We start from the raw sequence: 270,521 nt of genomic DNA, 5'->3' as shown, positions 1-270,521 counted from the left end.
CTAAGTTACAGTGTTTGACATCTCAAATTAGACAAGCAATAATTCAGTTTTTTAGAATGCCTTTGCTGTTGGTATTATCTTCCCAATGCAGATGGTTCTATATATGTCCATGGAATTAGTACATGTTGACCTGCAGGCTTGTGTATCTGACAAATAGTTGCTAAAATAAGTATTTAAGACTAATTTTAAACACAGGGCCTATCCTACTAAAAACAGATACTGTGCAAATAAATTTCTATTTAGGGCAGGTGGAAGAAGGAAGTGAAAGATTATAGAGCACCAGCATCTTGGAATTAGCAAAGTGTCAGCAAACCAGCACTTCTTGGTGAGTGTTTAAGTAAGGAAAAAAGTCAATGTGTCATTCAGGAAAAATAGAACTATTCACTATAAATAGAACATAATTATTATCTCCTAGTCCATAAAGTCTTCTATTATTGTGTAAAAGCTTGTTACTCCCAGTCTGTGTGCATAGGCTCAAAATCTTCTCTCATTTGCTCTGACTTGTTAATATTGTCTCATCCTATATACCACATGTATTTATTGGCTTTCCAAAAGTTTAAAAAATCCCTCCATGTATTTCCAAACACAAATCTGACAAAGAGATTTAAACTCAATGAATGAGCATTTTTGTACAAGCAAGAATCTTACAGAATCACAGAATGGTTTGGATTGGAAGGGACCTTAAAGATCATCTTGTTACAGCTCCCCTGCTATCGACAGACACCTTTTATAGACCAGGTTGCTCACAGCTCCAACATGGCCTTGGACACTGCCAGGAATGGGGCATCCACAGCTTCACTGGGCAATCTGTCCCAGTGTACCATCTCCCTCACAGTAAAGAATGTTTTACTATTACCTCATCTAAACACGCTCTTTGAGTTTAAAGCCATCACCCCTTGTCCTGCCCCACATGTCTTTGTACAAAGCCTCTCTCTAGCTTTCATGTAGTCCCTCTTCAGGTGCTTCAAGGTCTCTCCAGAGCCTTCTCTTCTTTGGGCTGAACAGCCCCATCTCTCAGCCTGTCTTCATAGGAGAGGTGCTCCAACACTCTGAGCGTCTTCCTGGCCTCTGGACTTGTTTGAGCAGACCTATGTCCATCTTATTTTGGGAACGCAGAGGCAGATGCAGTACTTCAGGTTTGGTCCCACCAGAGCAGAGTGGCAGAATCACCTCCCTCTTGCCCTACTGGCTGTGCTGCTTTTGATACAGCCAGGATGCAATTGGCTTTCTGGGTGGCAAATGCACATCTCTTGAACATTGAGAGTTAAATGATAAAGTCATAAATAAGAGCTCTAATTTGGCAATTCTTCAAATTTGTTTCTGTAAGACTATCATGCTGTATGTTGTCTCTAATTGGAATCAGGAGCAATTCTAAATGTACAGTGATATTTTTCTGCTTTGATTTTTAATTTGCAGAGCTCTGTCAAAAGGTGCAAGTGAAAAAAAAATGAGATTGTTTTACCATAGAACCACTTCAGCTGTGAAAACCTGCAGTAGCTCCCCAGTGATCCAGAAATCACAGAATATTTTGTGGTTGGAAGGGACCCACAAGGATCATCAAGTCCGACTCTTAGGTGAATGCCCTGGATGGGGATCAAACCCACAACCTTGGCGTTATTAGCATCATGCTCTGACCAACTGACCTAATCTTGTGTATCTGTTCATTTCCTGTCTGGCATAAAAAGAAATAAAAAAGAATTTTTTAAAAAAATTCGGAAATGTTAAATCTCTCACGTTCTCTCTTTAAGTCAATTTGCAAGCTGAAGTAGAGCTCCAGCCCTAATTTGCTTTCAAGAAAAGTCAGTTTCTTTTGTGAGCAGGGTAAGGGGCTGTCTGTATGAATGCTAGTTGTGAGTTTTTCCTGTGACTTTCCCCATTTAGCAAAGAGAGAAAGTTCTTTAAGAGGTTGTGGTTTTTTCTGGAGGAGGAAATTGAGAATCGTTCAATTTGCTGGAAAGCTCAAGTTGCACCAAAGCTTTTCTGTGTTTTGCAGAGCAAATTGAGATCCAGAGTTCTTACAAAACTGTATTTACTTGTGATATGTTACTGGGAGTATCCTGAGTTTGTCTATTTTGTTGTCCTCGTTTTCAGTAAGAATCCACAAGGGAGCAGTCTCCCTTTCACTGGTAAGTGTTAGACAAATTGTTTGCTTCAAGTATTTTATTACTATTAAATCCCATGTAGTCCAGCCCCTTCTCTATTGGAAGTGTTGCTTGCATCATTCATTTCCCAGAATGTTGTAGAGTTGTACTTAAAACCACAAGTTGACAAATGGAAACATATTTTTAATGTAGATATGAAATCTGCTTTAATTTTACTAACCACAAATGTTTTGTTTTACTAGAATAACACTTCTCCTAGTTGTGAATGTTCACTTAAATGACCTTTCCAAAAATGGTGAAGTCCTAGCTCCAAGCAGCTATTAACAGTACCTTCAAGATGTTTTGAGTCATACTGCTTTAGTGGACTTTTCTTACTCTTGCTGCCATCTGCAGAACTTGCACAGGAAAACTGGTGAAATTTTTCATGTGGTTTGGGCTTTCAGGGTTTTGTCAGAAAAGTTACGTAAATTCCTATAGCTAGTTCTCTTGAACTACTGCAAGATGTGAGCAAGATTTAGTTTTGCATCTCCACATTGAGTTTTCAGGAATCAGGTAAACTATTATGATTTATAAAAATTATCAAAACTCTGCAAGAAAATTTACTATATAACAAAACTGCTATTTAAAATCTCTTCAAGGAATACAGTAATTTCACGAATACAAGTCGCACGGACTATAAGCCGCATCTCTGGGTGTTGGCAAACATTTCGTTCTTTGTCCATAAATAAGCCGCACCTGAGTATAAGCTGCTCTGTCGTTCGCAGTGAGGACCCGCGTGCAACAAAGTTGCCAAATAGTAACAGAATCGCGGCATGGCAGGGGGTTTACTGGCTCAGCTCAGGCTGTGCAGGCTTGGCCCGCTCGGGGCTGCTGATGGGGCCAGGGGGCCCAACTCGGTGGGGCCGCTCGGGGCTGGCCGCCGCCTCTGGGCTCACTCGCCCCAGCCTGGCGCTGCCCCGTGGTGGCAGGCGGGGACAGAGCACCCCCAGCTCCCGCTGCGGTGGGCAGGCACGGAGCAGCCCCCACTCCCACCACAGCGGGCAGGCATGGAGCAGCCCCTGCTCCCGCCATGGCGGGCAGGCACGGAGCATGCCCCGCTCCCGCCGCGGCGGCGGAGGGCAGGGGCGGAGCCTGCCTGCTCCTGCCACAGCAGGCGAGGGCTGGAGCCCCCCGCTTACTCCACGGGCCGCGGGGATGGCAGCATGGAGCCCCTGCCTCCTGCCCGAACTGTGGGGATGTCAGCACAAAGCCCCTCGCCTGAAGTAGGGAACTCCCCTGCCTCCCTCCCTCCCCCTGCGCTGCCGGTGCTGAGCTGGCCCCACCCGCCGCGCAACACAGTAACCAATTTGTAACAATCATGAAAACCTGGGTTTTACTGGCAGGTGCTCGGCTCAGCACCCTGGCTGGCACTTCTGGGGTGTAAATGTCAGAAAATTATTCACATATTAGCCACTCCTGAGTATAAGCTGCATTTCCGGTGTGGGAGCAAAATTTTAGTCAAAATGGTGCGGCTTGTACTCGTGAAATTACTGTAAATATAATAGGTATATCTACTGTATATATATACACACACTTATTCAAGAAAAAGTATAATATATTTTCAATGAATAAGTATAATAAAATTAATTTTTAATGCCTTAATATATTTTAAAATTATTTCTTAGTTTCAAATACTAATGTTTTCTTTTTAATTGTTTTTCCTTTATATAGATCTTGAATTTAAAGGAGTATTTGTTGTTGAAGTTTTTGTTGTTGGGTGTTACGGGTTTTTTAAATTTTAAAATAAAGATTTCTGTATAAGCTATACATTTCCTTTTGTCTCTGAATAGAAAGTTCATTTACAATCAAATATGTGCCTGGAGTTTTGGGGCTCACTTTAAGCTGAAACAAATGCATAGTCCCTTGAAGATAGATGGCCTGCTGTGTCTTTATTAGAAAAGCTTCCTTTGGCTTAAAACATATTTTTTACCTTATTGCTAAACTTTTTAAAGTAGTAGTGTTGATTATTTTACACTTAACTTCTATGTCACAGCAGTCACCTCTGGTGCTCAAAACGCAGTGTTGTAACTACATAGAAATCATAGAGGAAGACAGCCAGTGTTTGCATAGTGTTCCTTTGAAATCAGCCCGTTCCAAGGAAGATTTTGGTTTTCTTGGGAGGGTGCCCAGCTGGTATCGAAAACAAAATACTGGAAATGAGTAACAAAACATTGCAGCGAATATCAACCTTGGGCCAATGTTTATCCCTGTAGTGAGGCATGTCATTGTGGTGTAATATTTCAAATACCCCACATGCGATACATATACTGTCAAACTCTGAAGTTCATTAGGTTCCCCATTGTATTCTGAAGTTATATCAGCTTGATTGGAGTCATGAGTAACACTACTCGTGAACAGTCTCTTCTTGTTGCATAAGTGAAAAAATGTAGCGAGGGGAAAAAAGAAGGGTGGTGTGTTGTTTTGATTGTGGTTTGGCTTTTTTTCCCTGGGGGGAAGTGGCACATGTTCTGTGAGAACTTTAAACAGAGCTGTGTGGTACATGAATATAACAGTGGCATATTTATAGCAAGCAAATGAATTTGGTCAAATCCAGCTTGTATACAGAGCTCCAGGGTTTGCATCAGAACCGACAGAGACAGTAATAGTTTTTCTCGGCAGGGGTCAGGAAGGGAAGCAGGGCAGGTTTCTCAGCATGAAGGGAAAACTCGGCATTTATACTGCTTGCACTTTAATCTCCACCATGCTTTGGTCTTTCTCCATTGTGAGAAACACTGTAGTCCTCTTGTGCAGGACTGTTGGGAATGCATGTTACTTCACGAATAGGTGGCTCTTAAATGCGTCGCTTTTAATTGTGATTTTGTCCAGAATATTGGGTCACTCTGAGTCATTCTCCTCTCTTTACCCAGGATCTGTTTTCTTGTGGCAAAGGTGTACTATGCTTTATGCGCTTCAAAATTCTCCCAGTGATGCAAGAAATTAATAAATACAAAGGCTGCTTCAGAAGCTCCTTTTAAAGGCTACTTACCGCAACCAGATCCAGACAGTAGCAGGAGATTTTTTAAATCTTTTATATTGCAGCTTTAAAAGAAGTAAATTCCGTTGCCTCATGATTTACATGCACAGTTCCCTCCTGTTCCTTGACTCCAGCTAAGCCAAGGACCTAACCACCTCCTGTCTGAGCTACCAAGCACTTCACCAAGCCTTTGAGACCAAATAAAGAGACAGTCATGTGCCTATTTAAAAAAAAAAGACCTCTCAGAAGAGACTGAGCACACGTAGTGTGGATCTTGCACATGGATTTTACATTTTTGTTAAGTGATTTTTTTTAGTTAGTTACCTTGTCTCATGTGTTACATTGCACCACCACTCAGAAGGACTGGGCTCTGAGAAGCTTTTTAAGAAGAAGCTCAAATTGTATGGAAATTGGGGGGGGCGGGGAGGGCAATACATGCAAAATATGGCTCACACTTCGTAAAGTCCACAGGAAAATTATTGCAGAGATGTTAGTATTTTCATTCCCTCTGAAAAGGAACCATGTTTAAAAATAAACTGAGTTGATTTATTTCTTTAATCCTTCTAGCCACCTTCCAGTCTCTGCATTGCAGCATGCTCCTGTATGTGAATTGTTTCATTTTTAATAATCTGGTTTGGGCATGCCCAAACTACAGTTCTCAAAAAAAGCTGTGCTAATATTACTTTCTCTTTTTACTACAGTAAAAATGCTTTCAGGACTTCAGCACATTTAACAACATATTGTATGCTGAGCTGCTTAAGCAGTTAGCATGTCTTGTTTGCAGCAGGGTCCCAGTTTGCCCTGAGGTATCAGACCACGCCTGACAAGTTATAAATTTGGTGATTCATAAGGTGCAGCTAACTGAAGGGTTGGGAATGTCTGATAAGTGGTGGTAGTCATCACCTAACAAAGCAAAAATATGCTCACTGTGAAAGGTAAATGTTCAATAGAAACCCCATCTGCATTTACTTAAAAGCTAGTTTTTGGAAAGGTATTTTCTTTTTCTGCTGTTACCTAGAAAGAAAAAAGTAAAAAAACCATAGCTCTGTACTTGGGCACTCTCAGCTCATTTTCCTTTGCAATTCCTATCTCCAAATTTTCAATATGTTATTTAATAAATTATTTTGGATTTTTGAATATGCTATTTGTAGTTTCAACATTGTTTTCAAGCTTTCTTGTCCCTGCCAGGTTGTAGAGAGATTTGGAGGAGGCACGGGTTGTTTTTCAGTGTGTTCTTAATGAGGGCTTTAATGTATTTCTTAATAAAACAGTGTTCAATGCATTAAAATATGACCAAAGGCTCCGTTGCAAGTCTTTACTTGTTGACTGAAGCTAAAGCCTTATTTATATGGAGGTTTCATATCAGTCTACTGATTGATGCTTGTTTAAGTTTTTGTACAAATTGTATTTCAAGTAGCAATTTAAATATTTTTGTACGCTGTTAGTACATCACCACATGCAGAAAAACCACAAGACCCTGAGGTACTCAAATATCTCTGAATAAAACAAGCCACTGGAACACATATAAAGAGGTAAAAATATGGGGGAGGGGGTGGGAATTGCAAGGTTCTAGAAGACTGTGTACTGTATAAATATCTAAGATACCAAATAGATAAGACAGTAGCAACGGTGAAAGAAAACATAAGCAAAGGCAGTCTCTTTGGTCCATAAATGAAGGTTAAAGCATGCAGCTCCTCTGCTCTTGGACAAAACCCAGCAATGCAGACAGGCAGCTGTTCAACAACTGCCTTTGCAGCAAGTGTAGCTGCGTGTTCCTGTAAATGCTGGTAGCAGTGTGTTAACCCATAAATGTCTTTACTGTGAGGGTGGTGAGGCACTGGAACAGGTTGCCCAGAGAAGCTGTGATACTCCATCCCTGGAAGTGCTCAAGGTTGGCTGGAACTCTGAGCAAGGTGCAAGGTGTCCCTGGTCTAGTGCAAGGTGTCCCTGCCCACGGCAGGGGTGTTTGCAACAGCTAATCTTTAAGGTCCCTTTCAACCCAACCATTCTCTGCTTCTATTAAAATTGAGCATTATTTTGTGTACTCTTCTGCTGTCCTTGGATGAAGCACATTATTACAAAGAAGTTTTATATAACTGCATTAGACTTGGTGTGAAAATTATAACTTAAACATGTCATGGGGGTTGGCTGGTTTTTAGACCTTTTATCTATGTTGCTCTAGCATACTATGTTTGGGTCCTGATTGCTAATGACCAAAGGATGACTGTTCCTTGCTAATTACCCTTCCTGAAGTAACAGCTGGGCTAAGTGATGTGGTGATAGATCTAAGTCAGAATGAGCTGTAGCCATGCCAGTCTGATTTCTGTAGAGAGATTAGAGAGATAGCCTATAAAAGGCCAAAACCAAGAAAAGTGAATTGCTTCTTGAAGCACTGCCTCAGGAGAGGAATACTTGAAATATATACAGATAATGAAAGGGAAAAGCTTAAGAAATGGTAACATTAAAGAAGGCCTAGGACCAATAGCAGGAGCAAGTTAGTTGCTAAGTTACGAGGCAATTTTGGACAGCAGCTATGTAGGCAAGGTCGGTTTAACAGGTCTGTGCCCAAGTTCCCATGTTCAGAGGTTATATGGAAGCACTATGTCAGCATCAAGTCATCACACACAGAGTGCAGCAATTCTGTTGCAGGGAAAGATACCTGCACTGCCAGGGAAAAGACTGCCTTACTTTCCACTCCACATAGGGCTGGGAGAGCTGGCCAGTACCAGCCTTTATGCCTCGCTCAGTCCCACACTCAGATGGGTCCCTCAAATTCCAGCTCCTACTGGGATAATTATACAGGAAAATGCATCTTTGGGGAGCAGGAAGGTAGTTCCTGACTGCTTTTCATAGCACTTCCTACCAGGTCTGCAAGCACTTCAAACTTCTGCCCTCTCAGCAGAGATTCCAGCCTGTCTGAGGATGAGAAACAATGGCCCTTGGCATAATTTTTTCTGCAGTGGGGATGAAATAGGGCCATTGAATGGAAAGAAGAGACTCAACTCTTTTGCTGGGATCCCAAGGGCTGAAGGGCTTTTGTCGTAGAATGGATTCTAGTAGCATTTCCAAAGACAAAGGATGGTGAATTCTGTAATGAGTCCCTAGCTAGCCAGCATAATAGATTCACTCTATTTAAACCTTGTCCCAGGAGACCTGTACGTGGGTCGTTTGTTTTTTTTTTTTTAATTTGTGGTCTCTGCTACCACAGAGCCCAGATCGATAGAAGTGCTCATCACATATGTAACTGGCACTTGTGATGGAATTGATAATTAGGGCTAAGTACAGCTGTGTGTTACAGACACTTAGTTCCTTGCACTGATGCTGTGGACTGACATAGACTATTGCCAGAATCTTGATTTCATTCTTTTTTGTATGTGACAAATGTTAGCCAGCTAGACAGACTTATGAAGCCACATTTGATCTGTAAGACAATTATGATTCTTTGAGCTCTTTCCCTAGTACATCCAATTTCATTTACAGTGGATTGCTCCACTCATTCAGGGAGCTGTTCAAATAATACAAAGGAAAGAATACTTGGAAATGTACAAGGAAAATTTCACAAAAGGTATAGCTTTATCAAGAGCAGATTGTGCCAGACTAATGTGGCAGCTTTCTTTGGTAATAACTGTATAACAGACTTCTAGGCAAAAGAAACACTATGGATCTAATAGATCTTGACTACAGGTTCCACATAATCTAACTTGGAGGAGACACAAAGATAATGCTGTTAAGAAGTTGCCTCATGATGGCAAGACGAAAAGAGTTCTGCTCACTGCTGTTCAAGAAAGATCAATTCAAACTGTAAGTGTTCTGAAGAAGAGGACCAGGCTGTTCAGAAACATGATTCACCTACCCTAACAAATGAAAACTGAAGTCAAGCAGACTCTGGGAATGCTCTCTCAGGTGTGATGTTAGTAGCAAACACAAGAAAAAGGAAAGAACTATTTAAGGTGACAGGCACAGACTTCCCACAAGTACACTTAGGGTGGAAATCATAAAGGTATTTCTGTGAATTTAGGATTTGGAATAGGAGTCCAGTAGAAGCAGCAAGAAGAGATGTGGTTGAAAAACTTGTGTGAACTAGCAGAGTCACATTATACTGTGTTGTGCTTATCTTAGGTAAGATAGGACTCCATAGGGAACTTACCTCTGTTGTAGGCTTATGTTAACACTGGAGGGAAAGGCTTTTTATTTTTTGGCTATCTGGAAACTTTTACCAGAGCTGTAATACAACATTATATCCACTGGTTCAAATGTCAGGACTATGTCAGCATTTTTTTACAGTAACTTCAGTAGATCATGCCATGTCCTAGTGTTCAATGAGTATGAAAAATCTGATTTTTAAAGACTTAGGGTTTTTTTATTCTTCTAATCTTCTGCCAATGTGTATGAAATAATTTACTATAAAACTCAAGACATCACTCATGGGCTATTCCCCTCAGTATACATGAGTTTAAAAGGGGAAACCTCTAGATTCTGAAGTGTGCTATGCCTAATTTTGATCTTGAGATGGTATTTTAAATTTCTTTAGAGATATTTTTAATATTTATGCACATCTAATTACAGCTAAAGATCGTTTGTACTTCAGTTATCCTCCCTTCCTGCTAGGTCCTCAGCAGATGAACAAGCCCAGAGACAGTCTTTAGCCTGAGTGCTCTCTGCCTCACCACACATTGATGGATCCTTTCTCCTCCCAGAAGTTCAAAGATGAAAAACGGTAAATATGTGTGAAATGTGTGAAATATACATACACACACACACACACACACACGCAGGTAGGGCAAGGAAGGACACATCTGCCCTGTTCTACACTCAATGTATCCAGCCTTACTATTTAAACAGAATTACTTCTGAACACACAGACCTGGTTTGAAAAAAGGAGTTTCCCACACAGCTAAGAAAAGTTGTTTCTTGGAGTGTCAGAATCCAAGACTCACAAGCAACTTGGTTGTTTTACAGCCTTCTTGATTTCCCTTTATGATTTGCAACTTCTCTTCCTTATTCAACCCAAAACTGCAGATGCCTCATTTTACCACAGCCTTAGTGCTTTGCCCCACCTCAGTCTGGGCACCTCCCAGGGGTGCCTCTGCTGCACCCCACTGTCCTGGTCCTGCACAGCCTCTTGCTGGAGATCTGGGGTGCAATTCCAACAGCTGGTCTCAGCCCAACTAAGGCTAATGGGAAGCTGCAGGCATTTTTTGGAGCACACACGACATGGAAGTCTTGTGTATTGATGACACAAGTAACCTCTGCTCCTTTTCAGTTCACCAAGTCCAATTGCTGGTCACTATCCAGCTCCCGGATGTTGCAACACCGCATTGCAAGCCTCTGTGTTCTCATCCTTTGTTCAGAAGCCCAGCTCCTGCTGGCAATACCGTGTTTTGCCTCTGGCAAAACACATCTGCTGCTCCTCAAGGGCTGTCTGTCATTCTGCCCTCCTCCACCAGTACAAGAGTTGCCATAATCGAGATTTTCAGGTGGGATGGAAGAGGAAATGAAGTGATTTGGGAGGTGCAAGCTTTCAGCCTACCCGTCCTCTGTTATTTACTTATTTTAGTTTTCCTCAGGCGAAATAGATAAGGTCCTTTAAAGCAGGTCCTTAGTTGGCAGCTTGGCGAAGGAGCAGTGGGAGTATGTATTAAAAAAGCTGGAATAAACAACAAAACCAAAACATAAGGTCACAATTCAAGCAAATATGCCAGAGGGAACACTAGGAGCAGAGGATGCTTATTGCTCAATGTAGTCTAAAGTCCAGGCAGTGATAGAATGCAGTCCAATGGAGCTCTCCTGAAGTTTGGAATGGAGATGTGGAGAACAGGCTACAGAGGAGGCAGCATGTTTTTTCTTTGAAAAGGGTCAATAATGATTGTGTAGTAGGCTGGAAATACTTGGTCATATAAAAGGTGTCAGTGCTAGCAGCAGAATAGAAGCTTTCACACATTTCTTTATTAAAAAAAAATAAATTAATCAGACATTAAGAATTAGTGTGAAATAGCAGGTCAGTCACCATTTCTTATACAAACCATTGCAGCTGAAAATGACTGCGGGAAAACATCCTAATTAGCCCTGCTGGGGTTTTTTGTTTTTTAAGAGGAAAGTAGCTGAACTTCTGAATATAGTTTCCTGTGGAAACAAAGCTTACACAATCCCTGTTTGTCCTGTACCTAATAATTTTTGTAATCCTCTGGCAAATCAGGTTTTGACTAAAGTTGAAAGAGTGATAGTGTTGGACATGATTATGTTTTTTTAAAACATTTTGTGAAGTCTGGCAGTAGGATAAGGGACAGAGGCAAGTTACTGCCCTGGCTGAAGAAAAGGCTCTCAGCCATTATGTCCTGGTCCCAGCCAGCTGGCCAAGCAGCACACACGTGCTGACACTGAGTGTATTTGCAGCTTCCAAACAGCCTCAGTTTGTTGTCTCTTGGTAGTGGCAGGGTGATTGCAGGCATGAGGAGGGCTGGGATTATTGTGGTGAAGAGAAAGGGATGTGGGACAAAGGACTAAAATCCGTAGGAAATCAGGCTTCTTTAGTTGTGCTGCTCAGGAACAACATGTTTGTCTAACAATAGCTTTCTGGCCAAGCACATACGTCAGAGCCAGATTAAATTTCTATTTGCATACCTCCTTACCTTTCTCAGGAATGCCTCTGGCAAAGAACTCCTCAATTTCTCTTTCTTCCTTAAGGCATGGGTCTTGTGAAAAGTAACTGTAAAAGTTGCATCTTATTTGTTAATAGATTTATTACTTTGTTTACTTAAAGTCAGATGAATTTGGTTTAATAACCACATCAAATGTTTGCTGCTTTTTTCTTAATCCTCTTGGCTCTTCAGAAATAACATAACAGAGAAAGAGAGAGAGCAAATGAGCTGGATGCAATTACATGTTGTGCACACACACTGAGAGCAGAACCTGAAGACAACATTGTTGTGCAAAGTAAACAAGGCATAAACTTATCCTGCTGAACCCCAGTAGCCAGTGATCTGAAAGGGAAAGAATCTGATGGATTTCTGAAGCATAGGGATGAGCCTGTAGTACTGACAGGAAGAACAGGATTATATTGTTTTCTTTAGAACCAAACACATTTTATACTTACTTGCTGAAATAAGCATGGAAAAAAACAACCCACAAGAAAACTTTTAACAGCCACAGTACAAAAGAATACTGTAGTATCCAAGGGAGTTTCTAATCTGCAGGGAGAGACAACAGGAGCTGTGATCTTTTTTCTGCCTTGTGCTGTCTAAGGTCTGCATTATGCTCATTATAATGATATCAGTGTTTCTAAATTAAAGTGGCGATGCCTAGATTCCACAGGGATGTGTGTCACAGAAATGCATGTGCTAGTAATTAAAACAGTGTGTTCGAATATTGCTTCATATTCTGACAAGAATCTTTTTATGCAGTTGTGTAATAAAAAGGAAAAAAAGGAAGCTAGACCCAAACTGAGGGTAGCATTAATGCACTGCACAGCCACTAACACAACATGAGATCTTGTGCACTACTGCTGCCACCAGCCACACTGAGGAAAAGAAGTACAGTAAATTCACGAATACAAGCCACACTGAGTATAAGCCGCATCTCTGGGTGTTGGCAAATATTTCGGTTTTTGTCCATAGATAAGCCGCACACGAATATAAGCCACTCTGTCGTTCGCAGGGAGGACCCGTGTGCAATTAGTAACAGAACCGCGGGAGGGCGGGGTTTACTGGCTGAGCTGAGGCTGTGCAGGCTCGGCCCGCTAGGGGCCGCTGACGGGGCCAGGTGGGCCAGCACGGTGCTGCCGCTCGGGGCTGGCCGCCGCTGCCACTGGGCTCGGTCACCCCGGGTCGGCGCTGCCCCGCGGTGGCAGGCAGGGACGGAGCTTCCCCCGCTCCTACGGCAGCGGCGGCGGGCGGGGACGGAGCTTTCCCGCGCCCGTGGCGCCGGCGGCGGGCGCGGACAAAGCACCCCGCCCCCCCCCGGGCCACGGCAATGGCGGCGCGGGGCTCCCGCCGGCTCCCCGAGACGCGGCAATGGCGGCGCGCACTTCCCCCCCCCCCTCCCCGGGCCGCGGCAATGGCTGCGCAGGGCTCCCGTCGGCTCCCGGAGCCGCGGCAAGGGCGGCGCCCCCCCCCCCCCCCCGTCGGCTCCCCGGGCCGCGGCAATGGCGGTGCGGCCCCCCCGCGTCCTCCCCGGGCCGCGGCAATGGCGGCGCCCCCCCCCCCTCCTCCCCTGGGCTGCAGCAGAGGAGGAAAGAGAGCTCTCCCGCCTCTCTCCCCGCCCCCCGTGCTGCCTGCAGGGAACCAGGGCAACACGGTAACACTGTAACAATTGCGAAATGCCGGCTTTTACTGGCCGGTGCTTGGCTCGGCACTCTGGCTGGCATGTCTGGGGTTGTAAATGTCAGAAAATTATTAATATATTAGCCGCACCCGACTATTAGCCGCACTTCCGGGTTTCCACCAAAATTTTTGTCAAATTGCTGCGACTTGTATTCATGAAATTACTGTACAGTAATTTCACGACTAAAAGGCGCACCCTTTTGACTAAAATTTTCCCCCGAACCCAGAAGTGTGCCTTATAGTCCGGTGCGCCTTATATGATGTACAAAGTTGCGACATTCGCCACCCTGGAAATGTGAGCCATGAGCCGTGGGGCCGTGAGCCGAAGGCGGGCCTGGGGCCCCATGGCTGTCAGGTACAGGCAGGCCCGGGGGCCCATGGCTGCCGGGTTGAGGTGGGGCCTCGGCCAGCAACTGCGTGGGGGGAGCTGGGGGCGGAGCCTCGCTGCAAAAAAAACGTGCGCCTTATAGTCCGGTGCGCCTTATGGTCGTGAAATTACTGTATTTTCAAATACTAGGGAACATTTCAAAAACATTTTATGGAAGTCCATTCAAACTCCAGCTCTATGTTCCCACTGCTAAGTAACCACTTAGAAAATTCACTCCAAAGAGTAAGTAGGCACCTAGAAAGCAAATGAGATACAGCTACAATTAATCAGATACTACTTTCGTAGACCCTACCACTAGGCTGCTCACTATGCAGCCATCAGTATTGTGCCTTTTCAGGGGCAAGTATTTGGATCTTCGGGGGGGAAAAAAGGCACAAAGAGGCAGCTGGGCTGTGCTGCACTTCATGGGGTAGGGGATAGTCCTTTCTAATCCCCCCATGGACAAGGGGTTTGTGAAAAGAAATACAGCGCAATTACCCTAATCACAGTCTTAGCAAATGCGATTAATGATCAAACAGCTTTCCAACGTTTTGGAAAATCCTGTCTCAGTGTTATTTGCCTTGAATTCCTCCCACCACAATAAACTGGGTAAGATGACAAAATGCAAATTCAAAAAGCACTACCTTTTTTGTCCCAGGGGTGCTATAGCTTCATTATACCAAACCTACTCTTTAGTAGCTGACCTAATTTCTTCTGTTGTTATAATTTTAGAAGGAAGTTTTTACAGGCTCTTTGTACATGATATGGATTAGTACTCAAAGGTATCTTGGCCAAAAAGGAGGATGAAAAACAGTCTTTTGTTCCCAGTACATTGCTGGTTTAATTTAGTCAGGTGTGTCTCGTGAAGGAACAGAGGAGTCATATTTAAGGCTTGCTGATTTTGCTCCCAACTTGCCTTTTTGTATTCTGAAGCTAAAATAAAGCTTGTGTTGCACGTGTAGTGTAGCTAAGGAATTAGCTACCCTCATCAGCTGAACTGCCAAGGAGTTTTACACTGGGTCAAACCTAATGCATTGGCACCTCCCAATCTAGCAGCTCAGATCTGCTTTCAAAACAAACATCTCAAATGTGTCATTAAAAGGCTAAAATACACCCACTGGGCAAGGCCTGCAACCCGATCATGTGGCTGCATGAGTCTTAGGCTGAGTCAAGGGGATCCTTTCGAAAAGCAACACTTTGCTCAGAGCAGTAGTGAAGGGGATGGAGTTCTTCTCATACACTTTTTGCAGTAACTTGCTGTAGTGTATTGATGCTTGCCCAGTCACACCTGGTCAAACAGGTTTGCATTGTCTCCTGCCTCATCATCTGTTTCTTTTCCTTCTCTCTTTATTTTTTTTTCTTTTTTTTCCCTGTGGTTTGGTTTGGGTTTTTTAAAGGATTTTTAACAGTTGTGCTAGAATTGTTATCAGAAAGTATCAACATCATAAAAGAGTGGGCTTCAGACTGAGTTCAGACTTAACTACCTGAGATCACTTGCTTATAATATATGTTCATTTAAGTAATTAATACATACCACTGAGTGCAGAGTAGAGTTTTAGAGTCTTCCTAGCCTCCCCTGTGCAGTTCAAGTAACTACATTTTTCTACCATGGCATGTGCCTAGTGAGAAATCAGAAAGTGGTTTTAGCATGGCACGAACTGAAAACTTTTCCCTTGCTCACAAGAGGAGAAAGGCTGACTTGCAGCAAATTTTAATCCAAGAAATACAAACTCTAGGGAGTTGAACTCTCTTGAAAAGCTGTGGCAGCAGGGTTAATTTAGAGTAAAGAATTTTTGGACCAAATAAGTGGCACACCAGGGAGAGTAGGAGGTCTGGAAGGAGGCTGCAGAAAGTGTGGATGAGTAACCTGGATTATTGTACTAATGAGATTATGTTTTTCTTCAAGATCTACTGTAGACAGAGCCTGAGTCATTTTGCCTTGGCCTACGTCATGGGAAGGGGGAGGCTAAGATTTAATGATCAAAATAGCTGTATTGCTGCCAGGGTGTATCTTGGTTCTCTGGGCACCCCCTCACAGTTGTCCAGGGGAGTTACAGGGAACTTTTCCTTTTAGTCTTCTCTATGTCACCAGCCACTGTTTTCTCACCAAGCCTCTCCAAGACCTCCCTTACCTTCAGACACGCCCTCCAGGGTTTTTGGCATCTCCACTGATGATTGGTGAGATTGCTTTTTCCTGGGAATCCAGACTGGGATGTGTCTGACAGCAGGGTCCCCCCTGTCTCCCACCCCATATTTCTTGGGCTGGGACTTCCCACAGCTGGGGCTCCCTAAGCCCCCTGGTACAGGGGAGCTCCTCTGCACTGCTGGGAGCCTCCCTCTCCAGGGAACACAGCTTTCCTCTCCCTGCAGGCATTGCAATGCTATCCACCCCTCCTGAGCTGGTGTTTGATTTCCCTATTTTATCTCCAAGCACCAAACAGAGCATTTCGTATCTACAAAAATGTGTATATTATATATCCTGTTACAGTGATATAACACAGACTGGTGTAAGTCCCTTTTATACAGCTTATCAGACTCCCTCATAGGGAATTAATTTATTGTGTTTTAATTATATTGATGTAGTTGCAGCAGTACATAGTTCTCTATGTAAAAATAGGATGAGAAAAAACCCTAGGTAAGGGAAATTTTGCTGATCAGTTTTAGAAAAACCTTCAGATGCTATTTTCTGCATGCATTGATGACAACTTCCTTCTCCAAGTGATGGAGGAGCCACCAAGGAGAGGTGCAGTTCTGGACCTTGTTCTCACCAACAAGGAGGGTCTGGTGTGGAATGTGAAGCCCAAGGGCAGCCAGGGCTGCAATGACCATTGAATGGTGGTCTTCAAGATCCCCAGGCAGCAAGAAGGGAGCACAGAAAGCTCACTGCCCTGGAATTCAGGAGAGCAGACATGGGCCTTTTCAGGGATCTGCTTGGTAGAGTACCACAGGATAAAGTTCTGGAGGGAAGAGGGGCCCAAGAAAGCTAGTTAATATTCAAGGATCACCTCCTCCAACCTCTGGAATGATCTATCTCAAAAAACAGGAAGTCCAAGAAAGAGGAAGTCAGGGAAAAGTGCCAGGAAGCCTGAATCAATGAAAAACTTGGTCTAGTAGGTGTCCCTGCCCATGGAGTGCAGTTGGAACTCAGTACAGTAATTTCACGATTACAAGCCGCACCTGATTATAAGCCGCATTTCCGGGGTATCGGCAACGTTTAGGTTCTCGTCCATATATAAGATGCACCGGATTATTAGCCGCACTTTCGTTCGCAGCAAGGATCCGTGTGCAACTTTCACAAAGTTGCCAAGTAGTAACAGAATCGTGGGATCGTGGGGTTTACTGGCTCAGCCTGCTCAGGGCTGCTGACTGGGCCGACTGGCCCGGCAGGGTGCTGCCGCTTGGCAGGAATGCTCGAGGCCGGCTGGATGGTGCTACCGCCGCTGCCGGGCTCACTTGCCCCCGCCTGACGCCTGCACCTCCGCTGCCGTGTTTGCTCGCCCTGACCCGGCTCTGCCGGCCCCCGCGCTGCTGGGCTCCCCCGCACCGCCAGCCCCAGTTCTGCCGGGCTTCCCCACACTGCCGGGCCGCCACGTGTCACCAGGCTTCCCCGCGCTGCTGTCCCCAGCTCTGCCGGGCTTCCCCCTGCTACTGGGCTTCCCCCGCGCTTCCGGGCATTCCCGCGCTGCTGGCCCTGGCTCTGCCGGGCTCCTCCATGCTGCTGACCCCCCTGCACCCCCGGTCCCGCCTCTTCCAGGCTTCCCCACCTCTGCCAGGGCCAGCCCAGCTCCAGCTCGGCTTGGGGCTGCCGCAGGCTCTCACTTCCAGGTTGGCAACTTTTAGAACATTGTTCATATATAAGCCGCTCCGGATTACAAGCCGCACTTCCAGGTACAGACCAAAACTTTAGTCAAAATGGTGCGGCTTATAATCGTGAAATTACTGTATTTAAAAATCTGAAGGAGAGAGACCTCTTCTTCAAGTGTACCCACACTTGTGTTTAGCCTTACTCATTGTTTTTAGTGTTAGGCAGAACTCTCAGTAGAGCTTCTACGGGACTTATACAGGGGGACTTATATGGACTTTCTACGAGGTTATACCCCAAAAATACAACCATGCTTATGGCTTAGCAATGGTGGCAGAGCTGTATCTGTTAGTTCCCTTCCAACCCAAACTATTTCATGAGTCTGTGAATATTGACAGAATTAAGCACTGTGCAGAGGATGAAGTCCTAAATTAGAAAGCATGAGGCAGAAATTCAAACAGACTATGGAATTGCTGGACTGGGCAAAAAAGCTGTTAGCCTTGTAAGTCCATCTCATTCATTTTCTTCCTTTTTCAGTACAGTGAAATCACAATTTCTATCCCCCGTGTCATCCTTCAAAATATTTTAATGTTTGTGTCAGTGCACTCCAGGTAGTTAATAAATAATAAAGACTTTCATCAATTTACTTTTATTTTTCATGGTACATTTTAATCCCTCAGTGGGAGGAGGTAAAAAATCAACAACCACTGAAACCATTTATATCAGTTTTATCAAATCATTCTTTAATCAATAATGGGAATTTTTTCTTTCTTTTAGACTGCTAAAAAAATCCAGTTTTCTAGCTAGTTTCTTACAAGTTTACCAGAAAGAGACAGGGTGGAAAGGGAAGATAGATTACCCAAGTCTTATATTTGTATTATAGCTATTCAGGGGGAATGAAAATAAATATTTTAAAAGGAGTGGCAACAGATTTTTCAAGGATTAGTGTTTATATCACAGATAAAGCAGAAAAAGACAGACATGGCATGATAAGAAGTAAATGTGGTCAGAAGGGTGACTGTGAGGGAGGAAGAAAATTAAAAGTTGAATGATAGTAAAAGAAAGAGTCAGAGAAGAGACTTAAACCGATGAGAAAATGGGCAAGAATAAGTGTACCGACTTTTGTTTGTGATAGGGATGAAGGAGCTATTAAGGATGTCTCCCATCAGGACAGAAGGGGGAAGAAAAGGCAGGGAACATACAAGAATGCTGTGAATCCGAGAGAAAAGGTTGCAAAGCCTGGACATGTTCTGTCTGCCTTGAGGTGGGACTGATTTTGATTAGTTCAAGCAACAGGGTAGGACAAAAGGAAGAACAATGCTTATGAAGAAACTGGAGGAATCGGATTAGCACTTCAACGGGCTCCTCGGAAATTCAGCAACAGCCATATGAAAATTGAATTGGCAAATCACTTCCCCAAGAAGACATAATGACTAAAATTTAGGACTGGACAGATGGAGAGACAAGGATAAATGCCACATATCACTGGCACCAATGTGACTGGGTACACCTGGAAAGGCAGAAGAGCGAAGGCCTGCTGAGATTTCCATGGCAAGTAGGATTGGAAAAGGAAGCCTCAGCTGGAAAAAGGGAGAAGCAAAGATGGAGCTGTGAAAGCCAAGGAGAGCAAGTGTTGAGTCGAAAAAGAAAGTTGGCAGAGAGGTGACAGAAGTAAGAGACAGGGATCCGTGAAGATATTTAAAAAAACATCATTTATAGAGGCAAGAAGTCACGAGAGCAATTTCAGTAGTGAATGTCAGAATGTCAGAATGCAAGACAGAGGACAAAAGAAGCTCATAAGTACAGTAATTTCACGATTACAAGCCGCACTGACTATAAGCCGCATTTCCGGGTGTCGGCAGCATTTCGTTCTTTGTCCATACATAAGCCGTGCCTGATTATAAGCCGCTCTGTCGTTCGCAGCGAGGACAAAGTTGCCAAATAGTAAGAGAATCGCGGGATGGCAGGGTTTACTGGTTCGGTTTGGGCAGTGCAGGCTTGGCCCGCTCAGGGCTGCTGACGGGGCCGGGTGGCCCAGCTCGGCGCTGCCACTCAGCGGGGCTGCTCAGGGCTGGCCGCTGCTGCAGCCGGGCTTACTCACCCCGGCCCGGTGCTGCCCCACAGCGGCAGGCGGGAATGGAGCCTGCCGGCACCCACGGCAATGGCAGCAGGCAGGGACAGAGCCTGCCTGCTCCTGCAGCAGCAGGCCGGGGGGGAAGCCCCCTGCCTCCCTCCCGGTCCACAGGGACGGCAGCACGGAGCCCCCCGCCTCTCCCCAGGGCTACGCTGCCTGAAGGAGGGAGCCCCCACCTCACCACCCCCCACGCTGCCAGTACAGAGCCCACCTCCACCCGCTGCGCAGCACAGTAACCAATTTGTAACAATCGCGCAATCCTGGGTTTTACTGGCAGGTGCTTGGCTCAGCACCTCGGCTGCACTTCCGGGGTTGGAAATTTCTGAACTTTTTCATATATTAGCTGCTCCTGAGCGTAAGCCGCATTTCCAGGGTGGGAGCAAAATTTTAGTCAAAATGGTGCGGCTTATAATCGTGAAATTACTGTACTCTCTGTGTGAGAGTTGTGCTTTTAGTCTTGGTGAGATTTGAGCCAAGGAAATGAGGAGATGTTATGATCATTGAGAATAAGTGTGCACACTACAGGAAAGTTAGTGAAGGCTCTGCAGGACAGAGGGAACAAGACAGAGAAATGTTACGAGTATGGGAGTATAATATCTTCAGGAGCTGGTTGATGCAGTCTGGCACTGTGAAGACAACTCACAGGAGAAAGCTTTCTAGCACAGGTATGGAAGATTTTTCCAGAGATTTTTCCTTCCTCTATCTGAAACTTGATGGATGTACATGGATCTTTTAGCATCAAGTCTGGTTTCCAGACAAACCAGCAAGACAGAACCATAAGGAGAGATAGTTAAGGGAACGAATTTGGTCGAGAAACATGGAACTATCTAATTAGCCTAACTGGTGTCCATCATCTACCATTTGTGGCAGCATCACCACTTCCCAATATTCACTGTATACTGAAAGTCTGTGCAATGACAAATGGGATTCAGCTCACTTGGAAGACCAGCAGCTGTACCTGCTGATTTCTAAGGTTATCCCTGTCTCTCTTTTGTCAAAGATGAGAAGCAGGAAAAGAAAAACCAGTTTTCAAAGTCAGGGTCAGCAGAGATGAACACACCATTTGCATTTTACTTTATTAATGTGGGCTAGCTCAGCAGGCAATGTCTAGAATACTGATAAAAGATTCTGTAACCAAAAAAATACGTTGCAAGAAAGGAGTGACTGCAAATCATTTTTCCCCCTAACGTAAATGAGGCACTGTTGGTGGGGAGACATTGGAAGGTGTGTCATGTTTCATTTCACTCAGGAAATAAAGACACAGGCTGGACAAAAAAGGCTCCTCATATTCTACCAAGGAAACATTTTGCGAAAAAAAGAGGTTCAGCTGGGCCCCATGGTTGTCACACAGTCCTGCTCCTAGGTGGTGCCTGCTCTATTGGGTCTACATGTTCTCCCTCTGGTTTTAATCTGATCAACTCACAGAGCTGGCTCTATCCTTGGTTTCTGGCACAGAAACCCTCTGTTAGTCCTCTGTAGAAAGAGAAATCTTTTACACGGAGTTACTGAGTACAGAACATCTCTCCATGGCCCTGTGGTTGAGGAAGCCTTTGGGCACATGTGTTTGAGGGGTGCTAGCTCTGAACATGCCTTACTGAGGCAGCTCAAGGAATACACAGAAATGTGCAAAATAATCAGTAGCTATGTGTTTTTCCTTGCCTGAGGACTCTGAGCTTTCTTAGGGCTGGGATCAGAGACTTGGAGGTCTTTTGGTCTTCTCCAAACCATAGGAAATTTACTCTTTAGTTTGAGTTGGATCTCACAGCTAAACCAACGTGCTATGAATGGAGGGTTGTCTGTTCTGTTCTGTTCTGTTCTGTTCTGCTCAAGCTTTCTGTGTCTGTGAGAGCACCCCCAGCCTGCTGGCCCACAGTGGGATTAGACAGCTCCTCTCACCTGATCCAATAATTACTTGCTGCCAAAAGAGGTGATCCCACCCCCACCTCCTCCCCAGCCATGTACCCCAGCAGCTTCCCCTCCTGTGGCACTGGAGCTCATCGAGTCTCACAGCAAGGATTTCGAGGGATCTCATCCAGTAGAAAACTAACTGTGACACAGAGGGTGAGCAGTATTTGTGCTGGATTGGCCAGAGGAACCGCCTCACCACAGGATCACATTAGCACAACCTGCTGGAGGCAGAACTGCCCCATGTGGTGTCAGAGAGCTGTCAGAGGCCTTGGCTGTATCCCATACCCCACAGCACCGAAGAATCCATGCTTAATGCTGTTTCATGCTCTGCATCCAAGAAAATTCCTCCATTCCTCTCTCCTGGACATCAGGTAAACTAGGCAAAACTGATTCGTCCTCCAGCCATCTGACTTTCCAGAGACGGTCCTATTTTGAGTGGGAGCAATTGATTTTCACTAAATCTGTTTTCTTGTCTCTGGAAGGTGTGTGACATGGATCTGACAGTTCAGCTCCACATCCACCAGTACATTCAGTAATTCATCAATTTCTTACCTTAAATCAGAATATAAAAACTTACACACAGGCACAGTGCCCAGATTGTCACAGACAGACATGATGATGAATCTACACGTTGACCCAGAGGATGTGTTAATTTGTTCCTAATTATATTGCTCTGGTACCAGAACAGGGATAAGCAGGTACTCAATTGAGATTAATTTATGTCTATTTCATATTGAACTGACATATGTTTCTATTTCTAGCACTATTATAAAAAATAAAATATATAAAATATGCCATGTATTGTATTCTGATGAATTGGTGTAAAAAAAAAAAATCAGATGTTTTAACCCTTAGAACAAATTTCCCTCAGAAATTTTTTCTCACTCCCTACTCTGGCTTGCAGTGACCCTACATTGATATAATTTTTTTCTAGGTGTCTTCCTCTTTTCCTTCATGCTTTATGTATTGGCACAGACCTAAATCCAAATTTCACCATTGTGTATCCAGGGCTAAACAGCCAACTTACTGTCTTGTAACTGTAAATTTTAAATTTTGTGGCTCTTGGCTCTGTAATCTCAGACAAGAAAAGTTAAAAGTATTGCACACTCTAGTCTTTTGTAATGTCTCATCTATGAACATTAACATTTTACTTGGATCCAATATGGGTCTAAGATAGAAAACCTAATATAATATTCGCGAAATAAGAATTCTACCTTAAATCATGGTAATTAAAACCACATTTGTGGTTTTTTAACAGAACTAAAGGTGTTCTGTTGTGTTGGCTTGTATGATAATGCTGCATTACCTGTACAATACAACACACTAATTTTGTAATTCTTCGATTTGTTTTTGTCTTATCTTTAAATAGTATAACAAAATCTTCTGGGTAAATAAATGTGCATACAGAAAAACCTTACATTGTCACATAGGCTTCTAGATGTAGAACTGTAAGTTCATTTGGAAAGAAAAATAGGCAACTAATTCTCTAATCAACATCTTTTAACTCTGTTTACTTGGAGAGATACTCATATGTTTACAGAAAAGAGCCTCCTCCTCTCCAAGGAAGTTATGCCATCACTGTTTCCCGCCGGAAACCTTGGGCTATGGGGCCTTGGCAGCATGGCAGAGTGGATGTATTTCAGACCAACACAGAAATTTGTTCAGTGACTAATTTTATGTGACTAAATGTGTGGGGTTTTTCCATAGGATGACAGGAATGTTTAAATAGTGATCTGCAGAGGCACTGCTGCACACCTTGCTGCCTGTGGCCACCTCAGCAGGTGCTAGGTGACTTAGAGAGTTCTGCTCTGCCGCTTGCAGTAGCCCAGACAGCTTTGAATGAATCACAGGATTCCAAGAATTAGCAACAAACCTTGCCACGTGGGCATCCAGAAGCACAGGAGCTGTCAGAACAATGCAGTGACTAAGGAAGCTGATGTGATCCCTGGATGCAGAACACCTTCCGTAGGTGTCGAGGGGTGATATTGCAGTAACTCTAAGGGAATTGTGTGTCTTCTTCTGGTGCCCACGCTCAAGAAAAATTATGTTGACAACTTAGGCTTCACAAAGGAGTAATAAGAGTTACATGATATCTAAGCAAAGCTGATTTATGACAAAAGTCTTACAATCGGTCTTTTTATTTTATTGAAGAGGAGACTAAGAGGAAACCTGGTGATGAACAGCAGGTTATGCAGGCTCTCAACTGCAAGGGCCTCTATCATCCTCTGCAGACAAAAAAACATAACCACATCCCATGGCAGGTGAAAGCTAGAAATAAAGTAGGTAGAGTAGTTCAGGGTAAAGGTCAACTAACTTCATCACAGTATTGTGCTTGGATCATATTCTGGCTTAACAGCCCCAGAAGCCCTTTTAGTGATGATGGCAAAGGTGTGAGGAAACGTGTGCATGAATAATTGAAATGATATGCTGTGTAAATAAGGCCAAATGAAACTTCCCTCCACAGAACTTGAAAGTGCTGACTGGGACATCTGGAATAGCTCTTAAGGGAGGATTGTGCAAATCAAGGATACTTTTGCTGCTATGGGCAGTTCCAGGAGACACTGCATATGGCCTTCCCAAAGGCACAATTGTCTTCTGTTCTTTCCTGTGTCATCTCTGCCATGTTAGCCTGTAAAGCAGTAAGAAATTAATCCTCAAATTCCCCCTCAGTGCTGGTCATTAGTGTATGCCAGAGAAAATGCTCCCGTGTTTCTCTGCCACTAAAATCAATGAGTTTTCAGGCTGTCGAAAGACAGACAAAGAATTCAGGCTTTTTGAATGCAGCAAGCATCCTACTGATTGTGTATAGGTGAAGAGCCAGTGGGGAACTCTCCTTTCTTTGACTTCACACCAGTTTCTTTCATGTTGTCTATTTAGATGCTAAGTGCTTTAAAAAGGGCAAATTGTCATTTCTATGGATGTAGTGTTTAGCACAGCTGAAGCTTGTCTTGATTGGGGATTCTAGATTCAACCTGAACGCAGATAATAGAAATGTATAATTACTTCAATTAATGCTTAATCCCCCATGCTGTACAGTTTGTCATCAGTGCTGCTTTTTTACTGTGAGCATTTACAGAAGTTACAGTCTTTCCAAGAGGACTCATTAAATGCTATAGTAGAAGGATTTTGTGCTTTGTCTCATAGAAAATATTTCCAGAAGTGGACTGTTTCTTTTACATGATCAGGTGCTCAAAGAGGAGCAGAAAAAATCAGCATTTGCTAATGAACAACTAATCTGAACCTAGATAAGGACTGAAATGAAAATTTAAAATAAAAACAACTTTTGGCTTGTATGGGCACTCAGCAGGTCCTTGAGTGCCTGCACTCAGCTTTCTGTATATAGCTGTAGTTGCTGTCAGGTTCTGGTTGAAATTCAAATCACTTTCAGCATTGTTGCTGTCCTTCTAATTGACTGTGTCTGTATTCTTAGCTGGTGGGAGGGACAGAGGAGCTCAGAAAGGACCAAATGTTTTCCAACACATGCTAGGCTATTCAGAAAAATGTTATGGATGCAGGGGCCTGACACCGGACAAGCACTGGGATTCCCAGTGTCTTGCCATGGAGCACTCTGTTAGGAAGCAGAGACCTCTTTTGTTACTGCTAGAAGCATGAGGACCAGACAGTAGTTGAAAACCACAGTTCAGCTGGTGATCAGTGATGTGCAGCAGCAGAAGCACGTGGAAAAATTTAGGCAGACTCATCCATAATTCATCTGGCATCCCAAGGAACAAGAGGCTGGAGTAGGATCCCTGGCGCTCCTGCAAGGGAGAGGTCTGCTACCTCAGCTCAACGTGGGTAGCAACCAAGGTCCTCTCATCCCGTTAACCTCTCAGTTCCCATGAGAGGGGCTGGTCTCCCTCCTGCAGCACAGGGCTGGAAGTGGAGCCCTGGGATGCTTCATGAGGGTGCTGCTGTGGGGAATGGTCAGTGAGGGAGCTGGCCCCATGTCCTGGGATAACACGTGCAAGATTTGGGGAATCCACCCCAGCCAGTTCACTCTTTGGACCTTCACAGCTCTGTGTGTGTGTGTGTGTGTGTGATGTAAACTCTGCATTGAGAGGCTCTGCTCTTGGTGTACAACCTCCTGCTGGGCTGGGTTTCCAAGTGCTTCTGGCAACAGGCTGGCCAGGTGTTATTAAACCTTAATGATCTGCTCACACAGAACCCAAAAGGTTGGCAGCGGCAACCCAGGGCAAAGCAGTTTTTAAACCTGACCTTCAGCTTGGAGGTAGCTAAGCAACATATTCCATATTGAGGGATTTCACTCACATGATGAGGTTACTTTGAAAGTATGACTGGCCTGAAAGAGACAAGTAGGAAGTCTTGAGGGCTGTTTGAAAGAAAAACAGAAGAAACAGGATGAATATCAGAGACTGTGATTTGCAGTTCTGTACTGTAGCCTAAACTCAAAGGAGTTTGCAAGACAATCTTATGGAAAAGAATTATAATAAATAAAAGGAAAAAATGAAAGACATGAGAGACAAATGAAAGCAGATGTTAATTACTTTAGATCCATCCATGCATTCATTCTACTGCCAAGGGCTGAAGAAGGAAACTCCTCCAGGACTCACTGCTTCCACTAATTTTCTGAAGGGCTGAATGAAGTTGAAAGTTCTCAAAATACCAGAACTACAAAATAAGTTTGTGGGAAACCTTTCAAACATTAGTCCTGGGACTGTGTGGTCATCCACACAGCCTGGGCAGAGCAAAGAGTTGAAGTGCATGTGTACACAGTAATTCCCAGTCCAAGGGCCTTGGGATGTCAGCTGGGTTGTGGATGCCCCAAGGCACCCATACACCACAAGGGCTCTCCGCCATAATTCTTGCCATGGTGGGTAACTTCCAGCTGAATGCTCTATTGGCAGGAGCATGGAAAAAATTCATGAAACAAGATTCAGAACTCACTAGATAGTACACATGAATCAAACATATCAGTTACATCCAGAGTCTGTAAACATATATCTATTTTATTTGCAGAAACTGTGGATAATTTCAGACAATTATCTTCCCAGGGCTGTAGACATTTTTGCTACCCTTGATCATCTTACCAAAAAAAAAAAAAAGACATTAATAGAGATATAATCTAGAAAATGTGTCATGTTCTAATAATAAAAACCTTTGCCTGGCCAAAGCAAAGTTCCTTTACTACATGATGCTTGATCTCACACTTGCTTCTGTAGTTATTTTTTTGTCTTGAATCCAGTTCCTTCACAGTTTTTCAGCTGGTTATATATATTTCATCTTGTGTTCTGCCACTGTTCCCGAAAACACTCTTCATTGCACAATTCTCTCTATTATTTATTTTGAGGCAGCTTCTAGGATAAAGATTTAGTCCTGGGATTTATTCACAGTTTTGACATTGGCCAGCTGGTTAGACTTCTGGCCAAGTCACTGCAGCTCTTCACCACTGTTTTCCCAGCAGGAAGTGTAGGGTAATAACCCTTTCTGAAATCACATGGAGTTCTGCAGAAGAAGTACTGTATGGTTTACAGTCCCTGTTTATAGCAATGATTTCACCAATATAGCAGACTTACGTACAGAATTATTCCTTTGTTTTCCTTTGTTTTGTTTTGTTTTGTTTTGTTTTGTGTTTGGCAGATAAAAACTCGAAGAGCACCTGTCAAAGTCCTTATAAACCTATGAGAGAACTGGCAGAAACAGAAGATCACTGAACGTTTCTCTTCCTCAGCCTGTTTTTAAATAGGCACAACAGTAATAGAGACAAGCCTTTAAATTAGATGTTTGTGACCTATTTGGAACATGTACAATCAGTGCAGGCTTTGCTCATTGTTATGAATTTTTTTCTTAAGATGGCCTCTGCAGGAACAAACACATTTATTATACCTGGAACTATGTGCACCCCTGGCCCAGCCAGGCAGGGATGTTGCTTGAATTGCAGCAGCCCCAGGACATGGCAGGGAAGAGCTGCCTAAATTTAAAAGCCTCACTGTCACACTTACTTTCCAGTCCAGCCTGAGAGTTCACTTAAACCCTACAGAGAAGGTCTGTCAAATTAGGAAAGTTTCCTGTAGAGTCTCTGTCTCTTCAAAAAAGTGCCCAACAGCCAGATTAAATTTGTCTTCCAGTAACTTTCAGGTTCTCAGATTGAAGAGTCTCTAAAGAGATGCAAGTGCAACAGCCAAGTAATTTGGCTGGAGATGCATCAGTTAATTTTAAAATATGTTTCCTCTTTCACTCTTTTGCATAATCTTCTCTTAAAAAAAGTAAATTAGTACTAAATACATTTTCTTATAGACATCAGCTACTGGAAAGGTTCTTTAAAACATATACTGTCATAATCCTGTAATTGTCTTGTACAGTAATCAGCATATCTTGTCTCTTAAGTTCACTTTTGGAGTTCAACTATGTATCAAAAAAATCATCCTAAAGGGAGATATGAGCTGGATTACCCCTGGCTTGCCTTTTCTTTGTAATCTCATGTTTATTTCCTCATTTACACACAGCATAGTTAAAACATGGTGTGCCCCTTCATAGCAAAGCTTGCCATTCCTGCTGGGAGACGGGGCCCTGGCTTTGATATCTGATACACTATGCACCAATGTGACGTTTGATTTACCAATGAGAATCTAAGGAAGTTCAAAATCCTATGAATACAAGTGAGACTGGATGTTCAGGGACTAGGACTGCTGTTTTGGAGCTGCTGGTCAGGGATTTTTGCAGTATTGAGAGTTGACGATCCATCATCTGAGTTCTAGTAAACAAAAGCAAATCTCTGCAGTATTATTTTGATGTTTATTTTAAGTGTATTATCTTGCAGTGCCAAAGTCAATCATGCATCTGTTGATTTTGTAACTAAAGTACTGTTGGTTAAATTGTCCTCCTTACTACTTGATAATTGCGGGAGGAAAACATGTTAGTGGATCAGAATAGTGCACCACAACACAGAATACGAGAGAGAGGAATCAAACTGGAGTCAGCAGAGGACACCTCTTCTACCAGGTACTCAAGTTCCTTTAGGAGGATGTTATCCAGCCCTTGAAACCTACTTGGGGTATTTCTTCCAGTAGATCTACACCTGCAGTGTGAGCAGGGTGCAGACTTTTTACCACCATATGCAGCCTGGTTACACTTTGTTGTGTTCTTGGCAGCACTGAGGGAGAATGATTTAGTGAATTTCTTTCATGTATGTGTTTGTAAAAGGCACAGTACTGGATGTTCAACATCACTAAGGAGCCAAAACAAATACTCTGTGGTAATGACCTTCAGGATGTGGAAGAGAATGTTCTATCACTTAATGATAAGTAAATAAATAGAATAGCAATTCTGGCCTTGTTAATTCAACAATGTCTTAACTTCAATACAGTAGTAGACACCTGGCTCCTTCTTACCATGCTTTTAAAGTTCTATGCTAAGCACTGGACTTGTACAGTCCTTTCTTCTCAGTTAAAAAATTAAAGTTCATTCTTATACAGGCTCAGAAAGTACAACATTTTGATAAAACACATGGCTAATTCTAGTGGTACAAAGACCTTACTCCTCTTCCCACCTTCCCCTGATTTTAGGACCCACGTTAAAAGGAAGCAGAGCTATCTTTCAAGTAGTGTTGATGCCCATCTTCATGGCACCCCTTTAGAAGATGTTGCTGGATATGTAATTATTAGCACTCTTTTCTTCGGAAATGCAGAGAACCCTCTGTTTCCAGAGCCAGAAAGCAGAAGCTCAGATAAACACCACTTGGCACTTCTCACTGCCCAGTTTTTCACTGCTGCTTTCACACATGTTTGTCACTGGTGGTTCATGAACAAGGAGTGGTCAGCTTCTTGTTACAGCAGGGGGGGTGCCCTAAACTTTTCCTGCCCTGTTGCTCCAACAGTGTTTGCTGGGTTTGTTTTCCAGTTCACGTTATTCCCACCTGAGCCAATATGGAGCTATAAGCACATACCTGACCAAGGAACATTTAAAAGATTTGTATGGGTGCATTTATATTTTCTGTGAGTAGAAACGGTTATAATACTTCCTTTTCCTGCATTTTTCACTGTGATTCAACATTCCTGTACACAAGACTGTGCCACTTTATGGATTGTGCTTCCATTTAAGTTGACAGAGAACTTGTATTAAAAGTTTGAAAGAGAAGTTGCTACCTTCTCTGTCATTAATAGTATTGCTGCTTTATATAACTTCATGATTCCCATACAGAAGATAAATTATAACAGACAAACAAGCATCTCTGCCCACAAGGAACTTTTTTTTTCCTTCTGCATAAAAAGAGGTTAAAAGATGCACAGCAGGAAAGTTAAATGAGAACACAGACTGAGGTTTGGACAGCAGAGAGAAAACACTGTGAAGAAGTTGCAAGTCTGCAAAAGGTCAAATCTTATTCTATTGATGAGGAGCAGTCACCATAATTAGGGCCAGCATTAATATCTCATAATACATACAGAAATTCCTGGATGAGCAGTGAAAACTGAGACATCAGGAAGTGAGAAGAATAAGCTATTTTTCTTATACAGTGTTGAATTTTCCAGGTGTATTTCCTCTTGCTCAAGCTTTGTCTCACCTCTTCCTATGAGCCAAGGATGACATGTCACTGAGTCACATCTCACTTCAGCTGCATTGCATCTTCAGCAGCTTTTGTCCCCACCTCTTCAGCATTTTTGCCACTGTTACCTGCTGTTCTCCTTACTCAGACACAAAGGTCGGGCAGGGTGGAGGGACAGCGAGCTTGCCCATACCCACTGCCACTCGTTGTGCTGGGCCACCTATGTGCCAGGCTGGGCTAGGGCACAGCTTGGCTTTGTGGTGATCAGGGTGATGAGTAGCAACAAAAAGGCTCCTAAGGGACCCACAGGGGCCAGGTAAAGCCCCTTGTGCTGAATTGCATCAAATAAAGGGTTTCATGCTGCAGGCAGAGGATTTTGAGAGAAAAAGCATAGTTTAAAAAATATGCTGTCACTAGAAGCCAAATATGTACTACAAGAAATCACTAAGAGCAAACATCTCCCTTTCTCCCCCCAAATTATACTATTTAAAAGGGCATAGATTAAAATGTACCATACTGTGAGTTTAATGTAAATACATTGTAAGACATTATAAAGGTTTCAAAGTCAAACAAACATCCCCAATAATTAGAAATATCGTAATTTGGATGAAGCTTTCAAGCTTTAATTCTTTCTGAGTGCACTTGCATCCTGGTAGTCTTAATTTGTATGATCACATATAACTTTTTTAAGAATGCAGATGGCTTGATTAAGCTGGAACTGGTTCATATGTTTTTGTCAAATGTGCTGGAATGGGAGGGATGCCTCCAGGCACCTTTCTTTCTCCATTAAATGCTGACACAGCTAAGGTAAGAAGTTAGGTGAGAAGCTCAATGTACCGGTCAGTGAAGTGATTCATGCTTCTGGTACTGACACAGAGTACTCTTACTGGGAGAACTACATTTGTTCCCAGTAAATTTCACCACCAGCTGACCCATGACTGGTGCAAGGCTTGCACAGAGAGAAACTGTAGTGTTTGATGGTTCCTGGTGCACTCCCACAATGTGTCACTCGCTGGCTAAAAGCCTGGGTGCCCAGAAACCTTATGGCAATCAGAAACTGAAACACGTCTCGTTATGCACCAGTTTGCACCTTTCTACAGTATGGCAACAACTTCTGAAAATGCATTTTCGTGTTCTTCATTTTCGTGTGGACCCTAAGGTTGTGGCCAACAAAAAAAAAAATCAAACTTAATTAACTGAAGGATATGAATTTAATATGGGATTTTCCTTGCTCTCACTAATGAGCTGGTTCTCCAATACAACTTCCTGCTGAAGTTGGAGGGGCTGACCTTCCTACAGATTGCACCTTGGGAAGGGTGAGTTCAGAGCAGGGGATGAACACTAAGGGTCATATGAATTTAATGTTGCACTCCAGCAAACTCTCGAGTCGCTACAACTGTGCTGTCCCCAAGCCCAGCAGGCGAGTGCAAGGCATTACACAAAAGTAGGTCTTTGCATTCACAGAGTTTAATCAAAGTCGCCTGGCACATCAACAAGGTAACATATTCACTAGAAGAAATAAGGACTCTCTAACGCAAGGGCACAATATATTCACTAGAAGAAATAAGAAGACTCTAACAAGCAAGTTTGTCCTAGAAAAGATCATTAAAATTAAGTAAACCACTTGTTTATCAAAAAGTTCCTTTAATTACCAAGAAGAAGTCAAATGTGACAAATCCCTGATAACACCGAATTCCTGTTTACGGAAAACTTTATGTTTTAAAATAAATTCTTCTCTACCACAAGGCTTAATTCATGAAGACCCAAGAATAGACAGTATTTGCCTAATAGCAAGCATTATTATGCATGAATTACCTTAAGAAAAAGTGAAACTGCAGTTAGCAATATATAATGGAGAGCTTTTTGAGATTAAAAGGATTCACACTCCACGCTTTCCCTCAGCCTTCCTCAAAATACACCAAATATATTAAATGTGAGGGGACCTATATATACAGATCACTGTTTGTTTCTCTCTGTAACAGTATTACAAAGCTGTAATACTGAGAACAACACTGTCAGGTTAAATTAAGGGCTGCTGATTTTTATTATTTCATTGCAAATCCTTCAACCTTTATTTTGTTCTGGGGTCAAAGTCAAGAGAATGCAGTAAGAATCCTACCTTTTATATTTTTTAAGCAAATTTTTTATTTTTCTGTACCACAAAGCTTGTAAATATGAAAATAAAGTCTCCTAAAACCTCATAAAACAGATGGCAAATAACCAACCACCTACCTATCTTCTCTAAATGTCTTATTTTTAAGAAAATGGGCTTTTAAGCCAACTTCATTTGTGGGTGGGCATTGACTCATGAGTTTTGAACACTCACTATGGCAATGTAAATCTGGATCAAAACTTAAATTCTGTGTTTCAAAAAAAAAAAAAGTTGAAAAAATTTTAAAGCAACAGAAATGCTTGTATTCAGTTTAATTTTCAGATTATCCAAATTAAATATGTATTTTCAAACCACTCAAGCCTTCCCTAACATTGCTGCTAGTCAAAGAGAAACCTGTTAGTGTCTCAGTCACAGGAGGTTTAATGAAGAGTTTAAGCAAGCACCTGTCAGGAATGCTCATGGCATAGCAGGTCCAGCCATGGAAGGGAGAGGAGGTCAGATCATCCCTCAGATTTTCCCAACATTTGGATTCCTAGAAAGGAATTATTATTGAGACATTTCAAAGGTGGGCAGAGCCATGCAGCTGTGAACAAATCAGCGATAATACTGTGGGTTTTATATACTGAAGATTTTTATATCATATTATATAATATCCTCACACAGACAAGTTCATAAGGTAAGATAAAAGAAGCTGTCAAGTAGATAAGATTTAGTCATTTTCAAGCTGATTAAACAATATTGTTGATGACAGAGGTTAGCATAGGTCTGGCTTGGCAAACAACAATAATTGCTGATCATAATAATAATAATAACATGGTAGAACAGGAAGCTGCTCTTCCTACAAGCTTCTGAGCATATACACTGCAATCATGACAGCATACATAATGGCAAGTTAATCTTAAAAACAATCACCTGCAAAATCATGACCTTGTTTGAAATATTTTAATTGCTCTGTCATGCCAGTATTCTCCAAGGTTACTATGACTGAATGAAGTCAGAAAAATACTTTGCATTTTGCCAGACAATGTGCTTTGTAGACATGTTTTTATACTTCTGAAATAAAAGGAAGTGACTGTCTGTACATCCTACAAGCTTCTTGTATATTTAACATATTTCATAAATCCTAACATAGTGATTGGTCATTTTCAATAAAATACTACAATCTAAAAAGGGCAGCGGATATTCAGGACTTCATATTTCAGCAGATATTCAGGATTCAATGCTAACTTGTTTCCTTGGAACAGATGTGAAAGAGAAAAACTACAGATTGGAAGGAGTGGGAGCAGCTACAATAGCTGAAGATTATTAGAACACTGTGTTTTCACCTGACAATTTCACATCACTAAAGTCCATTCAAAATCTACTTTTGCCACTAAATTAACATGTGGAACATTTAAATTTGTATGTGGGACAGATGCAGAGAGGAAAAAATAGTTTCTCACATGTAAGCATCTCTTTTACTGAAGGGCCAAGTGAGCTAAAGAGAAAAGCAAGACAAAACTCTATCTGTGTGCAGTTCCTGAAGCCTTACTCATCTCACTTCCTGATTCTTCTTTTTGGCCTCCTTTCCCTTAGGGCCCTCCCACCTCTAAAAACAACATAACAATAATTATCGCGTCAGTGGAGACTTAAACATTCTTGACATCCTAACATCTAACAAGTACAGGACATTTCACAAAGGCCTAGCCTGGCTCTCAAGAAGTGGGTCAGCTTGACACATCCCATGTGTTTCTGAAAGCCTGCAGTCTTTGAGCTTGCTCATCTATGGTAATGGGCACCCTACCAATGCTCGGGCTGGAAACAAAACACTGCCTGGTTTGCCAGGGGAACTTTAAATTGTTTACCAAAAGCACGTAACTCTAAAATTTCCAACCTAAACATCATAGAGAGGATGTCTTATGGTGCCTGGTCACATGGCAGTTTCCAAATTCGGCAGTTTTGTTGACCCACCTGCCCCCCCCCCCACCCGTTAGCTAAAAGGGTGCTGGAATTTCTCCAGCCACACGGAGTCAGGCTGATGATGTGCCCAGCCAGGGTAAGACAAAAGGGAGCACTGAGTGTTTCCATCCTTTAGTCCAAGAAGGCTGCGTGGTGAGCTCTTCTTTCATTTCATCTCCTCCTGTCCTCCAGCCTCACTTCACTTGGTTACATACCACAACAGGATTTTTTAGTCCTGGCTGATCTGGCCAAACACTTTTCCCATAGAAATTCTGGCCACTGTGGGATTTTTTTTAGTCACCCTTCAATATCTTTTATTATATTTCAACGTTTAAATCATGCCAACTTGCTTCCACCCTCGGCAGAAATTCATGATGACTCAGAAATGGATCTTGTCCTGCTAGCTGAGAATCACTTCTCTAATAGTGCTATGGTTTGATATCTGTTTTCACAAAGGGAATAAGCCAATGTGTCTCATCATATTTTCTATCCTGCCCCCACACAAATGTGTGTTGTGAATAAAAAACATTCTATTCAGCTTGGAGGGCATTTTATTTTTGTCCACATTTTGACATATTAGTTAGAATATGATGCTTGTACAGTAACCCAGGCAGCGGAGACTATAAAATCTTCTATTTATGATCTATTCTAGTGAACAGATTTTCAGTTCTCCTTAAACTGACTCTTAATGTTAAGTGAAAACACAACTCTATGCACCAGAAAATTATCCAAAATAATTGTTCTACAGTGTGGAAAGAGGATATAGTAAAGATGTGGGAATAGTTACTTTGGAAGAAAAGCATGAAGTTAGCTACGAATTAACTCTCTAAACTCATTAACAAAATGCGAAGAAATAATAAAAGAAAAATTGTAGTGCAGAGATTAAATTTGGTGAGATTTTGTATAGAGTGAATCATACTTCTATAAAACTTGGTGTGCTTGTAGATCATGGTGTTCATGTACAGACCAGAAAGGTAAGAACAGAATAAAGAGAACAAGCCTGATCCCGCTGTGTATACATGCTGATGTACAAGTACCAAAACTAAATAAATATAGATATCTATCTATATCTCTCCCTGTATATTGTATAGATATATAAATACCACAACTGAAGCATAGGCAAACAAGTGAGATTTCTAATCACTTTTGCTCTAAGATAGCACAAAGATAGTTGAATCATACAACAAAATTATTTCTATTAGCAGATTGTTCAGCTTTATCAAAGCAGAAGCGCCATGAGCAGCAATATAGCAATACTGTAAATTACAAATGGATTACTATTTGATTCAACGAAGTTAATAGGTGACGATGGCCTATAAATCCTACGTGATTCATTTTGGCAATTCCATTTGTCAGTTCATCAGGCCTATTTTATACATAAGCAATTAAATCAGCAAGGCTAAAAAACAGTCCAAAGAAAAAAGGGCTCAGGTAGTTTAAAGAAATCTATCCTTCATACTGTTGAAATATCTCCACCTACTTCTCAGTGGTTTTATTTTCTTGCTAGGACCAGTAAATCAGCTCAGTAGGCACAATAATAAATAACACACTGCTGATTTCCAAGCAGCTTCTAGAAGCAGCAAAATTAATTCCAAAACAGTTACAAAGAAACTACGCACTGGAAAAGCTTAACTGGGAGGAATACTAAACAAAGAACAGCAAACAGTTACCATCACTACAAACGGGAGATATTAAATTTCAGAGAAGTGGTTGGAAATGTGTCAGGCTGGCAGCCGCAGCACAAGCACTAAATTCATGTGCAACTAGGAGGCTTGGTCCCACGGCGGGGACAAAGGACACATACAGAAATAGACTCCCAAGGAGAATCCTGCCTCTGTTTCTTGATGACAGCCAGAATGCTATCGGCATCACTGGCACAGATGGCCATAGCCCACTTACTCACTCTTAATGAAAACACAGAGAGCAGCCAGCACAGGATCCAGGAGCTAAATCAACCTCTGCAACATCAAGGCTGTGCACAAAGCTCTGCTGTGAGAAGAGATGAGTTTGTGCCATCGGGACAGCTTTATTCTTACTGGTGCTGCCTGAAGGGTATCAGTCAGGGCTGCTGTCCCCTTTCCTCTGGCTCTGGTTCCCCAAGGAGAGCTGTGGGTGTGCTGACAGCAAGCTGATGCCCACGCAGCACACCTGCCCAGAGGATGTGACTCCTGGGCTGAGGAAGTGATCACCTGACTCACTTTAAAACACATGTTCAACACATTGACTCCCTGTTGATAGGCTCAACAAGAGGCCAAACAAACACCCTCAGTGCCTGGAATGCTTGGATTGCATTTTCTTTGGTCCCTCAAAGTAAACATAAATGAAAACCAAGCACACAGAAGGGAATGTTTGCATTTGAATGTCGAAATTAGGCCTTACAAAAGGGGAGCATTGCTTTCTGCAAAGCTAAATAATCTCTAGCTGATCCATCTACTGAAATTCTTTGAAAGCGTCAAAAAAAAAAAACCAACAACAACAACAAAAAAAACCAGTCCAAAAATACCAAAGAGATTTTGGTGGACTAGTCAATGTTTTACAGTGTTTCAAAAGGCCTTTGATTAAATCTCTAAGCTAGAGAGGACTCAAGCAGCTAAATAATCACTGGGCAAAAGGGAAAGTACAATCATGGTTAAAAAACTGGAGATGTGTTATAAGTGCATCACAGATGGAAAACAAAGAGCAGAATTGAACTGCGAGTTTCTGCGATGGCGGAAGGTTAACGCCAGCCAGCTTTGGGGCTCTGCAGAACTCTCATATTGCTGCTGTATTTACCACTGATCTAGAAAAAGAGCTGTATTGTAAGATGGCAACATTTGCAGCTGTCATAATTATTTCAGCTAAGCAAGACAAGAGGGGACTGTGATGATGAGGAAGTGCTAACGAAACAGAATGCACCATGTAATGGTGATTTAAATTCAATACTGAAAATGCAAAACAACGCACATTAGGGAGGGACATGAGTACTGCTTCTAAATCTGACAAGCTCTCATTCCTTTATACTAAACTGGAAAGTAGAAACTAGGCATTTATGTAAATATCTATGTGCTATCTCTAATCTTCACAAAGCTGTAGTCAGAAAACAAGTTAGTAGAACACAGGAAGAATAAGTAACATACTGGTTGACACAAATTATTAGAATTCTCTACAAAACCTCTGGCATAGTGTGCAGTCTATCCTCACTCAGAAAGTGAGGTGAATGTATTTGTCTAGGGGCATAATTTGGAGAAAAGGCTTTTATAAAAAGCAATGCTTTGTTACATTTGGATTATTTATCCTTGAAAGATGGCAAAAGATGTGATAAAAGCAACCAGAGTAACAAAGCAGGGAATAGTGTCAAGAAGTAAGTGCAGAAACACCTGCTCTCCTGTCTTACTGTTCAAGAAACATGAACCTACCTGATGGTGACAATCTCAAATGGGTGACATGAACCTTTTTGGCACAAATGCTAAAAGTGAGACACAACTGAGGAAGTAGATATGGCACAAAAATTACTGACAATCACAAAAGTTAAGACTCATCTACGCTTACGAACATAACAAATGTATCTCTCAGTGTCTATAGTTAGCCAAACACGGTATTTTTAATAAAAATGTAAATAACTAAGCTTCATGGTTTATAACAACATCTAGATATTAGAAAGCAAATTTATATATAGTGGGAGATAGCCTGCAGTGCCAGGGTAATTGACCCTCAGGCATGGTTCAGCTTGTGTTTCAACATCCATCCTAGGCACTTCTACTCTTGTACAGTTTGCAGCTCCTCCTGATAGGATATTTTTAGATAACTGCATTTTGTCCAGCCATAAATGCTATTGGACATCACGAAGCAGTCATGTGTGACAGGATATTTTGGTAACTATAGGTGAGAAATGTTCAGCTTCATGCAAGCCTTTGCGAGTGTCACACCTGCATTACCTCACACGCCATTTCACACAGGTGAAGCATAATTAACCTCCTCTATTTCCTGATTCTGTGCCTGTACTCCAATGTGCTGGCAGCTGGAAACTGAAGTCATCAACATTTCAGGTTCATAGAATCACACAATCACTGAATTTTTAGGGTTGAAAGAGATCATCCAGTCCAACTTTGTTGCCAAGGGAGGGTGACCTGGAGCAGGTGACACAGGAACATGTCCAGTTGTGTTTGGAATGTCTCCAGAGAGGGAGACTCCACAACTTCCCCAGGCAGCCTGTTCAGTGCTCTGCCACCCTCAATGTAAACTTCTTCCTCATGTTCAGGCGAAACTTCTGTTTTAATTTATAGCCACTGCTCCTCGTCCAGTTGCCGGGCACCACTGAAAAGAGTCTGGCACTGCTCTTGACACCCATCTTTGAGATATTTATATGCATTAATGACATGCCCTTTCAGCCTTCTATTCTCCAGACTAAATAGGCCCAGGTCGCTCAGCTTCTCCTCATAAGAGAGATACTCCAGACCCCTCATCATCTTTGTGGCTTCTGCTGAACCCTCTGCAGAAGGTCCTTGTTTTTCTTGTACTGAGGAGCCCAGAAGTGGACACAGGTTCTAGACTTGCCAGTGACATTCCTTTCCTTTTCTAATGTTTTCTAAGGCAAGCTTTCCAATCTGTAAACCATTTCTCTTTCACTGCTGCCATGTGAATATATTAGTGCGGGCAACCACTGAATAACCAACAACATTAAGCAGAAACAAAACCACCCCGCAACACACAAACCAAATAAGGAAAACAGGCCCCGAAAGAAACCTGCTCAAAAACCCTGCACTGCTCCTTGTGTCCTCCTGAGCTGAGGCATTCCCAAGCTTCCCCACCTCTGGGAAATGCTCTCAGTGGCATTTCCCCTAACCATCTGTAGTGCTGGACACAAGGTGCGGGCAGCAGACCCTTGTGCCTGTCAGGAGGCATAGCATTCCTGGTACCACACACCAACCTGTCTCCATTTTTCCCAGCCGCCATCCCCAACCATCCCCAATGGCAGCAGAGCACACTGCAATGCCACCTTCTCCTTCTTCTCCAACTCAATGTCAAGACCCTGAAGGGAGGTTCTTGTTAATAGATCACTAGGAGTGGACTACAGTGAAATGACATAGAGGTGACTGGTGTTTTTATATATATACATATATATATATGTGTGTGTGTGTGTGTGTGTGTGTGTATGAGCATAGTTCACGTTCTTTTACAAGAGCTGTAATTTGATCCGGCACTGCTTGTGGGTCATGCCAACTATTACATGAGCCCAGGTGATAGCAGGAGGAAAAGGGTCAGCATTATGACTTTAATTTCAGGAGGGGACAATCCCTGTTGGACTCACTCCAGATAGTCAATCCTTTTGAATCGGTCATCAACGCACTGAGGATTAATATCTTTCTCCTCATTACCCCTCTGAGGGTCAGCCTGGATTTGTCCTGGGGAAAACCTTCCAACAGGTCCACCTTACACCAGGAAACTTCACAGGTCTGACGTGCCCAGGTAAACACCTAAAGGAGAATTATCATTAATTAGAGTTTTATGACTGTAATGTCAGTGACAGGACTCGAGGAAACAGCATGAAGCTGTGTCAGGGGAGGTTTAGGGTAGAGATCAGGAAAACGTTCTTCACCCAGAGGGTGGCTGAGCACTGGAACAGGCTTCCCATGGAAGTGGTCACCGCACCAAGCCTGGCAGAGCTCAAGATACACTGGGACAAAGCTCTCCAGTGGCACATTCTGATTCCATGATAATTTCATAACGAGGGGACAGTCACCATTTGGCTGGCCCTCAGCAGCAACACCCTTCAGTAATTCACTGAGGGTCAGCGTCCCTTTCCCAGTCTCCTCGGGGGCTCGCTCACACTTCCTCCTGGAGAAAAGCTCGCGATAGGTCCGGGTCACGCCAGAGAGCCCCACAACAGCCTCGGACCGTACGGGTCGCTCCAGCACCCGACCCAAGGGACCCTGTCAGTGCCGCCAGCTCAATGTCCCGCCTCCCCGTCTCCCGCCCCGTTCCCCTCCCTCAGCGCCTCGCGCCCGTCGAGGGGTGGAGGCCCCGCCCCGCCGCGAGCGCGGGGAGGAGGCGGGGCGGGGCCGCGGGCTCAGCTGACGCGGGGGCGCGCGGCGGCGGGGGCGCGCCGGGGGCCGGACGGAGCGTGTGCGCGCCGGGCGCGCCCCCGACGGGAGGAGGGGCCGGGGGCCGAGCCAGCCCCGCCGCCGCGGCGCCCGCTCCCCGCCCGCCTCCCGCTTCCGCCCGGCGCCGCCGCCGCTCTGCCCGCCTCGCCCCCGGCCCCGCCGCGCCCCGCGACGCCCCTCGTTCCCATCGGGCACCTCCACCGGCCGCCGTCATCGCCAACCCTCCCCCACCCTGCCCCCCGTCTTCTTCCGAGACGCTCCGGTTGTGGGGGTGACCCGCGCTCCGCACGGCCCCGGGCCTGCCCGTCGCTCCGCCCCCGGGCCCGTCCGGTGACAGTCGCGACCGCCGCGGGAGGTGGCGGCGGAGGAGCAGGAGGAGGCCGGAGCCGGGATGTCCGGGCAACAGCAGCAGCAGCAACAACAACAGCCTCCGTCGCCGCAGCTCTCCTTAGCGGCGGCCGTTCCCCCGCCGGCGCCGGGGATCCCCTCCGCCGCCGCCAGCCCCGGCCCCGCTCCGGCCGCCGCGCTCCTGCTCCACCCGCCGCCGCCGCCTCCGGCCACCGCGGCGCCGCCGCCACCCGCCGCCAACACGGCCGGCAGCAGCGGGCCCGCGGCCGCGGGGGGCGGCGGTGCCGGCGCCGCGCTGGGCCTGCCGGCGGGGAGCGGCACCAGCGCCCCGGCGCCCTTCCCGCACGGAGACCCGGCCCTGAACGAGCAGGAGAAGGAGCTCAAGCGGCGGCTGAAGAGGCTCTACCCGGCCGTGGACGAGCAGGAGACGCCACTGCCCCGCTCCTGGAGCCCGAAGGACAAATTCAGTTACATCGGCCTCTCGCAGAACAACCTGCGGGTGCACTACAAAGGTGAGGAGGGGCGGCCTGGGCCGCCGCGACACCCCCTGTCCCCCCCGGGGCCGGGGGCTGCCCGACCCCTCCGTCGGGCAGTGGGCACACGAGTAACAATAACAGGAAATAACACACGCTCCTCTCCCTCCTTCTTCCCTGTTTTCCGATCCCCGAAATTTCCCCCCGCAGCGTGGAGATAAGGGGCTTTTTTTCCCTTATTTCAGGTTTATTTTTCTCTCCTTTCCCCTCCCCCCTCCCCGTTTCAGTCGCCGTGCGGGGAAGGGAGGGGGGGGACACACAAGGGGCCGCCCCCGCCTCCTTATGATTCTGGAGTGGGCATTATGTAAACTCCGAGACTTCCTCCGTGGATTCAGGTATCGCCAGGACGTTTGGGTCGGAGGCAGGAGAATAAAGGACGCTCGGCATGACGTGTCCTGTTTATGGTAATGAGCGAAAAAAGAAGTGGCTGCTTTTTTTTTTCTCCTCCCGAGAAGACCAAGGGTTAAATGGAGTTAAGAGCAGCAAGCGTTAAGCTATTGAACACGGAAATGACGGGAGGGGAGAGCACTGAGAAAAACACGGTTTATTTTTAAACTGTGAAAAAAATGACTTTAAAGTCACTGGTAATAGTCTTGCCTAACTATTGCACAGAGTGATTTGAGGGAAGGAACGACCATACGACTTAAATTAATAAAGGTGACTAAAACTTTCTTCTTAGACGTTTCACAGTTAAAGTTACAGATTTTCAAATAAAAGGTAAAAAACAGAGTGTGCTTTTGTATTACAAAATAACATTAGTGAGAGGCGTTAGGAGAAAAACTTGTGTTGATTGTTACGAAATGTCATAAAACCTGGAAACAGAAGCCTACACTCTGACCTGAAAAAACACAGACACATCTGGTGTTCTAGGCCCAAAGTCCTAAAGGAGAAGTGCTGTGGATTCAAAGCCACTTCTGAGTTGACTGTGAAGAACTGGATCTTTTGTCAGTCTGTAGTCAAATGAGCATAGTGGGAGGGGGGAAAAAACAACTGTGCAATTACCCTTTCTCAGAGTTTGCAGTGGAGAAATTCAAGAGAAATCTCGATAAACATGTTACTGTTTAATCGGAGGAGGAAAACGGCAACACAAACACATGGCAGGATTTGGCTGCCATGAAAGGATTAAATGTACTCTGGGAGACTTTTTTTTTTAATAGAGAGGTTTTTATTATTACACACAAAATACTCTGTTAAAAATGCTAAGTTTAATGCACCGTACAAAGATAATAAAGGAGCTTGATGACTATAGAGCAGGTTTCTGGGAGGCACAGAGTGATTTAAGGATGTGTAATTTAATACTCAACTCTGAATTTCCTGGCTTTTGTTCAGTGTTTTATGACCTTGTATTTTTAGAAACATTTTGTATTTTCTGGTGCTTAGTGGTGGTGGGTTGTTTGGTTTTGGGTTTTTTTTTTTTATGATTATAGCTTAGTGGCTATCAAGTCCTTCTGCTGGTTTGTTTTGCCTTGGCCAGCTTCTTTTTCTCATGAGCTGGAATTTAGAGGTCGAACCTTTCTGATCTCTCAGTGTTATTGCAGAAATATATTTTCAAGCTTTTCTTGTGCTATCCCTATTTTTCCTCACTTATCTGCTTTTGCCATGGTGTTAAGGAAAATCATTACCTCAAAGAAATTACAGGAGTCATAAAGCACAGTTAGTAGGTTATAACAATGAAATACCTTTACTCTAGCTCTTAAATAATGATAAGTGCTGAAGGTTGAAGAGTTCCTAGGTTAGCCCAGAGGACTCTGAAAAGGAGAGGTGCCAATATAACATGTCTGTGCTTTTCTTTTTCCTAAGTGCGGATGGGAGTAAATGACTCCTTAAGTGGCCCATCTTTTCTTCTGGGTAATTTAATAAAGGTGGCTGTTAGGACAATTCCATATTTGTGTTACCAGCCTGGCACCTGGAGTTGCTAACTGGGCTTAGCAGTGAATGATATCAGAGCATTTCTACCTGAGAACCAGGGGGCAAACGTGCTAAATATCTCCTGTGTTTCTCCCTCCTGGATCCTTCAGCCCTAAGAATACAATAAAAGGGAAGAAAATAAGGAGAGTAAGGGAAGATAGCAAGTAAGAATGTGCTTAGTACTGTGAAATAGTATTTCTACAAATCCGTTCTCAAAGCACTCAGAGTATCTTCTTTTGTAATATTGGTGCTTTCAGTGCTTCTGAAATTACCTAAGTAGTAGTGGAAGCATGTTGGATGTTTTTGTTGAAAGGAAATATGGATTATATATTGACCAGGGATAAGGAAGCATTGTATTCTTGACCAAAATACTCAAGGAAATAGATCTGTCCGAAGAAGCCAGTAACCTAAAGCAATTCTTCCTATTTTCTATTACTGAAGTATAGGTGCCCTGTACACTTAAATTTTCTCTTCTGCCTCTGTAGATTTCTTCCTATAGAACTGTTTTTCTAGAGTAATTTCCTTCTGTTCTGTGACTGATAGGAGGTAGAAAGTGTTAACAAGAGTCTTTGCCTTCACCTTGGATGTGTTTGTGCTATTGAAAAAATGGATGGAGAGGAACAATCAGCGCAAAAGCTTTCGAAGTTATTTCTCATATAGTTAGCTTCATAATTTTAGTGTGTTGATGTATTGAGAGCAATGATATTTTTGTTTCATTGGTTTGTGAGAGGAATAATTTTCCTCTCAATGTAATTTCAGGAGATTCCTTTTGTTTTCTTGCTTACCAGTGGACAAGTTGTATGGAAACATGAAGTGTAGTAGATGTCTCTTTGTACCCGTTGCAGCTGGGATGTTTAGTGCACTGCATTTCTGGACCTGAAGATTTTTACAAGTATCCTAGAGAGTGCTTAAAAATGAAAATTGCCACAAAACCAGGCATTGATCTAGTGACGAAGGTTTAAAAAAAGGCAATATAGTCTAGCATCTGGATAAAAGCTCTTTTAATTTTGTTAAGGTCAACAAAACCCAAGAGTCAGTGCTTTTTTTGTGCTATCTTTCAGAATCACAGTGTTACTTGGAAAGGAAAAATTACATGGGGAGGTGTTTTTGTTTAGTAGATTGGATAGCTTTGTCAAAATCCTGATCTGAAATACACAGGCAATGGCATCTGTGATACTGTAAATATATGAAAGATTATACCTAGAGTATTTGTTTTTCATATGGGCAGACATACATTTTTGTGTTGCTGCCAGTTAGCTGTGCAAGCTGATGGAAAGCTAACACTGTCTTACTACCTGTTGTTTGCAGTGTATTTTTGTAACAGAGACAATGAAAAACTGTATCAGGAAAAAAATTGATGTTGTTTCACTTAATTATAATTTTTACAGCTCTGAGCTGTAGGTAAGTGGTAAAAAAAGCATAAGTGCATGCTGCATATAAAGCAGTTACTGCACAAAATTACATAGCTAGTAAGGCAAGACATCTTTTAAAATATTCCTACATATTTCTAAAATATTCCTACAAGTTTCTAAAATATTTAGAATTAACACATGGGTCCTGTTGAACAACAGAGAATTCATAAATGCTGTATGTGATATGAAAGGTCCACTAGACAGGTTAGGTTTCTAGCAGATAGTGATCTATACTGTGTAGTGTTAGGAGATAAAAACAGACTCAGGGCAGATTTGTAACCATGGGAGAAACTATACACAGAATTAGGTAAACAGACAAAATAATTTGTGATTTTGGAAATCATGGAAACTCCTATAGAAGCTTCACTTAAATTAGTCTTGTGACAGTTGTCCAAAAAAGATGAAAAAAGTTACGCAGTTTTGAGTAAGCTGCCATTGCATGAACTGTGAATGTATCACAGGCCAGGGAATCTTAGCCAGACATTTATTTACAGTGCAGTTGCCTTTGAACTGTCTGTAGTTCAAAACAAAAAACCAAAAATAAACTATTTTTCAGTGCAAACTGTGCATTCCATTTTCTGTTGGAAAACGAAGAGTATTCTATACTATTAGTTCTGTGTTGTCACTCAGTGTTACAAGGATGGTGTCAATATTTCTGGCAGAAAACGCTCAGGGTACATTCAGTACAATTTGTCTGTTTTGGACAACCTTGTAGTTCTGAGATGTCTTGCCTTTTTTTTTTTTTTAACTGGGGAAGAAGTTTGTGTCTTTTGATTTGTTTTTTTTCTTAGAATTATAGAATCATTTAGTTTGCAAAAGAGCTCTAGGAACACTGAGTCCCACCACAAACTCAATACTGCTGAGTCCTCGATGAAACTGTGTCCCCAAGTGCCACATCCACAGGTTTTGTAAATACCTCCAGGGGTGGTGACTCAACCACTTCCCTGGGCAGCCTGTTCCATTCTTGTCTCAGTGAAACTTTCCTAATGAATTCAACAGAAGATTAGGCTTTGATTATTTTATTTTTGGCAGTGTGAGCAAGTCATCGAACCACCTGTTGGAAATAACTGCAGTTCAGCTTATGTAAACTTCATTTAAGGATTTAAACTGGATAAACACGCTTACTTTTGTCTAGGTAGGTGCTCCCTTACACTTCTTTTGGACTATTTGATGTACATGCATTATATACACAGTTTTAGGTTCAGAGATTATCTTTTTTGAAAGCAGAGATGGCTTCTTTGAACATGTTTTTATCTGAGTTAGCTTTTTTCAAGTAAAGTTTAAATTATTTTACTTAAGGAGTAGTGATACTGCTTGTACTAAAAATCATTAGTATAAATGCTTAAAAAATGAAGTAAAACATGTCAACTCATGATTGTCAAACACTTCTAACGAAAGCCCAAGTGAAAACAGTTCTAGTAATTGAACTTACCTGTGATCTGGTTTACAGTGTAAAATTCAACATTCGTGGTAGTGTTTTCCCTTCTCTGCCCCCAGTGCATCTGTTTGCAGAGTTCTCTTTTTAATGCTGAAAATCTTTAGTGTTAAATATTGCGTACACTTCAAAAGTGTTCTTTTACATACTTAACCTATAGCTTGTGACTGTGAAAGGAGTCTGTTTTGAGGAAACACTGGGCAGTATCTGTGTGATCTACTTCAGATGTTTGGAACCTCTGATTCTGAAGTTCAGATTTGGGTATCTTTTTTATTCACAAACAAGGAAGTGAGGATTCAGGTTACCAAAGAATGTGTCAGCAGTGTAAGACATCAAGCTAATGGACCAAGAGTCACTCAGCTCAAGAGTCCCATTGGTGACAGTGGTCACAATTGCTGAGAAAAAAACTTGAAGAACATGTTGGGCATAAACGGTGTGTGTGTGTTTCCCCTCTCAGCTTCCAGCCATTTTAAGCTGGAGGACATTCTGAACTCAAGGCAGTGTCTCAGTTAAGTGCTGTTCTAGAAGCTTGCCCAGTGTCCTCTTAAACACTAACATCTCTAGTAGCCTTTGGTAAGAAATTTTGCAGTTCAGCTAACTGTTCAGTTAAGAGCCTCTTTCCTGTTTTAAAGCAGGCTGATAAACAACAATCTCATGACCACACGTAATTCAGTGTAGCCTGGTGGTAGTGAAAGACTCAACTACCACATTCAGACAGTGTAGAGATACTCGAAATATGGAAAGTAGTTAACTGGATGATGTTTAGCCTTCTCTTAGACGTATTAATTGTATGTAAGTACAAATAAAAGTGGTATGCTCAAGCAGTAAAAGGGGATTCATAGGAGATTATGTTAAAAGGACAGCAGTTCTAAATTTAGGGTGTCTTCTGTTTTAATGGGATGAAAGTAGTTTTGGGCACTGACTTCCCCAAGCATGTTGCTTCACCACATGAAGTGTTTGGCAATACTGGTAAGGTATCCTGTTACTTCTGCCCCTGTGTTGACCTCTTATTTGCAGTGTGACAGCTGTGTGTGACTGTGTTGTGAACTGGATCAGGGAACTGATCTGCTGCTTAAAAAAATCTGGTAGATTTCTTAAACCCCGATCAGCTAATCAATCTGGTTCCTGGTATGTCCTTGCAAATAAGTGCCTGGATTGGGGAGGAGGTGGGAGAAGGGGAGTTTCAGGGAGAGATGCTAAGAATACCTTAAATAGCTATTGTTTCCAAACACTCAGATTGTGATTTCACGAAGCTAAGTCTGCTGGGTAATAGATTTACATTTTCAGTAATATTTGGCTGGTTCCTACTGCTTTAGTCTTTTCTATGTGGAAGACTTTCCCTAATAAGGAGAATGACTCAGACTGAAACTACACAGATTGTCAAGTGCATAGAGTAACCAAGGGAACTTCTTTACAGTCTATTTTAAAGTAAAAACCTAAAGACTTTAAAAAGAAAGTATATTTCCTTCCTCCAGTGCATTGTTTAATCAGACTTCTTTGAACTTGGGAGTTCAGTGTTCTGCCCTTCTGGCTGAAGGATTTCTACATACTTAGGCATAATAATCTGTAATAGCTAAAGAGTGATCTATCAGCATTTGAAAAACCCATGGAAGCTCTAAGATTATGTACTTGGTTATTATGCTTGTTGTCACAGCCTGAGGAAATAACTTAAAAGTAGTGAGCAATAAAACATATTGTGTATGGAGGAGTAAATTACTGTTTTTCCTCATGTGATAAATCAGAAATCAACATGCAAAAAGTAGGCAGCAAGCTTAACATTGTCAAATCTGTGATGGAAGGATCTCTATACAAAACATTTAGTAGTACTAGCAACACACTGAAGCAAGCAGTGTATTTGCACTCAGAAAAATAAGGTGGTTGGCCAATTGTCTTTAGGTAGTAGCACACTGGGGTGAGCCATTAACATCAGAGAAAACATGGTAGGTTAAACCTAATGTCAGTGGGTGAAGAATTTGTGATGTGCTAGTAAAGTTTTGATTGCTGGTACGGCCGTGGCGAGAATTCTCCCTGGCTGAGCACATGCCATTGGTTAGGAGCTGGTGGGTGCTGGCTCTACAGGCTGATAAGCACTGACAGTTCTACGAACATTTGCACAAGGGAGCACTGTGCTCAGAGGCTCTGTACAGGTCAGTCCCTGATCCTCTGCCCTTACAGGTTTTGTACTGTGGGCCAGCTGGGCCTGATCTTTCTGCCTGCCTACGCTGTCATTCTCCTGCAGTTTATTCTTTGTTGTGTGACCTGACTTGCTGCACCTGAGACATGATTAATCTGAGCCTGAGCAGTAATGTGCCAGTGTTAATGCCCCTGAAAGAAGTGTGTTTGGTTGTGAGATTTTTGCATATGCAGATCAATTGCAATGCAGGTGCAGTAGGCCTCCCTGTCTGGACTGGAAATGACAGCTGGAGTGCTGCAGCACAAGTAATTTGTACAGCACACTCAGGCAGCTCCTTTTGTCATATTACAGATCCACATGAAGAGTAGGCATGGGTTCTGTGTGAATTATTCTTCTGGCAATGACAGTCTGTTCCTGGTTTCCATCTTACTGAATTACCTTACTCCTTGCCACAACCCAGTATACTTTCCATCGTGTTTGTTAAATCTTTTCGAGCTATATCCAGTGGCCCCATGCATGACTGCCACACAAAAGTTGAGGAATTTGGGTGTACCTGGGAGACACCGTGGCTTGCTTGAGCAGGTTGTTGCTAAAACAAGTCACCTGGGCAAAAGCCTGCTTCCAGGTTGCCTTTGGAAAGGGCTGCGAAGAGGATGACACATTCAGAAGGTTAGTCTTAGTGGAGTGCATGTGGCTTTTGGATTTAGATTGAAAATCCTGAGAGTAGATAAGAGCTGAAATTGGGCATTATTGTGGCAGAGCTAATGTATAGTGAGCCTAATAATAAAAAGGAGTAGGAGCTGCATGAGCTCAGTTGCTGGCTGTAAGGCTTAATGCTGTCCTGAAACAGTGTTCAGAATGTGGATATTAATTATGAGTAGTACATTCTGTATAATGACTGATGTTTTTTCTGGAGGACATTAGAATTGAAGTGTCTTCAGTAACTTGTGGATTCAGAAGTACTAAGCACTAGATAAAACTCTTATGTCATGTTTTCAGTCTATAAAAATGAATAATCCCTGTGCATTTGAGAAATCGTACAGTTCTATCAAACACAGGTGGCCTTTTGTCAATTGTGTTACTTAGAATGGTGAAACTTTTTCCTGGTTTCCCTTCAAATAATTGTAGGACCTTTTTGGATTACTATATCCAGGACTTCTTTTAGCATCCTTAGTTGCAATACAGTTGCTTACAATGCAAATGTAATGTTAAAACAAAATACTCCAGTATAAAAATCAGTTTGATTAGAATATTGTATGTTGTTTGCTCATTGCATAAGCCTTTTGTTTTGAGTAGTTGGAATGCATACCTTGGAGTCACCTTCTGCAGTTAACTAAAATATGTTTTTTGTGTGTTTTGAATGCTCTTGTTTTTCAGGTCATGGAAAAACTCCAAAAGATGCTGCTTCTGTTCGAGCTACACATCCTATACCTGCAGCCTGTGGCATATACTATTTCGAAGTTAAAATTGTCAGTAAGGGAAGAGATGGGTAAGCAGAGTGCATTATTATTTTATTATTCCTTGAAATACTGCCTCACATAATCTTTCAGTGAATAGATTTCTTTGGTATCAAAACTTATTTTCATATTTTACCACTTTATATAGCTTGATTCCTTATTCTTGAGGAGTTGCACTCTTATATCTGATTCTTTTAAGTGAGTTGATTGTGCTATTTATTGTCCACAGATCAGTGTACACAATAAATACCAAAACATCATCTCATTTTTTCTTGACAAAAGAGTTAGGATTTGAGTAACCAGTTTTACCCTGCTGTTAGCTTTAAAGGTGTTTGGCTTTGGCTATATGGATTTACAGACTTTAATGTAATTTTTAGGGTGTGTAGCCAATCAGCTTATTTCCTCAGTGTGATCTTTTCATGGATGTCATACCAATTTTGAAACAGAAAGTTGTTATTAAGGGTGGCTGTTGATGAACAGTAATAAGAACAAAGGGGAATATTCTGAATACGTGCCTGAGAATTTGTCACCCAATGGAAAGAACAAGAATTGATGAGTAAGAAGCTGCTGCTTCCCATAATCCATCTGAATTATGAATCTGTTGAAGCACTAGTGATACATGCTTTTAAGTCTACTGAGGCAGATAGAATCTCACCTGGGAAAGTCTTGAAGTGCTAATGAAATCTTTGCTAGAGCACTCTAATTCCTTTTCATCTTTCACTGCTTTTGGTAGAGGATGTGTGTTAATTCTGGTACACTGTATGACTGCTTTCTAATGTGCTGTAGTACATTCTCTGGTTCTGCTTCAAGGTTCTAGTCAGGACTGACTGTCCCTGTTCCAGGTACTGTACAAGCACGTTGTAGGTGCTTATTCTCTGTTGTGAAAACAAATCTTGAGAGAAAAGAATTATGGATGAAATTAGTACCTCACTCTTTTCTTTGTCTTGCTGCAGTTTGTTTCTTTCATTTTCCCAGAGTCTGTAAGCCTTCTGTAAGTCAGAAACAGTATTCAAACTTGTTTTCCTTATAGTATTGTGTGGTGATATTTTGAAAGAATAGCTTCTCAGTAGAGCTGCAGCTTTGTAGGGACATTTTTGAGTTTCTTGGTTTTTTCGTTTTGAGGTCTTTTTTATTTTAGGAACATTTTTTAAAAAATGCTGCTGCTGCTGTGGGTTAAGGAGAGGTTCTTACTGTGACTTGCTAGTGGTGTGTCTCTTCTTGAAATAGGTTTCTGCCTACTTACTTTGGAAGGTACCTTTTTGAAGTGATGGATTTCAAAGTGTCCACATATGTGGGTGTGCCATTTTACATTTTACATTCTAACACTTCCCCTTGGATACTTTGTGTTGGATTTTCGTAATTTCAAATTCAGTAGACCACTCAATCCTGAAAAAGAGGGAAAACATCAGTGGTAAGTTTTTCAAGGCTTTGTATTTAAATGGTTACTCATGAGACATAGCTGCACCTTGTAAAGTTGCCTGCTGAGATGGCATAAAAAATTGAGGGGTACTTTTTGCAGTTATTATTGCCTCATCCTTGCTTCAGCCTTGTGACCTTCATTTAGTGTCACTTTATGAAACATTAGCCGTGTAATGAGCTGAGATGTTAATTTTTATCATTGTATAAGATAGTATGGTAGCTGGGAAATACTGTGCACATAGCTAAAGCCAAATGTAGTTTGGCTGATACAGACCAGGAGTCAACATGTGGGATCTCACTGCATGTTAAATGTTTATCTCTGGACCCTGTTCTCAGGTCCAGGAGGTCTTTGATAATATGCAGGATTATTCTCTTATAGTTCAGTGTTATCTTGCATTCAAACTACTAAATTTTTCCGTAATAAGTTAGCTGGGGAATTTAATGCAGGGAGATAGAAGCCAGTTTGTGTCTGTTTGGATTTATTAGTTCTTTTTCATTGCCTGTTGTGTTTCACCTAGCTTGCTCCAGGTACATTGTTACCTTTTTTTTTTTCATCATCTAGTAATGGGATCAGAGTCCAGGAGGACCATGTGTGTAGAAGACCATCATTTAACTAATAGGGTCAATTAACTAAAATACCTTACTTGCAAAATCCTGTGTTCTCAAGGTCTAAGCCTAGCTGTGAAGCAGTAGAGCTGCATTTTATAGTGCTGTTTAAAGTAAATCCTAGACTACCCAAGGCAACTGAGATATCTATCTGTAAGCTGAAGTACAGCTTCCACTTTTCATAAATGTCAGTGGATAATTTAGTGGTGTTTGTTTGGAGTTCCCTTTGGTAGTAGCCTTTACTACTTCTATTTATTTTTTTTAATAAACTCAGCTTAAAGTACTTGCTCCATGTACTGTATTAAAGGGGTATGTCTAACAGCATTCTTGCTTGTTTGCTCTACTTAGCATGACTTGCCTGAAATAATAAAAAAACCCTTTACTAAAAACCTGCTGTAGGAGATCCATTTTTCATGCTACTGTAGCACTTGAAAGTGCTGCTCCTGGAATCTAATCTTGCATATCTGAAAGTAGCAGGGCAAAAATTACTCTTCTCTGAAGAAACACATCTTCTTTTTGTTTAGGGTGTAGAAATAGTATGACTTCTTGTGACTGTCTGTGTTTGAGCACAGCATTGGTTTTGTCACTCTAATGACCTAGGTAATTAAATTCTTTAACATCTCTGTGGGTAACTGGCTTAAATAGAAATTTGAATGTGTGTAATATGTTAATTTTGCAGAAGTTTGTGACCAACTTGGAGAGCATTATGAACTCACTGAAGAAAGTGTGAAAAAAACCAGGTTTTCTAGGAAGGAGGAACTGGGTATGGAAATTGGTGTTGCAGAGCAGATGAACAGTGAAGTTGCTTTTTGATACCTCCATGTGGTGCGATAGGGACAGTAACTGATGATATTGGATGGGAAAAGGGAAAGTGAGAATTAAGTTGAGTGAAAGTAGTAAGGTTGAAATACCATTCAAACAAGATCTGTCTTGGTATTTGTAGAGTGTTTGACAAAAGAAGTCTTAATGTGCTGCTACAGTATAGATACGTGAAATAATTATCCTAGATATTTTTGAATTCTTGCTGAAAGTTCTAACCAACTGTCATATTGCTTTGTAAATATTTCCTGTTCTTTATTTCTTCAATTTTCTTTCTTAGTTGTCTAGTGTAGCCTAAGGGCTTCTATTTATATATATTCTCCTTTTATCCTCTCTTTTGCTTTGCTTTGTTTGGCTCGTGTGGAACATTGTGGACGGTTATGTGAGCGATTGGAGACAGTAACAGTAGAAGGGTAATGGGTGTATGGGGAGCAGTACCAAGGTGATGATTAGAAAGCATGGTAGGAAGGGGACTATTAACTAACAGTAAGTTATGTCTGCATCTCTGTTGAAATGTCCACTTAACTTAAAAATAAATAAAAAAATTGACCATGAGAAGAAACGTTCCATGAACACTCATTGAGTTCATGTCCCTTTTCCTGGTTTGTGACTGTTTGTGTCAGCTTCATGGTAAACCTGATTGGATAACTCATTTTCCAAAAGCTGACCTCCAGAGTGAGTTAATTTCATTCAGTTTTGTTCCCTAGTATGGCTGTTTATATCATTTCATGAGTAGCGACAGCAAAAGAGGGTGAAACTATGAGCAGAAAGCAGAATCTGTAACAAGGGGACTGGGGGTGCTACTTTTGGTTATGGTACAAGCTTACACCCTTCAATTTTAGTTTAAATACAGCCTTTTGGCTTTTTTAATCTTTCACCAAGAGAGACCTGTTTCTTTCCCAGGGAAAGTGAACTTCTGGGAAGAATACTTTTATCCTTGATTTGTAAATATAATTAATTAGAATGAGCAAATGATAGTAATGCCATATACTTCTAGACTGCCTTAAGTGCTTTTAGAGCAGCTAAAAGCTGCATAAAAATTTTGCATTTTAAGCATAAAATGCAAAATCATACAAACACAGACAGTTTGGATTGAAAGGGACCTTAAAGATCATCCAGTTCCAACCACACCACCAAGGGCAGGGACACCTTCCACTAGACCAGGCTGCTCAACACTCCATCCAGCCTGGCCTGGAACACTTCAGATTTTTTTTATTTTTTTTTTTAAAGAAGAATGAAAACAAGGATTGGGAGTGGTAAGCCATTCAGAAGAATCAGTGAAAACTAAGTTTAGAAAGGCTGTATTCTTTTAGCAGATAGCACTGAGCTTACAGTTCTGTGAGCAGGGTTGTTTAGTCTGTGGGGTGGTGGTGCTGATGCAGATCATGGTGAGGCTTCATAGCACATGTATAAGTTCTTCTAAATGTTATACACCAAAATAAAATGTAAATACATGCAAGTAATGAGTATGTTTTTGGTGAAACAGTGTCAATAAGGCTTTAAATGTTTGTTACACTATGGCTGGTTTTTAACACTGGATATACAATCAGTCGTCTGTTGTTTTGGCAGTATCTTGTATAGTATGTGTTGTGTATGTGATGAAGTAGGTGGTGAAGTAAAAAAGGAAAAACTACCCAAAACAAAAAAACCATGAGTATTAAGTTTGAGTTTTTATGACACCTATGCCTGTAGTGGAGACTGAACTGTTTTAGAGTGCTTGAGTCATGTTTGTTGTCTTCTAGAGAATGTATGTGTAGCTCTTCAAACACAAACTACACTTTTTTATTACAAGTTGTTTGTGTTGAAGTAAGTTGGCTTTTCCTTTAATATCAGTATACCTTTTCTTGCTCAACAGAAGCACAAACCAATAAGCAAAGTATATAACATTGTCAGTTGCTGGTTGGTTTGTATTTGTTTTGTACATTACTAATGTATTCTGAAAATTTTATGCAGTCCTAAGACCTATTTTTATAGTTTTAATATGTCTTCAGCAGCAATTTGTTACAAGAACAGGCAACATGAAAAGCAACATGCAAAATTTCTCTCAGTCTCTATTTACATATAAGTAGGCCTTGCAGCGTTATTAGCAGAGTACTTGTGTGTAGAGTAGAATCTGATAAGGTCTGAAGTATCCTTCTTTCATTAGTGTCTTCATTTGAATTGTAGCAGCTGCAAGAAGAGATCAGGTCATGAATCAGCAAGTGTATCTTTTCTTAAACTGTAGCAGTAATTAATTTTTACCTGAGTGTATGGGACCAGACATTGACAGAAATGAACATTAACTAAATGTGTAGTAAGATTGTTTGAGGTTTATGTTTAACTGGTCCAAAATATTTGAACTGTGACAAAAGTTTTCTTTCTTTGCTGGTGTATCCTAGAAATTAAAAATTGTAATTTAAAGAGTCAATAGAATATATTTAATTTCTTGGTCTTAGCTTCTTGAAAAATCTTTTACTTCTTTCTTCTGAAGTTCATTAATATAAATGTAGTATATAGATGATAACTTTACTGTAGCCTACACTTACATTGATATTTTCTTTGCAATTATTCTTTTCTGACAGTATGGTCCCTAAAAAGACTCTTGTGCTTGGGGACGGGTGTCACAAGATGAAATGGTGAAACCTCAAAGTGGGAGGAATGTCAGTAAATGAGAATCCTTCTAGAAACATTAGAGCAAACACAAGCAAAATGTTACAGGAGTAACAGTTTTGAGCACTATGCAAAATGACTGCTTGATTTATTTTTGGTTTTTCTTCTCTATGGGGAACTGCATTAATCTGAAACCTGGATTTATCATGTTCAAAATACTGTTTCCTTGGAAATACTCCATAAAATTAAACTTGTTTTCAATTTTAAATGAAAGACTCAAACTGTCTATGGCATATTTTGAAACATTTAAATAGATTAACATCTCATTTCTTATTGTGACTGTGCAGACAATAAGGATCTTGAATTGGCACATTTCTACAAAATTTTAATGCAGAGTAACTATATTAAAGATAAATGTAGGTACCTTTTTAATGTGCTTTACTTCTGGCCTCGTAATGTCAGCAAAGGCAGTGTAGAAAACTATAGGAGAACTTTATTCAAACTTTTTATGTCATTGCAGGTGAGTTGGGAGGGCGATATAGGAGTTCATTGAGTCTTTAAATTCCTTCAGATGATGCAGTCTTTTCTTTGTCCTCTTTCCAAGATACAAACAAAATGATAAAACAAACTGTACCTGTTATATAACTTACATTTTTTTCAGTGTTACTTCTAATTTCCTTAATAATAAAGACATTCAAAACATTAGGGTGTTTTCAGTTGCCTTATTTATGGCTGTAAACATCTGTGAGTGCTTTGTCTTAGGTTCCCTACAGATATTATAGTAACTTAGGTTTTAACACTGTATGGTTGAAGTTGCTTCCTTTAAATGTATAGAATGTAGGGAATAAGGTACCACATTGATTACTTACCTTCTGCAACATCAAAAGAGTTGCTTTTTGAAGCATTGTGTAGCAGTTCCCCAGGTTATAATGTACATAGGCACATGTAGCATGTGTAGGCACAATGGAAGTCTGAAGGAATTTGACTCTTTGCTGATAGCAGGTGAAATTTTTGTAGTAGGGAGGCTATTACATACTAGTATGTAAATATCTGCTAAATTATTTTAGTTGTCTTTAAAAATACAGCATGGATTTTTTTAATTTTTTTTTTTACTAGAGAAGTGATTATTTAATACTTGAATTTATCTTCAACCTTTCTGAGGCATCTGTGGTTTGGTATAGTTTTTGAGATTCCTCTTTAGGGAGTGAGCAGGATAGGATATAAGTAATCTGAGTCCTGATCTTTATCAATTTACATATTGAAAGATCTTCCATATATGTTCAACATAAGGGCTACAAGATCGAATGGAACAGTTCCAAATAAAAATCAGAGTTGTTTCTTTCTGGGTTTTTAAAATGTCTCGATCTTTTAGCCTCTGCACTTCTGTACCATTTCTTGCTGCTGTTTTTTCCTTCTATTTGACTCTGACTGTTTTTATTTCTCACAATTAGTCTATTCAGGCATCCAAGTAGAAACTTTAGGCTACAACAAAAATGTAAATTTAGTCTTTGGCTTGCAAGATACTTGAGGAGAAAATAGTTATTGTGAGCTTTCTGCTTCTTAAACATTTCTCTGCTGAGAAACCTAGGCTTTTTAGTATGTGTGACAGGAAAAAGATAGGTATCATAGTGCCTTTTTCTTTTTTTGACATTTTCTCTTTTGCTTTGTGGGAAAAAAATTGAATCTTCAGTGAATTTTAAATTCTGTAGTTTTGTAGTGTTCCTAAAGTTTCTGTATGACTTGTGAAATGTAAACTAGAAAGTGTACTGAGACACTGAAATGGTAACCTATATCTTAATTGAACTGGACTGGAACAAGAATAAATACAATTTGAAGTGAAAAACCAAGACTTTGTAAAATACACTTGCTTTCTTGGTCCTTAATACCAATTTGGCTGCACTTTAAATTGTTTTCCAGCTATAGTCTGTTATTTCAGTCTCTCATGGGTTGATTTCATGTCTTCTATGAGTGGTTGTTTGTTATTTTATGAGCTCTTGTAGGAGTTGAGCATGTTAATGAGGTGATGAGTAGCAGCCAGTGGGACTGAAATTGCTCAGAAAGAGGGGCTGCTTAATAAAACAGGCACCAGACCACTTTGTACCATTTGCCTGGATAAATGATCTTCCCACTGCAGCATCCAGGGTGTGTCTGGGTAGGAGGCTGAGGTGGTGGGACAGTCCTCAAGTACTTGAGGGAGGCAGCATCAGAACTACACCTTTGTTCACCCTCTCTGGTCTCTGAAGCCATGCTGTGTCAGGTCCATTTTTGGAAGGTGCTACAGGAGGGACTGAGGGTGCTGCTTCGTGGTGCTGACACCTCCACTTCTCAAGGACAGCTCTTATGGCCTGACATAGCTACACACAGGAAGAGCAGGTTCACTTTGGTCTCCTAGACCAAACCTATTAATGTGACAGGACAACAAGAAGTGTGTCATGAGCTGACTTAGCACATGGTGAGCCTGCATTTACCTGGGCTGCTGCTTGTGTTGCCCATCATCTTTGTCATAGACTAAGGGAGGAAAACTTAAATATGTAGCTCTGCCAGTTTTCTTCTCCTGATTTAGATGTACATGAAATGTGAACCTGAAGCAGCAAACAGGATGACAGTGTATGTACTTCCTTCCACTGAAGCAAGTCTTTTTGCAGACCCTGACTCTTGAACTAAACAAAGGTTAAGTGTCTTAAAAAACCAAACAAAAATATTGATTGGAGTCTGTGAAGATTGCAGGTGTGAGGTAAGAAAGTTACATGTAGTGGTTTGGCATAAATACAACTCTTGTTAATAAATTTTAGAGCATTTAAAGCCTGTTTGTCATGGTACTATTTTCCGCCTCAATTTATAGTGTATGGATCTAGTTGAACATGAGATTATCTATCTATCAACTATAAAAAATAATAAATTAGTTTAATTGATGAGCCTTTAATTTCACTCATTTCAAACCATAAGTTGCAGACATTCCTTTTCCCTTGGGAAAGATGTCTATAGTAAATGTATTCATTATTTGGAATGTTTTTAGCTAGCTTCAGTTTCTATTAGTAGCAAGACACCTTCACAAAATGGTGTTAACATTTTGAGTAGTTGTAAGTGAATCCCAGGGAAAAATATATATTTTTGACTATCAGTCTTCTTCCTGGGATGGTGTTAGTGCCTAGTGCTTTCCAGTCATTACCAGTGGGTAAAGATTCCTTGTTCACAGCTGTATTAAACACAGTGTGTCTGTGTTTACAGCTGTTACTGAGGAGGCTTGGAAGTTAGGATGTCTGAGGAAGAAAACAGTGGTGATAACAAAATGTTGCCTAGACAATGCTAATCTATCTGAATATTTTACATTTTTGTATAACCTTAGTCTTGTTACTGTAAAAAACACTGAAACAAAACCTTGATTGCATTTTTAAAGACTCACATTCAAAGGCTTTTTGCAGTCAATGAAGTTCGAGTTACCTAAATTTGTTTTTAAAAGTAAACATCCTTTCTTTAATGAACAAGAGATTTTCAGTCTTTACGTGAGTATCCTTCATGTGTTAGACCCCAGACTATGCTAATAACAATTTTGCCTTTATTATTTAGGACAAAATTAAGGGGTTTCCACTTGTTGCTTTCTTTTATAATTGTTTTGTTCAATCTGCTGCTGCAGTGGTGCCTCAGTAATGTATTCAGCAATGCAGCAAAGACTGATCCTTTTGTTTGTTGCCCTTTGCTTCAGCTCTTCAGTATTTTTAAATGTAATATCTGCTATATACGGTTCTGAGGTTCCATTTCATGCTGGTATGTTTGAGCAAGAGGAAGATGATATTATACATTAAAAATTGTCAGAGGAGGGCTTTGTAAGTATCAAATGTAGAATCAGGTAAGATAACTGTTGGAAGCGATCCATAGAAAAAGCAGAAACCCCCGTCCACAATTAAGCATATCACTTCTGAGATGTCCAGCTCAGTTTCATTCTGTGTCAAAAGCATTTTAAATAGCAGATTAACCTGCACTTCCAAGTGCAATAGTTGCTAAAAATTTGATTTTATGAGATGGGAATGCAAAGGTCGTGTTTGTTGACATAAACTGTTTTTAGATAGCCACAAGTGGATGTTTTGTTTTCATCCAGTTTATTATTTCATAGCAAATTCTTCTTAACTGATGTGAACTAGTGTCCAAATACGTTGAATTATTTGATAACTAGGAAATGTAGGTTTAGGTGATTTTTGGATACTTGCTTTAGTTGTTGGAGAGAAGTTGCTTTATTTTGGGCAAGGGACAATGGTGAAAGCCTAGCTTTTTATTTTGCAGTTTCTCTTTTTATATTCCTGTTGTCTTGGTAATGGCATTAGTTTTGCTTAAGAAACAAACCAAAATTGATTCTGCTAACTTCTAATAATGTTATGTAGGAAAATCTTCATTTCTGCTTTCCAGTATTTGCTATTGTTAACAATTGTACTGGATACTGTACTTTATTAAAACCACCTTTTTGTAAGGCTGCCTTTTGGACTTTTTTTTTCAGATTTCTGGTTAGTATAGTACAAATATTTTACCCTCTTTAGTTTGCCATTGAACTGCAAACAGCTAAGTGCCATTGCTGGTAAATTTCTCAAGTTAACATTCTACTCTACAATCCAGGCCTTTAATGTTTCAGTGTGATCTTTTCGTAAGTGCTGTACAAGGATGCCTTTGGCTGCTAAAGTAACGCAGTGTTGCATGTATTTTACAAAATTATTCATTCCAGTTTGTCTGCAAAACATCATTAGGTATCTTGAAGATGATGAAATTGATATGTGTATGGATGTACCCCTACTTCCAAAATAAGTGGTGACCTTTGGCTTCCTTTGTTCATGCTTTAAACATTTTAGCTAATACATTATTTTTCATCAACAACCCAGGATGCCAAAAAGAAAAGAAAGTTGTCCTTACCTCCTGTGGAGACAGGATCTGTGCATATTAAACCATATATGCTGGGAATCCCTAGTTCTTATACCACTATTAAATGACCTGTCAGTAGCTTAATTGGTAGATGATTAGTCAGCATAGTGTTTCTTGGCAATGTTCCACATATATATGTATTTTTGTTAGAGACAGATGTATTTCTTTTGTTCTTTCATTTTTAGTTACATGGGAATTGGGCTTTCGGCACAGGGTGTGAACATGAACAGACTACCAGGTATGTTTCAGTTACTTAAAATGTTTTTTCAAATAATATTGGTAACCATTGGTAAGCAATAGAGTGTAGCATGACACCTCTGTGTTGTATCTGTTACTGGAGTTATGTAACTCTTGCTGCTGGAAAGTTCAACTTTTTACTGTACATTTGCTCCTCTACTGCTTCTGTCAGCTCTTATAACATTATGCATAACTTTTTAGCAAACAAATGAATTTTAAAATTTTCATCATGTGTCCTGATAAAATTGAAGCTAGAGATTTCCACGCTCTGTATGCTGGATTTCTAGCAATAAAGATGAGCTACTATGATATAAACTTTCTCATGTCAAATATGAAGGGAACTCTCCTTCTGTCACTTTCTGTACCTTTACCTTTCCAGCCTTCATAGCAAGAGTGTGTAGCCTAGTTTTAAATTTGACTGTTCCATCGACCTGCATGGTCAGGGACGCTGTCTGGTTAACAATGTCTGTAGTATCTCTGAGTAGTACTTAAGAAAGTTTTGTGTGTGTATACATAAAAGACTGGATTTTTAACAGATCTTTAAATGTGTAAAAATATATCCACCCAAAAGCAACTGCCTCACTTCCTTGAAATTATCAAAATATAAAACCATGTTGAATTGACCTTTGAGCATCTACTTTTTCTTGCTTTTACCTTTCTTACCCAAATGCTGTGGTACAGATTCATAAGATGACTGCAAGTCCTCGTTACACTGTGAGCCCACCTAAGGTTGATGAATTATTAGTGGGTGGCATTAAGTTTGAGTATGATTTAGGATGCTATAATTATCAAAGATACTACTAATCAGTGTAACTGCAATAATTTAGGGTTGTCTTTAATTTACTGAGAGGTGCTTAATATGGTACCAGCTGAAGCTAGTGATGATAAAGATTAAGGGTCTAAGTGTAGAAAGTACTTCCAAATTAACCTGCTAGGCAGAAGCTTGACAGAAGAGGTTCAGTATTGAATTGCAGGGAGTGTAGATAGGTATTTATAAAAGAGCACAGACCAAAATTGCTTGCTGTGAATTCCATTGAGTAGTGTAATAGTATGCAACTTCTTAGAGATTCTACAGCTTCTTCACCTACAAAATCAGCACCATATTTGCATGCATAATGATTTGCTCTTGGCTGTGATTTTCACCTGTATTGCTATTTTTTTTCCTTTTATTTAAAATTTATTTTTATTTTCAGGGGCTGCATAGATAGTTACACTTTAGTCTGGAAATTCTGTTATAATGCAGAGGCTGCTTGCTGCTGAATAGTCATTGAGAATAATCAGGACTAGAAATATGTTTCCCCAGAGATGCCTGTTTGGTTTTTAGCCAGGAAGGATCTGATTATGACATATGGTAGCAATAGTTTTGCAAAATGAAAGGGAGAACAGGAGAATCTTCACTGCCTTACTGGGACATGTCAGATCTGTTTATAGCTTTTTGAATTTCAGCATTGTAGCTGGTTATATTTTTGGTGTTGGTAATAGTGTATGTTTGCATAAAGAGAAAAATGCATTATCTGGATTTGCATTACCTGTTATATACCACAAATGCAATTACTTATTCAGCCATTTTGATAAAAGAAATTGTCATTTTAAAGATTACACAGCAGCTTTCCTAGATAAGAAATATTAGAAAGCAGAAAGCTGAGCACAGTAATTAACTGTATTAACCTGGCTAGAATATACCAAATTAGCACAGTCTTTATTTAATAATAAAGGAAATGAATAAATTGTGAATGCTTTTGTTCTCTAGGTTGGGATAAACATTCATATGGTTACCATGGAGATGATGGACATTCATTCTGTTCCTCTGGAACAGGCCAACCTTACGGCCCAACGTTTACTACGGGCGATGTCATTGGTTGTTGTGTCAACCTTATCAATAACACCTGCTTCTACACCAAGAATGGACACAGCCTGGGTATGGAGAAATGCTGCCTTTCATGACAGTGTTATGCCTTTAAGTCTGGTGTGAGTGTCACATCAGGAGCAAAGGGTTTGAATAGTTCTTTTGATAGTTTGAGAGCCTGTGCAGTTTCCTCTGTGCCATTTGCACTAACATTCCTTGTGAATTTGGGAGGATTCATCTAATAGCATCTCATTCCACAGGATTTGCGTAAATGAGCTCCATTACTACATCCACAAATAGTGCTTGATGGTCATAAAGTAATAGATAATAAGGGAACTGAAGATAAGGAGAATGGATATAGCTAAAATTCCTTGCTGCTGTAGGGGGAACACCCAGCCTTCACTAAAACTTTACACTGGTTGCATGTTATTTTGAACATATGTTGGAGAACAGTGTATTTTGAATTCCCAATCTGGAGTCATTCATAGTTGGGTTAAAGCCATAAATTAGAAAAGTTGAGCTAAAATTAAGACCATTAAACTCATACAGTAAATTGTAGCATTATGCAACACTACAAGACAATTTTTGAATTTAAAGATGTCAGGAGTAGGTGGAGTTAAAAATTTTTATGGAATATCTATTTCAGTTACTTAATGTAATTTAATGAGCAAAGATACAGAGTGTAAAGAAAGAAGAAAAAAAATTACTTCTGCATTAAGGAAGGAATGGGGGCTTGGGAAGATATCTTGGAATTGTGCTGAGGAGAGCAGGAACTTTGAAGGGATAAAGCTCAAAGAGAAAAAAAGTTTCTGTGATGGGTAGAAATGCAATAAGGAAAGGAGAGGGAAGCACGAAATGAAGTAAGAGATTATTGAGATAGGTGTTCTTGAAGTTGCTATTCTATTTTCTTATACTGGCAACCACAAAGTAGGTTTGGAAAAAGGGGGAAGGATGTGATTCAAATTCTTTTCTAGCCTCCCTGGACTAGACTGACAGTTTGTTTGCTCAGACCTTGAGCAAACACATCTGACTTGGGCGTTTTCCTGCCTCTACTTACACCAGGGCTTTAGTAGTCTCCTGAGGTCAATTACATGTAATCACTTCTGTGATTCTATTCTGTCATGATTTAATGTTCCTTCTAAATTGAATGAATCTATACCTTGAGACCTAGGGCAGTGGGACACTCGAACCATGCGTTGTGTAGTTGTTTCTTTTGCATCTTGTTGCAGGACAGGTCCAAGTGGAAGATAACAGGCTTGTGTTTACTCTAATCTTTAGCTGGGTTAAAGCTGAGAAAAGCAGTCTTGCCTTACTCCCTTTCTGAAATATTCACATTGTGCCAGTAGGGAGGTTACATCATTTGATCAACTAAGGAGACCTGAGTGTTCTCACTACCCTTATGGTCACATGAAAGCATGAGCAAGCTAGGAAGGCAAGAGCAGAACCTTCCTTTTCAGAGGAAAACTTAGAGCAGACTGGATTAGGCCAACTGTGAAAGAGCAATGCAAAAGATTAAAATCTGTTTTTAGAGGAGTCCAGAATGGCATAGGTGAGGAGAGGCTAATAAAATGTCACCTGTCACAGACTGAGTCTAACAAACACTTTATGGATTTCAGAAGGAAACCTGACAGCTCTTCTGCTGCCATGGGCTTTGTTAGCTTTAGCTTCTGACAGAAGAAAATTGATTCTGTGTGAGTGGAAAAAGAAATCAGAAATTCTGTCTGTCTCACAGAGTTGTTGCAGCTGCTAGTTGTTCAGAATTCCTGTAGGTTCGGGACTTGGAGGACATTTATGTTTCTTCTCTGGGCCCATATATATGTCTAGAATATAGGAAGTCTCTGTCTCAGACTGGGATTTGATGCTGCAGAAAGGGCTAAGCAATTCTCATGCAAGTGCGAAATCCTGAGTTGAAAAAAAAGACCAAAACCACCCCTACCCCCACCCAAGACCTCCAGCACCTACATATCACTTAGTCATCATTTATTTGTCATACCTACAGCCTCCACTTTGGAAGAGAGCAAGTTGGATGTCAAAATTGCCAAATAGAAAAAGTGGTATAGCTTAGAAAAAGTTAGGGTAAGAGCAGGGAATAAATAAAATTATAGCTTTGAGATATGATGGGAGGAAACAAAGGAAACAGATTCACTCAGTATGTCATACTTCTGTTTCAAAAGATGTGGGTAAGGAATCCAGATGCTCTTGAGATTTGAAATCCTGGGGAAGAAGAGAGATTGAAAACAGAGATGGAATTTAGGACAAAAGGTTAAAGGCTTTGTTTTCATCTTAAATTTGAAAATATGGTGGTACAAAATAAATTGAAGTTTGAAGGGATAAGTGGATTTGAATAATTCTGCATTAAAAAAAATAAACTTGCAACAATAAAGGAAATACGGTTATTATTTGGCTGTCCGAAGAAGATTACTGATGGGGTTTTTTTAACTGAAAGCTTCCCACCCCCTGAAATTGCCTCAAGTTCCTGAAGTGTATAGAGGTCGTATTTTTCTCTAATCCTGGACAGCAGAATCACTCCCTTGGTTTTATGGGTAGATGGATGCTTGTAATTATGTAACAAGATATTAAGCTGTTCTGTTTGAAAACCAAAGCATGCGGACTTGGATTAGAGTGAAACACTTGCAGACTGGTTTGGAGTATTATAGACATGTGCTGCTTGTGAGAGTGCTTGAGATTGTGAGTATTTACGAAGAAAAGTAATAGCAAACAAAAAAAGACACCGTTAAATCTTGATGTTGCAACATCATGAAATGCAAGTGAAAAAGTATTGTCTGATATCCTTACCTTTTTTCTCTAAATTTACTATGTAGCTAGAATTTTCAGACTTTCTAATCTGCATATCTGTATGATTTGCTAAATCTTATGACCTATTTTGAAAAAATTAAGGACAGTTTAAGTATTTTTGAATGGTGACTACTTTTTTCCAAATACCATCATTTATTATTTAAAAACATGAATTGTGCCTAAGCATTGTGGATTTCACCATACTTATTTCTGAGATGGTTTGGGTGAAATTTCTGGACAGATAATGATACATTTAAGAAAATGAGTCTAGCATCCAGGCACATGGAAATTAATCTTAATTTTCTCTTTATTACAGGCATCGCTTTCACAGATTTACCGGTAAGATAAGTGCATTTTCAAACGGTTTTCCTTTGTTTCATAAACAGATGTTTCAGATCAAACTAGCCTTTATCTTCCATTTGTTGGAATTACAATGATAATCTTTGTAGCCAGTTTAATATTAGATATTTCTCATCATGATTGCAGTGGTGATTTTTTAATTGAAAGAGAAATTGGTCTCATTTTACATTGATCTTGATCCTTACAAGAGGTTTTTCTTTTAAGGGTGGTTTTTTTTTTTTTTTTTAGCAGAAAATAATAATAATACATGCAAATAGTTGTTACATACTTTGGCACATTCAAGCCTTACGTACAAAGTCAGAGCTGTATTAAACTCCAGCATAGTGGATGGCTGCTTGAGATGTTGCTGTAACTCATTCTTGATGCCTGATTTTCACAATTTTTACTTCATAGAATCAAATGTATCAAATTTTTTTTCTTTTTAAAGCTGCACATATCTGAAGTCTTGTAGCTTTTGAGTCAATTAAATTGTGCTTTCCTTAAAACTGGCATCTGTTCCCTATACTACTTTTACAGGCATGATACTGCACTTACTTTGGTTTTCTTCTCATCCACTTCATTTCTGATTTAATCTGTTTAAGGTGCAGTGTGTGATGCACGTCCATCTGGCCAGCTACTCCCTTTGTGTGGCCTTAAGAGGCAAGGACAGATATTAAGGAAAAATGAAGTCAGTAACACAAGGAGCCTCTTAGTCCTACCACTTGAGGGTTGATTGTTTTGTGTAGGAAACCACTGCCACTGTTCTGGATCTTCAGGATACTAGCAGGACTCCTTGCTAGCACATGGTGCCAGCTCAGGAAAACTGACACTATAATCTGAAGTATGAAGCTGAAGCCCTTGTTAGAATCAATGGTTTCCATCTAAAACATTTGAGACTTGTGGTTTGTTGGTTATTTTAGGCTAGGTAATAGTATGAGCATGTTTATTTTAAAAAGCAAATGGTGTATTTGTGAAAATAGGGAAAAGATTGGTTTGGGCATGGTTTGAGCAACTAGAGTATTTTTCTTTTCATTGGGTTCTCTGGGCTCCAGAGTTCCTACTGACCTGCATGTTGATAACTTCTTACTGATAGCTTTAATTTATTTGACATAATAGTTCTGTAGATCAATAACCCATTATACCATACCAATATTATTTGCAGTGTAATTATGATTTTTATTTTAAAAACTTAAAAAAAAAAATTAAACTGTCTCCACCCACACACACACAAAAGACCCCAGCAACAAAACCCCATTCACACAATTGATTGCCTCACCATTGCTGAGATGCTCATTGCCTTTAAGAAAATAGCCTTTATCCCAACAGGCAGATTGTACCTTTCTCATGTTTGGCATTTTTAGAATTTTCATGGGGACCTAATCTCTAAGCGGAAAACTGACACAACAATAAATACTATGAAGTATTTTCCTAGATACAAGCCCAGGAATTCACAAAAACCTCAGTGTACTCTTACAGTTCTTGTTAGGCACTACAATTGGATTTTGAGGCTATTGAGTTTTCTATCCTGTCAGTACTAAACACTAAAATTCAGCGTTGTTTTAAGTATTTCATCCTAAAAGGAAAATTGCCCACTTTATAAGTTGAATTTCTGTTCTCTTTCTAAAGACCTTTTTAAAAACAGGTCTTTAAAAATCATCAAAAATTGTTACTTAACATTTAGTGAAATTGAACCCAAAACTTGTAACATTTAGCAGAGTTTAAAAGGTGTATTTTTCGGCTAGAATGTTAGTAAGATTTTCTTCTTCCAAACTAAAACAAATTATGAGCAATGGGAATAAAATTACTCAGTCATTGTATTGCTGTATTGGCAGAAGCTGCATTTATTGCTGGAGCACACTACTAGAAGCAGTGAGGTTATTACTAGAGATGGAAAAAAAAAACCCAAACCCACAACAGTGGGGATTTTAGAACAAGTATCAAAAACTAACTAAAATATTTCTTGCAGCCAAACTTGTACCCTACAGTAGGGCTTCAAACACCAGGAGAGGTTGTGGATGCTAATTTTGGACAACACCCATTTGTATTTGATATTGAAGACTATATGCGAGAGTGGAGAACCAAAATTCAAGCACAGATTGACAGATTTCCAATAGGAGATCGGGAAGGAGAGTGGCAAACAATGATTCAGAAGTAAGACTTGTAATATTATTAATATTTTAAAAAGTTGTTAGTTGCATAATTTCAGAGAACCTTAAAATATTCTGTCTATTGTCTTGTGCAAAAAAGTGATAGGTATTACAGTAAATTCACGAATACAAGCCGCACTGAGTATAAGCCGCATCTCTGGGTGTTGGCAAATATTTCGTTTTTTGTCCATAAATAAGCCGCACCTGAGTATAAGCCGCTCTGTCATTCGCAGTGAGGACCCGTGTGCAACAAAGTTGCCAGTTAGTAACAGAACGGCGGCATGGCGGGGGGTTTACTGGCTCGGCTTGGGCTGTGCAGGCTCGGCCCACTAGGGGCTGCCGACGGGGCCAGGTGGCCCAGCCCGGCGCTGCCGCTCAGCAGGGCCGCTCGTGGCCGGCTGCTGCCTCTGGGCTCGCTCGCCCTGGCCTGGCGCTTCCCCCTGGTGGCCGGCAGGGATGGAGCCCCCCCAGCTCCCGCGGCGGTGGAGGCGGGCGGGGACGGAGCCCCCCACCTCCTCCCCGAGCCGCGGTGATGGCGGCACAGGGCCCCCGCCTTCCCCCCGGGCCACGGCAATGGCGGCGCGGGGCCCCCCCGTCTCTCCCCCGGGCTGCGGCAGAGGAGGGAAGGAGAGAGCTCTCCCTCCTCTCTCCCCGCCCCCCGTGCTGCCTGCAGGGAGCCAGGCTCCACCCGCGGTGCAACAGAGTAACAATTTGTAACAATCACGAAATGCCGGCTTTTACTGGCAGCTGCTCCACTCGGCACCCTGGCTGGCACTTCTGAGGTTGTAAATGTCAGAAAATTATTCACATATTAGCCGCTCCTGAGTACTAGCCGCATTTCCGGTGTGGGAGCAAAATTTTAGTCAAAATGGTGTGGCTTGTATTCGTGAAACTACTATATTAAAAAACAGTACAAGTAATTTTATTACCAGGTCTGATAGCAGTGTAAAAAGGAGCATGAACAGATCTTGTGACAGAGTTGTCTGGCTCATTGATAATTTGGATTTTAATGATGAGTGTAAGACTTCTGTTCTAACTTTACCTATCTAATATGGATTGGGGCATTTGTAGGAAAGTTGCCGTAGTTGTAATGGACAGTTTTAATCTTGGCTCTGGAAATTTCCCTTTGCATTCTCAGCCTTCAGCATGCCAGGTTAAGTTGTGTTGTCATTAGTGTTTCTTGGAAAAATGGTGGTTGTGACTTGGAATTTTTTATTTTTTCAGTGAAAACAAAAACTTACTGTGCAGCAGTTTCACTTCAGTGTGTGTAATGAGAAAAAAAACCCAAAAAACCCCAACTTAATTAGCAGTTAATATTTGAACTGACCCTGCCTTTATGTGATGAATAATTGTTAGTAAAATTTATCATAATACAGTTATGCATTTATTATTTTTTAAAGTTTTTTTCAGTGCAGAATATACTGACTCTTAACTGAATTATTTTTGTCTGACTTGTACAGAAATCTCTGCCTTTCAAGTAGAATTTTTCAATTCAGTCAGCGTATTTTAGCAAAGGATTTTTACATTCAGGAGTTCTTGGTTTCTCACCTGTATTTAATGAGTATTTCTGAGTTTTGTTTTGTTTATTTTTAGAATGGTATCATCTTACTTAGTTCACCATGGATACTGTGCAACAGCAGAGGCATTCGCCAGATCCACAGACCAGACTGTGCTAGAAGAACTAGCTTCCATTAAGAACAGACAAAGTAAGGCTGGAAAGCACGTTGCATCCCTTTTTTCCTCTCTTAAACAGATATTACATAAAGCTTTCTCTTAAGCAGTGTTGTAGAATATGCTTGCAGCACTACTCCATAGCACAGTTCTTTGCTGTCATCTAATGTTACACATGTATGAGCAGCTGGATATGAAAAATCTGCACAGTAATACTTTGTAACTTGTTTGATGTAGCAGAATGTGATAAATTATCTGTTGTCTTTTCTTTTGAATGGAAAGTTGTGATATGTCTGAAACAAGTGTGTGTAATGTCTCTTGAGTGTTTATGAGAGCTAATAGCCACAAACAGGAATATAAAACTTAGTCTTGACAAACATTTACATTTTTATTTGAACTGTGAAAAGGGATTGAGTTTAGAGAATGTTTTATGAGTTAAATGGAACTTGAGTTTTCCTGCTTACAGATATGAGGGGGAAGAGGACAAGGACAACTAACAACAGTTCAGTTCTAACTTGCCATGTCAGTGCTGTTTGGCAGCCTGATTGAACAGTGCCTTCCCCTCTGTTTCAATCCCTGCTCTATGACCATCAGCATTTATGTTGCTGTATGACATACCACATGGGAAACTGCTCTGGTTGTAAAATATCACATTTGTTTGGCTATTTTTCATTTGGATCAGTTTCTCTGTTGCTGGAGAGAGCTGGGAGGCTGTTTGCAACGTGAGCCAAGTTACAGCCACAGAAGTATCAACTAAAGCAGGGACTGTTGTGAAAGATTTACTCAACTATAATTTGATTGGAAGTATGTGTTGTAGGTGAGAGAGACTAAATTTTTGTTTTTCTTAGTCAAAATTGAACCTGTAGGAGTGGGATGCAAGTTGGATATTCTTGAGTGACAGTAGTTTGGTATGTGCTTATTTATAAAAAGTTGCAAAAATGAGAAATAAATCACAGAAGAGTGTCTGCAGTCTCATTCTAGCTCTAAATGCACAATCTGACTACAAAGCAGTTGGATGCTGGCAATAAATAAAAATACTGAGTTCTCATTTAGATACATGTAGGTGGAGTGCACTTCTTAAATATTCCTGTTGAACATTTTAAGGAAGCATGATCTTTCTTTGCATTACTTTTTTCTAAAAGGAAAAAAATCTTGATTGATGGTTGCAGTGTCTTTTAATCGTTAATGTACGTATATTAATCCATAAGCTGTCCATTTAACTGATGTTGGTTTTGCTGAACAGAAATTCAGAAATTGGTTTTGGCAGGATGAATGGAGAACCCATTGAAACAACATAACAGCTGTATCCAAGTTTACTAGAAAAAAATCCTAATCTCTTATTTGTTTTTTGGTGAACAGGAATTCAGAAATTGGTTTTAGCAGGAAGAATGGGAGAAGCCATTGAAACAACACAACAGTTGTATCCAAGTTTACTAGAAAGAAATCCTAATCTCTTATTTGCATTAAAGTGAGTCTTCAAATTATACAGATGTGTGTTTATAGATGGCACAGTACCTTCTGAGACAAGACAGTTACTCATTTAAAGCTTTCAGAGAAATTTATACAAAGTTAAGCAGCGCTTTTTAGAAAATGTGTATATTTCACTTTTTTATGCTCTTCTTATTTGCTACATGTTTAACTAGGTTTTGTCATCGAGGTCCTGGTGTGCAGCATAATTCACATCTCCCTGTAGACTTGTTCTCTAGAACTTAGTTCTGTAGTGTTTTTAATGAATTTTAGTCGATCTGGGTGTCACATAAAACTTAAAATAGAAACAGATAAAGTAGCACATTCAAGAAGGTTAAGAATCCTGATGGCATAAATTAGTCTGTTCCTCCAAAGGGGTGACTGACTTTAAAGACCAGTTTAAATGAGCTGTTTCATTCTATACCACTTTGCTAGAAACTTCTGGCTTAAACTGTGGAAATTCCATAATCCCAATGAGTTCTCATGGCTTCCCAGGCACACAATAGTCACCTTCATTCTGGCATTTTTACTTGCCAGCTGCGCTGTTCTCCAGAATTTTGTATCCCATTGCAGTGTTTGTATGTGGAAAAAAATGTGTTATCTCCTCTAAGAACAAAGCACTTTAATTTTATGTTCAGTTAAGTAACTGGGAATGTGTTTGAAGTCTGTCATGCTCAAGTGCTGAACAGAATTCACGTGACAGTACTCCAGACTTATCACAGAATTAACAAAATGTGAACATTTTGATGAAAGACTTCACTCAATAGCGTCAATTGTATGTTATCTTTTTCTCAATCTGTCTTTCTAAATTTTGCCTGTTCTATTGAGGCTATTGAAGCCTAAAGTATAAAGCAGGAGTTCTGAGCTTCTTTAAAGTCCATAGCAAAACCTCCTTATCTAAAATGAAATAGACAAAGAGCAACAGCCTCTAAAGGGAAGGTTTGTATGGGAGTTTACTTTTCAAACTGTTTTCTAGTGCAGGTGTTTAATGTTAAGAGTTACCCTTTAATGCTTAATGGTCCAGACAGTCAAACTCTGTTCTCATTTACTTTGAGAGAAATGACAGACATGACAACATAATGACATACCTTTCTCAAGAAATAACCTTGCCCCTGCCAATAAAAGAAAACAGTTAGAACAAGAAAATATAGTTTAACTCTCTAAACTTTGAGGACTTAGTGACAAAAGCTGTCCTCCAAGGATAATATTCCTGTTCTGCTCCCTCACAAATCTGTAATTGTGCATTTTTGGTGGAATGGTTCAGAGCTTATTGATGATTGGGTTACTGACATCCAGCATTTTGTTGAGTCAGACTTGTTCTATATTTAACACTAAAATGAAATCATTGCTATCGTTGGTAATTTGAAATGTATAAATGGTTTTATTTAGCTTAACTTTCTGCCTTTTGTTTAGGGTGCGCCAGTTCATAGAGATGGTGAACGGTACAGACAGTGAAGTGCGGTGTTTGGGAGGCCACAGTCCAAAATCTCAAGACAGTTACCCTGTTAGCCCTCGGTCTTTCAGTAGTCCTAGCATGAGTCCGAGCCATGGAATGAATATTCACAATTTGGCAACAGGCAAAGGAAGCAGCACACACTTCACTGGTAAGTTCACATGGAGGATAGACCACACAGATTTGGACGTACCACACCACATGGATTTTTTTTTAACTTAAGATTTTATGCTGAATGCTGCATGTAACAGAAAAATTTAATGATTAAAAGACGTGATTTGCAGTCACTGGGAAAAACAGAAGCTTCATTGCATAATTTTTGCATGTGCTCTTGGCTTTATTTCTTGCAAAGTAGGTTGCCACCAATTTCTATGAAGTGCTTCTCTCTGGGAGGTGGAAGGTTCTGACAAATTTCTGTTGTCCTTTTGATGATAATTTATAGCTTGGGCAAGTTGGTTTAAATCCAGTAAGTGGTGTATATGATCCATTTCCTGTGGTGTTGATGGAGAAGTCAGAATAGCTGTGGTTGAGCAGGAAACACTAGAATCTGGGTGGTATGGTTGAATAAAAGACCTGCTGCTGGCAGGCACATTTCAGTCTGCACAGTTGAAACATTTCTTAGAGCATTTAAGTAATGGAAAATCTTCAGTGGAAAGCCACAAATGTTCAGAGCTGCCCCAAGCTTGTGGAGAGATCCCCATGCCTTCCAAAGCACACCCCTGCTGAGAAGAAGCTGAGCATGTTAAAATGGTACCTGAACATGGCATCCTTGAAGACTAAGACTCTTAAGGTAGCAGAGACCATCAGCTTTCACTTCTGTTTCATTTCCAAATCCAAACTGATTGGGACTGATTGGGGGCACTTTGTTTTTTTTCTTCCTCACTGAGGAGAAGTGAAAAGCCAGTGTAGCCTGGCCATCAGAGAACAGTAATTTCATGACTATAAGGCGCACCCTTTTGACTAAAACTTTCCCCCGAACCCGGAAGTGCGCCTTATAGTCCGGTGCGCCTTATCTGATGGACAAAGTTCAGAAATTTGCCTACTCGGAAGTGAGAGCTGCGAGCCGCGGGGGGAGCCGGCAGGGCCACGGCTGCCAGGTGGAGGCAGGGCGGAGCAGCAGTGGGCGCGCCCCGGCCCCATGGAGGTGGGACGGCCCCTCCACAGACACGCCCCGGCCCCGTGGAGGCGGGATGGCCCCTCCAGAGGCCTGCCCTGGCCCTGTGGAGGGGGCACAGAGGGGCAGCGGCCATACCCCCAACCCCGGAGAGGCGGCACGGAGCAACGGCGGGCATGCCCCGGCCCCGCCGGATACAGGCGGGCCTGGGGGCCCACGGCACCACCCCTGCCGGGTACAGGCAGACCCGGGGGCCAATGGCTGCCGGCTTGAGGCGGGGCCTCGGCCAGCAACTGTGTGGGGGGAGCTGGGGGCGGAGCCTCGCTGCAAAAAAAAAGTGCACCCTATAGTCCGGTGCGCCTTATCTGATCTACAAAATTGCGAATTTTATCAACTCCCAGGGGGTGCACCCTATAGTCCGGTGCGCCTTATGGTCGTGAAATTACTGTTACTACTGCCCTTGGAAGGAGAACAACTTTGCTTTGCCTTCCTCTGTGTCAAGAGAGTGCCATCACATGTATCAGTGGAGAGGCACTCAAATTTTCTGGTTGTTTTTCAGGTGGTTATTGGGATGTACTGTAGAAAGCACCTGTAACTTTTCTAACTTTGAAAATACAGGCAGGTTGATGAATGTATTATTAGAATTTATGTTTGGGATTTTGTAAATGGCAACAGCTCTTTTCTTTATAATAAGCCCTTGCAGTGACCTGTTTCTATTTTAGAACATACAAGGGAACTCTTGGTTTGATGGAACTGGCAATTACGTGTTTGCTTCAAATGGTAGTTTTCTGGTATATTTTAGAAGGGTCAGAAGAGATTTTAGCTAGGCATCATAATTTCACATAGCATAATTTCATGTGTTTCACAGTGTAATTTCATTTAGCAAAGCACAATATTAACAATTAAAATAATTATATGGTGAAGGAAGAAGGTTGTATGTAAGTATACCAACATGCAAAGTATTCAGCACTGAATTCTACAGCACATTTATCAAAATAATTGTGTGACCAGGCATTAATAATGTTTGCTTCCATTCATAATGATTACAGTGGTGTAGAGAGGATTTTCTAAAAAACTCTTCTACATCAGTACAGTTTCTGTTTTACCAGTATATTAGTACAGCTGGAAAACCTTATTGTATCTGTGTTCATACTTGTTAAATAATGCTTCATTTCTGCACTCTAGAAGCCTTAAAGGTTCAAATACCTGAAACATGAAGTACTTGAATTTTAACCAGTTTAGCATACATATTCTTGGTCAGTAACACTGCACTTACTTCACTTTTTTTCTACAAACTTATGTGTAAATACCACTTTGTGACTACAATTGTTAAAACTTTCTTGCAGGGTTTGAAAGTAGTTGCAGTAATGGAGTAATATCAAATAAAGCACATCAGTCTTACTGTCACAGTAAACACACGACCACCAGCTTGAATGTTCCAGAGCTCAACAACATAAATGTATCCAGATCACAGCAGGTTAACAGCTATTCCAGGTAACTAAACTTTAGATGCTTCTAAATCACATTAAGGCTTGTGTTCTCCATGTGTTTGCATGGCAGGGAAGAGTTTTTGGTGGCATTTGATGTGATTTCCCTCCCCCTCCCCCGCAAGGAGAGTTGAAACATGTAAGAAGCCAACAGCTTGTGATAACTCTGGTTATTTTGACAGTTCAAGCTCAATAGACCTTGTTCTCCTGCTGGGTTAAAAAATGCAATGGACAAAAATAAATTACAGTAATTTCACGATTATAAGCCGCACCATTTTGACTAAAATTTTGCTCCTAACCCAGAAGTGCGGCTTACACTCATGAGTGGCCAATATATGAACAAATTTTGGAAATTTCCCAACTCAGAAGTCCAAACCCGCAGCAGTGCCAAGCCGGAGCCCACCCGGCCCCGGGCGGTGGGGCAGTGGCAGTGCTGCCCGGCCCTGGGAAGTGGGACAGTGGCGAGCGGGACTGGGGCCGCTCCCTGGTGGCCGCCCCGAGCGGGGCCAAGCCAGTAAACCCCGCGAGTCCACAGTTCTGTTACTAATTGGCGACTTTGTGAAAGTTGCACGCGGATCCTTGCTGCAAACAAAAGTGCGGCTAATAATCCGGTGCGGCTTGTAATTGTGAAATTACTGTACCTTGCTTGTAGCTGTGGTCAATTTTGAAGTTGCATGGTGATAGTGATTAGTTCTTTGGCACTTGGGATTTTAATTGAAGCCACTGATGCTGATTTAAGTATTGCACACAGGTAATGAAAAGTTTTCCAGACACTCTCTGTTTGTGGCAGTATGTGCCAAGTAAACACAGTTGAGATGCATACGAAGTGTGGATTCGCTTTCAGTGTATTCACCAGGAGTGTTTGCCTATCCAGTCACTGTCACGAGTGCAAATGCATTCAGTTCAGAGAATGAAAATAAATCTGTTAACCAGGGTTGATATGGTTATTCATAACCAGTACATGTTAAGCTCTGGGTTGCATGGATGCAGCAGAACCTAATTTGATGTGAAATGCAGCAGCAGTCAGCTGCATTGTCTAAAATGGATTCCTAAAACTACCACAGTGGATGTGATGACCAGAAGTATTTTAGCTGAATAGTTATAGTTGGGCTAAAAAAGCAAGAGTAACAATTTACTTTTTAACTTTCCACAATTTCTGTTTGCATCAGCAGTTGCCTTTGCCAAAAAGCCTGGCAGTGTCCTGGCAACTTGGAGATTTTTCATGGAGGAAGACAGTTCCTTGGCTGTGTTCTTGCCCAGTCAGAGAGGCCTTTTGGTTTCCTTCCTCAAAGGAAGCTGAGTATTTTTGGTTGCTTAGAAGCAAGATATTAACCTACCAAACTGAATCTATTTGGTCTTGACAGAGGTTTTAGGTTGCTGTTCTCTGTGATGGAATAGAACAGGCCAGGGTGCAACTGTCAGCAAAGCTCAGTCCCCAAAGCCACGCTGGCATTTTCTAAAAGCACTTCTGTGAGCTGCTGTGAGCAAAGGGTTGTGAGGAGTTGAATGCTCTGCATTTGCCACTCAGTGTCTCTTCAGTGTTCTGCTTTACTCAGCATTTGCTTGGGGATTTTCTTTTTTAGTTTTTCCTCTCTCATTACACAGAGTAAATAAGAGGAGAAGGCATGTTTTTGAAATAATTAGTTACCTAAATATGGTATTTTCAAAGTGGGATGTATATTGACTTAACTATATTTTTATGTATAAATATTAACTGTATTAAAAAGTGGGAGTAGTGTATTTTCTCAATGCATTTTCTTCAGCTCTGTGTACATACAGTTATATAAACAAGGTAAAAACCTTTTGGTGTGTATTTAGAAAGTGCTATATTCCTTATTCTTGAATAATGGGGGTTTAATTTTTCAGCATCTGAAAATAGTATTTTATGAGAACCAATGTTGAGACAGCCTTTAAACTTTCCACGGTGTTCCGGTATCACCAGTTGCTATCTAGGAAACTGTGGTCTAGCTTGGTAATATTTAACAGTAGCTTTTCAGTAGCCAAGATGAGGAAGTACTGTGATTAAGTTGTAAAGATAACCTAAGTACTTAAATATGAGTAAAACTTATATTTATTACTCTCTTTTCAGCAATGATGTAGACATGGAAACAGATCACTACTCCAATGGGGTTGCTGAGACTTCATCCAATGGCTTCCTAAATGGTAGTTCTAAACATGATCACGAAATGGAAGAATGTGACACAGAAATGGGTCTGCAGTGATATTTCTTACATTTTTATTAAGTGATGGCAACAAGGTTATGTTTTTACTTGCAATGCTTCCCAACTTGAAAATTAGGGTTATTGGTTCAAGTCTTGATTTTTTGATTGTTTATTTTGCTGTTACTAGATGTAAATTTTTAAACCGCTGATTTAGGTGGTCCAGTGTCAGTGTGAGAACAGGGAAATGGGTAACTCATGGCTACTGAAACTAGCATTACTTTCTAAGGAAGTATCTTTAAGAAGAAACACCCGGTTGTGTAGCACCCTGTGTTTGAGTTGGGAAATTGCTTCTCCCTCTTCCCATTCATGGCTCTCATGGCACACTCTTTGTGCTCCACAGTAAGCATAGAAATTCTGAATCTTTTATATTGAGCAAAGTGCTAATATTTAATGCTCAAGAGCTTTATTTGGGAAATGTGAAAAATGAAAAATTTTTTGCCATATTTTCCACCAAAAAATTACCAATTTATATAGTTAAGAGCTAAAAATTAACTTTTTTTACTTAATTAGCTTTATACTCTCATACCTGCTGATGTTGTGACAAATGAGTATTTAAATCCCTCTGCTTGCCCTTTGTGCAGCTGCAGAATTGATACTCAAACAATTGGTTTAAGCAGATGTCAGTTAATGTGTAGTTTAAATGAAATGTGAAACTGGAGACCTTCAGAATGCAGCAGCGCGTGCAGAGGTCTGTGAGCGCTTCCCAGTTCCGGAGCATGTGCTGCTGCTGCTGATCCTGCAGCTCTGCTGGGAAATGCAGGTAACTGTGGAACAGCAAATGTCACTCTGTTACAGCCCTGCAAGGAGGAATGCAAGTTACCAGGCTGTTTTCCCTGCATTATGCTCTGAAACTGTGACAAAACCCAGAGCAGATCCTCACTCTCTTGCAGCCTTTTCAGAGACTTGCTGTGACAGACATGCAGCAGCTGCACAGGGTACAGAGTTGTGGTTTTTGTAATGGAGTTGTCTTTGGAAAGTCATGTCTCAGATTAGGCTGAGCTAGGGACAAACACCACTACTTGAAGACTTATGGGTGCTTCACCTACACTATTTACCCTCTCCCCCAGTTTGAGTCTGGTGGTTTTTCACTTTTTGAAATATTTATATATTCTCCTTACTGCTGTGTATATAAGGTTAAGTAGGCAGGTATTTTCCAGAGTTGATACTCTTACATCTAAGACAAAAATAGTGGCCAGTTAAAAATACTTTTTTGAAATAGTAGTCAAAATACATCACTAAATAGCAGTCTTAAAGTCAGAAATAAGAGTGGATTTGTAACTGAAGAGTCTATCTAAATGCTCATTTAAAAACTTGATTCCATTGATGAAAAGAGACAAGGAATGGATAAATGCCTTTAGGTGTAAATTTTAAAAGCAGATTTTTCAAAGAGGCCAAGTGTTGATTTACTATTCATAAGCTGCATCAATATCTTTTAAAATCACTAGTATTGGGGAATATTGTAGGAAACAGCAAAGAAATCAGTTGTAGTGTCCTGCTTGATTGCAAGAATACTCAAATGATTAAGACAGTGTGTTCTGTGAGGAGTATGAACAGTCTAAATGATGGTTTTGTAGCAGAATCCGTCATGACTGTTGAGGAAGGTTGGCATTTTTTTCCCCTCTATTAGTTCCCAATTTGGTGTATCTTCAGAAATGCAATGCCAGAGAATTAAGGAAGTTAGAACTGTGTGGGCTTCCATTGTTGTTTTTTAAACTCCCTTAAAAGTTTAGGGTAAAATCTGGTTTATCTTCCAGTGAGTTTAAAATTACCCCTTGTAAATGAACAGCACGTGCTGTGACAGCCTTTGCTGTTAGTTAACCAGATCTCTCAAATGTTTGTGGAGCAGTTTCACAGAGTGTGGTGCAGGAGCCCATGGGGCCAGGGTCTCTGGCTGACTGCTCTCTCCCGAGCAGGCAGCTGTATCTGAGTGCAATCAGTCTGTAGATCCATAGATTGTTACCCTCGGCTCTGTCAGTGGTGATGATGACGATATCGTTTCTTTAGAAGTAGATTCAAGTCAGTTAAGACGCCAGCTATGTGGTGGCAGCCAAGCAGCCATTGAAAGGATGATCCATTTTGGAAGAGAATTGCAAGCAATGAGTGAGCAGCTAAGAAGAGAATGTGGCAAAAACACAGTGAATAAGAAAATGCTCAAGGTATGTTTAATCTCCTTGTAAAGGTGAATAACTGTGCTGCCCAGCAGAAACTTCCCACAGCATGTTGTGCTGGAATACTGTTCTGCTTTAACTTCTGCCATTTTTCGTGTGTCTCAGGGCAAGTGTTATGGTCAGCTGTGGTACAGCACTGTCTTCTTTTTTGTCTGTGTAGCACACACAGAGGGAAGATAATTTTGTGTTGTTACACAGTTAAACACAGAAATTAATGTAGCACTTTCCTTTCTCTCATTTGTGACCACCTAACTTAGCCTCTTGAAGTTGCTTTTGTATCTAATGATAAATGAACTTCAAGGAGACTTGGTAGAGATGCCCAAAATATGCTGTCATTAGTACTCTGCATGTTAGTTTGCCTTGATTTGAGACTGCTTTGGAAAAGAATATTCCTGCCAAAGACTGCATGCAGTTTTTAGTCTTTTCTCTTACCCCATCACTTAGTAAAATAATGCCACCTTTTGCCTTGCTCTTGGGAAAAAACACTAAATGAAACAAATCCTGTCACAATTTATCTTTTTGTATTGATGGACCCTGACAGTCACCTTTGTGCTTCCGAATCAAAACAGTTGAACAAAATAGCCTTTCTTTTCACTAGTAGCTTGTAGCTGTAGATGTAATAAAAGTCATCTTCCCACAGGATGCATTCAGTTTACTTGCATATTCTGATCCCTGGAGCAGCCCTGTTGGAAATCAGCTTGACCCCATACAAAGAGAACCAGTGTGCTCTGTGCTGAATAGTGCAATACTAGGTGAGTGTGGCCTGCTGGCTGCCCAGGGGGGTTGGGGGCCTCCCCCTTGTCCCACTGCTGCTCTATTGTAAGGATAGCAGTACAGGATACACTCCTCTGGAAAGAGAGGGATAGTTTTGGAGGGTGTGGAAAATAACAACTACTTGTCTGCTCTTGTAGATTGGAGCAAAAATGGGCCTGTCCAGTAACGGCACTGTGCATGGTCACTTTGTTGCTTCTGCTTTTTGTCTTGCTCTAAGAGCAAACTCTGCAAATGAATGATTTAGGTAGTTTAAATGTCAAGTGTTCAGTGTATTATTATGAAATGATTCAGGTATTTTAACTGCCACTGTGATTCTTTTTCAGAGACTCACAATCTGCCAAAGCAACCCCCGCTTGCCCTCGCCATGGGACAGGCGTCACAGTGTCTAGGATTGATGGCCCGGTCAGGAATTGGATCCTGTGCGTTCGCCACAGTGGAAGACTACCTACACTAGCTATGCATTTTGAAGGTCTGAAAGGTGTTGTGGCATATTCAACATGGAAAGTAGACCAGCTCTGCTGACTGGAATTTGGAATTTTAATTATGTACTAAGGACAAGTCTGTCGCTTTATGTTGCTTCCTAGTTTACAGCATGATGCAAATGATTTCTAACTTAGTGTTAGGAGAAGATTTCCATCTTTAAACCTCTTAGACAACTAAGAGCTGAAAATATCACTGGTAACGTCAGACATCGAAATTGACAAGTACCAATCCTTTGAACGATTGTCCAAAAACAAACCAAAAATCCTGCTACCTTGTGGTGGGACGGAAGAATAGAAAACATGGATGTATTAGCATGTGGGTGATGTAAACGTCAAGCAGGATGACTTGCCAACCTCCACCCCCATTGTTACATAGTTCAATCAGTGTAATTTGCAAAATGCAAATGGTTTGGATATATAGTGTTGATGGGAAGAAATGATATTTTTTAATGTGTACTGTAAAACTTGAATTACTCAGGAGCTGAGTGAATATGTTTGTTGCTACTTACAATCCCAACCTGTTGATCTTAGTAGTTTTTTGTTTTAACATGGTCTTTTCAACTTTGTTTCCTTGTTTAACTACAGACAGCTTCTGTTGTGTAGGCTCACCAGTTTAACTGTTGTATTATAACAGTATTACATGTCAACACAGTGTGGTTATGACCTATTTATATAAAAACCAAATATTTAGTCAATTTACAGTCTTAATTTAATCTTTGTACACCTTGCATTTTTAAAAGTGCTTAAATAGTACTATATTGCAATAAAATGTAGTGATATCATAATTAACCAGCCATTAAAAACTTACATCTACATCCACGGTAACATGGATGTGTATGCTACATTGTCATGTTCTAGAGCTCTGTCCTAGAACAGCGATTCCTGTGGAGACCAGAGTGAGGGGAGTGGCTCATGCCTCCAGCCATGGTTGCCACTTCCCCTCAGGAGCTGGGCTGGTGCAAGTGAAAGGCATTGCTGTGTTCTTGCCACAGTGAGCCTAGCTAACAGTGCAGGAAGCTTACTCAGGACTCCCTGCAGATGGGGAAAATCCCTTACTGCTGGAAAGTCATCATCTGGCTGGAGAGAAGTGCCCTGCTGTGGGAGCTGATTTAACGATTCTGCTGTTGGGGTACAGCCTTTCCATAGAGACACAAGGCACTGAAGCAGCAGGAATAACTGCCTGCTGTAAGAAATGCAGCATCCACAACAGTAGGTACAACATTGCTCATCTTTATTGTCTGCAAAGGTATTGCCTCATGGAGGCAGCTCAGCAAGCCTGGTCCTAGCACCAGCAGTTCTACAACACTGGCCTGGCTGCTCTGTAGCTTCCCCAAGAACTTCTGAAAAGGGGAGAGGAAAGAATGGGGAAGTCTGAGCAGGCACAGCTCTGTGCCTGGAACTGAAAGCAAAGTGATGATGAAGGGGGAAAGAACACCTGTGCTGTGGTAAAAGTCCTCAGCAGCATCTTCTGAAAAAGCTGTCTTCAGAGTCCGTTTTTGATCTGTGTTGCCAGCCAACGTTTCTTAAACCTTTCTGCTTTTTCCTTTTTATCTTTCCCTTAAAAAAACAAAGAAAAAAAGAAAAAAGCTATTAGTTACCATTTTTCTTAGCCTGTGTGCTGGAGAAGCAGCAATCCCTTGGCTGCTGCAGCATTTCAGAACAGAACAACCACCTCAAACACTGATAAACTTCCTAAGGTATTTTATGTGCCCCAGGTGCATTCGACTGGGCAGAAGTACCAGTTTTCATCAGGCTCCTCAAGGAGGGTGGGGGGGTACAGTGGTGCTTTCAGTGATGCACAGATGGAAACCAGGTCCTGCTTGCTAAGGAGCAGAAGCTTTTCCCTCTGGTGTTCATGAGCCTTACAGACTGTGTGGGAGTCAGACCATTCCCCTCCATTATAGAAATGAGGAGAAATGGGTGCTATTTCCCTCACAGTAGATGTTCTGGAATCTGCTTTTAAGTCTGAGATGCATCTTGAAATGCCTTCCAACAGCTCAGAGACTGGAAGGTGAAACAACAACTTCAGCTACTGCAGTATGTATTTCACTGAGCAGCCCTGGCTTTGGACAAGAGCTGTCTCTTAACATACCAAAACCAAGGTAATTTTTTTTCAACTTGTGTCTCATACACCATCCCCAGGTGTGTGCTCGTGAGGCTGCAGTGCCCTGCTGCCCTTCCCTTACTCTCCAGGTGCTTGGAGCTAGAGGATCACAAGCCAGGATACTGTAGCATGGAAACCCTGATTTTATTCAAGTGTACTTTTAGCCACACATGCATAAAATAGTACCTACTCACCCCAAGACTTGTCCACAAACTGAACTGCAGCTTTTTTGACTGGGTCTTTCTTGTTTGCAAGGGAAAAAAATTCATTTGCTGAAATGGAGACAAGTGTTAATCACCAAGTTCAAGGCCGACAAGGCTCGATGCAGACCCAGCCAAGCAGCAGCGCTTACCCTGGACACGGTTGGTGTGTGGCCCATAGAGCTGAGCATTTAGGAAGTCTTTGGCGAGCTGTTGGTGGAGGCCTGTTACACTGTGGTCTTTCAAGCACACAGCCATGTAGTTCCCTTTTGTCCTAGTCCAAGAGAGATGTAAATCCCTGTAGCATGGTTACAGGATCCGGAACAACAGACACTGCTGTCAAGCTTTGCTAACTTGAGCACAGCAGCAGTGATGGTTTCTGATACTCAGATAAGTTTTGTGGCAGTATTAAAAAAATAAAAAGCTAGACCAATACTCTCAAGCTGTTGTTGTATGCCTTTGTGAGCCCTGAGTAGTTTCCTTTGGCATTCCAAGCTCATCCTACCAGGAGCTAGGGCAATTACTCTCCAGGGCCGTCAGTGACAAAGAAATAAAGAGGAGAGAGAAAAACAGATTGAAAAGCAGGAATTCAGTGCTATACCACCCCACCTGTAGCAGCACACAACACAATGTGTAGTGCTGTGCTTACAACTGCCCAGCTATCTCACAACAGTTACATATGTAATATGTAAAAATTATGATATATATATAGATATATATATATGCACACATAAATAAGTATGCTAAACCAGAAGATATTGAAAGTGCTTTTAGCATATAAATATGCTTTCAATCAGATGAAGGACAGGAGAACATAAAGTGCAGAAGAGGGTACAACCATGCAGTGACAGAACAGCTGCTGTGATGGCCCTTCCCACATGAGGCAAAAGCATCTCCTCCTCCTACCTGGCACCCTTGCTCTTCTTGCCTTTTTTCTCCTGCACTTCGACTTGGTCTTGGCTCTCAGCCTGGCCTTGGTCCAGCTGTACAGCCTCAGCTTCAAGTTCTTCATCTAGAGTGACTTGCAAGTGAAATTTCCCAAATGTAACAAATCAAAACTGGTCAGTGAAACAGGAGCAGGACTTAAAACAAGCAGCATTTTTCAGAAGCACTGACTAGGAAGAACTGCTGTAAGAGGGAGAGGAAGAAATACGCTTGGGGGAGCAACCCAAAGTACTGCTAGCCAGCTTCCCTCTTCCTTGGCATCAACAAAGTGGGAGTCACCATGGGACAAAAATGCAAAGCAATGTAACAGCTATGGGTAACCCATAAAGGGAAATCCAGCTCTGGCTTTAGTCCTGGTTCATTCTCAGTCATCTCTTCATTATTTCAATAAAACATATCTTTTTAAAATAAAGGCAAGAAAAAGTAGCAGTTACATCATACAGCAGTATGTGAGGTTTGGATGAGAGAACAGTTTAAATAAAAGATTTTTTGTGAAGTACTTCGAAGTACAGATGAAGCAAAAAACAACAATTATAAACACCCTAGACTCTTGCTTTTGTAATTCTGAGTTAGAAAAAAGTTACTCAATATTCTACGGATGCTATTGAACTGTAGTTTGATATGTAAAGTATTGAGGCAATTTAACAACTCTACCCAGGAATAGCCTTTATAACTTAAACAAGGGCTAAATATTAATCCACCTTTGATAATCCTTGCTTTTTCTGCTGTAATGCCTGTCCATGATTTCCCTAAACATTTCAGGCTATTGAACTGAAATCGCCATACAGCAAGTGACTTCTGTAAAATGTGTAAGAATTAGAATGAATCAGACTTTTGATTTTTCCTCAGATATTTCTTTTCCTGGGGAAAAGACAGTCTGTCTGGTCTGTTCATGCTCAAGACTTGGAGAAGGCCTCTTCACCACAGCTCCCCATTGGAGCTCTGGCACAGGAATGAATTTCTGAAGTACCAGAGGTGCACCCTGTTAGCAAAGCGAGCTGGAGCCTACCTGAGTCATCTGCCACAGCCTGCTCAGCGGGCCTGGGGAGCAAAGGGAAAGCAGCAAGTTACTCTTCAATTCACACTCCCTTCGTTTAGTCAAAGCCTCCCAAGGCAGGACTAGAAGGGGCTGCCCCACGGGTAGGAAATATGGAGATGGGGATCCCAGCACCCACCACCGCCTCCCCTGGCTCCCTTACCGCGCGGACACATCCTGCAGCTCCTGCAGCTCCTGCAGCTCCTGCAGCACGGCCTCGGGCAGCAGCTTGCGCTTCTGTGGGGGAGAGGGGAGTCAGGCGGGCAGGAACCCGCGGCACACAGAGCCAGGGCCCGCCCGGAGCCCGGCGGGGCGAGCGCGGTACCTTCTGCTCCGCGAACAGCTCCTGGTGCCGCCGCCGCTTCTCCTTCAGCAGCTCCCGGTGCCTGCGGGGACGCGGGAGCCACCGTCAGCATTCCATGGGGCGAGGGGAGGATTACGGGCGAGAGTAAAGGGGGTGAACAAGGGCGTGGAGTGGTGAAGAGGGATGAGGGGTTAAGGGTGGGATAAGGAGAAAGAAGGGGCCGGGGAAGCATAAGAAGGGTGGTGGGGTAAGAAGGGAGATAAACGGAGGGTGGAGGGGGAAGGAGGCAACAAGGGGATAGTAGCAGGGATAACGGAGGGAATAAGGGACAGAGGCATGAATGGGAGTAAAAAGGGGAGGTAAGCGGGTGGAGAGGGGTTTAGAGAGACAAGCGAGTGGATAAGGGGGAGGTAAGGGGGTGAAAGGGGAGAAGAGTGGGGAAAAGTGGAGGGAGTAAAAGGAGGGAAGCGCTGCCATGAGAGCCGCCGTTCGGGAGCAGGAGCCCCGGCATGTCCGCACCTCCGGGCCGCCTCCCCCACGAGCTTCCGCTCGGCCTCGGCCGCCTCCCTCGCCACGCCGAAGGGCACCTCCTCCGGGGCCTCGTCCGCCTCGTCCTCCGAGGAGGAGGCCGGGCTGGGCAGCGCGGCGGGAGCCCTGCGCTTGCCCGCGGCCGCCGCCTTCCCCTTCTGCCGGCGCGCCATGGCCGCGGCCCCTGCGCCGCCCGCCCCGGAACCGCTCCCGCCTTCCGCCGGGGAACGCCGAGCGCCGGACACGGCCCTGCCTCCCGCCCCGCCCCGCGGGATGCGCGCACACACACAGCACAGCGGAGGTGGCTCCCGCCGCCGCCCCTTTATTGCCCTGAGTCCCGCCGCCGCCTCCGGCCCGCCCGCCCCGCGCTGCACCCGCCGGGCCGGGCCGCTCCCGGCGCTCCGGAGGTGATCCCGGGGCTCAGGAGATGATCCCGGGGCTCAGGAGATGATCTCCGTCTCGTGTCGCGCCAGCGCCAGCGGTAGCGTGGTCCCGCAGGGGCCCGGGAAGTGGAACCTGGAAGGAAGCGGCAGGTTTAGGGATCCCGCTGCTTTAGCTGGCGAGTCTGGCAGGGGGACGGGGAGGGAGGGTGGATGGAAAGAGGAGGAGGAAGAGAAAAGGGTTTCGGCCTTGTGGGACGTAGGGACAGATTTCAGCCTCACCCTTTAAACTATACAGTTTGTCTTCAGTGACAATTCCACCATGGAAGAAGAATCCTTTTTTCTTACTAACAGAAACTTAGTATTTCGTAAGCGCTGGGGGGGAAGCTAGACCGTATTTGTCTAAAGCAGCGTTTCAGCAGTTGGACGCAAAGGGCGGGATGGAGCGGACTGAAGGCCTGAGCAGCATTACCTGAACCTGTTGGTGGCAGGAGTGGGTTCCATGTTGAACTCCGCCACTGGGACGCCTCTGGCCGAGACCTGCGGGGCGAACATGGCCGCAGGATAAACCACGGACGAGGTCCCGACCTGCGGGCAACGGGACAGAAGTCACAGGTGTAGCAGGACAGCGCTCAAAACAGACCAAACCAACCCAGCCCCGAGGTGATGGCCCTTCTCACAACACTCATGTGCATTGAGGCCTGGGGGGTCCCTGCAGAAATTAAACCGAATTAGTTGTTCTGATTAGTGTCACTGCAGATGTCACAGCTATTTAACTTAGCCTAACAATCAGGATTTTTTTTTCTGTTGCAGCCCAAAGAAACCCGTTTGTAACTGTAGATGGAAAAAAACCCAGAAACAAAATGGCACACTTTGTCTTCAGGAAAAGAAAAACCCAACATAACATTCCTTCTGTCACTTGAGGTCATTCTGTAAATGGAAGACAACAGTCTAAGCAATTGTTTTGGTTAAGCATCTGGAACCTACATGGCATGTAAACCACCTGGCAAAAAATCAGCACATTATAACTTAAAAGTTTCTTTTTAAATTAAGCATCAAAATAATTGTATTTTTCACTCTTTGAGAAAACAGAACCATAGAATGGTTTGGATTGGAAGAGACCTTAAAGATCATCTTGTTCCAACCCTTCTGCCATGGGCAGGGACACCTCACTAGACCAGGTTGCTCAGAGCCCCATCCAACCTGGCCTTGAACACTTCTAGGGATGGAGCATCCACAGCTGCTCTGGGCAACCTGTGCCAGTGCCTCACCACCCTCACAGTAAAAAATTTCTTCCTGTATGTAATCTAAACCCACTCTCAGTTAAAAGCCATCACTCCTTGTTCCTGATGAAAAGACTCTCTAGCTTCCTTGTAGGCCTCGGTAGGTAGGGGTCTCCCAAGAGCCTTCCCTTCTCCAGGCTGAACAGCCCCACTCTCAGCCTCTGCTCATAGGGAAAGTGCTTCAGTACTCTTACCAACTTTGTAGCTCTCCTCTGGACTTGCTCCAACAGTTCCACATCCTTGTGCTGGGGGCACTAGAACTGTACACAGTATTCCAGGTGGGGTCTCACCAGAGCAGAGCAGAGGGGGAGTGAAATTCAACAGCCAAACAACATTGTCTAATCTCTAACCCCTGTGTACCTGTTGACTTCTGAGTAGTCTGTGTGCATTTCCAAACTGCAAGGTCTTTTAGTGTTTTGCACTGGACACCAGAGAGTCCCTCTTTTAGTTCCCTCAGGGAAGCACACAGGCATCTGCTTTACCCAGAAGGTGCCACGTCTTTAGCGTGGCCTTCCTGCCATGCAGGACAGGTAAGGAAAGTGCCACTCACAACCAGGCAGAGGTCACAGATATCCAGCTCCTTCTCTACTGCCGTGAGCACGCCGGGATCCAGGGCCTCGCCAAACCACACGACGTGGGGCCGCAGGAGCCCATTGCAGCCGTCCTCCTCACACCTGCCCAAAAACCACAAAGGGACAGCGTCACAGCGCACTTCAGGCTGCAGAACGGCAAAGCAGCTCTCATTCCACCTTGACCAAGTCCTACCTGCCACCATTCTCTCTCCTTCACAGACCTCCCCACACCCTCCTCTACCACGTACTGGACAGAAGGCAGCTCATTCCATGCTACACGTGTGCTGCATGATCCCATGGAAGGGGTTGCTGAACAATTGTTCAGCACAGATACTTAATTGTGGCTTCCCTTAGCTCCTGAAATGCATGGTAGTTAAAACTTAGCCTCTATCAGCTTTAACAAACTGGCTTACTGGGTTTTAAGGACAAAATGAATCAAATGACAAAAGTATTGTGTTAATCTCTTTTTCCTTAGGAATCAGATGAAAAACGTGACGGCTTTTTCCATCTGCAACTAATGGAGGCAAAACTTCAGGCAGTGTAAAAAAGCATGGTGGCACATTCTGTGCCTTTGAGGACAGAATCCCAGTATCCCAGACTAACAGTGGGAGGCACCTGCAAAGTAACAAAACATTTACTGCTGTAGCACTCACTTTCTTGCTGCAATTCTCCTATTACTTCACTTACTACAAACCCCATGAATTTGGGCACGTTTCATCTTGGTGCTCAAATACACAAATGTGCGGTGGTGCCTTTAGCACCATGGTAACTTCTTCACACTCCTTGTCTGATGCCCCTGTGACTTTAGACTCAGTTTCCTGGGGCAGAGTTCTAGAGTTCTTTGTCTCCTGTGGAATGTCCTTCCAAAGCAACATGAACAATAGCATGAAGCTTTGAGATGCACAAAGCATGAAGAGGAAACAGCCCAAACAAAGTGGTCCATACATACTGAGGAAGGTCTTCAACTGGAATTGCAGCATCTTCTGTGTCAGGATCTGGAGCCCTGTAGTTACAAAATGGAAATACATGTCCATCTGTACAAAATGTATTTTATATATTAATAAACAATTCTCTAAAAACCTTCATATTCTCTAAAGCACACCCTACAATCAAGTAATCTTTGCAACTTCAGCCAACTTGAAACACCTACTACAATCCTAAAATACCTCATGCAAGCAGGCAGGAATTTGTCCAAAATTATCCTGGAGCTGAGCAACTGTAATAAGCTGGCCAAGACTGTCAAAGGCACAGCAATTATTTATGTAACTATCTAAAGGTCTGGTGAAATGTAAAGGGGAAAAAATATCCTAAAAAATCTTTGAGTATATGCCTGGCCCATCCCCCTGCTCACTTCCTTTTTTAATGGTGAAAGAAAGAATGGATTACCCCTTCCCAGCCAATGCAGGGCAGATTGGGCTCTTGTAATTCGCAGCGATGTTTCCACAGCTGGTGCACCGAGTTTTAAATAAACTACCTGGAACACACGAAGAGGAAACATCAGGGATGAAGTGATGGCTCTGAGGCATGGCTGTGCAGGTAAGTGGTTGTGTTTATCCTGGCCAGCCTTTATTTATTTAGGTCTTGAAGGCTGCACCTTGTGGGTAACTTACTACAGGAATGCAACAGCGAAGACAGTCCCACTGTCACCTTGTTCTGCCTCAGGACATGAGTAATACACAGTCCATAACATGTTTTGCAGGAAAATCATAATTAAAAATATCACTGAGGGAGATGATTTTTGTTAATTGCTTTTCCTTTTACATCAGAAACATTTTCTTAAAAAAATAAAATATAGTCAACACCATTTTGCTTGATGCAAAACTCCGCTCCCAAAAACTGTGGCATTACTAACATGCTGTCAAGATGTGCACTATAGCCAAGAGCTTAAAATTGTGTCCATTTTGTAAGGAATACAAATAACCAAAATTAAACTGTTGCCAAGGCTTCATCATTGGGTCCACAATTGTAAAACAGCTTGTGCAGGTTTCCTGTGTCCAAAGCACAAAGGTGGTGGTGGGAAATCCCATTTACACCTTTAGTGATACTTGAGTTAAAAAGCATCACAGTGCTGGAGGACCAGGATGGGTCTTCTTCCTAGGAGACTTCCACCCTGTGGCAGGGCCTGAGGAGTGGAGAAATGAGTGGGGTCACCTCCAAGGATGGAGAAGGCCTTCCACACCTGTACATTTCCTCAGATCCCAAAGCCCCACTGGCCCCCAGGTGCTGCACCTGCCTTGTGCTCCTCTGGCACTTTGTGAGAGTAAGGAATGCCACTGACTACAGGGAAGAGAGGGAGAGGGTCACTGGCTCTGGGAAAGAAAGGTAAGGGAATCTCAATTGTTTCCAATCCCTTTGTCCTCCTGTAGCCAAGGACTGCACAAGTGAGGACAGGACAGAACAGGACAGAGGGAAAGCACAGAGCTGGTGAGGCCGGACTTGCCAATACACCCCATACTGGGGGCAGTCTGACAACACCACTACCACACAGTGGAATCCTTGAGGATTCTTTTCCCTTTTTCTAAGTGAAATCAACCAGGTGTCACAGCCACAAGAATTCAGGTGGATCTGCAGAAAACTGTGCAAGCAAGAATGGACAACCAGTTCCTGTGTACTGTCAGAATCCATTAAAAAACAGAAAGATGAGATTCTGTGATTCTAAAGGTGAGAAGCTACTGAGTACCTGAAACAACTTCCAAAAAAGAACAGAGGTGATTGTAAACATCTTTATGCAAGTTACTATAATTTTAAAGACAAAATTCTTTTCTCTCTACTTTTCCTGCTTTCCCTTCTTCCCACTCGCCATCCCAGGTTTCCTGGCCTGTGGCAGACATGTGAGCCAACTCTTACCGTGGATTTCTAAGAGGTGCTTGGTGCCTGCCTTCCTGTGCAGCTCGTCAATGTTCTGAGTGATGACCACAACGCTCCTTCCTTGCTTGCTCAGACGCTTCTCACACTCCGCGATGGCGATGTGGGCTGGATTGGGATGTTTGCTCAGCATCAATTCCCGCCGGTAGTGGTAGAATTCCCACACACGGGAGGGGTTTCGCGCAAAAGCCCCTGGAGTAGCCAGCTCCTGCAAAAGACATAACGGGTCATCCTACAAAAGAAGAATCCCTTCCCCAGATAAAGCCTGCTGGATCTCTGCCATTTATACTGCTGCCTGCATCACAAGGTCACCAAAAACAGATTATTTACAACCAAATGCAGTTGATAAAGAGTATTATTCCACAGCCCTTTCAAGGGTGACAAGTCAAAGTGTCAGATCAAAAGAGGAAATAACTTATTCTGTGGCATGTGGGTTTACACTACACTCCAACTGCACACTGTGCTGCCCAACCAAACTATTAAGAGCTTAGCACAAAGCAAGATGAGTTATTCCAAGGCACACCCTTTTTTTGGCACCCACAACTCTCTTTTCCACAGCAGCCATAACACTCAGCATCATGTGAATATACTTCCTTTGCTAGGAATTTCTTTTCTGTTTTAAGTGTAACACAAGCCAAATTACACCCATTGTAAAAACCAAAGTCTAATGTCTTGTATTTTGTGTGCAGGTAAAATTGAAGCTACTTTTCAGAGTCACTTTAATTTTGCCTTATCTTTCTCAAAAACGAGGTGCAGCTCAGTCCAGCGCCCCAGTGCACAATTCTGCTGACACAGAAGCACCGAATACAAGTTTCTGATGGAGCAGGACCAGGCATTTACACACACACATGCTTTATTTGGTCACTGAATTGATGGTCACTGAAAGAAAAAAAACCTCATCTTTAGACTCACACCAGTTTAAAAAACACTTCTCTCTGACGCTTTTTAAACTTCATCTGATCTGTCAGGAATTCTGTAATTCAAAACCACAAAGAAAGCAGGTGTGATTGCAGCATTTGGGGTAGCAGGTACTGACAGCATAACAGCAGCTTGAAACACCTGAAGCACCAGGCAGGATGAGACTTGAGGCCCCTGTAGAGCTCATGTTGTTGCTGCTGTACTTCCAGTGTCTGCTCCCACCCCTGTGGCTCCCAGCACTGGCAAGATCATTCCAGCAAGACACACAGAGCCTGTGGAAGAGTTAAAAAACCTGCCCCAAAATGAAACAAGCCCTAAAGCATTTTAAAAGGGTGTTACAAGACACCAAGATTAAAAGAAAACAAGCAGTCTCTATTGTCAGTTCTTTCTTTGGTCCACATGGTAGGAAAACAGCGAGGGTGTCAAAAGACAAGCAACAGCTGAACGGCAGGAAAACAAGGATGGTAGAAAGATCCAGAGCTGCCTGCAAGAACGCTGTTTTTCCCAAGCAACTGATAAACTGAAGGACAGAAGCAGATCCGCAAGGGCATGGGGAACAGCTGCAGAGGCAGCTGCAGGAAGAGCTCTGTCCCTGCTGCACTGCCATGGGAGAACTTCCACCCTATTCCCTCAGCTATTCCTGACCCTCCACACTCACCTGCGTGACGGACAAAGGCACGGATGCACAGGCTGCCAGTACCTACCTGGGCTTGCCACTTTCTCCAGAAGCCTCCAGCCCCTCGGAAAGTGGGGACGCCACTCTCGGCACTGACGCCAGCTCCAGTGATGATGGCGATGTGCTTGGCTTTGGCAAACACCTCTCGGAAATCAGCCATGTCTGTGCCAGGACAGGGAAAACAAGGAGCTGTTCAGGCGCTCATACTCTGACCTAAGAGTGTCACACACATCCAGAGACAGCTTCTATATACACCTCCCATGACATCAGTTTTGGAACTCCAACTGGTTTCTGATTTAAAGGGCAGTTCCTCGAGATCCTCAAAATATGTGTCTGAGCAAGCTCAGTGGGGCAACATGTGCTAAATGTGATTGTAGTCAATGCTGGAAAAGCAGAGCCTTTAACTAAAACCCCACACTAGATGCTGCCCCAATAACTGTTGGCACCACCACCCAGGAGCTTCCTAATTCCTAACTGATCTTCCTAAAAGATACTGAGATGAAAAGAAATACATTTGTTCTGTTGTTGTTTTTGTTTGGGTTTTTTTTCATGAAGTACCACCTTCAAAATTAGGGCAATTTGGGAAAATACATTTTCTTTTGAGGCATTTTTTCCTGTTTTCTAGGTTTGCAACTGTATGTCTCTAATGTGTTATTCCTACCATTTTTCCCTGCACAGTAAAGGAGTTTGGGAGAAGGATGGAAAATTTCCTTTGCCTTTTTGTGTAAGTTGAGACAAGATTAAAAAGGAACAGGTTAGCTACAGACAGACAAAAAAAGATCTCTTGCAGTTTACGTCAGATATGAATTTTAAAGCAACACATGTTAGAATCACAAAATGGCTGAGGGGGGAAGGGACCTCTGGAGATGGTTTTGTTCAACCCCCTCTGCCTAAGCAGTGTCAGCCAGAGCAGACTGCCCTGGACAGTGTCCTGTGGGGTGGCTTTTGATATCTCCATGGATAGAGACTCCATAACCTTCCTGCACAATTCAATCCTTTGTTTGACCACCCTCCCAGCAGACAAACACCATGGGGTGTTTTATGCACTGAGAAGATGCCCTGGAGCCTTCACTGCCACGTGGGTTCACCACTGGCTTAAGGCCAAGTGATGCTTACTGGATCCCAGGGACATTCCTGCCCAGCTGTCCTAGTGCCTGGGGCTATTTCTCCCCAGAGGCAGGACCCTCCTGGAGTATCAACCACCCTTCCCAGCTTCCTATTATATGGAAACTTGCCAAGGATACACTCCGGTCCATTGTCCAGATTATTAATGAAGGTGTTAAACAACACTGGCCTCAGTACGGACCGGACCCCTACAGTGAACAGCCTCCAGCTGAACTTTGAGCTGCTCACCACAAACCTAACCCTCACAATTTACTAGGTGATCTTTCAAATAAAGACCAAAACAACAAAACCACTCCTACCCCCCACCATCCCCCCCCAAAAAAAAGCCCACCCAAAGGCAGGGAAGTTCCTGTAGGGAGAAAGAGCCAGGGGAAAGGTCTCAAGACCCAGAGCACAGAGCCACCTGGGCAGAGAACGCTGTTATTCTGACGCCCCACCTGCTGTTGCAAACCAAACCTCACAAGCCCTGAATGTGTAAAGCTCAGGCTAAAAGCCCTCCCAGCCAGGTCTCTGACAGCAGCCCAACGCTGATACTGAAGGCAGCACTAAAAGCAAGTTTGCCTTGGCTACCCAACACCAGGGGGGTTGCTATTGTACCCGTGTGCAGTTTTCAAGTTAAGGCACATTCTCAAATTGAAAACCAAAACCAAAATACCCCCAAACATTTGAAAAGAGGACAGCTACAACTGCTAGCCTGAACAGGGCTCCTGGGGTTACCCAGCTCCTGAGCTATTACAAATGCTTGAGGCCCATTCTTGTATAAATAAATGAGGAATTAGTTTTATTACTCATTAGGGTTATGAAAGGAAAATGCAATTAACCATTGCCTACTTATGTACATAAATTATAAACAGTAAAAACGTGTTTATGTTGCAACCATGCCGATTGCAAGTGGTTTTGGAAATACACAGAATACAGACACAGAAAGGTAATTTTACTAGCTGGGGGACAAAAAAAGCAACTTCACACCGTTTTAAACATTTTGAATTAACCATGGATTTCACCTAGCACAAGAAACCTTCTAGCACTTCAAATCCACCTTAAAAACCTGTCCGGGGTGCTAAAGCAAACATGTCTTACTTGAACTAGGACGGGCCATTTCCAAGCAAAACTTCTGCTTCTTTGAAGACGAGGCCTTAAGTCCACAATGCGCTTGAGAAATCAACCTTCTAGCGGTAAATTGAAAGAGACACATCAGGATCCCTCGGAAATGTTTCACCTGGGGAGAAATAAATCAAACATGAGCGGCCCAGCCAGGGTGCGTATTTCTGACAGGTTCCTGTCGGGGGCTCTCCTTAAAGAGCCAGGGGCGGCTCCTCACGGCTTCCTCTTGCACCTGCAGAACACGGAATCACCGCCGACCCGAGACCCTCGGGCCGGGATCACCGCTTTTGTTCAGAACCGGGGAGATCAGCCCTGCTCCAAAGCAGAGCTTTCGGCCCACATTCAACTTACGCGACGCCTCCGAACTGCGCTGCTAACCCGAGGCAGCTCCCAGGACCCGGCTGCCCGCTGGCATTTTAAGAAGAGGTGGGAAAAGCAAGGACGGAGCCACAGCGGGCGCTGAGCCTACGTGCCTCCGCCGGCCCGCAGAAGGGCGAGGGGACAGCGCGGGCAGGCGGGGCCTCGGCGAGGGGGCGGCGGCAACCGCCGGGCCCTCAGCTCGGAGCTCCGCCCGCCCGCCCGCGCGGCTGCCCGGCCCTCACGCAAGCCCCGGGGCCGCAGGTTCGCGGCCCGCCCGCTGCGACTCACCCCGGTCGGCGGCGGCCGAGGCCGAGCCGTGCGGTGCCGCACGTCCCGCCCCGGGCTGCCGGCAGGGCCGGGCCTGGGCACCGCTCCGCCCTCCCGCGGGGAAGGGCCCGCGGTGTTAAGGCGGCACGGACGCGGGGATGGGGGGATGGAGGCACCCGCGGGGCGCTTCCCGGCCTTGCGCTGTCCCTGCGCCGTGCCGGAGCGCGCACGTATGAGCTGGAATGAGACACAAATAGGGCAGGAAAGCTGGATGGTTTTCCAGCGTCATCCCTCGCTGCGGTCCACCCTCGGGCGGTCGCAGTTTACGGTTCACGGATGAAAACTCCGCGGCACTTGGACAGCTCACAATTTTTAAAAAAAAAATCTATTTTTTTTTAATCAGAAAAGCTGTTTTTAGGAGGTTTTGCTGCATAAAGGCGGCAGCGCCTGCTCTTATCCAGCCGCCTCCTCTCCACCTTTCCCCAGCAGCCTTAAAGCATTACGGTCCTTTTCAGAGATTTTGACACATTTTTCCCACTCCTGTAAAATACCAGCTATGCAGATGAAGAGGCCCCCAAAACATGTCCCCGAAGAGGGGAAAGGCTGAAAGGCAAATCCCACGGTGCCCTTTCAAGTCCAGCAGCAGCTCCTGTCTCCCACTGCTGCGGGCACGGGACGAGTTACCCGAGCGAGTTCACCTGAGGGAACACCCAGGAGCTGCTCCCAGGGACTGGCAGCCGACCTTCCCCTCCTTCCCCTGCTCCATGGCACTTATTCTTTACAGAGTAGCAGCACTTCGTACTCCGCCTGCAGCTGCACACTCGAATAAAGCCTTTGGTGGGGAATGGTGCCACAGCGAGTGGTGCTGACTAAACGCCTGAGCTGGTTGGTGCTCGCTGGGCTGTGGCAGCTGCTCCCTGAACACTCCGTATTTCCATAAAGGCATGCAGGCTAGGAAAAACAGCACATCATAAACTCAGAAAACAAGGTGAAGGCCAGTGTGATCTTACTCAGCATTCTAAACATCCTGATGGTCAAAATCCATTATTTCTGTGCAGACTGGGGAAACAAACAGGATGGCAGGTTCGTTGAATGAGGGATTGGCTCGGCATAAAATTATTCAGTATCATGACTGGTGTTGTTTTTTAAAAATTATTTACAGACTGTACTCTGTGCTTATTAGGCAGTGTATTTTAGCTGATAGTTAATATTAAAAAGAAGAAAAGCAGTAATTCACAGTTGCACTATCACCACAATCTCCTTTCACTTTGAATTCAAAGTTCAAGACAGAAAAATCCTAGTCTGACATTGCTAAGAGGGAAAAAAAAAAAGGTTCTGTTTATGTACTAGAGTTTTGAGGAGCACATCAACTGAAGAGCTTTCCTTTTCCTATCACATTGTTGCACTCATTAGCTGTACTCCTTCTAACTTCACATCAACCCAGGGCAGGGCATGTTAACATGCAAGGTTTGGAAAAAGTACAGGTCTTTTAATAGCACTAGAACTCATGATGGCATAGGTTATGTGAAATGGGTACAGAAGGACACAAGGTTGGCTTGGTCTCTTTGGCATATACAGATTGCCTATTCCAAGAGCACAGCTATCCCAGTGTTTCTAAAGCAATCCATCAGACATTCTGTATTCTCAGCAGTCTGAAACACTGAGAAGCCCAGCTGATGCTGGCTGATGCTAACCTGGTATAACTATTAAATAGTGTGCCATAAGAAAATGGCCACACTGATTTTCAAAATTGTTTGTAGTAGTCCTGGACATGTATATCGATGTCAATGTGTAAATAAATTTCCTAAAAGGTTTGTAAGAAGATTAAAATGACATCTAAACTTAACTTCAGGACACTGGGGTGCTTGGTGCTACATGGCAGTGTTTCACAATCATCTCTGCCTGATAAAATAATTCTGCACAAAATATTTTTCTATTACAGTAGTTTCCTCCAGCAGCAGTGTCATTGCATGAAAGCACCTCTTGCTGGACACCAGAAGCATGAACTGTTCTGCAAAGATATGCATTTCACCAAAATCAATTAACACGTAAGAATCTGTCTCAGAAGGGACAAAAGCTGTGGCAAGGGCAAGTGCACTGCACTTCACAGGCCCTCCTTTCACTGGCTCCCTCAGCACATTGCCCTCCCAGATGCCAAGCGTGCTGCAGGCAGCTGAGGCCTTTATATATTTAGTAATGATCCTCTCTTGTCTCTCTTCCAGGTACTTGTCCCATCTCCCCTTGACCCATATGATTCTGTTCTCCGGCAGGAGTTCCCCGGCTCCACTGCCCCTCCTGGGTGGGACTGGAAAAGCAGAAAGTGAAGAATGTGTATCCACAGGGGCTGCTATCCTCCTTTGAGGCTCAGTGGTAAGATGGGTTCATACCACCCAGTCTTCCACTTCAGCCACACTATCCTTCAGCATTTTTACCAAGTCCTTTGCATCTGAGCAGCACCAGGTAGAAACAGGTCCTCTTTGAGCATGAAGCCTAATTGTACCAAACACAAGCAAAACATTTTTTTTAAATCCCAAGTAAACAGTCTGTATTCTAACACACAATAGGTCTGCACCAATTAAATACAGTATGGCAGTATATAAATTACAGTTCTTTACAGTAAATAGTAAAATACGAGAGTCCGCTTACTGTACACAACAATCAAAGAAAGAACAGCAGCTTTTCAGTAAGGTCCCAGGTATCTCAATCATTCACTTGCTAATGAACAAAGAAATGATACAGCAGGCCATTCACTTCACTCCTTTTTTACCATGTTGCTTTACAAACATCCTGAATGCTTGTACAGGCATCTACAGTATCTACATGTGGAACAACCTTCTTAGGAATTCATGAGCACCAGACATAAATCCCTCCATCATTCCCATTATTAAAATAAACTTTACAGATTAAAATTACTTTAGCAGGTTCTATTTCATCTTGATAATAAACCAGCAAGTAACAAGTGCAAAGTTTGCAGTCATGATCCATTTACTGCTTCTTTATTTCTCATTTCTCCCCACCCCACACCCAAAAATCCCAAAACCCCCTAAAAAAGCCCAGACTGTTGTCCTCTCACACCCTTGCAGTAATACTGTTTCTGCAGTCAAACTGCCCAGCTGGCTTTTGCTAACACGTGAAATGCCAGACTCATAGCTTCAGGCATCGTCAGTCATTCCAATGCCAAGTCAGCACAGTGGCAGGCCTCTAGGAAGACAAAACATATGAAGCAGTTGGATATTTCAGTGTGCTTAAACACGGAAGGCTGCACGGTGCCCAGTGACTGAAAGAAACATGGCACCAAGTTACCAGTTAAAACATTTACAATAGAAAGATATAAACAGCAAATATGTCAGTCTAAAACAAGTTCTTTGGTAATTAAGAACAGCAAACCGTAGCGGTTGGGATTTTTTCTCCAAATACGGATTTACATCCTGGTTTTTCCTCAATAAAATATCTTCTGTTGTTTAAAATATATCTCCCAAGTTGTTGCGTAACAAATAGTCCAGTACCTCAGTTATCTACAATCAGCTTTAACTGTGTTTTAGTGTGCAGCCGCATCTGCCCACTGGCAGACAAACTATAGATACACATTCATATATATATAATATATATATTATTTATAAAAAATTAGAGAATTAAGTCAAGGACTCTAGAGAATACACATTCCATATGGACAGGTTAAAATGTACAATAGCTTCAAAAATCCGTAAAGTTTTCTACACAGTGATGCGTGTAGTAAGTGCAAAAATACTGCAGTTTAGTTAATCCAAGATTTCCTGTTTTCCTGTTTCCTAGAAAAAGCAGAAGCCGCTGCATCTCCTGAATGGCAGAGGATGTCTCCTCCTGTCTTGGGAGTGGCTGATGAACCTTGAAGCACAGAACTCTTCCGTTTCTCTGAAGTGGAAGATGCCTGAGACCGGGAAGTGCTACTCCATTTCCTTGCGGGAGCTGGTGCTTTGCTGAGGCGCCCAGGACGAACAAAAACACCATGCCGTGGTTTGCAGTGGAAGTACTCTCTGCCTTTCACAATTCCATCGTGCTTCCCTTCAATGGAAAGAAATGCACAGGATTAAATGATGGTGCTGCCATTAGCACATACAACTGAGGTGCTGAAGTGTGAATAGCTTTGGTTATCTGTCAAATAGTCACGATTATTCTTGCTGAGTGACAAAGCCAGATGCTCATCATACACTGGGGAGAACAAAACTTGGAAAGGAGGGCTTGAAATGTGACCAAAAAGATGATTTTCTAAAATATTGCTTTGTTAACTAACAGTTTAAAAAACCAAGCATGTGTTCATTTTGCAAAATAAACTGTCCTCAAAACGAATTGCTTGCAAATCTTAAAATTTAGCTGGAGACAAACTTCTGGCATAAGTGGTATTACCTATTAAACTACTAAAAACATCTTTAAATGACCTGAAGTGTTTCTATAGAAGTTTCTTAATGCTTGCAGAGCACTGACTTTTTCTGGCCCCTCTGAAGTCAAGAGAAGGAAAACCTGTGCTCTGGAATTCATCTTTCCTCAGTGGACAACAACAATAAACCTCTAAAAGCCACTGACAGCAAACCTATCTGACAAGTGATGCCCACTGTTAGTATTGTTCATGAATGTGTGCACACTGATTTTAAAAATCTGCCAATTTTAGGTTCTGTATGCTTCTCTGATCTGTAAAAACAGATGGGTACCAAGGGAAAACTATCTCAAGATGCAAAAGCAGGGCTTTCGGACAATTAAAAATGGATCAGAGCATCCCTATAAACAGAAAGCCAAGAACTGGATGTATCAGATACCAAGTTTCACGAAACTGGAGGTACTTCCCAGGACTAAACTGGAAGGAATGATTGTACTGTGACTGCAAAAATTGGTCACACTAGTTGCATACATAAACCAGAACACATTTAGTCTTACCCAGCTGAACATTGAGTTCAACTCCAACCCAGATTCCAGCTGAAAAATCCACCGTTCCAACGTATCTCACTGTGCCCATCTTATTACTTCCAACACAGACTTGCTCGCCCACGGCCACCCAGCTCGGCAAGACGTGGGCTTGATCTGCAGAAGCACCTTCTTCACAATCAGAACCATCCAAGTGGTCCTTCGTAATAAAATCGTCCATGGAAGCATCAGGATAAGTCTCAGGGGCTGAAGTGTCTTTCACCAGTCCGGAACAAAAAGGGCTTTCCACAGCATCCGCAAGCCAGTTGTCACCTGCTGCTGCTGCAGAGCTCTGCTGGCCTGTGCATGGGCTCTGCCCCTTGCCAGGGCCTTGCGGTGACTTCGAGGTGCTCGCTCCATTAGAGGACAGAAGGGAACATGACTGTGGAGCTACTGAATGGTCAAAGTCCTTCCCATCTTCAACACCCATGAACTCAGTAAAGGAGTGATCTTCCAGAACATCTGTCGTGTGCTCAACTGTCACCTCGCGTGTGGAAAATTCGATGGTGTTTTTGCCATCCAAGGAACTTAGAGCTGAGAGGGATCCAGCTCTGGGTAACTGCTGAGAGTCTCTGTCAGTGGCACTGAATGACAGTGGTACTTGCTCTGTTAAGGCACTGTTTTCTTTCAGTGGTACCACAGGTAACTTCTCTCTCGCTAAGTCCTTTTCTAACTCTCGACATTCCTTGTTCAAAGAAGATCTCAAATCATGTGCAAGGGATGATCCCAAGGGATCACTAGAGTCCAGCTCCTTGGTGTGACTGGCTAGCTGGTCTGAGCTATCACTACAGGGAACAAGCATGTCAGACAGGGTGGCATTAGAGGCACTGTGGGAAAAGTAGCCACTAGTGATGCTGCTAGTGGTGGGGCTGCGGGACACCTCTTTCTCAAGAACGCGGGAGCTCATGAAGTCTGATTTAGAGGAAAACCACTCCCTGTTCTCCAGGCTAGCGTTGTAAATACTGAAGTCGGCAAACTCCTCCGGTACATAAGGCCGGAAATTTTGAAAACTTTGTGGACTTATCAGTTTCTTATTAATGGCCTCCAATTCACTGTCTTCCTCCTCAGAATCCTGCAAATGAAAAGAGGAATTAGGATTAGGAACCTGTGACAGTGAAGTTTCCAAAATAAACTAATTGTCCTTGATTTTTTCCTTTCTGAGCATGGAGAAAAATGTACGTTTAATATTCTTTAACTGAAAAATGGAAGACACCATTGAAAACAGTTGCTGGGAATGTATCCTATCCACACTGAGCTATTCAATTTTCAGAAAATAAATTCCAAATAGTTCAGAAAATATAAAGCAATAAAAGGAAAGTTACGTATTTTTATCTAGAAACTTCTTTTTCCCCATGATTTTTACTAATTAAACCTACTGAAGGTATTTTAAGGAGTTAATTTACTACCTAACAAGAGAAATATGAATGGAAAAGGTCTTACAGAGTCCATGCATCAATATAGGTTATTAAAAACTTTGGGATTATTAAAAACTATGTACAATGGGATTTTCTATTAACCTGATATCAGCAAGGCTAAGTAATTTTGCTTACCCCAAGCTATCACAGCTGAACATGTTCAGCAAAAATTGAATATACAAGCAAATATTACAGCAAATCTTCAAGGAAGCATTTGTATATATACATGTACATGTTTGGAGGGAAATAAGTGAAACTAGCAACCCTGGCAGAATTTGGAAGTGCCTCCCTGAATTTCTCCTTGGTGATGTGTGGGAATGTGCCATGACCAGACCACAGATGTGGCTTTCACAGAGTCCATCTGAAACTGAGGACTTCAGTCTGTAAAGATGAATCTGAGAAAGACCCCAGCAATATGGTAGGGCTGCTCCCCCAAGATAAAATACTGCAGGCGAGACTCCACATGAATGCTTTTTTAAGTACTTCCTTTTTTATATCTGTATATGTTTTCATTTATATATGCAGGTATAAACATAGGTATAGGTATATGTATACACACATATACATATTAAAAATTCTTAGTTTACAGGACATTTCTACTAGAAATAATTTTAGGAAAATGAAAACTGCTTAAATCTTAAATAAACTCAAGCACCCATTATTCTCAGAGTTCCTTCATCTGCATCACAGATTTCAAATTCTGATTAAGGCAGATCCTGTATGATACCTGAATTACCTGGATGTTTTCAGACAGCTGCTGTGATTCACCAATGTAACAGGAAAAGCAGAACAGTTAACCAGATGACCACAGAGTATCAACACATCAGGATAAACATCCTCTTGAAAATGTTTCCTCACTTCAAAATAGCAAAGACTGCTCAAATAAGTTTGTATAACAACACCTCAAATGCCCAGACAGAAGACATATTTGCTCAGCTTGCCCATGTCAGAATAATCACGGAATTCCCTCTGCTCAAGCTCAGTCTGCCAGAGCAGGCTATCCAAGAGAGAGTCCAATGGGGTGGGTTTTGAGATTTCTACAATCTTCGTGCACAACTCCTTCCAGTGTTTGATCCCCCTCACAGCAGACAAAGTGATTTCTTGTTCCATCTTGTGACCAAATGGAGTCTCATGTGTTTTGATTTGCCTCAGGTCCTGTCACTGGACACTGCTGAGAAGAGTCTGCCTTGGCTCATCAGGTGTTTTTATACATTGATAAAATGACCCTGTGACTGGTCTCCTTAAGGCTGAACAGCTCCACATATTCCAGCCTTTCCCCATATATCAGAGGCCCTTATCTGTATGTAGTAAGGCCTCATGTCCATTCCTGCCATGTTCAAACTCATAGCAAATATAATTCAGTATTACCCATGCAGAATGGCCTCTTAAGATGACTCAAGATTTTCAATAATATTAATTTTTTGCTGGCACAGCTATCAGTATCTGAACAGGATGTCTCTACTTGTCTAAGTATATATGACAAATCCAACCACATTTCAGATTATTAATATTTGCTCAAGTAAAGGCTTGGTATCCTTTGCTTTCTAATTTCCACAGCACTCTTTCAGTTATTTCTCATACAGAATTTGGATGGAGGTTTTAGTTTGCAGTTATTTATTTCTCTGAAGAGGAGCAATAGTGTTATGAAGTATCATGAAAGACTACTGAGTTTTATTTATCCTGTTGAAAATCTTGCTACTTAGATCTGAAATCCACAGTTCCTTTAGAAGGAAGAAATTAATATCTCTTTATCCAGACTATGAATACCCTTCCAAGCACTAAAGCCTTATGCAAAGTATCTTTTTTGCATATTGCAGGATACCAGTTGCTTGTCTCTTGAGGGATATTTTCTCAATCATTCTGCTTACTTCTTCCCTTTAGCCCTTTAAACTTGTTCTATGCAGAACCTTATAGTTTGGGGGTTTTTTTTGTACATTAAAATCTAAGAGTTTATCAAATACTTTCTTAAATTTAAGATTATGCATGAACTCCAAACTAATAAACATTTAACAGAGGATGTTTTCTAGTTGATACTTGCTAAATGTCCCCTTGAGACCAAAAAGTATTTTTATAACAGAGCTCTTTGTATCCCCTTTGAAACTTGCAGGATTCCTCATTTGACTGAAAAAACCCCACCTTGGCAGTATCCCTGTTCAGAATCAGACTGGATAAGAGGCTGTAACTAAGAAATGGCTCTACAGACACACCAACATTGGTGAGTGACTAGGAAAGGTTAAACAAATAACCACAGTGTCAGTCATTTGCCATTTCAGGGTTATCTGTCATCATAAATACAAAAGCTAAGGTACAGAGAACCAGTCTTCTTACTAGAACATGGGCTATGAAAAATGCTGTGAATAGGTGAGGAGACACCACCTTGTGACAAACAAAAGATGCCCCTGGTGGGGACAAGAGTATTTCCTTTCAGAGCTTCTCTTGAATTTCCTGATAGGGAAATTCCAGAAACAAAGCAATTTCAAAGTTCTTCAAATTTCTGTGGATGTGAGATGTCAGGGGGAAAAAAAGAAAGAAGGTGCCTCGTACAGCTCAGGCTATTGGTATAAAGACAAAATCTTTGCAAAACTGGTCAAGAAACTTCAGCAACTTCCCTGGGATGTAAGAGAATAATTGTAATGAAAAGCAGATTTAAGAATTGGAAACAGAAAGACCATGACAGCAAGAATTAATGAGACAAAACTATACATCAAGATCTAGCAGCGAAGAAGCAAAATAAGCAAGAACACAGAGCAGCTTCTCTACCCGTGCTTCGTAACAAAGATACAGTGCCATTAAAAGTTAAAGCATCTGAGTTTTCAAATCCCTAAATTACACCTCTCAAGTAACCTCAACAAGTTAGTTCCCATTTTACTAATTCAAAAATCAGTAATACTTATGTAGTGGTTGCACCATTGGTGCCTGAATTTTTATTGCCTTGTAGAAGGGCTTCCTCTTAGCAAACCCTCCCTTAAACATGTTAATTACTGGCAGTATTTAAATACACTTAATATGAAAACATTTAATCTTAACATAAGTCACTTTATTCCTATGTTATATACAACATGCCCCTATATCATGCTGTTTTGATATAGCTGCAATATCAAGCATGTGTAAGTATTCTCTGAAATTTCAGGTTCAATGCTCTGTTTCAGGCCAATCGAATAAAAGTATTTTTTGTTAACTGCTTTTATTTTCCTTCCTTTGACAGATGTGTTTTGAATACTGGAATACTCTAGCCTAGTTAAAACACAGGACTCAACGCAGCTCTGAAAAATGGGGTAGCCTGGAAAGCCTACATCCTACAAAGACCTCTTTCCTAAAGTAATAAAACCCCTCCAGAAGCATCATTTTCTAACCATACCATAGCCTGTCTGGGCTACACAAAGTAGCCGTGTCCTCCCCACTAGCAGCTGCTACTTTTTGCCTGTCTCCCCAGGACCCTCAAGGGTCTAAAAAGTCATCAGACAGAAGACTAGATCCAAATGAAAAACTCCACGGTAAGTCAAGCCATCAACTGGGTGCATCAGTTCCCTTGATCTGACTTCCTGTGCAACCAAACAAAAAGCTGCATTGATACAAGGGAGAAGTCAGTAGGAGTCAAGCAGCTGAGAACTTACAGAACAGTTCTTTCCATGGTCCTGTTGGCTACAGCAGGTTTACAGCATTCAGTGAATTAGCTCCTTTCTAGCTGGCAAAGCCTGGTAGCAGGATGTTGCCCTTTTCTAGCTCTGAAAGCTTCTGCATATCCGTGGAAAGCAGCACAGGCAAGTGCTTGGGTTAATTCAGGGCATGCATGGGGTGGGACTTTGTTTTCACTCAAGGGATTCAAACTGCCCTCAAGTTGCTATGGAAAGTTTTGTAACAATTTATTTTCCAAGGGATGTTTTTTCAACCCGCTAGAAGATTTTTTTTCTTCTAAATACCTTCATGCTATTTGTATCAGTGACTCAGTGCGAGTCAGCACGTCAGCTACCTTATGGAAAATGAACAGGATCAAGAATAAAACAGTTGCCACCCAAACCCAGCAGCCAAGCTTCAAATATATACATCAGAATACTCAGGATACTTTGGTCTAACAACCTACAAAACAGCATTAGCAATCCAGAACAGGTTTTTTTAATGGCTTGGCTATATAGTAGGAATGAAAATAACTGTTAAATAGGAAGAACCCATTACTAGCATTTTGTGGAAAAGTGTCCCATAAGACTTACAAAAAATAATTCAATGGTTTTGAATTTTAAATCTAGAGTTCTGATTTAAGCAAGTATTTGCAGCCATGTTCCACAGCCCCAAAACCAAAACCATAATACAGCAGAAATGATGATACACCTTTTGTTGAAGCAGCAGTGAGAAAAGGATTTAGCACGTGAAGATTAAAACAAAAGCCCTCCACCTCAATTTCCACCTGAATTATGATGAAGACAGGCTGGAGGTTAATTAAGAGCGGCAATCTTATTTTAGTCATATTACTTCCATGTCAGGCAAAGATAAGCTTTTTAAAGTGTACCCACACCTAAATGCATAGTTACTTACACCAAATGGGATCATTCCATTTACTCTGGGGTATAGTCACAAAATCTAGGTAACATACAAGGTATATTAGAGTGACAAGAGCATGGCTCACTAACCCATCCTTTACTTGATCATTTGTGCCCTGTAAACACTATAGCCTACCCCTCCCCCAGCCCCACAAGACAAATGACATATAAACATTAAAACCCAAAACAAAACAAAACGCCAAACCCCAGTGGAGTTAGTTCCAGTGACAGAATGCATTTGCAAGCCAGGCAAGCAACTGTTGCAACCACAACCTACAATCAGTCACAAGTGGTTATTTCCACTTCACAACTTCTTTTTCCCCGCTGCAGTAGCGTGAGTGCCTCAAGCCCACCACCAGGCCTCGAGCCAGAAACTGGTACAAAACTTACAATTTTCTCCTCAGGCATGCTGCTGGCACTGCTTCCTGCAGGCACAGCACAGCCAGCACAGTGCACCTGAGATGGAGGCATGCTCTGCAAAGGTTGAGACACACAACACATCACACACAGCTCTGAGCACACTGCTAAGCGGGTGCCAAGTTAGAAAGATGTGAAGACACGATGAAGGTGAAACACCCGTGCTGGCCATATAGCAAGTTAATAGGTAGGGGAACTCATGCGATCCTCCCAGAGTTTGAGGGTGAGGAATAAAGGCCAGAATTATAACCACCCCAGAGTAGTTTTACAGAATTATGTTTGACCTATGAAAAAAACCCACACCAACATCTTATAGAATAATAATAATTAGGTTACTGCTACTTTAAAATTGAAATATCCTGTAAAGGAAAATACATACTAAGAAGTAAAAAAAGCCCTGAAACCCACAAACCCTGCATTCAGGTAAAAAACAAACAGCAAAACTCCACCACATATAAAGAGTGGACTGAATAATTTTACCAGAGAATTAGAAAACTCTGTTGCAACAAATGCAAATGATTTGCCAAGTACACAGAATCACTCCATCTCCTTTAAAAAGAGAAGGTGGCTTTCGAAGATTACCTCTTGACTAAGTAGAGGTCGGCTTTCAAGTGGGGTCTTCCTTTTATGTTCCTCTTTCACTGGCATTAAGGGCTTGAAAAACTTTGGTGGCTGGGGAGAAAATGCTTTAAAAGGGCTGGTCATTAAAGCATGGGAATTCTCTGCTACAACACCTAGGTATAAAAGCAAAAATAGTGCATTTCAGTTCTTCATATCCTGACTGCAAAAGCACATTTCAAAACAACTGAAGGTTAAGCCATGCGATCGACAAGTTGCCGGCTACAGAAAAATGTCAAAATTTCAGTATTTAACCACTGGCCTAGGCACGAAATAATGAAGAGTTCAGTGAGATCCTCAGAGAAGTCTGGAAACAGAAGCAAAGTAGAGAAGAGCAGTATCTGCCCCCTGCATTCTGAGGCTCCAACATTTCTCCTTTTCATCTTGGTCATAAAAACAGTGGGAAGTGTCCTTGATACTAGAATCAAGAAGCTCTTTGCTTCCTGTGTCTCACCTGACCTCTTCCCACAACACTGCAAATCTGCCCTGTAACCAAGCCAGCCATCCTGCACAGCCAGGACAATCAAAAAGGAAATTATAAGCAAGGAAGCAATGACTGAACCCCCAGTGCCACTTTACTGCAGCAGTATCTCTACCTGTACTGCCTGGTCGATGAGACTTGAAGGAGACAAGGCACCTGTGACACACTGACAGGGAGGCACAGCCAATATCCAGATAATATAATTGTCTAAGGACAATTCCCACTTAAAAAAGCCTCTTCATCTTCAAATTCATAAAATTTCTTAAAGCAGCTGATTTTTGTTCTTTAGTGTATGTGTGGTTTTTGTTTGTTTTGGATGGTTTTTTTCATTTTTTTTCTTCTACAATTTTGATTTATATTTAGCATGTTCTACCCTCCTCTTGGTTTTTTGGACACCCTCAACTTTACACCCTTTCCTGGATGTCTTATTCTGATCTCTGATTTCCTGCATTTCTCCCTTTCTCTCATAATATTCAGATTATGTTTAGCTCCTTAAGTAGAAGTTGGATAACACATCTGTTAGGAAAAGAGCACCAGGAATTTAATTTTCAGTTTAATGCAGTAAATAAAAATCCACCAGCACTGTCATTATGTATATGAAATCTCACCACTGCCATCTTTGCTCTTGCGAGGTGACTCCCTGGGTAAAGTACCATAGCATGATACATCTTGATAACTGGAACAACAGTCAGATATATCTAGGTGACTTTCAGACCAACCCTAAAAAACCAAAAATAGATAAGTCTGCATGATGATGCAGGCAAATGTGGAAAAAATAATAGGTAAACTCAGGTGTTTGTTTTTAATAAAAGTCAACCAAACCCAACAAACCAAAGGTGTGTCAATTACCGACTTCAGACAATTTTCCGGTCACACAGAAATGGATTGTTTAAAAGCTAATTAGCTGGTCAGTGAAGTATTTGAAGTTTTGCTCTGCTTCTTAAATTTCAGTTTATATAATTATAGTATGAAAAGCAGAGAAGGACAATAAGGTTTAATGCAAAATTACATGTAATGGGTGCAGAATTTTGAAGACACATTATGTAAACATTATGTAAACCAACTGCTTTCAATACTATTAAAGGAAAATACTATTTCTATTTTCCTGGGGTTTTTTTCCCAATTCTCAAACACATCTTGCTTCTGGTAGGGGTGGGAAATCTGGGAATGTGAGCTGTTTGTTGCTGTGTTTCCATACCTTGTCATCTTCATCGCAGGCAGAAAGATCCAATCGACTACAGGACACCTAGGGAACACCAAGAAACAGAATGACAAAATGCCTACCTTTTATTTGTGAGATACAATACCTTGAGGAAACACTATGATCATTTAGTCCTAATAACTGCTTTGCTCTTTTCAGACCAGATTATGTATAATATGTTTCTGCTGTATGAGTGCGTGAGAGAACACATAAAATGGAAGCTACCCCTTACACTGTGAAAAATTTAAAGGGACTTGGAGGTAAAAATGATCTGAATCATGGCAGTTGTCATCCTGAACTACTTCCTAAATGGGTATCCTTATAAAAGGAGAAGAGTTTCAACCAGCTCTCCCTCTTCCCTGATAACTTTGCTATCTCCTAGGACGGACAATTTTGGGGAGGGGTTTCACTTCATGACCACTTTCCCACAGGCTGGTTAGTCCCAGCACAGAGTAATCATCATGGTATCTGATTGTGCAAGCATTACATCAGCACACAGCCAGCAGCCCCTGCCCCATCAGTGCTAAGAAAGAAGGGCCCTTACATTGTGCACGTTTGGAGTGCTGATGCTCCTCCGGATGTTCCTGGCTTTGGTGGAGAGAGCTTCTTTGACAGTGACTGCCTGTGTAAAGAGAACAAAACACTAACAGCAATGCCATGGACTCCTCAGGAGAACTGAGCAAGCAGGATAGGGGTTTTTTGTGAGTGTGGCTAACAGCAGTAATCAGGGTTTGCATTCACAAATCTTAATTTGCACACACAACCACCAAAGTTTCTGTCTGAAATTCATTCTTTGGCCGTTGCTTGTTCAAGTTCTGAGTACTACATCATTGCCAGCTTTAGTTACTACATCCACCACTGTTGGAAATTTTTATTTCACAGAAGTAACTTTGTCTTACATTTATTTCTCCAATGATCTCTTAAAAAATGCAACTGAAATAAAAAAGCAACACATAATCCATAATCCAGCAAAAGGGTGCAAGAAATGCCTTTTCCTTGCCTGTCTTAGTCGTTCAAGGCTCAGAATGTTTTCCACTTGCAGCACACCACGTGTGTATTTCTCAATGTAGGTTTCGCCATCGGATGTGCCCTCATTCTCACTCCTGGCAGCCATCAGCGCTAAGGTCTCACGATCCTCAATTTCTTCTGTAGCCTAAAGCAGAAGTTACACCATTCAGGTTTCAAAAAGGAAAGCCAATTATTTTAGCTCACTTTTTTAGACAGTTCAATCCAGATATTAATTTGAATTGGGCAGGTTAATCAGCAAATCTAATTAGTCAGTGATCCACAGCTGTTCCACAGAGGTGCAATGATGTTGAAGAGATCAAGCTTAGGAGAAGTTCTGAGCATTTGCTGTAGTAAATACACTCCTAGAAATAATGCATATATAACCTGAAATTGTGCATGTTAAGGCTCAACTAATGACAACTTCCAAGGCAAGGAAATGTAATTTCCTTTCCAAATCTTTAAATACGCTGTGGTTTCCCTAGTTTAAATTTTAAGTAGCACTGCAACAAAGTGACAATTACAGGGTGTCAAGACTATTTACGTTTTCATTTGTCCAGTTTGTTTAAACTAAATCTTATAGTACAACTTGTACAAGCTTTTTCTATGAAAAGTAATTTATATTCCTGTGAACTCAGATGCCCAGTTATTCTGTTTTCACAAACCCGAACATTCCTCTATATTTTCCCTGTAGACACCAATGGGCTTTCAAAAATAACTCTACTACAAAAACTCAGTTAAACACAGTAGAAGTAAAAATAAAATCCCCACAGTTTTCAACTGTTTAAAGATAAACACAGTCTCACACTGAACTTCAGTTTGTCCACGTTGGCTAGCTGCCTCATATCAGCAAAGCAGGACATTTACTGTCGAATCAGTATCACCCACTGCACTAGATCAATTCTGTTGGTTTTTATGAATTTGGCAGAGAAATACAGTATGATTTACCTTTGGTATATTGGATACTATTTCATAAGTCACTCCACAGGCATAATGTATATTTTTCAAGGATATCCTCCTTTTCAGGCTCTGGGTAAAACTCTAGAAAGAAAACAATTTTCAGTTACTGTTTTGATAATTATTATTTATGACATCCTAAGAAATTAAAAGATGCAATGCAAAATCTGATTACAAAGCAAATCAAAACCATAATTTATTAAATTACTTTTTTCAGCATTTATGATATTTTAAGTACTCTTTACAGCACTGTGTTCAGTATACAATGCTACTAAGTTCAATCAGTTGAAAAATGGACAGTTCAAAGAAATATACCAGTACACAGTTTCACTCCAACCTATAAAAACCTAGTTTTCTCTCTCATAAGAGCTGGGGAGACCAGACTTACAAAATTAAGCAAGCAGCTAAGAAAACATATTCATTAAATTAAGAATATGAAACAAAAGAAGGAATAAAAGAATACATTAAGTTATTACCTGCTTGTTATAAATGTTGGCTGCAATCCTTTTGCGTAATACCAGTTCCATTGCAGCAGGGTGACTGAGCTGCACAGTAGTCTTCACTATTAAGTAAATTCTCTCATTTTGAGGAGTTACCCTATTCAAGTGCACTGAATCATGGACAGAAGAGTCCCAGGCAGCAGTGGCTGAAACCTATGCAGACAAATGAAGTGGAAGAAGGAAAAGGAAATCAAAGATTCAATTATTCTAACAACAGGTTTAATTTACAATGATTTAACATGAAGTAAAACAATTCCTTTATGAGAGAAAAATCACCATCATTGAACAAAGTGGAGTCAAACCTCCTTTTTATAGTAAGGAATTTATCAGAAGAATCATAAGAGGTGTTAAGATTCTGGGGAAAACAATCACGACCACAATCCCTGCACTGTGCATACCCTGCCCCAAAAGAAAGTCTTACATGGCTGGAGACAGAAAGGAAAGCAGAGGAAAGACTGGTTGAAGGAATACAAATCCAAGTGTAACTATATTAGAAGTATATTAATTTCAAAGTAAAATCTTCCATCTATGTTGGATTAGGTTATAACACCCAGACAGAATAAACCTGCACCCATTCTGCAGAACATTTTTTCCTATCCTCTGCCTTCTCCCCAACTTTGGTGTCCCCTTTATTCTGGAAACAGTGTCTTAACCAACAGCCTGAGTAGATGCAGGACACAGAAGGAATCAGTTAAGAAAGTCCAGAACAGATTCAGAACCATTAATTTCCAACAATTCCCAAACCATGTATTTAAAAAACAGTAATTCTGTACTACAAATGAAAGAATTTTCATATAAGTATTAAGCTTTGCCTAGTGCACACAATAAAACAAGGAATTTTCTCTGAAGAGTTAAGAGCCAGCAAGAGGAATGATGACAGGGTGAGGAAAGCAGGAAAATGGATTTTGAGTCAGGCAGTTCAATTATTCTTTGCCAAAAGCTAAGACTTGTTATCTCAGAATTAAGGCAAAAAAGAGCTAACAAGTCATATCCTCTTAAATTCTAAATAAATAGGCCAGAAAATAAAGGCAACACTAGATACAGATGGTACTTCTAAGACAAAAAGTTAATAATAATAATAATAATAATAATAATGATTAAATACATAGAAGTAGGAAATAAAACATAAGAAGAAAGCATTTACACAAGCTGCAGTTGTCAAGAAGGAGGCTGGCTAACAATTTACCTCATCATCACTGTGTTTTATGATCGGCAGATAAAAGAATGGGCTCCCATGCTCCTTTGGTAGTATTGAGTTAACTCCTGATGCATGGGGACCTATAAGTTGTTCATTGGCACTGAGGTCATCAGCTAATGAAACAAATGTGCAAAGAGTGAAATAGTTTTATACCAAAGGATATGAATATATAGAGGCAAAGTTGTAATACAAAGTTGTAATAAAGGCCTACCCATATTTCATAATACATTTAATCCTACTTAATCTTAGTACTAGGTAGCATTTTGAAGATGATTTCAGCATACAAAAGAAATTGAGAATAGCAGTTCCGGCTACATTACACTTTTAGCTAAACAAACAAAAGGTGTGCAATGACACAATGAACCTGTTTAAATATCCTATTTGATCTTTTGTCTGCAAATCTCTATTGACAGGAAAAAAAAAAAACAAAAAAGAAAAAAAACCCTACCATTCCTTGTGTGCACAGATGAAGGAAGAGAGTATTTCACTTTCCAAAAGCATCTGCTAAAGCAGGTATTGATGCATTGCCTATATAAGTATGTGTAGTCACCCACTCCAGTGCTGGATGTGATATGGCCTATGGATCCTCTTGTGCTTTATGTTCATATTTATAATTAGACTTGCTTCCTAAACAGTCCTTAAATGTGGAGCTACCTCTAGTCTCTTGTTACACTATGTATCTGTGTCTTAAGAGTATTTATCAATATTCTTCTCACATTTAGAACTAAATACCTTCAAAGGGGTAAGACTTAGATTTTGTAAAGAAGGCTCATTACAGCCCTAACACAGCGTACATTAAATGAGGTGTTTAAGACTCTACAGATACATCATGGAAGGAGCTCTGAAAGCATTGGGAGATTCTCTATCAGTGCTTTAATGACATGTGAATTTGTACATCAAAACACTTACAGAATTTCCTCATTTGCTGTTTGATTCAAACTAAGCTTGTTTTCTTACATATTTTCTGTTGTACAGCCTATCACTGTACTCCTGTCTAGTCTGACTTTAATTCTTATTCTAAAATAGTTGTGGTTAATTATGCCAACTATACACAACCAGAAGAAAAAGCACTTTACAAGCCAGATCAGACAGTGTCATTGCCAGGACTTGTTTAATTTATTACACCTTTCAGATTCATTCTTGCATTTAACAATTTATTGACCCAAACCAACCGTCATTTTCCCCTCCACAGGTTTATTAATCTGCTTTTACAACATACCATTCAGATCAAGGAAGAGGACAGGTATATGTGTTTCCATTCCTGCAGGTGGAATCCTGAAAAAAACACAAACTGCTGGCAACAAAGAATGCAAATTCATACCTAAGCTAATTTGGGCAAACAGATCTCCATGCAATATTCAATAACTGTAACCAATGGCTCAAGCTGTCAACATTTTGATGACTACTCTGAATGCCTGTGTGGCACAGACAGCATTTTATTTACCAACACAAACAGCTAAATTTAGAGCTTTGCCAAAACTCAGTTGCTGTGAGTTTTAAACATCATGTTCTGTTCCTTATGAAGTTAACTGGTTGCAGTCATCTCATATATAAAGTCAGTAACCCTCCAAATAACTGGATATGTAACTACTGGCAGTCTTTATATCCATAAACACACTTTTAGCAATAGGTCCACAGCACACTTTGGGTGGATAAGGGGAAAAATGGCGAGATAAAAGAGTATTGCTACATTATTTCCTGAATACTATTGGAGACATTAGTGTACACTTAATTAGGAGTATTTCTTGTCCATACTTCCCCAAACCTAACATGCTGCATTCCTCATTTTTGCATATCAGCTCCAAAGATCTTAGTTAAAACACAAAATTAAATGAAACTAAAGAGAAATATATTACAAATTCAGATAAAACAGAGAACGCATCCTTTGGAATCAGAGTTTCTTCCTCTTTGCCCTTTATCAATGACATTATCATGTGTTCTACCATTCATCTTTCAATCACTCCTTTTCTGAAAGGAATCAAACTACTGGATAATTTTCTCAATTGTATAAAGTTGCAAAATACTGTATTATATCCAAAGATGATTTTCAAACCTTGAAAGCTATTTCAAAGTTACTTTATGTAATATAATCTTAGCTAAGCAAATCTTTTTTACATTCAGAACAGCACCTGACCTTCTAAACTTTCTGTCAGCTGAATGCGGTTTGTATTTGTAAGACAGGAGAACACAGGAAGCTCCAAAACATGCTTAGATTTGTACCTTGCAGCATGCACAGATTATGGACAAAAAACTGGCAACTCCAGTGGCTTTTCTGAACATACCAATTTGCGGGGGCACCAGGAATTCCACTGCCTGGTGCTGGAACAAACACTGCATTCCTCTCTTCCGTCAGCCCTACCCACTGCTCCACCAGCCGGGCTTCTCGTTCTATATCATCCTCAGATTTTTCTACAGGGGAGAGATTAGGATTACTGACGAGATGCCCCTTTTGTGGTATAGGGCATGAAGTAGTTATGAAAGAGACTTCAAGTTGCAAACCTTGTTTGTTGCTGATCTTTTGGATCTGCTCATCTAAGTATTCTCTGCGTTTTATTAATGCATCAGACCACCTTTCTCGCACACAGTTCAAATCTTCTTCCTAACATGGAAACAGAGAAGAAAGTCACTACACTGTGTGGGTGACTGAGGCAGTGAATTTTGTGGCAATTTAATCAGAATTTATATTAAATGGCTTGCACAATGCAGAAAACTTTTCTCCCCCAAATGACATGCACTCTGATTAAGTACCTCATCACCCATGAAAGGAAGTTTATTTGCTTTCAAGTCTCAGATTTCAACAGGAGAAAAGAAAATGTGACTGCCTCTGCTGCTGAACAGATTAGACACTATGGCTAATTACTCACAGGAGTGGCAATCAAACTTTCGAATAGCATATGGAAGAGGAAAACCCAGTATTATCAGTTGATTGTAAGTTCTCCTGAAGATTAGACAGGTCAGTACGCCCTCAAACCTGCACAAAGTTCCATTGCTAGCAGCTGCTATCAGTGCAATTAAAAGATTTCTCATGCAAACAAAACCCATCATGCAATCATGCTTTGTGGTATCACAGGAAAATCTGGCTGATTCTTCTCTGTGATATGTCAGGAAGCGCATAAACAGCCCGCAAGAAGTTAGTATCTTAAATTGTAGTTTTGAGATTGCTAGGAATCTTAACACATCATCTTAAGGGACGTCAGCATTCTCACCTAACTGCATTTACTTCTGTAGGACTGTCTATTAGAAAAAAAAGTCTTCTATGTAGAAATCTGAAATTTATTTTATTTTGGGGGGAGATTTCTGCTCTTTGTCACCTTTTAAAATGAGTCTTCTGCCACACTGTCAAAATTGTGACTTATCACACAGAAAAACAGGGTCAAGGTTGGGTTTTGTGCAGAAAAAGAATATTGCTTCACTGAAGCCTCTGTATCTACCCCCATTCACATCCTCCACTCTCTCTCACTCAAGCATTTCAGAAAACTGCATAAAAGGTTATGATACTCTCTTTAGAAAACAAAATATCCTATGGTGCATAATTTCCCTGGAAAAGATGCCTGAAGTTGCTAGTTGTTTTCCCTGTGATATTAATCAGAAACTGCTTTCATTCTAAATTAAAGTTTCAGAGATTTTATTCCCATAGCAATTCATGTAGCCAATTAGGAGAACTGACTGCAGAGTACTAGAGAAGAGAGGACACTGTAAGAGTATAAAGTCACAAGGTAAACTGAAATAGCAGTGTTTCATAGCCCAGGTAGCCTCTAAAATGCACAGCACATGTGTATGTCAAAGCTGCTTTTGCTTGTTCATTTCAGAGTTGCTGGCCATTAGCATTAGCTGTGCCCCATGCCGCAGGATTGACAGCAACAGCAGCAATACCTGGTAACTATCCATATCACCACCATCATCCTCCTCCTTCTGGTAGGAGAAAATACATTTTGTAAAACACAAAAACCCATGCATTTCACTCAACAGAAATTCACAGAAATAACCCAAAACATCAATACCAGCATTTCTGCCACAAATGTGTAAAATGTTAAAATCACAATACTCAAGTAACTCGTCTTATTAATAGGTAGAAAGATCTTTTTTCATGAGACTGTAGCAGGTCAGCCATGATTTGAGTATTAGTGAATAAGTTTATTTAAAAAATAAAATAATTAAAAACCACACAGAAACCAGTGCCAGAAAAATGACTGAGCAAGTAGACCACTAATCTCAAGTTATACAGTTTCATCTGTATCCAAGGTTAGAATTATTTATGGAACTGAAGGCAAACCTTCTGACAAAAGGCACCTTGCTTCTGTGGGTGGCCCATTCCACTTGTTCTTTGCCATCACTGTTAAAGTCACGCTTTATTTCCAATACGAATTTGTCCAGTATCAGATGAAATAATTTATGCTCCTTAAGGACTTCCTTGGCTATGCGGAAAAGCCCTCTCATATTCAGTGATGACTGTTATTGATTATGATCAAATAATAACTTGGTGATTTTCAAAAAGCTGAAGAGTATCTCTTTTCTCCACTAAATTGCCTTTTTTTTTTTTTTTGCTTTTCCCCTCCTCAACTTTCACCATCCCCCGAAGGTGAAATAGCACTAGGAATCGAATATTAATTACCTCTACGCCCAAAGGTAGAAACAATTTCCATATTCCTTCTGTTCTACCACACTCAGTACTTTATCAGTAATACACTGAGTTATAGGCAAAAAAAGAAGCAGGTTTAGTACCACAGGCTCACGTTACATGTATTAACCTCAAGCACGTGTAAAACAGCAAATCACGTACCAGTGTGCTAAGGTCCCTTTTACAATTATGTTGAGCTGGGTCTAGAAAAGCAGAACCACACCAAATGGAGAAATTAACTGCCTTACCTGGTAGCTGTCCAAGCCCCTTTGCAGTTTGGTTGATCTGGCCGTCACCCCACCTACAGAGACTGAAAGAACTGCTTCTACCATGAGAGGCAACGTTCCGGAATGCTGCACGGGTTTCACGGTCACCTGAACTCTGCGAGAATGACCCTAACCAGGAAATTGAGAGGGAGAGAGAAACTAAGTATAAAATTTAAAAACTAATTCAAGCATGAATAAGATGGCAAGGAAAAGATACGTACCTGCCTAAGCTGGAAAATTCCCCCTGTGTTTACATCTTTTGCCTGATGGAGTTCAACTGCAGTGTATTCTCCCATCTCATTCAATTCTTGTATGGAAATCCACATTTCTATCCTTCGAGTTACTTCATTCCATCTAAAAAGACATCCCCATAAAAACTCATGGTTGCCTCAAAATATTTTGTGCACCACAGGTATTAAAATACTTTTAGAAAATTGATGGAAGCATTCATTTGTAATTTATTTGTACCTGTCTCTCAGTGTCCTAGTTTTTGCATGAAGAGAATCAACTTCCCAAACAGAGCTGCCATTGCCAGTACATCTGTGACCCCACACCTCAATAGCAAGAGCTCCTTCTGAAATGAACTCCAAAAACTCCTCTGTGACATTCACCACATAGTCCTGGCAATGAGAAAAACAAATCACATTCAGCCATATTAAATAATTGTATCTCCTCAACTTGCTAGTAAGGACACACCAAACAACTAACTTCCTGCCTGATAAAATCATACAGTTTGCATCACAAAGCTTGACTCTGGACAACAAAAACCTCTGGACATTGTAAAACCTCATCATCTCAGCAATTCATGCTCCCACATACCACATTTCATACTTTGAAAATATCCATAAAAGTGATGTCTCAGCTACAGTGATCTCTTTTAAGCTACTGAGCTTATCAAACAAGTATACAACCAGCTGTCATTATATAAATGATAGCTTTCTCCACACATTAAAGATAACATCTGAATTTTAAAAATCACTAATCAAAAGATCTTTTCATTTTGCTACATTTTGAAGAAGTGATGAAGTGAAATATTATGGCATTCTTAAGCATAATTAAAAGTCATTAGTTGTATGACTCGACTCCCTTCTTCCACCAGCAAAGCAAAGCTCAGACTCTGAACAGTTTCTCTCAAACCTATGATCCTCCTGGTAACACTATTTCATAATTAAAATACTTACCTTACAGTGAGAGAAGATCACTGTAAAATGAGAATCTTTGCTCTGAGATGAAGGCACATCTGGATCTACCACTGGTGCTGCTACTGTTGACTCACATTGATCCCAAAATGTGTATTGACAAAAGACAAAGTTGGAGAGATTAGGTGGCAGTCCGGTTGCTTCTTTTATTTTCACCTGAGGACACAAAACAGATGTTGTCATTAACACAACTGTTTCTTCTTCAACTGCAAATTGAAGACCAACAGCCAAGAAAAGGTTTTACAGGACAGGAAGATGTTCCCATTCAGGAAATCTGATTTGGCATAGACAGAAAAATAGGATGTAAGTATGCAACCCATGTACATGTTTCATTTGAGGAAGCTGATTAGCTCGAGTGGAGAATGAAATGCTTTATCACAGAAGAAATTAAATCCATACACCACCCATAGATATTACATTAGATGACCACCCATAGATAATGCATTAGATGATCACACTACAGGAGATAGTTAGAGGGTAAAACTGTTTCCCTTTCTGTCTGTAAAGGATTGTCCTTGTAACACCAGTATTTATGGTGCAGATGGACATCTCCTAGAAGTTAACACAAATTAAATCAGCCACTGGCAACCACTGACTGGTCTACTCTGAGCTGGAACAACAGAAATCCTTTCAGAGACTTTTCAACAAGCAATAGTCTACATAGCTTATTACTTTACATCAGACTGAGTACTACAGAGGCCTGAAACTGTAAACTTCATCAGGTGTTCTCACTCACCCTGCAAGAGAGCTTTTTCGCTCTGTGAATAATTTCTCCATTGTTATCCGTAACTTCCAGACTCCCACTCTCACTGGAGTTCTCAGAGGAGTCATCTCCTTCTACTACACGTTCTGGGACAGACCCAGTGACACGCATTACTTCAACATGCAGCCGTCCTGCCACCTGAAGGCAATCACACAGAGAACATACAAGGCTACTTGAAACACACTTATTCACTGGGGAACAAGACAGCAGGCACCATTTTTTTGCTAAACCCCTGGTGCACCAGGAGCACCAAGAGTCCCACAGGAGCTCTCAGCATGCCCAGCCTGGCCCTACCTCGCCCTGCTGGCTGATGATGGGCACGGCATACTGCAGCTTCACATCGTAGAAAAGGCACTCCAGAAACACGTTGGCGACCCCAATCAAGTTGTGGTTCTCCTGCGCTTCATAGAAAGGATCTCCTCTCTTGCCAATCAGCTTCCTTATCTGTTTCAGAGATAATGAAAGGGATGTCACAAAACCACCAGTGTGGGAACAGGAGATCAAATAACCACATAGTATTAAAAGATCATGGCAAAAAAATGACTTCACTACCCATCTTTGTTCCTTCCTGTTACACAGGCAGAAAGAGAGTAGAATCATATTACAAATCTGAAATGAAATCTTTGAGATGAGATATTATACAATCCTTTCTTTACTAAGGGATATAATAATATGATGACTTGCATATTTTAGCAATGTCAATGCAAAGCAGACTTTACCATGAGCAATCACAGTAGCCATTGATTTCAAGATGTTTCACCTTTTCTGCTCTGTTTATACTTCTTAAATGAGGTGTCAAACCATCCTCAGGTTGTGGTGGTCTGGTTGCTGCCTGCCACTACAAGGGCAAAGGGAAGGTGCAGGATGACTCCTATTTAAGCCAACAAGTGTTCTTATGACTCCCACAGAGCTGAGATCACACCTGCAGCATTCCCCACACAGCCACAAAGAATTCATGCAGATTCCTAGCACGATATGCACTCCTCAGTGAATTTGTTAGTTCCTTCCCTTCTTCTCTTCTTTTGTCTTCAACACATGCATTTGACCTACGTGTTTCTATGTAGCACATAGAACACATGCATTATGGACGACATAGGTCATGGAAAGAATGATCCTGGCTCAGGCAGACATAATGTATTTAAATATGTGCTATCAGGTCTTACTAAAGTCAGCAGCAAAATCATCGTTGTCTTCAATGGGCACAGATGAAGTACTTGACCTCCCCTGTGTTATGATTTTAGAGATTCCCATTGTCCCGTCCAAAGCATGTAACAAAGGTACAAGAGTTGTTCAAACATATTTAAGAATGATTCTTGATACAAGTAATTTAGGTGCTTCCTAACAGCCACAAGAAAGTAAGATATATTTCCTATGCACTTCTACCTGGATACTTAGATGACGTCTTCTGGAATACAAAATATCATATCTCTTTCTGGTAAACAAGTAAGTTTTTGACCACTCTCATGCTTATCTGCCAAGGCTAATGTGCTGCTTAAAATTCTTACAAAACAGTACTTGGTTTTGATGGAAATATTGATGTAGAAAGAAAGTATCTTTATTTGATTTCTTCACTGCTTTAAGGCTGGGGAATATACAAATGAAATTAAATAATATTTCATAGTTTAAAATCAAGTCTTATCCCACTAGTATGTTCTGTGCCTTAAGTGCAGTTCTGTGCCTAACATCCTTGTTAGCTTTGACACTGACTTTATTTAATAATTTTATTTCTACTGCAGTTTGCTGCTTCCATTCAGAGCTGGAGGTCATCTGCATGCCAGGTAAACATATGCTCTTAGTGGCATTGTGAGTCACTACTTCAGTGCAATTATATCTGACCTCAGCATCTGAGAACACAAGTGAGATCCAAAATATCTGTGTTTTACTATGCATGGGCATTTTGAATATTTAGTAGTAGTCAAACAGGTTTTGTTCTGGGTTTTAGTTAGTTTGCTTGTTTTGGTTTTAAAAAAACGAAAAAGCACCCTAACCTTTCATATACAAAGTCAGTGCACTTGCTCTCTACAGCATATTAAAAAGGGTTTAAAGAAAACAAACTCAATCTTTGATCCATTTTGCAAATATATAAATTACCTCAGGAATTTTCTCCTTCCATTCTTGATAGAGGTCTCTCATGTCAATCAATTTGTTTTCTAGTTTCTCAATAGTCCACACTTGAGTACCTTTTCCTTTTCTTCTCACTTGAATTGCAGGCTCACTTACTATTGCACCCCTCTAAATCAGAAGAAAAAACGATCAGTGCAGGAAAGGTGCATGCAAGCAGTTTAGCCCTTCACTCAAACTGCATTCTTAGAAAGGAATAAAATACAGAACATGCAGCTTCACTCTGCATGCCAGTCACGTTACTTCTGTCCTCAGACGCGGCATGGCCTATACACATCTCTGAGGATCCAGATCTCTTTATTTTTCTCAAACAGTGACCATCCCACAGGAGCATTAACACAATCAAAGCCCTTAGGACAAGCATATTATCCTAACTGCCAGTATATTTACAGCAGCACTGTAAAACCCTTTAAGACGCAAAATTGTAGGAAACTGTAACAAAACCCATTAATTTCTGCAGACAACTAAAATGCAGGTTCTGCAGCAACAGAACATAAATGTCTGTCCATAACCTGCATGCACATATGGAGATCACACACTTGAAAACAGCAAGAGCCACACTTAATGCTCTGCTGCCATTTTTACTTAATTACTCACTTTCAGTATATCAATGAGGTAATACTTCTATTTTGCCTATGCATAATCTAATAAAAGTAACGTTTTATTGGTCAAGTTGGATGAATGTTATATATATTTACAAAGTTTAGCCACAAAGGTACGTTTTCCAGCACTCTTTGTTATCATTACCTTTTTGTTGGCACTGAGGTTTTCAGCAGGGATCTGAAGTGTTACTTGATAATCTGTTAGCTTACTCATTTCTTCTGCTAAGAAGTTTGCTTCTCTCACCAGAGTATTTGCCTTTACTATTTGCTCTCGAAGTTTAGCCAGGCTCTGTCGAAACAATTCATCCCTGTGGTGCAGTAGGTAACATGAAAAATACACAGGAACCTATTTCTATTATTGGAAAGCTGCAAATAGAGGTGCTAACAAAGACTTTTCTGAAACAGTTTAAGAGGAAATGCTGGGTAGCACTGTGTCAGTTAACACAAAACCCACAATTTTATTGAGGGAAAGCAGTGATCACATATTAAACAAACAAATTACTGTTGAGGCACGTCTAGTATGGTCATGCCCAAATAAAAGGTCACAGTAATACGGGAGCTGGTACAGTGATGATTTGTTTAAAGCCCTGAGGACATTTTGAATTTTCAAGAAATGAAATAACTGCAGCTGTCTTTGTCTTTAATCTGGAGTCCTGTTCCACAGAATCTACCAGTCCCAACTTGTGAGACTTCATCTGATAAAACCTGCTCTTCCTCAGACCATGATGTTAGAAGCTGCATTCACTGCAGGCCACAGCTTTGGCTCACTCCAAGGGCTTTGTAGTGACCACAAACCTCCTCCCACTTACACATACACATTTAAAAAATATAATAAAAATTCTTAAACCCTATTTACCCAAGGTATCTTTTAAGTAACAGATGAATGAACACAGGCTAAAGCCTGTGCACTCAGTTTCTGGACAAATTCCAAAGAGGTTTCTCAGGCCTGTCTGAGCAAATCTACTCTAACACAACACCTGGCAAACCTGCTATGACACATACTATACATACACCTGTGCATTAAGATATGCTCTTACCTAGGATTCTCATCTTTAAGTTACCTTTTAAAATGATCATGATTATCCACTGAGCAAAGTTGATTCTGCCTTCCTTTGTAATCTCAATAGCACTTATTATCTCCTCACCTTTATAAAACCGAAGATCAAACTTGGGATATTCCAGTCACCAGCTCGTCCCTGTATGATTTTTTTAGCTTTTCTATGCAAAGTCCTACTGAAATATGGTACATGTTGAGCACATACACCTCTGATTTCCACAGAACACTTTAAATTATACACAGCTGTAGGAGGAACAAGGGCCTACCTATTAATACAGGGAAGTTTGCCTGCTGCCAACATACCTCTCAGTCATCACCAGAATTCTACTTGAATGGTTAGCTTTTTCCAAAAAGTCCCAAGGAATGGCTGATTCAGACTGCACTCTGACAGACCACTGATACCACAAGTGGTAAACAACCAGCAGTGTTAGCAAGCAGCCCTGAATTTTAGTGCTTTGTCTCTGTCCCCTTCCCAGCCTTGATTTGCAAGAGTGGTGGGTTTTACTGGGTCTTAAACAGCTGTTACTATCTAGTGGGCTTTTAGTAACTTCCTCCATATCTCCTCCCAGCATTAGATGGAAAATTCCTTTCCCCCTGCCTCTTGCTTCTGTTATCCAGGCTATCAAAATTAAATAAGCAATTCCAGACCATGCAAGTGGCACATTCCACAGACAGTTATAATTCTGGACTCATTGCAAATTAGTGTAGCCAAAAGTTATTCACAAGAAAGTATTTGATAGTGAGAGTGCACTACACCCACAGCCACTGCAAGACAGCTGCCTAACTTGGGAAACAGAAGGCAGCTTTTATCTGTATGTAAGTGCTGTAAGAGTCATTGGATCCAGCTACAGCCAGTCACTTCCTTAATCTGGGATACCAGCATCTGGAAAGCTTTTTGGGAGGCTTCCATGCCAATCTTGGCTAGATTCTTGAGAAAGGAATGGTTTAAGACTGTAAGGCAAACTTACAAGTAACTCAACCAATTACTATGGGCAGTTCTTAAAACAGTTGTGTTCTTCTGGATACAGCCATGCCAGAACCCTTCCAGAAAGTTAAGTAAAAAAAAAAAAAAAAAAAAAAAGGATTTCTTAATTCTTACTACATTAAACATATAGCAAGCTGCCAAGCTGCACTAGGGTATGAAGCAAATACTCATTGAACATGAAGTCCTGAAACAATAATTTAAGCCAGACAAGGAGGAACAACTGACACTAACGAGGTATCATTGCAAGTCTCTGGGATTCCCAATGCCAGACACAAGACAGGCTGCACTAAACCCCATGCCTACTACCACTCCAAGAAATAAAATTTGTTCAAAGTTACAATGGGTCAACTTTATGCCAACAGGATTTAACACTGGGCCAGGTATCATCTGTCCTTCCATAGTCAGCAGAAAGTGGGAATAACCTCTGTGCAATGTGTTCCAGCTGATCTGGCAGATACAGTCACATGCCCACATCTGATACCTATCAAATTAATTTTGCTGGCTGATCCAATAGAGCTCAGCTTCATTTACAACAGCGAGACAGCTAAAACCGCACCAATCAAATCCCATGCAATTCAGACTCTTGGAACTTTTACACATTTTTCATGTCCAGTCTTCCCATTCTTCCCAGGATTTCTTGCCCTCTGGCCAGATGGCTGGTAAACATCCTCTCAACAACATGCTGCCATGCTTTTACAGCAGAAACCACTCAAAGATTTTTTTTTTCTAGTTTCTTATTTAATTAGATATGTCATTTTTTCCCTTTTTTTCAGCAGCCAAAATCTCTTCTAGAACTACAAATAAATAAAAGTATACCTAAGAGGATCTTCTGGAGCGCAGCAAACTGATAATGAGTTCTTACAGAAAACTGCTTACTCAATGGCAGTGCCACCAAAACATTATCAGACTCCTCATGGATTGCTCCGAAGAGAATCCATTCTCCTCTTTTTCACAAAGCAGTAAAGTACAGGCTTTAAGCAGTTCAACAGTTTACAGAGTAAAGAATTCATCCATGCAATTCAGAGGCAAAACTTCTTATTCAAAGCACAGCTCCTCCTCAGAAACATCTAACTACTGAGAAGTAAAAGGTAACAGAACATTTAGCCTTGATATCATTCCAGATTCCTTTTTTTTGTGACTGCACGGTTATGGTGGTTAATTTTAAGCAAATTGATTACCATTTTCTCTTTCCAGCTCTCAAGGACAGGCAAGTTTTTTGCTACTTCCTTTTCCTTTCTGCTGCATCTTTTTAGGGATATTGCCTCCCCTGCCAGTAAGTCCAGTTCTCTCCATCACTACTGCAGTGCATTATCAATGATTTCTTGATGGCCTTGCTGTGCTCAAAGCAGTTCTGAATAGAAAGGCCTCCAGCTAAGACATTTCTCACTCTGCATTCCTTGTGCAGCCCTAAAAGAGTCTGCAAATCCCAGCCATGACTCTGCGACATGTTACATTCAGTTCCCAATGATTCTGTTTTTAGCTTTTACAGGGGCAAACAATTATTTTAATTAATGTTGAATCATAGAACTACTTCTCCTTACACTTGCCATGGAAAACATTTTAGTCATCGCTGGTCAACAGTTAGCTATTTGTTTAGGTTTTTTTCCCAGGCTACACTGGGCAGAAATTACAAAACAAAATCTTGCACAAAAACTAAACCAAGATCTGTTCTGTTCTATTTCTAACACTCTCAAAAGCCACAAAACAATCTTGACTATCTTGGTTTAGATCCATCTTGTAAATGCACTTGGTTTTTTAATGGTGACCAATAAAGCAAAAATAATTACATAAAAAAGAGCACTCAAACTCACTACATACAGGAAAAAACACTGAGTGAATAAGGAAGCTTCTCTTTTAAAAGAAACAGATGAAATAAATTTACAAGAAACCTGTTAGAACATCTACGCATTCTGCCTGCTGAATTAGCCCCATGACAGAATACTCACTGGTATTCAGAAAACTTTAAACATCTCGCTTGCTGCCCCTTGAACTTCTCTCCGTGGAGCTGGCATGTTTCTCTCCTCAATGACACCAAGAGCAAGCTTCTTCCATTGTCAAAATGCAAAAGCTCTGCTCACATCTTCCTAGACTGCATTTTAACTGTCCCCACAAACCTCATGACGGTCTTCCACCAAGGCTGCGCTCAGGTGCCTGCTATTCCTTTGCAAAGAGGCCAGTTCATGTCATGGCAAGCCTTTGACTTTCTAAGCAGCTCAACCAGAGCAATTCTCTTCCAAAACTGGGCTTACATTTAGAAACACATATGTTGTATATGTTGTACAGATCCCCATTCTCTGTATTTTTTATGGTTTTTTGATTGTAAAATATTACTGCTCTCATTGTATACTTGCAAAACACAATACTCCTTACTGGACTACTTAGTCTCAGTTGGCAAAATTTACCTTTTTGAGCTACTCTTTCATGGACTAAACCAAGAATTGCTAAACCAAACATTTCATAAGTAATTTCCAAGTTAAAAAAAAAAAAAAAAACAAGAAAAAAACCACAGAAAACCAAACTATAATACTGTTCAAAAAAAAGCTAAATTTTTATGTCTTTTGTGAGTAAAATCTTGCACACATTAAACATCAGAACTCAGCCCTAAGCAAAATGCTTTGGCGGAAGTGCAGATTTTGCTCTGCACGTTGACGCCACAAAAAATGTTACTGGTTTTGGATGGCAGGCTCAAGCCCCATCTTTCACCCTTTGCAGTTCTTCCTAATTAGTTTAACTCCAGCATTCTCACCTCTCCTCTGTCCAGAGATTCACTTTCTGCTGTGCAGCCTGAGCAGTGTAGGAGAGCCTGTCGCTGCCGTGCTGGTGCTGCCTTTCTGGGGAGAGCTGCTGCCGCAGCAGTTCCAGCTCACGCTCATACATCACCCGCTGCTCCTCCAGAGCACTCCGCTTCTCCTCCAAGTACTGCTTCTCCAAAATCTGGACCACATTTTGTACTGGGTCTAAAAAGAAGGGAAGGGAAAAAAAAGAAAAAAAGAAAAAAAAAAACGGAAAACATGAGAAAATGCCATTTCAGCATTATAGGACACCCACTGTTTAGTTGGTAACAGCAATCAACATACCCCAGAATCTGCAAACACAAATTGTGCCCCCAAAAAAGCCAAATTATTAAATATTGAATTAAATAGATAAATCCAAACTTTAAAAGAATTCCAAAATTACATAAGTAGATGGCATGCAAAAGGCTAGAACAATGGTTAAGACCCTTGTCTACTGCACATTTAAGTGCTGTGTAGTTATAATATATTCCAGAATCCCAGTGGGAAAAAAAAATTGGATGGAAAAGGAAACAAATTAGTAAGAAAACAAAGCAAAACACAAAGGAAGATGATATTAACCAGAGGAGGAAACAACTTAAGGAAGTAAAAAGCAATGTACTTTCTATATTTTGGCAGAGAATGAAACATGTTGGAGAACTGCAGATGAAAACCGAGACAAACAAATGGTCTGACTGGTCACGCATCACACTGCACTAATGTGCTGCACAGCACTGAGGCAGACAAAATATGTCCGGGGGGGACCTTCTGCATTTAGCTTTACAAGCCACATTTCATCTCCATATCAACACAGAACAAATACCCATTTGGATATTCTATCCTAAAAAAACTGCTTGTGTCAATCAGCTAAGGATAAATCTGAAGTGCATTCAAATTAATAAAACATTACTGTCTGTTCCTGGGGTTAGATCTAAAGCCAGCCTGTGCCTCTGAAAGAGCCATTTCATAGAGTAAGCTCTATGGGCTACCAGTATATATACCTGGTTCTTGCACACATCTTTCTGAAAGCTCAAATACAGCAAAAAAAGTATTTTGCAAGAGGACCAATCTACATGACTGAGTGACAGCACACCATCCAACAGACTGCTGATTCTGTACACCACAAGAGGAGGGGAGAGGGGTTCCAAAGCTGGAGTGGTGGACTGTTAGGGGAAGCAGTACTGCAGGTCTAGGACATGCCAGGATTTTCAAATGAAAAAACCATCAGCTTTAAAATAACTGTTTGCGATACCTCTTCCATTTCATTATTAAACAAAACACAACGTAAAAAGAGCTGTTGCAACTTTTAAGGATGCCAGTCTGTTGCAAAGGAGGGAGAAAAATAAACCTAATAAACCTAGATTTCATTTTGGAACTAGAATTGTGCCACTCAAAAAAGCCCCACAAAAAAAGAAAAAAAAAAACACATCTGTGTAATTTAGTTATAAACCATCTTCCCTTTGCTTTTTGCAAACACTTCTGCAAGTTGCTTCTGTGGCCCTGGTCTTATCCACGGAAGAAATCACTGGCTTCACACAAAGGTATCATAAACACCTCCACAATGGTAATTATAAAGCACAAAGTTAAAAATCGGTCAGTATAAATAGCAAACAAATAGCAAACGAGTGATGCATAAAAGCGTCTTAAAATAACTAGAACTACTACTTTTTAGTACATTACATTCTCAGAAAGAAGTTAGCTATTATTAGCTTTTAAACAGACAGCAAAACAAAAACTCCTGCTTAAACTAAGATCTAAAATTCTGAACTACAAACCAAGTTGTTAATGTTCATCTCTCCATCATTATCCTCCTAACTCCTCCAGATAATACTAGAACTACCTTAAAATACACGGGTTTTGCTGCATAATTCCCCAAACCAATTTTAGTTATATATACACGAATGTCTGGGAAAATAATTATGTAGATGATAGAGAAGAGACATGGAAGAAATTAAAATCCCTTCATTGTGTTTGCAAACACAGGAAATTAATCTAAGGCTGACTCATTAAGAGGAGACTTTCCTAAACTGCTCAAAGAATAGTTCTGACTTCAAGAAACAGATTTCTTTAATAAAAGTGATCTTTTCAGCCACCTAGACTTACAGGATCACAACAACCCTAGGATCAAATTACATCATCATAAATATTTGGAACAAGATGCAAGAACCTAGTATAAAACTTTCCAATACCAACATAATCCTATACTACTTGGGAAAAAAAGAAAAAAGGGTAGGTTATGTTTGTCTTGTAATACAAAAGGTAAATTCACAGTTTTAGAAAATTTTTAAATTTAGTTTTTGAAAGAGTTTACTAAGAAAACCCTAACTCTATCAAAGGAAAAAAGTTAAATATTTTGTGAGTTATAAACTATCTAGGTAGAATTTGAAGAAAAAAATGGTCAAGTTCTTTTTAAAATTTAAAAGAACTACAACAGTGTTTAAATTGAATTTAAACACCATGTTCTACAATTTTAGATTCCTAATGGAAATTTAAATAAATTAAGGAAGATTCTACCCGGTGCCTGCCAAATACACAGCAAATTCCATACAGTGTTAAAAAGTTCCAAGTCCCAATCCTTTACAAATTTGTGATAAGAGTTCAATGACCCTGAAAAAAAATATTCATATGCAGTTAATCCCCTGCAAAATCATAGACTACTAACACTGAACATAAAGGTGTATTTTCTTCATAGGATGAGCAGCATTTATTACCTTGCTACAATGTCACCTATTTCACATCTGGAATCTGTTAATCCAGTCACACTGATGCTGAAGGAGTTCCCTAAGATTTCTTGCAAGTATATTTGTCTAAGCAAGCTAGAAGAGACAGGCTGCTTTGCTAAGTTTTATGAAAATCCTCTCCCTGAGCTGTAACAGTTTTGTTTGTTAAAATGAGAAGCTGCCTAACCCTAATCACACTGTTTACTTAACCACTGCACAGTATACAAGAATAAAATAAACTTCTTTGATGCATCACAAATTAGTAGTACAAAGCTGATCTGACAGAATCCCACAAAGTTAACATGCTGAAGGAAGAAAGAATCTGGATGTTTTCTTTACAGAAGTTTTCAAAGTTACACATTTTCCTCAGAGGTTCTTTGGAGCTGGATGGAGTCTGTGACACTGTTGTACTGGTTACATGCCATAAAAACAAATGTGTTTGCACCCTGGAGAAGCCACCAGGATATTTATTTTAAGAGGATTATAATTCTCAAACAAATCCACGGGGAGGGGGGAATCCAAAAACCAAACAAAGGAAAACCAAACTCTCTTGCTTTGGGCTGCATCTCTACAAGATTATAAAATAATTACCCAATCAAATTTTCAAAATACCTCTTCATTCCCCTCTTAAGACTTCTCCAGAGAATATGCATAATAGTATTAACAGTCTTCAGTCATTTAGTTATTTCTTCTTCTTTATCCATAATTACTTTTCATTTTAAGGAAGAATAAATAAATGGTACTGCAATAAAGCTGCTTTATCTCTTACACAACAAACTGGAAGCCTGTTAGAAAAAAGGTACTTTAGGCATACCACTGAGAAAATGCTGCTAGGTTCTGTTTATCCAACTTCTAATCAAAAGACCTGGCAATTATCTTCACAGTCACTTGTTTTGTCAGCATTTTATTATCACTAACTACTCCAAATTAGTCAAGCAACACCTATGTGGGAGTGAACAGAAGCAGCAGAAATTGGGATATGACCCTTCTGAAACAGTCTGTGTATGACTGCAAATATTTGCTCTGCAGTAGGGAAGAAAGAGTTTTAAGGAACAGCAAGGTCTGAACTGTTCTTGACCAAGGCACAGAAAGCAACCAACCAAAACAAAAATTGGCCTGGACCACAATCAGAAAAGCTTACTGAACTAAAATGTAAAGACATTTGGAATGTTGTGAAGAACCTTTTCAATCAGTTGGATAACAACACATGAAAACCAAAAAATGCGACCCCTGTTCAACGAACATTGACTCATTATAGACTGATACACTTCAGTCAAATCTCCAGTTAGTAACAAGCAGATCAAGCATCAATTAATGCTTTCAGACTTTTCCAGCAGCCTCATGCACAAGCCAATTGAGTTCAAAACCTTTGTCCCAGTTTTGGCACAGATATGGGATGGTTTGAGGCCTTAAAACGGGCAACAGAATCTTCACAAGGGATGACAACACTGAAGACCACCAGGATGGTAGATTCATCTGAAATTCATCTCATGGTATGAGTGAACCATAATGAGTATATTTCTGTTATCAAACAGCAATTTCACATCAATTTAAGTGACCTGATCCTGTAACTCACACAAGCAATCTCATTAAAAATTAAACTGTAAAAAACCTGCGAAGTATTGCTGCATCGAACATAGGAAACCATCATGTTGTACTCAATGGCACAACAAAGTAAAAGAATAAGGGGAGATAAACCAAAAAGTAAATGCTGTATTTCAACATACAAACCACAGCAAACAATGGAAATACTGTGAAGATATGAAGAAAAGAGAACAGAAAGCAAAGAAACACCCCGTACTATGTCTTCTTGGTGAGGGACCAAACACCAAGGTATTTGCCTCTCTGATTTTTGTGTATTAAAACACCCCTGCAAAGCACTCAGTAGTTTACCAAGTTTTTCAGCATTTCCTTATACTCTGTTGTATCACATGAATTATGACCTGCCTTCTGGAAATCATGCAAAAGCCATACAGTTTTATATACACCATGCCATTATTGTATCTATATATCTTATTGTGTTGCAAAATAGCATCACAATTTGTTTTAACAAAGCTGAAATGAACTATTGAGAGTGATCAAGTGTTGAAAAACAAACTGGCATTTGCCTATCGGTTTGTTATAATTCCAATGTTTTTTTAATTAAGGTTAAAATGGTGTCAGTAACACTTCATACAAAAAACAGAATGAAACTAACTGAGCCATATATATGGTGCACCCCTTTTTTCTACAGTGACTTGCAAAAAAAAGAACTCAGTAAATTTGGACGATAATTTGACAGGCATATGGTTACAACTCAGCTGCACTATAAAAGAGAGCAGAGGTACAGATAAAATCATGTCAGGGCACAAAACAACTACTAATTTGTGTGTGTATATTTATACCTTGGTACACATATTTTTATATATATATATATATGTGTGTGTAAAATATCTTATCCTGAAAATCCTCCAAAGGCCTCTGTATTGCTTGTTTTAACCAGGAATTGAGTTCCAAGCTGAATTTGTTAGACAATCCAAAAGAACATTTTTATCTGGTAGTTGCCTTACCATTACTATTCAGTGTCTTCATAATAACTTCCATTTGTGCAAACTCATAGTTGTAGTCTGGTTCTGAAGAAGCTTCACTAGCTGCATCCAGGTCATGCTCTCCTAAGGAAGTTTCTTTCTCAAGGTCTTTCAGCCAATCTCGTCGTTTCCTCTTTGGTAAATTGATTCTGAGAAAAAATGGAAATTTAGTTTATAAAAAAAATTTATCTGGAATAACGAAAGGAAAAAAAACAGGCCAAATGCAAAGTGTGTAGAACATAAACATCAACTATTACCTAAAAAAGTGGTTGTTTCCCCATAATATTCTATCTCCATGCCATAACTGAGTGGCAGAACATACCAGTGCACCATTTACACAGGACCTGAAAGAAAAAAATACAGCTCCAGTGAAATACTGAAAGATATACTGCTGTTTCTCCCATCTACTGACAGTCATTTGTATTATATGGTAACAAACTAGCTAGGTTCTCATGAAAGAATCAATGGGAAAGTTACTGGTCTGATTTCTATTGTTAGAATTAGCACCTTTCTTCTCTGCCTTTGGCTGAAAAAACTCTGCAGTAAACATACAGACAGAGCTGATTTTGGTTGCAAGGTTTTCTTTAAATGTCTGTTTCTCAAACTGGGTCAGTGCCTGTTTCTTATAAAGCCCAAACTTAAATGTATGCAAATTCTACTGATAGAGCTCTCCAAGATGCAACTTAGTCAACACAGAGTTGTAAAACATGCTGTTAACATATTCGGAATTCAAGCATAAGAAAAGATTCTTAGATCCAAGTTTTATTCTTTCAACAAATGGAGTCTCTATTATTAACAAGGGTCTATTTTTGTGAACATCTGGTATACTGCTGTATTTCTTTGTAGGTTTCTTTGTATTTAAGTCTCAATCACAAAATGGGAAAAATTGAGCTGTTGAACTTTTGCATGTGTGAGTCACGCAGCAGAGCATTTTATTTGAAAGGGGAAAAAACTTCAGTAAAATGAAAAAGGCCTTTTCAGATGCAGCATTCTCATTTCAGCTGTTTCTCTCATGTAAGTCAACACAAACATGTAAGCATTTCATTTTAAATCAGATCTTTATTTAACTTTGTCCAGTGAAATTCTGGTAGCTAATTTTCTGTTAATACTAGTATCTTAAGAACAGTTACTTAAGCTTTGTAGATCAGCCCTGAGTAAAACAAAATACGTTTTTTCCACTGACATGTGCCCTTGTTCCTGCCAATCAAAATTACTGATTTCCAATGTAGTAATTCTATCACCACAAGCCTGAATCCCATCTGTTTGAAATTTTGTACTGTAGCCTGCAGAAGAAAAATACAAGTGCCTTTTACTAAAGGAAGAATGAAAGAAATCAGATTTTTTATGTGTCTCTCAGAATTTAGTTTCTCATTCCAATACTAATCTGCACATTATTTAGATAGTCAAATTTCAGATAAGCAGCATGACTATTAACTAGGACAAAGGTACTGCTTTATCACGTGCTAGTGGAGATCAAGTGACAAAGACATACACAATTCCACCCAAGGAGCCACAGTGCCCCTGGAATGAAAAATGATTAAAATACAGAAGCTGAAACAAAAGATCAACCATGATTTTACACTGCGTATTAATGAGACACGACAGTAATTAAGGATTTAGAAAAGAATTCAGATCTTGAAAGCACCTCTTCCTCTCAAAATACTGAACTTTACAACAGGAACTACTCACGAGGTACTATTTATTCTCTGCCATCAAGGCACAGGCTACTATGCCATCACACAGGGCAGGACAGCCAGCAGCATCTCAGGCACCCAAGATACAGCCAGCCAATGGCCCCTCACTCCTACCAAATACCTTCTTTAGATGGCTTATTCTAAGCCAAACCAGTGACAGCCTGTTGCCCTGCAGACTGGGTGGGTGGCTGCTCACATGTGCAGGGAAATCTTAGTTTTAATTGCTGAATTTCCCTCTATGTATCTGTTTAAGTCAACTGTATTGAAAAAAATACTTCTGTCAGTATAAAATAAAAATGCATGAAAGCCATGTTCTGTCAAAGAATAGAAAATTTCCATTTGAATGAAAAGTGCTGCTGATCTTCCTTACCTTGCATTTTCTTTTGGTGTGAGTGTAACTTCCCCATCTAAAGCAATATCAATCTCACAGTGTTCTGGTTGGATTCCTATACCAAAGAGCTGTATATCCTGAGAAGTATCTGCACCAACTCTTGTGTGATCCTAGAAAACAAGTTGTTACTAAGAGACAAGCAAGCTACCACTGTTGACATAACTAAGAAAATATTAGCTGAAGTGCTGAGACTGCACAGTTTGTATGTCTGTCGAGCAGAAATGGTGCCACAGACTGCAAGTCACACACAAACTGTTGTTATGCCCTGAACTTCATAGTTTTAGCTAAATCAAAATAAAGCAGTTGACAGACGAATGCTGATTTAAAAGTATTCTCATACTATGCCTGCATACACACATTAAACACAAAATCCAGAAGAAAACCACCCATGACATATAGGCATAATTAAAAGAACAGCATGGACAGTAAAAGAAGGTGCAAGCTCTCTGCTTTTCAGAAAACAGTTATACATCGACTCAACTAAACATACTATTTTCTACATAATTCCAAGACAACATTCTGCAGGAAAAGTTTATGTTGTTAGTGTTTGAGAAGTTGTGTTTTATTTGTTACTGTTCAAATAAAGAAGCCCTCCTTCAGCTACCAAAACACATGAGTAGCTACAAAAATGGACAAAATAGTCCTTCATATATTATTGACAAGTAGCTCACATTTGCCTGCAAATCTACTAGGTTTGTATTTGACACTTCTTCCTTCTGGCATGGGAAATGTTAAAAGAATGGTATGAAAGCTAATGACACTGGGAAAATACATTTCTGTACATTTTCAACAGTACTTTTCTTAACTCTCTCTCTCTCTACAAGAGTCCCCGTCATTGAAAACTATGTTATTCTTACTGATTACAACCAAACATCATCTGTTTATGATTAACTCTTCACATATTTAAAGCACTCCCCAGCTCGCTAACAAAACGAAGCATCTAACATGAAGCTCCTGTTTGAAGTTCAGGCCAGAAGACAACTGGCCAGGCACATCCTGCCTGGAAAAGCTAGAACTGATCTCAACACTGGTCCACACTGAGCATTTCTCCCACTGTTGGCAATCAGGAGATCAATTAGGAAAACAGTGAAGCTAAACTTCAAAGGGGGAACAAAAGCCTAAAAGTAGGAGGAGGTCTATCCTATTTTGCTGCAGTAAAAAAATCTACATCCCCTCCGAGTAAATTAGAAAATCAGAAATTCAAAGCAAGTGTCCTTCCATTCTGTGTAAATATCCTGTTCACATCCTTACCTTTAAATAGTAAACCAAAAGCTCATTGAGTGCAGGGTCTGCATTCAGGTTCACCAGATAACACTTGTCATCCCCAACCTTGATACCCGAAGACTCAAGGGAGATTCCCATGCTCTCCAGCTGTCTTTGCCTCTCCTGCAACAAAAATAGATTAATCTTGCCTGCTGCAATATCTAGGGAGCAGCACAGAGAAACTAAAGCTGAAGATGCACATGCTGAGTATGCATTCCATATATCATCATCAGACACTGGTCAGGTACCATAAAGTCAGTAGAATATTTTTACACACCAACCATAAAAGGTTAGATGTAATCCTCAAACACCTGCCTCCCCAAAGTGGAGCTTACTTTAGCACACCTATTAAATTTATTAGACTTATCTACACAGCTCTATTGAGTTTATTAAACCTACTTATAAGTTATACAATGTGGCTTTGAATCTTTCTGTTAGTAAAAAGTGAAACTCAGTTTCAATTACAGTAATTTCACGATTATAAGCCGCACTGAGTATAAGCTGCACTTCTGGGTGCCAGCAACTTTTTGTTTTTTGTCCATACATAAGCCGCACCTGATTATAAGCCGCACGTTACAATACAGAGTGTGATAAAAGGTATCTATTCTATCACCATCTGTTGAGGGTGGGGGCAGTGATCCTTATCTCCATGGGAGATATTATCTGCTAATGGGTCATCCATTGAAACCAGGTAGGGCATTGTTCTTTATCTTTGCACAACCCATCCTTCCTCCAGCGAGTCATTTTCTGCTAATGGCCCATTGAGTCCCACTGTGGGACTGATAAAATTACTGCATCCCATTGGAAGTTGCTCCAGCCAGGGGGAAGAGCCCAACATTTCTTACCAAGATAAAAACAGAGGTTTTGGGACACTAAAGGAGTCCCTTTCTCCACTGGACTCCAGAGGAAAACCGGATTTCTCCACATCACCACTGGACCTCCAGAGGAAAACTGCACCTTCTGCAGGAGCACTGCTTCAACTAAATCACATCTGTCACTGCAGGAGGATGCAGCAACCATTTAATGGGACTGCTACCAACACCCTGTCTGACAGGTGTCAGGTTGTACTCTGACTTTGTCAGGGTTTGGAGTTTGTTTCTTTGTATTATTGTATTTCTATTTTAATTTCCCTAGCAAAGAACTGTTATTCCTAATTCCCATATCTTTGCCTGAAAGCCCCTTGATTTCAAAATTATAATAATTTGGAGGGAGGGGGTTTACATTCTCCATTTCAAAGAGAAGTTCCTGCCTTTCTCAGCAGACACCTGTCCTCCAAACTAAAACAGCAACTTTTTGTTCTTTGTCCGTATATAAACCGCACCTGATTATATGCCGCACTTTGGGTTTGGACCAAAATTTAAGTCAAAATGGTGCGGCTTATAATCGTGAAATTATAGATAATCATAGTCGTAGCTTATTTAGAAAACAGCATATCACAGTTCAGGCCTATTCTTTTGCAGTTTCATTATTAATTCAGTTAAAGCACTTAATTGATCACGAGTCTTTTTTTTTTGCTACAGTTTGGGTGTTTTTTTTGTTTGGTTGCTTAGGTTTGGGATTTCCCATTGCCCTTTTTTTGTTTTTTAAATTTATTTAAACAGTGGCTCCACCAAAACATGCTTCTGGAACATTAAGACTAGAAAGGGAAAGCAACACCACTTATTCTTCAAGCTATGGATGGAGGAAATAATGGAAAAGTACAGTAAATTCACGAATACAAGCCGCACTGAGTATAAGCCACATCTCTGGGTGTTGGCAAACATTTCGGTTTTTGTCCATAAATAAGCCGCACCTGAATATAAGCCGCTCTGTCGTTCGCAGCGAGGACCCGCGTGCAATTAGTAACAGAACCGCGGGATGGCGGGGTTTACTGGTTGAGCTAAGGCTGTGCAGGCTTGGCCCGCTAGGGGCCACTGACGGGGCCAGGTGGCCCAGCCCGGTGCTGCCGCCGCTGCCACTGGGCTCGGTCACCCCGGGTCGGCGCTGCCCCGCGGTGGCAGGCAGGGACGGAGCTTCCCCCGCTCCTACGGCAGCGGCGGCGGGCGGGGACGGAGCTTTCCCGCGCCCGTGGCACCGGCGGCGGGCGCAGACAAAGCACCCCGCCTCCTCCCCGGGTCGCGGCAATGGCTGCACAGGGCTCCCGTCGGCTCCCCGAGACGCGGCAATGACGGCGTGCGCTTCCACACGCCTCCCCAGGCCACAGCAATGGCTGCGCGGGGCTCCCGTCGGCTCCCCGAGACGCGGCAATGGCGGCGTGCCCCCCCCCCCTCCTCCCCTGGGCTGCGGCAGAGGAGGGAAGAAGAGAGCTCTCCCACCTCTCTCCCCGCCCCCCCGTGCTGCCTGCAGGGAGCCAGGGCAACACGGTAACACTGTAACAATTGCGAAATGCCGGCTTTTACTGGCAGGTGCTTGGCTCGGCACTCTGGCTGGCACGTCTGGGGTTGTAAATGTCAGAAAATTATTCACATATTAGCCGCCCCCGACTATTAGCCGCACTTCCGGGTTTCCACCAAAATTTTTGTCAAATTGCTGCGGCTTGTATTCATGAAATTACTTTACACTAGAATCCAGAAGAGGTTTTTTTTACGTACAAAAAAAAATAACAAATACACATTAGTAACTACATGTATGCATTTTCCTTTTCTGGTTAGAAATCACTAAAAGCAAAAGCAACAAATGCCACCCAGAATTCTGATCGTTTTGTAATTCTTCACTTTCTTAGCCACTTCAAGGGAAACATATCCATGGTTCCACTGTGGTCTTATAAATAAATGAGCTGCCCAAACATATTTTGATGTTTTATTTTAAAATCAAATACTGCCTTTTGTCAATGCTATCATGACACCACTTGATTTATGCTAATAAAATACAGACTTTTAAAAAAAACCACCAACAAACAAACGAACACATCCCAAAACCAGAAACAAGGGGAAAAGACAAAAATGCAGATACATTTCAAATAAGTAGTGGGAAAACAGCATAGTCCACTAAAGTTCATGAAGTTCAACTGACTAGTATTATATGAGTATCTGACTTTTCTCCTAAAAATTTCTGAAGTACCTGTGCAATTTCTTCTGTTTTCCTTAGCTTTTCTTCCCAGGTGACTGTCAGTTCTTTTATTAGTTTTTCCGATTCTTCCAATTTTTCCTTCAGTTCTGGTGCCTTCATGGCCTAAAAGGTAGAAATTAGCAAAAACTCTCAGCTACTCTTACCACTGCGACATCTGCTTGCACAAGAAAACTGAACACAGCAACATAACATCAAATGCAAAAAGTATAGATTTCTACTATGTTCCCAGGTTTTTCAAGGCAGAAGTTGAAGAAATAGGATACCTGCAAAGGAGGACAGAAACAACCTTTGTTGGATCCAGATCTGAAATGGCTGAAGATTGACATAGCTCCCGAGCTAATGGGAAGAAAAAAAATCTCTGGGCCTGACCACTCAAACTTCACTGTCTGTATAAAAAAATGTGAATATTTAAAAATCTTAATTCCTATCTGTCTGAAGTTCAAGTGCAATGTTTTTCTTCCAACATCAGTTTCAAACACAAATTCCTCTAGACATTTAGCCTTCCATTCTGTCTTGGTTTTTTAAGTGTTCTTAGAATTGCATTAAAGCTTTCAGACTGACCCTGTGTATTACCTTCAAGGGAAGGCATGTTCTGGAGCTAACACAGGCTTCTCATTTCACAACAGGAAACAAAAGCAAAGGACTTGAATATGTCCAGTGCCAAGTAACAATTGAACAGGCTGGCCTATAACCCTATATGACTGTTTTTAACAGAAGGTAGAAGAAAAAACACTTAACAAAATAACTAGTAAGACTCTGGACACCTTCCTACTGATTGTGTTCAGCTGCAGCCTGCCAACATAATTAACAACATGCTACAATAATATTTTCCAAATTAAAATAAGGGCTTAGAACAGGTTTTTATTTATAAAAGAAGTGAATGGCTCCTTTTCCTTAAAGATGATTTTCCCTATTTCAGTCTATAAGGAATGCTCACATGAATAACACTATTCCTTAAACGAGGATGAAATTTAAACATCACACAAATTTATCCTCAAGCACAGTTCTGTTCTTTTTCCAGTATTTTGTGTCTTTCCTGAAAAGATTACAAATATTTTCCATATTTGGAAATAAAATAAACCCAATTTCCCCAGATACCCTGGATACCAAATAAACTATCCTATCTGGATACTTTATTCTTCAAGTAGAAGTATAAATCTAAGATAAGCATCAATCACACAGTGTCAGCTATTAAGGCAGTGAAGTAAATTGTTGATGGTTTTTAGCATTGCATTTCTGACAATTTTTAATAGATTTTCACAAATGTCAGAGAGAAATGTCCCCTAAATTTTGTTGTCCAATACATGATTTATGGTTTCTCACACTTTTCCATCTGACTTAACATATAGTCCACCAATGAAAAAAAAAAATAAATCTGCTAATAAGAGAGTCTACACAATGAAGATGTAATCTAGTTCTTATCTGTGCTGCATCAATTACTGCCTGGTCTTAAGTTCCTCAAGAACTGAAAAGGGTCACCATCAGTACATTGCTGTCCTCATTTAAAAGTCATTAAAGATAAGTATACATTATGTTGGATTCAGGAAAAAAGGTTAATTATTTTTTTTAAAAGAAAAGAAAGAAAAGACAATGGGTGCAAGACTCTTCCTTTCCACATTTTGTAAGAAAGTTAGTCTTCCACACAATGTGACTTTTCATTGAGAAACTCATTTTACATTGTACTGTGTATAAGGTTACCTCAGCTTGTGAGAGCTGTTCTTTCAGTTTTTCAACTTCTTCACGCAATTCTCTGATGACCCTAGCGTTTGGATCTTCATTCACTACAGCATGATTAACTATCCTTTTGGCTCTGTCTGCGTATCTCAGAGTTGAGAGTGTTTCTTCATAGTTGTCTGCTGCTGGACTAATTGTGGCTATCATGGCAGTTTGGCTGTTTCCTCCCAAGTTGTCCTGTAGTGCAGCCATAGAACGTTCAAGCGTTAAAAATTATTCTGAGACTATACAGTGTTTTCACTTAAAATACATAATAAAGGCACTGAAAGTACTATTTAGGCACTGAAATATACTCTGGATATAAACTAATCTGTGTGTTCCACAAACATTTCTAGCCACCTCTACCACCTTTGATTCCATTACAACTGAAAACAGTCAAGTAGGATTTTACATTGAATTAACACAAGATACACTTAGCTGCCCGTATTACTCAGAATAACATAGCTATGAGAGCTCCTTCACTCATTTCTTTAAAAAGAGATGAGGAGTCCATGTACACAGAGGCATACTACAACAATCCTACAAATGAATAAACTGACATCTTGTGAACATGGTGAACAGAAAATATAAATTACCTTGAGAAGCCAAGTGAGTACAGAGTCTCTGTAAGGCACAAATTTGTTTTTCCCCTTCCCTGCTGCTTGGTCAGCAAGTGATGATATAACCAACCCCAGTGTTGAAAGTGATCTATAAATGCAAAATAGCAGAACAGCTTTAACACATATTACAAATGCAGATTTAATACAACACAGAAAAAAGGGATTGCTCTGCAGAACTTCACATGCAATTTTAAAATATCACAGAATATTTTAAGTGAGAAATGACCACCAAAAAATCAGCTAGCCCATTGCCCTGCTCCAAAAAAAGGCAAGGGTTTCTTTAAAGTTCTATATTTGGAGGAAAAAACTGGTATCAAGAGTATTTCTTCATAGGTATTACTAAGATCATATTTCAGAAAGACTGAGACTATGCTGAAATATTTAGAATAGTTTGAAAAGTGTAAAACAGACTGCTTCAGTATATGAGAAATCACTGCCCTTGATTAGACATCTACCTTTCCTCAGAGGATAAAAATCTTTCTGATTTGGATGCAGTCTCATGACAGTGTTACAAGTCAGTGTTGGCAGCACAGCAAGAACCCCTGTCTCTGGAAACAGTGTTTAGGAACGCTGACTCAAATGCCAACTAAAGTGAAACAATTCTCCAGCCATAAGGAGGCATCCTCAGAACAAATGCAGCTGTGGCCCAGGAGTACTCATCTGCTTGGTGAAGCAGTGACCAGCCAGCTGCCACAAAGCCATAGAAGGCTGCTGACCAGAAGAGGCAGATTAGGAGGTCCCTTGACAAATGGGTTGGTTAAAATTGAGGGAGCAGCTCAGTAGCTTCTTCTGGGGGGCATAGCCCAAACAATCTCCCAGTTACAAAGGTCCTGCATAAGTGCAAAAGAGAACCCCCCCCCCCCCCCAAGATTGCTCAGCAGACAGCTGAATCCTACACAATACTCTAGAACCATAAAAATAACCACCTCATCATTTTGGTACATGCACAGTTTCTACCAACAGGGGTAACTGTGTCAGCAATCCATTCAAAGCATACGTGTGCTATATTATGCAATTCTTATACAACCCAGTGTAAATTTTAAGCGACATCAGGGCTCTTGGAGTGAGTATGTTTAAGATAATGAGCTTGTTGAGGAGCCTGAGAACATTAAACAGATGCCTAAAGGGTTTTAAAGGAGACATCACTGAAGCCCAAGAGATTTCTGGATCTGTCACACTCCTGCTCAAATATCCAGCTAGTCTCTGTAAGTACCAATGGAAAAAGCTTCCAGCAGCATTGCAATTAGATAGTCAAATAATCTGTAATTGTACTGTTCCACTTCACTCTCTGGTGTTTTCTTTTCAAAGTAATACTATTTTGGTTTATAAGCAGCATTTGCACAGTATTTATAACAGAGCCTCATTGCTGCTTGAAACCAACCACTGGTTCAGAAATAGCACTCAGAAAATTACAAAAATGTTGCGGAAGAGTATTTCAAGGAAGATATCCGAGGGTAACTTAAAAAGAACCATTACATGTGCCACAAAAGATATTCCACATTGCATATAAAGATAGCATAGACCTGGGAGCAAAATTAAAAGAAATTTAAGGAAAGGCTAGGTAACTCCCAAGAGAGCACTATTTTGTAGATTTGCCTGCAGGATAATGTTCTGACTCACTTCTGAAAAATTCATAGCAAAAATAGCAAGTTACATTTAGTTCTGTGGCCTAAAGAAAAGCCCAATTACTTCTGAATGTTTGTGAGAGGAGGATAGAAAAAGGAGAACTAGTTCTTGCCTCCAGCCTCTGATCTCCACAGAGAGATGACAACATGCTAAACATGCAAGAGCAAATGGTAGGATGCTCCACGCTGCTCTACAGCAACCTCCTCCAGCACAACTGAAAAGCCCCACTCCCAAGGGAGGCCAAGGAGCATAAAGCTAAAAAACTACCCTGGACTGCTTTCCTCTGACTCCTCTCTTTAAATGAGGGGAAACCTTAAAACCAAAGTCAAACCCTGAGGGAGGGGGAAGAAACGGACAGTCAGAAGCGAAGTAGGAAGAACAGGGATTCAAAAAGACCTGTGACTGAAATTTATTTCCCAGCTGGGTTGCAACACCAATTTGAGTTGTGGGTACTGCATTTTAATGAAGAGGAAATTGCAAGGTACAGTTTATTAACATGGCATTAAAACAGGTAATAATATTACTGCTCCTTATAAATTCTGATCTTATTTTAAGAATAACTGTTAAAATCTGCAATAAAAGCAAAATTTGAATAATTAATGTAGTTTGCTTGAGATTTCATAATACAAAACTGTCTAAAGACTTTAAGGGAAGCAGCAAAAGGAATGGCTGCCCAACAAAATAATTACAGGATTCATCAGCTGCTTTGCTTTGTGCCAGATGATGCATCAGAGATCTGTCATTACTCTGATCCTATCTCACGGTACTTATATAATGAATCAACCAGACGGCCTAAGCCCACAGCACACAGCACACAGCACACTGAGTCAGTCCAGGAGAAGCAGAGTGGACTTGCTGCAAAATTACAGCAAAGTGCCATTTCTGCACACTGTCTGTTTTCCTTGTCCCTGTTCCTCAGGCATGACCAGGCTGTCCTTGCTAGTGGGCACACTCCCATCTTGGGTCTGAGCCAGGAGCATTTAAAAGGAAGTGGTACTTCCCCATCACAGGGAGACAACTCTGTCCCTGAGTGACACCCATTCAAGCTACTTCAGTACAATTTAGAACCAAATTCTTCAATGAGCAGAACCTACTTTACTATTGGTTAATTCTGAGTACTAAAACCCTCCCTCAAATCAGCTTGGAGCCAGACCTGTCCCAACCCATTCCGTGCCCCCGCCTACATCTTCTTTTTGCATTCTAAAGTTAAAATTACAACAGCTATGACTTTACTAATCAAAGGTAAAATTGCAGCCTGTTCACAGAAAGTAATTTTTTTTGTAGACACTAATTGACAGATTGTTTATTCTGCTTCCTCCTACTACTGTGTTCTAGAAGTTCTTTGACTACACCACAAAGAGTTGTTAAGCACCTCCTTTGCTACATTGGGTATGGGAACTAGCACATCCTGGGGAGGAACAAGCACATCCAGCTTTCCTATGAGGTATGGCAAATCTCCCAGAAACCTTCTTTACCAAGGCAACTCTGCATCAGCTCTGAGAAAAAACCAGAAAGCATCTCTATTACAACTTGATGAAGATGTTGACACAAAATGACACAACTTTCAGCTGCTTTAGTAAGTGGGAGAGCAGCCCTCCCCTCTGCAATATGCTGTCCCCAAGACAGGAAAAATATTTTCAACGGGAAAAGTTGTAGGACCAAGGTGGCATCTAGCCACAGCTCTAGCCAGTTTTCATCAGAAAAAACAGTACAGACGCTAAATAAACAGGTACATTATTTCTTCATTCCTCTACAAGGCAATAAAACGTGCACCAAGTTTACTTGCCAGCAGCTCAATTTTTTATCTCGTTAAATGTAACACATGCCACCAATACATGTTACTGAGGTGTTTTATAAAAGAAATAGAGCAAGAAAAGGAGCTGACATAGTAAGGTATATGGTTTTAATATACTCTATCACTCCAGAAAAAAAATGTTACCTTTCCCTAATGAGCAAATTGTATCACACCCTAAAGAAGATCGCAATGTTCTCTGAAGACCTAGTCTGACTAAACATGTACATCTACTTTGAGGCTTAAAAAAGTCAGACTTCATTAAAGTTACGACAGCAAAACTCTAACAGAAGACACCAAGCACAGCACTAAGAATTCTCTTTTGCCTATCAGTTCCAAAGGAGATTTCAAATACAGAATGTTATATAAACGGACTAAACATTACAGATTTATATCATATAAGAATTTAATTGAATGGAAAATGTAGAGCTGTCCAGTATTCTTTTTAAAATATATTTAACAGATATGTTTGATGCTTTTATCTGAAGTTCTGTATTGTCAAAGAGGTTTAGCATGGGCAAAACAATCCTCTCCTACTGCATTGATACCATACAAGTTTAACACTGAATAAATATCCTAAAAGGAAAAAAAAAAAATTGAAGTCTCTCTGTATCTATAGTTATATTTTCAGTTTGTTAATAGCTGTTGGGAGAGGTGGTGTTTGAATTCTTTCCCAAAAATTAAAAAGAAATATCTAATTTCACCTCTGTTTATGCAAAATATAAATATGGTTTCTAGTAAAACTGATCTGAATTTAACTAGGAACCTGTGAGGTAGGGTTACAGTATCTGCCATTAAGCAAAGACAGCCCCATTTTTCTTTTTTTAAAAGAACTATGCCAATGTGGCTACCAATATGATGCATTAAACACAAAGTACATTAGAAACTAAGCTAGGAAGAGCAAACGTTCAAATTAACAAGAGGTAAATTTTGTATCACACATCAAGAAGTATGCATGCTGTTCATACACACATTGTGCTGTCATTGCTAATATAAAACACCAAAACATTTTGCAACATTTTGAAATAAATTGAAAAAACAGTAGTTTTTAATGTAGTAGCTACACTCTTTCCCAGAAAATGAGTGTATTTAAGACAGCAGTAACAGTGTGCTACATTCTTGCTTTTGGATAATACCACACTAATTATGGCTAGAAACGTGCTTTGAGGCTTGTCATTGCTTGAACACAAATGCCCAAGGCAATGCTAAACCAACACTGCTTCATTCTGATCCGATTTTCTCAAACTATGCATTATACCATTACATATTTTAATTCATGTTGGAACAAAGCCATTCAACTCTGCAACTTTGCATTCTTCTTTGAGCAGATGATGAGACAAACATATGAGCCTGGGGACAGGGTGTATAAATGAATCACAAAAGGTATATGCTTAATTAAAAAGCACTGCTGTCACTTTTTCCAGATAAAATTCATATAGCCGTCATCTGAGTCAAGCATGAATCAGGATCCCTATGCCAGTGTCAGGAAACACATGCTGCTCAGCACAGAGCAGCTGAAAGAGCCATATTGAACTGCTTCTGATGAAGCTCATTTGAGCTGATTTGTGACAAGCACACCAAGAGGAGGCACGGGAACCAACAGTAATTCCTTCAAGATGAGGGTTTGCAGCCCGCATATGCCAATGTCTTACTTGTTTATGTTGCTGCCTTCCTTCAGGCGCTCTCCTGCAGCTCCTGTTTTGGACACTCTCTCACTCCCAGCCAAATCCACCAGGCTGACCTTGCTGACCTTCTCTCCAGAATTCTGCACAGACGGGACATGGGAGAACAACAGCTAAGAAACACTGGCATGAAGCACCAACATGCCTGACACTGGCACCATGAAGCACTGTTCTTTATAATAATGCCGGTTAAAGTACCACATTCGAGACATCAGAGAAGAAGAAATTGTCAGAGGTCTTACAGATCTTTAAAAGTCACCCACATATTTTCTAGTAAAGGCCTGAAACACCAAAGAACCAGAATCAGCTGTGTAGTAATATCAATCACCTTATGGCAGAGTAGGCCACTAAAACACGTTAACTCCAACCTAAGGTTTCATGATGTCAACATCATCTTAAAAAGTGATACAACTCACGTTAAAAAGTGTATAACTGCGTGTTTTATCTGGTGTGCTTCTTCACTCTTTCAAGGTTCTCTCAATCTTGATTATGGACTCCACAGCATCAAAAGTCAAAGTTAAACAGATTATGTATTTGGAGGAGAAAGGAAGAAGAAGAATCCACCACAACTTCATAAATTAACCAACAGAAATACATACACCAGAATGCAGGTCATAGAGCGTCTGAGTCACTATAATATTGAACACAGCATGAGAGCGGCTGCTTTCTTCATTCATGTTGGTTGCTGCAACTGTTCGTGATTTGTTTCCCTCTGACATCAGTGACTCAATATCCTAGAGCAAAAAGAGTAAAAAGGGATGCTAGGATAAAAGCAAAGTATTGTGCTTGCTAAACAAAATCCCATCTAGATGGAAAGGTGTGTGAGAGAGAGGAAAGGAAGGTAAAAGTAATGAGAAAATTCTTTGCACATTTTGAAATACATTATATATATATTGAGATACATTATGCTACAGAAGCATGTGCAGTAGTTTCACGAATACAAGCCGCACGGATTATAAGCCACACCCCCGGTGCCTCGACAATGTTGCTGTCTTTGTCAATAGATAAGCCGCACCCTGAATATTAGCCGCACTTTCGTTCGTCGCGAGAATCCGTGCGCAGCTTTCACAAATTGGCCAATTAGTAACAGGATCGCGGCATAGCGGGCTTTACTGGCTCGGGGCGGGGCCAGGAAGGCTCGGCCCGCTCATGGTTGCCGACGGGGTCGGGTGGCCCAGCTCAGCGCCACGGCTCGGCGGGGCTGGCCGGGTGGTACTGCCGCCGCCGCCGGGCTCGCTGGCCCCCCTCTCCCGTCAGCACCGCCCCGCGGCCGCGTTCGCTAGTCCCGCCGCCGGGCTCGCCGGCCGCGGCGCGCCGCGTTCCCTAGCCCCGCCGCCGGGCTCGCCGGCCGCGGCGCGTTCCCTAGCCCCGCCGCCGGGCTCGCCGGCTGCGGTGCGTTCCCTAGCCCCGCCGCCGGGCTCGCCGGCTGCGGTGCGTTCCCTAGCCCCGTCGCCGGGCTCGCCGGCCGCGGCGCGCCACGTTCCCTAGCCCCGCCGCCGGGCTCGCCGGCCGCGGCGCGCCGCGTTCCCTAGCCCCGCCGCCGGGCTCGCCGGCCGCGGCGCGTTCCCTAGCCCCGCCGCCGGGCTCGCCGGCTGCGCCGCGTTCCCTAGCCCCGCCGCCGGGCTCGCCGGCCGCGGCGCGCCGCGTTCCCTAGCCCCGCCGCCGGGCTCGCCGGCCGCGGCGCGTTCCCTAGCCCCGCCGCCGGGCTCGCCGGCTGCGCCGCATTCCCTAGCCCCGCCGCCGGGCTCGCCGGCCGCACCGCGTTCCCTAGCCCCGCCGCCGGGCTCGCCGGCCGTGCCGCGTTCCCTAGCCCCGCCGCCGGGCTGCCACCGCCGCCGCCGGGCTCACCGGCCATCCCCTCCCGTCTGCACCACCGCCGCGTTTCCTCGCCCTGGCCGGCACTGCAGGCCCCCGCACCGCCGGGCTCCCCCACGCTGCTGGCCCCGATTCTGCTGGGCTTCCCCTGCTGCCAGGCAGCCCCACCCGCTGGCCTTCCTGCTTCTGCCATGCTCCCCTGCACTGCTAGCCCCAGTTCTCCCGGGCTCCCCCGCCCTGCTGGCCCGGGCTCTGCCTCCCCCCTGCCCCGCCCTGCTGGCTCAGGCTCTGCCGCCCGCCCCCCACACTGCTGGCCCCGCCTCTGCCAGGCTTTCCCACCTCTGCCGGGGCCGGCCGGGCTCCAGCTTAGCTTGAGGCTGCCGCGGGCTCTCACTTCCGTGTTGGCAGCTTTTAGAATTTTGTTAATGTATTAGCCGCCCCGGAATATTGGCCGCACTTCCGGGTTTCCACCAAAATTTTGGTCAAATTGGTGCGGCTTGTATTCGTGAAATTACTGTAAGTCCACAGAACAATGTTAAATCATCTCAGTTTTAAGTGCTGCACTTAAAAGCCCAGCAACTACAGTCAACTTTTTCCTTATCTGCTGCTGAAATAGGCTGGTGACATGCACATTACAAATCATATTGTTTAATGTCAGGAATCAGGCCAGCACAGATTCACTTACACAAGTAAACACAGGGCATCTCTTTACTGGTCTGCACTAATTGGCTCCACTTAACTAGCTCAAAAGGTTACCTCATTTCAACCTGTACCTTCTCATATGTGCAAGACAAAGATGACTATGCAGAGGCTGATATATGTGTTTGCTGAGTCTTCCAAAACCATTTCAGAAGCCATCAGCCAAAACCTAAGCATGAACAACATGTACTAGAATTTGCACAAATGAGGTATGCTTGCAAAATAAGCAATTCACCATAAAAGCTGCAAAAGCAGATTTTATAACTGTATAATATGCACAGATGCTGCAGAAAAACTAAAAAAAACCCCACAAAATAAAAAGCAAAACATAACACTACACAAAGAATTAGCATTTTTTATAAAACACTTCCAAATCAGATTTCTAAATCAGTTTCCTCATAAAAAGAAATGTCCTACACAATTAATAGAACCGCACTACTTTAATTATTTCCATTGTGGTTCACTGGTTTCCACAATACTACAGTAAATTCACGAATACAAGCCGCACTGAGTATAAGCCACATCTCTGGGTGTTGGCAAATATTTCGGTTTTTGTCCATAAATAAGCCGCACCCGAATATAAGCTGCTCTGTCGTTCGCAGCGAGGACCCGCGTGCAATTAGTAACAGAACCGCGGGAGGGCGGGGTTTACTGGCTGAGCTAAGGCTGTGCAGGCTCGGCCCGCTAGGGGCCACTGATGGGGCCAGGTGGCCCAGCCCGGTGCTGCCGCTCGGGGCCGGCCGCCGCTGCCACTGGGCTCGGTCACCCCGGGTCGGCACTGCCCCGCGGTGGCAGGCAGGGACGGAGCTTTCCCCGCTCCTACGGCAGCGGCAGCGGGCGGGGACGGAGCTTTCCCGCGCCCGTGGCGCCGGCGGCGGCCAGGGACGGAGCTTTCCTGCGCCCGTGGCGCCGGCGGCGGCCAGGGACGGAGCTTTCCCGCGCCCGTGGCGCCGGCGGCGGGCGCAGACAAAGCACCCCGCCTCCTCCCCGAGCCGCGGCAATGGTGGCGCGCACTTCCCCCCCCGTCCCCGGGCCGCGGCAATGGCGGCGCGCACTTCCCCCCCACTCCCCGGGCCGCGGCAATGGCGGTGCAGGGCCCCCGTCGGCTCCCCGAGCCGCGGCAATGGCGGCGCAGGGCCCCCCCCACCCCCGTCCTCCCCTGGGCTGCGGCAGAGGAGGGAAGAAGAGAGCTCTCCCACCTCTCTCCCCGCCCCCCGTGCTGCCTGCAGGGAGCCAGGGCAACACAGTAACACTGTAACAATCGCCGAATGCCGGCTTTTACTGGCAGGTGCTTGGCTCGGCACCCCGGCTGGCACGTCTGGGGTTGTAAATGTCAGAAAATTATTCACATATTAGCCGCCCCCGACTATTAGCCGCACTTCTGGGTTTCCACCAAAATTTTTGTCAAATTGCTGCAGCTTGTATTCGTGAAATTACTGTAATTTATTTGAATGTGTTTTGGTAAATCAAGTGGGCTTAGATGCTGTTGTGATTTAAGTTATGAATTACCTATATACACACCTATATAAAACAGAATTGAGTATTCAAAAATAAAGTCAAATTTATGCAGGAAGGTTAATATCCTCATTTCAGAATCCTCATATTTCCTGTGTCAAGCAAATATTGTATTCATGGTATATATCACATGCAGTGAAACTGCACATTAATGAGATACCACTACTATATTTGTAACAAACGTAAGGACAAACCCAGTGCTTCCACATGAAATAAATATTCCCTAAGAGTCAGAGAAGACCTTTGCAAAAGCCAAAGACCATAATCACTCAAGAACCAAAATATCTGGATAGACATTAGTTTACCTCTTCTGAGATTCCTACTGCTCGTTTACATAGGTGTTATTTATAAACTTGTCCCTGGTTTAGATTTACCTCAAAGTTTGTAACAGCCAGCTGGGACAGGCCATCGACATATGGACCCAATACCTTGTGCTCTCGAACCTTGAGGGACTGCCGACTCCTAGGGAATAAAGTACACCTCATGCACAATCTACTAATTAGCAAAATTACCCTAATATGAATTAAGTACCCTTTATATAGCAGAAGTCAATTGATGTCTTTTTTAATTGTAACAGGAAGAAGAAAGTATTCCACAATTTGTAACTCAAACAATAAAGATTCAAACCAATCTAACCAGTTTTAATGCATCCTCCCACCCCAGCATTTGTGGCTGGAACAAAACCTGAAATGTCTTAATTGGCAGAAAGAATGCTGAGCAAAAAAAAAAAAAAAAAAAAAAAAAAGAAACCAAAAATCCTTCCCACATCAATTTGGCTAAAGCTTCCATTTTTCTCACATTTTCTACACTTTACTGACACATACTGAGTAAGTCTGAAATCTATCTTGTTCACTTTAATACAACACCTTCAGTAATTATGTTCAAGAATTGAAATACAAATCACATATATCAATGTTCAGCTGAAAAAGTCCTGCCAAACTATGTCCTGTATACACATCTCCAAGTTGGAGTGCCTAACTACTATTTTTGTGTAGACAAAACAGAATAAAGAATTCCTAAGTATATTCTAAGGTGTCACCTTTCCACATTCAAAAAAGTTCAACATCTAAACCATAAGAACCAAACTGTAAATAAGCTTCAAATTTCTTCTAGTGGATGAAAATTCCTAAACAATATTGCCTGAAACACCTGGCAAAAATACCCCAGAATTTACTTGTATGTAGTCTTGCTTTCTGGTGGTAAAGTATTTCATACAGTATTTGTTTGCATCAGTAGGATGGTATCCTAACGCTCAAATTAATCACACCAGTTACTATTTCATATACAAGCTTCACATGAATATTCTCTTCTTTCTGGTGTTTGACATCTAATCCTCTCTAAAGAAGTGATATAAACATACGTTCTGAAAAACCTTCTCAGGGACTTTGAAAACCAAGTCCTGTTTCTAGAGTTTTAGACAAAAATACAGAAGACTATGGGGGGAAAGTGAAGCTACTCACCCTTTTGGGTCAAGCAGATCTCTGACTTTCTCATTGTAGATTTCCATATAGGACACTTCAACTTTAAAAGTGTGAGATTCATTTTCTTCTACAGAGATTCTCTGAAATAAAGCACAACAGAGCCGTGGGATCAGACCCAGCTGCTCTGCATTGCCCATCATGGAAAAGGATTTTCCTGAACCTAAAAGAAAAAAAGGAGAATAAAATGCTTTAGAATAGAATTTCTTAATTACTCATTTTAAGAAACACATTTTAGTTCTCTTTTTATTGCTCCAGGAGCATGTGTTAGAACACCAGTACATGCTATGCCAGACAGATAGCTTATTCTTTGGGCAAGGTAGAGGTAAATAAAGAAACAAATTATCCTGAAGGTTTCTTTCAGTAGAGACATTACTTGGCACCTCTTGAAACACAGGTAAACACCAGAAACTGACTGAGTCTCCAAGTAGGAGCTACTCCTTTCAGTCTTGGAAAGAGGCTCCAACAGGTAGCAACCAGGATAATACTGACAGATGCTTTTAAGAATTCACTTGTCACTGCTTGTACTAGATGTATATGAAATATCATGATATTTCAAAATACAATTTTTAAATGTTATCTACCTCAATACTCATATTTTGTTGTTCCCACTTCCCACGTGCACAACTTTAGGGCACTCACCTGTCTGTCCATAGGCAAAAATACAAGCGTTATATCCCTGAAAGGCCTTTTCCAGAATTCCTTCTCCAAGGCACTTGAACACCACTTCCTGACCTAGAAAATAATTGTGTTTGTTTATTTTAAATCATATAACATACTGAAATTGACCAAAAACAAAATAAAAAAAGGTTTGCATATAATTTTTTACAATTAAGAGCACTGATGGAAACATATTATTTATGTACAACTGAGTGATCAAAATTGTTGCTATCTGAGTTTAAACACATTGCTGATTATCTCGTAAAGTGAGCAGTTCTACAAAAGGTGTCAGAAGTTGAATGCTTAGCAAATAACTACAGGTCTCTACTTTTTTATTATTTCAGTGTAGTTTCTGCAATTAGTATGCATTATTTAATCACAGACTATACCCAAAAGAGTTCTGTAACAAAATTTCAATGAAACCCATTGGTGAACTGGGACATTATGGGCACACGGGAATCCAAGTAGTTCTTCTCTTGGGAACAGGTCTCAAGTTTCACCATAAGCCATTATGATTTACCCTGTGGCAAGGTGATGTTGGAACCAAGATAAGTGCATTGCAATGACATTCAGGAAGAAAATATGTATCGGGAGGCTGTGAGATCTCAATAGAGCAGTTTGAGGCCATACTCTGCCAAATCCATAATTTTAAACATCAGCTGTAGAATTTGATAGTCTGAAAATTGTCTCCCTGAACCAGGGAGATTTGAGATGCACTTCAATCCTTCAGGAGTAGAAGATGAAAATAATTATAGTGCTTGATTTTGTTTGTTTTTAACAGGAAAGCCTAGAATTTGTGCACCACAAAGAGGGTTAATGTGTTGTGTGTGTTTTGAATTCTGATCAGACAATTACACCAGCTGTGTGAACACCCAAAACAAGGAGAGTTGAGCTAAGAATAGTATTTGTTCACTTTCAGGCTTATGGTTTTAAACTTAGCTTCACTGCCCGGTGACTTTCTGATCACTTTATGTGATGTGATCTTAGTATGGGAGTTTCAGCAATTGTCAATTGGGAAAAATTATTTCTCACTGTGGATGAAGTAGTGACTTCTGCACTCTTAAAATGGCATATACAAGCACAAATCTCACTACACAATTATTTCTGAGAACATCTACATTCCGTAGCCCAGAGAATTCCTGCAGAACCACCTCTGTCTGGAATGACTGCAGAATGTTTTAGGGGCATGTAAATAGGACAAGAAAGTACATTATTTTCATTTTCCTTTAATTATTACCTGATTTCTTTTCTCCCATAAAGAAAAAAATTAGTGCAGCAATGCACTATGAAATGTCTCTGTGTATCTTTCTATCTGAATTCCTAAAATTCTGAAGAGTCACTGGACTTGAATTAACATAGTTCAGAAATGCTGAATATAGGAACTAAAATCAGAGGAAAATCCATTGTATTCTAGAGTAACTCCATTTCCTTCACCATGCATATTCAGTCACTTCTCCTTCAACCAGGGGTCATTTGGCCATTTTATAATATATTATGTTGAGAGAGAACCTGGAAACAGAATGTTCACCTACTGATGAATGAAATATATTAGCAGAAGATTTTAATAAGAATGCAGAATAAACAAAAATTTGCTTTCTATCCAGCTCCTGAGGGATCCACTTATTATCATGTTGAGTAAGAACAAAATCAAGCAAAGACTGATACTGAGTATAAATATTAAAAGAAAAATAAACTATATATACATGACACAGTGATTGTGAGTGTAAGACAAAACCATTTATCAGAAGAGGGAAAAACTTATCACTACTTCTGACAAGCAATAAACCAGTAACCTCCTCCATGTTTCCTAAGGGGGGGAAAAAATCAAAAGTGTTTTAAAACTGCGCATGGTCATAATTACCATAGGATGACCTACAGATTCCTTTACTGCTAAACATCAGAGTTGGAATAATCTTTAAATCTCACCATCAAAGTTGGATTTATTTTTCAGGAGATACTTAATTTTCAAACTGTCGTCACAAACAGAAAAATCAATGTGACACTGATACATAACTCTAAAATGATATTTTTATTACATATTTGAAGAGCTCAGCAATACCAGCATAGTCAAATAGGTCATTAAAGAACGTTGTTTATAGTAACTAGCCAAATGATCATGGGATAAAATAAGATTTGGTTTAAAGTGCACCCAAAGAAAAGAGTAAAATGCTGAACTTCAATTATGGATATTTCATTAACTTGCAAATGCAGGGCATAGAGGGTAGCAGTATATCATCTTTGGTATTTTGCTATTTTTCATTAAGAAACTTCACTGCTTCCCCCATGAATTTTATTAGTGAGTCTGCACAAAATCTGTATCATACAGAATTATGTCCATATGCATTTACAGTCTAAAGAAATAACACAGATCCAGTGTCAACACTGTTGCATTTCTGTTTTGCTAAATAAATCTATAATGCCTGCAATTCATATTTTTTCTTATTTACATTTCCACAGATGCCTAGCATTTAAAGAAGTAAGCAGGGGTTTTAACTTAGGACTTAATTTTCAGTAAACGGGAGAAATTAAAAAAAAAAAAAAAAAAGTTGTTTAACAGGATGATTTCCCCTACACTAACCCTTACTGTCTTTAAGATGGGAATTCCCAATCTTCCAGCTGGCTAAGACAATTCAACATCTTACAGAGGCAACTAAAGGCCAGAGACATACATCCCCTCTCCCATCTTCTGCTCAGAACAGGGACAAGTTTGTGACATCAAGGCTACCAGGGAGCCCAGGGTAAGCAAATGAGCTTCCAGTTCTCACAGGTTGGGATCTCCCCTCTGCCCATCCTTTTGAGGAAAGAGAAGCAAAGTCTAGTGAATTTTTCTTGCAGACCAGGAACAGCTTCAACGTTAAATCAAAACTACAAATAGAGAGGACACTTGTGTCTGCTCAAAATCCACAAGTCACTATCTCTTGTGTGGAAGTGTGGAGTTCCTTAAGCCAATTGCCTGGTTTGCTTCTTCTAAAATAGGAAAGTGTTGCAGTCAGCACACATATTTCCTATAAAATTACTGTTTGACTCAAAGTCAGGTGTACAGCCTTTCAGGAGCCTGTAGAAACACAGCTGAGATTTCAAGCCAAACATGATGTAGGTTAGGGAGTTTATGAAAAAAACCACAGGCAAGTCAATACAGCATGGGGTCCTAGGAATGGACCTGCCTAAGTGCTGGAGTAGTTATTTATGCCATCTCTTGAAATCTTCCCAAACTGTAGGGTTTCTTTTCTTCCTTTTAAAAATACATTTCATTGCAGACTTCAATAGACTCTTACTGTTGTCCAGGCTCATAAAAAGAATCATTTGTTCTCATCTCTGAGAATTACTCAATATCCTCCTCTTTACCAAAATGCCAAGTAGTTATTTGTCTGTGAGCTTTTCAATGCAAGCAGGTGTGTCCTTTATCCCCTTGACCCATTCAAGTCAAGAACAAATAGTAATATGTTATTTTACTCTCAAAACACCTCTACTGCAGCCTATAGACAAAGCTCATCCCTCTTCCAGATCAAGGCAAATCATTCTGTCCTACAAGCACATTTCCCTCCTCCTCAAAAACTATTTCTTTGACTTCTTTTTCACCCCTTCCCCAATGAGAGATCCATATTTTCACCAAACACCTAACTATGCCTTTCATAAAAAAATTATCAGAAAAAAGGTGCAGGAGCTAGCATGTGATGATCAGCACAAACCACTCCTTGCTTGGAATGACACAGACACAAACCGTTCAGAAATGCACACCATCAATATTCAGTGTAAAAACCAAACAAACAAAAACAAAAAGCCCCCCACACTGGAAGAGTATATTCTTTATACTCTTTGGTGACAAGAAGGTGACAAGGCACTGGCACAGGTGGCCCAGAGAAGCTATGGAGGCCCCATCCCTGGAAGTGTTCCAGGACAGGTTGGATGGGGCTCTCTCTAACACAAGATATCCAGCTGTTAAAGAGCCCTCTTACCTTTGGGGGGACAGAGATCAGAGTACCAGTTCCACAAGGCTTGTAAAGAGTTTACAGCAATTTCACGAATACAAGTCGCACCATTTTGACCAAAATTTTGCTCCCACACCAGCTTATACTCAGGAGCGGTCAATACGTGAATAATTTTCTGACATTTTCAACCCCGGGAGTGCAAACCGAGTCAGTGCAAACTGCGAAGTCGAGCACCTGCCAGTAAAGCCCTGCATTTATGCGGTTGTTACAAATTGGTTACTCTGTAGCGCGGCGGGTGGCGCTGCTCCATGCAGGCAGCACAGGGGGTGGGGAAGGTGGGGCAGTTCTCTCTTGCTGGCCCCGTGGCCCGGGGGGAAGGTGGGGGGCTCCGTGCTGCTGGTCCCACGGCTCGGGGGGCTCCCATCCCCGCGTGCCGCCGCCGCAGGAGCGGGGTGGTTCCATCCCCGCCTCCCACCGCCGCGGGTGCCGGTGGGCTCTGTGCGCTGAGCTGGGCCACTCAGCCCCGTTGGCAGCCCCGAGCCCACACGACCGAGCCGAGCCAGTAAACCCCGCCCTACCGCGATTCTGTTACTATTTGGCAACTTTGTTGCACGCGGGTCCTCCCTGCGAACGACAGAGAGGCTTATACTCAGGTGTGGTTTATTTATGGACAAAGAACAAAATATTTGCCAACACCCAGAGATGCGGCTTATACTCAGTGCGGCTTGTATTCGTGAAATTACTGTACTTCTTTTCTGTACTCCAGACTCCCTGCCGTCTTTATGAGAGTCCTGCAAGGACAGCTGCAAAGATGTTCTCTGCAAGTTTTTCATCACATGAAGGTTACCTTCACTATTTCTGTCGGTGCTATTACTGGATCATTTTGAATTTAAGAATGCAGTTTCCATTTCAACGGGAATCAAAATTGCTAAAAACACAATTCTGCTGCCAACAGCAACAATACCCATGTTTTCAAGTCCTGGAAAGATAAGGTAGGTACTTCCCGAACATGAGTACAGATAGAAAATTAGTACAAAGAAAATAAGCCTTATGTTCAGCCAAAGAAGCTGAAGATCCCTTATAAAAGAAAGTTGGTTAATACCATTTCAGGGTCAGTCCGACACCCCTAGAGTCTGAGAATTGTTTTCAATTATCCATGCAATTACAGTAATTTCACAACTATAAGGTGCACCTTTAAAGCCTAAAATCTTGGTCCGAACCCGGAAGTGCACCTTATAATCCGGTGCACCTTATATATGGACAATGTTCGGAAATTTGCCAACCCGGAAGTGTGAACAGCAAGCTGAGCCGTGCGGGGTCACGTGGAGGAGGCTGGGGGGATGCCGCGCAGCTTGCCAAGGCCGGAGCGGGGTCGTGCAGCTCAGAGGGGCTCATGCGAATCCGTTTCTTATTGGTTACAGTAATTTCACGATTATAAGCTGCACTGACTATAAGCCGCATCTCCAGGTGTTGGCAACTTTTCGTTCTTTGTCCATACATAAGCCGCACCTGATTATAAGCCGCACGTTACAATACAGAGTGTGATAAAAGGTATCTATTCTATCACCATCTGTTGAGGGTGGGGGCAGTGATCCTTATCTCCACGGGAGATATTATCTGCTAATGGGCCATCCATTGAAACCAGGTCGGGCATTGTTCTTTATCTTTTCACAACCCATCCTTCCCCCAGCGAGTCATTTTCTGCTAATGGCCATTGAGTCCCACTGTGGGACTGATAAAATTACTGCATCCCATTGGAAGTTGCTCCAGCCAGGGGCAAGAGCCCAACATTTCTTACCAAAATAAAAACAGAGGTTTTGGGTCACTAAGGGAGCCCCTTTCTCCACTGGACTCCAGAGGAAAATCAGATTTCTCCACATCACCACTGGACCTCCAGAGGGAAACTGCACCTTCTGTAGGAGCACTGCTTCAACTGAATCACATCTGTCACTGCAGGAGGATGCAGCCACCATTTAATGGGACTGCTACCAACACCCTGCCTGACAAGGTGTCAGGTTGTACTCTGACTTTGTCAGGGTTTGGAGTTTGTTTCTTTGTAGTGCTGTATTTCTATTTTAATTTCCCTAGCAAAGAACTGTTATTCCTAATTCCCATATTTTTCCCTGAAAGCCCCTTGATTTCAAAACTATAATAATTTGGAGGGAGGGGATTTACATTCTCCATTTCAAAGAGAAGCTCCTGCCTTTCTCAGCAGACACCTGTCCTCCAAACTAAAACAGCAACTTTTCGTTCTTTGTCCATATATAAGCCGCACCTGATTATAAGTCGCACTTTGGGTTCGGACCAAAATTTTAGTCAAAATGGTGCGGCTTATAATCGTGAAATTACTGTATCAAATTCATTATGTTCTGGAACATAAGGGCTGGCAGTCACAAGATAGCTTTAAGACCATACAACAAACACCACAACAAAATCAGTGAAGCCATTGTTTTTTGTATTCAAGTCTTTGGGCTCACATTCTTAGCATATTTCTGAAAAGAAAAAATAAAAAAAAACCCACCAAAGCCTCCCACACAGCCTTCCACCAAGAAAAATACTCCAACAACACAACCACCCACCCACCCCCCAACAAAACAAGGAAAAAACCCAAAGCCAAAAACCAGTTTTGATTTTCTTTTTCCCAGGCAGGAATATTAACTGGAATAGGTAAAAACCACCTCACAACTTTCTAGCCAGTAAGCAAATGGAAGAGATGCGAGGCACCATTTTCTAGAAACCAGTCCAACAAGAGGTTAATCTATATACAGATAATAAAACTTCATTTCTTAGATAAGACAAATCCACTTACACCTTCTGAAGCACACTAGACAGATCTAGCTTTGACTCAAATGAAAAATAAATAGATCTAGAACCCCACTGACTTCACCTGGAGATGGATAAAACTCAGAGAGAAACAAGTTTAACTGGTTAGGAGTGTTTCTAGGGTCTATCCCATCTCTGCTGTGGGTTAGTGCCGTAGTGTAACCAACAGGTGTAGCTCCCACGTGCACATGGCCAAGATATGGGTGCACACCATCATCTCCTTCCTTTTAAAGGAAACAGGGATGTGCAGATACATAAGAAGGTGCCGTGGGCTCCAATGGCTCTCCCAGCCTGAGCTACAAATACTGTGCAGTGCATCTCATCTGTTCAAGCTGCATCAGCTCTTGAAAGCTGAACCAGTTAAAAACTTCTTCCTGAAGAAGCCTCTTTTTGCTCAGGCAATTAAGAAATACAGCAGAATCTATTATCAAGTGCAGTCCTTAGGATCTGAGATATCACACCAGAGCCTACAGTAGTCAGAGATATATTTTTAACACACATATATGGCAGCTCATTTACGACATCACTGATCTTAAACTTTGAGGTAATTAACCCTATCATCTTTCAAGATTTTTTATGGGCCACAAAATTTCATAGTATGAATATCTAAACTGAATGCTTGGGGCTTTGCCCTTTCCATGGACCACAGCCTTGAAATCCCAGTGTTCAGAGCTCTCTCTACCGAATCAAGTCCTCTTATAAAATATGAATATACTAATAGATAAATCCAGTTATGAGAAAACTACTAGGATTAAAATCTTGTATGGATTATCCAGCTTTTGGAAAGAAGGAGTCACAATGCTGATCACTCAAAAGACATTAGGGATCTGAACAGTCAGACTATGAATCACTTGAAAGACCTGAGATAACTACACTGTCTGAGGAGAACATGCTTCATATTTCCCTCTCATGCACAGAGATGCAGAGCATGAAAACACACACATTCATTACTACCATCAGTCAGAAGTTATTGCTGATGCAGAAGTGAAATTGTAAGTGACAGAAACAATGCTTAGATGTAAAAGTATCCCTCCTGAATGGTGTCCCAAGCACCTTAAAACTTGCATTCCTTCTCAGCTGAGGGGTTAGCACCCAGATGATTCAATCCCTGTAAAAATGATAATTCTGCCTCTGTGAAGAAGTCACTTCACCATCACAGTGCAAAATGCAAAAAAAAAAATATACTAATCCCAAAACAACTTCACAAAACAAGGGCCCTAACTCCCATATATTCTCAAAATATTTCCACTGTCCAAAGTATAGAAAATAGTTTACCTGCATATTTTGTGGTGTTTGATTCATCCATGGACCAGAAGCAGTGATCAAAGGCAAACACCTGTAGAAGTATATAAAAGACAAATTAGGAATCCTGGCTACAAGACTTTTGTTTTAAAGCAGTACATATCCATGACAGTGTAATTGCAGTTGGACTCTACTATTTCTGCAGATCCTAAATCAGAACTGTAAAAAGGCATAATAGACAGGAATTCTTTTGTGCAATTATGAGAATTACAAAGCTCTTTTCTGTATGTATGATACACTATACAGATTCGACCTTATTCTATCCCCTAATACAGATTTTAAAACAGACAATACTTAATAATTAACTCCACTCTTCTCCAGGCATCAACAGTGACAAATATTTCTGTTAACAGCAACAAAATGGCAGCACAAGGACTCAATATACAGAATTTGGTGAGATAACTATTTAGCAGATATCAGCACAATACACACAAAAGTTTTGCCATGGGATGCACTTCTGATACTCAGTGAAGAGCATTATTACTGACAAGCCTTAAGGAGCAAAATAAATAGTATTATATTATCCATCTAAATGAAGAGTGCAGTACTGCATCTCAGTAGAGGAAGCTTAGAAACCACAAATAGAAGATGTAGCTCTATTAGTGAAACAAGCTATCAGAGCCTGCTCTAGTGAAAATTCATAACAATACTTCAGTCAAGAGATCCAGCAAGGTAGAAATTGAGTGAGATTCAATATTCAGCTCAGAGGGCTTGCAAACCTGGAGCAGTGTCCTGTAAAACCACTTAACACATTGGGATTTGATCCAAGTTTCTTTTCCTGCACAGTCCAGGACATCATGACAGACATTTAACAGTTTGGGGTTTTTTTCACAGCTTTAGATTGTTACAAACACACCTTAAACTGCAGAGTGTTTTCCACACTTTGCCATGATAAACTGACTGTGGATGAGTTAACAATACAGGTTTTGTTATTTGGTTTGGGTTTTTTGAGGGGGGAGTACAAGAGGGAGGGAAAAATCTCAAAGAACCTTTTAAACAAAACTTTGCTTGGATCAAGATTTTCTTTGCCTGGTCATCCAACAGGTCATCTCCTTTGTGAGACAAACCATGCATGTCAGTGTAGAGCAAGAGCCACAGGCTGTTATCTGAAACATGCAAATTCCCTAGTGACAAATCCTGAGGTAAGGAAGATGATGGATCATTTTTGTTTGGATTTTGGGGACAAAGAAAATCTTGAAGCCCCAGATATTCAGAGTTACTGTACAACATGATCTACAGATATGTCGCAATCTAACCCTTCCCAAAACATCTATTGCTGCAAATACTACGGAAGGTAACACCAGGTTAGCACAGTAACCTCACCTCCTTGCCTTTCCTCCAGCTTAATGCAAAACACATCAAATGGTCTGAGAGAAGACCTAATGTGGAGACAACACTTAGTCTGTAAGAGTGAAGAGTTCTGGAATTCCCTTCTGAAGAAAAAACAAACAAACCCATATAATAATCTAATGGGGAGGTCTGAGTCACTGCAGCACAAATAGAATCAGACATCATCATAGATCAGGATGCTCCCTGATGTGACTGAGTCAAAGATGTCGTTTGGCCACTGAACTGCAAGCAAAATGCAGCAGCTACTCCACTTTGTCTTCAGACATTCACATAAGTAGAGGGCATTTTAAATTACAGTAATTTCACGAATACAAGCCGCACCAATTTGACTAAGATTTTGCTCCTAAACCGGAAATGCGGCTAATAATCAGGAGCGGCTAATACAACCTCAGAAGTGCCTGCCAGAGTGCTGAGTTGAGCAGCTGCAAAGTCGGCATTTTGCGATTGTTACAAATCGCTACTCTGTTGCACCGCGGGTGGAGCCTGGCTCCCTGTAGGCAGCACGGGGGGCGGGGAGAGAGGCGGGAGAGCTCTCTTTCCTCCTCTGCCACAGCCCAGGGGAGAGACGCGGGGGGCCCGGCGCCGCCATTGCCGCGGCCCGGGGAGGAGAGGGGGGACCCGGGCCGCCCCTACCGCGGCCCGGGGAGTGGGGGGGAAGCCCGCGCCGCCATTGCTGCGGCTCGGGGAGGATGGGGGAAGCGCGCGCCGCCATTGCTGCGGCCCGGGGGGGAGGCGGGAAGCCCGCGCCGCCATTGCTGCGGCCCAGGGAGGATGGGGGAAGCGCGCGCTGCCATTGCTGCGGCTCGGGGAGCCGACAGGAGCCCCGCACAAGCCATTGCTGTGGCCCGGGGAGCCATTGCCGCGGCTCGGGGAGCCGACAGGGTGCTTTGTCCCCGCCCGCCGCCGCCGCGACAGGAGCGGGGAAACTCCGTCCCTGCCCGCCGCCGGCGCCACGGGCACGGGAAAGCTCCGTCCCCACCCGCCGCCGCTGCCGTAGGAGCAGGGGAAGCTCCGTCCCTGCCTGCCACCGCACGGCAGCGCCGACCGGGGGTGACCGAGCCCAGGGGCAGCGGCGGCTGGCCCCGAGCGGCAGCACCGTGCTGGGCCACCTGGCCCCGTCAGCGGCCCCTAGCGGGCCGAGCCTGCACAGCCTTAGCTCAGCCAGTAAACCCCGCCCTCCCGCGGTTCTGTTACTAATTGCACGCGGGTCCTCGCTGCGAATGACAAAGCGGTTTATATTCGGGTGTGGCTTATCTATGGACAAAAACCAAAATGTTTGCCAACACCCAGTGATGCGGCTTATACTCAGTGCGGCTTGTATTCGTGAATTTACTGTACCTTCTGAAAGTTTGATCATCAAATCTGGGCATAAAATCATGTCATCACTAAGAGCACTAACCCTTTTCCTAAACTCTGTAGTCCAAGAATGACTGTTTCTCTTCTCATATTCCATTTATATGGAAATTTTCCTCATGGGACTTGATAACAATACCTAGACTCTCTGATGATCAAATGGCAAGCAATTAAATTACAAAAAACCCCCACACCCTACTGTAAGGGCCCAACTGACCATTCTTCCCCCGCAAAACTAAGTGTTATCTACACAGACTAGTTAAAAAGGTTACCTGGCTTTATATGCTCCTGTGTAATGACTTAAATTTCAATGCAGCACTACTATAGGCCAATTCAATCTACTGTTCTACACATTTTCCCCCCTGGTTAACCTGGAGAATGATGACAGGATCATTCAATGATTTCTAATTTAAACACTGATCTTGCAAAGAGACTCTTAAAACTAAAATATGGGCTTGCAGCCAAGTGTTTCTCTTAGAAAAGCAGATTTAGTTGGGATGTTTTTAAAATGGTAAAAATAGGTCAGACTGGTTTTCAAAAGGTCAAGAATGATTATGCAATAAGAAGAGAAAAATTCTGTCTGAAGATATAACAAATGTAAATATAGCATTTTAGTTTGTTTCCATAATAAACATAAAAAAGCCAGGGCATTTGGTCTATTTATAATTTCTCTTCTGGAAAATTGCCAAATCCTTCTAACAGAAGTAATAAGATTACTTTTTAAAAGAGTGTCAGGCAAAAAAGGCAGAAACTGCTGGGACATGCACTATCTGCAAAACACACAGAGCAACTGCAGCAAAACTCCCCTCTCCATTAAAACAGGCAGGTGAACACTTAAACATTACTTTGATTAGTGATGACAAAACAGCAACCTTGAACATTCCCAGCAACCGTATTTTAAGGATTCACTCAACCAAAATAATTTTATGGACAACTGAGACCTTTGGGAAAACAGATTGCAAACACAGGAATTAACAGTGTGAAAATAAGGCACACAGGAGCAAGACACATGGTCCCAATTAGGAAATTCAACATGTACCTCAGGAAGGTATTCTACGGGAAATATATGTAGGACAGCATCCTACCAAAAGAGTAACCCTTGTAGAGAAAAGATTATAAAAAAGCTAACTATTTTGTATTTTTCTGATTTTCCTGCCCAATGCAGGAACAGTGGGACAAGTAATCTCAAGTTGAGCATGGAACCTATGCTTGGAGTCAAGACACAAAATATATGCCATGAAGAAACAACTAAGTATTCTAAATATTGTTTTATGCACTCCCTTCTTTCTCAACTCTTCACTGATTATTCTTTCTTAAAACAGAAGTGGTGGCTATTACTTTTTTTTTCCTGATAGAAGTGTGTAGAATAATTATTTTTTCTTATTAATTTTTATTCCCCAGAATCCATTTTCCTGAAAAGGATATTAACCCACCTGTAAATATGACTATCAAAGCCATGAGAAGGTCTGTTAATGTTCATGTCTCAGACTCAGTAGCCAATATTCATATTGGGCATTATCAGGCACTGAAAATGCCTTTTTAGCAAAAAATCTTTACGAACTTGTAATTAAAGTGTATCAAGTAACTATATCAAAACTATTGAAATGTATTTGAACAGAGATATCTGTGACATAAATGGAACTTTTTATACTTCAAGCATGAATTAGTTTTCAACTACATTCTGAAAGGTGTTTAATAGTATTCTTTATTCTCATCAATAGTGTTCTAGTCTTTTAAACAAGAGGGAATTAACAAACAAAACTTTAAATTTTCTTAATTTCTGCAAGACTCTGTATTGCATACTTCATCCTAGCATCTAAAAGAGAAAGCTAGATAAAAGGAAGCTGCCAGAAACCTGCCACACCAGGGTAGTAGGTTACAAACCAAGGATTTTGAATGAAGGGATGAACTGGGTATGTTCAGTACAATCATATAAAAATGAAAATTTATGAGAAAGAACTAGCTGGGAAGTGCTGGATCCTGGTACTACTATATCCAGAGTCATTGTAAGTGTTCACGTTAGCCTAAATAAAGTAAGTTATGTAGGTCATTTCTAGGTTAATAGAGAACTATACTTCGAGTGTTAGCAACTATTAGAAATTGTACAAAATATTTGTTCTCATAGCCACAACATTTAAGAAAACAAAAGATATGGGGCTTTAATTGCTTCAGTGAATACCTGCAGAAGTTTGAGAGCTGATGGTTATTTTGCTAAGGAAACAACTGGAAGTTATAGCTTCTTCAAAAGGGCAAACTGGGATGCAGGTCCATGCATCCATCACATGTCAGTAAAAAAATCTGGAGTTTTGTCTCAAATTAATCTGTCGCTTTAAAATTAAATTACAGATTTTAATTAGATTTTAAACTAGAAGGAGTCATTATGCCTGCTGCTGCAGTAATATATCACAGAATATGAAAAGACAGACAAATGGGTGCCCACATTTTAAAAAGCCAAAAAAATATTTTGCACAACTTGTTTTCATTAGGTTTTCTAATCAATGGCTTGAAGAAATAATAATTTTAAGGATTTATGCATGTAAGTATATTATGGAAACCACTTACAGGTAATGAGTACCATACCAATATTAACTGCTTTCTAGTTTAAGCCAAATTACATAATTAGTTTCAAAAGGAGTTTAATTTCACATTCATTATTCTTCTGAAGTCTAATCCTCAGCATAAGCCAGGCAGAGGTCTAGGGTTTCCAGCATTTAGCAATGCATTACCCAGATTGAACATAATCCCTAACACATTGTCCATGCAGCTATAAAATGTTCCAAATGTATGGTCAATGTTTAAGAGCCATTTCTATCTGACTAGGAGGTGGTCAATTAATCACACTTTGCTTTCACTGAGAAGCAGTCAGTCTGACAGGCTGTGTGACTTACGGGGCTACCAGGTTCCTAAAAAGGAAAGGAAGGGAGAACTAAGGAAGGGAAGTTTTCATTCACTGGGCAGGTGTTTCTACATCCATCTTACAAGTGCTGATGGAGATAAGTAATACAGGAGATACATGAGGAAATGGCAGACAGAGTCTACACCAGACAGTTTAATGTCAATGGAAGCAACTAAAGAACTGGAAAAAAAAGTTGGTCACTATGACAAACACAAGACCTATGACAGGGTTGAAGAAGTGTGGAGAGAAAATCTGAAGGGACCCTGGGACACAGCTCACAGATCTCAGAACAACCGTTTTACCTTCGTCACAAAATTATACTTCAATGCGATGTTTGCAGAAATAGCAAAATATAAAGCAAAATACCACCCCAATATCCTTACATAAATTTTTTTATCCCAGCTTTTGAGCCACCAAGCTGAATTGGGAAAACAATTTATCCATGGCTGATGATAAAGTACAGTAATTACACGACCATAAGGCGCACCCCCCGGGAGTCGGCAAAATTCGCAACTTTGTAGATCAGATAAGGCGCACCGGACTATAGGGCACACTTTGTTTTTGCAGTGAGGCTCCGCCCCCAGCTCCTCCCGCACGATTTCTGGTTGAGGCTCCGGTGTCTCAGGTCCCCAGGCCCGCCTGTACCCGGCGGGGCCGGGGCATGGCCGCTGCCCCTCCGTGCCCCCTCCACAGGGCTGGGGCGTGCCTGTAGAGGGGCCGACCCGCCTCCACGGGGCCGGGGGGTGCCTCTAGAGGGGCCGTCCCGCTTGCACAGGGCCGGGGTGTGCCCGCCGCTGCTCCACCCCGCCTCCACCTGGCAGCCGTGGCCCTGCCGACTCCCCCCGCGGCTCGCAGCTCTAACTTCCGGTTTGGCAAATTTCTGAACTTTGTCCATCAGATAAGGCGCACCGGACTATAAGGCACACTTCCGAGTTCAGAGGAAAATTTTAGTCAAAAGGGTGCGCCTTGTAGTTGTGAAATTACTGTAGTACATTAAGGAGTCTTCCAATATTTACAAAATTTAATTTTAAAAATTTTTTATTTTAAAATCAACTATGTGCAGCACCCTAAACACTGTGTAAATCAAGAAATCTCATACCGCGTCTTTATAAACTCAGCAATGCCAATTTTGCACAGATGGCACTAACCTTCTTCTGTCTCAATCAGACAAATATTTCATATAATATCATAAGTTTCAGCAGTACAGCTTAAGGATATTAATGACCATCCAACTATACCTAACAATAATGTGACATTTACGCACAAGCATGCAGCTGTTCTGGTTTTGTCAAGGACAAGGCCATACGTAAGCTTTTACATAATGTCCAGAATAACTTTATCTGCCCATAATGGAACACAAATGATGCACGACAGAAAATGAAGGCTCTTGTAAAAACAATGTTTTTTGGTGGAATTACAAAAACTGAAAGAAGGAGTTTTCATCCTTTAAAAAAAAAAATTAACAATGATCAAACTCTCTTTTATTAAGAATATCAACTGATAGAAGAATTTTATTAAATGCCCCAATAGGGATATTAGTTCATCGCTTGTTCTTCTGCCCTCCCTCTGCACTACTAACAACACAGAAAATCTTTTCTACATGAATTCTGGTGCACTTCAGCAACTTTTGCAATAATTACTAACTCCTGACTATTGTCAAGTGCAAAAAAATGGTTTATTTATTACTTGATGGTTTTTGTTGCCTTTTAAAAAAAGTATTTGAATTTTTAAACAGAACTGTGTGTAATGAAACATTTGACACACACTACTCATTCAGTCTTTCAAATGTTTTTAAGACTGCATTAAAATTTTGGCTTTTCCTGGTCACAGCTTTAACAAGCAATGTGCCTTTTCTGCATGTCAATTGGATTAAAATATATTCTTAAACTATGAAGCTTTTAACTCTGAAGTTTGAATAAAAGATTTTTAAATATGCTTTCATTTTTTGAAGCTGTGTTGTTCAAATACTAAAGCAATATGCCCAACACTTGTGCAGTGCTCAATATTTTCAAGCTGATACTAATGTAAAAAGAGACAAAATACTTACCTTTGGTGGTTTTCTAGATGATTGGCAATAAACCCAGCAATAGTGATGAGAAGCATGAATACACCATTCACATAAAAAGAGAAGAGAGCAGATAAAAGTGTCAGTGTATGTCATTAAAATAATTTGAACTTTTTGTTTAATCCACAATGTATTGGCGAGTAATCAGATCTGAAGATATTTAAATGACACAGCACATATTTTTAGCCAGTAATTACTTAATTACCAATGCTACTCCACATTAAAAAGAAAGTATCAGATTCCTTATAGATATAAAAATCTAGCAGAGCTGCGTTCCTGAAGAAAGACAAGTATCTGTTTTGTCATAAACGATGAAACACAGCCTCTGGTGGCAAATAAACCAAGCCTGCCAACTGGCAGACCAATGTGCCAGGTGAAGTCCCACTGAGTTCAGCAGTGCTACACAAGCATGTCCACGGTAAGAGTCAAGCAAATGTTCCTTGCAGAGATTCTAGAAGCGAAGAAAAAGAAACCTGTGTAGGCTGTGTTCTCCCTGGTCATAGAATGCCCACACAGAGCATAAAAAACCAATGCAAAGCCACCATCACCCTTCACACTCAACTCCAGTGAGCCCTATCAGAAATAACACAGGGATGACAAACCCAGAGTCTAAAGACACCAGCTCACAGTACTTCAAATTCTCCTTAAATGCTTTTATGCTTTTGCTGGCAGGAATGTGGTCACATTATAAATTAAATCAGCTTAGGTTTTTCTGGTGGGATTGGTTTCAAGTGAGATCGCTGCTCTGTCTCGCTGTGCAGTCCTGTGCTCACTGATGCCAATGCAAAAGAGGAGGTGAACATACAGTGCAGAACTAGACTGATTTAGGCCATTCATCAAAACTACAACCTTAAGCATATGATTAAGTTATATATGGAAATAAGAAATTTCCACTTGCTCTTCACATCAAGGGAAAAAAAGCACGGGTGAAGGAAAAAAGAAAATGTGGATGAAGAGGAAAAAACACAACAAGAAAGGTCTATAGACAACATAAGCAGAGAATGCAGTAAGATTTATAAGATAAGGACACAGATGAAAGGTATAGCAACAGACACACTACACAAAAATCAAAGATATCAAGAGGCTACACTCTCAGTGCAGAAACACCTGGGACCAAGCCATGCTTTCATCCACCAGTCTGCACATACCAACCCCACCAAACTGGGAGGAGGGCAGGGAAGACACAAAACACTTTAAGCAGTTTTCTTAGCAACCCACAATACAAGGGCTCAGCAAAAAACTCCGAAGGGACGCAAATCCGCAAACACATCTTATGCAATCTTTTCTGCCTACTCTCAGCTCGTACCTCAGATGACACATCTGCCTGAAACAGAACTTAGAGCTGGGACACGGGACTGGTGTAATGCAAACACCGTTTGCCTCCAGCCAAACCACTCGCTGCAGCTTTACCCTTTCATTACTGGTGGTTACACAGTTCAGTCCATGGCTAGGTCATGTACAGGTGGCTCAGAACTTGCACAGAATGCACTCTTATCCATTTGAAAAATACATTTAGTTCGACCCTGAATATTACCATTTTAATCCATTTTCAGATGTGATGCAATTACAGTGTTATCAGCTTGTCTAGACAGAGTCCCAGCACCATCTCTAAACTTCTCTTGGAAGTTCCTATTGGAAGAAGTCATCCAAAGTTTTTTGGAAAGCATTTAAATACACTCATACCTTGAAAAATAATTCAGGATTATAACAGCTTTACTAGAGAATTCCTGATAGACTGCTGTACAGATTCAGCAGAAGTCCTAAGTAGTTTATTTGGAAGTAAAATCCAACAGAAAATTTATCAACTGCTTTTTCTTCCTGAGCTCTTTCTTATAAGCCCTAATTGGAAAAGGTACAGAATATCATTGAAGTAAACAAATGGTTTGACACATAATTCTTAAGATATTTACCTAAGTAGTGTAAGCCACTACCTTTTTGGAAGCCTCCTCTAACTTCACTTTGATGTCTATTTCAAGAAAAGCATAATAGTCGCTTTTTAAACCCCTGGTAGAGCTTCCCAGTAGCATCATTGATCTCTGGGACTTCAAAGCACAAGGAGCTGCAGCTTCCTACCATATGTCACATCCATGTGTTCCTAACTCTTAATACCAACTTCAGCAACTCCCTGCATCACCAACAGCAGCATGATCAAAGGCCTCTGGAATAAGCCAGCTATATAACTCACAGGACAAATTTTTAAGCTATTTGGATATTTCAGCTAATCAACTCAGTGTAACCATTGTTCTGATAGTGATTCAGATGGAAACACTCCAAAATACTTCAATCAAAGGACTCAGACTAATAACTAAAGAACTGTTTACAGAAAATCACATCTGTGGCAGCTTAAAGATGTGCTATAAATCCTGCATTAGCCTAACCAATTTTTGCCATACATTTTTTTGCTTGCTTTGCTGCCTTTCTTTTAAAAATATGTGTTTCCATACTTCTTTCCACTTCCAGAAACCAGCACTCTTCAGCTTCACAGATAACTGAAGCTGTCTCAATTTGTACCAAACAATGACCATACAAATGTGGTCATTCAGTGTCACAGCTGGGGTTGGAAAGGTAGAGACACACACAACACACATATGGACATCAGATTAGAGATACAGCAACTAAAATGCTTATTTCCAGGAATTTTTAATTCCATGTCTAGTCATCCATGGTGCCAATGACAAGATACAGGTATACCTTTTGAGTGACAACAAAATCTCCTCTAAAGTAGACAGTGAGCATATACTTCAGGAAATTAGCCAAGTTACCTAACCTCATAATGCATCTGCGCAACAGCAGATTTTGGTTTAACCCGATGGGCATCTTCAAAGTGTACACTCACACAGAAGACTAACTTTTTTCACACGCCTGGAATTCAAAACCCAAGCAAATACAACCAAGAGTCTGAAAAATACTCTACCAGGTCAAAGGAAAAGTATGAATCTCATGACCACAAAGCCCCACTGAACTTGTGGGCTTCCTCCTGCCTTTGTCCTTAAGTCACCATGACTTCAGTAAAATATCACTAGAATGATTTTCTAACTTTACTGAGCAGTGTCTTCTGTGGATATCTACTCAGGTTTTTTGTTTCACAACAGTACTAAGCCTCTCCTGCCCTGCTTGGCTAACACACATCAGGATCTCAGAGTGCTTAGCTACTCCAAACTTTAAACTAGATAAAAAAGATAGGTTACAGAAAGGCTTGTGCTAATGTCAATTTTTTTTCCTGTTATCTCTTGCTGAAACTAAACTCAATACTTACCACATTTGCCAAGTGAAGTGACTCACAAAATGTCAGTCCTCATGTTCTGTGTCAGCACACAAATGAGAAGTCTTCCTGACTGCACTCACATTTTCTTTCTAGCATCTCAGCCCATTGCCTGTGACAGCACATCACAAGAGAAGTGCATTTTGCTAGCAGTTTAATAGCAGCAAAGTTCTTCACTTTTTAAAACTATCTACATTCTCTCTCATAGAAGTCTCTTTTTGTCATAAAATGTTGATACAAGATGATATTGTATATTCTGACTCGAAAACTAGTCCCATGCAACAGAAGACACGTTTGCACTATGAGCATCCAGAAGTACATGATACTGTCATCCTAAAGACTCGGTAACTTTCAAAATAAAATTTTTTTGTCCCTTAGTGATTGTAGTCAGCATTCCCAACCAAATGTTGCTTCCACCAGAAGGAAAGACATTTTATACATCAAAAAAACCATGAAAGAACTACTTTTTCTCTACATTTCATGTAACGAATCTTCATCACCCCACCCACCCCCAACCCTCAAGTCAAGAAAGTCACCTTCAGCAGGGACAAGGTACATTATAAAACAAGAAAGTAGGCATAAAACCGGGTACTCTACATTAAAGGAGACAGATGAACAAGGCAGCTCTGAAAAACAGGTCTTAGATTCTTTGGAACATGCACACAGCCCAATTCATCTCCAATTCAACTGTTCTAAGCAGCCAAGTAGGTCACAATTGTACTATAATTATTTCACATTTCGGAAAGTATTTGATTTTTTTTTCCCTATACTTTCTCACATTAGTAAATAAGATGAAGCAACCATAACCAGTTATTTTAAATAACCACACACAGTATCTATGAAGGAATGAATCAGATTAGTCTGCAGCTCTTGTTAGCTGACTACACCGAAAGTCAACATCTAAGACACTAAGTTTGAAAAAACTTTTTTGCTCTCATCACATGTGCAACCACAGCAAATTCACAGTACTGACTGACTTTCCAAATATAAAATTGCTTACATTTCGTGGTTACATAGTCATTGATGTACTCTTCAGGGTCACTGGTCAAAAGCATTATTACATGCAATTACCAGGATACAAGAAAATGGAGAAAATTCTTCAGGTTTTTTTCAACTTGTCATATAAAAGAGTCTTTCCTCTAAGCAAAATGGTGATCAAATGGCAAAGATCATCCTGATAAAAACAATATCTCTTACATTTCACTGCTCCAGCATCTCTGGAGTCTGAAGATCAGTTGTTCAAAATAAATATTATTGTATTTTTGAGTGGTTTTAAATTTGGTTTTTTTTAAATCAGGCTGCCTTTCAGCTCAGACTGAGTCTGTCAGCAGCAGTGTGTGTTTGCCTCACACAATGGTAGAGTGCAAGGGAGCAAACCTGTGGGAAGATTGTTGTAAGGAGTGTGCCTCGCTATCCAGGACAGAAGTAACTGCACTCTTTGTTTATCCATGTGTGTGCAGCTTCCAGAGTGGCAGCAGCAGAGACAGTAAGCACTCAGCACTCCTAACTACAAACAGTGTAAATTATGTAGAGGCAGAGAGATCGTGTTTCTCCTATCTTTCACAGTAAGGTCATGCAGCTCTAGGACCCTTCCTTGTCTCCTGGTTTATCACTGCTGGTTGTTACCTGCAGGCTTGATACCAAGCACCTTAAAAAGCGTGGTTTTGTATTATTGATGAACACTGTACTAAACTACCTAGATAAAGATCACAGTCTGCCACAGCAGAAATTTCAGGTGATTATACACAGCAAACTACTGGTAGTACACCAGTTTCTCTACAAAGAACACAGAAAAAGGACAGTTATTTGCCCATTTCTCCCATGAATTTTCTAAACACAAGGTAAAGTAAAGGGCAGGGGCAATGCCCTTAAGGGAACAGCATCCCACCTCTGTAATGAAGCTGGCATCACAGTTCCTTCATGGGATCCTTGGAAGAGTTACTTTACATACTGTGTGAGCACACATACATACACAAATATAAATAATTACTTATTTTATATTCTTGCATAAGGTGAGCAACACATGCCCTATTTAATCCTCCTACCCAGCAAAAGCCTGTTCTATAGACAAAATAATCCTTTGAAGACCAGCGAAAAAACCCCAAACATTTTAACAAGTAAAGCAATTTGAGCAAGTGTCTGCATAATAAGGTGGTAGCTGATCATAATCAGAAACACCATGAGAAACAGACACATACTCTAATAATAAGCTGTTCTCACATGCTTTACAGAAACCTACCACATGCAAAGAGAAAAGTCAGACACTGATTTCAGAAAGACAAATACTGCAGTGCAAATGAAACAAAATAGACATTACAGTAGTAGAGTGACTTCCATGACACAGAAGAAACAAAGACGCCTGGATATTTCACCATAATATGGTTCTACTGAAGTTCAGTCATTACAACAAGGAAAGTAACCAGGTTATGAAACCAACCCAAGCTCATTAAATTAAGTGAAAGGCATTATATTCTGACATTTACAAGATGGAAGACAAAGTGACAGCTGTCCAGAAACATCATTAGTTTCTAACTTACTTTCACTCCCAAATTCTGAGTATTTTTACTACCCAAGGCATTATTATTCCAATGCCAACAATCTGCTGCTGTGAAAGTCAAGCGTTTCTAACCTTTACACAGAAGCCTTGATGCCATGTAAGCCTGATAGTCTGAAAAAGGTCTGATACCTGCCCTACATACAACTGTACATAACTTGGCAAACAGCAACTGCCTTAAGAGACCAGTCACCACCCATCAGCAGAAAGATTCATTTATTGCTCTGTTAGAAAACTCACTAAAAAAATCTAAAATCTGAATACTCTCCCACATAAAATGAGTTGGGGGGGTTTTAAAAACCCATTTCAGTTAATTTGTTTAGTTTCACTGAAAAGGCAAAAACCAACCAAAATTGTCACTCTCCTGAGATGCAAGAGCTCTAATGCAATCCTGCTGAGACCCCATCTAGAACCCACCAAGTTAAATGATCTATTTTCACCAAGTCTTTAATCATACTAATTCAAAACTTATCCAAGACTCTAGTTATTGTAATGAAAACCTGCTACACTGCTATACAAGTGTATAACCACAAGGATAACAAGTTTGTTCTTACTAACATCCAGCTATAGCCTCATGACAAAGAGGCAAAATAATGAAAGTCTACCTGATGCTCCCAGGCACATTATCAAGTAGTCCTGTCCCTTTTAAAACCCATTCTTTTCCTCTCCTTTTCAGTAAAACTGAATGTGCAAGAATCTAAACGAGTAGATTTTTACCACCTAATCACGTTTAACTAATCAGGATAAGGAAATGAGGGAAGGGAAAAATAATCTGATCTCAGAACCCAAGATCTGCTAGCCCTTAAGGGTAGTCTCCAATGAATGATTCTTAGCCTGAATGCAATGAAACAGCTGTCAGGGCAAACATGCTATAGTGTTAATAAAATTGCAGTGGCATTTATTAGGCACCCATTATTCTTATCCTATTGCATTTATTACCAGTGCTCTTGAGGAGGAAACACCCCAAGCAATAACTGGCATTTCAACTTGGTGCACAAACTCCATGGAGACTCTCACACCCAACCTGTCACTGTGGCTGGCTACGGACTGCTATTAACGACATCGTAATTTCCAACGTCAATGAAAAATGTTCCCTTTCAACACTACTACTCCTTTACCATTCCTTCAGAAATACTGCTTGTAAAAACCATCAAAACACCTGTGAAGATATACCCTTGTGGAAGTAGTGCTCAAAGCTTTTGAAAAATATACTGCTATTTTATCACTATATACAGAACGTAATCCAAGACAGATGACTTCCAAGGGTACATGAAAGAAATTTGATAAGCAACACAGAATTTCATAAATGAAATTTTACTTTGTTAGTTTGCTGGTTCAAAACTCCAATTCAAAACTACAATTTGCAGAAAGGACATAAACAGAGCAAACAAAAGCTTCACTGACAAGGCAAAAGACAGAAGATCTCTCATCAGTGGAAAGCCTGTGTACTAGAAAGAACTAAAACATAGGTGCAAATCAAGTAACTGGATCTGAACGTTGGTTGTAACACCTTACTTCCCTCAACAAATGGGGGGAAAACAAACCACACCATTCTATTTTGCTGCAAGATAAGCATATTTTTCATACTCAGGACAAGAATATTGTTGAGAAGTTACTGCATGTGCACCAGTCTTGACTATGTATTCTGACTGGTCAACAGACAAGAAGTCCCAGGTTTCACTGTCACATTCCTTTATCATAACAGGGAAAACTATCATTCAATTGCCATCTACTTTATTTTACTAATGAGACTTCAGGAGAGATGCTAATTTGGTTTGACACTTCATCCTTTCACACAGTTCTGCAACCCTCTTCAAGCAACTACAGTATGAAAAAGTTAACTGAGATTCAGCAAAACTCACAAATTAATGTTTTTGTTTTATCCTAGCATGTGTTTTTATTGACATGAATATTAAATGAACCTATCAGAAGGAAAATACCGTCCATTAATTGGTAATTAAAATTAAAACTTAGGTTTGATGACAATACACTTTAGCACAGCAAGTTCACCAAAAGCATTTTGCAAAAAAAAAGTCTATCTCAGCTGAATGCAGCAGCACCTGTTTTGGTAACTTTGAGATGACATTATTTGCTTTAACAGACAGCATTAACAACTGTTACCATTTACCAGAAAGTGAATGTAATGCACAGAAAGATGATGATGATGATTCACGTGATAAATAAGGTTTAGTGTGTGGAACAATATACCAAGAATGTAAACTCAAATCAACTCTACATAAATAATGAGTAAGATCTCCTGAGCTATTGCAGGACAAACACCTAAAAGTGCTGAAGAGACTTTATTTTTATACAGCACTCATGCAAGCAACACCTCTAGAAATCTTTCTACGAGCTCTGTAAAACTTAAGAAGTAAATCAGTGTGTGCCATGAAATGAACCACACAATTAATCCAATGGTTAGAAAAATTCTTCATGGAGTGTGCTCCAAATTTATCAGCTAACAAATCAGCAGGTACCACCTTTACAGAGAGATGGCATCAAGCACTAAGTTACTGAATCTATCATGGAAAGGTACAAGCTGAATGCATTTCTACAATCTGAGAAGAGATCATTCCCAGTAGAGATGGGTGGCAACTGCTATGGCACTCAGACATTTTCTTTTCATCTGACCAAGGTTAGATGCCCTTCTAGTAGACACCAGAAAGATAAAAGAGAACATGCTAGATGACAAGGGATGTGAGGAAATAAAAGTATTTAACAGGCTCCTCTTCTCCAGTGACCTGTGAATTTGTGAACAACTTGAATGCATATTATGTTACTTTGAACCACAGCACTTTCTTTTTTTCCAGCAAAGCTAGCAGGTCAGGCCCCTCTAGCAGGCATTATGGGATGCACGTAACGCGTACTTGGTGGAAATGACAACCACCGCCTTGCCAGATGCTTTATGAAAAATCACAAATTACAGCAGTGACAAACACACCACACTTCTAACCAATCACTACAATGAGCACTGTGGAAAAAAAAGCCAAGATCTCCGAGCCTTCCTGGACTGAAAAATGAAGTGCACACTGCTTTTGTACAACAATATAGGAAATACTTAGACTTGTAGCAGCACTACAAGTCTAACATCTTTGCAGAGCTAAAAAAACAAGGGCTACCTTATGACTGAAATACATTAACTTAACAGGTAACAAATTAAAAGATCCAGATGACATTTCAATCCAATATTAAGCAAATTGTTTTGCTAGATCTAATTGAATTCTAAATGGTTGAATTCATGTTCTTAAAGAAGCCTGGCTTGATATGATGGAGAATAAAATCACAATAAAAAAAACAACTAAGTATTAAGAACGGGAGTATTTTTTCTGTGAAGAGAGGTTGAGGAAGCTGGCATTGTTCAGCCTGGAGAAGAGAAGGCTTGAGAGGAATCTCATCAAGATATATAAGATATTTATCTGAGGGAGGCTGCAAAGAGGAGGGAAGCAGGCTTTTTTCAATGGTGCCCAGTAACATGACCGGAAGCAATGGGTACACATTGAAACAAAGGAAGTCCCATTTTTTCACTCTGAGTGTGACCAAGCACAGGCACAAGCTGCCCACAGAGGTTGGAGACTCCCCTCCCACCTTAGAAATACTCAAAAGCTGTCTAGACTCAGTCCTGCTCAACCTGCTCTAGGTGGCCCTGCTTGAGTAAGGGGTTGAACCAGATGGCCTCCAACCTCAACACTCTTGTAAAAAAAGCTACAATCATTTTTAAAGATGTGGTACACAGCAGTAGCATTGACATTACATACATAAATATATAAAATATGAATATATAAATGTATAAAATAAAATCTGCAAGGCTTGAGACTCAGGAACTTTTAATCACAGACATGTGTCAATTTTAAAGAAATCAATAACAAAACACCTCTAAAAATCCTTAGATCATGTGTCCCCACACCAACCCATACATAACAGTTTCACAGAAAAAAAATAAATTCAATGTCATATAAAATTTGTGGCAGCTCAACAACCTTGAGTGGGGTTTCATACCTAGCTTTTATGATCAAATTTTTTCCACATCTTGAAAAAAATACAGGTAGTCTTTTGTAAAGAGTATTATTCACTGTGCTCATCCAGTGAAGTTACCAGGCAAAGTTGGATATCCGGGTTTCACCTCCTGATTTTCAGTGAACAAGCTTTGACAGTACTACTTTTAACATCACAGTAGCCAATTCTCTAGTTCTAAGCAGATGGTCAGAGGCATTACTAAGAAAGTGACGGTACAGCTGCAGTGGAAATGAAATGCCTAAAGACAAACTCTGAAAAAATACTCAGAGAGACTGAGAAGGGATAAGGTACAAATTAGAATAAATCTTAAAAGATTTGCATGTGCAAGTCAGCAATGTAAATGGGGAAAACAGGCAAAGCTGATTTACTGCTGACTTTACATAGAGTCTCTACTATAGAGGGAAGACAGTTACCACTTTGAAGTGCCTCAGTGGAGAATGAGTCCACAGCTAAATGCCAGCATGTGTACTGCTTAACTCAAAAACAGAAGAGCAGCATAATTTACTTTTTTTGTTACAATAGACTTCATTTTCACAATACCGAAAGGAGTTGGGCTCTGTCCCATAAAAATTTCAACTCATTTCAAAACCACCAACAATACTACAGTGTAGGTCAACAGTAAAATTCCTGATTAAGTATTACAAGCAGTTTTCAATATAAGAAAAGGTGATTTCAAAGAGCAAATGTGAACTCACAGATTCACAAACACAGGAAGAATGCAGTTTACAAGACAGTGAAGACAAACAGAAGTCATCTCAGACCTCACAGACACTGATGGCTTTTAGAAAGTCTAGAAAGAGATCACAGTATAATGGTGCACAAGTCATTAATGTAATCAGACAATTAAGAACCAAAACGGATTTTCAGTATTTCCTGAAAAGAAACAAAAATTATTTGTGTCTATTCTTACAGCCAAAGAGTGAGTTTACATCTGCCAATACACATTAGCTGGCTGAATAAAGCAATAAAACAGAGACCTAGAATCTCTGTCATATAGTCTGTCACAGGAAATAATGCCATAAAGTCCTTTGAGATTGAGTAGCCTTCCATGAAGCAGAACAGCATTGACTTTTAATTATTTTGACTCATTCTCCTGCTGTCCAGAAAGCTTTCCCAAATTTTGATCGTGAAGAGATTGAATCTCAGTTATTTTGTTCTTGAACCAACACTATCCTGTAATTTAGCCCTTCAATCAAACATGGTTTTTTACATGTGCTCTCATATGCTGCACTTCCCTCGCAGCTCTAAACACACTTCTACATAGGGAGGTTTCGCAGTTCTCCTCTTCAAATCAGTTTGAATTTATACTTCTTAAGCACAGTGCACCTGAAATGCAGAGAATGCAACAAAAGTCCAAGATACTACCAAGTCCAATGCTACCAAGAGTCTCTTAGTATGGCATTGTTCCTAGGTTGCATTCATACTCAGTTGTTTATGAAGGACTATTTGCATTTTAAAAAATTGGAAAATATATAAAGGACAAAAAAATCTGCACAGAAAGCATAACTCTTTCCAGACGTTCCTATATTCCTTCAGTACTCTTGAAGAACTGTTGCCTAACTTCTGTGAATTACAAAGGGAAGAATCATGACACATTTCAGTTTGCATTAGAAACTAGAAAGGAGGTGAGAACCATAGAAATTGCTTTATTTTCGAAACCTGAAGAACCACTTCAGCTAGCAAATTCTTTCTGAGAATATCTCAGAGAAAGGAAACCTTTGAAAGCAGAGATTTTTATCTTTAATTACGCTGCAGGTGAAATAGTTTTATCTCTGCAGGAGAATGGGGAGGAGGAAAAACAGGTAAGATTTCAAGTGTGTATGCTGTTTCAGATCTGAGGCAGAATGAGTAAGCTTCAGACTAAGACAATGGCAACAGCTGCTCTAAGAATACCTCACTATAATTGCCAAAGAGGCAAAGCCAGTTTAAGAGGGTTCTGCTCTTCTCCAACTTCTTGCTCCTAACTCCATTCCACAGCCTCTCACATTCAGCTGTGCTTCTGCCAGAAAAATGCAAGGCGATAGGAGGGTTGAGGGAAACATTAATTTGCTTTGACAGTCTTTATTTGAAAAATTCTCTTAGTTTTACAGAACCAGAAACCAATGCAGAGAACGTACACAGCAAACATCACTGTGCAATTGGGAACATGAGCCCAAGGAGAGAGGGGTGAAGCTGTACTGACTGCTAGACCACAGCCATATCACAGAAGGGGTAGATCCTGCCTCTGACTGCCATCAGGTCCTTTAATCAAGTCACCTGATGAACACAGCAGCAAATCCAGCAGCAGCCTAGTGCGGCTGCAAAACACAGGTGTTCTCACCAGCCATGGACAGTGAGAAATTGGAATTGACTGGTATGTTTTAACCTTAATGGCCTTCAGTGACTGGGTTTTTATATATTAATTTATCTAGCCATTTTTTAATCAGACTTCTAAAAGTTGACATCCTGTGGCAAAGTCCACAGTTTACAGACATATCTCTGGCTCTGAATCCACCTTCTGATAATTTAAGTCCCACAGGTCTTGTAAGGCAACAGGCAGTAAATCCTTCCTCCTGTTGTTCCTGGATGTACAGATCTCTAACCATATCCATTCTCCCTCCTTAGCTGTCTTCTTCTAGACTAAAGACTTCCTGCTTTATTATTGGTTCTTCATGTAGAAGCAGTCTGTAAGTTCACCACCCTTAGTACCATTCTCTGTATCTTCCTAGTTCCAGCAGACCTTTTTGAGACAGGAGAGCCAGAATAAAACACAACAGTTAAGAGCGCTTTTGCAGCTGTACAGACATGAAACTCCTTCCCTCATTCCCTGCTCTTTCCTAACATGCTTTCCCAGTAGGTCATGACAGCCTGTTACTGTTTTTCACCCACTTGTTGAGCACCGAGCTGGAATGAGCACAACTCCAAAATGGAACAGGGAACCCAGAAACCATGGCTGGGTACATAAGGTCAGAAGAGCTTTGTGTTTCACAGTGAGTTTCATGCACCCTTTTATCATTCAACCACAATCCACCTGAAGGTTGTCCCACAGCTTTCTGTGGCTGCCATGCTCCAAGAGCAGCCGCAGCAACACCATCTTGCCAATACATTCCATCACACCCATATTCACCCCTTCTGCTGTTCATTTATAAAAGAAGAAATACCAGACCAAGCAGAGACCTCTCCAGAACTCCACACAAGATGTTCAGGGGAGAAAGAAAGGATTTTGGCTGGACATGTGGCTCATGTCTACTGAGTCTGTTATTTTTATTAAGTGGGAGAAGCTAAAAGTCAGAAGTCTGTGGGTTGTGGCTGGCTTCTTTTCCTCCAAAACACTTGAAGCACGAATATCAGTGCCTTGACAGCTTAAAATAACTCGTTGGAACTGTAAAATTATTTTAAGTATCGAATCTTCCAGAAGTCTTTATAAAAACAGGCTAAGGAATCTTGCAGAATGAGCATATCCCTTCAAAAGCAAACCAAATCATCTGCAAAACCTTGGCTAAATTATATACCCAATACCATTCATATTGGAATTGCTGAAAAGAAATGTAGAAAATAAGTCTGAGTCTTAAAAATTCTATCAATATTGTTACTAGACATTAGTTTTTTGAACTAAGTGTTCATAAATTAACTATAGAACCTCTTAGCTTCTCCCAATTATCTGAAATGATGATGCCATTACCAGAACACCATTTACTGTTGTTTCAGAAGAAAAAAAGATGCAGATCAAAAGAATGCAGCAATTACAAAACAAAGTGATACGAAAGTCCAAAATCAAAATGACAGTACTGAGTTTTGACATATCATTCAAAAGCAAAATATCCTTCTACCTTTGGACCTGTATGCACAATCAAATCTAAAGCTTGGTATGTGAAGCAATACGCAGTACTCCTTTTTTCTTTAAATATATTGCAAATAAATTATGTGGCATCATCCAATTCAAAAGCTGCATCCAAGAAATTGTACACCAGAAAAAAAAAAAAGGCTAGAGACAGCATATTTAAGGGACTAAAAATATTTGCTTAATTTGCAGTTTTCTTCTCAACAGGTTGCAATGGAGAATGATACAAACATCTTAGCTTTTCTACCCCTCACTTAACAAATACTGAGGATCAAGATCAATGAAACACACAAAAGCTTCCTTCAAATAAAGCTTTCCATCTATTGTTATAGTATAAACTGAGTGGCTACATTCTGGGATTGTAATTTTGCTTTAATGTACATTGTGCTACCTGTGACAAAAATGGATATTCTTTGCTTGCCCTACTGAACACATCCATACCTTCTCCTCTGTGCAATACCTGTAGGTAACTAGTCAAAAGAAAAGCAGAAGTGCAACTATTTCATATTTAGTGTGTCTTTCCTAATATAAACAACCTCTTTGCAGGCAAGGAACCTATCCCTAACAAGCACAACCAAACCTCAAAGGTTCAATATAACATTTACTTTAGTTATGCATCAGTTGCATAAAAATTACTGTCACGTTCAGACAAAAACGATATATAAAAGTGGTAACCTTCCAATAGAAATCTAGCTTTTCCAAATGGCACTTTTTTTGTCTAATCCACATAAGGTATTTAGGGTAATTCTTTTGGTTACTCAGAGACATAACTTTTGATTCTTGGGCCGTTACAAATAGATACAATTTCTGTACAGTGCTGCAAAAAGTATCAAGCACTTTCTAAATCCTGAACTCACTCAAAAAAACCTCCAAAAACACCTCAGGAAAATAACATTGTATACACGAAATCAAATGCAACCCCAGCTTGTGAAGAAAGGCAGTAAGTATCACATTCTACCCAGGAGGGATGGAAAGAGGGAGTGAAGGCAGCAAGAGAGAGATTCTTTTTTCCTTATAGAAAATGACCACTAGTGAAGATAGTCATCAGGTAGAAGACAGAAATATTCCTTTAGGCAGCTGACCAAAACAAAATTTAAACCAAAAGAATTGTTTTTTTTTCTTTTTGCTATGACATATTTTATTATAACTACACCTAAGTGGTATTCTTTTCCTGCCAGTTTGATTACAGTAGTTTCACGAATACAAGCCGCACGGATTATAAGCCGCACCCCCGGTGCCTCGACAATGTTGCTGTCTTTGTCAATAGATAAGCCGCACCCCGAATATTAGCCGCACTTTCGTTCGTCGCGAGAATCCGTGCGCAGCTTTCACAAATTGGCCAATTAGTAACAGGATCGCGGCATAGCGGGCTTTACTGGCTCGGGGCGGGGCCAGGCAGGCTCGGCCCGCTCATGGTTGCCGACGGGGCCGGGTGGCCCAGCTCAGCGCCACGGCTCGGCGGGGCTGGCCGGGTGGTGCTGCCGCCGCCGCCGGGCTCGCTGGCCCCCCTCTCCCGTCAGCACCGCCCCGCTGCCGCGTTCGCTCGCCCGGCTGGCAGGGCTGCCGCCGCCGGGCTCGCCGTCCGCCCCGCTGCCGCTTTCGCTCGCCCCGCGCCGCGCCTCGCGAGCGCCGCGCCGCGCCCGCCCCGCGGCGCTTTCGCGGCTCGCGGCGGCGCTTTCGCGGCTCGCGGTTCGCGGCTCGCGGTTCGCGGCTCGCGGCTCGCGGTTCGCGGCTCGCGGCTCGCGGTTCGCGGCGGCGCTTTCGCGGCTCGCGGTTCGCGGTTCGCGGCGGCGCTTTCGCGGCTCGCGGTTCGCGGCTCGCGGCTCGCGGTTCGCGGTTCGCGGTTCGCGGCGGCGCTTTCGCGGCTCGCGGCTCGCGGTTCGCGGCTCGCGGTTCGCGGCTCGCGGCGGCGCTTTCGCGGCTCGCGGTTCGCGGCTCGCGGTTCGCGGCGGCGCTTTCGCGGCTCGCGGTTCGCGGTTCGCGGCTCGCGGTTCGCGGCGGCGCTTTCGCGGCTCGCGGTTCGCGGCTCGCGGTTCGCGGCTCGCGGTTCGCGGCGGCGCTTTCGCGGCTCGCGGTTCGCGGTTCGCGGTTCGCGGCTCGCGGTTCGCGGCTCGCGGCTCGCGGTTCGCGGCTCGCGGCTCGCGGCTCGCGGCTCGCGGCTCGCGGCTCGCGGCTCGCGGCTCGCGGCTCGCGGTTCGCGGCTCGCGGTTCGCGGTTCGCGGCTCGCGGCTCGCGGCTCGCGGCGGCGCTTTCGCGAGCGCCGCTTTCGCTCGCCCCGCCGGCAGGGCTGCCGCCGCCGCCACCACGCTCGCCGGCCGCCCCCTCCCGTCTGCACCGCCGCCGCGTTTCCTCGCCCTGGCCGGCACTGCAGGCCCCCGCACCGCCGGGCTCCCCCACGCTGCTGGCCCCGATTATGCTGGGCTTCCCCCGCTGCCAGGCAGCCCCACCCGCCGGGCTTCCTGCTTCTGCCATGCTCCCCTGCACTGCTAGCCCCAGTTCTCCCGGGCTCCCCCGCCCTGCTGGCCCAGGCTCTGCCGCCCTCCCTGCCCCGCCCTGCTGGCTCAGGCTCTGCCGCCCGCCCCCGACACTGCTGGCCCCGCCTCTGCCAGGCTTTCCCACCTCTGCCGGGGCCGGCCGGGCTCCAGCTTGGCTTGGGGCTGCCGCGGGCTCTCACTTCCGTGTTGGCAGCTTTTAGAATTTTGTTAATAGATTAGCCGCCCCGGAATATTAGCCGCACTTCCGGGTTTCCACCAAAATTTTGGTCAAATTGGTGCGGCTTGTATTCGTGAAATTACTGTATTTTCTGCTCCTCCATTTCTACTCTCCTCAAATTATTTTTTTTAAACACTTTGCTAATGAACTGGAGTGAACCTAATAAAACCAAAGAACACTGAAACAAAAAATCTGAAATATTGCCAACATTAATTTTGGCTAGTATTCTTAATAGAGTCTCACTAACTGAGCTCAAAATCATTTATGGCTTCAACATTTTGGATTAAACTCCACTGCACCAGAGCGAACTCACAAACTGCAATATTGGAGTTTCAGTTTTCTGTCTATTCTTTGACCATTTTTCCATGGTTACTTTTCAGATCTTGTTTTAAACTGGCATGTGTTTCAGTATTTATTATAGCAACATGATAATGAAATGTATACAAGTCACTGCAATCATATAACTATTCCACAAATACAAAGACAGGATTTATTCCACTTGCAGAGGAGTCACATCTTCAACCTCCAAGCCAAGCTTTATGTTAGGCACTAGGTATACAGCTTCAAAATAGAACTGTATAATGGAAATACTGAGAAGCTCTTTGCCATAGCATCACTGGCAATAAAAACACCCAAGATTACAAACAATATCATCATGTGAGCATTCCAGGCCAGCCTATAAATAGAATCCAGAAAGAACTGACCTCTCACAAATACAGTACCTCAGTTCAACATGTATCTGCTAAAAATACCAAATATGCTAAGTAACATAAGTCCATCTGAATTTTGTGAATTAAATATCTATTTACACATCTTATCTCTTATTTAGCTGATGGTAATTCACAATGGACTACTCTGATGGACTTCTGACTGAAAAAGTGTATATGTGAGTGTTCTCAGTATTTATATATCAGTATTTAATTTATCCAGGAATATGCATATATATGTATGTATGAATAAATCAATACTTTCCTTGATGGTACAGAAATGCCATGACTAAGAGGCTGTCTTGATCAACATCATGATCAGAATTTATGATTCAGTAATTAATTTAGGATTTCAACTACAAAAGCAAAAAGACATGATAGCATGCAGATATAACTAGGGATAAGATGCAGCTACCTAGACAGATGATAAAAATTTACATTCAGAAAAAATTACTTTTTTGGTACAAAAATCCCATACTATTTCAGAACTGCTAATTATTTTTCCAGAAAGAACAAGAGAACAACAGATTCATATTAATGGTTACACCACGTACTTATACAATAGAGGGAGTGGACACATTCCTCAGGTAGCACATCAGTAGCACGCAGTGTTTCAGAAACAATCAGAACTTCCTGAGAGATAATGGAAAAGATAATTCATGTATTACTCAGGATAGGCTTATTCATTTTGCTTTGCCAAAAAAGGAAGGTGTTGGGACACTTAGGGAAGAAAATGACAATTTATTTGAAAGTATAAATGACTTAAAAGTTTATCAGTGGCAGTAAATGTCAATTTTAGTAGTTCATATGGATATTGTTGAAGAAAAAAATACTAGTCTGGTGTCTCTGCAGCAAGTCTCACACCCTGCTTATTTTCTATACTTCACCAGCTTCTATAGCACTATCTCACACATCAACCACTTCATTCACAAACCAGTGACAATAAAGTTGAATGAAGAACGAAAAATAATTGGACTTCAACACATCCCAAACTATCTCACTTGTTGTGGCACTTATCAAGCTCTCCATGCCAAGCACTTTAAACTTCTGTAGACCTGTTAGTGCTTTCTGCTTGGCACAGGAGCAGGTGCAACAAGGAGTGCTCCGACTGCCAGCCCCCTTCCCTGTAAAGCCCAGAGCAAGGCCTGGCTGGTGGCTCAGCAACCTTTCTGGAGAGATTCCCAGCAAAGCACTGGCACCTAAGCAGCAGCACATTGAGCTACTACAGACTCCAGGGAGTGACCCAGACCCAGAGCAGAGGACCAGAGTTAACACTAGGACATCCAACCAGCACTGCCCATACACCATAGTGCCAAGGGGTGTGGGAACTCCCGTAGTCTCCTCCTGGTTCCCATGCCTCTCACCTCCAGTCATTGATCTGGCTCCTGACCATTCTAAGATTTTAAATGCAAGCTGCACAAGTAGAAGAGTTTACTATTTAGAAAACTAGACATGACCTTCAGCAAACTACAGCATTAAAGGGGCAGGTCTAGGAAACCATAATTCTGGTTTTTCCTTCTTCAGTCATTAGTAAGTTCCATTTATATGAATTGAAGACTTTATAGCATTTATAGCACTGAAGACTTAAATTTACTAGACAAGCTATTAAGTGTAAACAGAGGAAAAAACCTCCAACATAACCACAAAATACATGGAAATCTCTTTAGATCAGTAACAATGCTGAGACAGTGCCAAAATTTTTGCAGTATCCTGGCACATTTTTATAATCTTCTGTTTAGCTGCAGTTACAGACTGCTTCAGAAACCCAAATATTTATACAGATATCAGAAATAAATAGAAAATACTCCCAGATACAACAGGAAACTACAACATTCTCAGTGTTAAAGACAACTAATTAAGTCTCTGTGATGGACAAAGAAGTATAAACACTAAACGGTTCTTTTTTTGCCAGAACCACGCACAGCTTTTAAGAGAGTAAAGCCAGTTATCTGTGTAACTACATCAACTGGTTACTGATTCTATTTAAAGGAAATAAATAACAGGAATTTCAAAGCATAGATTTTATTCCTGACTAGCAGGACAGGTCTATGCTGTTACCAAAAACTGCTCTGAAGTAGGAGAATGTATGTGAGACAGTTTCAGTTTCCAAGTTGCATGTTGAAGCAGGAATGTGCTCTTTTGTTCTATTTTTTTTCCCCTCATTTAATCATAATGAAGTCACTTGCGACATTACAACGGTTTCCAAAGCAACAGTCCAGTCAGATGCGATGAACAGAAGATAAGGGTGTGTGGGGAAAGCTCTGTAACTCACCGGTGTTCTTGGTGGGAAACCCAGCATTCTGCAAAATTCATATTCTGCAAGAATACCACCATTTAACACGATTAAAGAAATACAAGATGAGAGAATGGGTGTTTTTCCAAAATATCTGAAAAGAATGTGTAAATCAGTTGGTCTGCTCCACAAGGAAAATACAATATCTATAAAAACCAAGCAGAAAAAAGCTACTGTAACACAGAACTTAAGAGTTGCAATAATGTGAATGATAATCCAATGGTTGGCTAGACACATCACCCTTCAGTATTTGACTACAAGATTTCCCAAGAACTTAAAGAAATAATGCTTTATGAATCCAGAGCAGAAAGAGTAAGGTGGAAGTAATAACCTTAGACCAAGTCAGGTGTATATGCTGACCAGACACTGTCAGAAATATGAGAAAGAGGACTGCGCCTTGAAAAGCAGGAACTTCAGCATGAGAAACGCAGCCTGAATTCATCCAGAGACACACGTAGTCACATTTCTATAGACAAATCACCTTTAGGGGTTTCACGAGGTGTCTGCAATCTTTCCAAACCGAGCGCTTGAAATGCCATGGATTAACCAACTCATGTGTCTGTGTCCTGGGGCATGTTATGTGTATATACTGCAAATTAATGCTCAACCCACAGCACAAACAACACCAAAACTGCACACTCAGCATCATTTGAATATGTGAAGCACAGGAGATGAGCTCTTCTTTCTTACACGGTATTAATACTTCGCAGATAATTAATATTTTCCAAAAGATTCTCCTCAGAAAAACAGTGGTAAAAATATGTTTCTATTTTCTCCATCAAAGCACATGCCCTCATCATGAAGGAAAAGCCTCAAAGGAGCATTTGAAAGAACAATTACCAACAAAAGCAATTGTTTCCTTATTGGTATTTTCTAACTATCGGCATGAAAATTAACTGGGAATCTTGCCTGAATAGCAGCCCATTCCTTGAACCATCCTTCCAGACCTTTTGGTATCCATGAGTTTCATACCTCAGGTCAAACATAACACTAAATTACAGTAAAAGGGAAGTTCTGTGGAAATGCATTAAACCTGGGGGTTTTTTTTAAAAAAGTGATACAACTCAAGAATTTTTACTATGCTAATCAGAGGCCTGGGAAAAAAAAAACAACAAAATCCAAAACCAACAATCCCAGAGATTGTTAATCTCTCTGTTTAAAAGGTAGAGAAACAATCAGAGAACTTCAGGAAAACGTCTAACTTCTGAATAGTACAATGAGTACTGGAACACAGCATTTTTGCTGCTAAGAGCAGAAACTTCCAGCAGGTGCTATAAAACCACAGGACCACAAATGTGTCTGCATCAGATTGCAAAACAGCAAGAACTTTAAATTAAAGTTGCATTTTATCTACTTCATGCTTTGGGACACAATGGACAAATGACAACACCCCTGGAAAACTTGATATCTTGGTTAATAATTTTCCAAAGGAATAAAATCCATTCAATGCTAATCCTAGAGAGCAGTTTAGGACACCTAAACTAAACCTGTTATGGCAATATGAGTAGCTATCTCCTAGTTAAGCTTTCAGAGGGATGCATAAGCAAACAACTCCAAGAGAGATTTTGGAAACATGTACTTCTTTTGGGGGAGCCAGTAGGAGGGAAAATAATACAGAAAAATCTGGGTAAAGTGATTGTTTCCAACAAACTCAGCAGCTTAAAAGTAGATTTTGCAAACCTAAAATTTCACTAAGCTTGTCTTAGCCCATTTTAAGAATTGTCTCAAAAAAGTTTTTTTTGAGAAAAACTTGTCACTAATAGCAACTCTCTTCCAAAAACACACCTCACACATGAAGGAAAAAAAAACCAAACAAAAAACCAAAAACACCACAAAAAAAAGAAATTATACTCTATACACTGACTATACTTCAGGAATCCATAAATGCCAATCGTATTTTCATGGTCAGACCTGAGTTGTCCCTGAAGTAAAATAACCCCCAGATTTTACTGAATTATTGTTCTTACACACTTGGAATCAAAACCTGGAAGTCTAGCACACAAACAAAAAACCAAAGTTAAAATTTTATTCCTTGACAATAACTCTTCTCCAGAATGGAGGCACAGCATGGTAACATTTGATTGTCTCTGGTGCCCAACAGTAGCAGATAAACATACACCCAGCCTACCTTCATTCTTTTTTCATTGCCAACAGCAACACTAGATTAACAGTGGAAAAAGTGCTAAGAACTCTTAAATACCTCAACCTCAGAAATATTCTTCCAGTATATCACCCCATTAACCAACTTATGTGAACAACTGTAATCCAAAGCTGTTCCAAAGACATGCTCACTTCATTTTACCTGAAGGATTGTGTGAGATGCCAGAGATTCTGCCTGCTGCCTACAGTAAGGGGAGGTTTGGTGACCCTGGCAGGGAACAATAAAAAAGTCCTCTGCCCTCCAGGTTTGCTCAGTTGTTTGCTTTACCACATCCTGCAATGAGCTCCACAGTCAAAGCAATTATTTCATGGTTTGTTCCCCTCCATGCCATAACCTAGAGAACAGTTAAGTCTGGAAAAAACTTTAAAAAAACCTCAAACAACACACAAACAGATGTATTTCTTCAGAGAACAAGTTTCAAATGTTCTTTCATTCACAGAAAGTCAAAACAGACAAGTTACTTTTGGGAACTCTTTTTTCAAACTAATTCCTGAAGAGCTTTTAAAAGTCATCTATTCTTCATTACTGTAAAGTACTTCCATAATCTCAGAAAATTGTGATAAGGGATTTACAGCAATTTTCCCTTTCCAATAGCAACCAGTGCCTTCTGACCCAATTCCAACGAAATCACCTCATCTAAGCTCCAATTTGTATCACAGGATTTTTCTTCCAATGCTAAACACTGACCATCTATTTACAACCTCCTACAGCCCCTGTGTGAAACCTTGTCTCTGTACTGCATCTCTGCCACAAGCTGAGGAAAAAGGAAACATTTCCCAGCAATTCTGTCCTCCAAATTCAAGACACTGATGATTCTAATTTACTGTAACTGCACATATTCACAATCTGATCTATAAACCATGTCTCTTTACAAATACATCACTTCCTTCTTGAAGTAAGTTTATTATTTATTAAAAAGGTGCTTTTCTTCACATCACAGCAGTTCATCATAATGTTCAGAGAAATTTAACATTCAGGACTTGGTCTTACAGATACTCAATATATCTTAATAACTACTAGTAAATGCATTGCTTGGGACCTCTATTTAACACTCCTCCATGTTTACAACAGAACAGTCATTTATCTTTGCACACTGATGGAAACTATTACTGCCATCTGTGCTGACTCCAGCTGGTAGAGGACTAATATAAAATTCTGTTAGCTGCTTTGAGCTGCTTGTTCAGCTGGCAATAATAAAAGTTGAGCTCGTTAACAGGAGTCTTGCATAGCAAAGTTTCTGCTTACCTCAGAGAGACGACTAAGGATCTCCATGAACCTTTTCACCACTTAAAAAAACCAAAAACCCATGACTATTTACTTGGCACCTGTTTTTAATAACAACCACAAAAAGCCTCACAATTACATGCTGGAGTTTTTTCGAATATGTCTATCAACTGAGCCAAAATTACTAAAAAAAAAATAAAAGCTGCTCCATCAAGGCAATATGTTTCCTGAATACAAATCAAAGTAATTTCTAAAATCAGAGACCTCTCTAATGCTATTAAAGGCAGTTGAAGAATGAGCATCTCTGAAGCCAGTTCTCAGGAAACAGTTTTTTTTGTCACTCAACCATCACTTACACAATGATTCAGATTGTGTAATGATTCTTTATGTCATTTTATAATTTACACAGACAAGACAAACTATTGGATTGCTCAAGCAATCTGTCATCTTAAATACGCACTGGAGAATTTTATGCTCCTCTGCTTGCAAGTAGAAGAATTTTGGGACTACAATCTGGGAGACAGAAAGCATGCAATTTAACTAAACAACTGTAGTGGGCCTTTCATTCCCCTTTCCCTCTGAAGTCACAGCAACATTACTGTAGGCATCAATAAGCACCAACACCAAGGAAACACAACTTGAACAGTTTAACTTATTAAATGTAAAAATACAGTAGAAATTCTCTTGTGAACTGTTACAAGCTTTTGATTCTATCATGCTTCCCCAAAACTTTTCTTTCTCATCTACACATTTTATAAGAAACCCTCTTGACAGACCTCATAATACACAATGCCCTTTCATCTTTTGTCCTCCTACAGCTTCTCTCCAAAGCTGAACTCACTGCAGTGGTCAACCTGCCTCCAAGCGACTCTAATTTTTCACACTTAGAAGTCACCTCTGATGCTTATCTTTCACTAAACTGCTGAGCCCAAATACACCGGCAGAAAAATACCAAAGGAAAAGCTATTTTTAAAAGAAGGTGATCCTAGACATGGGAATGAAAATAAGTTAATTAGCACCTTATATTTGATGGTTAATAAAATGTGTTGTCACATACTTGCTCTCAAACCTAGGAAATCCCATACAGAAGAAACTGTTCACGTTTTAAAAATTTTCTTACTGTAATTCTCATGATTGACCAATATTCCATACCACCAGCAACCTGAGACACAGTATTAAAGAAAATAAATTTTGCAGGTGTAGTTCTTAGTGCAGGCCTTGAAGACTGAAGGCTTTTTTTCTGTGATACCAGAAACTCGGAAAATGGTAACCACAATCCCAGCTTTGTCCAAGCAGCAGGAGACCAAAGTATTCCACACTTCAGAAAGGACACTGACTTGTCTCACTTACCATACAATCCAGAAATAGGAGAAGCACAAGGTGATCAAAGGCAAAAGGAGAGACCTATCTTGTTTCCTCAAGTTAGCAGATATACTCCTTCTTTCCTTTAGCAGTTTCTTCGAATAAATAAATGCACTTCTAGCCTCCCCTCCCCCAACCCAAACCCTTCACGGGACTTGAGCTTTCAGCTATTAGCCTTCAGTACATTATGGAGCCTTCTGTTCCTTGTATGAAGTTATCCACCTACCATTATCAATATTAAAATACCTATTTTTAAACATTCTTATTTAAAAGTTAAGTATTACAGAATAAGTATAACAAATACAAAGAACCTCTCAATTGACATTACCTCTCAGGGCACAGTATTAAACAGTTGAAGGGTAGTAACTTCTTATGCCACCTCATCTGATGTGTAAGGCACTATCTGATCACGCTCTTGAGTTCAAGATCAGTTGTTCATCCAGTCCAAGATAATGGTCTACAGTTATACTCACTTTTCTGTGGAAAAGCCCTGGAACTTCCAGCAGAAAATTATGCAGCACTTCATTTAAAAAAGCCAGAAGTAGGAAGGGAGAGATTTAACTACTAAGCCAAAGTAATCTGGCCTCTCATCAATTTGTTGAATTTCAGTACTCATTCATACCTTTTCAACTCTTAATGTTCAATATGAAAAAGCACCCACAATATGTTTTTCTTTTTTGGAAACTACTTCAGGTTGGATCTGCCATATGCAGAATTATTAGATTACAACAGACATTTTAAACATTACCTCTCAAAAAGAAAACCCACAGATCATAATCTGATTTCACCTGTTAATTACTTGTAATTGATGGTATCTTTACTGAATGAAGACAGCTGGAACACTTAGTCCAAGAAAATTGGGAACATGATGAAAAATATCCTTCTGATAGCAAGAACATACTCAGAACTGATTAATCCTCACCTGTTTTAGAGGTCCCAGAGAATTAAGTGCTCAGAAAAGGCAATTTTGGTAAAGGGATGGAAAATAGGAGCTATTTGATGTCTACTTTAAAAACATTATATCAAATATCATGTAAATTAAAAAAAATCAAGCCCAAACTAAACTAGTAATGCACTGTTTTTACAATATTTTAAAATCACAACTGGTATACTACCTACAGAGATCTGTAACTTACTACTACATTTGCTCACTAAAATATCTGGATTCTTCTTTTGGTTTTTGACTTGAAAACTTAAAAACTCTGAAAAGAAATATTAAAACTTTTGCAGCCTTTGTTATTAAAAAACCCAAACAAAACCCAGTTCAAATCAGGAGACACATTAAAATTCTATTTTAATTTTGAATTCAAGACCGTCCCATTCCCCAAAAACACAACATTTCACACAAGCATGTCCAGCCCAACTACTCCTATAACTCCTGTCACATGCTTCACCAAACCTCTGACCACCAATTTATTCCACGCTTTGCTCTGCACATAAACACTGCAATGTGCTTGAAACAAGTCCAAGCAGGTTTTGCTCTGAAAAATGTCTAGCTGCGATCAACAGCTTCTCTCTCCATAGAACCTGCCCAGTGAATCTGCAGTGATACACTGGATTTGGTATTCTCATATTCAAAGTCACTACAAGAAAGATGGATACATCTATTCTTTTCTACCACAGCAACTGGCATTAAACTCCAAGAGATACAGTGACACACAGTACACACTCAATGAACTGACAACAGGAAATTGGGAGATAAAGAATCTAGCCTCTGCAATTCCACAGGGCTATAATAATTAACAAAACCTTTAGTTTACATCTTTTCAGCTTCTATCACACTGTACTGACAAAATTAACTTTGCTAGTTAGCTCCTGACATGGTTTACTCAAAATTTGCCAGCCATGATAATCACCTTCCCGAACTAACTTCCTATGCTCTACAACTCTCACATTTATTGATTTATTGATAGCAGGTATAATCACAGGAACTCTGATTGGCAGCCTGCCCAGTGTGCTGCTGTCAGAAAATTTTTTTAAACAATTTGGTTTTCTCTAGACACACTTGGACATTTAAAAACACATGTTCAAACAACATGCAGTATTCTTAATGGAATTTTACCCAAAGTCTATACAGAGCTCAAATATTTTAAAGATATGATAGTCCTTCTTTCCTAAAAACTTGTTCATTCTTCTTTATTACTACTGGAATCTTTCTTCCCTCTTTGGCTTGCAGCTAACAGTAGCCCATCAAAATGTTTTTTGAGCTGTGATCTCAGATTGCAGGTTCATCTTTTTATGAATATCTGTTTACAAAGAGTGGAATACTACTGTACTATTATACTGAAAGGTGGAAGTTTTTTGAAATACCTTCCCATTGACATTACCTGTGAGAATTTTAGCCATTTTGCAGATTTATTGTGCAGGAAAAAAACCCAGACACAGAGTATAGCCAGGTGGGTTTTTTTAACTCAGGGCATAAAACAAAGCAAAAAAAAAAAAAGTGGTAAAGAGAGAAATTAATGTCTAAAAACAGAGAAAGTGCATGGACTCTTTCATGCAGTGGAAAAGCCCATTATTAGGTACTAAAAAGGGCATAGCTTCAGCATGGATACAGCGAGCAAAGGAGAACTCCAGGCTAAGAGACAGCTTGAGAACAGGAGAGTCTATACCACTCTGCAGAAATGCAGAGGCCTTTTCATTCAGCAGGAGCACACTAAGCACAGCTCCATTGTGAAAAAAGTTATTCCATTACAAGATTTGTCTTATTGCAGGAGGAAAAAACCAACAAAACCAAAAAAACCCCCAAACTTAAATTAGACATCTTAAAATCAAATGAAGCTCTCCACCTTGACATGTTTCAGAGCAGGAGAAAGATATTTACCGATTGGCATATAAAAATATAAATACAAAGTAGTCAATAATAGGATTTAAAAAAACCCCAATCCCTGTCAGTGAGTACTTACTATAAGGGAAGTTACTCAGAGGGAAACACAGAAAACAGACAAAAGAGTTGAGACACGACTGACACACACAAACTACCATAATAACTACAGATGACTAAATGTAATCAAAGCTTCCCATTTAGAATAAGCAGCAGAGTGCTGCTGGGAGTTGTTAACAGCATTCAAGCTCTGTTCTGAAGCACCATCATTCCTGGAGATAATACTTTACATGGTATCTTTAAAGTGCATGGGAGAATGCAGATAGAAGGTCAGGAGAACAAAGGGTAGAAAAAGAAGGAAGTTAAACTTGAGGAAAACAAAAAAAGGCATAAACTTTATCTATGGATCTGCTTGAACAGAAATTACAAGGTTTAATACTTGGATTAGCTCTGTATGTTTAAAGAGCCTGCAGGGTGATAAGTCAGGCCTGGCTAGTGGGCCCAGCCCCCTGGATGCTGATCCAGAGACTGCAGGAGAGCCTGTGGCCTGTGCTGGCACCCACTCAGAGGTAGTTAAGGGAGTTCTGGGATTCTGCACTGGGATATGAAGCGTTTGCCAGTGATGCTGTACTGCAGTTACACAATAGAAAGTCTCCTTCACAGTAAGAGGGAACCGTGAAAAATTTATTCCTTCATGATGACTGTTTTTCTCCTGGTACTGCAAATAACTGTGCTTTGAACTTAACATTCAGCTCGATCAGTAAGGTCAACAGGTGTATTTAAATCAATCTGTGAGTGTTACCTCCTTCTTGGCAAAGTATTTCAACTACAGTAATTTCATGACCATAAGGCACACCGGACTATAAGGCGCACTTCCAGGTGTCGGCAAATTTCCAAACTTTTGCTGATATATAAGGTGTACCGGACTATAGGGCACACTTTTTTTTTGCAGCGAGGCTCCGCCCCCAGCTCCCCCCGCGTGGATGCTGGCCGAGGCCCCGCCTCAACCCGGCAGCCATGGGCCCTCGGACCTGCCTGTACCCGGCAGGAGCGACGCCGTGGGCCCCCGGGCTCGCCTACACCTGGCAGTCGCGGCCCCGTGGCCCCGCCTCCACCAGGCAGCTGTGGCCCTGCCAGCTCCCCCCACTGCTTGCGGCTCACACTTCCAGGTCTGCAAATTTCCGAACTTTGTCCATATATAAGGTGCACCGGACTATAAGGCGCACTTCCAGGTTCAGGCCAAAATTTTAGTCAAAAGGGTGTGCCTTATAGTCGTGAAATTACTGTACTTAGTTTCTAGTATTCAACAAAATACTTTAAGTACTACTTTATAGCTCCATTTAGTACCATCTGTGTGGTGACTGCAGTCAGCTCTACCAGTCATCATGGGAGTAGGCTGAACCACTCTGGAAACAGAAAATCCCAGAAAACAGAGTGTACACTCAGAAGCATGTTACAGGTACTCTCAAACACCAAATCAACACCATGGTGTCCATTAGATACCTCTATGTAGCCAGTCCTCATACACAGGTTTTAAGAGACTCCCATCAGCATTCCTCATTACCTGAACACATGCTCATCCTGCACTGCATCTGAACTACAAGAGCAGGAGTGGAGGCCCACACTCACCTACATTCTGCCCTTTCCTGTTCCTGGCATTGCTCTTGACTGCCACAAACACCAGGCATAGCATGGGCAGCATGCGCTACTAAAGCTTTGCTAGACACCCAGATTGTGGGAGTCCAGCACTGAGTCTCCTGATCTGACTCTGCACAGAGGAGCTGAGGCCTCACAAAGCTTATCAGCTAAACTTCCACGACACTGAGCTGCAATTCTCCTGTTTCAGGAGCTGCAACTCAGCTAATTATCTCTGCCATAAATAACCCACGGCCTAAATGATCTACCCAGGGATCTGCCTGCATAGTGAACAGAGTTACACAAAACAGACAAGAAGAAAGAAAGCAGAATTACATGTGGTCTCTCAAAAAGTTGACAAAGATCATTAGAATAGAATGAGAACCATACATTAAGGAACAAGAAAGACTCTGAGCAAGCAGATCGGTCTGAAACCCCCTGAAAAGTCATATGAAAGGGCACACGGGTTCTGAACTCTGATAAGCATTACATTAATTAGAGAGCAGCATTAATGAGGTCAGCAGTTCTGGGTTAGTAACACTAGGTTAGGAATGTGAAGGAGCAAAGTAGGTGAGAAGCAATACTGCAAACAAAACTCAGGTTTGATAAATACGGCATGAAGTTCAAAATTATTTTAAATGTTTATCACACTGATTCTTCAGTGTAGCTTTCCCACTTTGCCCATTATCACTAATATTTTAAGCCAGAGCAATCCTCAGTTCTCAAGTGTCAATGTAATAAGGAGTCAGTTGTTTCCTTTTTTGCCTAAATAGCCATTCTACTAAAAAAAAGGCTAAGATGTTGTTTGATCAGTAATTCCACACCAGCCTAATTTATTTTCATCTACTACACCTGCAAACTGAGACACGAAACCGAAATAACATACTACAAGAGAAGCAGCAGCTAAGGCAGGTATCCCATTCCAAATACTTTTTGATTAATGGTACTTTAAGAGAAAAAAACTACAACAATAACTCCAACCAACCAACCAACAATGCCTCAGAAGACCAACACAAAGCAGCCTTTGCTCCTTCTGTTAAGAGGAAAAGTTCTGCAGGAATTTATAACTTTTCTTCTATTTTGGAATCCAAGTAGAATGATAATTACAAAAATATTTAAAATATGAAATATTTCCACCATTATTTGGAAAAAAATATGCAAGTTTCCTAGTGAAATCAAACACTTACTTTCAGCTCACTGAACTCTGACACTGCTCCTTAGAGCTACTAGTCAACAGGTTGCCAGACTTCGATCACTTCCAAATGTTTATTGAAATTAATGAAATTAGCTAATTTTAGTTTTTCTTTTCCTACGCAACAACTGCTTGTTGTCAGTATTTCTATTTTCTTTCCTTGGAATACACCGCTAATGAAAAATTCCTCACCCAAAATTCAGTTCTGCAATTCCACTTTATAATATCCCATTTCAAAGTCTGCAAAACCCCTGCATTTACAGTAATTTCACGATTATAAGCCGCACCTGATTACAAGTCGCACGTCCAGGTTTTGGTAACTGTCTTGGGTTACAATACAGAGTGTGATAAAAGGTATCTATTCTATCACCATCTGTTGCGGGTGGGGGCAGTGATCCTTATCTCCATAGGAGATATTCTGCTAATGGGCCATCCATTGAAGCCAGGCGGGGCATTGTTCTTTATCTTTTCACAACCCATCCTTCCTCCAGCCAGTCATTTTCTGCTAATGGCCATTGAGTCCCACTGTGGGACTGATAAAATTACTTCATCCCATTGGAAGTTGCTCCAGTCAGGGGGAAGAGCCCAACATTTCTTACCAAGATAAAAACAGAGGTTTTGGGACACTAAGGGAGTCCTTTCTCCACTGGACTCCAGAGGAAAACCAGATTTCTCCACATCACCACTGGACCTCCAGAGGGAAACTGCACCTTCTGCAGGAGCACTGCTTCAACTGAATCACATCTGTCACTACAAAAAGACTACAGCCACCATTTAATGGGACTGCTACCAACACCCTGCCTGACAGGGTGTCAGGCTGTACTCTGACTTTGTCAAGGTTTGGAGTTTATTTCTTTGTAGTACTGTATTTCTATTTTAATTTCCCTAGCAAAGAACTGTTATTCCTAATTCCCATATCTTTGCCTGAAAGCCCCTTGATTTCAAAACTATAATAATTTGGAGGGAGGGGGTTTACATTCTCCATTTCAAAGAGAAGCTCCTGCCTTTCTCAGCAGACACCTGTCCTCCAAACTAAAACAGCAACTTCTCGTTCTTTGTCCGTATATAAGCCACACCTGATTATAAGCCGCACTTCCGAGTTTGGACCAAAATTTTAGTCAAAATGGTGCAGCTTATAATTGTGAAATTACTGTACTTTCCATCTTCCATCTGAGCAAAAGCAAGCTCACTTGCCTCTCTTTTATGAGCCATGATGAAGATGCCAATACCTTAAGAAAAACATTTGAACATGAGATCCTGCAGAAGTCATCCTATAACAACCTCCTAGACAAAGGATGACAGATTAAGTTCAGTTTGGCTTAGAGAGATGTTAATAAAACTAGTTTCACGTCTTGGTCATGTAAGTACAAGAGTACAGTAATTTCACGAATACAAGCCGCACTGAGTATAAGCCGCATCTCTGGGTGTTGGCAAATATTTCGTTCTTTGTCCATAAATAAGCCACACCTGAGTATAAGCCACTCTGTTGTTTGCAGCGAGGACCCGCGTGCAACAAAGTTGCCAATTAGTAACAGAACCGCGGTAGGGCGGGGTTTACTGGCTCGGTTCAGGTTGTGCAGGCTTGGCCCGCTCGGGGTTGCCGACGGGGCCAGGTGGCCCAGCTCGGTGGGGCCACTCGGCGCCGGCCGCCGCCTCTGGGCTCGCTCGCCTTGGCCCGGCGCTGCCCCGTGGTGGTAGGCAGGGACGGAGCCCCCCCCGCTCCCACGGGTGGCGACGGAGCCCCCCGCCTCCTCCCCGAGCCACGGCGATGGCGGCACAGGGTCCCCCCGTCTCTGCCTCGGGCTGTGGCAGAGGAGGGAAGGAGAGAGCTCTCCCACCTCTCTCCCCGCCCCCCGTGCTGCCTTCAGGGAGCCAGGCTCCACCCGCAGCGCAGCAGAGTAACAATTTGTAACAATCGCGAAATGCCGGCTTTTACTGGCAGCTGCTCGACTCGGCACCCTGGCTGGCACTTCTGAGGTTGTAAATGCCAGAAAATTATTCACATATTAGCCGCTCCTGAGTATAAGTCGCATTTCCAGTTTGAGAGCAAAATCTTTGTCAAAATGGTGCGGCTTCTATTTGTGAAATTACTGTATTTTCAAAGTCTATTTTATCTAGCTTGCACATGGGCCATGGACTTCTTCATTCAGGTAAGAAATTCTGAGATAGTAACCATAGTACAGGTCAGACCACACACCAGAAGAACCATAACTCAGAAAACACATGTGTTGCAAAGCACTAAGGGCATTCAGTCCGCTCAACGCTGCCAATCTGCCTTTCTGGGTTTAAACTAGCCCAAAGTTGCAAGAAGACATGCTGAAATTCCAAACAGAGGTACACCACATTCCTAAGAGTACACACAAAACTTCTGTCTGTGAGTGTATATGGCAGCAAGGGCAGCATTAGCATTTCTGACAAAAAGAGTGCCACTGTCACATTCACATCTGCAAAACTGAAACTTCAAAAACTACTTGAGAGGATGCAGCCTGCCCCAAGGAGTAAACAAAGAAAGAGATTAGACTGATGTCTCTCCAGGTTTAGCACTCATCCACCATACCTTGTTGAGAACTTGAAAATAGAACTGTCAAGAGCTAACTTCTAACTTTCACCATGTGGAAGTCAGACATCTCCCTCCAGTACCCAACAGTTCTGACAGTTAAGAGGAATCCAATCATGGAACTGCAATGTTACGAGAGACACAACATCTACTAAATTTATTTAAACAATCAAGTTACTATTTCACTGAAAGGGACCTGAGAGTATTTAAATATTCCATCTTCAAACACAATTCATCATCCTTCTGATGGACACACAAGTTGTCTCCCGTTATTCCAATTACTTCACAGTCAATTTGAAAGGGTTCTCATTCATGACATTTAATGCAATAAACAGTAAAAATTCAGTGTTAAAATATGGATTACAGCCATGCACTAGAACATGCCATGGACTTAGCTACAATGTTATAAACACCTCAAACAATAAACATTCTAAGGACTTGGAAGCTCTCGACAAGGAAGCTACATAGCAAGACGTCCAGTGTTCAGCGGTCTGTTTACAATAACTGATTTTCCTTTTTGTTTTCAACTTGGATCTCAACCAGAACACCCATGAAGACTAGTACCACCCCAGAGAATGCCAGGTTTTCAGGAGGATGAAAAGAAGCTCTTCTTTTTTTTTTTTTTTTGCAAGGGGGGAAGGTAGGAGATGTTGGTTGGTTTGATTTTCTCCAACATGTATTTTAAGTAATTTCATCATGTTGTTGGGTAAACATTTCTGCAGTTCTCTTTTGCCTTTTATTGTCCTGGTTCCCAAGTATCCTTTCCCTAAATATTCTACCACATCAGCAGCAAATCCATTAAGAAGCCATCTCTTGGGTTACCTTATGTGTCAGTTTCTCTGCAGACACTGAAGCAGCATTTCTCAAGGGCACTCCTATCAAAAATGCAGGTACAAGGATTAGATTTACATCAGAAGAATTTGAACTATTCAAAAGTTCCTTCTTTTTAAATGTAATGGCCACTATGGAAAGTATTAGCTTGCCTTCCAGAGAGTTTGTTTCAGAATAGCCTATCTGCTACGGACCCAGAAAGAAGCTTCAAAACAGCAAAACATGAGTGTTGGGATGATGGTCCATCACACACTTAAAACTTCCAGAACCATATTTTTATCTCAATGTAATAAAACAGCATAGTGCAGGAGGTCTGCAAATACTTTCTGCTGTTACTCCCTTACATAACTGCACAGGTCTCTTTAAAGAAAGCATTCAAACTCAACTACTTGTTGCTGAGCATTCAGAGGATACGTAAAGAATGCATTAGTGTCTTCAGCTACATATAGTGAATAAACGAAGGTTTCTCTGTTTCACCAAATGGCCAATTTCTATTTCAGTCTTTCAGTCAGAGATGTTGCTAGATAAAATTCTCTGAAAATGTATTTGAAGTCTAAAAGAAATTGAGAATTATCTCAAAATAAAGAATGACAACACAGTATGACAGGAAGGAAAAAATACCAAAACTCATCAACATGTTTTGGACTTGCATCATTCAGGGAGGTGGCACTACCGAGCCAAAACAAGTCCAGAGCACTGCAGACTCGCATCACACTGCGTATCTAAAAAACTCACACTGATAGATGCTGACAAAGAAACTTTCCAAAGCAGAACAGGACACCACTCATTCAGGGCCATAAGGCAGCTTTGCCAGTAGAGAACCTCCACCAGCTCTGTGCCTCCACTGGAATGTTCTGTTGATTTATCTTTTGCAAAAGCTTGTCAACTGTAAACCAAGTCTGGGCTTTTGAATCACAAAGTACACTGAATTTAAAGTAAATCTTCAACAAGAATAAGAACTCTGAAGTTTTAAAAATTACATTGCAGCCAGTGCCAGTAACCATACAAGTCAATTTGTTTGGCAGATAAATTGCCCCTCCCACCTCACATGATCTTTTTTGCTTCAACTCTGAACGAATCAAGTTTATGAAAGGCCCCCTCAGCTACACTGGACATGATTTTTAATAATGAAGTCAGACAAAGTAGAAACCACCATAAGAAGTATCAAATCCTCCAATTTCTTATCTAAAATCTGCTCTTCCTTCTCATCATGTAAGAATTAAGCAGAACAGACCACTCCACACACTAGTATTTAACACTAGAAAAATTATTGCAATAGCTCAAGAGGCAGATCCAGAATTTTGAAGCCTTACACTAGGAGAAAACTTAATCTTGGCTGGAGGCTTTTGTACACTATTTAATAGGGATTGACATTTGTGTTTAAAAAGAGACTGTGGAATAAACTAAGAAAATGTAAGCTCCATAAATAAAATATGATGTGTATTTTTTATTGTGTTTGTAAGCCTAAAATATTCTCTATTACAAAAAAATTCAGAAAAAAATATTCAAGGGTTGATATTTTCAGCAATGTGTTTTAAAAACAAAGCATCAAGTTACTTTATAAAAAATTTACAGTTCACAATGCACTCTGGCACTCTTTTAAACATATGGAGCGGGATCTTCCTAAGTACATGCAGAGATAAGCATGCCACTCCAGCTGCAGCAACTGCTTTCATTCATATTTATGAAATGCTTAAAATTCTTGGAATATACATACACACTGCAAAAAGAAGATGCTGTGACACCATGAATCTCCAGTCACTACTAGCCTGGTATCTTGCAGTTACCAAACATGAAGAGGCAGCAGCACAGGCTTGGTAAGACTAGTCTTTAGGAAACAACTGAGTACAGAACCTGTTCCTAGTGCACAGTGAGCCTCTCAGCACCCATCGGCAGCATCATCATTAACCATGCACTAACACAAGCACCCAGAAATGTTTCAGGTACACCTTTCTGCTACTATGCTGACTGATGCACCTCAAAATAAACTCTGTACCATTAAAAAGTACCAAAATACATTCATGGCTTAATTTGTCAAAACAGTAGCTGTGGTACAAATTTCTCTCCTGAGTTATAGCACCTAAATAACAAATATGTCATTACAGGATGATAAACATGTAAGGGACTTCGTGAGGGGCTGTGACTACACAGATTTCCCTACAGTGATCCAAGTGAAATGAGACAGAGCATTCAAATTACCTCCTACTGAAAAGGTTCCACCTTACAAGCCACTAGTTTCACAATATCCAAAGATGATGTAGGAGTATTCGGTAAGCATGTATGTGAAGATGCCTCTACTTAGGATGCAATAAAATGCCAAATTAAGGGTGTGGCTGATGACTACAGAATATACTAGTTCAGGATATGGCTATGAATTTATAGATGTTTTGATGGTTGAGGGTGGAGTTTTTAAACTATTACTTTTATAATAAAAGGTAACTATCAAAAATAGAGGCCAGAATTACCGATGATAACACTAACCAAGCACAACATTATCAGAAAGCCACTTACTCACTTTTCACCCAAAATGAGAAATTACATAAAGGGACACTCTCCTCTGGCACTGAAAACAGACTCCTGATCATCAACATTGGTATCTTGAGCTGAAGCAACTGATTTTTCAACTCGTGTGAGCAATGCATTTTTCTGGTTGACCTTCATATTCTAACTTACCGAGCTCCTCTATCACCCCCCAGCAAACATCCATCTCAAAGCTTCACATAGAAGAACCACAAAGGCACACACCTTCACCCCAAGCTCTATCAAATCTCAAACTCTAATGACAAATTTCATACCAACATACAAAGTCAAGTACCGGCTAGACAAACTTATGGCCCTTGTACTTCCTCTTGTAACACACAGAGCAACATTACTTCCAGGCAAGGACACAACTATTTTAGTTAACTTGGTGCTTTGGGTCACAGGTTAACTCAAGAGTTGAGTCCTGTGGTGCACATCATTGCACAGCAGGAGCCTTTTTGTCATAGGCTGTACTTACTGTCTCTAGCCAACACTTTCACACTTCCTTAAAGAGCCCTCTCCACTCTGCCATCAGTAACAGAAATTCTTTCAAAATATCAAACAACCAGAGAATTTACTCAGTTAAGCAAGAGCATGTGCACAAGCAGTTGGTATCTCGCTAGAGCAGGCAGTAATTGCTTCCATTAATAGATTCAAACCATGCTCGGGGCAGGCCAAATAAGCAAAGGTACTGCACTACTTTCCCATCATTCAGGACAGTCTGTCCATGCAGGAGACACTGGTACTGCAGCCAGAGGCAACCACAACTACTCAGTCTTCACCAGAGGAACACAGGAGTTCAAATCTGGTAAAGTCTCAAATACAATAGCAGCAAGTGCATTGGTGAATTTAAAGATTCAGCCCTAATGTTATTACTAGAAGTACCACCATGCCGAATGCCTGAACAGCAGCTGCCTGCCTGCACATGCTGCCCTGCAGGCCTGATCAGACCCAGAAGGGATTCACTTTGTCCCTGAAACTTTGTGCCAAGATTCACACGCCAGCTCTGCTCAGCACACAGACCTGCACAGAAGCACAGCTGGTGTGCACTGCTGCTCCCTGAGCTCAGGTTCTGCAACAGCCGCGCTTCTTCAGCACTTCCTGAAGTATCCTGAATCTAACCCACACCTGGGTCACAACATGTTTACAAGCATCATTAAACTCTAAGTTTTTTAACTATTACACTACAGTGAATGAGAAGTCTGGAGTCTTACCATGTGCACACTTAATAAGCCCACCAGATGTACAACAGAGAAGAGAATCTTGTTTTCAAAACAAAACAACTGTCTCTATTTACACTAGGGGGGTAAGGAGGTGAAAATAAAACTTTTCCTTTAGTCGTGACATCACCCAAAAAAGGACAAAAGAACCCCTCTGTTTTAAGAGAGCTGCATTTTTTAAAAACTGATAATTAATTTCAATAGACAACATATTCAAGGTGTATTGACTAGTAATCCAGAGCTAAAAACACCTCTGTCTGCAGAAATAAACATTTGCATGCATAGCTGTATCTTCTAAACACAGAAGCTAACCATGTCTATAGGCCTCCTGATCTTTTTACACTATTTTCATGTCCCACAACTTGGGTACTTTCAACACAACAAAAGAGAAAAATTGGACAGGTTTGAAGCTGCACCTCATTCAACTGTGTTCTACTCAGAAACACTTGAACATAACACTCAGCAGTCCAAAAGCACTGAATGACTAAAAAGCAACGATTGCCTAAACATGGTCATTCTAAGAAGAGTTTTTCTTCTCCTCAAACGCTTTATCTATTTTTATTCTGAAATTTTGCCAGCTAAGTACTACAGGCTGCTTACCCACAATCCCAACAGCTTCCAACAGTAGTTTCCTCTAGCAATCACATTTACAGAGCAAATCACAAGGTCCTATCAGCAGTCTGGATTTTATTAACATGGCAAAATAGTGGATGTTGCATTTACTCACAGTTCAGGTCACCTCATGAAGAACCAAGAGCCATATCACACAATATTTTGGACTACAAGTTTGTGCCTCATTGTGTTCAAAATTACATAGTATTTTAGAACAGCAGTTTCAAGGAACTGCATCCAGTGTTGTATCTGAGACATGAATGGATAAAAGCAATGCAAAAGTAGCTCCCAAAATGACATTTTCCAACCACACATTTCATAATTCAAATCCATCTCCTCTGCCAAGGTTCAAAGCTAACAGTTCACATCCTGAACACTGATGTCCAACAGGAAAGTTAGACAGATCAAAGTCAGATTACTTTTACAATTTCCTGCAAAGATAAAAGTTGCTGCCTTCTACTATTTTATGATCTACCTCTGACAGGTGATAATTTGAAGTCCACACATCAATCCGGTTGGTCATTCCTACAAATACAGAACTAATTAGCAACTGTCCTGTTTCAGCTTCCAGAAGTTTCAGTTTGAAAAAGTTACCATTATCAATAAGGTCTCCAATAGCACTCTCATCTCAGATGCTACTCAAAGCAACATATCAAAAATTATGAACTACTGCAACCACCGTGTACTAAAGACCATCCAAAACCATGTTTTGTCCAAAGCAGAAGGAGCAACAGCTGTTTTCTGGAAACAAAGAGTTTTAGGACAAGCTGCCTAGGGATGAAATCTGTGCTTCAGATATTAATCTTTGAAAGTATTATGACCTACAAAAACTAGATAGATGCATACACATCTGTTCCCAGCTATTTATTTTATTAAAGAGCTTAAACCTATAAAAAAAAAATAAAGCTCCCATATATTCTGGAATCTTTAGTAATTTAGCACTCTGAGAAGAGGGAGCTTTTAAGTAGAACTGGGCTTTGGTGCTACTTGTCTTATCAAAATGAGGATGCAAGAAAATAGAACAAACAAGTCATAACATGCTAGGGGGGAGGGGTTTAAGAGTTAATATAGGCAAGAAAATACTTCCAGAAAAAAGTGAGATTTTGAGTTCAGCTCCACAATCTGAGGACTTCTTTCTTATTTCCTGCTCTGAGATTTTTATTAAGGCAAAGTTTGCAATAGGTCACTGTGCTCTAATGGAACGAATTGCTCAATGAAGGAATTTGTGTTTCAGTTAAAACTAAAGATGAAATAGCATTTCAGTTCTACTGTCTCCATGGTTCCTTGTTTATTTCTGTCAAGACAAATATTTTGCTTACTAAAGGAAAAATCATGTCATGAAGAACTGTTATCAGGGAGCTAAAATAAAACTTTCCAGATCCTAGGTGTTAAAAAGTGTAGCTGAAAGGAAAAGAAGGAAAGCATATTTTAACAATCAGAAACAGAGGAGGAACCAACCCAGCAAGAACTCATTTGTCCTACTGAAAAATAACATCCTTAATGTAAAGTCAGATCTTTAGTAGACACAGAGATGTGAAATCTCCATTGTAAAAAAATTACTCAATCATTTTGCAGGATTGTCTGTGACTCCATACTCTAATTAATCTTACAGTCACATTTTAATACAGCACCTTGTTGCCAACAACTAAATACAAACAATTGTAGCTGGACAGCAGGATGCATTCAATTGGCTTTGAAACATAATACCCATTTCTAAAATGGGTATAAACTAGGACAGGATTTTTTTCTGTGAAGAGAGCACTTTGAGAAAGGAAATTCAGGTTCCCAGGTAAAGACAGGAAAAAAATATTACAGAGTTCCCAAAAACTTTCTTATTGAGAAGAAATGGAAATCTACTTTGTTTTGGGAAAGAAATGGCTGAAAGATACAAGAAGTTACTAAAAGAACACACAAGCACACTTCAGCACATGTAAAGGAAACTACCACTACAGTAAAAGAAAAACATAGGTTAAAGGTATGAAGTCCAACAACGAACTTCCAAAAACTTTGCCAGCACCAGAGATTATACCTGATAGCAGCTAATGAAAACTGCTCCTTTTTGAACTCTGTCTCCTATTATTTCAGTTGCTAAAGATTTTCCTGTGCCTTTCAGACTCAGGCTGTTCAGTTTTACTATGTTCTGGTTTTCGTCCTTCATTAGTTTAGAACACTGAAAGTCATGTGCCGGTAGGCAACAGCAGGCCTGCTGCGTATAAAAAGACAGAACACTTGCATTTAATAACAATTACTATTTTGTAGCTGTGTTTATTACGGTGTGAGTGCTGTGTGGTCTAGCAGTTAGAAGATGCAGTGAGAATCCTGTTCTAATTCATGGTTATAACTCTACCTTTAACACAATAATGAAAGTTGGACAAATGAGAGCACTGTCTGGGATTTTAGGCCTTTTATATCACCTGTAAAACTAGCATTACTTGCCCATCTAAAATCCTTCAGAACTATCCTTAATAATGCCTACAGCCTAATTAAAATAATGCAACTGAATTTAGATTTAATTCAAAAATTCCGTACAGCATAGGCAAAGCTAGTAAAATCTGATTTTCCTAACCTTGGATGTTCTTCCAAGAGCAAATTTTTTAATTTTATAGTTATTAAAGAATTACCTAATTTTACTTTAGAGAATTCTGTCAGTACCTTTTGAATTATAACTGAGAGAACAAAGCAAATAAAGAGCATGGTCCTGAATTCTAGTCCTACACCCTATAGTCTCTTGGCTTCAGCTGAATTTAAAAAAGCAGCCCTGGAAACCAAATTTGCTTTAGAAGGCTACTTATTCTTATTCCAAAACACAGCACAAACTTGTACTTCCATTCAGTTAGAAAAGGGAAATTTCCATATAAAAAGATAAAACACAGAAAGGGAAAGGTAAGACTAAACAGCATATTAAAATAATGCATAGAAGAAAGACCAATTAATCACCCTAACAAATTAAATCATTTTTGCAATGGCATGGTTGCTCTGAAAGAAAAATCCAGTTAAGCTATATAAAAACAAGCTACACAAAGAAAACCAAAAATCCGTTTGACATCTCTAACCCTGCCAAGGCATCAATCCAAGTACAAGCAGCAACTACTCAGCAATTCAGAGCCAGTTTTTACAGACATTTTATGGTGGGTACACATAGAAGAACAGAATTCATTTCTCATCATGAGAAATTCAACTATCTGTATTGAGTAAAAAATATAAACCAGCAGTTTAGCACTGATGGAAATGTAAGGATGTTCATGAGGCCCTAGAAAGACCATTAGGTATTTTGACAGATTACATGCAATGTCTGCTGTTGAGCAGGCACCCAAACTATCTGTTTGCACTAATGAGTTACTTCTGATCAGTATTTCTGACTGTTCTTTCCAATAACACATCTGGCAGTTGTTTCAAACACACAAGTTAGCAGCCAGCCAAATTCCAGCCCCACACTGTGCTGTAAGCAGGACAGCTACCCCTTGCCAACACAGCTGCCGACGGTGAGGTCGCACACAAGCGTCACAGCTCACCCATAAGGCTCTTAACGTAGAAACAGAAGTCAGTTCCCACCAAGAGAATTTATATATTTTATAGATATTAAAGCCTAATAAACACGAGACGCACAAGCTCTCAAAAGACAGTCACTGCACAGTCTCACTGAATACCTGGAGACCAATGTGCACAACAAGCAAAGCCACGTTACTGGCTCTTCATTAAACTACCTGGTCCTTAGTCTCTCAAGTCTATTGAAATACTGATTTTTAAATCTTAATTCTGTTTTTGCTTTATAAAGTCTATGTATCATTTATGTTTCATACTTGCCAATCTCACTCACTCTGAGTCTGTTATTCTTATTACAGCAGTGTTGTGATGGAAGCTATATACACACTTCAATAAACTCCTGATTATTGAAAAAAAACCCCATACATTCTAAAACATAATAGTTTTTAAAAACCCCCAAGATTTCCATTTCACAGATGACCTGCTAAGACCCAGAGATGCAGCACAACTTAGAGAAGATCACACAAAGATCTTTGAAAGAAGTAGGAAACAAGCACAGATCTTTCAAGATGCAGGCCAGCACTTTAGCCACAACAATGATTCTGACGACAATGCAAGTTGGATCTAAAATAAACTGGTGTGATTACATTCTAGTACGTGGGTTAATGTGAGAAGCACCTTCACACCTTGGATATGAAAGAAGAGAAAAGGTCTCAACTTTTTCTGCTGGAAAGCTATAAAACCATGACACTGCCTTTGCAAAAAAAAAAATTAAAACAAATTTCTCACACTACAGTTTCTTTGTAACTATTATGAACTGAGTCAAAAATATTTTTAAAAAGGATTAAGTAGTAGGAAGGTGCTAGGTTGAAAATCTCCATATCCATTCAAATGACTCCTTGGCATTAAATGCATTAGATTAACTGAACTCGAGCAGTCAACAGGTAACCCAGCAGATAAGAATACAACCGAACACACCAGCACACAATATAACTATTCCCCTTGCACCTCCCTGTCTTTCCCCACACTCCCTCAAAGGAAAGAAATCTTTTCCTGTTCTGATCTATTTTTACAGTCTAGTGCATTGGTATTTTGGATTTTTTCCAAGGGTATTCTTTACTGGGGCATCACAACTAAATGCCAGATTTCAAAATTATTTTAGCATATTCTCATAGGCTACTTCACAGAACAACACTGAATTAATAAAGGATCTAGCAATTACAGCCTTTTCAGATGCAAATAGGTTAAAACCTAGTAAACAAAGTTATATAAAAAAAATCCATCACTAGCATAAAAATCAGATTCTGCTTCTTGTTCCCCCACAGGTTACACCAAGTTGTTAACAGCCTACACTCAAGGGAAATTTCTGAAAACAGCACACACAGTCTAAGTCCTTAACCTACTCAACAGTTCATCTTTTGAGCAGTCAATCAAGAATCAACTTCTAAACCTGGGGACTAACAGGGATCTTCTGTCCCCACACTGGGTACCTCCGACTCCCCCAGAAAGCCAGGTAAAGAACCTACCCTTACTTGCCATGGATGTCCAGTGCAGCAGCCGCGGTCAGCGCTCGCCTCTCGCCCTCTCCCTCCCACCGCAGCCCCGAAAAGCACCGAGCGACACCCTGGGGACCCCGCTGCTGCCCTGACAAAGCCAAGCGAGGCGTCTGCGAGAGCGAGGCGGAGGAGCCGGGGCTGGGCTTTCACTCGGAGCACGGCGACTTGGGGTTTTACCTTTCTCCTTGCTTGGCGTTGGAAGGCGGCGGGTGCAGCACAGTCTGGTTCCCTTCCATCTCCACGATGCACTTGGTATTCAGGTCCAGCTCTGCAAGGCGACACGGCGGGGGGCTGTAGCCAGGGCGAGCGCACCCCCCTCCTCCCGGCACGCCGGTGCAGCTCGGCCCCCGCCGGCTCCCCCGGGAGCGAGGGGCTGGAGCGGCGGGGGCGGCTCAGGGGGCTCGTCCTCCCTCCAGCCAGGGCAGAACGCGGGGGGACGCCGCGCTCCGGGGCTGCCCCCGCCCCGAGGTGCCCCCAGACCCCGCTCACCTCTCTTGTTCATGGGCCGGACCCTGACGGCAACTTTCACCTTGGTGTCCGACATCTTCCCCGCTCCCGGGAGCGGCGGGCGGGCGGCCCCGCTCAGCGCCGGCGGCGGCAGCGACACGGCGGAGCGCCAGCGTCCATGCCGGGCCGGGCGCGAGGGCGGAGGGCCGGGGCAGGCGGGGAAGGCGACAGAGGGAGGGAGAGAGGGAGGGAAGGAGAGGAGGAGGAGGAGGGTCCGGCGCCGGGGAGGGCGGTGGTGGCGCAGCCCCAGCCGCCTCCTTGCTCAGCCGCGGTCCGCGCCGGCGCTGGCTGCCGACGGGCTCGCTTGCAGAACCGCTGCCGCCGCCGCCGCCTCCCTGCCAATCCCCACCGCCATCTTCCGCCGCCTCCTCCTCCCGCCGCGCCGCCGGGAGTGCGGGCGCCCAGGCAGGCGGCGAGAGGGCGGGGAAAGGCGGCGGCGCCGGAGAGCGACGGAAACACCCGAGCGCCTTCGGCCCGGCGGGGTGGGGAGATTCCCTCTCCCCCCGCCCCATCCTCGGCCAGGCGCTGCTTCCCAGGGAGCAGGCGCGGAGGGACGCGCGTTGCGCGGGAAGGCGGCGCTGGCGGCAGCGGGCATGCTGCGGGAGCGGCGTGCGCCCGCGGGCTCTGCCCGACAGCACCGTCCTGCCTTCTGCAGGTGTGCGCCCTCCGCAGAGACACCGGCTTGCCCCTCTGTACATCCAGTTTCCTTGGGGCAAGGAAAGGAAAAGCCACAATCTACCACGGAAAAAAAATGTTATGGCGTCAGGGGATGGTTTTTTGACGAATTATGCACGACGCAGGATGACCTGGGTGCAGCGTGCGTGGAGGCCTGGGAAGTGGTGCAGCACCTCGAGGTGATGGGGCGAGGAGCCCTGCCTGGGCTCCAGCCTGCAGGTCACCTCCTTGGCTACGACGGGCTGGCTACCTGCGGAGCACCAGGGCCACTGGCGCTGTCCTGCTGTCCCAGGCAGCGACGAGTGCCAGCCCAAATGCTGCAGGACAGGGTAGTGGCCAGTTCAGTATTGAGGGGAAGCGTTACGAACAGTGGTGTTTTATCCAGCAACCGGGAGTTCTGAGGATGGCTGAGCTTCCAGTGGGCAAGCCAAGAAAGATTCTTAGTTAAAAATGCAGTAGGCTTCTTTTCAAAGTGTCCTGTTAAAACCTTTTCTCCCCAAAAGTGTTTCCCTAGTGTCAGTAAAATATCTTGCAAAGAATCAATCCTTATTATCGATGCAGCACGCTGGCAGGAATCCCAGTGCAAAACAGCAATGTCGGTAGCATTTTCTTTACGGAAGACAGGCTCAAACCCAAATGGGATTATTCTGTCTACTCTAGAGCTAAACGACTGTAGGGAGAATGGGCTAAACAACCAATGATGAATAGATAGCTGCACTGAGAAACAGCAGACCTTTCAAACAGAGGTGGAAACAATGGAGGGAGGCTTAGAAGATCAACCCCTTCCCGGCTGCCAGCACACCAACCAGAAGGGCCCTGCAGAGCGGCTGAGAGGAATGTTTCTGGAGGAGGCTTGGCTGTCCCAAATGGTCACAACTTACAGGAATGCTGAAAGGAAATGAGACACGCACTTAGCACAGCAAAAGAGAAAGGCTACCAAACAGAGCTGGGCATCTGGAGAACGTCAGCAGAAGTAGCTGGTGCACATGGACTTCTTTCCTGTAGAAGCAGGCATAAGGAATGAAGTTCATTATGAAATGCATCGTAAGCATGTGGCCCAACGAGTAATGTTGACATGAGACATCCTATTTACTGCTGGAGACTGTAAGAACCCAGATCAAAGTAAGCGCTGGCTCAAGACAAGGCATGAGGTCTGAAATGGCTGTGCAAAAAGGGAGTTGTTCTGTGAAATTTGGACACTGCTGGGAAAGAGAAGACAGCCAACAGATGGAAGGGAAAATATTCCCATCTCAATTTTCCACCTCTTAGTGGAAAAACTACATCATTGCAAGATTACATAAAAACAATTACATTAGCTGAAGAGAAACTAAAGGGAGTCTTTATGACATTGACTATGATTTTGGCTGTGGGAAGAGTCTTGGGAAGAAATTTTTACGAATGTCTGGTATAGGCTTGTGAATTATACTCCACCATTTGCAGGTACAGAAAGCCAGCCATGCAAAACTGTTTGAAAAGGCAGATGCAATCTAGTTTGTTCTAATGCAGACTATAATTGTTCACTTCTTGTGAAATTCTGATTTATTGTAGTGTTAGGTAGTTGAGAAAAGGATATCTTTCATTCACATCGATGTACCCTGAGAAACAGCTGCCAAAAATGTTGTCTTGGTTCTGCCAGGTGTTTCTGCCCTCTCAAGAAAGGGCTTTTGGCAACATTTGTACCCTGACCTGACCACACCTATTGGGCAGCATGCTTATAGTTGAATGCGTTTCTGGTTTCCCCTAAACTTTTGCCATTAGGGCAGAATAGGAGGAGAGTCCCATGAGCCCCATGAGATCATTAGGTAGATCAGAGAGCAATCTGTGAATTCAGGCCGAAGAGACGTTTCTCTTCTGGCATTTATCTCCCCATTGAACACCATATGGAACCCTTTACATCTCTGTCTTTGCTACCAGTAGCAACTGAGGATGAATGTCTCTCACCTGTCAGAATTTGTTAGCTAGATCAGTTTACATGCCCCGTGGGAACTGGCAAGGGATACTGATGGGTCGCTAACCCATCGGAATTAGCTGCCAGCTATCCCAGACATGCTGATGGATGGATAGGAGATACCGGATGAGAAATGACAGCTTACTGCTTCAGCAATGAGAAAAGATGAGAGCTGGAGAAAGTGGAGATTGATGGTGGCTGAGGGGAACTCAGAGGGAAACATGGGGATAAGATCAACTGGATCTTATCAGCCATCCTTCCGTGATTTCCTTTTCCTCTCCCTGTTTTCTTCCACCCTCTATTTTATTATGGCTGTGTACTGCTGCAGTCAACAGGAATTTTGGAGTTTTACTAGGGCCAGGATTTAATCTTTGTCCATTTCTTGTTTTCCATCTGTTTCATTCTTCTTTCTTGCCTTAGAGCGTTTCTGTATGTTTGCCCATTGATCCACAGTTCAGCAAAGAGCATAAAGAAAACACTGCTCCTTCCTTTGTTTTGGTGGGAAGTTCCATATGCTCCTCATCTTCCCAAGGCATAACACAGGTAATGGGATTTGATGTGATTTGCCCATGTCTTCCCTTATATTCTGAGCAAGAGGGTCAATTGCTCTGCTTTATGACATGGAAATGGGGGAGGGATGCTGTGCATCCAGGTTGATGCCTGAAGCCCTGATGGTGTTCCAGTGACCTCCTTTCTTCAGCAAAGGGCAAAGTGAAATGTCACGGAGCCTGCCAAGAATATCCATCTTGTCAGCAGCATCCCCAGCACATACCTTACTGTGCCTGACTGATGCATGCTGTCACTGGCACATCTAACTTCATCTTGTGTCACAGGAGCCAGAGAGGAGGAAAAGCTGGCAGCAGCAGGAGCATGGGAAAGCACTGCTATTCTTTTGGTGTTGAAAGTGATAAAAGAAAGACAAAGTGTTTAATTTTGTAGCACCTGAAATCTAAGAGATGCTTACAATGAAGGTTTTTACTACTAAATTTAACCCATGGAGTGTATTTTATTAGACTGGTCCAAATAAGAATTTTGAGTTTCCAGAATTTTACTGAGTATTTTTAAAAATTTGAATCAACAGAGAAAACAAACTCTATTTTGAACTCAAACACATTACAGCATCATCTAGTCAGAAAGAGATAAAATGGACAAATACTATAATATAAAAGCAACAGATATTTTAAAGGCTAATAATCTAATACATTGCACTTAAGTTAGGGAAAAAAGGAAGAGACCATAGCTCTAACAAAATAATTGATAAATTGCTCACTTTTCATGTTGTTGAAAAGAAGAATGGCTAATAATTTGTGCATTTTTTTAAAATAGCATTTAGCACATAGGAAGGAGGCATGGTCATTATGGAAGGGAAAATATTTAATATTGGAGGGATGGGATAAAATATTACTGTATTTGTGACAGGATACAAATTAGTGTCCTGTTTTGCAGACAAATTTGAATTTTTCATTTAATAAGATGCATTTAGAGTGCACCTGGGAAAGCAAATGTCTGCCCATAATTGCACACCAGGAACTAAATTTCTGTCACACATCACTAGGTTTTGCAAGTAACCCTGCTGGACAGATGCACTGAATTTACAAAAGAGTGTGAGGGCAGGAATTTAGCCAGTGACCTGTCTGAGGGCACTTTTCAGGCTGCTTTTCCACTTCCTTCCTGCTCCAAATTCAAGCTGGATGTTAGACTGGATGGTTGCCACCTCTGTCTTATCAAAGATCTGTTTTGACTGTCTCTAATGCTGTGCAGGAGGCATGAAAATTGTCCTCTATGTCCAGCATATTTATGGCAACACTCTGGGCACAGAAAGGGGCCACAGTGACAAATGCTCTTCTGACACTTAGGAAAAAAATGAAGCAATGTTGACTGCCAGCATTAAGAACAAATGCAAAATATATGCACCTAAACATTATCCTGCCTGTCAGGTGCTGCTCAAAGCTACCCAAGGTAAATAGCTTTGAACAGACACTGCAGTTTAAAACTACCTCAGCTCTGTTCAGAGTTGGCTTTCAGTGATGAGCAGACCAAATCTGTTCTTACAGGCTAATTTTCAAATGTTTTGAGTTACCTGATTGGTTTTACCTCGCTGGGGTGATGACCTCTGCTAGACCCTAATTCTGCCTACATGCCCACCCTGACTGCTCCACAGTAGATCTCACACTGGGATCAGAGGTGAACAATTACAACAAATTAATGTCCCCAAGAGAGGCGCAATCACATCTCCATCAAGCTGAAACATTCCTTGCTGTGGGGTGAAAAAATATCACATGCAATTGCACTGATGAAATCTGATGTTTTCTCCCTGCCTCTGATATGGTATTGCAATAGGGTTTTATAAACTTCATCCGAAGATCAGCGCAGTAAATGAAACACCCACCTGTAAGAGGAGCTGCTCAATTTTAGCTACATTTAACTCCATGACCATTTCTGCAGAGGACAATCTCTTCGCTCCACTCACTGAAGAAGAGGGGGCAGGGAGCTCTGTTCCCCATCTCCTATCACTTAGAACAGAGAAATAGTTTCAAATTACTGTGGGAACTTTAATGGTCATTACTACCTACAGATGAAAAGTCCTATTAATAGAAATAAATGAGCTTAGAAGCAGAGTAATGCAGCTATAGCAAAGAAACTAATGGGAAGTAAAAAAGGGGGAAAAGATAGCAAGGAAACTGATGGGAAGTAAAGAACATTTCTTTATACTGCTTACACTTTTTATTTTCCTACACTCTGAAAGTGTGACTAAAGTTTTGACTGAATCCAAAGTGAATCTTAATGTCATCTTGGGAGCAATTTGGTTATGGCAGGGAATTTAACATCCCTGCAATTGTAAGCTCAGATATGAGCAACAGTTGTGTCTTCCTCTGACAACTAGTGTTGTTCTATGTAGCTCACATTCCTTAGTTGTCCAGGAAATACATAGTGGCTTTATTTACATTTTTGTTGCTATTGATGTTAATTATCTGTATGCCATCCCTTTTTTTCTTCAGGAAACACTCCACCCCCAACTGAAATACCTTCCTAAATTTGTTTATACCAGGGAGACCAGGGCTGTGGGTCTTCACCCTGGACTCAACCAAGTAATACCTGAAAGAAAACGTATGTAGTTCAGTTATCACTTCAGTTACTTCCTACAGTGAAAGAAGAGGTACAGGTGACATGGTAAAAAGCACGGCTGAGATTCCACCTGGAAAACTCAGTATGGCATTTTCAAATTAGATCTGATCCATTAAAGGGTTACTGGGAGAAGTGTGGAATGATGAACATTATCAAAGAAGAGCAGACTAAAAAAGTTCAGTTTGTTTAGTCTATCAAAATAAAGACCAAGAAGGGATATGGGTGTTTATCCTTTCTTTCAGGCCAGTCAAAAGCATGGTGCTACTGAAGTTTCAGGAAAAACACTAGGACAAGAACAAATGGGTGTAAACTCTCTTTTATACAGACCTTTTATTCTGGGTTGCATCAGGAGGAGCACTGCCAGCAGGTCAAGGGAGGTGTTCCTACCCAGCACTGGTGAGGCTACATCTGGAATGCTATGTCCAGTTCGGTGATCCCCAGTACAAGAGGGACATGGACATAATGGAGACAATCCAGTGAAGGGCCACAAAGATGATTAAAGGTCTGGAGCATCTCCTGAGAAGAAGCGCTGGGGCTATTTAGCATGGAGAAGGTTCAAAGAGAGGAATCTTATCAATGCATAGCTACATCTGAAGGGTCAGTACAAAGAGGAGGGAGCCAGACTCTTCAGTAGTGCCCAGTGACAGGCCAGGAGGCAATGGGCACATCCTGAAACACAGGAGGTTCCCTCTGAAATTTGGGAAACACTTTGTCACTGTGAAGATGACTGACTACTTGCACAGGTTGCCCACAGAGGTTGTAGAAGCTTCATCCTTTTTGAGATACTCAAAAGCCATCTGGACATGGTCCTGTGCAACCAGGTGGCCCTGCTTGGGAAGGGGAGTTGGACCAGATGGGCTCCAAAGGTCCTTGCCAACCTCATTCCTTCTGTGATTCTGTCTTAGGCTGGAAATGAATTGACTTCTATCCCCAGAGGAAGGAATGGCTTCTTTCACAGAAGAACAGAGGCCTAAATTAAGCTAATTCTAAGAGTGAGCTTGATTGGGATAGGTGATGTGATAGCAGGGAACTCTTCCTGCTGACCCTACCAGACATGTGCCACTATATGGTCTTTAAACATCCTGGTGATGATAATATTTTATGGTGGTGGAGAGGGAAGGGAAAGGAAACAGTTTTGTACTCTTAAAAAGTAAGATCACAAGGTCCCAAAGGAACTGACATCACCCATCTGTGGTTAATATAACTATTACATAATGAAAAGGGATTGAGGTTAAATTAATAGAGATTTTCCCTTTTTTATCTTTCCATTTTCTACTATGTATTAGTAGAAATCAGATGCTTTGCCTAAGAAAAAACAAAGTGCCACAGCTGGTTTGCAAGGTTATTTACAATTTAAATCAGTAGGCAGGCCCCAGTGAACTGAAGGAAAGGACAACCCTGCCTTTATTCCCGCTACCCAGAAAGCTCTCACCCCTCTTCATCTTTATGATTAGGAATGTCTGGTATGCAAGCATCACTCCAGCACATCCATGCAGTCCTCTTGAGACCACAAGTCCCAAATTGAGATTAAGGGCACTTGTAAGCAGGGAGTTGGCTCACAAACATTGTCCAGAGCATCACTATTTATTATGCATTTGCTAAATGCAGGTGTATGCCTTTCCACAGGTAGGAAAAGTGAGTCTGCAGCCTTCAAGTGTCTTCAGTTAGCAAACAGATACTACATGCAGTCTGTAAAACACACAGCAGTGCTCAGACTCTGTCTTCAGAGTCTTATGCTCAGTAGGGATGAATGGAAAAGCTGTAAATATAAACAGCCTGATTAGTGGCAGCAGTAGCATCTTGAAACAAAAGAGCAGCTTTCCTGTTAACCCTTCTGCACTTAATCACAGTCCTCTTGTTGGTTTACTTTCTGCTTTGAGAGAGAAGCTGAACTTTGCAAGCTCCCATGGGAGAGATTTGGAACTGGGGTCCTGCCTCTGGGAGGAAGAAGAGGGTGGGGAGGGAGGAGTACATCCACCAAGCTTGCTTACTAAGTAAGCTGAGCTGTTAGCCATGCTGCCCAAGCCAAAATTTCTCCTTACGCAATTACTTTTTAGCAATGCCTGCAAATAAGCACTCTAGCCAAACATGTTATCTCTATAAAGTGTGGAGAAGGAAAGAAGCTCTTGCTTGAAAGAGATTAGAAAGGAGAACAGTACACATGGGCACGTCAGCAAAGTAAGGAGCTGAGTGAGGCAAAGCCTTGAGAGAGGAGGAGAAATTGTGTTTGTTAAAACATATGGAAGTCAGCTCAGCACAGATCTTGGATCTGTCTGCTCTCTATTGAAGTCATTGGGAAGACTCACATGAAGTTGAGCAGGTTTCATCAGTTCCTGTAGAAGGTAGAAACAAGTGCTGAAGGTGCTAATTAAGGTGCACAGTAAGACTTGTGATCTTTTATTTAGAAAACAAAACACCCCATTGCTTCTCCTCCCAGTTCTCTCCAGTCTGAAGAAAACATACTAAAAATAATAATCTCATAACTACCACCACCACCAAAATTATCAGCAACAGATCATACTCTCATTTTTCTATTAAAGACTGTCAAAGAGTGCAACCACTTTGTTGTCATGTTGCTTCAAGTTTTATCTTCATGATAAAAGGCTTGCTCTTTGCAGGTGAAAATATAAATTGAGGAACAGATGGCCTGTGGAGGCTTCCAAGCTTCTTGTAGGTTTTCAACACCAGCACTGGATATGAAAACTCAGACCAGTTATAGCAGTCACCCACAAAATCCAATACAGGGTCATGGGACCAGCCTGCTGCTATTGCGGAGGACTGAAAAAAACCCAGCAAACCAGTGACTTCTGATTTAATTTTCCCACAGTCACTATTACAAATGGAGCTGCACAGGAGGCGCTGGGGTAGAAGGATTCTTAAAACTGTTCGTGCACACATAGTTTGAATTGTACAGTCGTTCACCCTCTTCTCTCCTGTAATAAAGCTTGCATTGCCTGTCTCCCAAAGGCATTCCCTGAATGACTTAGGTCCTTTCCCACCATTCATATTGTGATCTGAGGTTTCCTCCCTTTAATCTGACAGCAAAGATGAAAGGCTGTTTTAGAAAAGAAACACGGCAAAACCAAAACATGGACAGAACCTCTGGGAGAATTAACCTTTCTTCTGAAATCAAAGTGGTGAGGACAGACATGTACACCACAGTTTGACTGAACAACAGCTGATGAGAAATACAGTTCTGGAAAGGACTAACCCAGCTGAGAATAATGGGTAAAAGTTGTGCAGAAGTCATAAATAGGAACAATGTGATTGAAATTCAGAACTCAAAACTTTAGCCTTATTATCAAGAACACTGACTTGAGGTTTAAGTCAAGTCAAACAAAAGGGTGAAACTCCATTTCTTGATATAGATGTCTGATAATAGTTCAGTTGCATGGCTTTTATTTTTCCAGTGAGAGAGATACAAGAAAGATTTACTTCTGCCTTCAAGGTACACTTTTTAAAGTGGTTTAGGTTTGTTTGTTTGTTTTTTATCTCAGTAACACTAACACAGTGGAAATATGTGAAATATAGTATTAGCTGCATTTTAATGATAACACCATCCAACTACTGAACAGCTTTATGAATATCACAAAATAAATTACAAAAAGCTCTAGTGCTGGGCCTGGAGTAAGTTCAATTTCACTTTGCCATACTAGGGAAGAAATGGTGCACTTTTCACTCAGTCTTTAAAAGGCAGCAATCCTTCTTGCAAAATAAAACTAAAAGTGGCTAACTACCCTGCAGCCTTAGAAATCTTTTCACACAGTCTTCTTGGGACTAGAACCTACAGTGTCATCTCTACTACAGTGTAAACACCATAACTTTTCGAACCTGCGGGCTAAGACTAAAAACCTCCTCTGTAGGATGTGCAAGACATGTTCAGGTATAAGGTCTCCCCTGCCGCCAGTCCAGAGTGGGTCTTAACCCAGCTCGCTGGTTACTGAGCAACTGCACATGCCAAAAGGGAAGTGTGGTATTGCTCCACTCAATCTAAAGAACTGCTGGGAACCAAGCAAGGGTTCAGTACATTATGAAAGAATAAATTAAAAAAAGCTAAACTATTACAGTAAGTTTCTTTCACAAAAGATTTCTGATGCTGAAAGTCATAATTGCTTATAATATATTCTAAACATGCACATGGACTTTCAGCACATAAAACCCCAAAGCAGCATTCCCAGAATTATCATTGTAAAGTCTGCTGCAAAGACTTCTCCAGGGCAAACCTCTGCACTAGCCTGAATTTTCCTGACTTCAAGCCCAGTCCTGCAGCATTTATTTATGTGGACAATTCCATTTGCAGTACTCATGACTGCACAGATAAACTACTCATGACAGAGCAAGCCTCAACTCAAACAAGTCAGTTCAAGTAATATTAGGAATAGAAAAGGACTAATACACGTACTTTAAATACTTCTGGCTCCATAATGTCATGCTGTAAGTTGAGGGGAAATTGGCAGAGAACTCACTGAAGAGCCCTATTTCCTACTTAATGAAGGACAATGACAGATAAGGGAACCAGGCACATCCTTTTCATATTAAAGTGATTATATATTTTTAATACTTAATCTGTCTGACTCTTTTTGCTAGATTTCTTATAAAGCACATTTTAATGACATTATATTTCTTCTCATGGTAGTGCCTTAGCAGGTGATAGTAAGAGGCACAATTTTTCTTTGTTTCGTACTTTTAGCACAGATCATTAATTACTAAATACTGGTTAATACTGGTTAAATTCCAGTCCATATTATTCAGGAAATCATGCTAGGTGAACATCAAATGGGTTTTACATTTCATCTATTTATATTTGGAAAAATTCCCAGTAAGAGTTACCTCCTGTGATTATGTAGGTGTAGAGTTCTTTCAAGATCATTTTTTTGTACTAGAAGTTTTAAAAGCAAGTTTTGATAAATTTTTTTTTTTGTTGGTTCGTTTTCATAGTATCTTCAGAGTCTTCTCAAAGTAAATTCTTTCTTTTTCTCAGTTATAATTTTATATCTCTAATCCTATGTCTTCCTTAAAATTGCCTACCCTTTATTCATTACAAGGCATATAATGATATTTAAAGTATTTAAAATGTTTTATGGAATCTTGTGACAAGCAATAGTTTCCTGATTTTAAAAACAATATATTCCATGAAAGCAGGATTTCTTCTCTCACCTCAACTTTCTGCCCATATAGTGCTTACCTGTGAACAAAGAATAAAAATCCCCACAATAAGAGGGATCTTTAGAAAAATGCTACATATGTATTAATTCAATTACAGGAAGCATACTTCCCTAAAATGCCTAGTTTGCTCCAAATCTTTATTTCCCCTCGCAGATTTTTGCAAACTAATAGATAATAAAAGCTATAAGTAACATAGTTCTCCTAAAGATTGCTATCTGGAAAGTGTCTAATTGTAGCTGGAAAATTTGTTTAAATGCAGGTTATTCCTCTGCCAGAGGTAAATACAAATCAAAAGGCAACAGCCCTTATCATCTTGTCCATTTTCCAGGATGAAATGCTTCACCTCTTAAGAATGCATTCCCTTTGCTGGAATGATGGGTGTGCTCTGTGCTCTGACTTGGTGGAGTTCACCCTCTGCTTAAGCCACAGATACCTTCCATTAATTTTTTCTCCTTTTCAGAGTTGATCTCCTCTCCTCCTTTCTAACCTCAATGTGAGATCTGAGCATTTCAAAACTGAAACCACTCACTTTTGCGGAGCACATTGGAAGCAATTATGTGGTTTGGAAGAGTATTAATTTCCATGATTTGTAGGAAACACCAAAGGAATTAGTAACAAGAAGATCATGAGTATAGTGTCAAAACTTCTTCCAAAATCAGGAAGGCACCTCCCAGACAAGAGGGTGATTAAACACAGACTCTCACCGTGTTATCAAGGTAACCTTTTAATGGGAACTCTGAGATCTAGCTGAAGTCTGCCAAAGGCTTCCCTTGATTGTCAGCTCTTGTCTGCAGCTGCAGGGCCAAGCCATTTGTACTGTGTTTGCCCCGCAAAGAGGCTGGAGCACCAGGTTCAGGAATATCTGTAAATCTCTTGGAAAGCAGTAGTGAGAAAAAGGTGTAAGTGCAAGGCATCATCTGCTCCCTGAGAACCTCTCTAGTATCAGAAAGCTTTGAAGCTGTCCAGGAGAATCAGACACCTTCCTCAAAGGAAGCACTTTAGAGAAAGCCTGGATGTTTACGTAACAGTATCAAAGAAGTGCTTGCTGTTCGCTGAACATCTGTCAGTTCTCCTGATATGCCTGAATGAAGAGGGAGGTTTAGAACTTGCTTGAAAAATATGTGTATTTTTGCTTTGCTCCTGTGGAGGCAAGCTGTGACTCACAGGTGACATGTAAACTGTAAGAGGAGCCTCTGAGAAGAGTCAGGGAAAAAACCCCAAACATTGAAGAGCAAGAAATTCTCCTCTGCAGGGTGCAACAGCACTTTGACCCATGATCCCCAGGGAAGAAAACTGCTTTTTGACCTCCATCAATCCTTCCAGAATTGAAAGGTCTCCTATATTCAAGGCTATCATCTTGATGGACCTGCTCTATAAAATTCTTAGTGGTTTGGGGGCTGGATATTACAGGAGATCCCCTCTTCCCCTGATATCAGTCCATGTTAAAAAATGCTACAGTGATGTTACATCCATGTTTTGGGAAAATATAAAGATCAAACTGATCTGCACAGCAATGTGACTGGAGGGAATGGACAGATGCTCAAATGGACAATGGCCAAAATGAAATAAATTTTACATTTTTTCACTCTTTCTCTGTTACTCATCAATCTGAAAAAAAGTATTTATCTAAAATTATTTTCTTCACAAGCAAAACAAAAAAATATATATGCATTTCTGAAACTCCTCTGACTCCTTTAATTCCTTAACACTGTAAACATACCCGGATACATTAATGTGCAACCTGAGATCAGTGCTTAAAAATACACCAAATAGGAATTGCAGTATGTGTGTGTGTGTGCACAACATAGCAATCTCTACTAGGGGCTGAAGACATGACACTTAAGGAATACTGTCCATTATATTTATTTGGTTTTAATCCAATGGCTAGAGCATGAGGTGCAGAGAGTTATGCAAAGGTGGTGGCTTTTTAAAAAATAAACTCAACAGTAATTGTCACTGAAGCAACTAGACACAGTCCTATATTCCTTTCCAAATGGAATGGCCACCACTCTTTTCCAAAAGTAAGCATACATCTAGCTATCCCCATTCCAAGTACACCAGTCAGACTCCAAACCTAAGGAATCAGTTCAAGCATGGGCCCTTCAGTATTTGCCATCCCTCTATCAGAACACAAAATTTTGTGTCAAAAGAAAGATTTCAGCTTTACTGCTGCATTTCCCCTTACACACCGAAGAACTCAAAATTTTTAATACTTGATTTTATACAGTTCATTGTGGCTTCTCAATTTAGGCACCTGCATCAAATTAATTGAGGCAGAATATAATAGTTCCTTTGATGCAGTGTTGTACAACACTAAGCACCAAGCTGTAGAGTAAAAGGAGAATAGTTGCATTGTTCACAGAAGTACGCATTTGCTTTCAGTAGGTAGGTAAAGTAGAGACTGCAGATGTCACACAGGAAAAAAAATTCTACTAGGTAGAATAAAGTCCCAAAGTTCATTTTGCTTACAAACCCAAAAAGAAAGTGATTTCTAGTTACCAAAAGAGACAGGAACAGAATGGGCAACAATGGGAGTTTTTTTGTAGATTTTAAAACAGTATGAGTCAAATGTTTAAAAATCAACATTTCAACTGCTGGAAAGTTGCCTACATGGCAGTAGGTCCTAGGAAATTTGCCCATCCATGAATTTAGTAGCTAAAAACAAACTCCCGGTGCACACAAAGGTTTGAGAAGATGAAAGCTCACAGCCCATGGTTCAGAGGAAGTGTTACTGTGACAAAGTATTAATTATGTATGAATACATCATTGATGGCATTGCATGCATTTTGACACACAGCAGTCCCCCAAAGGAAGTGTTATCTAACTGGTTCTATCAAAGGCAAGCGTTTCCTTGGCATCTAGAAAGGAATATATAATCCAGGGGTCTGCTTCTCTGAGTAAATTTCCTTTCCCCTCCCCCCCCCCCAACCCCCCTCAGCTCGGGCCATACAGCTCATACTGCAGAACATCCAAGGAGAAATTCTGGTTCTTCCAAAGGCACTTGCTGTTTGGCCAGGCAGTAGAGAAGGCTGAAAAATACCAACTGCGCACATCCATATAATTTTCAATAGCAAAAAATGGCCCGACAGTAACTTCTGCAGGATATCGCCAAATGGAAGAATAAACCAGCTACAGGGCAACTGCAATGGTGTTGTAACAAGGAAACACGTGATGAAAAGATAAGAGGAATTATCACTAAATTATTAAAACATAGGAGTAAGCAAATCACACTTTATTGGCAGGTTACTGTTTAATTAACTTTTATAAACAGCTGCAATTATGAGATTTGTTTTGTTTAAATAAATGTTGACACAAAACAGATTAAAACATTGGATGAATTAGAAGGCTAAACTGCTCCAATTTCACGCACGTATTTGGTGCTGTAACACATGCAATTATTAAAGGCCTTGAAATCAGACCAAAAGCCAGATAAATAATGTACTGATAGATTGCCTGCGAATTTCAAATTAGATTAGTTAATATTAATGATTTCAATTGTTAAAAAATAAAATTACCCCAAAAGTTTTATGCCATTTTAACCTACTCATCTCTACCTCAGATAGCATTTGCATTTATATCTAACTTCATTTTAATGCTGAACCTTCCAAGTAATCATTTTAGCAGCAGATAAATGCCTAAAAATGCAACAGTGACTTCTAGTGGGGGTATTAAATCCTTCTCAAAATAAGTCATATATAGCATAATTTCCGCTATGTAATAAGGCAAAAGTGTCCACAGTAAAACTGTGAGAATATAAATGAGAATATAATATTACTGTGAGTAAAACAAGAGAATATAAACTGATCTAAATCTCCTTTGTGTTCACAATCAACAAAACCTCATTTGGAAGCTAGGGAAAAAAAAATGAGGCTTACTTCTCACTAACATTTCAATTTGCAGTTGAATCCTGGGGTTTGGAGTGCAAAAGCACCATATTAATGACAAACCAGGGGCAGGCAGTGCTGCAAACCTCCTACGTGTAGCTGTGTTAGCAGCACAGCCAATTCAAACTCACACATGCAGGAGTATTTGTGGTCTAAATGTGACAAGAGGCTTTTAGGCAAAGCAGCCCACGCTGTGTAACCACATACCAGACTACCTCTAGGTAAAGACACAGACTTGGGCATTTTAGAGGAAGACAAAGCGCTCCAGTACAACCTTAATAAAGGTGGGAATCAACTAGCAGAGAAAAGAGTGCTCCCAGAAATGCATTTTCCTGGTACAGAAAAAACAGACTTTGAACATGATTTCACTTCTCATAACTCACTCATCAGTGGTAGCTCCTCCATTACAATGATTTTAGCTGGATTTATGCAGCCTTGAAAGGAGGCTTCCAATTCTCCTATCATTCTGTCAAGGCAATCTCCTCCCTTGTGCATAATTTCTGGAAACAGTTCTGTTAGGAGTGTATCTATACTTAATTAAGAATAGCAAAAACTATGTGCTGGGAAATGACGCACTACTTTCACAGGTGCTGGTCTTTGATTACTTGCCAAAAAGAACCAAAACCACTTGGTTGTCAAGGCATGGAATAGTTTTAAAATGCCAAATTATTTGTTTGGCTGATTTGTTGTTGGCTACAGGCAGCAACAGCCAGGTCCTCTCCCACAGGCAGGCAAGAGACGTGATACAAGTTTTGCAGGAAGCACGGCTTGTTGGTCAGAGGGTGATTTCACTCCAAGCCCCAAAACCGCCTCCTCCCTCCGCTCCTGCAAACACCACATGCTTTATGGCCAGAAGCAGCTTGAGCCTGCAGCAGTAAGCATCTAAGCCCACTCAGGTAGAGCTATATACTTTCACTGAATGATCACCGCTGTCTAAAACGACGAGGGAATTGTTTGCCGTGTAAGTCAGTCCGACAGGATAAGAAAGCCCGTGGCTAATTAGAGGATTAAAGATGGGAAATTCCTCAGGTTTCCCTAAACATATGACAGCCTGGCTACAAACATCCGTTACTATAACACGACCCTCTTTGTCAAAGGCCACAGCGGTAGCATAGATTGTGGAGGGAAAAACGAGGTTCAGACCGAAGCTGTCCATCTGGCCGATGAGATCCATCTCCGCACTGAATATCTTCACGCGGGTGCTGCCCCTGCTCGGCCCTCGAGCTTTCAGGTGCTCTATTACCACGACAGCACCCGAGGTCTGGCAGACCGCGACCGCTCTGGGGCTGACCAGCCGGGACCGGATCATCTGACACTTCTTTAATTCTCCCCTTTGGAAGTCGGCCGCCAAGAGGTAGAGCGCGCCTGCCTCCGAGTCTGTCAGGATGACTTCGCTCTTGGGGGTGGCATCCAAGCCCCAGGGCAAGCAGAAGCCTTCCCGGACAGCCAGGACACCCCTTCCATCAAAATCGAAAGCCTTCACGGAGCAGTCCCCGCCGTCCGTGACCACCACGTGCCCGTCCGACGTGACCGTCACATCGAGCGGATACTTGATGTCGTTGCTCGCCGGCCCCCGCTCCCCGAACCGCCCCAGGCAGAACCCGCTCGGCCCGAAGACGTGGATCCTCTTCTTGCCGTCGTGTGCCACTGCCAGGCGGCCCGAGCCGGGGCAGGCCGCCACGCCGGTGGGGTTCACCAGCGACCCCCAGCCCCCCAGGCACAGCCGCAGCCCGAGCCCCGGGGGAGCCGCCGCCGCCCCTCCGCCGCTCCTGCCCAGGGCCGAGGCGAGGCCGCCGGCGGGGCCCAGCAGCTCCAGCAGCTGCAGCAGCGGGCGGCAGTCGCTGGTCTCGGCGGGGCCCCAGAGCCGCCGGCAGAAGGGACACTCCAGCCGCTGGCGCTCGGCGCCGGCCAGGGCCCCCACGCAGCCCCGGCAGAGGACGTGCCCGCAGGGCAGGTTGAGCGGCCGCCGCTGCCCGTCGGGGCCGTATGGCTCGAAGCACACCCGACACTCGAGCAGGCTCAACTCCGCCTCGTCCTCCGCCGCCATCCCCGCCCGAGGAGAGCGATCGGAGCCCCCCCGGCCGGCCCGCAGCCCCCGGGCCCAGCGGGGCGGGCGCTGAGCGCGGCTGAGGCGGCCGCGCGCCCCCTGCGGGCCCGCGGGGGAGGAGCAGGGCCCGGGCCGCCCTTCCCGCCGGCAGCGCGCAGTGCCCCTGTCCCTGTCACCACAGCCCCCGCACGTCCAACAGCGTTCATATAACCACCAGAGCGTTCAAATGTCCATCACGACATCCAACTGCCCGCTGGAATATTCATATATCCACCAGATTGTTACAGACGTCCCAGTCACCCCACTGCTACTAGCTCTCCTTATGCACCTACCAGAGAAAGGAATTAAGCCAGAAATCACTGAGTTGTAGAATCACGGAATGGTTTCGACTGGAATGGACCTTGATGATTATCTAGTTCCAATCCCCCTTCCATGGGCAGGGATGACCAGGATAGACCAGGTTGCTCAAAGTCCCATCCAACCTGGCTTTGAACAGTTCCAGGGATGGGCCATTCCACAGCTTCTCTGGGCAAACCTGCTCCAGTCTCATCACCCTTGCACTAAGGAATTTCTTCTTAATGTATCACCTAAACCTACCCTCTGTCAGATTTCCCCTTGTCCTGTCACTGCATGCTCTTGCAAAAAGTCTCTCTCCAGTTCTCCTGCAGGCCCTTCAGGTACTGGAAGGCTGCTCTAAGGTCTCCCCAGAGTCTTCTCCAGGCTGAACAATCCAAACTCTCTCAACCTGTCTTCATAGGAAATGCACTCCATCCCTCTGAGCACCTTGATTTCATTGGATTTTCCTGCTGCTCTGGCGAAGTTTAGAAAATATTTACACTCACCACTAGTAGACACATTTCTCAGACAGGCATGTACACACATTTTTATAAGGTGCATGGACAGCATGTGCTCCTTCTGCTAGGTGTATTTACAGGGTATTCTCAGAGTAATTGCAGGGTGCACACAGATCTTACACATCCTGGAATGGCTTTTGGCACGTGGCATTGCTCTTGCCAGGCTGTCGCATGCCTGGGAGTCCTGTGCAGGACAGCAGAGAGCATGTGGCAGCCTCGTGCCAAGCGCCTGGCCTTTTGTGGCTATCGTGTATCCCTGAAGTCTGAGATAAACTTCAGGAGCTCTCATGTTGCATCCGGAAAAAACTTGAAAGGAAAGAGATGCTTTAACCTGGTAGCTGCAGTATTGCCAGGAGTGAAAACAAATAAAACCAGCAGCTCTCAGCTTGCACTGGCCCACCAGCTACATCCCCTCTTCTCCCCGTGAGCCCAACCTTGAAACACGAGTATCTACAAGCAATACTGAGTGTTCCAATAAGCTGTGGGTGTGGGGACTGCTGTGCTAAAACCAGCAGACTCATTTGCAGCTCTAGGACTATGGCACTCTAAAAAGCCCCATGGCTTTTTCTCACCTTCTATTCTTGATGAATTATGATACATTACATTGCAATCATACCTTTCCCTTCAAAATAAGCTGCAAAAGGGAGAAGTTGCTGTGCTCTGTTACCCTCAAAGCAGAGAAGATTTTCCTCATATTCAGATGGAGCTTCCTGTGTTCCAGTTTGTGCCTTTTTCCCTTTGCCCTTTTTTCTGTCCCTAGGCACTACTGAAAAGTCTAGTCCCATCCTCTTGTCAACTGCCCTTAAAGGTACTTGTAAGCATTGATGGTCTCCTCTCAGTCGCCTCCTCTCCAGGATAAACAGTCCTAGCTCTCTCAGCCTTTCCTCATCAGGAAGATGCTCCAGTACCCCAGCCATCTTTATACCCCTCTGCTGGACCTACTCCATGTTGACATCTTGCTTGTACTGAGGAGCCCAGGACTGGACACAGCACTCTCAGGGCTGAGTAGAAGGGCAGGATCACCTCCCTAGATCTGTTGATCACACTCTGCCTAATGCACCCCAGGATACCACTGGCCTTTTTGGCCACAAGGGCATACTGCTGGCTAACTTGTTGACAACCAAGACCCCCTCTGCAGAGCTGCTTTCCAGCAGGTCAGCCCCCAGCCTGTGCTGGTGCACCTTCCCCAGGTGCAGGGCTCGGCACTTGCCTTCTTTAAACTTCATTAGGTTCCTCTCTGCCCGGCTCCTGTGCCTGTCCAGGTCTTGCAGCACGGCAGCATAGCATTTTGGTGTGTCAGCCGCCATTCCTAGTTTTGTATCATCATCAAACTTACTGCAAGTACACTCTGTCTATTCAGGTCACTGATTAATGAGGTGAACAAAAATGGACCCAGTACTGACCCCTGGGAACACTGCTTGCTAAAGCCTAACTAGCCTGATGACAACACTGAGCTCTGCCACTCAGCCAGTTCTCAGTCTATCTCACTGTCCAGTAACCCAGTCCATTTCCCTTGGTGAATCCATGTTGACTACTCCTGAGAACCTTCTTTTCCTCCACTTGCTTAGAGACAACATCCAGGATGAGCTGTTCCAAGGAAGAAGGTGAGATTGACTGGCCTATAGTTTCCTAGATCCTCCTTCTTGCACTTTTCAAGACTGGAGCGACATTGAAGCAACTGGACTGGCAGTCCTCAGGCAGCCCTCCTGTACACTGTCACCTTTCAGAGATGATGGAAAATGGTTTAGCAATAACATCTGCAGCTCTCTCAGCCCTCTTTGAACACTCTTACCCAAGTCCTGTTGATTTGCTTGCCCGTAGCTGTGCTCTCAAATGAGGGACCAGAACACCTGTGAGGAACTGCCAGGACATTTTCCACCCATACTCTCCCCTTTACTGTCATCTAATCTACTTCCTTCCAGTATTTCTTGCTGGATGGTAATTTCCACTCACAGCCAGCTCTTCACTTGACATACATTCACAGGGATGGAGAGAACCAACTTGCAGCAGCTTCCCCCCTCTCTCTGCCCAGCCTGGTGCAAGGCCAGTGCCCCAGAAAACAGAGTTTGAACCACAGCTGCCACACTCCCAGCTGCCAGCTGACAAGGCTGAGTTACAGAGTACCAGGCAGACAGCAATAGCTGAAAAGGACCAGAAATATTTCTTTCTCACAGCTCTCATAATTTGAATTTATATAGAAGAAAAAGGTATACTTTGGTAATGGTTGGTTGTGCATGGAGTATAAGAAAAGCTGTTCACATCCCAAGACAGTAAAGGCAGCTGGGTAGGAGAGCTGACTTGGAATGCAAAATGGACAAAACCTCTGCTTTAAGAATGCCCCATTTTAAAATTTTAGATATAAGTAAAAGCAAGGTGGGAGGCAAGTTATTTTAATAAACTTTAGTCAAGCTACAAACTTTAGTAGATATAGCACCTCCAGAAAATAATCTAGTCCCCATTGTCTATGCCTCTCCGAGAAGTCATCGACTTTTTCAAGACACCTAATTTCACAGCAGTTGCCTGAAAATGAGGTAAGAATAACAAATTAGTGAATGATTAGTCAATGAAAAATGCAAACTGTCCAGAAAAAAAAAAACCTTATCCACAGATTTTCCCCCAGTGCCTAACACAGTGCCATAAATGCACTGGGGGAAACTTAATTGCTTTCTTTTGCACTGGGATGCAACTGTCTATGCCAATGACTCACTGCACACAAACACTGCCAGAGCCTCAGAAAGTTGTAAATTTAAAAGTGAGATATTACAGCACATTAGGAGGAACTCCTAAAATAAATTCCTGACATAGCTCCAAATTTAATTATTTTGATCAATTTGAATTGTACATTTTTAGCATTTTCTTTGAGTGCCATGTTACTTTTCTTCTTTTTCACGGAAGTACAGTAGCAACTGTAGCACTGGTAGGACTTGTATTAAAACCAGGGTGACTGGTTGATGAGATGCAGGCAAAGACAAAATGGTCAAACAGGACTCTAAGACTGCAGCTACAGGATTACTGACTGGAGTATGAATCCTGGGAGAATAAAAAGGTACCAAAGGGAGACAAGAAACTGTCTCTTGGGTTTTCTTCATATCTTTTGAAGAACTGAGAATTTTCCATGACAGCAAAATCCCTGTGGCTAAATGGTATTTATTTTTCCCAGGATTTTTCCATTACTCCAGCCTTTAGACAAGAAGCAAATGACTGTATCACTCATCACAGGGCAAGGTAGAGGAATATGAACATGTTTATGTGTTTTGAAAAAAAATCCTAAGGGTTAGGTGAAATTTTACTCACCAAACAAACTTTTAATTTCAGATTCAGGAACATAAAATGGTGGGCCTGAAAGCAAAGGGATGAAGCTAATCAGAGAGGAGACATGGGAAGAAGACAAAATTTCCACTGCAGTAGGAGAGCCAACCCCTTCACTCACAGCACCTGGCCTGCAATTGGGCTCTAGGGGGTAGCACCATCAGCAGGAACCAGAAAACATATCCAGGAACTCATGGCACCTTGGCGGGCCAGACAGCTTCAGGTGATGCTGCTGCTTCATCTCCAGCTGCAGCAGGGAATCATGAATGTGACATGGATATGACCACTCCCAGTGTGCTGTGGGAATCTACAATCTCTTTATACTGCAGTGGCACAATTAAAGCTAAGCGCTAAACAACATCAGAGGGAAAGCAATGAATTAAACTGTTGTTGCTTGTGATAGCAAGACCTATTTTTTGCAGGGATAATTATGCTGAAGGGCCCAAAAGCAGAAAAAAAATCTTTATTTTGTGAGTTAATAAAAAATCTCCTGCTTCAGTACATAATATAAAATCTGTAAAAGGAAAAATACCTTATGATTTTTACAGAATTTCACCTCCTCCCAGTGCATTCAGTGTGCGGTACTGGCTGAGAGGCACAAGATGGGGAACACATTGGGTTGCAAATACTGGATAAACAGCATGAAGCTGATGTTTTGGGAGTGTTTCAAGTTCCCGAGGCCAGACAGGATGTTACTAAGTGCTCTGACTTCCAGCTTCATTGTAGCAGCCACACTTACAGTTTCATTTCATTGTTAATATACCATGACTGTCCTCAACTTACCCTTAGCATGTCTGAATGCTAGAAAAAACATAAATTTAGTCCCAAGCTTGGTCAATACCCAAACTTGTTAACACACGGTTATACTGGTGTCACCAGCTAACAAAGCTATGCAGATAAAAATCTTAAGGAAGATACTAAAACATCTGCTATATCTTTATATTATTTGTATTAGAGCAAAATCTCAACATGAACAGTATAAAGTTCTCACCTTTGTGTTTGTTTGGATCATATGAAACAGTAACAAGGAGATAAGAAGAATTTTTCTCCACTAGGTTGATCATCAAACTGGCATAGCTAAAAGGAAAAAAATTGTACTTCATTAATTTTGTAAATCATTCAAGTATAGCATTCAAAAGATTCAACAAAATACACTTCTATGCAGACAGAATTTGAGCTGAACTGCACAGAGACTAAGCAAAACTTAGTTTAAATTTCAGGAGCATAAAATTCATGCTACACATGAATTTCTTTGCACATTCAACTCAAGATTAACAGACAAATGAAGTACTCATCTGCCACAGTCTAGAATACAATACACAGTACAGTACTGATCTTCTAAAATTACTGTGCATTGAAGATTCTGCATCTAATTAAAAAATCCCGGGAGCAGGTTCAAACTAAATTTGGGTTGGCTATAGGCAAGAACAAAAAATTGTAATCAAGGAGAGTGAGGGGGGAAAAGAACAAAGACAGAAGCAGTAGACGTGATGAAAAGGAAATAACAGAATTCAGATGAGGCTTGCAGCACTGCTTCTGATGGGCTGGAACAAACCACATATTTTCCCACCAAGAGGCAGGGTGGCTTCCTGAGGGAAGAGTACAGCACTCTGTGACTGCAGCAGATGCTTGTGGTAGAGAGGAACTTGTGTCGGTTGGTGCTTTAAATGAAAAATGACTCATTAACAAGTCACAGGATCAAAAATTTATCACTGATACATCTGAGAAAAATATTAACAATGCAATTTACTAACCGTTGTCTGTCACATGGATTCACAGCTACAAGAGCTCCTCTGTCCCAAACCCCATCAAATTTGCCAATTATTGAGCTATAAGGAGAGAAGGAAAAGGCTTAAAAACAGTATAGAGACCATCTTCTTTCAGACACTTTTGTGAGGTCACAAGGATTCTGCAGCTAGTGATGCAGATTCCCCACCACCTTTTTGTCATGGTGCAACATTTTCGTAATCGAAACCAACAGGATCTAGAACTCAAGAAGCCCTCCTGGTTCTTCATCCTGCTGTAATAGCAAAAAGGTGAGGGAATTGGTCAGTGTTTCCCCACCATTAGGGGCTGTTGAGACACAGCAGGGAGGAAGGAATAGATTTAACACATATGGGCTACAAGTCTGGGTGTTTCAGTAACCACATCCTGCTAATAACTCAGCACATCAACAGTTCCTGACCACCTTCTAAAACCCATGCATGATTTCATACACAGGCTAAGGAAGGTGCCTTGCTGATTTACTATCATTGACTCAGCACATTCAGTAACCTTTTTTTTAGACACCTGAACTCCCAGCTACATGCCCAGGACAGCTAGCTTCAGCTTGCAATTTGTTTAATGCTAGAAAAGCTAAGTTACACTGCTGCTTGCCTCAGTGCAACTCTGCTGCAGACACTAGTTTTGCTCCTGGGTATGCTGGCCATCCAAAGCCTGCAAGTGAACAAGACTATCAAGAAATGCCTTTTACTAATGGATGGTAAGAGCAGCCAGGGAGACACAAAAGGCAAGAATATCTGGGGATAAGAAAGAGCCTTGGTTTTGGTAATTATTAAAATAGGAGGTTAGACAGTAAGGTAGTAATAAAGTCAATTGCATAATTTTAAAGAAAGTTTGAAAAAGCTTACTTAGAAAAATGTGGCATGGAATTGTGTAATACTCTTCTGCCTACTGGGCAGGTGTCAGAGTCCAATTGCATCACCTCTCCATTTCTTAATTTCTGTCTTCATTTCTGTACAGGTTTTGGCTAGGGTAGAGTTATCTTTCTCTGTAGTAGCTTGCATGGGGCTGTGTTGGATTTGGGCTTGAAATCATGTTGATAACACACAGATGATTTAGTTACTGCAGAGCAGCACTTACACAGCACCAATACCTTTTCTGCTCCTGACACCAGTGAGTAGGTTGGAGAGCACAAGAATGAACAGGACACTGGGTGGGGACTCAGCAGGCACAGCTGACCCCAACTGAGCAAAGCGAAATTCCAGATCATCTGGCTCCAATTGCAGCAATAAAACTGGGTGGGAGGTTAGTGGATGGAGGCACTGCTTGGTGGCTGGCTAGGCATCAGTTGCTTGGTTGGTGGTGAGCAACTGCTTTTGTTTGCACCTCTTGTCTTTCTTGGGTTTATTTCCCCCTCTCTTTGGTTTTTCTTTTTTGTGTTTTTTTTCCTTACAACTTTTTGAAATTCCTTTTTAATTATTAAACAGTTTTTTAAATTATTAAACTGATTTCATCTCCACACATGTTTCTTTCTCACTTTTACCCTTTTGATTGTCCCTATCATCTCATGACAGAGGAGTGGGCAAGCATCTGTGTGGTGCTTAGTTCCACCACCTTAGCCAGAGTGAAACCATGAGAACTTCTCTCTGCCCACTGCTATCTTCAATGACATTGCTAAGTCTCTGGCATCTAACCTACAAGCTGATCCTGTATTTCCCACTCTACTGCGATGAGGCACGATAACACTTTCAAGTGCTGACTTCTTTTAAAGTTTGCCAAGTCTAAGCATCTAATTTAAATAAGCAGACTCATAACTGAAAGGAGGTTTTTAAAGAGACAGTTAAACAAGCAATGGACATGCAGGGTATAAAGGAAAGTTCAGTGGGGCAGGTGACAAACTTGATCTTCTGAGGCTTGGGGGCAGTTCTCCCTTCTGCGTAGCTGAGTCAGCTGGGTGACCTCAGGCAAGCCACTGGGGTTTTCTGCACTTGGTTTTTCTTTCCAACTTCAATCTGGTCTAACTGGAATGGCAGCAGTGGCTCCATACATGCATTTAATGTACTTTACTCCCCAGTGCTTTCATCAAGGCCTGCAGACATCCCAGGCTGCAGGCAAGCTCATGCTTGTGGCCTCGTCCCCATCCTGGTCTCCTGGCTGCCCAGATCGTAGGACATGCTGAGTGTCTGGGTGCCCCTTGTCCCTCTGCACATCCAATTTCCTTCACAACACCATGAAGCCATGAGGAAAAGGCACACAGCTATCTTTCATCCTGATGTGGGGTCAGGATGAAGCTAAGGTATGAGGATACCTTTCACGGTATCACACTGCTACGTGTTTATACAGCATTCAGCATGGGTTAGGTACTAGTACATCTAACAAAATTTAACAAGTAAATCAGAAATGCACATATTTGCAGAAAACCCACTGGATTTAAGAGTAAACTTCTGAATTTCTATCTCTGCATATATTTAGTAGTTTCAGTAAATGCAGTTTTTGATTTTTCTTTTGAAGTCTTGCAGCCATAATTGTATTAGGAGGTACAATGATTGTGTAACATAACTATTTTACATATGTCCCAGAATTCCCAGAAAGAGCAGTAATTCCTGTTACTCTTTAACTAGCAAGAGTCTTTGAAATGCCCCATTCTGACAAAGGTCAGGAGCATTAGTTTTCTTCTAATGAATGCTAGGCTAATGGAGATGAAAGGGTCCTGTTAGTAGGCCAGCTTCAACAAGACAGAAATAAGTTTAATTTCCATAATTACTGGGTAATTAATCAAATTGTCTGTACACAGAAACTAGAAGTGTGTGTGCATTTTTCTAGTCACAGGTATCTGCTGACTGATGTTGGGAATACAGTTCACTCTGCATCCAGAACGTCTATCTACCAATTTATTTTGTGATAACAAACTATGTACTGGATCCAGTGATATGCACTGAAATTGTCACTAATTACCTAACTCTGTTTATTTCCAAGTATTACTCCATCATGTTGGGACAGAAGTTACGAAGTTACAGGTTTCACCACACTACTTGCTACAAAACTTATGACTGAATTTTTCAAAAAATTCTGAGAAGCTTAAGCAATCCTTGGGCAACTTGTCAACTCACATGAAGAAAGATTTAAAAGGATCCACAGTGTAGCAAATAGCTACACTGGAGGGACAAGGTGGGTAAGAAACCAGACAGTATCTAGAGAGTCACATTCATACACACCCCATCTGTTTGACTCTTTGCAAGGCTAGATACACATATGCACTATTCAAACCAGCTGGAGCCAGCTGCAGCAGTAGAAGTCTCAGTCATGGTCTACTGTCTGAAAGACTCTGGACTCTAGCAATGAACAGTCCTTTCCCCAGCGTTTTGGCAGATTGAAAAAAAAAAAAAAGAGATTACATAGTAACATTGTGTTCTAGTGTCCTGAACTACCTATTGATAGAAGTAAATGTTAAGACTTTACCTCCATCCTACTGAAGAGCCACGAAACAAATTCTTGTGCCTGACAGCAAACAAACCCAAAAAAATTCACCAAAACCTTATAATCTAGGGGAAAATCACATCTCAGTAAGAACTGCAAGAGGAGGGAGCTATTGTGCTAAGAAACCTCTGGATATATTCTCTTTACTTTTACTAAGTTACTCTCAGTACGTGATTGTGCTAAAGTTTTGCTTCATAGAATTCATCAGTAATGTTAAAGATAATTTGGTTTTACTGTAAAAGCAAAAATGTTTTTTGATAACTTTCACAGAATGTCTTGGAATAAGAAGCCCATTTAAAGATAATTAGCTGTCATCCTTAACGATTAGCAATGGAATTAGACTTTTGTTGGAGACTGCCCATTCAAATTTCTCATACAAATTAATACAGGTTTGCTTGAGAGGACCTGACAAATTGTTGCCTGTTTCAAATAATAGTACTGGACATTTTGATTATGGAGAATTGTAAAACACAGTGAGTATTCCTACCTGGACAAGTCATAAATACTGCAGCAGTAGAGAGAAATGTTGCCAGAGGTACTCTACAATAAAAGTAAAGGAACAATCCTTATCAGCTAACTGTCTTTAAATACGTACTCATAAGTATATGTTTATACTTCACATCTTAAAATATATCCATACACTATTAAAAAGGAAAATTTAAAAATACATTACATGTAACAGGGAAAAACACTGAGAATTAGTTTTAGTTTGCTGAGGTAATTCTTCTGATCCCCTCCAGAGAGGCTCTAATCCATCAAGGCATGCAGCTCTTTTAAGGCATGGCCAGTTTTAAAATACATTCCTTCCACATTCAGGTGTTTCACTATCATAAGAAGGCCAAAGTAGTAAGTTTAGAAGAATAACTTCTCAGTCCAAAAATACAACTCAGAGCTTCCTTTTAGACCTCTTCAGGTGAGGTGAATGACTACCAGTAAAACAGAGGCATAAAAGCAGAATAACTTGTTTGCTCAGTTATGCCAGCATTGCATGATTAACCACACCAGATCATTTGACAACACAGGAGACATACCTGGAACATTTTTGCTCCTGAAATCTCAGGGACTGGCTCCTCACAATAAGGCAGACTGTGGTCTGAAAAAAATTCCTTCACTGCTTGCTCGCTGACCTCCACACCAACAACGGTGTGCCCCATGTCTGCCAGCCTGCACGCAAGAGAAAGAGTGCCCAGGTTTACATGAGGCCCACATGCTGGGCAAAATGTGTATCTCCCATGCATCATTTATTCATTAGGGAAAACCTAGCTTCAGGATGCCCTGATAAGTCTAATCCTGACTTTCTGAAGTGTTCACATTCTATTGAACACCTCCCTTCCATGATCTGAGCTTAAATTAGCACCCCTCAGCATACAGCTGGCAAGGATTTACATGCTTTATTTAGATTTAATGAATTATTCATTTATTCTTAATAATTCAATGAAAACAGAGGTGATCGCACTGAGAAACTGTCCATTCCAGAAAGGTGCTGTGCTGTGAACTGAGGTGACTGAGGCACACTGTCCACCCAGCTGCCTCTGTGGCTTGGCAGGAGTGGGCAACAAAGCAGGTGTGGTAACCTCCACGCTGCTGCAGCTCAGCAAAACACCAACATGTGTCAGAGCCCACAGTCAGCCTAGGAAGCAGTTTCTGTGATAAAACCTAAGAGCTGGATTACTTGAAAATTCAGTGCAGGTTTTGGTCTGTGCTTCCTTCCTCCAAGAAAAAACACTGGCTTATACAGGCCCTAATTTTAAATACAATACTCCCTCCCTCTGACCCTCCACCAAAAAAAAAAAAAAATTACATTTAGCCCAAATCACTTAAATTTCCAGAGTGGTATGCCACACGGTCTCTTGAAAATGTTGTCTGACACAACTGATCCCATTGTGGACAATTTAAGCTGGCATCGCTACTAAAAGCAGCAGTGGTAAGGGCATAGCTTCAGTCACTCTGTCCATTTAAATTCAGCACTCCCCAAGATGAACTTGGGATAATCAGGAGGACTTTCCGGTCTGACCTTATCCATTAAATTTATGGTACTATACAAAACACCAGCTTCCTCCTCCCTTCAGCTTCCCATGACACTGCTTTCCTAGCAGTGCATTTCCACTGGGCAATATAAGGTTGGGAATTCCCTCTCTCCTTCCTTCCCTCCCTCCCCATATCAAGTAAGATTTTTGCTCATATTATCTGTGTTTTACCATTTCATCTCTACGGCTTTACCACAAAGTGGGAAAAATATCCTCAGTCCACTCCTGCCATTTAAAAGAACATCCAGATACTTTTGGAGGAGCCTGTGGAAGAAGAGACACGTTTTACTTAACTCAGCGAGTATTTGTGCTGGCACATGAAAAGCCAAGTGCTAAACACTACGCCAGCTAGCACAAAAAACTCCGTAACGACAGGCTCAACCTGCTTCATGCCATTAGAAATAAAAACATTGAAAAAAAGCATTCACCTTCCATTTACATAGCAAGAAAGTCAATTTCATGTCATTCAGAAATTAACACCTTTATGTTTGTTCTATTTTCGTTTGTCTTTGCAAATAAACAATCTAACCAACCCAGCTCAAAGAGGGTCAAACAGAGATTTTAAACACAATGATTATGAAACACATGGATCAAGCAAATCATTTCTACAGGTCTTGAAAGACTATATAATCAGGTTTGCTCTCTTAGGTCCTTAGACTCATTAGGTCTTTTACTGCACGGTAGTTACTCTGATGCCCTCTGCACATTGTTTCAAGTTTTACAACATGAACAATAGTGCAAAGCCTCTCCATCAGAAAATTTAAGATTTTCTAGCCAAACTATCCAAGCTCTAAGGTTAAAAACCTGATTCAAGAGCAAAAGCTCTAAATCAATTTCAATGCTTTTTTCTATCCCTTGACAAATGTAGGTCACAAAAATATCTAAATTTTTGTTTCACAAGCTGTGCCCATGTAAGATAATTTGCTTGTTGCAAATGTTCCATTTTCAATTAAGAGTTTCTCGAAAGAGCCAAGCCACTCATCTCACGGCATTACTTAAAACAGTTTAGGCAGAAGAGTAAAGTCACGTACGGATGCCGTTGTTCCTTGTGAAACCCGATGTTACCCATTTCCCATTTTTGTAGCCATTCCTCCTCTGTCACCACTCTCTCTTTCTGAGACTCAATATCAGAGCCTTCCAGGAGCCCGGATGCATCCGCTGACTGGTCCATGTCTCAAGGGAGTGCTTGTAGCTGTGAAAAAAGAGAGAAGAATTACCCCCACGCAACGCATAGTTTGGAACTGGCTTTTACCTCCTCGAACCGGACAAAAATTTAGTAGATCTCAAGAGATCACAATTTGGTAACAGTCGTAATGTAGGTGTACAGAATGCGACAGAGCAACCAGCACACTCTTGCTACCGATCTCTTGGCCAGACCCCGTTTCCCGGGGCGGCTGGACGCGCCTGTCCAGCACTGCGGGACCGCCGGGGCCCTCCGTTTCCGCACCCATTGGGAAGCCCCCCTACCCCGGCAACGAAGGAGGGAGACGCCGACATTTCCCTCCCATGAAACCCAGCGGCTGCTGGGGCCGGGGGACCCGGGGGTGACCCTGGGCTGTTCAGCACCGGCCCGCCCGCCGCCCCCCGCCCGGGCCGCGGCAGCCGCGGTACCTGCGCGGCCGCGGGTCCCGCCAGCGCGGCGGGGCCGGGGCGGTGCCTCCCCCCCCCCCCTCGCTACGCACCGCGGAGAGCGGAAGCAGCGGCAGGAGGAGGCGGGCTGAGGGTGCACGGCACCGGGGAGGAGGAGGATGGCGGTGGGGATGGCGGCGGCGGCGGTGAGTGACTCCCTCCCTCAGCTGCAGCGCGCTCCCCGGGGCCGCTTGCTCCTCCCAGGCGTGGCGGGGCAGGCGCCGGCGCTGCCCCCGTCCTCACCTCCCCGCTTCACTCTTCCTTCCCCCTGCTCTTTCTCACTCCCTTTCACTCTTCCTTCCCCCTTCTCCACCCCTTTCCCCCGCTGCAGCTCTAGCAGGAGGCGGCGCGGACACGCGTGAATGTGGTCTCCGGCCCCCGAGTGACCCGGCCCTGAGGTGAGTGCCAGGCGCCGACCGCAGCGCCTGCCCCGGCACCGCCGGCACCGCCCCCGCCCGGCTCCGGGGCTCCCCTGCCCGGGGGGTTCCCTTGCTCCACGGGCTCCCCTGCCCCGGGGAGCTCCCCTGCCCAGGGGGGGTTTCCCTGCTCCGGGGGGCTCCCCTACCCGAGGGCTCCCCTGCCCTGGGGTGCCCCTCGGGACCCTCGCCCGCCGCCAGCTGTCACAGCCGCGGCCGGCGGGGCTGGGCACTGCCGTCTTATTCGGGCTGAGTTTAGAGGTGTGTGCACTCCCCGTGTTCATCAGGCTGCTCTCGCTTCCCCTCTTCTCTGACAGTGTGTGTGTGTGTCTGTGTGGTTTCTTTTCTTAATTTTTTTTTTCTTCCCCGAAGACAAACTTGCTGCCAACTGTGCGGGTAAACCCCACAAAGCTTTCCAATATAGGCCACGCATTACAGACGGATGAAACGTTATCGAATGTGACAGCGCATTATGCATCTCTCTCCTTTTAAAGGGCTTATTTTCTCAACCAGTAAGATGTCTACAGGATAGGATGCAAAGTCATGTAAAGCTTAGTAGAGTAAGCCGTGTTTGTTTGTTCTTTTAAAATTTGTGGTTTTTTGGGAGGGAGCTTTTTGGTTTGTCAGGGGAAGTGGGGACAAAGTATCATATATATGATCTTTCTCTCCCTTTCTCCCCACCTCCCTCTCACCCCTGTTAAAGGGGTAAAAGCAAAAAATATGTCTATGATTCTGTACAACTGATCTTTGCCTTTCAAAATGGGCAACCTCTCTGAATCTGAACTATTTTTACCAAACTTCCTAGTGATTGGTAACTGACACTTTTCCCACTCCCCATGTACACAATGCAAAATTTGCATGTTCTTTTACCTTCTTGGTTAAAAGGGCCCCACAGCAGCAGCAGGCTGTGATCACCTGATGGTCACCAAAATGCGTCACTTGGTGCCTTGCTCGGCACTCCGTGCTCAGTTGCAAGACTCCGACTGTAAGGACCATGACATATTGGAAGCATTATTTACCATCAGAAGCTTAGGAGACACAGAGAGCTACTGTTGTGCCACTGATACATAAGGAAAGCTCTAGGGGAGAAAAGGCACCATTTTCTGGGGTGTTATGAAGCAGTTTGGGGAAATCTCATGTAAATGAAACTGGTTGGTTTTCTCTACTCTCCAACCTCATCCTCCCCCATACAGTGGTAAGTTACAGTGAAATTATGCTCTTTTTTTTCTTTTTTTTTTTTTTAGCTAATAGAGATTGATTGATTAATATTTTTTTCCTATCTCTGGCTAATTGTAATTGGAGGGGATACATGCGAGAAACCAAGTTTAATTTTGTATTGGGTTGATTGAATTAATTTTTTACTTATGTGGATATCCTCATGTGATTTCTCTACCTCTCACAAATAATTTCTTCTATCTTGAGAGGAGAATGTAGCGCTGGTTTACTTGACTTGAATCAGCTTAGTATAAAATTTTGTAAAAATTCCCACTCTCCTCCTGTTGCCTTGACTTTTAACAGAATTTCTGAACAAAGATTCTGCTGCGTTGTCCATCACTGACAGCTTGAAGTTGCATCCAGGGAGAATTGAGACCTCTCATATATATATATTAAGAAAACCCTCCCTCATAATTACAAACTGATGCCTATTACAAGAAAATAATATTCATGATGCAGTGCTGTAGTACGAGGGGTTTATTTTCACTTCTTTTCTGTATGTTGTAGAGCACTCTTTTAGATTTACTTCTTCCTCTGGGCTGTCTTTGTGCTTTACTCCCTGTGAAAAGAACGCCTTTGATTTTAAATATGCTTTCATATTTCTGCATCATACTTTCTCACACTCTACAGTTTCAAGTTTACATGGTTAACCATGGTCCATTCTGTACTCCTGCCTATGCAGTCAAAGACAGCTACAGTGTGCTGTCATGCTGTAAATCTTTTCTTTTTCCCATAGAATACTTAACAACAAACTTTGTAATGTTCCAATCACTTACATCTGCAATATAATGGCAGTCTAGACTTCAAATTCTGATGTCTTCATGGGAGGCTGTGCAAGTCTTGGAACTGGTTGTTCATCTGGTATTAAAAGTCTCTTCAGTACACTGTTTGGAAAAGTGCTTTCCAGTGCAAATCTCTTGCTGCCAATAAATCAGTAGTTAGCAGGATGAGTGTTGCTCTGAGTGGTATTTGAATGCTTGCATCAGCATTGAACTGATGTCTGTTCACTTTGCCAACCCAAATTCCAGTCCAGGTCTTCACGTAATGCAAATCAGATTATTGCAATCCAGGATATGCTGATCTGGAACAGCCTGTCAAGATATACTTGGGGATCTAATCTTAACTACGAATTTAGTTTAAAATAGTAGTATTGTTCCTTTCCCGTAATGCCTCATTCCCATTTCCCTCTTGAATTAACAGGCAAGCTGAACAGATTCTTACCTAGGTAACTCTGTGAAAAGTAGTATTGTGGGTGGCTGTGGTTAGCTCTGCAAAGTCAAGCAATTTAAGTGAATTAACTATTGCCTACATTTTTTCAGATCTAACAATACAATGTCAACGGGAAGGTTACGAACGAAGAAAAAGGCGTGTTCTTCAGATCAGTCTCCAGACAGCCTTCCTGTGAGAAGTTCTGGAAGACAGGTATTTATCATAATTTAAAAACACATGGCTTTGTACTTTGCTATTTTTTATTTTCTATTGACATTTGTAAAGAAAGTGGGCTTCCTTGTGGTAAGTTAGGTCTTTAGAGTACTTATCCGCAGAGAAAGAAAATGAGTTAATTCTGTGAATAAGCAGATCAAGTGTCTCATTTTGCAAACAATATTCAGAAAATATATTCTATATAACCTGTAAGTACTTAGTGTGTTAAAAATAAAATCACAAATTTCTGTACAATCAGACAAAGCTGTCTGCCCATCCAGACAGAGGCCTAAGACCACATAATACACAGGACCTTTGAGGCCCAGAAGTGACATTTGGTATACAGTTTTGTATCCACAAAAATGTCCTAAGTCTACCCTAATATTTTATTTGAGGCACAGACAGGATTATCACATGTCAAAAAAGGCGATTTTCTGAAGGAGAAATAAAATGAATGCATGAGGCTTGACTCATTATCACATGATGGAGCTTAAAATACTATTTAAACTGTAAGTTTTGCTTATCATTTCTTCAGTGTCATCAATTAGACCAAAGCAAGACATTTTTAGATATAAATGATACTTCCAGTCTTACTGTAGGTTTGAGAGGTTTTTTTTGATGGGTTTTTGTTTGGGTTTTTTAAGTAGAGAAATCTGACCTAATTTGACAGCTGTTTCATGCTGCAACTATTTCACAATGGCTACAAAGATTTTCATTAGGATAGTTTTAACGACAGGATGCCACTCACAAGCTGCAAAACTGAATGCTGCTTTGTAGAAGATGCATTTGTGTCATTTATGGTCAGATTCCAGCTATTCTTTATTAGGTGAAGAAGAAAGCAGCTGAAGCAGCAGATGATGATGATGAAGCATCAGAGAAGAAATACAGAAAGTGTGAAAAAGCTGGGTGTACTGCAACATGTCCAGTTTGCTTTGCCAGTGCAGCTGAAAGGTTTGTTACTTTTTATTTGTGTTTTTCATGGACTTTCTAAATCTGCAGCTGAATTTTAAGTTTCTAATTATATTCTGAAAAATTCCTTCATATCTAAATGTAGAGGGAGAATTGAAAGATACTGCTAATAGGAGTCTTAAGATGCCAGGAAAATGTCACAAGTTATTCCTGTTGTCATAACTTTCTCCTGTGCAAGTTGCTAATTCAGATACAGAGTATCTTTGGGATATACTTATTCATATTATGAATGGTGTCCTCTGGAACATGCCTTACCTCTGTGAAAGTGAGAGCATATTAGTGTAATCTGAGAAAGCTAAACTTGCTTTCAAGATGGAAACTGAAACTGTCATTTACTGTAGAAAGTCTTTACCACTCTTTCATTGGAATGCTTTGCAATCTGAGGTGAGATTCTAGCCTTGAAATTTTAGATCTTAGGAGAGATATCATATTTATCTGAACTCTTTGTTCTTGTACACTTTCTCTGCACTTTCACAGGTGCTTTTGCATACTGAACCTGGTGATTTTGAATGCGTGATACTGGCAAGGTATACCTATAATGGGCAACGTGTTAGACCTCATTATGAAGCAGGCACACTGTAGTTAATGTAGCACTCCTCCCTCCCTGATAATTGAGACAAACTTTCCTTCTTTATAGCACTGAAAAATAAATAAGACTACGTGCTTCATTTAGTTATATCCATGGATTGTTCTTTGGTGGCAGGAAGTCGGTGTATTCTGGATGTTGTCATAGGGAAGCCAAGTGTTTGGCAGTTGCCTGAGAGACTCATCTGGGAAATGAGCACCTGTGAGATCAACATTGGTGATATCACAGTTTTTATTTAGGAAACAATGCATACTGCTTACTCATCTTCTTGAATTGTTATTTTAATATTTTGATTTTCACCTTTCCCACCCTCCCATATACGTACTTTCAACTTTGTCTATTTGAGATGAGCTCATTCTATGGCTATTCGAGATAGTAGCTTAGGTCACTGCTTTTTACCTTGCACATCTTATCTTGAATAATTCCATTGAGTTTAATGAGAGCATTCTAAGTAAAGAACAATTGCTTTGTCTGATGAATGCAATCTTTGTAATGGATGTTTCTTTTTGAGAGTCGTAAAAAACAAATGCCCAGAATGCGTCTGCTTCCTTAGGGTTTTGTCTCACTGGGTTAAAATCACAAGTTGTTCATGAGAAAAAAATAGGCAACATCTGTTTTGTGTTCAGATTTGCCTTTATAGTTTTGTCAGTTGTTCTGGGGACAGAACATTATAATGACTTATGAATCAATTGATCACATGTACAAGAAAAATGCTAATTTAAATGATCCCTCCCAACTCTGCACTAATATTGGAACAAAATGCAACAATGTAAAGGAACTCTTAAGTTCCTGTGGAAAGGAGCTTTGTCATCTTACACGTTTCTGAAATGCTTGGTGTGTCACAGTACATACTCACTGTTTCATGCTCAGGAAATGCCTGCTTAAAGGGTACTAAAGACAGGCTCAGTTGACCATTGTTAGAGGGAGGCTGCTGGAAGCCAGACCAACTATAAAACTGTGCATTGTGTACACTTTGCCTCCCTTGCATCTGGTGTTGCTTAGTTTGGGAACTGGAAATGCTTGAGACAATTGAAATGACCTTATTGTTATTTGTATGGCTGTAGTGCCATGTGTAAGTCAGCCTTCATGAATGTATCATAAAGCCCTGGCTTGTTCTGAATATTTTGTTCAGATTCTAGCATGTGTCAATAGAAAGATTTTTTTTTCCCTAAATGAACTATAAAACCATTTCTATGTTTCCTGCATTACAGATGTGCAAAAAATGGGTATACGTCTAGATGGTATCATCTGTCCTGTGGGGAACACTTCTGCAATGAATGTTTTGACCACTACTACCGAAGGTAGACTTACCAATTAAGATTGTGAAGTTTGGTAGCTGTTACAGCTGTTTAAACATCATGTACATAAACATAATACAAAGATTGGTCCTCTGTTCTTTCTTTGGTCAGAGTGAGGCTTAGACATTGATAAAACTGCAGGTGTTATATGGACTAATTAACTTAAACAGGGCAGCGTGAACAGAACTGGTTAGTTTAGGCAGGCTGGTTTGTGTCTGCAATTATTTTGAAGCTTTTGTCTTTTTTAACAATGTCAGAGAATTTTAAAGTGTAAGAACAATTATGAGTAAACATGTTTTCCTTTATACATTCACTTTACACTGTGCATTCGGGAGATCTTGTCTCTCTAAAGCAGTACAATAAAAAGCAGTTAGAAATCAGTCTAACTCTTATGGTTCAGTGACCGTGAAGACTCTTGTCAGGCTGACAGAGTGCTTTCAGCTCCAAGCTCCTTCCCATTTGAGTAGGAGTTACATCCAGCTCTACCAAGACTTGTGTGCTTATGTGCTCAGCAGTACCCATCACTCAGTCCAGGCCTTAGATACCAAGAATTGTGCTCATAAGCAACTGGATATAATGGTCAGGATGCAATTTATTACTGTTGTAAGAACCATGATTCCCTCCTTTTGACAGCAGAAATACAGTGCTCTCTACAGACTTATTTCTCCGTCCTTATATAAAATGTTTAATTTTAGAGTAACTGTTATTGCTTGAAGTGAACTAGATATTCAATTTTCTGACTGCTTGCTGTTTTCTCTTTCTTCTTAGCCATAAAGATGGTTATGAGAAATACACTGCCTGGAAAAGGATTTGGACAAGCAATGGTAAAAGTGAGCCCAGTCCAAAAGCTTTTATGGCTGATCAACAGCTTCCTTACTGGGTAAGGTGAAAGGTGATTTATTTAATAGGAATGTGATGTTCTGATGTTTTTCTGATATACTGCTGTTTGAGCAGCAGGTCAGCTGAGTTTTTGTGGGTTTTTTTCCCCTGGTATTAGGAGGATTGTGGAAAAGCTCAAGATAAAAATTCTGATCAGCTCCTCCACTGTTGGAGACTTTCTCCACACCTCACAAAGACCAATCTTCTGTTACTTTTCATTGAAGCAGCAGCTGTGATTATCAGGTAGAATAAGATTTGGCAGGGAAGGTATGAATGTGAAAGCCTTTGAAATCAGATTTTGTATTTCCCTGTTAAAGAGAGCAGAAAAAAGATGGGAATGGAAGGAAGTTTGGTGGTAGTGGTATTTTGTTTGAGGTTGTTTTTTTTTTCTTTAAGTGATGAAAAATATATTTTTGAAGTAATACTCACAAAGTCCACCAAAGACCCTAGTAATGGGGAATTGAATTAATTTTGGCCTTAGATTCTGTGCAGAAATTCAGTTTTACAGGAGATGAGTACAAAATTTCTGTAGATCAAACTCTACTTGTGACCTGATGATTACACAAGAACATATGTAACAATTATATTTTAAAACTTTCTCACGTTTGGCTTCTTTCTAACTGGTTATTGAAGTTGCATTAATCTTATCTGTAATCACAATCAACAAGTAAGAACATGTTTGTTTTTTAACTTGTAGGTGCAGTGCACAAAGCCAGAATGTGGTAAATGGCGTCAGCTGACAAAGGAAATCCAGCTGACACCACAAATAGCAAAAACCTACAGATGTGGTATGAAACTGAACAATTCCACCAAGGTATCATGCAACAGTTTTGCTCATATTGAAACTTAACAAGTTGGTATTTCTTGTTTGCAGAAATTAATTTCTTCTTGCTTGCTGCTCAGTGTCTCTAATGTCAATATGATGGTCTGATGGCCTGGAGAGCTGCACAGTGACAGGCCTACATGCTACTTTGACATTTTGTTTTCTGGCACGAAATGTCAATAAAGAAGTATCTGAAATATCTTTGCACAAGCAATGGTAAAATCCTTCAGCTAGGGGATTATTATCAGCATGTCCAAAATATACATACACCAAAATGCTTGTTTCAGTTTTGTTTGGCCTATCTTCATTATTGAGGAAAGCAGTTGAATAGTTCAGTGAGCTTTTCCTAACTGTTATCAAGTCTGTCATGGAGCTTTACATGAAAAGTTTCAGCTTTAGCATGAAGATAACTCCTGAAATTTGAAAGAGACCTTAAAGTGCCATAAAAACTATATGACACTTATAACATGAAAAAAAAAATTGAAAGTGGTGACCATATGAAAAACTGAAGAATCAGCATTTAATTTTGAAACTCTGTGATAAAGATACTCTTAAAATAAAGAAGAAACTCTCTTTTATAGTCTAGACTAGAAGACTTGCTCTGGAGAAATGGGGATATTTCCAGAATTTTTCTGTGAAATTCTTTATTTTTTTTTCTGAATTTGTTTGTTTCAGTGTTCCGCCCCATTTTATGGAATAGAATGTATATTTTAATGTCTGATCAGTAGAAACTAACTTAACAAATGAGAAACATTTTTAGGGTGCTTTTGCTTTATGGTGTGTTGTGTTTTTAACCTACATATTTCTCTACTTTTTTTTTAAACAATTATATCTACTACAGAAGGCTAACACTAAGCACTTTAAAAAAAATAGAGAATTATACCATAAGAAACTTATTTTTTTTCTGTATGGCTTAAGAATAGCTCTCAGACCATTCACTTTTCTTTCAGACTGAGGGCTCAGACCAGTGTTCCATGCCTGAGGATTTGGTGAGTAGTGGCTGTTCTTCCTCATTTGTCCTAGAACATGAAAGCAATCTTAAAGCATGGCATATTTATTTCCTTTTTTATTTTCCTTTTTTTTTCCTTTGACCAATTATGTCATTATTTATGCATTTTGCTCTGGAAATAGTCAGACACTATTTGCAACAGAGCCTAGGGCCTTTTATTTTCTCATTTTTTTCCTCTTTTCCCTTACCAAACTAAGTAGCTTTCAAGCAGTTTGTGGTGTCCTTCAGTCGTGGCCTGTGACTCAAAGTTTGCTCCTAATTCTCATTTTTGATCAGGAAAAATAATATTCAGTTGCCAGCTTTCAGGTGAAATTCCCCATCCTAAAATTTCCTTGTCTTTCAGGTGATTTCTATCTTTAGTCAAGCTAGTCTCACTTTTTTGAAGACTGCAAGAGAACACAAGCATGTTTTCTCTCTCCTCTCCCTCGTAACACAACATGTACATACAAAATATATGTTGGTGTTTTAAGGGATTTGTGATCACGTCACCCTGCATTTCTGATTTCATGTAAACTTATGTTCAATAAGCCATGTTCACAAGTGTACCTGAGGTACTTCTATCACAGGGAACACATTAAGGCTTGTTGACTCTTGTAGAGACTTTGTGGCTTTGTTTCCCTAATGCATGTCTGACTTGTAAATTAAGGGTGAATCAATAGCATTTCTTAGGGTTCTAGAAGGTCTTTGATGGGGCTAGCAGACCTAAATTCAATTGATCAGTTAGTGTTAGTTGTAAGTTCAGATTTCTGGATGCATAAGTGACTGTAAATGATTTATAAAGGGCCTGATAAGTCATAGATGTGTTGTTATGGCATGTCTCATTTGTTTGCTTTCCACGTGGTGTGGAGTTTGTGAAGTTTCAGCTCCATGTCTGAGAAGAGATCAATACTACAGGTTTTCTGTGTCAGGCTGAGGAAGGGGAAAGAGGGAGAGAAAATGTCTTTATGGCTTGAAATTCTGAGATTGGTACTGCTAGTGCTTTTTGGTCTCAGTTTTAGAGGGAGGGGGGAAATTGGTTCATTTTCCAATGTTTTTAAGTACTGACGTGTTCTCTTCTCCCCTCTGTCCTTCACTTCTCCGCTTGGCCAGAGAGTGGCTGAAGTTTCAGACCATTGGTGGTACTCCATGCTCATACTCCCTCCTTTGCTGAAAGACAGTGTGGCAGCTCCCTTTCTAGCTGCATATTATCCAGACTGCGTGGGCATGAGTCCATCCTGTACCAGCACTAATCGGTCACCTGGTGAATCCAACCTTGTGAAGTTAGAGCACCTAAAGAGCGTGCCTAATGTGACTGGTAAGGGCCATCTGCAGGGCTCTGTTGCTTAAATAGGTGTGATAAATTTTGTCTTATAACTGAGTTTATAAGGCACATTAATTGCCCTGATTTAGAACACTGGTTCTGTTCTGAGAACTAATACAGTCTCTGTGTGACTGCCTCTGTCGTTTGATGCCATTTGTTTGTTTGTAAGATAAAGGTAATTACATTTCTTGTGGCTTCTCTTTAGGGAGTAAGCACAGACTGCAGAGGCTTTCTGTGTGCCACTGTCGTTTATGTATAGAAACAGGAAATTATCATGTGGGTACTTAAAGACTGTTTGCATTCTTAAGGAAATGAAGATTTATCAAAAAAAACCCCCAGGATTCTGCTAGGTTTGATATTGTGGATCTTTGAGGCTTTGAAGAAAAGAATTTGATTTCTTAAGGCACTCAGATTCCCTTTAGGTTTTTTTTTTGTTTTTTTTTTTTTTGCTAGTAACAGGCTGGGAATGCAGATCAGCAGAATAGGTGAGGTATTGAGAAAGATAATTCAGGAATGTCACACTCCGAGTGCTTTGAGGAAATTTCTGCTTCTGTGTTGTCTTAGCAGGTTTTGTTCTCCTTAGGTGCTGAAAATAGATCTGTTCATATGTTCAACAGATGTTATATCTGCTTAACAGAAAACTTCATTACATAGTGCTACCAATACTGAATGTGGAAGATAATTGTTACTCCCTCTGGGCAGTATTGGGAGTTGAAGAAGAAAGGAGTTCAGAGTCCTGCTTGAGTCTCTACAGTGATGCTAGTCTTCAGAGTTGAATTTAGATCATACTCCTTGTTTGACTCCTCATGGCCTTGAAGCACCATTAAACATTACTGTTTCTTTGACAAAACTTCAGCTCTGATAGGTCCAAGGTGTACCCATGAGGCAGCAAGACAATAATTAATGCACAGCCTAGAGGGCAGGGGAGAGGACAGCCACGTAAATGGAATCATTCTGGAGTACCTAGAGGCTGGAAAGCTTCCTTACCTGTTACCTGTGTGAGGCCAGTGGATTGTTTTAGAGGGAGAAGGACTCAAAGAAGACATGATGGAGTATTACTAATTCCTGGTGTGTGTTTATTCAGTTGCAGGTATGAACAAGTATTTCCAGCCTTTTTACCAGCCCAATGAATGTGGGAAAGCACTTTGTGTGAGGCCAGATGTCATGGAACTGGATGAGCTCTATGAGTTCCCAGAATATTCACGAGACCCTACCATGTACCTGGCATTGAGAAACTTGATTTTGGCTTTGTGGTACACGAACTGCAAGGTATGAGATGCTGATAGTTAATTTGTTTGTTTAAAAATGATAGCAGCTTTTCTGGGATGGGGACTCACTTCTTGGATGTCTATGCTCCAGAAAAATTGCTCCCATGTTTTTGAAAATTCATTCTAAGATTGGCCAGGTTTTGGGGGCTTGTTGGGGCTGAGAATTTTTTCTCTCCTCCCTCTCTCCTCAAGATTTAATGCATAGGAGCTTCTTCTGCAGTAAAAATCAAAAGTTTTAAAATTATTAAAACTCTACAGTGCCTGCCCAGCTATTAATTTTTTAAGGGATGCTTCCACATGTTGAAACAGTGTTTTGTTGTGATTCATGATTTTTCATTTTTTTAACCTATTGGACAGGGCAGTGATTGTCTCTTTATTTAGGCTAAGCCTATGGCACTGCCTTTGATAGAAATGCTGAAGTTCCACATACCGAAGCTTTCTGATAGGGATGTCTGCATTTATGTGAAAGGTTCCCTCAGAATGCCATTTTGGAATAGATTTTACTGGAATGCCATTGTGAACATTGCCACCATGTAGCTTCATTTGTAAACAGGAATCCATTTCAATACCATTCCTGTACTACTAGAATACACCATGGAGTTATCAAAAGTCTCTTGTAGACACATTTGGTTTTATTTCATGCTAATCTTGCTTAATAAATTGTTACCTTACTGTGTAAAGCTCACTAACAAGAAATTTCCACAAAAAAGTTATTTTAAAATGCTCTCAGAAGCCTGTGTCATGATTTTTTACCATTTGGTTTACAATTTAAATATTATGTAACCATATGAATAAACGGAATATTAGAAAATCAACAATCTCTATTCTTCCTTTCCCCTTGGCAGGAGGCTCTCACTCCTCAAAAATGTATCCACCATATAATTGTTCGGGGGCTTGTACGGATCCGCTGTGTACAGGAAATGGAGAGGATCTTGTATTTTATGACAAGGAAAGGGCTAATTAATACAGGAATTTTGTCAGTCAGTCCTGACCAGTATCTTCTTCCTAAGGAATACCACAATGTAAGTTGCTGTAATAGTCCCTACATTATTAATGCTATAAAACTACAAGGTGCATGGAATAATTTTTTTGGTTCTGGATTCTTTTTTACATAAATGCATGAAATGATAGGTAAAATCTAAAAAAAAAAAACATCTAAAACCTAATATATGGAAAGTTTTTAACATTGTTCTCTTATGCCTTCAATGGGTATGGAAACTACATAAATTAGACTGCTTCCAAGAAAGATATTTTTTTCCCACTAAAATCTGTGAAATCCATTCCAAGGATTTGTGTTTCCCATGTGCTGTTCAAATGGATGGGAACTGTGTTAAAAATAACAGATTCTGGGTCTTCTATAATACACCTCTGCTTCCATAGGTGAGGAAAGTGCTATTCCATGTTGTTTTGCAAGAACTCTGATTAAAAGGGAACATGTTTATGACTAGCAAGTTGTTAGATAGCACCCAAAACTTATTAAATTAATGTATTCTGTGGAATATCTTCTAGAAATTGTAAGTCACGTTTGGAAAGTGTATTTGTAGATGTTTTTCATTTATCAAATAGTCTTTACTGGTTAACCAAATCTATGATTCCAATCCTTACAAGGTAAGTATATTTCTTGTCTGATAAATTCAATTACATTCCTACTTTTGTTCCTGATAATTTCTGCTCTTTCTGTTAAAAGAAACTGAGGCATCTTCTTTTTGAAGTCCTTAAAAACTAATTTTCAGAGCTACCACTGATCTTTTTTTGATATTACATGGCCTGCCATATTTAAAAGTTATCACAGATTATATTAGATGACAAGAGAGCCTAGACTTCTGAAACCGACAAACATTTTTACCTTTAGCAAATGAGAGTGAAATTACAATTTGTATGTTATTTCTAACTATTTTTATTTAAATACTTTAATATTTTTTAGAAATCTGTCATTATTGTTGGGGCTGGTGCAGCAGGATTAGCAGCAGCCCGACAACTGCACAACTTTGGAATTAAGGTAAGAAGCTTTAAAGTACATTACTTAAAAAAATCAGACTTTCTCTGCCTTGAAAAGTGTTGTTCATCAAAAAGAAAAAAGCCAAAAAGCCTACATTTTTGTTACAAACAAGTATGTATGTGTGTGTGTATATATATATATATATGCATAAGGCCTCCTAATTAATTTATGAAATCTGGGGTTTTACTAAGTAAACCTGCTGTTTAAAACCAGCATTTATTTTATCTAAAATTAAACAGCATGCAGCATATATTTTGTATAGACACTGCACCCAGATCATTGTGTTTAATAGCCTGTAGCATGCCTTAAACTCCAATTTTGAGATTTCCTGAATAAATCTTGAGCTTTTTTTAAAATAAGGCTTATTTTTGTTAAGATTGTTTCTAAAGTAACAGTTATATTTGTATATGTGTATCCCAAAGTGTAACCTTTCTAAGATGATTTAAATGCATAAATTAACTACAAATAATCCAGAAATTTTAAAAAAAGTGTTAAGATAGCTAACATTGCTGGATTGCTCTGGGGATTTTTTTGTGTTTTGTTTTCTCCTTGGCTCTGGAGTTGAACAGATATGTTTAACAGAATTAAATTTTACAATTCACTGAGCTGCATTTTGCCACAGGTCATTGTCTTAGAAGCTAAAGACAGAATTGGTGGCCGAGTGTGGGACGATAAGACATTCACAGGAGTCACTGTTGGAAGAGGTGCACAAATCGTCAATGGATGTGTCAACAACCCCATGGCACTAATGTGTGAGCAAGTGGGTTCCTGCAGTGGTCATGATTATCACTAGTGAAAAACTTGTTAAAGCCAGGCTCAGATGGCTGGGTAAGGGTGGGAGTCCTTTTCTTGTGACATGATTAAAATCCTGTTCTGCATTGTAAGTAAACTCCGTGTTGCTAATGTATCTCTGATAACAGTTGGGAACAGAGAAGGGCTGTAGAATGGTTTCAGGCATATTATGTAAAGAAAAACAAGGTAGCTCCAGCTTCAGAACCAGAAGAAATCACTTTTTTCCTCTTTTCTATAGATAGTAACATAAAAGGTCCCCAGCAGCCTTCCTTAGGCCTGAGAAAGGCTTTACAGTGGGAGGCTACTGCTTCTGTGATGGATTTGCCTTTGCTGCCTCTCGGTATTTCTAGTTAAATTCTCCTCAAGTTAAGATTAACATGTCTAACAACTAAATTGCTACTGATGCAAACATGCTGCGGTTCAATTTCTTTAAAAGTTCTTATTACTTGCTGGTTTGGTTGAAGTTTTTTGGAGGTAGGAATCTGAATGTCTCCATGTGCAAATCCAGCCCATGCAGTTTTAATTGTTTAGTGCCCTGTAGTGCCACAAAGGAATTCTAGTTTCTTTAAAAAATCATGTTTTATTTATGAAATGGGGAACAATGACTTCTGGATACACTTCAGATTCTCTTTCCTTTGTGGTAATTTAATGTAATTTTTCATTGAAAGTACAACTATATCTTAAGATTTGCAGTGGTGACCAATAGCCTAGAGAGATGTGAGGACATGTGAAAAACCCTGGAGCATCCCCTAAGTAACAAGGCCCTAGACAAAATTAGTATCATGTTTGTGCTGTTTTCTTTGGATTGACTCTGTAGAGCACAAAATTGTTGTTATTTGAATTTAGCTCTGTTGCATTTTCCATGCCGATTGGACAAGCAAAGCAAGGTTTAATTCCAAATATTTCCTCCTTTGCTTGGTTGTTAATATCATTGGTGGTAACTGGCAAGCAATATCCTGTCAATTCCTGAATTCAGGGAACTGTTTGGGCCTCAGACACCAGGAAGTTGTAGAAAGCAACTGATTTTAATTGTGACTTAGAAAATAAACAGAGGTAGAAATAAAGGAGACTGGTTTGATTACCAGACTTTAAATTTCTGTACTAGCCCTTGCCTGACAGGAAAGTTGCAGAGGAGGTTTCTGTGCATTCTCAATAAAGGAAAGGCTGGAAAAGTGGGGAAAAAACTAATTTGTGGACAATTGACAGTCAGAAGGATTGTTGGTATTTCAGTTTGAAGAGAACAATAGTTACTCTGAGTAACGTTGTTGATGTTTTTTTAAATGTATCACTTAAATCTGAGGCATTCACCTTATGTTAAGTAACTTTGAGCAGGCTGGGTGCTGTAGTTTTTCCATACTTAAAAAAGCAATAAAATGTCTTTTTCTTAAGCTTGGCATTAAAATGCACAAACTAGGGGAGAAATGTGACTTGATCCAGGAAGGTGGAAGGATAACAGATCCCACTATTGATAAACGTATGGACTTTCATTTCAATGCCATCCTAGATGTAGTCTCTGAGTGGAGAAAAGATAAAACCCAACATCAGGATGTTCCTCTTGGTGGTAAGTGAGACATATTGCAAAATGAAGATACTGGCTGTGTTCATAAAGTTCTATATTAAATTGGCTCTTACATCAGACATTTATAAAAAAGTTTATGGGTGTCCCATCTGACCTTAAATCCAATAGATATTTCTGATATTGTATCTTTTCATGAGGTAGCTTTTTCAGTATAACTAGCATCACTAGCAGTTCAAAATGCTTGCTTCTGGCTGAAGCAGGCTGTAGCTAAACTTAGCTCTTACACTTTTTGACTAATCTGCCTAAAAAAGAGCCTGATCAAAGCCTTCTGCTGGCAGGAATAGTCCCATCTCCATTGGTAACGCCTCCTACCACACTTACAGCTTGTAAACTCACCAGCAAAAAATAAACTTACTCAGAAATGTCTGCCTCCCAAATCTCTTCAGCATGGATTCTGTGAGACAGAATTAATAACTCCTATGTTTTTCAGTGAACCCTAGATCAAATCTCTCAGTTCTTCGATGCTGTAAAAAAGTAATCAGGATTTATTTGCAAGGATCCTCCATTATCTTAGAGTTTTTTACATGAAATCTTCAACTGTATATTGATGATAGCTAAACAATTAATTTCTCTCCTGTCTTACTCAGAAACCTGTGAGTAAACAATGAAGTTGTACTCTATCACTTGGTTTGTTTGTTGTTTTTTTTTTCTATGAGAAGAAAAACATTTTGGTTCAAATTAGCAATAAGCATGAAAATCTTATGATCTGGGGAACAGTATGTTAAAATGCAGTACCACTTCTGACATATTGTCATATATTCTTATTTTAAATGTGTTCTTTCCCAGAAAAAATACAAGAGATCTATAAAGCCTTTATTCAGGAGTCTGGTATCCAGTTCAGTGAGCTGGAAGAAAAAGTACTACAGTTCCATCTCAGTAATTTGGAATATGCTTGTGGCAGCAATCTCTCTCAGGTGAGTTTTGACAGCTGTGTCCTGAAGTGACTGAGCTGCACAGAAGACAGAGTTGGAAGTAACGCTGAGAAATCACCTGATCCATTCTATGGCCCTAGAGGACGAATCAGCTATCCCAACTATTCCTACACCCATAACCTGTTGTTTGAAAGCACTGAGACACTGACTCCAACACTGCCGTATTTCATCTGATGGGAGTTCCTGACATGCTTCCAGGGAGACGTTCTTTAAGTAGAAGTTGAGAGGAGATGGTTAGATGGCAGCTGGGCATTTTGCTGAGATGCTGGGTGATATGATTCACAGGAGAGTTACTCCTCAGATGTTGGGTGTGACTTCTGCTTCTCAGTTCTGTTTAGAAACTGAGGTATTTCTCTGTCCTGCTACATACATTGAGAATAAACACATTTGACTCCTGAAGTGTTCCAACCCCCTGGAGGTGAGCCCCAGTTGACCATTCCTAGGATCTCTCTTGGCTACCTGGTACTTGGCTGCCCTCCTGACTTCAGCACTAACCAAGCAGCTCCAGTTGCTACATTTAAAGACGTTTAGTGTCCATTCTACTACAGCAATGGGACACCAGACTGATATGTGCAGAACCACAAATCTGAACTGAGAAGTGCACAAGAACATAACAGAAATCTGCAAGACAATGCTATACCAGAGCAGTCACTGGAAAATATTTTGATAGGCCATGTGTTCATATTCCATGAGTGCCCGGGAATTAAGGAAAGATACAAAAATCTGCCTTACCTTCAATTTTAAAATCAAAATATCATTGATTTTATTAATCTGCAATGATAGGAATTGGCATCTGAGTAGTAGTTTGAGAATTGTTTCAGAATTTTCACTGCTAAGTGGCAATTGCTTAGTGCAAATACCACTGTTTTATTAACTACAAGGTTGCAGGGGTTGGGAGACCAGGTCATTGAAAGGTATCATGGAACAACCTCCAAAGTGACAGAAAAATTCCATCAAGTTGGGGATTTTTTGTGTCTTATTTTCCCCTTCATGTTGAGAAATAAGGTATTTCCATTTTTATATAAAGTTCTAAGGCTGTAAAATCTGATTACTTTGCTAGATACAGACAACTGAAATAAATACACTTGAATTCACCTGGATTTTTGTGCTATTTTCCTTGTTTTCTCTACTAAGCAGAGCCACAATTTCCATGCTAGTGACCAACTCATGTTCTGACTTTTCTTAATCCAGCAATTCATATGTACTAGCATTTGGTAAATAAGCACTTTGATTTTGTCAGCATTGCCACAAATTCTGGTGATACACTTTTATTTTTTTCCAGTTGTAAAGAGGCTAGGCTTCTTCTAAACTGTGGAACTTTTCATAGTACCCATATCCCCTCACCAGTAGAAACAGCCAATTATGTTCTGTCTACAGGTATCTGCACGCTCATGGGACCACAATGAATTTTTTGCCCAGTTTGCTGGAGATCATACTCTTCTAACTGTGGGATATTCAACGGTGATTGAGAAGTTGGCAGAAGGGCTGGACATTCGGCTGAATTTCCCAGTGAGTCTGGAAAACATTGATGCAGTGCCTGTCTTGGATTGCTTTGAAAAACTGTCAAACATTTGTATTTGGGACCAGGCAAATCTGTGCCTGTGACTGTTTCTATTTGCCTTTAAAAAAAACCAAGAGGACAATTTCAACATTTCTGAAGTTCTCCCTGAGGACTATCAGTACTTAACTATTGCAATATGATGATAATAACTATTGCATGTTAGAATCATGATGATTTTTCTTTTTCAGCTTCATGGAGGCTATTTTTTATCTTTCAGGATTTCTCTGAAAATTTGTCTTACTTTCTAGATTACTGATCAGTGCTATTTCAGCTATTCTTGCTGGAATTTGCATTGCATAAGTACACTTTGTAGTGCAGTCTCTCAATGTGTCTTTTAATAGGTTCAGAGTATTGATTATTCTGGTGAAGAAGTGCAGGTCACTACTGCAGATGGAACAGTGTGGACAACACAAAAGGTACCAAGTATGCTTCAAGACTAAGAATTTTAGAGAATGCACAATAAATGTCCTTTTTTTTCTTCCTCTTGGAAGACTATTTAGTTCATTTTCTCCCCATTCAAAGATGAATATTCAAGTATTTTAGTGGCCTTTATTTGGGTCTAATTTTTGAGTCTTAATTTTGGTGAGCATGCTTTGAGATTTGAGTATGAGCTGATTTGAAAAACTAAGGGCTATGAAGGGTAGTACTAAAAATGTGAAGCAAATAGATTTTTATCTGGTCTTTGAAGTGATATTTACGTTACCTAGTTCCATTGCCTGCTCAGCTGTACCCCACTTAGCATGTGTATCTTGTTAAAATTTCCAATATTTGACAACCCCTATTTCTCAGTCTCTCTTATTCCCTGTACCCCCACCTCTTCATGCTGAGTAATTTAGCTTTCAGTAATTTTTAAAATGATACATAAACTTGATAAAGATTGGATTGACATCAGCAGTGTTACTGAGTGTATTTTAAAGAGCAGGAATCTCTGAAGGAATTGAAACCAAACCACTGACTATCTATCTCTCATTTCAAACAGACAGTTTTGTTAATCTGAGAGCCGTTGATTATCATTTACTGAAGTATTGGTAGCACGGTTACCCACTGTGATACAAGCAGTTCAACAGACTATGACTTAAAATCAGTGAACTGTGGGATGTGTTTTCACCTGAATGTAAGACATTCATTATTGGGAACTAAAACCAGACACTAATCTAGAAATGTCTGGTGTGTTATTACACTGCATCCTACTAGCATAATCCAAGATAGTGAGGAGGATGCAGTGAGGCTCAAGTGCTGTATTCAGGTTTTGGTACTGTTGTGATTGTAGCTATTTCTTTCAGGTATTAGTGACTGTACCACTGGCCCTTCTTCAGAAAAATGCCATTCAGTTTAATCCTCCACTGTCAGAAAAAAAAATTAAAGCCATTAATAGTTTGGGAGCAGGAGTCATTGAGAAAGTAAGTGATTTCATATTATCTTGAATTTTCTTTTCATACAAACATTGGCTGTTTTGTCCCTGTTGCTTTTGCAGTGTATTTATCAGGGTTTATGATGCATAAACTTACATTTATGTTTTACTTGCATACAGTAGCCCAGGAGAGCAAAATGTTATTGGGGATCACATGTATTTCTGTTTCTTAGTTTTCACAGCTTAATGGCATTTTAAAAGAAACTGTTTGCAGAAGAATTTCATGGCTTAGACATTTTGTGCCTAATTTTGATTAACAATGCTCTTGGATCTTTCAGCATTCCAATAATGTGTTTACTTTAGGCCATTTTAACCTAGTAAATTCATAAAGTATTTGTGAAGAACACTGAAAGTCGTGTGTTTGACCAGTGTAAAATCACCTACCTTTTCCCAATACAAAAACACAACCTCTCCTGAAAAGTTCCCCTGTAAGATGTGTGCTTAGAACAAAACAGTAACAAAGTAATGCCAGAAAGAGGATTATAATAATGTTGAAATTAAAGATAAGATTAAGAAACTCCAAATATAGGATACTCATTTAAGTTATAATTAGGTTTTTTTAAAAAAATTGCTGAATTCCTTGAGCATTTTACCAATTACTTCCATTGTGGATTTGATATTCTGTGCATTTGCAATTTATGACATTATTTTTTCCTTTGCCTGTCCCCCTTAGATAACTGGTTCATATATTCTTTGTTGAAACCCACTCACAGGAAGAGCTGTGTCTAAATGAGTGGAAACAGAAAAATGTATTAGAAGAACATATACCATATCCTGTTACGAGTTTTGTGGTATGAAATGCTTAAATTCCATTTTTTAATATCTTTCTAGATTGCTTTGCAGTTTCCATATAGATTTTGGGACAGTAAAATTCAAGGAGCTGATTTTTTTGGTCATGTTCCACCCAACTGCAGCCAACGTGGGCTCTTTAGTGTCTTCTATGACATGGATCCAGAGGTATGATATATGCCAGCTGTATTTTCTCTTGGCTCTTCATAAATTCAGTTTGAAATCTAGGTGCAGTAATTACTGAACAACAACATTTTTCTTCTCTTCCCCCTACCCACCTGCAACTATTAAAAGCAGTAGAAGCAGTCTTATTTATCAATAATAAAGCTCATCAATATTTTGGTGTAATTAATGGGAATGTTTTCCATTATTTGGATACAGACTGATAAACAAGCAAGTACACTCTCAATCTCTACTGAAGACAAGGCTGTAATACCTTACTATAAACCTACTAATGTGGGAAAAAGGCTACTAGTCACTTCCAGCTTAGGACTTATGTTCTGTTATTAAATCACTTAAAATCCTGTTAAAAAGGTCATGCTGACTTATTAATACTTACTGGCTTGCAGTTGTCTCAATAACTATTTGGAATATCAGAAGAGAAGACAAAGACCAAGTTCTGCATGAACCTGAGCCCTGTAGGGTCAGTCTCATGAATTTCAAAGGAAATTTAAACCAGTGGATTAACATCACGTTTCTCTTCCCTGCCAGTTCCAAGCAGATACATTACACATTTATATTATACCTTTTCATACTTTTACAACAACTGCTGTTTGCTACTTGGCACCAATTAAAAGGCCATTTCATAACCTGATGTCTTACTCCAAAAGGAAACCATTCTGTGGCGTTTGTGCTGTTACTGCCTGATTTGTGCTTGTATACAACTTTGCTTAAATGAGTTCTCTCCAGTACTCTTAAGCTCAGGCTACAAGAGGTTCAGTGTGCTGGTGCTGTCCAGAGACCCTACATAAAATGCTTAATTTGCTTGATAGCTATTCTGTACTAGTTATCAAAGTTAGCAAAGAAGAATTATTGCCTGTTATAAACAAGAGAGTCAGAGTTCTTTAAAGGCACTGAGAAACCTGTGTGCTCTTCCCTGCTTACCACTTCACCTCTAAAACTTCTGCATGGTAGCAGATGTCATGAAGTGGAAGGAAATACCAGTAGATGTGACCTTTCATTTCTTGGTCCAAAATCTGCTGGTAAGAACCTAATATTGGTTTAGTATTTAAACAGACTCTCTCTGTCACTGCATTTTGAAAATGGAGTACAGCTGAGCTGAAAATTTGGCACAAAAACTGAAGCTTAAGAGGGTGCACAAAGAATAACACTATCAATGTAATTTTTGGGGATGTACAGCCTTTTTAAGTAGGTAGATAGAAAGTTTTCAGTGAATTCAGGAAGTTGTAAAAGGGGCTAACTGTAACTGATCTGTGAACAATACATCAGAAGATGTAGTAATTTGAGCATAAATATTGTAGAATATGCACCCTTTGTTCCAAGGAATCAAATCCACTTTTCTCTAGAACAGTTGCTTTGCAAGTGAAAATATCTTTGTAATACCAATTAAAAGACACTGTTTATGAAATACTTAATAAGGTCTTGTTTTTAGGGCAAAGAAAGCATTTTAATGTCAGTGGTCACTGGAGATGCTGTGACAACCATTAAGAATATAGATGATCAACAAGTACTGCAACAGTGTATGACTGTACTCCGAGAGCTGTTTAAGGAGCAGGTAAGAGAAGCCTCTTTTATTAAGAGATGAATTAACTTGTCACCACAATAAAGCTTTCAAGTGTAGTACTTCATGATGTATAGGCAGACCTTTGATATTTGAAACTATTTTTCTTTTCTTGACAGTTTCAGGGAATAAGTTTTCTTTGAGACATACTAAAAATGCACAATTTTTGGTCTCTTGTGTGAAAAATGTATAATGTATCTTAGATCTCTCTGAAGGACAGGAGTATCTAACTGAAAAATAGAAATGAACTATCATCTTTTAAAATGCTTTTAAAAAGCAAGATTAATTAAAAGTGGTACTTAAGCAGGTTACACAAAACATACTTCTTAGTTGTCACTTTTTTTCTGGTCATCACCACTTCTAATATGTGATAAGATCTTTAAGCTAGATGAATTTGATTTATTCCCCATGCCAAGGGAACTGAAATTACAACAGCCCCAAACCAATCCAATCCATTTCTCTTCTACTAACAGCCCCTTTCTCAGCTGTTTTGGGATGGAGGTATGGGCAAAATGATTTAGCAAGAGCCCTACATCCTGAATGTAAAAAAACCCACTAGATAAAAATTTCTACCTTTTTTCCTTCTCCCAGATCATCATAAGGATAAAAACTAATAGGAAAATCAGAGAAGTCTGGGGCAAGCAAAACACTATCACTTAGCAATGATATTTGCATTCCACTCTAGAGACAATAATACCTCAATTAATTTACTTAGAGCAGTTAAATCCCCAGGAATGATTGTGTTCAGGGATGATCTCTCAAGTTTCACTGATGGTTCAAGTGTTAGGATTAATGATCTTGGGAGAGCTTCAGTATCTGAAAACTCAACTATTCTTAGAAACATGTTTGGTAATGGCTTTATTGTTACTGGAACCACATGCAGTGGAAGTTCGCATACTTCTATCTTGATCTTATGAAAATGTAGCAAATGGGTCTTTGGTTTCAGTGCCACTGTGATCCAAAAGAGTGATTTTCAAGGCTGTCTCCATGGTTTACAGCAGTTGTGAATTTCAGTCACCTGAGGATGATGCAGTGAGATTTTTCAAAGACAAGATAGCCTCAGGGGTGTTCCAGAGCTACTTCTGGGACATCCATACAACTTGTCATATTTGGCTGGTCCTTGTCTAAATTGCTTAAGCTTGAGTTTCTCATGTGCTGACTGAATGGAATTTATGTGTCGACACCAGATATTGCTCAAGAGGCAACCAGAGCTGCTTCTGTTTACTTGTCATGAGCTCCTCTGGAGTAACACACAGCTGTAGTTGACTAAGCCTTCATACAAGTGTTACTCAGGCTCTTTTTGGCAGAAAACTATGGGATTTGTGCTGCAATGTGAAAAAGAATACCCAGTATTACTTGTCATGGTTCAGCCAGACCCTGACTTCCTGGTTTTTGTTTTCTCCCTGACCCTAGTTTTAAAGACAGCTTATTTTCTGATCTTAGATAAATAATCTCATTTATCCATTGGAATAAAATTATCTCCAAAATGAAAATTGAATTTTGAGATTTAACAAGCTAGATGTAACAAGCATTATGCCTAACCAAGACAAAAATTGCTTACATTATACATACAAACATGTTGAATAATATCAGTATTATATTTGATTACAACAGCATGTGTGTATGCTTTTTGAGGGGGATGTTTTTTCTCATGTGCTTCTAGGTGTATTACAATATGCAGATCTGTTGCATTCAGAATAGGGCATCTGTGATGTTTTAGGCATCAGGGGAGTCTAGCAAATTATCTTTGTGGTTAATACTATAATAAAAAAATTAGGAATTTAATTCTGGAATGTGATCTAATCTGTATCTTAACAATACTGAATGCTCTAAAGATTACTAGAAACTGTTTGAGAAAAAGCTGTGCAATTCTGAACTTCTCTTTGCAGTGTTTAACTTCTATTTTGGTTATGCAGGAGGTTCCTGACCCAGTGAAGTTTTTTGTTACTCGATGGAGCAATGACCCTTGGCTGCAGATGGCGTACAGTTTTGTGAAGACAGGGGGCAGCGGTGAAGCTTACGACATGATAGCTGAAGACATACAAGGAAAAGTTTTTTTTGCTGGTGAGGTAAGTATCTTTGTTACCATTGATTATGGTTACTGGGAGCAGTTTCTTATGGAAGATCATCTCTTGCTAACCAGCACCATTAATGTAGAGGTAATATATAAATATTCTCTTATATAAATATGCTAATGATTCTTGACACAGAACCCTCTCTATTCATAATTATTACTGGGCATGGGAAGTCTGCCACATATTTCAGGTCAGGAGTAAAATGAATTTTTAGTCAAATTGTCTTTCTGTTACTCCACTTGGGGGTAACATAACAAATGCACCATGATGATATTGGGGCAGAACTTAACTTGCCTCACTAAACTGCCGATAGAAGAACAGACTGCTGCTTTTGTAGCTGACTTGCTTGCAAATTTTGAAGTTGCTAAAAATCTCGAGTGTTTCCTTTAATGTTTTTTAAAAGGCGTTTTCCACGACTTTTAAAAATGTAGGTATATGCTTGAGAAAAACAAAACTGATCTTGTGAACTAAAATTCTGTACTATTAGTTTTAGAAACAATTTACTTTTTTTCTTTTTTTTAATACAGGCAACAAACAGGCACTTTCCTCAGACTGTTACAGGAGCTTACTTGAGTGGGGTTCGAGAAGCCAGCAAAATAGCAGCATTTTAAGTACAGTAAATTCACGAATACAAGCTGCACTGAGTTTAAGCCGCATCTCTGGGTGTTGGCAAACATTTCGGTTTTTGTCCATAAATAAGCCGCACCCGAATATAAGCCGCTCTGTCGTTCGCAGCGAGGACCCGCGTGCAATTAGTAACAGAACCGCGGGAGGGCGGGGTTTACTGGCTGAGCTAAGGCTGTGCAGGCTCGGCCCGCTAGGGGCCGCTGATGGGGCCAGGTGGCCCAGCACGGTGCTGCAGCTCGGGGCCGGCCGCCACTGCCACTGGGCTCGGTCACCCCGGGTCGGCGCTGCCCCGCGGTGGCAGGCAGGGACGGAGCTTCCCCTGCTCCTACGGCAGCGGCGGTGGGCGGGGACGGAGCTTTCCCGCGCCCGTGGGGCCGGCAGCGGGTGGGGACGGAGTTTCCCCGCTCCTGCCGCAGCGGCAGCGGGCGGGGACAAAGCACCCCGCCTCCTCCCCGAGCCGCGGCAATGGCTGCGCGGGGCCCCCCGTCTCTCCCCTGGGCTGCGGCAGAGGAGGGAAGAAGAGAGCTCTCCCGCCTTTCTCCCCGCCCCCCGTGCTGCCTGCAGGGAGCCAGGGCAACACTTTGTAACAATCGCAGAGTGCCAGCTTTTACTGGCAGGTGCTTGGCTCGGCACCCTGGCAGGCACTTCAGAGGTTGTAAATGTCAGAAAATTATTCACATATTAGCCACCCCCGAGTATTAGCCACACTTCCGGGTTTCCACCAAAATTTTTGTCAAATTGCTGCGGCTTGTATTAGTGAAATTACTGTACTGAAATTTTGTGTTTATAGATGTATTTTAATTGATTTCTGTGGGTAAAACTGTCTTCAAGTTTCCTATTGCTGCCTTTTTCCTACGTGGTACTTGAATAGTCTATGGTACCTGAAGATAAAATCTTCATCTTCCTCTTCCTCCCCCACCACATTTTTAAGCGCTGATGATACATATTGTTGGGGGTTTTTTTCCAGCTAAGCTATTACTAGCAGGAGTGACATTAAAATTGCTGGCCACAGCTTAACTAAGAGAACTTTTGTCAAGAGTCCTCTTCTATATGGCTGAAGTCATGCTATTATGAACCTTCATTTGAGAAGGTCAGATTAAAACAAGACTAAGTCAACATACAGCATTAAAAATGCTGGCAGTTAGTAATGATATGGGAATTTCCACTAACTGTGTTTCTCAGGTTGATTATGCTCATAAGAGTTCAAACTGGCTTCCAAGAGCCTGAATAGCTTAGAAAAAATCTAGGATTAATATAGGAAGGAACTCAACTATCATTTTTCCCACTTCAATCAATAACCTTTTCTATAATATTTTTTCATATTCTTGGCATCACTAAGTGGGCTTTGAGATATGAAGTTTGTTCCTTTAAGTAAGAGAGCTGGAACAGTTTACAGTGCAATCATAGAAAGGTTATTGTAGCTGATCAAAACTTGAAAAATTAACTTCTACATTACTTTAAAATTTTAGGAATATCTCTGCTACTTATTCAGATGAATTCTTGTTAGGATAATAGGCTAAGGGTTTAGATTTGCGCATTGCTTCTGTAGAAACAGGACCGCTTAAAAATACCATATTGCTATGATTATTTTAAAAACAAACTTCCAGATTAATTTGAATAGAGAAAGTATCTGGTGGTGACTGTACAGTGCAGGGTCCAGGTTCCTAATAGCTCATTCAAATTTTCTATTAAAAAATAAGTGAAAATGAATGAGGAAAAATATTAACACTTATGAAGGGCTGAAACAAGGTGGCTTGCACTTTGAAGTTTTTCTTTTTTTTCTTTTATTATCAAATATTATAAACAACTTGAGAGTAATTCAGTAAGGGCTAGACATCTATCTCAGCTTTTTCATGGGACAGGGAGGAAAATATTTTTCAACAGAAATGAGAGATGTAGCTGGGATACCTATTGTAATACTGTTCCACTATATTGGCATTAATGTAAAAAAATGAAAATCCACTTTTAGACCTCTTCCCCCATACCTCTGTAACTTGGCTGCATAGATGTCATGATTTCTGAAATGAACGTAACTTTATCCTGCCCCATTCTTGTGAATAGGCTTTTCTCAATCCCTTAATTTAAGAATGACACAGCAACTGTGTTTGACTTACAGCACTTATTTCCTTAAAGCTACATCCTTGGAAATAAACAGGCAACCTTAAGAAAAATCATTGGATGTTAAGGGGCTGGAATGGATCTTAACAATTGTCTAGTCCCAAAGCCCCCTGCCATGGGCAGAGGCACCTCACTAGACCAGGTTGCTCAAGGCTTTATCCAGTCTGGCACTGAACACCACTAGGGTCCTACTGAATAAATGCAATTCTTCTTTTCAAATATGTAATATTTTCTTTTTAGAGTAGGTATAATATTGTTGAAAACCCTTTATTTAATCTCTAATTTACAAGGTGAAGATGTTTATGCAATTAGGTGTTTTTCAGATATATATTCTGTTCTGCTTCTTAAAGCTAAGTTATATGGACTAATAGGAAGAGTGTAACTGTTCATAATTTTCCTCTACATAAATGCTGGTATATACAGCTTTAAAATATTTCCAATTATTTGACTGCAATTTGAAGGCTGCAAGAAGCAAGACATAGCCTTCTGAAGCTAAAGAAGAAATCAGGATATCAAATTTTGCTTTTGGCAGTCATTTGCACTTTGTTAATTTCATATATTACAGCATAAATAGCAATGATTGAGAGCTACGTATGTTTGAGTTCCAAGTTTCTTTCCCACTTTATCATGTATGACAAATTATTAGGAGAGGAGCTTTTGGTGGTGGGAGAAAAAGCTTATTTCGATAAGCCCAAAACCTTATATTCAATGGCTGCTTCAGCTAACCTTGCTTAAAAATTTCAGTCAGCTTAGTAACAGACACAAAAATGTCACATTTCAGGTAGGAATGGTCTGGTAAGTTTAGCTCGGCATCCATTTCTCCAGTCCAAAGTTTGTATGAACATGCTTGATGTCATTCTGTTAATTTGTACTTGGGATTTTCAATTTACCTACAACTTTGCAGTTAGGTAAAGGCTGTATCCTATAGAAGAGAGATGGACATGAAGAAATACTATCACATTTGGCTTTAGATGATGCCCGCTTACAGCATTAGAAAAACTGATACCAAATGATAAATTTACCAATGGCCTAGTCTGCTCATTATTTGTATATTAAACTGTGTTGTGCTGCACTGAAGTTTGAGAAGTAAATGAAATAAGTATGTTCCATTTTAATTTACGTTCATTTGAAATATGTAAGAACATCAGGCTGGTTCTGAGACTTCATTCTTTAATGTTGCCCAAAATTTTAATATCTATGTTAAAATTTATTTCAAGCATGTATGTATTTTTCTTTTGTGTTTAATTTATTCCCTCAAATAAAGAACTGGGGAATGGTTTCTTTGAGTAGGTTTGTTTAAATGTTATTAAAAAGGTTTGAATGCAGAGCATGATCTGCTACACTTCAGTTCTTCTGAGTGACTATGTTATAGCAGCAGAATAAAACTGGAATGTATCCATGGGATGCTCCATTGTAGTTGGCTGGTTTTTTTCTTTAAATTTAACTAGTGGCTAAGCCTACTTTTTTCTTGCATTTTATACTAAGATTTCATTTTGGCCTATTCTTACAGCTGGACAGTTCCTCAGAAGTGCTGCTTTACAGCCTTTTCTGAGCTCTAAGTCCTAACTCTACTGTTCTTAGGACAACATTTTTGCCTCCAAGTTTCACAAAGCAACTCATACGCTTGTGTTAGATTATTTTCCTTAGGCCAGAGGACATTTAAGCTAGTAATAATTGTTGAGAAGCATGGCCCATAATATTCAAATATTACCAAATAACCATTTAAGTCTTTTCATGGAGTAAGTGTAGTGTGAATACTTTGAAGGATCATGGTCCTGAAAGGTTTCTATTAGCACAGACCACTATAAGCATGTTCAAGCCTGACTACATACTCAAAATGTTTAAAATACAAACTATGACAAATAGTAACTGTCATTTACATTGTTCTTCATGAAAGGGACCTTAAGTGTTCATTTAACTGCTGTAAGAGAAAAATAATCTTACTGCTTTAAAAGTTATATTTCACCCACATGTAGGTCTGAACCAGTGAAAAAGCATTACTGTGGGCAAGATTCACTGCTTTCCCCTAACCCTGTCATACTTGGTGAGCAGTTTGTATATTAAAGATATGTTTTGTTTTCCAAATGCCAACTCACTACACCTGATACTGCTTTTGAAAAATGATAGCTTCATTCTAAGAAAAACAAGCTTTAAAATAGAAATGAAATACTGCTTTTTATCATAGTGTACAAATCAGCAGATTTCATCATACTCCTCATAAAAATTACAATTCTTCAAGAAAACAGAGTACATTTTTCCTTTTGGCCCAGTTGTCTAAACACTGGAAATAAGTGAAAGAGTGCAGTCCAGTGAACGAGGTCAGCTGAAAAGCCAGGGCAAGTTACATCATACTGCCATCCTCTTAACCCAGTAACTCTGGAGATCATCTGGTACCAAAGCTTCTACTTGGAACAGGGCCAACATGGAGCTGGTTACTTGGGCCCTTGCCAGGCTGCTGTCCAAACTTCTCCACCATTGGAGATTCCACTGCTCCTCCAGGCCCCATTTTCGTGACCACCCTCATGGTGAAGTTTCTTCCCCTAACAAATAACTACAGCTTCCCTGGTAGCAACTTTTGCCTGTTACCTCCCATCCTCTCGCCCTGTGCACCTCCAAGCAGAGCCTGGCCCTGCCTTCCCCAAACTGTCCCATCCTGCAGACTGCAGGATGATCCCCCTTCCTCTGTCTCTTCCACAGGCTGAACGGGCCCAACTCTCTCCGCCTTCCCTCCTCACCCTGTGCTCCAGCCCCCTCACCATCTTGGTGCCCGTCCGCTGGACTTGCTCCATGATGTCCATGCTTGCCTGTCCCAGGGAGCCCACAGCTGGACACTGCTGCCGTGCCCAGCTCACAGGTGCTGAACAGTCACTTCCTGAGCCTGCTGGCCTCACCCTTGCTGCAAGAGCCCCGAGTGCTGTCAGTGTTCCTTATCAGGAGGGCCATTGCTGAATGGCCTCAAGGAGCTGTCTGCAAGAACCATCTGCCCCTGCCTGGGCCCTTTTAGCCAAACCTGCTTGGCAGGACACCACTGTCCCCACCCTCACTGTTCAGTGGAGATACTCCATCCCAGAAGCAGGATGCTGCTTCTGCTTTTTTTAATCTGTATCAGATTCCTGTCAGGTCGTTTCTTCTGCAAGTCAAGAATAAACCTTCAGACCTGTAACTTCTAGCATCTTGCTTTAATAAACACTTCTGAATCCAAAGGCAGGACAAACACTTCTTTGCAGAAGAAAACAACACACTTGTCAGCATTCAAGATGTTTTTCTCAGCAAATGGAATATTGATTTTACTAACTTTCTTACTGCAAGTTTTCAGATACAATTCTCTTAAGAGATTTTTCCAGTCTTCTCCCTAGATAACAACCACCAGAAGTAATTTCAGGAATGTTTTCATCTAGTCCAGTTGAAACTACTGTATTATAGTCA

General features: G+C 41.2%; 7 protein-coding genes across 15 annotated transcripts; 2 read left to right on the top strand and 5 right to left on the bottom strand.

Moving 5' to 3' along the window:
- The first annotated feature begins 40,433 nt into the window (after nt 1-40,433).
- Nucleotides 40,434-80,828, top strand: RANBP9 (RAN binding protein 9). Its single transcript, XM_033056237.2, has 14 exons — nt 40,434-41,135; nt 49,423-49,534; nt 60,026-60,078; nt 61,828-61,995; nt 65,036-65,058; nt 67,025-67,209; nt 68,799-68,911; nt 70,236-70,344; nt 71,757-71,947; nt 74,257-74,404; nt 76,487-76,608; nt 78,624-78,775; nt 79,428-79,539; nt 79,885-80,828. Exons 1-14 carry the CDS (start codon nt 40,667-40,669, stop codon nt 80,013-80,015), a joined length of 2,088 nt encoding a protein of 695 aa, XP_032912128.1. The 5' UTR covers nt 40,434-40,666; the 3' UTR covers nt 80,016-80,828.
- Nucleotides 80,829-81,257: 429 nt separating this feature from the next.
- On the bottom strand, nt 81,258-85,333 carry NOL7 (nucleolar protein 7). The gene is made up of 8 exons (XM_033052788.2): nt 85,152-85,333; nt 84,654-84,714; nt 84,492-84,565; nt 84,302-84,333; nt 83,254-83,368; nt 82,500-82,621; nt 82,342-82,419; nt 81,258-81,600 (listed from the first exon to the last, which is right to left on the bottom strand). The coding sequence occupies exons 1-8, from the start codon at nt 85,331-85,333 to the stop codon at nt 81,527-81,529; spliced, it is 738 nt and encodes a 245-aa protein (XP_032908679.1). The 3' UTR covers nt 81,258-81,526.
- A 180-nt stretch (nt 85,334-85,513) lies between these two features.
- SIRT5 (sirtuin 5) lies at nt 85,514-94,820 on the bottom strand. 2 transcript variants are annotated; one of them, XM_033081407.1, is made up of 9 exons: nt 94,732-94,820; nt 94,060-94,198; nt 91,883-92,016; nt 90,243-90,468; nt 88,782-88,869; nt 88,345-88,398; nt 87,374-87,497; nt 86,013-86,128; nt 85,514-85,676 (listed from the first exon to the last, which is right to left on the bottom strand). In XM_033081407.1, exons 2-9 carry the CDS (start codon nt 94,172-94,174, stop codon nt 85,601-85,603), a joined length of 933 nt encoding a protein of 310 aa, XP_032937298.1. In that variant the 5' UTR covers nt 94,175-94,198; nt 94,732-94,820; the 3' UTR covers nt 85,514-85,600. The 2 variants fall into 2 exon arrangements, with proteins under 2 accessions (XP_032937298.1, XP_032937290.1); XM_033081399.2 differs by lacking the exon at nt 94,732-94,820 and adding an exon at nt 94,435-94,615.
- Nucleotides 94,821-96,930: 2,110 nt separating this feature from the next.
- KIF13A (kinesin family member 13A) lies at nt 96,931-210,515 on the bottom strand. Of its 4 annotated transcripts, XM_033054127.1 has the most exons (40): nt 210,405-210,515; nt 210,093-210,183; nt 167,359-167,371; nt 159,686-159,746; nt 151,641-151,733; nt 150,981-151,161; nt 149,895-149,982; nt 146,091-146,225; nt 145,462-145,574; nt 140,368-140,479; nt 139,757-139,969; nt 138,050-138,160; nt 134,978-135,112; nt 133,706-133,836; nt 131,899-131,985; nt 131,624-131,790; nt 126,330-126,540; nt 121,687-121,849; nt 120,910-121,050; nt 119,113-119,262; nt 118,792-118,956; nt 118,038-118,211; nt 117,325-117,476; nt 117,078-117,210; nt 116,839-116,985; nt 115,846-115,884; nt 114,472-114,571; nt 114,255-114,381; nt 113,192-113,247; nt 111,961-112,085; nt 110,751-110,927; nt 110,266-110,358; nt 109,313-109,465; nt 108,857-108,934; nt 108,310-108,357; nt 107,720-107,831; nt 106,595-106,746; nt 105,986-106,069; nt 99,619-100,717; nt 96,931-98,751 (listed from the first exon to the last, which is right to left on the bottom strand). In XM_033054127.1, the coding sequence occupies exons 1-40, from the start codon at nt 210,457-210,459 to the stop codon at nt 98,465-98,467; spliced, it is 5,952 nt and encodes a 1,983-aa protein (XP_032910018.1). In that variant the 5' UTR covers nt 210,460-210,515; the 3' UTR covers nt 96,931-98,464. The 4 variants fall into 4 exon arrangements, with proteins under 4 accessions (XP_032910018.1, XP_032909992.1, XP_032910002.1 ...); XM_033054101.1 differs by lacking the exon at nt 105,986-106,069; XM_033054111.1 differs by lacking the exons at nt 105,986-106,069; nt 115,846-115,884.
- A 15,542-nt stretch (nt 210,516-226,057) lies between these two features.
- NHLRC1 (NHL repeat containing E3 ubiquitin protein ligase 1) lies at nt 226,058-227,510 on the bottom strand. Its single transcript, XM_033056121.1, has 2 exons — nt 227,506-227,510; nt 226,058-227,437 (listed from the first exon to the last, which is right to left on the bottom strand). The coding sequence occupies exons 1-2, from the start codon at nt 227,508-227,510 to the stop codon at nt 226,114-226,116; spliced, it is 1,329 nt and encodes a 442-aa protein (XP_032912012.1). The 3' UTR covers nt 226,058-226,113.
- Nucleotides 227,390-240,425, bottom strand: TPMT (thiopurine S-methyltransferase). 4 transcript variants are annotated; one of them, XM_033060548.2, is made up of 9 exons: nt 240,269-240,354; nt 239,689-239,849; nt 238,829-238,921; nt 237,662-237,794; nt 237,118-237,170; nt 233,186-233,260; nt 232,423-232,508; nt 231,417-231,461; nt 227,390-227,596 (listed from the first exon to the last, which is right to left on the bottom strand). In XM_033060548.2, the coding sequence occupies exons 2-9, from the start codon at nt 239,826-239,828 to the stop codon at nt 227,589-227,591; spliced, it is 633 nt and encodes a 210-aa protein (XP_032916439.1). In that variant the 5' UTR covers nt 239,829-239,849; nt 240,269-240,354; the 3' UTR covers nt 227,390-227,588. The 4 variants fall into 4 exon arrangements, with proteins under 4 accessions (XP_032916439.1, XP_032916424.1, XP_032916417.1 ...); XM_033060533.2 differs by lacking the exon at nt 227,390-227,596 and adding an exon at nt 230,497-230,642 and having other exon boundaries at nt 240,340-240,425; XM_033060526.1 differs by lacking the exon at nt 227,390-227,596 and adding an exon at nt 230,497-230,642.
- KDM1B (lysine demethylase 1B) lies at nt 240,355-265,031 on the top strand. 2 transcript variants are annotated; one of them, XM_033060515.1, is made up of 22 exons: nt 240,355-240,432; nt 240,618-240,684; nt 243,237-243,339; nt 244,166-244,290; nt 246,106-246,195; nt 246,961-247,072; nt 247,769-247,885; nt 248,845-248,883; nt 249,993-250,197; nt 251,288-251,472; nt 252,317-252,493; nt 253,396-253,470; nt 254,093-254,230; nt 255,652-255,823; nt 256,628-256,755; nt 258,151-258,282; nt 258,676-258,750; nt 259,618-259,734; nt 260,577-260,702; nt 262,147-262,269; nt 264,192-264,344; nt 264,878-265,031. In XM_033060515.1, the coding sequence occupies exons 3-22, from the start codon at nt 243,250-243,252 to the stop codon at nt 264,959-264,961; spliced, it is 2,463 nt and encodes an 820-aa protein (XP_032916406.1). In that variant the 5' UTR covers nt 240,355-240,432; nt 240,618-240,684; nt 243,237-243,249; the 3' UTR covers nt 264,962-265,031. The 2 variants fall into 2 exon arrangements, with proteins under 2 accessions (XP_032916406.1, XP_032916396.1); XM_033060505.2 differs by lacking the exons at nt 240,355-240,432; nt 240,618-240,684 and adding an exon at nt 241,694-241,897.
- The last annotated feature ends 5,490 nt before the right edge of the window (nt 265,032-270,521 follow it).

The sequence above is a fragment of the Catharus ustulatus genome, chromosome 1 (genome assembly GCF_009819885.2).
Source record: "Catharus ustulatus isolate bCatUst1 chromosome 1, bCatUst1.pri.v2, whole genome shotgun sequence".
In the NCBI taxonomy this organism is placed as follows: Eukaryota; Metazoa; Chordata; class Aves; order Passeriformes; family Turdidae; genus Catharus; species Catharus ustulatus.
Note: the sequence above shows the minus strand (reverse complement) of the source record. Positions and strands in the feature narration are given on the sequence as shown.

Excerpts from the sequence above, each read along its gene's own strand:
- RANBP9 (XM_033056237.2), top strand. The coding sequence starts at position 40,667 with ATGTCCGGGCAACAGCAGCAGCAGCAACAACAACAGCCTCCGTCGCCG. Across the intron at positions 67,210-68,798 it reads TGGCAAACAATGATTCAGAA|AATGGTATCATCTTACTTAG; the intron begins GTAAGACTTGTA and ends GTTTATTTTTAG. Across the intron at positions 74,405-76,486 it reads CAGGTTAACAGCTATTCCAG|CAATGATGTAGACATGGAAA; the intron begins GTAACTAAACTT and ends CTCTCTTTTCAG.
- NOL7 (XM_033052788.2), bottom strand. The coding sequence starts at position 85,333 with ATGGCGCGCCGGCAGAAGGGGAAGGCGGCGGCCGCGGGCAAGCGCAGG. Across the intron at positions 82,420-82,499 it reads ACACACCAACCGTGTCCAGG|CAAATGAATTTTTTTCCCTT; the intron begins GTAAGCGCTGCT and ends TCTCCATTTCAG. Across the intron at positions 81,601-82,341 it reads GTTTGTGGACAAGTCTTGGG|GGAAAGATAAAAAGGAAAAA; the intron begins GTGAGTAGGTAC and ends TGTTTTTTTAAG.
- SIRT5 (XM_033081407.1), bottom strand. The coding sequence starts at position 94,174 with ATGTGTCTCTTTCAATTTACCGCTAGAAGGTTGATTTCTCAAGCGCAT. Across the intron at positions 90,469-91,882 it reads GGAGAAAGTGGCAAGCCCAG|GAGCTGGCTACTCCAGGGGC; the intron begins GTAGGTACTGGC and ends TGTCTTTTGCAG. Across the intron at positions 86,129-87,373 it reads TCTGTGACCTCTGCCTGGTT|GTCGGGACCTCGTCCGTGGT; the intron begins GTGAGTGGCACT and ends CGTTGCCCGCAG.
- KIF13A (XM_033054127.1), bottom strand. The coding sequence starts at position 210,459 with ATGTCGGACACCAAGGTGAAAGTTGCCGTCAGGGTCCGGCCCATGAAC. Across the intron at positions 117,211-117,324 it reads ACTAGGACACTGAGAGACAG|ATGGAATGAAGTAACTCGAA; the intron begins GTACAAATAAAT and ends ATGTCTTTTTAG. Across the intron at positions 108,935-109,312 it reads GCCTTGAACGACTAAGACAG|GCAGTCACTGTCAAAGAAGC; the intron begins GCAAGGAAAAGG and ends CTCTTTACACAG.
- TPMT (XM_033060533.2), bottom strand. The coding sequence starts at position 239,828 with ATGGACCAGTCAGCGGATGCATCCGGGCTCCTGGAAGGCTCTGATATT. Across the intron at positions 233,261-237,117 it reads AGTATTTATGACTTGTCCAG|CTCAATAATTGGCAAATTTG; the intron begins GTAGGAATACTC and ends CTCTCCTTATAG. Across the intron at positions 230,643-231,416 it reads TGAAATTAAAAGTTTGTTTG|GCAACTGCTGTGAAATTAGG; the intron begins GTGAGTAAAATT and ends CCTCATTTTCAG.
- KDM1B (XM_033060515.1), top strand. The coding sequence starts at position 243,250 with ATGTCAACGGGAAGGTTACGAACGAAGAAAAAGGCGTGTTCTTCAGAT. Across the intron at positions 247,886-248,844 it reads AACTGAACAATTCCACCAAG|ACTGAGGGCTCAGACCAGTG; the intron begins GTATCATGCAAC and ends CTTTTCTTTCAG. Across the intron at positions 253,471-254,092 it reads TGCACAACTTTGGAATTAAG|GTCATTGTCTTAGAAGCTAA; the intron begins GTAAGAAGCTTT and ends ATTTTGCCACAG.